This window comes from Pinus tabuliformis, chromosome 3_2, assembly GCF_031772625.1.
Source record: "Pinus tabuliformis cultivar Carrire ecotype Pingquan chromosome 3_2, CPIR1, whole genome shotgun sequence".
Classification (NCBI taxonomy): domain Eukaryota; kingdom Viridiplantae; phylum Streptophyta; class Pinopsida; order Pinales; family Pinaceae; genus Pinus; species Pinus tabuliformis.
This window is the reverse complement of record NC_142302.1, coordinates 821,009,753-821,298,110: the sequence shown is the minus strand read 5'-3', so window position 1 is coordinate 821,298,110 and position 288,358 is coordinate 821,009,753. Positions and strand designations below refer to the sequence as shown.

The window sequence follows — 288,358 nt, the reverse complement described above, 5'->3', positions numbered from 1 at the left end:
CCAAAAGACCCAAGAAGACATGGATTATATGTCTAAAGTTCCATATGCATCAGCAGTTGGAAGCTTAATGTATGCAATGGTTTTCGCAAGGCCTGATATTGCACATGCAGTGGGAGTTGTAAGCAGGTCCATGAACAATCCAGGAAAGGAACATTGGATGGTAGTGAAATGGATTCTAAGATATTTGAAAGGTACAACAAATCAAGCATTATGCTTTGGTGGTTCAAACATTTCTCTACAGGAATATGTTGATGTAGACATGGCAGGTGACAGAGATAATAGGAGGAGCACTACAGGATATGTATTTACTGTAGGTGGAACAGCTGTCTGTTGGGTTTCAAAAATCCAAAGTGTTGTTGCACTTTCAACAACAGAAGCAGAGTATGGTGCTGCTACAGAGGCCAGTAAAGAAGTGATTTGGTTACAAAGGTTTATGGGTGAATTGGGTAAGGAGCATGATATGGGCACATTATACAATGATAGCCAAAGTGTCGTTCATCTTGCAAAGAACTCAGCATTTCATTATAGGACTAAACACATACAGCTCAAGGACCATTTCATACGATCAGTGTTGGAAGATGGAGAGTTGAAGCTGGAAAAGATACACGATAGCCAGAATCCTACAGATATGCTAACAAAAATTGTAACCAAGGAGAAACTGAGAATATGCTCAGTGTCAATTGGTCTTCAAGGATGACGATGAAGATGAGAAACAGCCAGGTCCAAAGAGGAGTCATTGTCCAGCAAATGAAGCAGCAATGGAGTTGCTACAATCATTCTCCAAGTGGGAGATTGTTGGGTGTGGAGCATGATTGTTCAGAGGTCTTTGTTTTAGCCGGATGTATACCCCAGGAACTTTGTACACCTCTCCACGCGGGGGGGTGTGGGAGGGACTCCCCAACCCCCCCCCCCCGGCGGGGGTTCGCGGGGGCCGACCCCCCCGAACTTGGGGGTCCGGGGGCCAGCGGTCCCTCGATGGGGGTTCCCCGGGCAACGCCCTCGCAGCTAAAAACAAATGTAAAATTGCCTTGTAAAAGTATAGTAATTTCTAGTCAATCTGGGCCATTCATTAGGCAGATGATGTGATGGTAAGAATTATGTTTATTTTAGGGTTTTTTGCCCTAGAAGCCAACCCCTCTCTTTGTATTAGGGCATTGTATTTGAGGCTATGTAATAGATGTGTATTCTCCGATCGAGAAGCAAAGAGGTGAGACTGTGAGAGAAAACAAGGATATTACAGTGGATCTTCTGTAGGTTGTGTCTCTTCATTTTGCTGGATAATATAAAGGAAGGACTGGCTGCTCAGTTTGGACGTAGCTCAAACTGGGTGAACCACGTATATCTGTGTCTCTCTTGTTTTATGCATTTTCTATGTTTATATTTCTGCAATATTTTATGTGTTCCATTGCTCCGTAATATATAATTTTCTAACAACTGGTATCAGAGCCGAAGGTCTATTTGGCTGATAAACTTGCAGGAAAGAAGGGTTCCTCGTTCGAGTGGGAGCAATGGCGGAAGATGGTAAGTTTAGGATCGAGAAATTTAATGGCCAAAACTTCTCACTGTGGAAGATGCAGATGGAAGATTATTTGTATCAGAAAGATCTGTACCTACCATTGGGAGGAAAAACAAAGATGCTGAAGGGTCTGACAGATGAAGAATGGAACCTTCTTGATAGAAAGGCACTCGAAACAATACGGTTGTGCCTCGCAGCGTCAGTCGCCTTCAACATTTCGAAGGAAACAATGACAGAGGGTTTGATTAAGGCATTGGAGAAACTATATGAAAAACCCTCGGCCTCAATCAAGGTATTTCTTATCAAACGGTTATTTAATATGAAGATGTTCGAAGGTGGATCTGTTGTAGACCATTTAAATGATTTTAATACTGTTACATGTCAGTTATGTTCTTTAGTGGTAAACTTTACTGATGAAGTTAGAGCTCTATTATTCTTGTGCTCATTTCCAGAAAGTTAGAATGGTTTAGTAAGGGCCATTAGTAACTATGTTTCTAGATCTAGTACTTTAAAGTTTTATGATGTTGTCGGTGCTATCCTTAGCGAGGAAATTCGATGGAAAAGCTCCGGTGAGACATCAGGTAATGCTTTGAGTGCAGAGTCTAGGGGAATAAAAATGGAAAGAGGAAAGAGCTCAGGATATCGCAGTAAATCAAGGAAAGGCATATCCAAGTCCAGATCGGGGATAATGTGCTGGAAATGCAAAAAGAAAGGAAACCTAAAGAAAGACTATAGATCTCGGAAGGGAAAAGAAGGCGACGCACAACAAGATAACAATAATGAAGAAAATGTGATAGGTGTGGTGTTACAAGATGCTTTGATTCTTTCTTTCAAAAATATTACTGATTCCTGGGTGGTAGATTCAGGGGCCTCATTCCATGCCACACCTCATAAGAAATACTTTCATGACTATGTTCAAGGAGATTTTGGGCAAGTCCGTTTGGGTGATGATAAACCTTGTAAAATTTTTGGAATGGGTAAGGTTCTTGTAAAACAGCAGAATGGAAACCAATGGCTACTAAAGGATTTAAGGCATGTTCCAGATCTGAAGAAAAATCTGATTTCAACAGGGCAATTAGGTGGTGAAGTTTGTGTGACAACTTTCACAGATAAAGCTTGGAAGGTCACCAAAGGAGCCCTGGTAATAGCAAAATGCGAAAAGGTTGGTACATTGTAGTAATGCAATGGTATTTCTAACTCTGTTAATGCTTTAACTTCCAAAGGAATAGATGCAACATTATGGCATCATAATCTCGGACACATGAGTGAGAAGGGGATGAAGATTCTTCACTCAAGGAACTTGTTGTTGGGTTTGAAGAATGTTGATTTCAACTTCTGTGAGAATTGCATTTACGGAAAACAGAAGAGAGTCAGATTTCTCAGAGTTGGGAAGGAAAAGGAAGAGCGAAAAATTAGAGCTTGTGCATACAAATGTATGGGGACCTGCTCAGGTATCTTCTCTCGGTGGCTCTCGTTATTATGTTATTTTTATTGATGATGCAACTAGAAAAACTTGGATTTATTGTATTAAGAATAAATCTGATGTATTTGATACTTTCAAGAAATGGAAAGCTTTGGTTGAGATTAAGACAGGAAAGAAATTAAAGTGTCTCAGATCAGACAATGGAGTGAATATTGCAGAAAAGAGTTTGACAGGTAATGTTCAGAGAATGGAATTCACATAGAATAGACAGTTCCAAGAACACCACAAGAAAATGGTGTATCAAAAAGGATGAACAAAACAATCATGGAGAGTGCAAGGTGCACGAGATTGCATGCAAGATTACCTTTACAATTTTGGGCAGATGTTGTAGATACTATTGTTTATCTAATAAATAGAAGGCCTTCAAGTTCCTTGGATGGTGGTGTTCCAGAAGAAGCATGGACAGGTAAAAAGGTAAACTACTCCTTTTTAAAGACTTTTGGTTGTGAGGCCTTTTTCCATATTAATAAAGAAAATAGAACAAAGCTTGAGGCAAAGTCAAAGACATGTACCTTTATTGGATATGGTGTTAATGATTATGGTTATCGCTTATATGATTACGAAAATCACAAAATCATTAGGAGCAAAGATGTAATATTCAATAAAAAGGTCTTATATAAGAATCAGTTGCAGGAAAAGAAATAGGAAAAAGAAAACAAGGAATGCGCAGTTCTTGATGAAATCACTGAAAAAGTAAAGGTGCCTGAAAATAATAATAATCAACAACAACCACAACAGCAATAGACACCCCAAACACCTGAAAGTGGTGTTAAAAAGATCTACTACGATGAGTATACCCCGTGAACAATACTCTCCTTCATTATATTATTTATTATTGACTGATTCTAGTGAACCCGAATGTTATGAAGAAGCAATGCAGGTTGAAAGCAGGAAGAAGTGGGAGGTGGCCATGGAAGAAGAGATGGACTCCTTAATGCATAACCAGACTTGGGACTTAGTCAGGTTGCCTGTAGGAAAAACTAAATTAAAGAATAAATGGGTTTACAGGTTGAAGGAAGAAGATGGAGGAAAACAAAGGTACAAAGCTAGACTTGTGGTTAAGGGGTTTGCACAGAAGAAAGGTATTGATTCTGATGAAATATATTCTCCTATTGTTAAAATGAGTTCAATCAGAACTATTTTAAATCTAGTAGCAGTTGAAGATTTGCATCTTGAGCAGTTAGATGTAAAGACAACCTTTCTCTATGGGGATTTGGAGGAAGATATATATATCCAGCAGCCACAAGGATATGAGGTAAAAGGGAAGGAGAAACTAGTGTGCAGGTTGAAGAAGAGCTTGTATGGCTTAAAATAGGCTCCAAGGCAGTGGTATCAAAAATTTGACAAGTTTATGTCTGAACAAGTTTATACTAGATGTCACTCTGATCATTGTGTTTATCTAAAAAAGCAAAATGATGGCAGCTATATTATATTGTTATTGTATGTAGATGACATGCTTGTTGCAGGGTCTAACATGCAGGAAATAAATGTGCTCAAAAGAAAATTGGCAAATTCATTTGCAATGAAGGATGTGGGAGCTGCAAAACAAATCCTTGGTATGAGAATAACTAGAGACAGGAAAAATCGCAAATTAACATTGTCTCAGAATGAGTACATACAAAAGGTGTTGAAAAGATTTAATATGCACAATGCAAAATCAGTTAGTACAACTTTTGCTAGCCATTTCAAACTTAGTAAGGAAATGTGCCCAAAGACCCAAGAAGACATGGATTATATGTTTAAAGTTCCATATGCATCAGCAGTTGAAAGTTTAATGTATGCAATGGTCTGCACAAGGCCTGATATTGCACATGCAGTGGGAGTTGTAAGCAGGTCCATGAACAATCCAGGAAAGGAACATTGGATGGCAGTGAAATGGATTCTCATATATTTGAAAAGTACCACAAATCAAGCAGTATGCTTTGGTATTTCAAACATTTCTCTACAGGGATATGTTGATGCAGACATGGCAGGTGACAGAGATAATAGGAGGAGCACTACAGGATATGTATTTACTGTAGGTGGAATATCTGTCAGTTGGGTTTCAGAAATCCAAAGTGTTGTTGCACTTTCAACAACAGAAGTAGAGTATGTTGCTACTACAGAGGCCAGTAAAGAAATGATTTGGTTACAAAGGTTTATGGGTGAATTGGGTAAGGAGCATGATATGGGCACATTATACAGTGATAGCCAAAGTGCCATTCATCTTGCAAAGAAATCAACATTTCATTCCAGGACTAAACACATACAGCTCAAGTACCATTTCATACGATCAATGTTGGAAGATGGAAAGTTGAAGTTTGAAAAGATACACACTAGCCAGAATCCTGCAGATATGCTAAAAAAAGTTGTAACCAGGGAGAAACTGAGAATATGCTCAGTTTCAATAGGTCTTCAAGGATGATGATGAAGATGAGAAATAGCCAGGTCCAAAGAGGAGTCATTGTCCAGCAAATGAAGCAGCGATGGAGTTGCTACAATCATTCTCCAAGTGGGAGATTGTTGGGTGTGGAGCATGATTATTTAGATTACTTTGTTTCAGCCGTATGTATACCCCAGGAAGTTTGTACACCCCTCCACGCAGGGGGGGGTGCGGGGGACTTGTCCCCCCCAAAGGGGTTTGCGGGGGCCATTCCCCCCTGGCTGTGGGGTCCGAGGGCCAGTGGTCCCCCGGTGGGGGTTTCGGGGGCAGCGCCCCGAAAGCTAAAAGCAAATGTAAAATTGCCTTGTAAAAGTATAGTAGTGTCTAGTCAATCTAGGCTGTTCATTAGGCAGATGATCTGATGGTGGAACTTATGCTTAGTTTAGGGTTTTTTGCCCTAGAAGGCAACTCCTCTCTTTGTATGAGGGCATTGTATTTGAGGCTGTGTAATAGATGTGTATTCTCCGAGCGAGAAGCAGAAAGGTGAGACTGTGAGAGAAAATAGAGGATATTACAGCGGATCTGTTGTAGGTTGTGTCTCTTCATTTTGTTGGATAATATAAAGGAAGGACTAGCTATTCGGGGTGGACGTAGCCCAAACTCGGTGAACCATGTATATCTGTGTCTCTCTTGTTTTATGCATTTTCTGTGTTTATATTTATGCAATATTTTATGTGTTCCATTGCTCCGTAATATATAATTTTCTAACAACATGTATCAGAGCCAAATGTCTATTTGGCTTATAAACTCGCAGGAAAGAAGGGTTCCTCGTTTGAGTGGGAGCAATGGCGGAAGATGGTAAGTTTAGGATCGAGAAATTTAACGGCCAAAACTTCTCACTGTGGAAGATGCAGATGGAAGATTATCTGTATCAGAAAGATCTGTACCTACCATTGGGTGGAAGAACAAAGATGCCAATGGGTATGATAGATGAAGAATGGAACCTTCTCAATAGAAAGGCACTCGGAACAATACAGTTGTGCCTCGCAACGTCGGTCACCTTCAACATTTCAAAGAAAATAATGACAAAGGGTTTGATTAAGGCATTGGAGAAACTATATGAAAAACCCTCGGCCTCAAACAAGGTATTTCTTATCAAATGGCTATTTAATATGAAGATGTTGGAAGGTGGATCTGTTGCAGACCATTTAACTGATTTTAATACTATTACAAGTCTGTTATGTTCTGTAGGGGTAAACTTTGATGATGAAGTTAGAGCTCTGTTATTCTTGTGCTCATTGCCAGAAAGTTGGAATGGTTTAGTAATGGCCATTAGTAACTCTGTTTCTGGATCTAGTACTTTAAAGTTTGATGATGTTGTTGGTGCTATCTTTAGCAAGGGAATGTGACAGAAAAGATCCGGTGAGACATCGGGTAATGCTTTGAGTGCAGAGTCTAGGGGAAGAAAAATGGAGATAGGATAGAGCTCAGGATATCGCAGTAAATCAAGGAAAGGCATATCCAAGTCCATATCGGGGATAGTGTGCTAGAAATGCGGAAAGAAAGGACACCTAAAGAAAGACTGTAGATCTCAGAAGGGAAAAGAAGGAGATGCACAGCAAGATAACAATCATGAAACAAATGTGACAGGTGACGTGTTACAAGATGCTTTGATTCTTTCTTTCAAAAATATTACTAATTCTTGGGTGGTAGATTGGGGGGCCTCACTCCATGCCACACCTGATAAGAAATACTTTCATAAATATGTTCAAGGAGATTTTGGACAAGTCCATTTGGGCGATGATAAACCCTGTAAAATTTTTGGAATGGGTAAGGTTATTGTAAAACAGCAGAATGGAAACCAATGGCTACTAAAAGAGGTAAGGCATGTTCCAGATCTGAAGAAAAATCTGATTTCAACAGGGTAGTTAGGTGGTGAAGGTTGTATGACAACTTTCACAGATAAAGCTTGGAAGGTCACCAAAGGAGCCCTGGTAATAGCAAAAGGTGAAAAGGTTGGTACATTGTATTTATGCAATGGTATTTCTAACTCCGTTAATTCTTTAACTTCCAAAGGAGCAGATGCAGCATTATGGCATCATAGGCTCGGACACATGAGTGAGAAGAGGATGAGGATTTTTCACTCAATGTACTTGTTGCTGGGTTTGAAGAATGTTGATTTGGACTTCTGTGAGAATTGCATTTATGGAAAATAGAAGAGAGTCAGATTCTCAGAGTTGGGAAGGAAAAGAAGAGCGAAAAATTAGAGCTTGTGCATACAAATGTATGGGGACCTGCTCAAGTATCATCTCTCGGTGGCTCTCGTTATTATGTTACTTTTATTGATGATGCAACTAGAAAAACTTGGATTTATTGTATTAAGAATAAATATGATGTATTTGATACTTCCAAGAAATGGAAAGCTTTGGTTGAGATTGAGACAGGAAAGAAATTAAAGTGTCTCAGATCAGACAATGGTGGTGAATATTGTAGCAAAGAGTTTGATAGGTATAGTTCAGAGCTTGGAATTCGCAGAGAGAAGATAGTTCCAAGAACACCATAAGAAAATGGTGTGTCAGAAAGGATGAACAAAACAATCATGGAGCGTGCAAGGTGCATGAGATTGCATGCAGGATTGCCTTTACAATTTTGGGCAGATGCTGTAGGTACTGTTGTTTATCTAATAAACAGAGGGCCTTCAAGTTCCTTGGATGGTGGTGTTCCAGAAGAAGCATGGACAGGTAAAAAGGTAAACTACTCTTTTCTAAAGCCTTTTGGTTGTGAGGCCTTTGTCCATATTAATAAAGAAAATAGAACAAAGCTTGAGGCAAAGTCAAAGAAATGTACCTTTATTGGATATGGTGTTAATGATTTTGGTTATCGCTTATATGATTACGAAAATCACAAAATCATCAGGAGCAGAGACGTAATATTCAATGAAAAGGTCTTGTATAAGAATCAGTTGCAGGAAAAGAAACAGGAAAAAGAAAACAAAGAATATGCAGTTCTTGATGAAATCACTGAAAAAGTAAAGGTGCCTGAAAATAATAATAATCAACAACCACAACAATAGCAACCACCACAATAGCAACAGGCACCCCAAACACCTGAAAGTGGTGTTAGAAGATCTACCAGGATAAGTATACCCCCTGAACGATACTCTCCTTCATTATATTGTTTATTGTTGACTGATTCTGGTGAACCTGAATGTTATGAAGAAACAATGCAGGTTGAAAGTAGGAAGAAGTGGGAGGTAGCCATGGAAGAAGAGATGGACTCCATAATGCATAACCAGACTTGGGACTTAGTCAGGTTGCCTTCAGGAAAAACTACATTGAAGAATAAATGGGTTTACAGGCTGAAGGAAGAAGATGGAGGAAAACAAAGGTACAAAGCTAGACTTGTGGTGAAGGGGTTTGCACAGAAGAAAGGTATTGATTTTGATGAAATATATTCTCCTGTTGTTAAAATGAGTTCAATCATAACTATTTTAAGTCCAGTAGCATTTGATGATTTGCATCTTGAGCAATTAGATGTAAAGATAGCCTTTCTCCATGCGTATTTGGAGGAAGAGATATATATGCAACAGCCACAAGGATATGAGGTAAAAGGGAAGGAGAAACTTGTGTGTAGGTTGAAGAAGAGCTTGTATGGCTTAAAACAAGCTCCAAGGCAGTGGTATCTAAAATTTGACAAGTTTATGTCTGAACAAGGTTATACTAGATGTCACTCTGATCATTGTGTTTATCTAAAAAAGCAAAATGATGGTAGCTATATTATATTGTTATTGTATGTAGATGACATGCTTGTTGCAGGGTCTAACATGCAAGAAATAAATGTACTCAAAAGAAAATTGGGAAATTCATTTGCAATGAAGGATTTGGGAGCTGCAAAACAAATCCTTGGTATGAGAATAACTAGAGATAGGAAAAATCACAAATTAACATTGTCTTAGAATGAGTACATACAAAAGGTGTTGAAAATATTTAATATGCACGATGCAAAACCAGTTAGTACACCTTTTTCTAGTCGTTTCAAACTTAGTAAGGAAATGTGCCCAAAGACCCAAGAAGACATGGATTATATGTCTAAAGTTCCATATGCATCAGCAGTTGGAAGCTTTATGTATGCAATGGTTTGCACAAGGCCTGATATTGCACATGCAGTGGGAGTTGTAAGCAGGTACATGAACAATCCAGGAAAGGAACATTGGATGGCAATGAAATGGATTCTCAGATATTTGAAAGGTACCACAAATCAAGCATTATGCTTTGGCGGTTCAAACATTTCTCTACAGGGATATGTTGATGCAGACATGGCAGGTGACAGAGATAACAGGAGGAGCACTACAGGATATGTATTTACTGTAGGTGGAACAGCTGTCAATTGAGTTTCAAAAATCAAAAGTGTTGTTGCACTTTCAACAACAGAAGCAGAGTATGTTGCTGCTACAGAGGCCAATAAAGAAATGATTTGGTTACAAAGGTTTATGGGTGAATTGGGTAAGGAGCATGATATGGGCACATTATACAGTGATAGCCAAAGTGCCATTCATCTTGCAAAGAACTCAGCATTTCATTCTAGGACTAAACACATATAGCTCAAGTACCATTTCATATGATCAGTGTTGGAAGATGGAGAGTTGAAGCTAGAAAAGATACACACTAGCCAAAATCCTGCAGATATGCTAACAAAAGGGGTAACCAGGGAGGAACTGAGAATATGCTCAGCTTCAATTGGTCTTCAAGGATGATGATGAAGATGAGAAATAGCCAGGTCCAAAGAGGATTCATTGTCCAGCAAATGAAGCAGCGATGGAGTTGCTACAATCATTCTCCAAGAGGGAGATTGTTGGGGTGTGGAGCATGATTGTTTAGAGGTCTTTGTTTCAGCCGGATGGATACCCCAAGAAATTTGTACACCCCTCCACGCGGTGCGGGGGTGCAGGGGGGACTTGTACCCCCCGCGGGGGTTCGCGGGGGCCGATCCCCCCCGACTGGGGGGTCCAGGGGCTAGCGGTCCCCTGGCAGGGGTTTCGGGGGTAACACCCCCGAAGCTAAAAACATATGTAAAATTGCCTTGTAAAAGTATAGTAATTTCTAGTCAATCTGGGTCGTTCATTAGGCGGATGATCTGACAGTAGAACTTATGTTTAGTTTAGGGTTTTTTTCCCTAGAAGGCAACCCCTCTCTTTGTATGAGGGCATTGTATTTGAGGCTGTGTAATAGATGTGTATTCTCCGAGCAAGAAGCAGAGAGGTGAGACTGTGAGAGAAAACAGAGGATATTATAGTGGATCTGCTGTAGGTTGTGTCTCTTTATTTTCCTATATAATATAAAGGAAGGACTGGCTGTTCGAGGTGGACGTAGCCCAAACTGGGTGAACCACGTATATCTGTGTCTCTCTTGTTTTATGCGTTTTCTGTGTTTATATTTCTGCAATATTTATGTGTTCCATTGCTCCGTAATATATAATTTCCTAACACATTAGAGCCCGAATTGCAAGTTGGGAGAGGGAACTAAACGACAGCATCAAGCACCAAGACATCCCCATGGAGGAGTGGGAAAGCATGGTGCTTGATCCAGGGAATTCTCATGGAAGGCATTCCCTATTCAGGCAAACCATACAGTAGTAGTGGGTAATGAAGAACGCGGTGGCACGGGCCATGACCCTGTATCGAGAGCAAGCGGCGAGTGGCAGAGTAAAGGCACAGGAGAAAAAAAAGGAAAATGACCCAGTCATGGTGGAATTACTCAGGGAGATAGCAATAATTCAAATATAGACCTACAGAAATAACCTGGCCCTGGGAAGAATTGAACAGACTCTAAAAGAGCTGAAGTGGAGCGAGATGCCAAGCTCCAGCCCCAGTAATATCCTCAGATGAGGATTGATGCAGTGGTCTAGTTTGAATTCAATTTATTTTTTTATGAAATGCACTTACTTGGTTAATTTGATTTCTAGAAATAGTAGTATAGACAGTCAAAACAACGATGCTAGATGGATAGCAATAAACCTCTTTAAATTTTGGACAAGGTTTAATGCAGACAGGTGGTTATCTAGTTTCCTTTGGGTAGGTAAGCCACCTAGAGCAAATGGAAGTTAAAGATTTTTAAAAAGTAATATAAATAGAGAAAGTACTGCCAAGTTTACAAACAAACAAACAAAAAAATCATAAATCAAAAAAAAAGAAATAGAATGAAATCCAATGACAAAAAATAAAAAAACCAAATCGGCTATTTTCCAAATTTTAATGAATGTTACTAAATCTTATTAAAATGAAATCGAAAAATAATAAAAGAAAAGAAGAAAGAAATAATCTACGTTAACCCTAGAAAAGTAATAAAACAAGAAAAATAAATCAAAATGAATTTGTTGTTTGCGTATGCAAGTTGAAAGGCAGCATAGAGAGGAGCAGAGACAGTAGCTCAACGAAAGGCAGTGAGGTTCGATTGAGGCCTTGGCAGATTAGGGAGAGGAAGCGGGCCGCAGAAAGGGATAAGGCAGTGGATAGAACACTAGAAATGATGAGCTGCGGGGTTGAAGAGGTTCGATGGCAGAGGTATGAGGATAGGCAACGAGGTCACATGCAGCAGGTAAAATGCGTGGAAGGGTTGTAGCTGGTAGACAATGGTGATGAAGGCTTGATGGACATGGTGGAAAGAGAGCTCGAAGCAAACAGTGAAGAAGGAAGGTCGATGGAGGGTTTAGTTTTTTTTTTGGGGGGGGAGGTTTTGCAAAGAGACAAAATGGATGGGGGAAGCTGGAGGTAGAAGGCAACGGATGGAAAATGAGAAGTGAATGGAAAGGGTGGTAGCAGCAAGGAATACGTGAAGTATGGTAGGAGTGATGGATGTAGATTTGGGTTGAGGGAATGAAGGACGCTGGCAGATTAACGGAAATGAAATAACCAGGGTAAGGTTTCAAAAAAATTAATTTTGAAATTTGCATAGTAAACCCTAAAACCAGGCAGCAAATCAAACTAAAAAAACGATTGCCTAGAACCCCTTTAAAAAATATTTCCAAAAATCTTCATTTAAAACTTTGAATCCACATGCTTTAGATTTAACCCTGAAATCCTCATGAAATTTCTAGATAAAAATTTTAAATTTAAACCCTCGACTGCAAAATGTTTGAATAAAATCCCTTCAAAAAATGATGTTAATGAACCCCAGAGACCCAGATCTTACCCTCCAGGGCCTAGATCTAGACTCTAAACAATTTTTTTTTCAAATCTATAGCTGCGCACAACAATAAAACACCCAAATGATATATACAAAACCCACAAAAAACCAAGTCAAAAAACCAAAAATAATTACAGATCTAGGTACATGAATAGCAGATCTATCAGATCTAGGCAGTGCGAGTCCAACTCTGCTCCCAGATCTGATAATTTGAGGCTCTCAGCAGCCATATCTATCACTTTAGCACATGAAAATTTAAAATTTTAAAGTTTAAAGGAGATGTTGAGCTCAAAACCCTTCATGCATTACCAATAGAAATATCTTATGATAAGCCCGGGATCAAATTAAGCTGGGCTCTTCAGAAAACATGAATCAGGAGTTGGCTAGTCCAACTGAAAACTTCCCCGAATGCCCAATGATCTAAAAATCAAGACTTCCCTGCAAAACTCAATTCAACCATCAACATAGAGCGAGAAAACAATAATAAAATTCAGATAAATAGAGATACCTACTATTATATTCAAAACTTAAATTATCATTCAAACCCCAGCGACTAAGCAAGATACCTATACTCAAATCACTCTTCAGAAAGCTATCATCAATGGCTAAAAAAGAAATCTTTGCATGAAAATGACACATCTTATAGTATTTCCATGAAGAGTAACACCAACAAAAATTAACCCCAAAGTCTTTCTTTATTGCTCATAAAAAAGTTTACACAAGAGCTTTTACTTAGCACACGATCAAAAGATCGGATGAACTGATTGACAAATAACATCCTATTTAAAGATAAATCCTCCAATGGCTAGTTCGAGTGATCCTCGTCAAAGCAATCTCGACTGTTGATGAAGATTAAAATTTATTTTAATCTCATCCGTCGAAATTTTAAATTATTGAGGAAATTCGAATTTTTCAATTAAATGCATTTTAATTAATTCAAAAATTAAAATTTTGAATTAATTTCCTCAAAATTTTGAATTTGACTTAACCCTAGGGATCAAAAGCTTCAAATTTAGCAAAATAATTAATTTACCTTAGTCCTTCGACCTCTTAAAATTTAATTTTCAAGTACCAAAGAATTTTCCTTCGGAAAATTTAAATTTACCTAGGACCTAGAATTAATTAAATTTCTGGCTTAAGATTTTAATTAATTTTGGCTAGAAAAATTTAATTAATTAAACCTATGAGGGGATAAATTATTTTTCCAACCCTCAAGACACTTTACATCATATTTTCACATCTTTTACATCACAAGGGGGAAAACCCATCTGAAAAGGACCCTCATAGACTACCCATTTCTGCGACACAACTATAATCCAGCAGACCAAGCAATTTGTAATAAAATAACCTAACCAAATAGTTATGATTATTCCCAAATCACTTTTACATAGACTCGATCTAGAACACTAGGACTCCCCTAAGTTCCTAGTGACAAAGTCCATTCTGGCGTTGGGGTAAGGCTGAAGGAAATCTCTGCCGACCATCCAAGAATGGATTAGTGAGACAAAAAACCTCCTAGAATGTAGATCATCACCAGAAAAGTAGGTTTAACTAAGCAATTACATACATGACATGGATCTCCTGAGATTATTTACATTATACATATGCAGAATGGGTTTACATCATAATATGATGATCAAGCTAATGATGATAGCTGGATGACACGAACACATCGATCAGGTGTTATCCCTTTTGTGAAAAAATGGGGTGTACTGCTATGGGTCATTGACACGTAGTGGTCAACACAGATAATCAATGAACAACCATTTTGGGATGGAAGGGAGTTGATTCATAGGAAGGGAGAGGGAGTTAGGGATCCACAAAAGAGGGAGGAAGGTCCACATCTCAAGGGGAAGGCACATAATGGTAAGATCAAGAGCCCCAAATGGGAGAGCTCAACCATATCTACAAAAATCAATATCTATATCGTTTTTTTCGATGTTTCTATCATACAAAACTTCTCCCCCATTTTGGGAAAACCTACTAGAAGAGTTTCAGCGTTGTTTTTCATATCAAAACCCATGCTACAAATGCTAGGATAAAGCAGTGCAACCTGCCATCAGCATGGGCAAGCAGTGGAGCAAATAGCATTGGCCCTAAAAATTAGGGTTTTAGCTAACCTTCTTCAAAATTGACTAAAGACAGTTTTCCTTTGGTTTTTCAGGGATTTTTTTGTCTATGTATCATGATGGATATACTTCAAAATTTTCAACATTTTGGCACTTTGGGATATGGAACAAGAAATGAACAAGAGGTGTGACAAAATACTATGTAACAGATGCCCCCTAAAGCATGAAGGCATAACAGGGAGTGATGACTAAGATGATTTACAAGCCAAGGAAAGGACTAGAACAACACCGTCAGGAGACCTGCAAATCAAGCATATGCATATACATATACATATTTGGCATCTTTGATAAACATGCCTAGTGATACATGAATAGGCATATAATGATACATAAATCCACGGTATGGACGAAGCCATCTGAATAGAAGGGATCATGTGTATGGACCCATGATATTTGCGTAGCCATATGAATAAAGAGGATCATATATATGGACCCATGGTATGGTTGCAGCCATCCATATAGATGAAAACATGTGTACAATCTTGAATAACTCATAACTCCATGCAACCTGTATTTTATCAAACAGAATCCAGGGTCTTGCACTCCATCTCGACCCAATCAATGTATGAATTCTAACATGTGAATAGATGTGTCGAAGTCGAACATGATAGAAAACCACCTGATTACCTGTCAACGATGTAAACCATTAATAAGCATGAGAGAAACCACCAATAATGACAATGGCTCTCAAGGTACAATAAACACAATCCATGAATGTGAATAATAAAGTTGAAGTCAAACACTCATGAAATCATCTGATCAGACGTCAATGATGTAAACTTGTCATCTAATGTGAAGAACTTGCCATTGAGGCATGCAAGCTCTAAGGTACTAGAAGGGAGTTTCTAGATCATCTTCCTAGATAATGAGATGAAGTCGAGAAGAAGTCATCCATTGAAGGAGGACCATAACGAATCCCACATCATCGACACAAAACAAAGGATGTGGTAGAGTAGATAAGTGTGATCCATGACTGTGGCAAAAAGTCAGATAATGTATAAGTGGTGAAGAACTATAGATAGTACTTATCTTGAACATATCAGCGACATGACTTTGGAGTTTGGCAGCATTTGACTCTACATAGGATCAGAGGTCTTGATGACAAAGTGGTATAATCATATGAGAGGAAAAATGGATTTCCCAAACCCATGAAGGAAAGTGACTAAGTGAGGATGTTCCAAACCCAACATGAGCAGCATATGAGTGTCATGTTCAAGAGAGACGTGCTACCTTTACAAAATACAAGAGATGATGGATTTCACTTTTTCCTCCACCATTTCTAATGGGTACACCATTATTTTCTATCACAAGCTTGAAGGGGATAACATATTATTTCCATATATGTTCATCCTTTAGATGAATCCATCCTAGTAAGTTTTACGAGCCCTTACGAAGGAGAAACTAGGTCTTGTCATGGTGACAAGTCCTGCATCGTTTAATTTTTTCGAGTCTGACGAAGGGAAAACTCCGCATCCCATTCATGTTTAGATAGTTTTAAAAAGAAACAGAAAAGAAAACTCCAAAGGTCCCTTTTCGTAAATTGTCTCTTGAACCCGAAAAGGTAGAAACCAATATCCAAGAGAACCTATTAGCCATGTTCGACTAAGGTATTCCTTTTTTGTACAATAGTCTATCTCATTCCTGAAAAGGGTTAAACTTATACTGAGTAGACATCATTTCATTTTCTTTAATGAGTTCGAGACGTCAAGTACTCGACAATCTTTTCATTTTTTGAGAGTCACAAAAGAGCTTAAAGATGACTCGAGGGGGTCTCTTTTTCATTTATTTTTTATGAGTCTTAAAAATTGATAAAATAAAAATCGTTGAGTAAGTCAAAATAAATCATTGTCACCAAGTATGCATGACCTATCACTGCACAAGGAAACACATATTACTAATTTCAAGGAAAAATATTAAAAAAAAGAGTGAAATATGCCCTAATTTGGTAAGAAATACTATTGAAAACTTATAAAAAGCCCAAAAAGTAAATCATTTTTACTATTTTGCCAATTTGAAAATCTGAGAGCATTTTACCTAATTTTACCTCGATTTTCACGCAAGGAGTACGATTAATCCTAGACACCATTCGACGAGTCGTTTGTTGCAGGTAAGATCTTTGTCTCTTGCCTTCATTTTGGTTGCTATTTCATGTATTTTTGTCCATAGAGTAGGTTGCTCGAAGGATTTCTAAAATAATTAGGTCGAGGGTGATCAGTGTGGGTTTTACCCATTGGACCCGCGTTGATCACCCTGTGGGAAACTATGCCAGTGCATTTTCAACGCGTGAAAATTCACACACAGTCGCACTAGCGCAGATGTAAAAATTTCTTGGTGAAATCCTCTATGCTTAATGGTTTTTCTTGAATTTTGTCTCCATGGAATTTCATGAAATGTTGTTTTATTTATTTTCCACAAGATAATCATTCCATAATGGTGATTGAATGGAAAGAGAGAGGACACAAAGTTGAAGATCATCAAGCAGCTCAAGATCCAAATTGTATTGATTCCCTACAAGCATGATGGTTGCTCAAGTTCTTTAGGATCCCTGGGATTAGATCCCAGCATGAGTTACTACAACATTTGATTAGCTCATGGGACATGGATCACCAACTATTCATGATTGGAGACCAAGAATTGGAAATAGATATTGCATGCATTTATTTTATTATTGGTTTATCTAGAAAGAGACAATAGATTCAGTTGTTCAATTCTTGCACTCCAGGGGAGAGCACGAATATGTTGATTGTGAGACTTTGTCTAGGCACTCGAAAAACTCAGAGTGGAAAGATAGATATTAAGGCCATCACTAAGCTATTGCTATGAACAATCCTTCATATTATTGCGCGGACAGTTGGGGCCCAGGCATTGCATGAAGCAACAAAATCTCATTTCCAGTACGCAATCGATTGTCTAAGTCCCATGGTCTTCAATTGGTGTGAGGGTTTGTTGGTAAATATGAAGAACCAACTTAGGAAGTGCAAGTCAGGAAGGCTGAAACAATTTTGTTTCATATCCATCTTTGTGACATTCTTTTTGGAATGTGTGCCATTGTTTTGCTATGAGTGGATAGAAGTGGATGCACCAACACCCAGAGATCCACGATTACTTAGATGGAGTGAGTTGAGGCCTCAAAATGGAGGCAAACAGTAAATGTCATTCCCTCTGACATTTTTTAGATGGTTGCGTCAACAACTAATCATGGTTGATAATTGGGCATATGCAGGCATGGATTTCTGAGGAGTTCCGGATCTTCCACTTCCACCAAGTGCATAATGGACTGATGCAGGTAAATTTTATTTTTAAATTTTTTGAAATTTTTTATTTTTTTTGTATGTGTACTAAGATTTAACATACAATCATTTGCAGATGTGGGACCAGAGCAACCTCCATGGGTTTCTCTGATAGCCATACGAATGACACCCAAATTGAGGAGGGAGAAGATTCAATTGTTGAGGTGGAGTGTAACCTAGAATCTTAACAAGGGGAATTCCAAAGTACGCCTCGATAGATGAGGTGCCATTGCAGTACCAGAGACACACTATAGGGGTTTCCACTAGACTCCGTCAGTTGTTTGGCTGAGTTATGAGGGCTATTTTGTGATACCATGAGAAGCATGTGGGCGAATAGTCATCTCCAGTTTAATTTCACCGTGTATATTATGTGATGTTTTATGATTTACATGTTTCATAATTGTCTATCTAACACATAGTTAGACAATGCATCTATTAATGTGTTCATGCATCTCGAAATGTGATGATAAGTAATAATATCAAAGTTTCATTCCAAGAGACGAACTCACAAATAGATTCTCAAAATTTGGGGGTTTCTAACTTAACACTGTCTATTAAGTTGTAGTACAATGAGTTGTAAATCAAGATTCAAAATTAAATCCCTAATGCCAAGAGCAATAGTTTCTGACAAAAGTTTAATGACCACACTATATTTAGCAATGTTATTAGTTGTACGCCCTAAACATATTCCTTGTAAATTCACTAACTCACCATTAGGGGCATATATTTCCCATGCAGCGGAAGACAGATTATGTGTACTGCGACAAGCACCATTAGAAAAATTGACATAACAGTTGGATGACATCTACAAACCAAGTAGAGCACGAGGTAAGCAAAGGAAAACCCATTTGCAAAAGAAAAATAACACACCAAAACCACACTGCACACTAATGTACAAAAGTATTTACACAAAAAATGCGTAAAAATTTTCAAATGGAGCCCATTTGCGGACTCGGGTAATCAATCAACAGAGAGTAAAACTAGAGTTTCACCATTGGCATGACATGTAAGCATCAACTCAGCCAAATAGTGGAATGACACACATAAATGACAATTCCCCCATGCCCCCTGGGTGAGTGAGGGTTACGAGTCATCGAATCAATGCCCCATTGTGATAATGGGCGAATGGTAAAAACTCAGCGATAAAATCCCATGAAAGAAGGCAAGAAAATCTTAATCTCATTGCGAGGAAAAGATACTTCTAGTTGAAAGATTTTGACAATCTTAGGTTGGACTGAAATGTCAATGGGCAAGGTAGTAGTAATGTTCCCCATGTTTCCTTCAGACAAAACTTCATGCACCAAAATAGGCATTTGAAGTGGATGAATTGGTACATGGGAAACAAAGGTTTCTAAACACGGTGAAATCTCTCTAAGACACAGGAGAAACGAGGAACGATGATGGGCATCATTCCAGGGAGTTTCTTTAAGAGACATAACCTCGGTGATACTCTCATCAGTTAGAAATGTCTCGTTCAAGGGATTCGAAGAATCCCAAGAACCAAGCCAAGGGGATTGTGAATACACATCTAGATGCATACTAAGATTAGCATGAATTTTAGAAGTGGCTGCTGCAGCCAAAACAACAACTTTATAGGATTGCTCTACTGGGCTGAGCGGCATGACATTTCCAAAAGAATCAACTTGATCGGCATGGGGAATGATCCAAGGATCGTGTGAAGTGGAGATCATGTTAACGGAAGTGATGTTTGGAGGTGGGAGGGAAAAATTTCCCATAAGAGTAGAGTCTTTAAAAGGAACTGCCCCAAGACTCTCATAAGGGATGTCAGTATTTCCCACATATGGCACATTTCCATTCCAAGAGCTAGAAGAGAAAAAGGCTAACTGATCAATGATGACTATTTTCCCCTCATAAGGAAAACTAAGCACAAAAAGAAATGTATAGACCACACAAAACATAGCATGGGTCCAATGAAGGTTAAAACTAAAGTTGGAATCAACGAATTCTACTTCTAAATTAACATTTTTCCCTTCCAACGTTATGGGCAAGTTTTTGAGAATACAGTATGGACGAGACACTCTACCATCATAGGCTTCTAAGGTGTTAAGAGACTGGTTGAGAGGCCAAGATCCAATAGCTTTCTAGCCTAAGACAGACGTGATGCAGATGGAAGCACCCTCATCAACAACGTCCTATGAATCATCTTCCCTTTGATAATTACTTGGATTAAAAAGGCAAGATGATGTGGAAGCTTTGGAACATGATTTTCTACGTAAAAGGTAGTTAGACTCAAATCCATAGGGTCAATTCCTTCTATAATGGATAGTAATTCTTTCCACTGTGATGGAAAACTCTGGAGAACTTCCAAGGTAGACATCGTTGAATGCACTTGAGCTAAATCTTCGATAATATTATAATGTTTAATAGCTCGTGCATTCAAATTATATGATGATTTTCTAAGGACACCCTTAGGAGCTGGTCAGATAATGGAGTCATTACTAGGTCTCTCAATATGAAGAGGACCAAAATTGGGTGGAGTAGAAGCGGAGGATGTATCAATAACTTCTTTCTCTACAACCTGTTTGGGAGGAGTCAAATACTCTTTTGACCAAGTGGCAATAGAAATAGGTATCGTTCAACTCATATAAACCTGAGAGTCCGAAGATGTAGAATATTGTGGTTTCTCTACCAATTGGGTTTTCTGTGATGGAAAAGGTTCTTTTAATACAGTCGGTGTCCCTTGGGTGCCTTTTAACAAATGACTGACTTCAGCACACTGAGGACAATACTTGGTATAGTGATCTTCATCACAAATCAGGCAAGGATATTTGGTCTTATGTTTAGACGTATCATCAGTAGATGATTTCAAATGATCCTATTTCAGGGTATCAGATTTGGCTTTTCCTTTATCCTTCTTTTTACCTTTTGAGGTTTTGTCTACCACGGTAGATTGAATGGCATTAACCTCAGAGGTTTTACCAGGATTTTGAGAGGGATTCAAAGGAGAATTGGATGTAGTAGTTGAAATGGATTTCTGCTTCGTAGAAGCAGAAGAAGATTTACTAGAAGTTTGATTCACTGACCCATTAACATCGTCGACAGGTGGTGCCTCTAGAGATTTGGAAGATGTCGGATCAGTCGACGGTCTCAGAGCATCAAGTAAGAGATCATAAAACCTACCAAATTGGGAATACACCAAATCTAGATACTAGGCACGGGAAATGGCTTGATCTTCGCTCACACAACCACCCATAGTTGTGTCCTTCGCAATTTTATTAATGAATGATTTGGTAAACCATTAAATTAAAAGTTAATCAGGAATATCAAACTTCATAAGGCAATACCGATGTCTCCATTCATGAATATGATCGGAGATGTCGATAGCATTATTTTGTTTCAAAGATGTCAAGAGATGGGCACCAATTTCATATCAAACTAGTAGTTGGAAGTGATTAAGGAAGGCCATTTCCAAAGTGTTGAAGTCATGGAAGGCACCTTGAGGTAACTCTATGTACCATTCCACGACAACACCCATCAAGGTTCATTGGAAAAGACGTAGATGAATGGAATCATCAACCCAAGAACTGGATGGACACCATAAACGGTAAGTCATAACTTGGATCTGGGGGTCTTCTCTAGACTTTCCTTCAAATTTCGCACTATCGCCAAGAATATTAGTAGGAACCGGAGGCCAATACAGCAAATGGAGTATTCGGTCATTCATGAGCCTTGACACATCCAGTAGTTCCAATGTTGCTAGAAATGGCAATTATGGATTGAAAGGCATGGAGGGCCTTTGATAAGGCCCAGTTTGTGGGTTCCAACCCTGTTGGTATGGGTTATACCCCTAACCTGCTGGATTTTAACCATAAGGAGTTTGATATTGCCCCCACTAAGAGGTATTCTAGCCATACAAGGGTGGATTTTATCCCCATAAAGGTGGGTTTAGACCAAGGTAAGGTTGATACTGACCCGTCATAAGTCGTTCATATCCATAAGGTGGATAAACATCTTGTGAAGAGTATGGAGTATAAGGTTGTTGTTGCAATGGTTTTCCCTAGTGGTAAAATTGCTGACCTAGCTGTTGTAGGGGTTGACATTATTGTTGTAAGGGTTGGCCTTATTAGTACAAGGGTCGGTTTTTCTACTGCAAAGGTTGACAATGTTGATGTAATGGCTATTGATAAGGCCCGTGTTGCACATAAGGTCCTTTTTGTACATAAATTTGTTGTTGTTGGAAATTTCCTTATGGAATTTCTTGGGTTCCATGTTGGTACTGATGGGTCCCATTTTCAAGTTGACAAGATGTCCCAAATGATGGATTTGGACCAGACTACATTTGGGATCCTGTTTGTTGATTAAAAGGTGGAATTTGAGGCTGTTGGTATGGTTGTTGGTAGGGTATTTGGGCCGAAAGAGGATGTTGATATGAGATTTGGCCTAATCCTGATGGAATAGATGATCCACTAGGATAAGGTACACTACCAATAGTTTGACTAACTCCGGTAGCATGAGTTTTCAGATCCACTCACATAAGTTCTACCTAAAATAGGAGGCACATATGGATGAGGTGGCTATTGACCCCCACACGGTGGGATAGTTTGTGGCACATATTTTCCTCTTAATGGAGGGCCTGAGGAACCTATAGGGACATTAACCATCCCAACCATAACTAACGGTTGTACAAGAACTAAAGAAATTGTAGTTTTCATAGGAATTTGAGAGACCATGCTTGAAACAAATGGACCAGAAGTAGGCATAGCACCTGACTACCAAATGGGATTATGATAAAGTGAAGATGCACTTGGATAACCTAAAACTAATTGAGCCGAAGAGGTGTAACCTAGTGGAAACAAAGGTTCACTATTTCTAGGCGGTGCTGGAAGTGGCATACTTCCTAAATACAGAAAGGCTTCAGGTGGAAAAATATATTCAGATTCATTGCCAACACCAGGAGTGTGAGTGGCTGAGAGTTCAAGAGGAGGGTCTCAAGGATAGGTTGGAATCTCACCTTGTGAAGCCATACTAGGTGTAAACAGTTGGCGAGGAGGAATTTGCGATGTACCAGGAGAACGTTTTGAAGGTATGTTGGGGTTATCAAACTAACTATATGGCCATTGAGGAGATATGACCAATGGATCAAAAAGTGGATTCGAAGGGAATAATAAATACCTCTGCAAAACCTTGGGAGTTTCTGGATCATATTCCGAAGATGATGACTCTCGAGGTGGAGGACAAGAAGCAAGGGGTTGAATACTCAGGATAATTCCAAGTTCAAAACCTTGGGCTTCAAGTGACTATGAAATCTCAGGATGGACTCCTTGTGGTGACCCTTCAGTGTCAGATGGTGAAGGGGATATGTAAGGCGAACCTAGTGGTTCAGCCATGATGACCTTCTCTCAAAAACAATAGGAGGTGATTTATTTAAGCTTACAATTAAAATTTACTATTAATCAGGCAATGTGAGGCCAAGGATAACAGCACAAGTAAGTCATGTTATCGTGGGCAGTTAAATGTTAGAACTTAAAAACAAGGAATAAATAAAAAAGGGTGCATTAGGCAAGAGGGTTTACCAAGTATCCATGGACCGCAATATACACTTTAGCTAAAACCAAGGACTTGATGTACGGTGGCCAATCTCCCAGAATGTTGTGTTCAGTGTATCATGTTTACAATGCGGTTGACTCGGTTACCTGTGGCTAAAGGATAGAAACCTAATGGGGCCTCCCAATATATACACGATGGTATAGGGAACAAAAGTCTGTGTTAGCGTTGTCTAATGCATAACCACTTAATGAGAGTGTTCCCATATAATTTCCATACATGGAGTGCATCTGATATACCCAGAAGTACTAGAGAACGATCCTATATACTTTCGTACGTGCAACAGGATTTCACCCCCGGGATACAATGCAGGAAATTAACGACAACTGCTAGGTTTATAGACCAGGAACATGTCTCTAGCCTAGACCTCTAAATGTTTGTGTTAAGTTCCAAATGCTCCTTAGGTTAATTGAGTAAATTTTAATGTTGTTCTTGAATTATGTTTCAATTTTTGGCTCAAACAATGTCACCTGAATCCTAAAATGCAACTATATGAGAAAAGGAAACTTTTCACTTCAATGAAAGATAAACTAACAAGGGAAGATAATTCAATCAATTAATGCATCAAACAAGAGAATGCATCAAAGAACATGCCTCCACTAACTTTTCTTTCCAAATGCAATATGCAAAAGCAAAAAAAATCTTCACTATCTTATATGCAATCTATCAAAAGCAAAATGATGTTTACTTCACTAAGATGCACTTTATATAAATGATGTTCTCTTTGATTTTCAGATGCTCTAATGCAATCAAAGCTTCAATTAAAGCAAAAATGAGATTTTGATTCAAATGCTTCTAATGCAAACAATGCACCAATCAAAGCAACACCAACTCAAATCCAAAAGCACTTAAATGAAAATGTCTTTCACTTTTCTCTTTTGAATGAATAAACAATGCACCCTTTTCATCTTGTAAACTAAAAAATGTAATCTATGTTCGATAAATAACAAAGATGATTTTTCAAGTGCAATATGACCTAATGCAATCGGAAAGAAACTTTGCAACAGACAATCCAAAACTAATGCAAATGACATTTTGAATGATTTTAACAGTTAACTAGATCTAATCAATCATCAAACTACAAAATCATTGACACTGGCAAGTGGAAATTCACATCAAATGACCTAAAAACCATATAATCAATCCAACTTCACTCCAAACACTTGAAATCTCAAGTGGAAAGGAAAGGCTAATCAAATAATATAATCAAACAAAACACTAATAAATCCAATCTCAATGGACAATAAAAAGGGCCTCAGGGGCTAAGACACACTGGATTTTGACAGAGAAACCCTAATTCTCACCAATCTCTGAGATCAACGTGGTTGTAATGGCCAAACTCGTGTTGAACAGGGGTTCAACATGACTATTTTAAAGGAAAGTGCATTGGCAGCACCACTGTTCGAGTCAAAAACGTGCTAGGTGAGGAATAAGGCAAAAAAACAAAAATGATCTCAACAAGCACTCTTGACTCAACACTCTAAGGTAGTAATCATTGACTGTGCAGAGTTATATAGGCTCAAACTAGCTAAGAACTCAATTGTCAGTCAAACTGCTCAAGAGATCAGATCCTAAAGGAGATTGAAGAGGTTATAGCTTCCCCAGTGCAATCGGAATTTTGTTGTGAAGGAAAATCCCCTTTGTGGACATAGGTGATCTCGCTAGCCCAATGAGTGGGTCTAGAAACAAACTTAACAGACTAACATACACTTCCCTAGCTTATGTTTAACAAATGCATAGAGAGAGTGACCTACCTCGCTCTAATGTTAATCGCTCAATCCTTTGGAGATGACTTTGATTCCTTCACTTCCAATCTCACTCCTTACTTATTCTTCAAGTCTCAGTACCTGCAAGAAAGATCAAAGAGAAATACAAGGTACAAGACCATATATGGAATACATCAAACATAAACTACTTAATAGATCAAGGAGTATTAAGCTAAAATCATAAACATTTATACAATTAAGGAAAGTGACGATCAAATGTATATATTAATAAGCTAGAAAGGGAATCATACAACATATGCTTTGATTTTGGAAACCTCCTTTTGGTGGATGTCCAAGTCCAATAAAAGACTCTTCAAACACTCCTTCTCCAAGTTAGAATGGGTAGCATTTGGGCATAATCTCAGTATAGGAATGTCGACAATCAATGACCAACTATTTGGGGAGGGAAGGGAGTTGATTCATAGGAAGGGAGAGGGAGTTAGGGATCCACAAAAGAGGGAGGAAGGTCCACATCTCAAGGGGAAGACCCATAATGATAAGATCAAGAGGTCCAAATTTGAGAGCTCGACAATATCTACAACAACCAATATCCAGCTTGGTGTTCTCTAAGTTTCTAGCATATGATGCTTCTCCCCCATTTTGGGAAAACCTGCTAGAAGAGGTTCAACATGGTTTTTCATATCAAAACCCACATTGGTAGTGCTAGGGTAAAGTAGTGCAACCTGCCATCAGCATGGGCAGGCAGTGAAGAAGAGAACATTGGCCCTAAAAATTAGGGTTTTAGCTAACCTTCTTTAGAATTGACTCAAGGAATTTTTCCTTTGGTGTATCATGATGCATATACTTCACAATTGTCAACATTTTGGCACTTCAGGATATCAAATAGGAAGTGAATAGGAGGTTTGACAAAATACTATGTAACAAATAGATAGATAACCAAGTGTTGATAGTTGTACAAGTCCTTGTGGATTTCACCCTGCTTGTCTCAAGAAGCCAAACATGGTTTCATGCACACACTATCCTATGGGTCCACAAACAAACAAGCAAAGGAAAGAAGCAAGATGAAAGAAAATAAAAGTAAGAAAATAAAAAACAAATGAGAAAGAAAATACTACTTCTACTCCTAAGCTAAGCAGATCATGGGCCAACTTACATGAAGTGATATTTCCAATGCAGCCACCAGTGCATTGGTTGACCCATGTGTTAGAGTCGGTCCTTACAGCCCTTCGTCAGAGATCTTTTCGCTTTTGCATATCATTTTTAGGTGTCTCACTTGTTCCACTTCGTTGCATTCCACTAGGGGCATGCCATTGACTGACGAGGGGGTCTGGTTGTCTTGTGTTCCCTCATGTTTGTCCCTACAGGGTTAGTCAAAATTTTCTCTAAAAGTTGCAAGTACATGGTCATTGCATTCATCATCATACATGATTAGTTTTGCTAAAAAGGGTCTTTAGTCCTAGAGTCTAGGGTTTTGAGTCCCATGCATACATATACTAAAAGCCCGCGGGCCATGAGGTTGGTTTCAAAAGATTTTCACTTAATATGTTTCCTCATAAAGCATTTTAAAACATTTTTAGTCCAAAACTCTGTTTTGGACCTAAAAATTGTTGATGTAAATAATTATATTTCTTTTCTCTCAAAGGTTTTCAGAGCAAGCCTCTGATCTTCTCCAAAGCCAAAATGCCAGATCCCTGCAAAAATCAACAAAAATGATCAGTCCAAACCTCAGAAAAGCAAGAAAAAATCAAAAAGCAGTGTTGTATTAAAAGACCAAAAGTGAAAAGTGCCAAACCTTACAAAGTGGGTTTTTGAAATCAATTTAAATCAAATGAGATATTTTGTTTACTTATAAAAGGGAAAACAAGTCTATTTGTTCACCAACTATCAAAGCAAGAGCGTGTTTAAGTGTTGGAAGGCGAAATACCGTGTTTACAAACCCGTGGACAGTGTTACAGGTGTGCGCTGCGCATAGGAAGTGCGTGCTGCGGGTTGGGCAGTGCGCTGCGCATTGGGCGGTTTGAGCCAGTGCAAAATTACACACACTGTGCATAGGAGCGTGCGCTGCGCACTGGGGTGGCGCGCTACGCGTTGAATCTCAGCCATAGGAAAAACTTGTCTATGCGCCCAGATCGTGTCTAAACGCCTCCAAAGCTGCAAGTAGGTGTTCTATAACTGATTCAATCAATTTGATAGTGTTTATAGTGTGTTTGAAGAGAGGAGGTGATGTGTTGGGTGTAAGAAATCAAATGAAACCCTAAGCCCCTAGCAAAATTTTTTTTAAGGGTATTAAAAGACATATGGGTAAGTGGTGAAGATTTTTCTGCCCTTCCTTGGTGAAACATAGCTCCATGCCCATGTGAAAGCTTTGAGCCAACAACACTTCATACCCTTGTCCATTTGTCAAACTGTCCTTGTGACTGTTTCATGCCCAAATACACCAAAACAGAATGTCCATTATGGCATAAGTCTTATGATGTTTCGGTTGGCTTTTTGAGTATGTATTGAAATTGTAATCTCACCATACCTACAGCATACATATTGCAGACATTGTGTTTTTAAAAGCCATGTCAGACACAGATTCAGAGTATGAGCAGCAGTATGACAGTGATTCTATAGCAGAGGGTAATGTGCCACAAAGGTCTCGCAGAGGTGGCAAAGGTGGTAAGCCTCTCAGGGAAGAGCCTACTTCTTTGGATCAATTACAGGCTTGCCCGCTTGCAATGGATTGTTTTCGTCGTCAGTCATGCTATCGCTATTGTGAGCTAATTTCACAAATTCAGCATCATCGTGAATTAGCTCCTTTGTTCATTCTACATTTACATGATGGCCATGTAAACCTCGCCGGAGTGGATTTTATTTTGTCACCAAAGACTATTGCAGAGGCCACTGAGATACCAAATGTTGGAGAGCAATGGGATAAACGTCAGCAGTTAGAGAAATCTTACTATCAACCATACATCAAACCTGGGTATATGAGGCACTTGAGCAGAGTTTTTCCTTTTCAATACCTGAATGATCAGTTTGCACCTTTGATGAAACTTATCATTCGGTATTTCAGTTGTGAGGGCAGATTCTCCCGTCTTTATGCGTACCATGTCCGTTTGTTGATGCATTTTACAAGGGTACGTATAATGAACATTCCCTACTTCATGTTTCGCAACATAGAGAAGATGGTGCCTCTTGTACAAAGGAAGACCCCAGCACAGCAGCATAACAGTATTTATCATTACGCGTTGATCAAGATTGTAGTGGTTCATCAGTTGGCACAGCAGGGCATCACTTGGGAGGATTTTATTTCTTGTGACCTTTTCACAGTGCCTCAGCCAACTCCAAAGATAGTTCATGATGAGGCAAGGCCTTCACATCAGTTTGACATTCTTGAGACCGAGCATGTCAGCGCTCCAACATGTGTGACATATCAGCGAGGACATAGGGCCTTATTTGTAGCTACACGGTGAGTATTATCTCCACATAGTGTGGAAGGGGTCTCGCCTTCTTCTTCAGTACAGGTACAGGTTCAGGACAGAGGTAAAGAGCCAATTTACGAGGAGGGCCATTCAAGTGGTCATGATATTGATGTTGCATTGGGTGATGTGGATAGGAGCTCTCCTAGCTCGAAACAAAAGGTCGAGATTGATAGATTGAATGAGAAGTTGTTGAAGGCGGAATGTCAAATCAAATACTTGGAGCAACGCAATAAACAGTTGGAGGATGAGCACACACTTATAGAGCTGCAACAAATCCATGAAGACCGAAGGTTGGCCCGTAAAAGACCTAGTGATTTGACACCTGTTGCGCGGCAATTTTGGCTTGAGAAATCCAATCGACATCTGGAGGAGTTGTTGGCGAAGGCCAATAGAGACAAAGACTTGCTTCGTCACATGAAGAATCATTATTGGGCTCGCATGCATGTTTGCAAGGCAAAAATGAAGATTTTGCAAAGGAGGTTGAGCAAAGCACTAAAACGGCGAAAGAGGCTAGATCCACTTCGAGTTTTGGCCGAGGCTTCGCTGGCTGAGCATAATGCATGATGGAGGGTCTTCACTCCGAAATTGAGCGAATTCGGAGAAAATTTTTGTCATTTTGAAATTTTTGGTCCTAAAAACAGTTTTTTCGGCTCAACGCGCAGCGCGCATGCGCGCTCGCTTTTGATTGGGACACTTGCTGGAGAAAAACCTTATATTTTTGGGTTTTTCATGGTGAATTATACATGCTCAGTTATTGCCAAAGCATTTCATCAAGTTTTGGACGGTCAAAAGGCACAAAAACATCATGAAAACCACCTTGTTACCACCTTTTGCCACAGCAGGAAGTACCTCTGGGAGAATGCAGTTTTGAGGAGGAAAATGAGCTCCAAATTGGGAAATTCCACTTGGGTTGGAACGTAGACATCCAGGGCTTTCCAACGAGCTATTGTGAGCTCAATTTGGATGTCGGGAAGTGCCTCAAAATCAGTCTGAAAGGTGCGCTGCGCATAGAGATCAGGGCGCTGCGCATTGAGGTTTTTGGTCCAGTTTTCATCCTCCAGCTCAGGAATTCGGCCATTTTTCACCAGTTTTACTCCTTGATGTGATTTTTGACCCACCATGATGTAAATTGATGTATATAAGGTAACATGGCACCTATCTACCTTCTTCTAGATGATTCATTTACAAATTAGCAAACAATTAATGTAATGAATCAGTTTCCTTCTTTTTAGAGGCAGGTTGTTTTGGTCACCTAGATTCTTGCTCCATGTTTAGAATTTGTTCAAACTGCTCCTAGAAGGAGGAGCTCGACCCCTAGAGGTTAGGGAATGAGGTTAGCTTGATCTATATATGTAAATTTTCATTCAGTAGCACAGGTTGGACTCTTGGGAAGATTTTGGACACTATTGTACATATTTTCATATTTTGGCTAAGGGAAGATCAGAGATTTTGCAGCACCTGTTGGGATCCTTGTGGCTTTGTGTGTTGATGGTATGTTTCTTCTGTAATTGTAAGTTGTTAATGTGTATCATTTTCCTTCTTTCATCTTCTGCAATTGAACAAATGAAGTGTTAAGGTAGAATCCATAGATTGTTATGCTCTGCCTTTAAGTTTGTTTAATTTTCCATGTTTTCGTCAGTTTGAAGAGGATTCATATTCTCTTTTGCCCTCTTTAACTCCTTATCATTCTGATCCATCCATACCACCTTATCAAAGGCATCAAGACTATTGCCTACCTCGCCCCAACTCGATCTCTGCAAAAATCTGACCTCAATCCCCGCACCCAAAATTGGTTTTCCCGTTTCTCCAACAAAAAACCCAAAAATCTAAATCAAACCTTCCTATCTCTTTACTAGCCTAAAATCAGTATTCTTTATCGGTCATCTCAGCCCCTTTGAAAACTTGTTTGCCGAGATAGACCCGGAGAGAGCCCTCTCCTGTCCTCGTAGGGCTAGCTACGAGGCTGAGCGTGGTATGATGTTGCCTTGAGTTTTGCCTTCCTCAGCCTGAGGCAAATTCGAGCACTAACATAGTGGCGACCATACTGGGGAGAAAATTGTTATTGTTTATTGGTTGATGTGTTTATTTCATAAGTCTTAGACGGAGTCTGAAGACATGCCAGGTAGCCTTCGAAACGCTTTTGCTATGCATAAGCGAAAGTAGATAAACGCTGCTTCAGTCGACCTCCGTGAGCTTGTGAATGTAGCACTTCATTTGCAATTTACCCCAGTACACTTATTTGTTCTAGACCTTGGATGATTGAGTCTAGAAGTTGATAGGCTGAAAAATTGTTGTGTCCTTTTGATTGTTCGAAACAATTCCACACTGGCTTCCAGAAGATATACAAGATTAAATCCTGATCCAGATCCACCTCCAGTATATGAGAACCCAAATCTGATTGCGAGAATACACTGACGAGAAAGTTCCATAATCCCTTTGTTTAAGTCTCATTCTTGTCCTGCAATTTTTAAGTATCTTGAAGAACTTGACTTTGACGAGAAATTTGAATTGTCGCTGTTTAAAACTCAATCCGAAAGTGCACTTGATTCTCTCATTCCAAATCCTGACTTTGCTGCAGCTCTTAAAGTTGAAAAACACAATAAATTAATTGAAAATTTTATCTTGAGGCACCTTCAGAGTGACATCCAAGCTGCAAATCTTGTTGATTTCCTAGAAGCTGCATCTGCGAATATTGGATCTGCTGTCACGGCTTCCGCTTCGAAAATTCCTACCGAACCGCCTTTCATTCCCACTATTCCCCTTCAACCCATAATTACTTATTCAGAATCTGCAGCCAATTCCCCTCCTTCATCCCACATCGCTTCTCCTCCGCATACTCCTCATACTTCAGCTACACCCACTCCACCAACAACCCCTAGACCAAATCCGCCTAGAGCAATGGCTGCTCGGTTTGCTCCTCTCGCTCTTCCTCAAGATTTGCATGATATGCCCGCGGATTATCAGAGTAAGATTCCTATATTTGATGGCACTCCTCAAAGTGTTTCCGCTCAGCAGCACATAGACAGAATGGCAGATTTTTGTGATTTACATGAGATTGATGAGGAGGATGTAACTATGCGGTTGTTTGTGCAAACATTCGGAGGAGAGGTAAGAAAATGGTTCAGAGGCTTGACAGCTAGAAGTGTACCTACATTGGCTGAACTTCATAGACAGTTTTTGGATCGTTGGGAAATCAGAAAAGATCCACTTCAGATCAATGCTGAGTATAACAATATCAAGCGCAATCCTGGTGAGTCCGTCCAAGACTATATTATCAGATTTAATACAGTTTATAATGCTATTCCAGATGATTTAAGACCATCTCGAAAATCAGCTCTTCTTAAATTCCCGGATGGTTTTGATCCGGAGATGGCTTATTCATTACCGGACAGAGATCCGCCTACCTTGGAGGATATGCAAAAGATTGCTGTTAGTGGTGAAGCGAATTTGAATGATAAAAGAGCTAGGATGAAAGTTGAAAAGCGAGTGACCATCAAAGAAGAAGCTTCTACATCAGATCAGATACTTCGCAAGGTAGAGAGGATGTTTGAAAAGTTCACTCTTGACAAGACGGAACCGCAGATTCGCAATCCCAATTTTCGTGGTCAGCAGCAGCCACAATTCAAAATTAAGCAGCGTGAACAAAGAACACAAGAGCCGGCAGTTCAGCAGCAGGTAAAGACTCCTCTTCAACAAAATTTTGTTGGTTAAGAATATGATGATGATGGTGATACTGTAGGGGAGGAAAATCATTTCTTTACTCCTGATGATCTGCCTACCTATATTACGGAAGAGGAAGAATTGGTAGAAATCTCCACCACACATAAAGATGAGGATTATATTTTATCAAATGATGCAGCACTTGAAGAAGAATCGGAGGAGTACCAAAGAGGATACCTGAACGCTTTGTCCGCCCAACTGAAGCAATACTCATTAATAAATCGAGATGTGCCCATAAATCCCATTCAGAAGAGGAAAGAGACTTCAACTAAAAATGATTCAGCTGTACCACAGAAGAAAGGAAAAGAGATAATTGATCCCACAGCTAGTAAATCATCATCAGCAGACAAGGGAAATCAGCCACCAAACACAATGAGGGATAAAGCTGAAAAAAGAGAAGTTCCAGTCAAAGAGGTTGAAAAGGTTTCGGCATTTAGTTTGGAGAATGAAATTTCAAAACTCAAAGTATCTATTCCTTTGACTGAAATCATGAAGAACAGCAGCTACCGAGGTCAAGTTTTCAAAATTCTGAATTTTGATCCAATGTTTGACATGATGAATGTTGAGGATGATCAGCTAGAATTGATTTTTAGGCCTGCTTTAGATGGTGAGTCTCCTAAAAGTGATGTTCCTCCCTTTTATATCAATTTGAGGTTGCATGAGTATGTTTTACATAATGCTATGTTTGACTTGGGTGCTTCGCACAATTTGATGCCAAAAGCAATCATGGAAAAGTTGGGATTAGATATTACAAGAAAATACCATGATTTGTATTCATTTGATTCCAGCCGTGTAAAGTGTATCGGATTGATCAAGGACTTGGTGGTAAGCTTAGATCAAATTCCAGCTAAGAATGTCTTGATGGATGTGGTTGTGGCGGACATTCCTCCACGTTTTGGTATGCTGCTTTCAAGATCTTGGGGGGCTAAGTTGAAAGGTACACTACAGTTAGATTTTTCTTATGCCACAATTCCAGTCTTCGGGCATATGAGAAAGATATATCGAGAGCAGAAGATGAAATACATGATAACAAGCAAAGAAAAACCAATCAATCATCCTGTAAATTATGTACATACAGCTTTGGAGTCGTTTGTTTTGTTTGCTGATAGTTTTAATGAGATAGATAGTCAATTAGTTCAGGCAGAAGATATACCAGAGATCACTGAGAATTTTAGAGAAGTTCTGCAGAAAGAAAGAAGTGAAAAGCAAGATATTATGGAGCAAACAGCTGAAGATAATGGGCAGCAAACAGGAAAAACAGAGCTAACACAATTTCAGCACTTGGAGGAGGATGAAGATGGTCTTTGGACCATGGATTTTGATGGCGCCGTAGGTAGTGATGGTGCTCGGATTGGTGTATGGATTCGAAGTCCATTTTCCGCTCAAGATAAGGTTCCAAGAAAGGTGAGAATATGTTCCTACAAACTAGCATTTGACTGTTCTAATAATGAAGCAGAATACGAGGCTCTCATTGTTGGCCTTAAGATTCTTCGAAAGCTGAAAGCAAAAATAATTGCAGTGTATGGTGATTCAAAGTTGGTGATAAAGCAGGTGAAGAGTGAGTTTCAAGCCAAGCATCCTCGCATGAGAGCATATCGAAATGCAGTTTTAGATATTTTGAAACTCTTTTCTGATCATACTTTGACGTGAGTGCCCCGCATACAAAATGGTGTCGCTGATGCACTGGCCAAGGCAGAAAGTAACTTAAAAATTCCAATGAATTCCAACAACAAATTTGAGATTTATGTGAAACACCGCCCCACAGTTTCGGATAATCAGCGATGTTGGCAAGTCTCTCAGGATGATGAAGAGATTAATGATTTTCTGCAGAATAAGGGTAAGTTTAAAGATACCTCCATAGATACAGAACATGATGATGGTAATGTTGATATACAAGTAAATCAAATGGATGTGCTGCAACTTAAAGATAACATTATTCCTAAGGGATTGATTCCTTTGGAGGAGTTGTTTGACCAAGACGATGTGGCCCGCAAACCGACATTGAGACCGACTGAAAAAGGTGTTGAGGAGGTAAACATTGGGACAGCTGAGAATCCCAAGATGGTAAAGCTATCAAAGTCATTATCACCAAAGGTAAAGGAAGAGTATATCAGATTGTTGTCTTCATTTTCTAATGTTTTTGCATGGGATTACTCAGATCTGAAAACATATGACACTAATATCATTCAGCATACTATCCCTATAAAACCAAATCAGAAGCCTTTCCGTCAAAAGTTGAGGAGAATCAATCCTAAGCTGCTGCCATTGATAGAAAAAGAAGTGAACAGGTTGTATAAGTCAGGAATCATTGTGCCTATCAGATTTTCCGATTGGATATCAAATTTAGTACCTGTAAGAAAGAAAACCGGTGAGATCCGTTTATGTATTGACTTCAGAAATTTGAATAAGGTGTCCTTAAAAGACAATTATCCGCTGCCTAAGATGGACCATATATTGCAGCGAGTAGTTGGAGCATCAAGGATGTCGCTACTCGACGGCTATTCCGGATACAATCAGATTTTAGTGCATGAGGATGATCGTGACAAAACTGCGTTCACCACTCCATGGGGAACGTTTCATTATGCAAAGATGCCATTTGGTTTGAAAAATGCAGGTGCCACTTTTCAGCGTGCTATGGACATGGCTTTCGCCAACGAGAAAGATGTATTTTTGGTTGTTTACCTTGATGATTTAACCGTGTTTTCAAATTCTGATGAGGAGCATTTAAATCATTTGAAAATTGTTTTCCAAAAGTGCAGCAAATATGGCATTTCGCTGAATCCAAAAAAGAGCCTTTTCGCCATGGATGAAGGTAAGCTCCTTGGCCACATCATATCTAAAGATGGCATTCGTGTGGACCCTGCATGTGTTGAGGCCATCCAGCAAATTGAACAGCCCCGGAACAAGAAAGAAATACAGTCATTTAATGGCAAACTGAATTTTCTGCGTCGTTTCATTCCAAATCTTGCTGAGCATCTTAGAGAAATCACGAACATGCTGAAAAAGGACAGTCAGTTAAAGTGGACAGAAGAGGCGGTGAAATCATTCAATTTGGTAAAATTAGTTCTTTCTTCAGCCCCTACTTTAATTAGCCCGGATTACACACAGGACTTCATTTTGTTTTCATTTGCTTCTGAGCACACTTTGGCAGCTGTACTAATGCAAAAAAGGGATGGAGTTGAGAAGCCTATTGCCTTTTTCAGTCATATTATAAGGGACGGAGCATTGAAATACAACATCATTGAAAAACAAGCACTTGCGCTTGTAAAGGCCTTGAAGGATTTCCGTGTGTATATATTGCATTCCCACATTATAGCATATGTTCCTAACGCAGCAGTAAAAGATGTTTTGGTACAGGCAGATCCAGAAGGAAGGCGGGGTAAGTGGATTGCTGCGTTGTTAGAGTATGATGTGGAGATTAAACCAACTAAGCTGATCAAAGGTCAAGGACTCGCCAAATTAATGGCTGAAACAAATCTGCATGTGCTAGATATAAATTTGATGGCTGCTATGTCCGATGAAGATGAGGAGAATCCGGCAAATCAGGTATCTGATATCTTTGTTTCTTCTCCTTGGTATGCTGACGTTATATATGTACTTCAGAATTTGTCTTCACCTCCCGGGATGCCTAGAAATAAGAGTAGAACATTGAAGCTGAAAGCTGCCAAATTTTGCATCCTCAATTCTGCATTATATTGGAAGGACCCTGGTGGAATGTTGCTGAATTGTTTGGTAGAGGAGGAAGCCAAACGAGTTGTGGAGGATTTTCATAGAGGTGACTGCGGGGGCCATCTGTTTTGGAAAACCACAGCGAATAAGATTCTAAGAGCAGGTTTTTATTGGCCTTCGTTATTTTCAGATGTGTATAAGGCTATTAAGAATTGTCACGAATGCCAAATTTTTCAGGGGAAGCAGAAACTACAGCCATTGCCTCTCAAACCAATTGAGGTCAGCACACCATTTCAGCAGTGGGGCTTGGATTTCATCGGGGAAATTCATCTGGCATCGTCAGGACAGCATAGATGGATATTGACAGCTACAGACTACTTCACAAAATGGATTGAAGCCATTCCCACCCGGCAGGCCACGGATGCGGTAATTATTTCTTTTCTTGAAAATAATATACTGTCACGTTTTGGGTGTCCTAGTAAGCTAATCACAGATAATGCAGCGACATTCAAGTCAAAGAGAATGGTTGAATTTTGCTATAAGTACAATATCAGCTTGGGGCATTCAACCGCCTACCATCCACAAGGAAATGGGTTGGCGGAATCTTCAAATAAGTCCTTGGTAAATATCATTAAAAAGTTGTTGGAAATCAATAAAAAGAGCTGGCACAAGAAATTAGTGAATGCACTGTGGGCTGATAGGGTAAGTCAGAAAAAGTCTATTGGCATGTCTCCTTTCGAGTTGGTGTACGGGACAGACACGGTTTTTCCTACTTCACTTGCTATTCCGGTAGTCAAATTGCTTCAAGAAGCTGATAGTGAGGAAGATCCCATGCAGCGGCGGATTAATCAGATGATTCATTTACAACAGACACGGGAGGAAGTATTTTAAAATACTTTTAAATTGCAGGAGCGCATAAAGAATATTTATGATAGGAAGGCAAAAATAGATGAGTTTCAGCTGGATGAGGTGGTTTTGAGATGGGATGCCCGGAATGAAGACAAAGGAAAGCACGGAAAATTTGACAATTTATGGAAGGGTCCTTATAAGATTGCAACATATCATGGTCAGAACGCTTTTCTTCTCAAGGAAATGAATGGAGATGATTGTCCTGGAGGGCCGATCAATGGTCGGTTGTTGAAGCGATACCATTTTTGAGTATTTTCTGCTCATTTCATCATCATTATATATACCGTTTTACTTTTGTTCTATTGCATGTGTGTATTGATCTTTCATCTTCAGTCTGGGGCCCGCGGCGAAGGCTATAATTCTGGAGATGAAGGTTATTTGGTTTGAGATTTGTCAAGTCATTTTTATCAGTCCTTTCCGTTTTCAAAATCGAGTCAGTTTAGGTCAGAGTTGTGTTCAGTTTTCAGTCAAATCTGCAGTCAATAAATGTGTCAAAGTTTTGTGTTAAATGTTAAAATAATGACTCCATTGCCCAATGGATGAAAGCACTGGTCTGCTCTCCCAGAGATCTGCCATTCTTGGCGTCTCCAAAGAGCCACCATCCCCATTGGAGCCAATGTTAGAGTCAGTCCTTACAGCCCTCCATCAGAGATCTTTTCGCTTTTGCATATCATTTTTAGGTGCCTCGCTTGTTCCACTTCGTTGCATTCTGCTAGGGGCATGCCATTGACTGACGAGGGGGTCTGGTTGTCTTGTGTTCCCTCATGTTTGTCCCTGCAGGGTTAGTCAAAATTTTCTCTAAAAGTTACAAGTACATGGTCATTGCATTCATCATCATACATGATTAGTTTTGTTAAAAAGGGTCTTTAGTCCTAAAGTCTAGGGTTTTGAGTCCCATGCATACATATACTAAAAGCCCGCAGGCCATGAGGTTGGTTTCAAAAGATTTTCACTTAATATGTTTCCTCATAAAGCATTTTAAAACATTTTTAGTCCAAAACTCTGTTTTGGACCTTAAAATTGTTGATGTAAATAATTATATTTCTTTTCTCTCGAAGGTTTTCAGAGCAAGCCTCTGATCTTCTCCAAATCCAAAATGCCAGATCCCTACAAAAATCAACAAAAATGATCAGTCCAAACCTCAGAAAAGCAAGAAAAAATCAAAAAGCAGTGTTGTATTAAAAGACCAAAAGTGAAAAGTGCCAAACCTTACAAAGTGGGTTTTTGAAATCAATTTAAATCAAATGAGATATTTTGTTTACTTATAAAAGGGAAAACAAGTCTATTTGTTCACCAACTATCAAAGCAAGAGCGTGTTTAAGTGTTGGAAGGTGAAAGACCGTGTTTACAAACCCGTGGACAGTGTTACAGGTGTGCGCTGCGCATAGGAAGTGCGCGTTGCGCGTTGGGCAGTGCGCTGCGCATTGGGCGGTTTGAGCCAGTGCAAAATTACACAGGCGCTGCGCATAGGAGCGTGCACTGCGCACTAGGGTGGCGCGCTGCGCGTTGAATCTCAGCCACAGGAAAAACTTGTCTATGCGCCCAGATCATGTCTAAACGCCTCCAAAGCTGCAAGTAGGTGTTCTATAAATGATTCAATCAATTTGATAGTGTTTATAGTGTGTTTGAAGAGAGGAGGTGACGTGTTGGGTGTAGGAAATCAAATGAAACCCTAAGCCCCTAGCAAATTTTTTTTTAAGGGTATTAAAAGACATATGGGTAAGTGGTGAAGATTTTTTTGCCCTTCCTTGGTGAAACATAGCTCCATGCCCATGTGAAAGCTTTGAGCCAACAACACTTCATACCCTTGTCCATTTGTCAAACTGTCCTTGTGACTGTTTCATGCCCAAATACACCAAAACAGAATGTCCATTATGGCATAAGTCTTATGATGTTTCGGTTGGCTTTTTGAGTATGTATTGAAATTGTAATCTCACCATACCTACAGCATACATATTGCAGACATTGTGTTTTTAAAAGCCATGTCAGACACGGATTCAGAGTATGAGCAGCAGTATGACAGTGATTCTACAGCAGAGGGTAATGTGCCACGAAGGTCTCGCAGAGGTGGCAAAGGTGGTAAGCCTCTCAGGGAAGAGCCTACTTCTTTGGATCAATTGCAGGCTTGCCCGCTTGCAATGGATTGTTTTCGTCGTCGGTCATGCTATCGCTATTGTGAGCTAATTTCACAAATTCAGCATCATCGTGAATTAGCTCGTTTTTTCATTCTACATTTACATGATGGCCATGTAAACCTCGCCGGAGTGGATTTTATTTTGTCACCAGAGACTATTGCAGAGGCCACTGGGATACCAAACGTTGGAGAGCAATGGAATAAACGTCAGCAGTTAGAGAAATCTTACTATCAGCCATACATCAAACCTGGGTATATGAGGCACTTGAGCAGAGTTTTTCCTTTTCAATACCTGAATGATCAGTTTGCACCTTTGATGAAACTTATCATTCGGTATTTCAGTTGTGAGGGCAGATTCTCCCGTCTTTATGCGTACCATGTCCGTTTGTTGATGCATTTTACAAGGGTATGTATAATGAACATTCCATACTTCATGTTTCGCAACATAGAGAAGATGGTGCCTCTTGTACAAAGGAAGACCCCAGCACAGCAGCATAACAGTATTTATCATTACGCGTTGATCAAGATTGTAGTGGTTCATCAGTTGGCACAACAGGGCATCACTTGGGAGGATTTTATTTCTCGTGACCTTTTCACAACGCCTTAGCTAGCTCCAGAGATAGTTCATGATGAGGCAGGGCCTTCACATCAGTTTGACATTCCTGAGATCGAGCATGTCAGCGCTCCAGCATGTGTGACATATCAGCGAGGACACAGGGCCTTATTTGCAGCTACACGGCGAGTATTATCTCCACATAGTGTGGAAGGGGTCTCGCCTTCTTCTTCAGTACAGGTACAGGTTCAGGACAGAGGTAAGGAGCCAATTTACGAGGAGGGCCATTCAGGTGGTCATGATATTGATGTTGCATTGGGTGATGTGGATAGGAGCTCTCCTAGCTCGAAACAAAAGGCCGAGATTGATAGATTGAATGAGAAGTTGCTGAAGGCGGAATGTCAAATCAAATACTTGGAGCAGCGCAATAAACAGTTGGAGGATGAGCACACACTTATAGAGCTGCAACGAATCCGTGAAGACCGAAGGTTGGCCCGTAAAAGACCTGGTGATTTGACACCTATTGCGCGGCAATTTTGGCTTGAGAAAGCCAATCGACATCTGGAGGAGTTTTTGGCGAAGGCCAATAGAGACAAAGACTTGCTTCGTCACATGAAGAATCATTATTGGGCTCACATGCATGTTTGCAAGGCAAAAATGAAGATTTTGCAAAGGAGGTTGAGCAAAGCACTAAAACGGTGAAAGAGGCTAGATCCACTTCGAGTTTTGGCCGAGGCTTTGCTGGCTGAGCATAATGCATGATGGAGGGTCTTCACTCCGAAATTGAGCAAGTTCGGAGAAAATTTTGTCATTTTGAAATTTTTGGTCCTAAAAACAGTTTTTTCGGCTCAACGCGCACCGCGCATGCGCGCTCGCTTTTTATTGGGACACTTGCTGGAGAAAAACCTTATATTTTTGGGTTTTTCATGGTGAATTATACATGTTCAGTTATTGCCGAAGCATTTCATCAAGTTCTGGATGGTCAAAAGGCACAAAAACACCATGAAAACCACCTTGCTGCCACCTTTTGCCACAACAGGAAGTACCTCTGGGAGAATGCAGTTTTGAGGAGGAAAATGAGCTCCAAATTGGGAAATTCGACTTGGGTTGGAAAGTAGACATCCAAGGCTTTCCAATGAGCTATTGTGAGCTCAATTTGGATGCTAGGAAGTGCCTCAAAATCAGTCTGAAAGGTGCATTGTGCATAGAGATCAGGGCGCTGTGCATTGAGGTTTTTGGTCCAGTTTTCATCCTCCAGCTCAGGAATTCGGCCAGTTTTCACCAGTTTTACTCCTTGATGTGATTTTTGACCCACCATGATGTAAATTGATGTATGTAAGGTAACATGGCACCTATCTACCTTCTTCTAGATGATTCATTCACAAATTAGCAAACAATTAATGTAATGAATCAGTTTCCTTCTTTTTAGAGGCAGGTTGTTTTGGTCACCTAGATTCTTGCTCCATGTTTAGAATTTGTTCAAACTGCTCCTAGAAGGAGGAGCTCGACCCCTAGAGGTTAGGGAATGAGGTTAGCTTGATCTATATATGTAAATTTTCATTCAGTAGCACAGGTTGGACTCTTGGGAAGATTTTGGACACTATTGTACATATTTTTCATATTTTGGCTAAGGGAAGATCAGAGATTTTGCAGCACCTGTTGGGATCCTTGTGGCTTTGTGTGTTGATGGTGTGTTTCTTCTGTAATTGTAAGTTGTTAATGTGTATCATTTTCCTTCTTTCATCTTCTGCAATTGAACAAATGAAGTGTTAAGGTAGAATCCATAGATTGTTATGCTCTACCTTTAAGTTTGTTTAATTTTCCATGTTTTTGTCAGTTTGAAGAGGATTCATATTCTATTTTGCCCTCTTCAACTCCTTATCATTCTGATCCGTCCATACCACCTGATCAAAGGCATCAAGACTATTGCCTACCTCGCCCCAACTCGATCTCTGCAAAAATCTGACCTCAATCCCCGCACCCAAAATTGGTTTTCCCATTTCTCCAACAAAAAACCCAAAAATCTAAATCAAACCTTCCTATCTCTTTACTAGCCTAAAATCAGTATTATTTATCCGTAATCTCAGCCCCTTTGAAAACTTGTTTGCCGAGATAGACCCAGAGAGAGCCCTCTCCTATCCTCGTAGGGCTAGCTACGAGGCTGAGCGTGGTATGATGTTGCCTTGAGTTTTGCCTTCCTCAGCCTGAGGCAGATTCGAGCGCTAACACCATGTAGGAAAAAAATTATTGATAAGAAATATATTCAATCATACCAAGAGATAAGAAAGATACAAAATGAATACCAAATCGTTCGAATTTTGAATACATCCACAGAAAAGAAAATGCTAAAAGCACATGGAAGTCACCCTGCAGATGTATCATCGTGCCCTGATACATTATGCATGGAAGACAAGCATGTACACACCTTCGAACATGAAAAATGATCAAACATGAAGAAAGAAGAAAATTTTCGCTTCGCAACAGTGCTTGCTATGTATGACTCCTCAAATGCATGAGCAATGGGATCGTGTGATTCTAGTGGAGGATGCAAAAACTATGGATTGGATTGATCTCCATGTAAACAAGAGAGTGTTGAGGATCCTAGGGAGTTTCAATAGATTTCTGATCAAAAGTGGAACTAACCTCAAGGTTGTGAGAACCTGACCTAACCATCAGCTTGGGCTGAAGTGCCTCAATAGCTTGAGGGGTCTCCACTTCTCCAGAAGATGGATCAGGAAAGACTGGTGGCTTAGAAAGATCAACAACATGTGGATTAGAATCGCGATCAGATGAGTGATTTAAAAGATCACGACAGCCATGATCAAAAAATTCAAGATGAACAACGACATCCTCATGATCTGATGAATCATAAATAGGGGGTAATGAAAAACAAGAATCTTCACCCTCTATGTTTCCAGAAATGAAATATGAGAGCTTGGGCGGATCTTGGAAGAAAGATTTTTCCTCTCTGCAATCGAATGAAATACTGACATTCCACATTTTTTGTGAATGATTAGAAGTGGAAACATTCGGAGATGAGTTTTCACAAGATGGAAAATAAATCAAATAATTTTGGAAGATGTCAGGATAGAGAAGATGAGGTGCGGACGAAAGGAGGCCACCCTTCACCGCATATTCTTGTTCAGCCTCCCACACATACTCATAAAAAATAACAGCACAGATTGGTTGTTCAACACCAACTACATCCAAAACTTGATCCTCATGAACATCACATGTGGAATCTAAAATGGATGAGCACAACAGACCAAAATCTAGAGGATCAAAGGAACCAGTGGACGAAGGTTGAGAAGATGAGACCACGTGACTCCAAATCTACATAAACATCCCGAGTAGGTGGGGTAGGAGCAGATGGTGACAATTCAATAGGTGGATTCACAATTTCTCCCACCTCATCCTGTAGAGATAGATTTGTTTGATGAGAAGGGGATGAAGGATCACTTAGGACAACAACCTCGTCCATCTCAAATGTAGAGGCTCTAACACTAAGGTATGTTGGGAGAGAGTCAAAAGTTTATAACTGATGTCGATTCTCAGAGATGTGAACAAGATATTGAAAACTTCCTTCCAAGAATTTCCACTCAACTTCATCTTCAAGAAATTCAAAACAGTAATGAAGAAAATGATCATAAAATTTCTCAAGTGATTGGTCAGGTGCTTTTCGCAATTTAAAATTTTTTGATGAAGTTCTTTATGGTCATAAAGGACGAAAGCACGATGTAATTCTCTAAGCATGTGATTGAAAGAGTGTATAGAGGTTGCAGGCAATGTGTGACACCATTGCTTGATGCACCCTTCAAATGTGAAAGTGAACAACCCACAGGAAATGTCATTGGATGGGACATCCTGCCTGTCATAGAAGGCCAAAAAGGAAATTGCGTGACCAAACAGGGGTGTTTCATTTTTGTCGTCAAATTTGTATTTTAACAAGTTAGCTATAACATCGACTGACACATCAAAATCAACAACGTGGGAGAAACATGTTGAGGTTGTGATTGAGACACAAGTCATGAATGATGTGCAGAAATTTAAAACAGATTTCAAGGGCTGAATTTGTCATCTGGTGCTCCTTCTAGTGCCAGAAATGTTGACAGTGATGGACCCATCAACGTTAAGGGGATCTCCCTGGTAAGAAGTCTCAACTAGACCTCAAACCGTTTGGAGGAGGAGTCTCAATAGTGGGTGGTAATGTAATGCATTGACCGTGGTAGCACGTAGAGATAAGTATGATAGCTTTGGGTTGAAGCAAGTGTGTGACCTTGTAGTGAGTCAAGTGAGATGAATGGAGGTTCTAACACATGGAGGGGAAAAGGAAATGTGCCCCTAGAAGCTTGTAATAGTACGCATCCTAAAAGAAACACACGAGCAGAATGACATCACAAGATGAAATCTAGAATAGTCCATAAATCGTAATGATGGGTTAATCCAACAACACACATTAAACAAGATTCATACAATTGCATACAAAGTAGTTCATAATAAAATGCATAAGTTAAACAACATACATTGCTAAAGCAACCAGAATAGTCCAACTACAATAACAACATATGCATGAAAGTGTGTTGGCTCTGTTATTATTATTATAAGTGAAAGTTCCATCCATACATACACCATTGATAACCACTAGCCCCAATAGTGGAACATTACAGTCAAGAACACCTACTCCTCCAAGGAATTATACTCGCTTTACATTGTGCAGAAGCCAAGATTCGTCACAATTTCCTAAGCCTAAGCCTAGCCAAAAGATTGGCTCCCAAAAGCCCCATTATAAGAGTTATGTGGTTCTATTTATAACAAAGGGTGGGGTGGCCCTTGACATTCCCCTTTGCGACTCTTTGACTATCCTCATGACTCTTCAACTTCTTTACAAATATTTCATTACATAATATTATGACCTTTAATATTCCACTAATGGCACTTGGAATTTCACTTTCAACACATTTACAAATAATATTACATTTTCCACATGTACCCATGTGAGACAAAATAGGCTAGAGATAGCCTGACAAGACAAAACACTATGACTCCAAAGTTTGGGGAAATACAAACTTGGAAACCTCCAATTGATGCTTCTCAATCACGTACTCATGCCAAGCTTGATACTATGAGATGATGTCCGCAAACTTCTTGATGGTGTCTTTCTGATTGCGGACTCTTTCCTCCATAACATCTGGGTATATGGTCTTGGAACCTGTTTCCAACTTGTCTTGAAGCATGTGGAACATGGTGTTGACCATGATGGTACCACCAATTTACTTATGCATGTTATGTGCGTTGAGCTCCAAGTCATCCCTGGTGGCCGCTCACCTTATCTGCTCCATGTACCAGTTGATCCCTAGTCGGACTTGGTTCTTGTGCTTAGCTTCAATGAGGGAACTGATTGAAGGGATCATGTTCATTCTCACCATGACATCCAAACTCTTGTACAACCATGCATATGAGGCATATATGCTAGTGACAAATGGGGCAAGATATTCATAGTTTTGGATGAACATTCATACCTTTGGTTTCTTCAGCTCTACCTGAGGCTTCATCATCTTTGGAAAGTGTAGTGAAACCCCTTTGTACCGCATTGTCCACTCTTGCACATGGGCGATGGCAACATGTATGTCCCTAAAAGTTTGAAAAAATGTTTTTCTCTGCTGGTGTAAGCCATGCACATGGACAACTACTTTATGCATGGTGATGAATCTATCATAGATCTTCCGCATGGTAGTCTCAAGTGTTGATACTTCATCAAGTATCGCTTTCCTCATTTCTACCATTGCGGAAACTGCATTCTACTCTCTGAGTTTTTCTGCCTCTTGCCTGATCACTAGCAAGTTATTTTCCATTTGTTCATTCTCATCCAACAAGAACTTAACATTAGAGATTATGGCTCTTGCATAGGCCAAGGTGGCATCGACAATGGTAGCTGGATGTTGTCTAACATCTGACACTATCACCCTTTACTTCCTGAATCCAGGTGACACATGATCATCTAGAAAGTGTTTTCTCCATGCCTGTATAATCTTCTTCTGCAACTCATCGAATGAAAGATTGTACACATCCATCATCGTATCACCATCAAGGAGAAAAAAGTCTCCTTGCTTGCTCGAGATTGGTTTTGACACTGGAGGTGGAGGATACTGAGAGGTGACCTCGGGTGCTCTTGGCATGAGGTCGGTGTCTTCATTCTGTGGCTCATCCCCCAACTCCATGTCTGTCACTTCAATCAGTTTCTCAATCTATTGAGCAAGCTCTTGATCCCGCATTTTCTCACCCTCTTCTTCTATTGTCGGTTGTTCCAACTCCTCAACCTATATGGGTGTTGTTTGCTCTGTCATCACTCATTGCCTTTCTTCTTCATCCTATTTTTTCTTCTCTTCCCTTTCACTCCTTCTCAACTCTGGCTCTTCCTTCAACTTCTTCTCCATTTCCTGCAACTTCTATTCTACTTCCTCTAGCCTTTTCTCTTCTTTCTTCCTTTGCCCTGCCCTCTTTATGCATTGCTGCCTCTTTGCCTCCACTGCCAAAGCTTCTTCCCTAGTGATTAGGTCTTCTCTCATCTTGTAGCTTTTCTCAGCCTCTAGGTTCTCAACAATCTTCCTCTTTCCTTTGTCCTATACCAGATTGCTACTTATTCTTGTTGTTGTTGTTGCTAGCTGGAGAGAAGCCTTCATGGATCCATGGATAGTACACCTCCGTACATTAATGGTTCTTTCGAATACCATGGGGATCATATGGATTGAAGTCTTTGGTGCCGAATGCGAACTTCAATATCTCATTAGCTTTGGCATGAACATATTTCAAGCTCTTGATCTTGTACAATCTTATCCACAAAGGAAGGGCAAGCCATGGTGCCTTCTTTCCTATGCAGTCTTGATGATAACTGTATGGAGAAGTGATATGAGGCCTCTTGCATGACCATGTTATCCATGGCATACCTTGGTAGAACACGCGAAGACCTCTCTTCGCCAAACACTCTGATGAAGGTGCCACCGAGTGAGGCATACCAATCTACAATGTTAAGTATCACCTCCATTGCTTCTTGGGACATGCAAGGTGGATCCTACTCAAAGATCAGCTTATACAATAGGATGATGAAATGGTTAGTCAGCCTTGCCATTACCCCTTGGTAGTTGTAGTCGGAAAGCAACTTGCAATAAATATTGACGACAATCTCTTTGGTGTCCATGTCCAGCTCATGCCAGGAAACCGTTGCTAGGCACATATTGCATCCAGCAAGTATGCAAACATATAGAATCTCACTTGCTCATCCTTGGGAAGATTTCAGGCATTGGTCACATGGACTTTCAATTGAAGAGCCAACAAATCCAACCAGTTTAAAGACCTTCCATCATTCACCAACTGGTCCAACACAACCACCCAAACTTCAGGCAAGGTCTTCATCCTCTCTTGACCATATACTCGACATGCAAAGATGATAAAGAACTAGTAATCCTTCGTGAGAGACTTTGTCTTGTCAACATGATTTGATGTCGCTCTAAAATTTGATGGCTCTTTCACCCAATGCTTCACTATATCTCTCGTGTTCACCTAGTTGTGGGTGGCATAGAAAAGTGTGTCCATGTGCCTCGCCCCCTGAGGTAAATGATACCTCTGATGCTAGTTTTCTGCCCTGAAGGTAGCAAGATCTATCCCACTGGCATTTCTCAATGTCATAGTTTCTAGATCTATGTGTGAGAAAATCCAGCTGATAATGTCTGCACATGGGAAGGCGGTGTACCTGCATGCAACCCTTTAGAAGCCTACCTGCTAGATATTGATATAAACTTGTCAGTCCTTTAAATCCTCCTTGAAGTCCTCTACAAAGGTATCCTTAATCTATTTCCATGTTAACTTCATGCCCTTCTCAATGAACAACTCATTTTTTGCATAAATTGGCAAGTTCACTGACACCTTCTCAACTGCTTCGCTAGTACTACTCTTGACAGTTTCCTTTAACGCAACTCTCTTGGAAGCCATGTTAACTTTATATGCTTGAGAGATTCTCAACAACTGTTGTACCTGGAGACAAAGAGGACACTGATGGCACGCAAATATTATATTAAAAACAAAAGCACTTCAAGATGAGATCAAGCGAAAAATTGGGGAACTACTAGGGAGATTGCACAATCTTGGTTCACAAAGGTGACTGACTACCTATTGGAATTGCGCATTGCATAATACCAACATTCAGTGGGGAGGTCTTGGTAACTGAAACTGTGTAATGTGCAATTCAATCTGGGCACATGCGAGGAGAGACTGTGCATTGTGCAGTCTCAATGGCCAAGGCTTAGGGATTGGCTCTTGGAACTGCGTAATTCGTAGTTCAATCTGGGCACAATCCAGGAGAGACTGTGCATTGTGCAGTCTCAGTGGGAAAGGCTTGGGTACTGGCTCCTAGAACTACACAGTGCATAGTTGGAGCCAAGCCTAGGTTTGATTTGTGCATTTCCATAAGCCAAGTCTGAGCCTTGATCTCCATAAATGCATAGTGCATGCCAGGAAAACGAGATCCGAACTAGAGAAGTTCAGATCTACCCAAGAGGAGTCTAAAATCAAACATATTTGAAGGGTAGCGTGATGTTGAGTATAGATCTAAGTGAATGATGATGCATCCAAGTGAAACAAGTGCATGAATCAATCAAACTAAAGAAAAATGAAGCATGTGGAGAGAGTCAACGTAACGATGTCAAACAGTGCAAAAAATAGGTGATGCATGTGACACTTGGGAAAGGCGATGAAAAACTTAAAAAACACTTCTACAATTAAAACAAGTTAAAATGCCAGTGGTCGTTCAACAAAACGAGTGAAATAACACTCTCACAAGCTAAACAAACAAAAGCGACAAAAAAAACAACAAAAGACTAGAAAAGCAAGACTTACCCGGGAAAGCAACGACGATTGCACCGAAGGTTCCTTTATCTCCTCGAGAAGGCCAGATCTCCAAGATTGAATGTGAAAATGAGCTCTAGTTGCACCAATTAAATAGATTTGGCCAATTTAGGGTTTATGAGGTGAAGGCCAAAAATCAAGGAAAAGGCAACACTTGGCGAAAGTTTCCAAAATAACTCAAGTGCATGCTTCAAACTGCTAAAAATAGATCCTTATTCTCTAGGGATTCTTTTTCAGTTTTTTCTTTTTTCTTTTTTGAAGAAAAGTTTCCATGCATTGCCCAGAGAGATTGCATAGTTCTAGGAAGCACTAGGCAACTCAATGGCTTATGCACTTAGTAGCTTTGAGGAAGAAGCTTCTGCGCAATTTCTGGGTTGAGTGGCTCTGAGCTACCTCTCAGGTTCTGCGAAGTTTCCTAATTGAAGGTTGCTTGTCAACTGGATCTACACGTTTTTGGAGATGAAGGCTCGCTATCAGCGTGGACTGCATAATTCCCGAGAGAAAGGCTCACTACCCTCAAGGATTTTGCAGTTCACTAAGGCAAGCCTAGAACTAGGTGAAGACCAAGTCAAGAGATCCGCTTATGGGTTAGCGAGTAAGCCAAGTAAGAAAACACAAGCCATAATGCAAAGGATGAAGCTCAATCAAAGCACAAGTACCTAGGTCAGTGCAAGATAAGTTGTTGTATTTTAGAAGGGAGGCTCCAAAGAAAAGCATAGGAAAAATTTTGGAGGGTGGTTGTAGCTGAGACAACAAAACCCTACCCTAACAAGGCATTTGACAAAATCTTTGAAGGTGGTCAATCTGATGGCACTAGAGGCAATGAAAAGGGACCTTCCAATAGTCCAAAGGCTAGTAATAAGTTCTTTCACCACACATAATAACTAGTTCTTCATCCAACCTCAACTCAGTGTCCATCTCGACTAGAATCCATGCTACCCTCATCTCTAACTCCGCTAGGGACTTGTTGTCAAAGAATAAGAATTTTCCTAGAGAGTTGGCCACACTAATAAAAATATTTGTGGACCATATTTCAAGTAGGAAACCAAGGAGCTTTACCCATAATTATTTGAGTTGTGGTTCTTTGAAGGGTTGAAACCTGGGTGTCATCTCTGTATCCATAGAAAACCTTTCCCAAACACCCAGGGTTTCACAAGAATTACGTTCAGGTCTTCTTCTCTGAGAAAATGGAAGGCCAACTGATCATTCTTGAGGAGACTATTTTTTTGTGAGTACCTTATCAAGGGTTTATAGATCGCTCCAATCCACTTCCGAATAATTTCTTTAGAAAAGGAAATATAGAAAAATTTACCCACAAGAGGATGTTGTGAAAGACTATTGACCCTATCTAGGTTAATATCCACCGCAAGTGTCAAAAATGGTTTATTTGCACCATTTTTAAGGGCTTTTTGTCTTCTCCTTTCTGTGCAGCCTCACCACGATAACTTGGGTTGAGAGAGTTTGGAGCCAAGGATGTTTCAAAAGTCTCCAAAGTAGAGGTCTCCTTCTATCTAGGCCCAAGTCTTGAATCCCCCTTATCAGCAACCATAACTTTTTTAACCCTTTCCTCCTGGACTACAAACTATAAGGTTTTAGATGCCAAATCTCACGGGAAGCGGCAAGACCTTAAGAGAAGAGGAGTTGACTGGAAAAGCGAGACAGTTTCAAGAAAGTCAGTTAACATCAATCACTGTTGCCAATGACAGAATACAAGGAACGAAACTCTAGAGAGGAACAAAAAATCTAGGGGTAGTGGAGGGGGAGTTGTGGGGCAAGCCATCATTCGGTTCACCTCAAACCCCATAATCAAGAGCAACAAGGTTATCTAGCATCTTGGGCAGAGCATAGAAAAGCAAACAAGTTCTGCTTACCTCGAATAGAAAAGATACAAGTCCCCACAACAACGCATAATCTAGACTAGAGAGAAACAAGATACAAAACTCATCAAAAAGGGAAATTGGGCCACAATAAAACAACTACACACTTAAAACTCACCAAAAAAGCACTCCATTGAAAACCACGTCTTAAAATTGTGCCCGAAAAACCCGGAATGCCAACCTCCATCCTCCATGGCTCATACCCCGGGATTAGCGGAATCGCTAAAAACCATACCAAATACTCAAGCAACGTGGGAGTTATTAGTGGTACAAGTATCTCAGCCTACCTTGTGTCCAAACGGAAAGTTAATATTCTTGTAGGCTTGACACCAATAATTAATTTTAACGTTGGATAAATATTTGTAAGGTGTCAATTCAGTGGAGTCAATATCTTTTAAATTTTGCTTTAACCTTCAGTATTCAACCTCTCCCCTAAGCTTTAAGCATAAAACTAAACCGAAACTAGCTGATTTATATTTCATCAATTCCCTATATTAGTTAGCCCTAGGGTTAAATACGAAAGACAACTCTTAAAAAAAAATTTAAAAAATGGAAATAACTTCACATACCCTGCTCGGATTTGACCAGGATAGCTACTCTCCAACTTCAAATCAAGTAGACAAAAAAGGTAGTCTGATATCATCGAAAGTTTCCCTATTGACGGAAATTAAGAGTGGATTTTCTCTATCGACGAATAAGCGCCAGTCCGCGTGCTCGCGACCATGAATCTCGTTTTTGTACCTATGTCGCTTTCGTTCTAGATGGGAAGGAAACTTGCGTAATCAAACGTTTCTCTATTGACCAATACTGACAGTTACTGTGACACTGCCTTTTGTACATGTGTAATGGAGTCCAATTTCAAAAGGGATTTAGATGGGGTAGGAAGCTGCCATATTCAGTCAATCAAAGGTTGCAGACTCCTGCTTGTCCCACACGGCACGGCATACGCATCTCATAAAAGTGAACGTCCTCGCGTACATTTCTCATGTCTCTCATTTCCCCTGTGAGAAATGGCAGCCTCAACGCAGATCATCTTCACTGGGTGTATTGCCATCTTGTGTTGTTCAATTCTCTCAGGCAAGTTAGCATTAACATAACACTTCTCTTTTCTTCTTAATTCCAAGAATTCATATAATCGAATTCTTATTACACATAAATATCGACACGGCTTCTCTATATGGCTTATTATAGTTCAATTCGTTGTGCAGATGCCGGTAAAATAGGAGTCAACTACGGGATGCTCGGAGACAATCTTCCATCTGCAGACCAGGTGGTAACCTTGGTGAAGAAAAACAACATTGGAAAAACTAGGATTTTCCAAGCCAGCCAAGCTGCGCTGAAAGCATTTGAGAATTCTGGGATCGATGTAATCGTGGGAGTCGGTAATGACGAATTGCAGGCCATATCCTCCAGCCAGGAGTCAGCAAACAGTTGGGTTAACGACAACATTGTTCCCTTCTATCCCGCCACCAATATCAAATACATTGCAGTGGGCAACGAGGTTTTGCCTAGCACGCAGTACGCATCGTATCTTGTCCCTGCCATGACCAACATTCTTATTGCCATTCAAAATGTCTCTCTGCAGGATTACATCAAGGTCTCCACGCCCCACAGCTCCAATGTTATAAGTGAAAGCTATCCGCCTTCTATGGGTGCCTTCGGAGACGACCTGAAGGACACCATGAGTTCGATACTCAAATTTCTGTCAGATAACGGGGCTCCCTTCATGGCCAACATCTATCCATACTTCAGCTACATTGGTGACACAAACGGCTTATCTCTGGACTACGTTCTGTTTGAGTCCACGTCTGCGGTGGTGCAAGACGGAGTTCGGAACTACAGCAACTTATTTGATGCCATGGTTGATGCTTTTCTGTCGGCCATGGAAGACTTGGGATATAGCAACGTCTCAATCGTCATTACTGAAACCGGATGGCCTTCTGCTGGCAATGATGTGGCCACAGTTAAGAATGCTCAGGCTTATAACAACAATCTCATCAAACACGTTTTATCGAATGCAGGGACACCCAAGAGGCCCGGAACGAGCGTAGAGACCTATATTTTCGCTATTTTCAACGAGAATCAGAAGACTGGGGATGCGACGGAGCGTCACTTCGGCCTCTTCAACCCCGACGAAACGCCTGCATACCATGTGAACTTTTCTTCATATCAATCGCCTGGACAACCTGTAACGAGTGGATGTGGAACGCCTGCATACACCGTCAACGTCTCTCCATGTCAATCCTCTGTACCATGTTCACCAAGTCAATGTGGACAGGCCCACATAGTTATCAATATAGGCGTTGCGTAACTATTATAAGATTGGAATTTGTGGAAAAATAATTGGTGGTCTTCATTTTTTGTTTTAAAGCCATGGAGAATTAACCACTCAAACATGTGAATGTAACAAATTTCTGCCAAATTCAAAACAAATTAAACAAGAAATAAACCAAAACCAAGTACAATATGGAAGGGCTTCATATTACTTTTTGAAAGTGTGACTGTATGAGCATATTCAAATAAATTAATTAATTAATATTACTTTTATGGTAGATAAGTTTTATTTTATATAAATAATATAAATTAAATAAAGTAAATGGTTTAAATGTGGCTAATTCACATTATGTATAATTATGGTGGCATATTTTTATAAAATAAATAAAATAATACGAGTTGTATTTAGTGTAATTTTTTGGAAGTTTTTTAGTTTTTTATTTAATCAGTTTAATTTTTTTTAAATCTGAATTTATTGAAATCACAGGTTTAACCATACACAAGCTAAGTGTTTTAAGGTTTTTTAGGGTGTTGAATCTATATATAGTTAAAAAAACCAGTGTAAGAAATACAAATCAAGATTTGACTTCAAATTTTTCCATCCGATTCCAGCACCTGACAGTCCAGAAAATAGGCATCTCCAAAGTAATATAGATTTGACTATAAATACATTTTAATTGATATAAATAATATAAATTAAATGGTTTAAATGTTGCTAATTCATATTAGGTACGATTTGATTTTTGTATAACAGTGGAAAAACAAATTGATTTTCCTTCACCATATTTTGATATATATTATACAAACACTGGAAAAAACTAATTTTAATTCTTTGAAAATACGTCTTTTTACTTTTTCCACTCGAAATTAATATCAGATATTTTTTAATAATCGTAAAAGAAAAAAAAAAAAAAAACCAAACCTGTCTTTTTACTTTTTCCATTAGAAATTGGAAATTAATATTTTAATAATTGTAAAAAAAAAAAAATTAAAAACAAAAAAAACCTTCACCTACCCCTACACCTACACCTTCATAAACCCTAATCGCCCTAGAAAATATAACATTGTATAACTCCTATAAGATTTGAGTCATGATTTTGGACGGTCTCCCCTATAAATTCTTAGGAACAAACGTCTTGTATCATCAAAAGTGGAATTAGGGAAAAAGGAAAAACTACCCTAAAAAGACAGCTACATTAAGACATTTTCACTACGATCTAAGAAGAATATGGAACTGTCTGTTGTAGAAGTTTTGAACCACCCACAAGAGTGCAAATTGTTTTGGAAATTCTGAGCACCTCAATTAATATTCGCCCTGTGATGTACGATTTAAAGGTGAAGTCGTTTGCGGATGGAAAGTAACCTACCAAAGACCGCACTAAGGTCAATGGCCGGCAAAAGCGACCAGGCGGTACACGCACTAATTGTCATGGGTTTCGCCGTCGCGAAAACGCAGACTATTGCGCGTTGCTGTGGACCGATTATGAGCGGTTTCGCCTAATTCGGCTTTTTCCTGGTTAAAGTGTGAACCACAGTCATGGCAAGAGCAAATGGAGTTTCCTTTGCATTCATGGCAGTGTTATACATTTGCTCTATGCTGGGTAATAACTGCAACGATAGGCATGTTTTCTTTTCTCCTTTTTTTTAAGAGTTCAACTTTATAACCGTATGTGTGATCCTTGCAGGAACAGAAGGCGCGACATTCGAGATCCAGAACAACTGCCGATTCACGGTTTGGGCAGCCGGTTCACCGGGCGGTGGGAAACGTCTGGACAGAGGACAGTCGTGGACGCTTCCAATACTCACAAAAACAACAAGGGGCAGGTTGTGGGGACGCACTGGGTGTTCCTTCAACAGCAGCGGCCAAGGCAGCTGCAAAACTGGAGACTGCGAGGGCCTACTATACTGTAAAGGGTTTGGGGTCACTCCTGCAACTCTGGTCGAGTATTCTATCGATGAAAAGCACCTTTACGACATCTCTCTCGTCGATGGATTCAATCTGCCGATGTCGATCATACCCTCCAACTATTCGTGCCCAGCAATTAGCTGCAACAGCACAATAAGTCCCATCAGTCCCTCTGAACTGAGGGTTTCCGACAGATGCAATAGCGCCTGCACTAGTTTCAAGACACCACAATATTGTTGCCCTGGGAATCATTCCAACAGTTGCAGTACCAGTCATTATTCGAAGTTTTTCAATGGCCAATGCCCCGGTGGTTACAGCTACGCTAAAAACGACACCGCTAGCACCTTCAGTTGCTCCAGAAGCACTGACTATAAAGTTGTTTTCTGCGCCAATGCCACCTCCTTTCAAGGTCAGTTCTCTGTTCTACTATGTGACAGCTTGAGAATCATAAGAGTGGATTTTGGAGAATCATAGAGTGGATTTTCGATCTTTCTCAACATATTATACATTGTTGCGTTAATTCTTTATTTTATGATTTTTAAATAGATCTCTTTGACCTCCTGAGCGGGTACTGAGGGTTTGGATTTCTGTGTACAAATTGCGTATTTCTCTGTCCGAATGCACATCTGAGTACTCAACCTATTGAATTTAGCATTCATTCATTTTGGTTATGGTTATTTAGGAAAAATGGTAATGAGGGATTTTTTTATATATCTCAATTATATTAGAGATTGAGAAATTATAATTTTAAATGGTTAAATGTGCACAACCCAAAATATTCCATAAGGTAAAATCCATCTCTGTATTTAATAGCGAAATGTTTGCGATTTCTAGAAAACAAAAACAAAATTAGCCTCACCAGATTCCGAGGTCAAAATATTACTCAATTAAACTATCGATATCAGCCTCGGACAACGCTAGGTGAAAAAGGTTAGTATTCTGGAATTTCCTATGTAAATTTCGGTTTATCATATAAGCTTTCGACTGAAATTTCATAAAAGCTTCAAGTTTTATGAGAAGTTTATATAGTTTTTTCTTCCTTTTCTATATTCTATATGCTAGTTAGCTCTGAACCTGCTGCAAAATCTGTTAATGCTGGTTTCCACATATTAGATAAACATTCCCATTTCCCTGTGGTTTTTTTCTTCTTTTCTTCATAATCGGCCACTCATGTATTGGTCTGATTCTTTTGGTTGGTTTTGGGTTTCCATTAACAACCTTAAGAAATATTTTGTTATTACCAAACCATGTTAAGATTGGTCCATGGTGGTGCATTTATGAATTTCCTACATTATTTGCCCGGACGTATCTTCATGAAATCTTTCTTCTGGGCTGCGGTGTTCTCTGGTTTTTCCGGCGTCGGATTTTCGGTTTGAAAATCTTTTCCGGCTTGTAAAATGGCCATGACGTAAATGCCTTGAATATTTTCCCAGACTCTCAATCAATGCGTGCCGCCATCTAAGAGTCTCCTGGTTTTCTGCCTGTCAGCATATGTTCCATTCTTACATCTTTCTGTCAGTATGGGAAGGTTCCAGCGAGTGGGTATCCTTTTTTAAATGGGTCCGTAGGCCGTCATTCTAATTTCTTCCCGATTCCCTGTTTATTCGTACCATAAAGTACTCTCGAACCTCGTCCCTGTATTGACCTTAATCGGACTATATTCTTAACTTTCCACTTTTTATTAAATCTTGGATGTCCTTTGTCCTTTTCCATTCTCCTTGGTTTTACTTTCTTTCTCTCTTAGGGGTCTGTGATGATCTTTTACCATTAATAGCGTCAGATGTTTATATCCCGAGGAAGCTCTTTTATCAGCGGAGAGGATATTTGTCTTATCCGTCCCTTGTCTTCTTTTTCTCTGTCTTGTCGACTTTAGTGTGGTGTCCTCTCCATACATTCTGCTGATATGGAGATCCTCCCTGTCGAATCTGACACGTCTGATTTGGTCAAAGCTGCCATGGAGGCAGAAGCTCTCCACTATGGCACTATCAAAGCATCTAATTGGCAGTCCACGCTGGTGGATCATCTGCTTCCTTCACCTCATAGACAAGATCCTAGGGTAGATGTTCCGTCTGTTTCTCGGCATAAACATAATCAATAGTCGGCCAAGATTATACCCCCCCATCTGCTATTTGCCTGGACGGTGCATTGCTGGCTGACCGCATTGCTAGTTTACAATCTCGGGCCCTGATCGGAAAATGGCACTTCCCTGATATGGAAGATGACCAGATAAGAAAATGGCTTGGATCCAAATGGCGTCCCCTTATTGGATACATCCCTACTATTATCCGCCTGATGAAAGACTGGTACAGTTTTCATTTTTTGAAAGTAAAGGATCTGAACACCATTTGGGCCCTCCCTTGGGTTCACAGGAGAAGTTTTCTTGCCCTCCACAAATGGTATATTGGTTTCGACCCATTGCGGAACACCCCACAAAATAATTTGATATGGGTCAAGCTGCCAGCCCTCCCTATTGAACTTTGGACAAATGAATCACTTTCCTTTATAGGAAATGCTATTGGAAAATTTGTGTATGTTGACCCCAGATGTTTAGGTGCAAAGGACAAGCGGGTGGCCTAGATCCTGATCGAGAAAGAGTATAGAGGAGGTTTCCCTGATCACATTGATCTTGTATGGGGTGAATTATCTACTCGCCAGAGACTTGATTATTGGGGTGTCCCATTCTGGTGCTCCCTCTGTCACAAGACCGGCCACCTTAAAGATCGATGTCCCCGTCATCCGACCGGAAAGATATACAAAAAGGAATATCAGGTGAAACAAAAATCACATGTCATGGATTCGGATTTTTGCAATAAGGAAGGGGAAAGGAAAATCTATAAGGGAACATCTCCAAATGTGGATATCTTTTCCCCGACTCTGTCTCATAGCTTTTCCATTTCACGTGATCTATCTGGGGGGCCTTCCCACCGTCCATTCTATTCTCCTAAACATCATAAAGCTCCCCCATTATCTTTTCTGAGATCTTTATCCATGGAAAATCTGACCCTTGCGGGTGCTTTAGACCTTCCCTCTCATCCCCCCCGCCACCGAACCATCGCTGAGGATTCCCATCATCTCCCCATCGCCGGTTCCACAACCGATTTTTGTCCCTCAACTGAACGCTAACATTACTATCATCCCCTCATCCTCTTCATCTCCTGTTCAAATTGGTCAAGATCCAAGGAATAAACCCCCCTCCTCTTCTAACCAAATGACACCGGCTCGAACCACCTATGTCTCCAAGGGCAAAGCTCCTATGATCTCGGTTACTCCCCCAAACTCTCCTATGCCATCCCCTACTAATTCTATCGGCAGTGACCTTGACATGCTCTTACAAAGAGAATCTCTACACCTTCACCCTCTGACCATTCATAAGCCTAGAAAGTCCATCTCTCCCGTCATTAGCCCAAATTCGGCGAAGAATATCACGGTTCGACGTAAACAAAACAGGGGTAGTAGGCATTTCAGAGGCAGGAGGGGCATATCTAATATTAACTTGCAGGAATCATCCCTTGTTGACATCCCTATTACCAATCTGCCTGAAAGTGGGCCTCTTAGAGCAAGTATGCCCGGGGAGAGTGCCACATGATGAACATCCTCTCTATCAACATTAGGGGTCTTGGGGCGGACCCGAAGTTTCTGGCCCTAAAAGATTTATTTCTTTCTTCCTCTTCTAAGATCATCTTGATTCAAGAAACCATGCATGCGCGACAGGATACCATTGCTTTCTTCAGACGCATGCTCCCGTCTTGGTATATTTCGGCAATAGAGGCATCGGGTCTATCTGGAGGGCTTGCTGTTCTTTGGGATCCGAGATGGATTTCGGCAAGAACCTTTCGATGTCTAGATGGTATTTTGATTCTTGCCAAATTTTGTGGTAGGGCGGCCTCGGTCCATATTCTGAACGTTTATGCGCCCTATAAAGACCGATTTTCATACTGGAATCGTTTCCTTTCTTCCGGGATCATGGAGATAGAATCTCTCCTCATTGCTGGTGATCTTAATTGCACATTGGGCCCGGACGAAGTATGGGGAAAAGGCAGGAAAATAGACCCTGTTGGTGAGAACATCAGGGAGGCTCTTCTACAGTACAACTTTGTTGATATTTGCCCAAATTCTCTATCTCCTACTTGGGACAATGGAAGGTCGGGGGATGCTTATATTGCTAAAAGATTAGATAGATTCATTATTCATGATAAGTTAATGGAGGATCTCGGTCTGCCTATCTCATATACTCTTCCAGTTTTCATTTCTGACCACCGGTCGATCTCCTTGCAATGGATGGATCAACATCTTTGGAAAAATTATCCTTTCAAGTTTAATAGGATATGGCTTGAGGATGAGGACTTCAACAATATTGTCCGGGAAACATGGCAATCTTATGATCCTCGACTTGGGTCTTCCCATACAGAATCCTTGATTGGCAGAATGAATAGGCTGCGGAAGAAGGTAAAAGAGTGGCAGGCTCTTAAAAAATGATCTAATAGGCTAGAACTTCAAGAGATAAAGAAAGAACTTGGAAGCATTGCCAGTAGTATGTCTTCCCATAACTTATCATGGGATATTCGCTCTCGGCTATGGGAGCTAGAAAAAAAGAAACAGAAGTTACTGTCCATTGAAGAAGCGTCATGGAGGCTTAAAAGTCGGGCCACTTGGTTAAAGGAGGGCGACAAGAACATAAAATTCTTCCATCGTTTTGCAAATAAAAGACGAGAAACAAATTCTATATGGCATATCAGAGATGAAGAAGGCCGGATACTACACTCACAAGAGGAGATCTCCAAAGAAGCAGTTAACTTCTTCCAGAAAGCATACAGTCGGGACAGACACATTGAAATAAATGATATTATGTGGGGCATCGAACCTTTCCCATGCATGTTTGATGCTGAAAAAAATGACCGCTTATTTGCTGCTGTTACGGAGGAAGAATTACTGTCTGTTATGAAATCTTTTAAAAAAGATAAATGCCTGGGACCAGATGGATGGTCCATCGACATTTTCATCCATTTCTTTGAGATGATGAAAAATGATATTTTGGGGATGGTTGAGGAGTCCAGAATGGGGGGAAAAATAAGTCATATCATCACCTCCACCTACATTGCCTTGATTCCAAAAAAAAGGATACTCTTACCTTTTCAGATTTCAGACCTATATCCCTATGCAATACTATTTATAAAATCATCTCTAAAATTATTGCAGAAAGGATCCGTGGCACTCTCTCTAATTTTCTTACTAGAGAACAACATGGTTTTTTAAATGGCAGAAACATTTTGGAAGTTGTGGCTATAACACAGGAATGTCTACATTCGATGCACAAAAAAAAAATTGGGGTAGCCATTCTAAAAATTGATCTCAAAAAAGCCTACGATTGCCTTGACTGGGGCTTTCTGTGGTGTCTCCTCATTAAAATTGGGCTAAATGGTCAATGCACAAACTGGATAATGGCTTGCGTGGAGAAGGTTAATTATGCCATTCTCATAAATGGTATTCCTACTACATTTTTCACTGCTGCCAGGGGCCTTCGGCAGGGCTGCTCCCTTTCGCCCCTACTATTTATTCTAGTAATGGACACTCTCAACCTACATATAAAAAGTGTTGTTTCAATGGGTAATTTCCGTCCACTTTCCATAAACAGAGGTAACAACTTCTCACATAACTGTTTTGTGGATGACATATTAGTTTTGCTATGCTCTGTAGACAGTCTTGGCAAATTTTGCATGGAATTTTAAGATCCTTTCATAGGGCAACTAGTTTGTATATCAATGAAGGCAAATCATCTTTTCACTATGGGGAAGTCAATGTGGAAGATATGGAATATATTTCTCAACTATTCAACATCCAAGCAATATCAATTAAAGAGGGAATGAAATATTTGGGCTATCATTTGAAGCCTTCGGGCTATTCCATAACTGACTGGTCTTGGATCCTCAACAGATTTTACAAAAGGATTTCAGGTTGGGAATTCAAATGCCTATCATTGGCTGGTAGGATGATTCTCACACAATCAGTACTTGCACAACTCATTGTCTATTGGGCACACATTTTCTACATTTCATCAAGCATCATTAAGAAATTAAACAGTTTAATGGCAATCTTCATATGGGGGGGCTGTAAAGAAAAGAGAAAATTCTATCTCACTAAACTTACAAATATTACCCTCCCTAAAAAGATGGGGGGTTGGGGCATTATGAACCTTCGCAGTTTTGGATTGGCCCTATTATGTAAATCACTATGGAAAGTGGTACTAGGAGATGGCTTATGGAGCTGTGCTATTAGGATAAAATATCTAGGGAACAGAGATTTCACATATTGGTTCAGGAACAGAACATTGGGACCCGCTCATGGATCGGCTATTTGGAGGAGTTTCCAAAAGATACAATGCTTCTTTTTCAATAATCTGGTCTGGAAATTTCAATCTAGCAACGACATTCTCATAGGCCTGGATTCTATCATGGGTGTAGAGGAAGGTTTCCATATCCCGCAACAACTTATTCTGTTCCTTCAGCAAAAAGGGATATTTTTCTGGGCTCAGGTCATTCAGGAATGGCAGGGTGCAATTCCAAGATGGAAATCTGCTATTGATCTGGGCCTTCGTGATCAAATGGCAGTCCTATGGGATAAGGTAATCTGGAATATGAAGAGTGGTGGGATAATCAGGATAGAGGAAAAAGACAGCATCGCTTGGCGGGGTATGGGAGGCAGGATAAATGTTTTGGTCAAAGATATATATCTCTCCTTAATTGAAGAACACCATGATAATACCGGGAAAATATTTCCAATTGCATTCTGGAAATCTGGATGCCCATTAAAAATAATTCTATTCTCGTGGCTTGTATTCCATAACAAAAACCTCACATGGACCAATCTACAAAAAAGGAATTGGCACGGCCCCGCTATCTGCTCAATCTGTCTATCTGAGACAGAGGACAATATGCATATATTTCTTAACTGCACCCACACACAGGACCTTTGGAAGAAGCTGGCTTCACACTTCGGTTTCATCGACAAATCCCATACATCCATTATGGAAGCTTTTGAATGGTGGGGCTCCCAGAAAGTAATTTGGAGACCTATTCCCCTTATAGTGTGCTGGTTTGTTTGGAAATGGCGGAATAGAGTGATTTTTCAAAACAACAAGGTGGATTTCAAGCTTACATATGATAAGATAATCCCCTATTATCTCTCTATCCTCCCTTATATTCCCCAACCAATGAAACAAAAATCTAATGTGACTGCCCCTTCTTAGTTATTTTATCCGAGGGCTCACTTTGATGGAGCTGCAAAAGACAGTTTGTGTGCATGCGGAATATACATCAACATAGTCAAAGACCAGCACTTTTCAATTTATTGGAATGGTGGCCCAGGGACAAGCAACAAAGCAGAGGCCATGGCATTATATGGTCTCCTTATTTTTTTCTCCTTTTTGAATACTGGCCCAATACAAATCTTCGGCGACTCAAAAATCATCATCGAGCATGTGACTGGAAAACATTCAATAAAAAATGCCAATCTTTCTGGATGGATGCATAGGATATCATCTATTTGGAAGACTTCTCTTTTCTCCATTTCACATGTAAAACGCTCACAGAATATGATTGCTGATGCGCTATCTAAGAGGGGCTTGCAGACTCAATGCGGAAGATGGTATCTGAGCATCACTGTGGGATCTATCACGCATCAAATTCAACCATTCTCCATGCCAGGTATATAGGAATTCTTAACTATCCTGGTATGTATCATGAACCTGTCTTTTAATCATCGTCTTATGCACAGGTATCATGTATTAGTTTTCCTTATCCTCTGTATAAGGGTCTAATCTCTCTATCAGTCAAGTTATTTAGATCTATCAGTAAACGCAGTCATGGTTGACAGATTAACATTTTCTGTATATACATATATGGTACCTTTTTGTAATATGGCTGACAATATTGTCAATATCCCCATTCACCTTTCTGTACATGATGATTATCATAATTATAAAGATATACAGCTTTTTTCTTCTGAAAAAGAATAGATCGTCTTTGCATAGATCCTCTTTATTTACCATTTTGCTTTTAAATAAAATGGCGTTCTTTTTAATAGCAAAAAAAATGTCCCCTTTTTACTATGAATTTGTCCGTCAGGATTTACAATATTATAGTTAAAATAAAATAAAAATAAAAACATAAGGCTTAGTTTAATTGTTTTATGCGTTGGTTTTGTTTTTTAAAGTTTGTATGATATATTTTTTACTAAATGTTTTTTGAAATTTAATTGTTTTATGCGTTGGTTTTGTTTTTTAAAGTTTGTATGATATATTTTTTACTAAGTGTTTTTTAAAATGCGAATCAAATTAACACTTTTTAAAAATTATGGGTACTTGGTTTGTGTGAACGATTCTGATGAATTTTGGCTTTTCAAAATTAATTTATTGAAAATTTGCGAGGGTAGTTTTGAAATGTATAGCCGGTACGGTGCAAATGCTAAAAACCCATCACCAAATTTAGGTCAAAAAAGTCAACATGTAAAACAATTAGATTGCAGTGCCTATCTCTTCTATCATTTGGCTTTTCTTATCATTTGACTTTTATTGAAAATTTGCGAGGGTAGTTTTGAAATGTATAGCCAGTACGGTGCAAATGCTAAAAACCCATCACCAAATTTAGGTCAAAAAAGTCAACATGTAAAACAATTAGATTGCAGTGCCTATCTCTTCTATCATTTGGCTTTTCTTATCATTTGACAGTTTCATAGTGGATTTTACACAAACTCTTGTGAAGAGTTATGGGAATCACAAGTATGAGTGGTGTAAGAATGAACAAGACAAGATGCAATGGTTATATGATTAGAATTTTTTCATCTAAATTATGTAATTTTTCATGACATTGTAATTTTTCATTGTTTAGAATGGTGAAATTTGATTTTTGGTTTTGACTTTTTCATTGTAATTCAAAGATATAATTTATGGGGAGATTGTAAATTTTCTTTATTTAGAATTTATTTTTGAATGAATAAATAAATTTAGCGTTTTTGGAAAATTTTTGGAGATCACAATTCATTCAAATAACTTTATTAAGAAATTTAGAGTTCTCTGTTGTAAAACAATTTTAGTTAAATCATGTTTTTTTGTTATTTAAAATGCATTTTCAACTACATTTATGGATTCAACAGATTGAAAAATCTTTGAGGTACTTGGATTATGAAGGGTTAACAATTTAAACTTGTGATTCCAACAAATTCTTAAATTTTTTTTGGAAACGCTGACCAAAATATATGTTGGAAAATAATTCAAAACATATAACAAAAACTGCCTCCAGTGAAAAAATTGTGAAAATTTCCCTCACACAAGAAAAACAAACTTATTTTCAAAACATAAATGTGCATGTAACTATTAACTATTAGCATTCATGTAAACCACAATTAAATTAACAAAAAAATTCTAACAATTAGTTCATAAATTTAAAATAAGTAGTAGATTTTGATATTATATAGTGTAAGAAAAATTCATAATTTTAATATCATACATTTAGTTTTTATTAATATAATTTAAAAAAATTAATTACTAGAATTCATTTAAACCACAATAACTAATAGAAATGATATCGTTTAGATAATCTTCGGCAAAATCACATAACCAATCTTTTGTCGACGCGTTTCGAACCAACCAGTGTGGTTCATCGTAGAAATGATATCTTTTTCTTTTGAATTAAAAAAAGTTTGTAATTTTAATTTTTAAGGTTATAAGTCAGTTTTATTTAACAATTTGAATTTAAAAATATATTTAAATAAAAAATTATAAATAATTCTATATATTACAATATTATTAACACCGTGTAATAAATCTAAACCTAAAATTTATATATAAAATATGAATTAAATTTTATATCCAAAACATAAATTAATTTTTATATTAAAAATATTTTAAAAACTAAATTGTTTTTACCAATTCCCTCTCATAAATTGACATTATTATGGTCTTAAATTTATTATTATTGTTATAACATAAATGTACTTCATGCGGTTGAAAATTTCAAAAGTTTAAAAAAGAAAGCTTATCTTTTTGAAGAGCATAAAAATGTATATTTATATTTTTAAATAGCAATCAATAGAAACAGTTTCTACTCGAACTTTTCTATTATTTAAAAATTACAAAACTTTTTCTATTATTTAAAATATATATAAAAATATATATAAAGTAAATGGAGATAGATATAAAGTAAATGGAAGGTGATCATTTAATGTAGTATTTAGCAAATTATTAGATTATTTTATTAGTAATTTAGGATTGTTATATATCTATGTTACGTTGGAATTGTTTTTAAGAGTTGGGAAATTTATTTCAATAGTCTTTGTATTTGAGCTTGGGAATGTTTCGGGAGTTTTGAAGACTATTCACAAAACATGAGTCTAAGTTGAAATTTTCATATAAAGAAAGGTCAAAGACATCCCTAACATCGATATTTTTAATTGATAAATTGGAGCAATCTCTTGATGGGTTAAGGAAATGTCTGACACCTCTATGTAAGGGCGATATCTGGGATCTCATGTTGATAAGTATTTCTTTTGTTGTTTATGTGTATATATCCCAGAAGATTGTGTGTGCTTATCGTATGTGGGAGTCAATGATTAAACATTAGAGTTGCTTTACTTTTTCTCTTAAGAATAACTAGAAAAACATATGTAAAACTATTCTTTTATATTTTTAAGCTAGATTGTTTCAAAGACTTGTCACGTGTTATAATGAACTTGACATTTTAATATTTTATATATATAAAGAGGAGATACTGAGAGAGAAAGACACCCAAAGAAGATATTTATATATAAGAGAGATTATATTTATTATTTATATATTTAAATTGATTTTAATATTTAAATATTTTGATCCAATATTAATTTTTATTATTATATAAATTATATAATTAAAAAAAATATTTTTATATTTTTAATATTTTTATTATAAAATATTATGGTGATTAACCGTTTCTTGTACATTTTAAAGAAACTTACCCGTACCCAAATTTCCAATATTCCCACATTCCAAAAACTCATACAACATAAACATAATCATATATATATAATTAAATTATTTTAATTTTTTAAATTTAACCTTGATTCAAATTTCATAGTAAAACTATAATTTTAATAACACTTAAAGGGATTGATAATATATCCTTCTTTACAATCAAGCAGGGCAGCTCAATTTACCATCTCCTTGCTATAAGAATTCAATATTCAAATCCCAGTAAATTAAACCAACAGGAAAAATATCACTTCCAACTTATCGACAAATGTTTCGACATTAGAACTGACCACTGTATTTATTATTAAGTTTTTTGTTTTTAGAGTAAACATCATGCAACGGAAAAGGACCTTACCTTTCCGTGATCTTCACGCAATTAATTTATTATTAAGTTTTTTGTTTTTGTTTTTATGGTAAACGTCATGCATCGGAAAAGGACCTTACCTTTCCGTGATCTTCACGCAATTAATCTATTATTAAGTTAATTTATTATTAAGTTATGTTTCACACGACATTCAGTACCATATATTTGACTTTCCTTTGATGTGATATGTTCATTGCCCTTGACTTGCTTTATGTCAGTTTCAAATACATTTAGTCTACTTTGTATTTCGGCTCCATTCTCCGACTATTTTGATACTGATAAATATGAAGAACTTTGGATAATTGTATTTAGTTTATCTTATATTCGGTTTCATTCTCCGACTGTTTGACATTGATTAACATTAAGAATTTGGTGATATTTGTTATGTTGAACAAATTTGCACTGCAATATTCTAACTAATTTCTTGTTTTTAATGTTATGCGGACCGATTCCGTGATTGGCTGCAATAATGTTTGCCTTTCGGATGGCCATGTTTCCAAGATGGATTATCTTTGGAACTTATTTTGAAATACAGAATTTGACCGTACAGGGTGAACAGTATCTACTGCACCAAAATCCTATTTGGAACTTTGCTTTAACAAATAGAGCAGTTACGTTCCTTCATCTCCAGTTTTTTTTTTCTTCGGGCTTGGACTTACTTGACATAACCTTCGCTTCTGAGACCCCTTTGTTCTAAATAAATCAGAATATTAATTTATCAATAATATCAACTACTTTAGAATTATCATCTACTTTGAACATTCTAAAGTAAAGTAGAATTTTGACTAATATAAAATATAAAAATATTTAGAAGTATTAATTTATTTAATTATAATTTTCATAGATATTATTATTATTATATATATATATATATTTTCATAAAATTATATGTATATATAGTTTGTTAACATTCTCATATTATTTGGGGAATTGAATATTAGTGGGGAGGATTTGACTATTTCTTCCCAACCACTCAGGATAATCCCAATTGACAAAAGAGAGGGTGCAACACTAGGACTTCTTGGAAGGTCACCCATCTAGATTTGACCATGTCCTCCCAATCACAAGGGATAATCCTAATTGACAAAGGGAGAGGGTGCAACACTAGGACTTCTTGGAAGGTCACCCATCTAGATTTGACCATGTCCTCCCAATCACAAGGGATAATCCTAATTGACAAAGGGAGAGGGTGCAACACTAGGACTTCTCATAGGTAACCCATCCATCACACCACTTGAACGAATATGATGAGAATGATTAACATTCAATGAAATAAAAAAAAAAATATTTTATAAGATTTTTGAAAGGTTAAATATTGCTTGAAAAAAAAAAATCTGTTAGAAAAGAGGTGAAAGAAGTATTTCAAAATCACTATAATTTGTTTCATTAAAAGATTTAAGAAATTGATTATATGACAAATATTTTAAAATTGAGATTTAAGTGGGACAATTTAAAAGAAAATGTTTTTCATTTTAACTTTATATATACACATCTCTCTCTCTCTCTCTCTCTCTATATATATATATATATATATATGTCAATATATTTTATTAAGTCAAGGGAAACATTGCCAGGAGCATATCTTCAAAACACCATTGGCCTCACTTTGACGAGATTTGTTGGCCAGATGGTAGTGACAAAAAGACATTGACAATAACAAGAAAAAATTTGAGGACCAAAGACTAGTTGCCCAAAGGGACAAAAACTGCCCAAGAATCAAAAACAACCCACGGTCATCATTAAACATCAATATTACCTGGAGTTGATTCATTGGGGCCATTGCCCCTTGGTTGGTGAAACGCTTCATGAACATGTGCTTTCATATGTGCCATTCTCCCTTCAAAGTTGTCCAACTGCTTCAAGAGTTGCTTCTAACCTTTGTGAAGGGAGACCAACCTATCCATTATATACCACTAATTATGCCGGAGATCATTCATAAAACCAATGATCTCGTTGTAATCGTTGTGATGATCGTGGGCCAACTACTCCAGTGTTGTTATTACCAAGTGAATTTGTGCTTTGAGCAAGTCAAAAGGTAGAGGAAGGTGTACACACCCAGGTGAGATGATGTTTCGTTATTGAATCTCCTCCCCTTCATCCTATTGTTCCACATGGCACACTACCCCCTGGCCATGAGGACTAGCACCTATACGATCTCAACCTCGTTGGTGTTGTATGAGGCCTCGCTGGTAACCTTTCTCTACCCACACCAAGATTCTGAACCAATGTCTCAGCTATCAAGAAAGATGAGTAGACCCCATGCCCATAACACCTCAGTCGTTGGCTCATCCTCGCACCACGTGAATGACAAGCTGTCAATACTTCCACTAGCCCTAAGACATCTACCACTTAATGTCCACAATACAGGAAACCGCCAACGCCTGTTTACGAGACTAGCCCACTAGGAGAACCACCGCCATCCCTCGCACCTACAAGTTCTCCATCCTTACCCAAAACTCCCAACCAATGGGAATAAAATTCCATGCTTCCAGTCCTTCAACCATTTGACCCTCTGGAAACATAAAACCACAACAAAAAGGAGCACAAGTCACACTGGGGTGTTTAGCAACCATATTAGCCACCTTAACTAGAGCCCAGGACATCCCGCACACCACAATTGGCACCGTGTAAAGCAAAATCCAACCTACAATGATAGAGGAGCAACAAATTGATACATATGTCAACAAAAGAGTGGAAGAGTCCTCTCTCAATGTGAAAATCATCCTATTAGTTATATGGTCCAAGGAGTACACTCTTGAGAATTCACCCACAACCACAACCTCCCAGGGCAAACTGGGATTCCAAATGGTTATGCCACAAACCATTGAATTGACCAAATTACAACCATTAAACTTCGAATTCTTACGTTGCAAATTGTCAGAATTATGGACAAGGTATCACTGCACCAAATAGTTGCCATACTCTCCACACTAAAGAAGCTCTGTAGGTGAACCAATTCCCATAACCAAAACTCAAACTTCACAACTCATAATCCACCAAACGATCAAACACCCTACATAATGTCTAGAAGCTTCATCATCTTCATTCTCATTCTCATTCTCACCTTAGCCTCTCTGACACACCTCATTGATCAAATGCCTCCTGAGAGAAGAGTAAATACCTCTCAATTAATCTTCGTTACCTTGTCTAACACTCCATCAAAATATATATATTATTTTAAAAATTCTAAGAATTAAATAAATAAAAAAAATTAGTAATACTATAAATATTTTGAAATGAAAAATTATTTTAATTATGAAAACAATAGGAAAAATCTAAATAAAAAATATTAATCAAAAGTAATTTCTAATTTCAAAATATCTATGATATTATTCATCTTTTTATTTATTTAATTCTTAAAATTATATATAGATATATATTTGTTTATTTATTTATAACATATTAATTTAAAATCAATTATACAAATAATTAAAAAATAATAATTAAATACCCATAAAATTAAAACCCGTGACACCAAGGCAACCATTTCGTTTCACTGCCATATGTGGAATCATGGCAGAAGTATCTCACTACAATGTCATCTGTCTATGGCGAGTATCCCGTGACATCGTTCTACATGTTGCTGGAGTGTGTACAGAAGCATGTAAACGGTCTTCCGGCAAGTCGCATATTATATTCGGTAGAAACTGTTTTCAAATATGTGAACCTGAAATTTATTATTATTTTTAAATATTAAAAGTTTGAATTTTGTTATATTATTGAAAACATTGCGCATAAAAAGTTATTATTAAAAGCTTTCTATCATAAAAATTTTAAAAAATAAATAAAAGCGAAAAGTGATGGAAAAGTGAAACTTTAGAGTGTCCCTTGTACAGCTAACTAATCCCTGAGCTTAAAATCGATTGCTTGAAGGATTCCGCGCGCCGCGATAGAAGTAAACTCATGATGTCCCCGATCTAATAGTGCTTGGATTCTTCGGAACGGTTGTTTCGTCCCTTGTGAGATTTCTAGGTTTTATGTTCAGGGACTGCTTCTGAGTTCACTTCTCGCTACTGTTCCTTCACAAAGGACTGTGATCCACATGATATTATTTCAAAAAGCTCCGGCCTTATCCACGCAAGACATGACCGAAGCTTCTGCAAATAACAATGATCCCGGTGGCTCCATCATTGATCTCTCATATGGTCTCCGTGGTGATGCGTGTTGATTACCAACCATACCGGAAAGAAACTCGGGAATATTTTTTTTTATAGTAATGATTTAATGATTAATCAAGAGTCTAGACATAGACATAATTTATTAATTATAGACAGAGTGAAAACTCTTTGAACAACCTAACCTACTCCTTAAACTTAATCAATACAAATTAAACATATAATTTAGAAATCAAACATACCTATATGTAATTTCAAGGAATCAAACACACCTATATTCCCCTGCCCTGACTGAAACTAGAGGTGTCGATGTGTTGCTGTTTTATGCGCTACTCAAATTATTCAATTTTCACCGATAACCAGTCTTTCTCTCGGGGAATTCTTTACATTTGGTGCATGTGTTTTTTGTTTTATCATAATATAAAATGTATGTGTGTTGATTCTTTTGTTTTCGTTATAATCGCAACATCAAAGAATTTGACTTATAGACGAATTTGACACCGCCACCAGGGAATTTGGAAAAACCGCCCAGATTGCTGCCTTCCGGTAAAACAAGATCGAAAATACTGCCTATATTGTTGGGAAGCGTCGTCGGAACAACTATAATTGTGACGCTGTGCTTGGTGTTCGTTAGACACTGCAAGAGCTTTATTAGAACAGGTCATATATATGATTGCATTATAGTTTCTATGCTGAGTTCCGCTGAGTTTTCTTGTTTTCTATTTTTCTTTTCTTGTAAAACCTGGTCTGATCCAATCGTTATGAAGAAGAAAATTGTTGTTTTGATGCTCTGCGCAGACAAGAATTTAGATGCAAGGGGAAATTTCGGGGAAGTTCTGTTTGAGTACAAGGTTCTCAGAGATTCGACTGGGAACTTTGACAGAAACAACATGCTTGGCAAAGGAGGATTCGGCGAAGTTTATAAGGTATAATATAAGACGTGGTTTTGATGGTTCCGTTCAACTATATGGTCTGTTTACAGATTATTTGTAATGGGTCTGATGAGCAGGGAAGACTTCCGGATGGGAGGGATGTTGCCGTTAAGAAACTTAATGGAAAGCACACTGCTCAAGCTGCTGAGGAATTTCTGACGGAAGTGAAGCTCATCAGCAGCGTCCGTCACCGTAATCTTGTTCGTTTACTCGGATGTTGCAAGAGAGGGCATAAACGCTTGCTGGTTTACGAATTTATGTCAAATAACAGTCTTGACAAACATTTGTTCGGTACGTTGTTCTTACTAATGCGATTGTTTTTCACAATTCATGTTGTTTTTAGAAATCATGTAACTTGTACTGAAGCTTTAGAATACTATTGCTGGAGGTCCGCAGGCGAGATACGAAATCCTTTGAGCTGGGAAAACCGTTTAAACATTATAGTAGGCACAGCTCGAGGCCTTGCATATCTGCACGGGGAATCCAACGTTCGTATTATACACAGAGACATTAAATGTGCAAATATACTACTGGATGACAGACTTCATCCCAAAATTGCGGATTTTGGATTGGCTAGGTTTTTCCCAGAAAGCCAAACACACGTTTCTACTAGAGTCGGAGGAACAATGTAAGTTCAGCAATTTATGTATTATTTGTTTGGGAAGGTCTTCATAGGCTGTTGAATCCAGACATTAACATGTGCCTTTCACGAATTTGGTATAAGTCAGAGGCTACACTGCACCCGAATATGCGGTTCACGGGCAATTAACTGAAAAAGCTGACATTTATAGTTACGGCATCGTGGTTCTTGAGATCGTGAGTGGGAGAAAATGCGTGGACGCAAGACTGGCAGCCCCTCTTCAGCTTCTTCTCGAATGGGTGAGTCTCTGTTTTAAGGAAGATAACTATAGTTTGATAATTATCATCTCGGAACATGTTTTATTTCTCTGGTTGGGAATGAAATATTCAAATGATATAATCACTTCGATCGCCGTCCTTAAGAAATCCATGTTTAGCTTTTTTATAGGATAACTATCTAAAATCCTGTAATTACGTGGCAGAATCCATGATTTGTCGTTAGCATAATGCTGAAATCCATCCTGCGAAGTGTAAACTAAGATCTGGATACTTGTGGTTTTATCATATTGTAAAGCAGAAACGAAAAATGTGAAACGGAACGAGAAAGGGGCTAAGGATATCCACTGTTACAATTGAAGTTTATATATATTAAAAAAGATTTTTTTAATGTAAAAACGGTTATGGAACGATGAGGGCTGATGTTTAAAAACTGTTGTTGTTTTTATTTGGTCAACATATAGTATATCATTTAATACATTAATAATTTTTTAATTAAAGAATCATATCTTTAGTAAAGTTTTATAACTGAATTATAGTGAAAGTTTGCTTTTTTGTTAGTTACCAGTGACATAGTTTTAGATAGTTTGTTTTCCTTGAATAATGGTGATGAGCCACCACTAATTTAAATTATAATGAGTTTTCCCACTATATACAAAAAAAAGAAAAAATTAAAAAAAATGTGATTATTTTGAAATAATTTAATTTAATAATTATTAGATAAATGATAAATTGTAATAAAAAATTTTCTTAATTAATTAAAAAAATTATTAAGTAAATAATAAAATGCAATCAAAATTATTCATAATTAAATTAATTAATTAAAAATCTGTATATAAATAAGTAGCTTATGAAATAGATTCTGGTTTTTCTGGATAGTAATATTGACAAAAACATAATACTAACTTATAGTATTGTAATAAAATCTATAAATTAATTTTTTTATAATAAAATAAAATAAATCACCATAATTAAAAATTTGATCATATATTTTTTTAAATATATATTTCTTTAATTTTTATATTAATTTTTCTTACCTTAATAATAATTTAAAATAAATTTATGATAAAATTAATCTTTATAAATTAAAAAAAAAAAAATGAAGAAATGTATTTTGATCTTCACTGTGATGATTGAAGGTTTATTCTTTTGAAAAAGAAAAATGGTATTTATGACTTTTACTCACCATTTAATTTATATAATTATCTGTAAAATTAATAACCATACAAAAACTGAGTGTTTCAGCGATACAACAACAGCAAAGCAAATTTCGTCATTACCACCATGGCTGTAATTTTGAAAACTATTGCCATGACTCCCGCCAGCATAGTAGCAGACGCCCGATGCCTAATCCATGCCGTAAACATTTCATCAGGGATTCCTAGGGTCCAACGCTTTTGCAGAGGATTACTTGACATGTAGTCGAGCAAAGCAGGGTTTGTGTTCTGTTGTGGTTCTGTTTCAGAATCGGTACAGTACCAGGAGATCAGCTCTTCATGCGCCCCGCAGAAACTAGGAATTCACTACGTTTGATGTTCGAAACTCATGCCACGACTGATTTTTAAAAGAGAGCATATATATCATGCCACGACTGATTTACAAGAGCATATATATATATATATATATATATATATTCTTTTAGATTCCCTCAATATTGGAAAAAATCCATCAACTCCTGGAACTACAACAATAACTATAACTATTGCAAAACGTTGATTAAATATAAATATTTTTTCAATTTCTCATAATATTGCGAAATGTTGATTAAATATAAATATGCTTCCAATCTCTCTCATAAACAGAGAGATACCAGTCTCGAGAAGGTATTCCATTTAAACATGTTTAGAGGTCATTCTCCGTCATGCATCTCTAAGAAGAGTGTAAAAGTCACTCCCTATCTAAGAAAAGAGTAAAAGTCACTCCCTATCATGCCATGAAGCATATCTTCTACAGGTTTACATGGTTGCTATAACGGGATTCTTTAACCATCCATGTATCTTTCATTATTAGTTGCATCTGTCTTTTTGATGTGCTTCATATTCTGAAAATAAGAAAACAAATCAAATGTTCAACTTACAGATTGCCTTGTCGATGGCCTCATCTAAATTTAATGGATCAAGGTACTCGGAAAACCAGAGGAATTAACTGTCAGGAAAATATAGCAGCCATCAATTTCGGTAATCATAGCAATGTGCTATAATTAGAGCTAGCAGAGATGTCTAACATTAGAGCTAGCCTCTCTGTGCGTATATCAAACCCATCTAGATGTGCTTGTAAAAAAGTAACATTCTCTAACATAAAGATAGGCTATTTATGGTATATATCAAAGACTGATAAAAGAAAAGTTGTGAAAATTGTGCTGATTATTTTGATGATAGTGCAGGCTTGGAATCAATTCGAGCAGAATCAAGTTTTGGATATTGTTGATCCATTGTTAGAAGGGCAGTACTCAAGAGAGCAGGCGCTAAGAGTGATTACTATCGCACTTCTATGCACTCAAGGTTCATGGACGCAGCGGCCGGCAATGTCAAAGGTTGTGTTAATGTTAACCGACAATTCAGAGAGTACTGGCCAGCCTACACGACCAGCTTTCATAGATGCCGCTGGAGACAGATCTGCAAATATCACTCCCATACCCGAATCTGCGACCTCAGCTGCTGCTCCAACTCAGGGATCTCATGGATCTATCAGTGTGTCTTTACATCCTCGTTAGCCTAACAGACTGGTGTTTATCATTTTTACAATCCATTTATTTACTGTCTCCGTTGAATCGAACTTTTGACGGAGGCATACCTAAGAGGCCTAAACCGGGATGTTGTAGCTTCAGTTCCCTCTCATTATTACAATACAGTGAATCCTCACAGCATCCAGGGCATCTTTAACCATTTAATTTCGCCTATTTATTCTTGAACTTCATGTAAAATAATATCTGAGATGACTAGTCATATACGTGTGCACATACTTGTTGCGAAGAAATGATGCTCATGGATGCAAACATTGTTTAAGTTTTGTTGTATTTGTTATCTAGTGTATGGATGGTTACTGTGCTGTGAGATATATTGCAGGAAAGGAATGGACATATGTATGGAAATTTTGTTATAATAGTGATGTATTGCTTAGATGCAAACATTGAGATTTTACAAATGTATCTCATGTTAAACTATGATTCAACATATTTGTTGATGGTTTGATTATGATGGATTATATTTTATTATTGTTAAATATGGTTTGGTTTTTATATTTTTATTTACATTATTTTTATTTTATATGACAAATTATTTTAATTACATTTTTTTTCTTTTTTTTTTTTATAAAATATAATGTCTCTACACATTAAAGTTTAACTTGCACAACCATATCTATATATATATATATATATATAGGCATTTATAATGTGGCTCATTGGTGTATGAAATGTAAAAATGATGTCAATTGTGTATATCAACAGCTTTATTGATGTGGTTGCCTAGTTGATGTCTAGAATACATGACACAAATTGGTAGACCGTTAGCATTGATTAAGTATGATTAAAAATTATTGTTAAGCATTCACTATGGTAGATAATGGTTAACCATGGTTTCCAAGGGTTGTTGATGGTTAACCATGGTAGGAGACAGTTGACAAGGTTGATCATCGTTGACCTTCATTGACAATGTTGAGCATCGTTGAGAATGGTTGGCCATGATTAATCAGTGTTGGCCTCAATTGACCATTAATGCAACAACGTATGTAAGTTACATTAATGTTGAGCATTATTACAGTTATGTTTGTCAAGCATGTCTAAGCATGGTTGATATTACATTAGTCTTAATATTACATTATTGTTTACATTGATGTTACATTAATGGTTGAAGAGGGTTGACAAGGCTCACTATGATAACAACGTATTTATGTTACATTTATGAACAAGGTTGACCATGGTTAAACTTTGTGACCATGTTTAACCATAGTTAAGAATGCTTGGTCATGTTTGAACATGGTTGACTATTGTTAAATATGGTTAAATTATGGCTGACCATGAAGATGGTAGTTTGAGAGAGAAGCCCTTGCTAGGAAGTAAGATACTCAATAGGAAGCAACTTAGGTTGCACAAGAAAAAGCTTAAACGTGGTCAAGAAGTAGCCAAGATAGCTCAAGGGCTTTAGCTTAAGAAGAAAGAGGAAGTTAGGATATATATGGAAGAGGAACCAAGAAGAAAATAGGATGAATAAAGGAGAAGATGGGAAAAGGAAGAAAATAATAGAGAAGAAGTTGAAGCTAAGGCTAAAGAGGGGGCTCTCAGATCCCAATAGGAAAAACAAGAGTAAGATACCCAACATTGTACAAACTCAATGGATGTTGAACTAGTTCAACTAGTAGCATCCATAATTAGTGGAGGCCATTTTCTAGAGGTTGAATGTTAGAGAATTCTCTTTAATGTCCTCACTAACAAGCTTGCCGAGGACACCCTCAAGTAACACATTGTATAACCTTATAAGGAGAAAAATCTTCTTAATTTCTTCATGGTCTCATTGAAGATGTACATACCATCTCCTAGTGAACATATGAGTACCATGTCACCATGGAAACGATGTTACCTAGAGCATAATGAATATGATATGATTATATTACCAAATATGGGTAAATTATGTTCATAAAGTCCCGAGGGTCCCAATTCAAGTTCCAATTATCTCGTAATATCTGTCAATTTCACCTTTTAGGAGTTAATTTGTAAATTATATTTCTTGATTACATATTAATAGAATGAGAATATCAAAATTGTAACTACCCTTGAGAAACCAAAAAGTCCCAAGAGGAAGTTATCGATGTAAACTATAAAGGCCTTCAAAATCCTAGTGAAAATGACTCTTGAACTATTAAACACACATGGGCAACAAGAATAATCTGAAAGATAAAACATGAGAATAATTTTTATTAACAAGAGATATACATTTTAGTACATGGTTTGACCGTTGGGTTTCACATCCCAAAGTCTCTTGGACTTCTTTTTGTGTATTCGGCTTCCACACTAACCCATTGAGGATTAGGTGTCCAACATTCCCCCCTTTAATCCGAAGGTTTATGTATGAGTCCAAGAAGAGAGCTGTAATACAAAATGTGCAAAAATGAATGGCAGCACTAGGCTGAATGTGCTCTCTGAAATGTTGGTATAAAGGGTGGTGGTTTAAGGATGACCACCAACACTGGAACGCTTAGTGCAGTTCCTAGAACTCTTCCAAAACTGACAAGAAGCTGAAGTCTTCTATTAGAGGAAGTGCTCCTATTGTTTTGAAGAGGGAAACCTTCAACCATGAAAGGGAGGTCTCACCTCGCATAAAAGGGAGAAATTCAACCTGAAAAGGGAAGTCTCAACCTGTGATGGTTTAAGGATTACCACCAACTATGGAATGCTTAATGCAATTCATGGAACTCTTCCAAAATTGGCGAGAAGATGAAGTCTTCTGCTAGAGGAAGTGTTCTCAATTTTGTTCCTCGAATTCTTCTGAAACTGGCAAGAAGCTGAAGTATTATGCTAGAGGAAGTGATGCTATTGTTTTGAAGAGGGAAACCTTCAACCATGAAAGGGAGGTCTCACCCCGCATAAAAGGAGAACTTCAACCTAAAGAGGGAAGTCTCAACCTGTGATGGTTTAAGGATTACGACCAACTCTGGAATGCTTAATGCAATTCCTGGAACTCTTCCAAAATAGGCGAGAAGATGAAGTCTTCTGCTAGAGGAAGTGTTCTCAAGTTTGTTCCTGGAATTCTTCCAAAACTGGCAAGAAGCTGAAGTATTATGCTAGAGGAAGTGTCCCAGATTACCAACTGAAGGCATGCTCAGGGGCATCTTTGTCTCTGGCTACAACTCTAAAACTGGTGTGGGAGGTTGTGGCTCAGGCTCGCTTGATGTGACTTTGAAGCTTGTAGATGACCATCATTTCCCCCCTGTCAGATACAAGGTGAGATGATGGGGAAAACTCAACTGCAAGACTGTTCAATACTCTGGAACAAGTTCTGACATGTGATTGGAATATCTTCTTGGTTGTTGATGCCCATTGCTAAGAAGCGATCCATCCAAGATGAATCTTTGTTCTTGCAGTACATTTGTTTCTGAAGCATCTGTTTGAAGAATGACTGGTTTTATGACAATGCTTACATGGATGAAGATCAAAACAATGATCTTTCAGATGGCCAACTTGGTCACAGTATTGGCATTTCACAATCTTTTGTTGTTGTGGAAGGGGAGTAGAATCTAGAACAGCTGGATGTGAACTGTCATGAAGGAATCCAACACTTTGAAACTGAATGGACTTTGAGTAGTCTGGAATATGAAAGGACAAGTCCTTCTCATATCCAAGACCAGTTTTGTGCTTGTTGTGGACAAGCTATTCCCAAGGTCTGATGATGGGCTTGGGAAGTGTAGACTGAGTTTCTGCATCTGCATGTACAACTGCTGCTTTATTGGTTACTAAATCTGAACCAACTGTAATATTATTGACTTGCTTATGATGGGTTGCAGTCTCAATGTTTTGAATAGAAACATGTTCAGAATGACTCCTCTGTTTTAATTCTTCTTGTTGTAGCTGAGATTCAAGCTACAAAAAATCAATTTTCTCTTGTGCATTTTGCAGATAGACCTGAATGTCTGTGAGAGAAACTTTTCTGAATTTTAATGTATCTTGAGTAGTAGACAATATGAGAGTTTTGAGGAACTCTAATACTTCATTGATTCTGGCCATTTTTTCTTCAATGTCAAAATTACACCTTAAAAACTGAACACCACTATTACTCAATGCAGAAAAGTAATATCACTCATAGTACACATCAACATCCTTTATAAATGTGCAACAAATGAATCAAGGAATCAATGCACTATAATGAGTTTTAAATACAATGCCACACTAGGGCAGCAACAACTGCAAACTTGCTTGGATCCTTCAAATACTCCTTCACTTTCAAAGCAGAAATGATGGCTATCAAAACTTCAACAACTATAGCACCATGTCATGGACAGGACTTGAATGCTCATATATAAATGCTTTGACTAGGGTACGAACAAATATTCTCTGATCTTGCCACTTTCTTCAAAGAAAACAATCTGCCCTCATATATCACACAAAATTTATGGAGAGCTAAGAGAGCATATGCTAGAATGAAATATATAAAAAAGTTTACACAAAAAAAATCTCATATATATATGCACTGTTTATGATGGCATTAACTCATAGTCCACTTCAACATTTGAGATACTAGATTTGAGTAAGTTACTGGCAGATTTTTTGGCTACCTTTCAACGTATATCAACACTTCAGTATCAGCTAGTGAAAAGAATATACAACCACACAAACAGCCTCTAAATGGCATCCAAACTAAGACAAACTCGTTCTAGTGTGGCAGAAATTGACCCAAAATACCAACAGACCAACCAACAGCAATATATTAGGTAACTCATCCTCTTTCTATTCAATGCAAACTAGTATTTGGTGTAGCACGCAGCGTAGAATGAATCTACAACAATGAAAAAGTATTTAAGAGTGACTTGTCGCCCATTCTTGTAACCTTCAGAACCCATGACTAGGGTAAAAAGGAAAAGGCCTCCATTTCCCGCTACTAATGTGAAGTCGACAGATAGAATCCACCAAATAAGATGCAAAACCCTCCAAAATTGAAAATAAAACAACGCATTCGGAGGAGTTAGACAAGCTCAACCGATGAAATCCTTCAGAAGATAAAATTCACTTAATTCCACAGATATTCCATGAAAACTACACGAATTTCTTCCCATTGAAATCGAAATCCTTCAACGCGCACAAAATTAGAGGAAATTCCAATGCACGGTTAAAGCGGCTTAATTTCGAATGTTGTTTCTGTAAATAAAAAGCAGTTTTTTTTTTTTTTTTTTTTTTCAATCATGCAATATGGAGGAAGCCACTAGATGCATTCATGTTGGTTTTCTGTGTACACAAACCGATGTAAATCTTTGCCCATCAATGGCTGACATTATTATGATGCTTTCAAATCCTTATGGGTCTTTGTCCAATCCCAAAAGGCCACTGCTCTGACCAAGACCTTCCTTTCTTTTCAGATAACAAATAAAGCAAACGTCGCGGTTCAAACTTCAAACTGCAAACCAAGACTCACAAGTCTTTGATTAACTAACTAATTAAAGAAGAGAATGAATTCTTTCTCGGTCAAAAGGCACATAAAGCCGCAAAAATGTTTGGTACATGAATATCCATCGACATTTGCAAACCAGGGCTCAGATGACCACCTACTGCACCACGCTAAAGACTTCTGATAGCCACGAAGGACGTATTTTCGTATATAAGTGACTCCAAATCATCAGTAGCAGCACACACTCACGTTAATTTATGAATACCAGCTAGGCATACTGCACGGCATAACAGGCTGTTTAATGTCCTGAATTCGTCCGGTGTCTCTAGCATTTCAGACTTTAAAATGCTTACTAGGACTCTTCTGCCAGACTCTGCAATTGCCTGAACACAATTTTTTTGTATTAGTAAGGACAGAGCTGTGGAGATTTTTCTGCAGCGTCGAGGAGAGTCCAGCTCTAAAGCAATAAAAGAAAGAAAGAGATAAAAAGAACCCAAGAAACTGCGCTCGAGCGATTCGAACTGGAAATCCCAGAATCCCCCGAATTCCAGCGTGAGATGGAGAGAGTTAGAGTTCAAATGGATATCAAGAATTGTTAAAGGGGATAAAGCCTCAGTTCATGCAACAAATGTTTTAAGGTTTGGCTATATTTTAGTCAACATCAACTTTGGTTCTTGAGGGAGCAGGTTGGAATGCGCAGCCTGGGAGGAGAGTAACGCTTACATATAACCATCGTACATATCAAGAGTGGCTTGTTATCGAATGCACCGAAAATAGGGACAGAGGATATAATTAATGAAATGGCCAGACGAACAGTGGATGTTTCAAAGAAAGAGCGCCGACAATTGTAGAGAATGCCCAAAAATGAGAAAATGCATTTCTGACAGAGCCCAAATTAGTGGAGTGTTAGGTCATGTAGGCAATTAGATAGGATATTGGGGCCTAGTATTTTTGGACCTATTGGAAAATAATACTAAGAATACTGAGAATGCCATTGTAATAATTTAGAGTTGGCACTTATTATGATTTTTCTTCAAACCAACCTAATACAGATTCACTTGTGTATGCACTTTGTGAGATTAATTACTACTAAAAAATTGACTCTTATGTCAACTAGATAGTATTTTCTCAAATTGCCATTATTTCCTTATCATTGACAAATTCAATGAGTACTAATTAGAACAAAAAATGATTATACTTTACTTGCTCTATTTAGCTAGGCATTTAATGACAGAGAATCAACTAATTGTTTCCTTGATTTAGCAGTTGTTATGTTTAAGCACTCATTTTTGTGTGTCCTCATTTTTCTTTCATTATATTGTTAGCTTAAAGTATTTTCAATTTTTGTAACTGGATAGTTGTCAGGTTAATCATATATTTTCAACTATCATTATTACTCATTATCCCATATAACCAACAAATAATCATGTTTTATAGGGAAAAATATGTATGAGTCTCTAATTCCAAATTATATGAGGTCTAATTGGGACCTCATAATGGGGAGAACACCCTGTCATTTTCACTGGATAATTTATCCCTGTTAACAAGAGATTCACATTGCAACTGACATTGATGACTTATGCTTCTAGCCTCACAAATCTCCCTTGTGTTGGTCATTAGTCACAATATGAACCTCCTTGTTGTTTCTTTAGAAAAAAATATTAAAATAAAAGAAGATGAAGGTTCTAACATAGAGGTTAGATTAGAGAGGAAATTGGGAGATCATTAAGACCCATAAAAGGATTCAAGGAAAGAACTTGAGAAAGAGTAGTCGAGTCAAAATGCTCTCAATTATACATTGTAGATGTTGTCCTCTCAAATGATTCCAGGTTAATTTATCATGCTATAGCATCTAAAATGTTTTGTTTGTTTTTTAAGTTTTTGGATGACTAATGTTATGAACAGTTTGAAAATAGGTGCTTAAACCTTAACAGTTGCCAAATAAAATGAAAGGGTTGTTTATTTGTCTAAGATAGTTAATTGATGTTAAATGAGTCAATAACAAAGTCTTAAGGAACACTTACTAAATATTCAGACAGAATATTTAATTGATTGTAAGATGGAAAACAGTTAAACAATGTTTGCCTGGTCAAAAAAATATATTTAATGTAATGCATATGGGTGTGACAATTTATTGATACAACGGAGTTTATAATAATATAAAGTTTTATAAACTAATATCTAATTATTGTTTATAACTTCACAAGGGATTTAAGATGGGTTGATACTCAGTTTGTTCTTACCTAGATTTATGCATAAAGACTTAAATATATGAAGAAAAACATAATGAAATGAACACATAAGAAAAACTTACTAGGAGACAAACAATTTGAGGCAAATTCTGAATCCTTTCATTAATTTGGGGAAAATATCCAGCTCGATTACAATTCTGATTTGAAATCTCATCCAAGGGTTCAACCCTTAATAACTCGAAGGAAGACTTATTTATACAAAATGAAATATATTCTAGAGACATTTGTAGAGTTGAGGCTTCTCTGATCCATAACAAGTTTATGATAGATTTTTCGGCGAAAATCACATGAGAAACCATTTGTCGACGCGTTTCGAACCAACCAGTGTGGTTCATCGTCAGGACAAGTTAACCACACTGGTTGGTTCGAAACGCGTCGACAAATGGTTTCTCATGTGATTTTCGCCGAAAAATCTATCATAAAATTCTAGAGACATTTTTAAACAAAATAAAAAAATAGTACAAAATTATAGGAATTCTAAAATTGCCGAGTGTTTGCACTATCTTTAAGGAATCTGTTTGCGATCTGGTCCCCAAAAAGTGTTGCCTAGTTGTCTGCCAGTTGGTGGTGAAAGTTACTTGATAATTTCACATAGGTGATCCCACCTATCTTCATTTGGTATAGAAAGATTAACCAACTTCCTGTAAACTTCATCAACCTCGGTATACTTTTCAAAAGTAGGCTTATTAACAAAAATATGTTTGATTTCATGCTTAATTATTAAATCAAAATCAAAATCTTCTAATATTTCCTTCCTTGTAAGGTGACCCTTTGTACCTGCAAATCTAGCTTTATCGATTGCAATTGAATAAAGCTTTCGACAATATTCCTCCAAATTGATCAACATGTCATCTCATGCCACTAATACTGGTAGTCCTCTCTCGTTGAGTAAGTTGAACTTGAAATGAAACCTTTGGACAACAGTTTTCAAGGCTTGGCACTTGGTCTCCAACTGAGTCATCAGATTCTTTTTGTACAAAACCTTCTTAGTCTCCAAAATAGTTTTAGTCCTATCCACAATCTGTATCTGCTCCAACTCAGCTCTGGTTTTTAAATTTAGAACTTTAATCATGTATGTTGCTTCACTTGGTATCCTTAAGAGGTTCTCTAACTTCTTCAATAGTTGTCTGGCACTTATCTATCAGCTCTTCCTATTCAAAAATAATCTATATGGAGGGCCAAACTTCAATTATAGCCTGACTGATATCTGCCCAAATACTTTCCTTAGCTTGGGCCAAGGTCTAAGCCATTAATGACTCATTTTCCAACTCTTCTATCCTTCTAGCCAATTTATGGGTCTTTTGCATCTCTTCAACATAAAGAGTGCCATTTTTAATCTTCTGCGTCTCCATATTCTTAAATTTCTTATGAAGCCTTTCATTCCCTTGTCTCTGGTGAGATAGCTCATGTATGACTTTGTTTAAATATCATGTTGTTGATGTAGACTCTACTATTGCTAATGTCGATTCCCCTACTGTCCTTGACATTGTGATAGGTATAATTGTAATTGGAGCTATGGCTAGTTGAGGACATTCCTCCTTTTCTTTAAGAAATTTCTCAATTTTTGCTTCCATTATCTTTATATGTACATTTTTCTCAATGATCAACTTGAGAATTTATCCTTTGTGTTGCTCACTTTATGTTATCTCCTTGGTTTGAGGATCCTTTGTAGAAGGTAGCTTAAGCTGCTTCAATACCTGTTGATCTGGTATTACAAATAAATGATCCTACTTGTGACTTGATTTTGAACTGATATTTTCTCTTCCCTGAAATGAAATGATGTTCATCCATATTAATCACTTGCCTAATATTCCTGAGAGAAAAATCTCATTGGAACATATTTGGGCAATTTGTATGGAGCTATTTCACATCCATACACTCTAATCTCTATATAATTCTTGTAAAGATACTAGTCCCCTATCTTGACTTGGTCACTCAGGTGCAAGATCCTTTTGATTTTTGGACTGATTCTTGGCTCGGTTTGGTTGCTGAGAATTTGTGCAATTGGATGAATAAAATAGTTAATAAACTCTGAAAACTTGAAATCATTTGAGTTCCTCCTGATCAATGAAGTCCATTGTGTGACTGCTTGAATCACTTGCTGATCATCCTACTTGTGTAAAGTTATAGGCAACCTGTCTCCCTGTTGAAAAAGAATCATATGCACTAGCACAAAGGAATATTTAAATACTCCTTTAGTAGTAATTTTCATCAATTATTCATCCATACTTTCAGCAAAAAATTGATTGTAATTATACATGAACTTGTTTTCTTTGGAGAAGATGGATAGATAACCTAAGATAGATTCATCTACCCATTGATCTGTTTGGTAACCTAACAAATAAGAAATTAAGGAAATGATGTGTTTATCTCTCTCACGGAACATGGATGCTGGATATGGTGGGTTCTTTTTAGGAAGTTCAACATATTCTGGAAGGAAGATCTCAAAGGTTTGAGCTCTTTGGGGGAAAGTGAGTTTATGGTATAGATCTATTAAAACAACAGTGGAGAAAAATATAAGGGAATTATTTTCAGGGATAAGAAGCATCTTATTAATAGTTTCAAGGGTGATGGATATCAAAATGTCTCCATTCTGAGCTACCACAGTTCTCTGTAGGGATTGTACTTAGCTTGACACCACATGACTAAGTTAGGAAAATGATGGGTCTGAGGAAACATGTACATGGGAAATAAAGATTCCCATAAGTTGATTTCATCTTCAGAGTCGTGGTAAGTCTTCTTTAACCAATGGTGCAATTCGAACATGTCTAATTCGCACTCTGTGTCTGTAATTTTGAAGAACTGGTTAGCCAAGGGAATGTGATCAAGGTCTAAGGAATAAGAGGCTTTGGGATTGTCCTGTGATGAAGTTTGACTAGCATAGGGATGATGTTTTCTTTTAGGATCCATTATTTGAAAAATTAGGAAAAGGAAATAACAAAAGGTAGGGATGAAAATACCTAACAGAAAAGGTTTCATTATGATGGTAATTTTCAGCGATGTCGTAGAGTGGAAACAAGGAACAGTCAAATTTAGGAAACCAATGAATAAAAGATAAAGCAGGGAAAATCGTGTATCGGGGATGAAGGGATTATTTATAATAGAGAATGGATTATCGTTAAGGGAACATTACTAAACGAGAGGATTTTCATTTGTGGCAAACGGGAGAATATAATAACTAGAAGAAACAGATAGCGGATAATCTGCAATAGATATGGACACGTGGAGTGAAATTGTTAGGGAATGGAAGGCGCGCGAAAAGGAATGACGTTGGAGGGATAACTTATGCGTTGAGTGGTTAAGCAGATTTCAGAGGGGGGGATTAGTGGTAAGTGGTAATGAGCGGGGGGTTGGTTAGTGGTACGTGGTAATGAGCGTGGGGGTGTGAAGTGGCTCGAGCAGTTTCCACTTTGTGAGGGGCTTGCATGAATGAAAATCACTTTTCGGACCCCCCCTTCCATTATCACACAACGGTGGAAAGGGGTGCGAAATGGATTTCCTGCCATTGATCTGGGCGGGGAAGTGGATCACCATCCAAAAGTGCCTGGTACTTAGTGCTTTGTGACAAAGTGGGTTTGTCGTTTTATGACTTTAGCTTATAACATAATAAAGTTTTCAATATGTACAAAAATTAATCACCCTTAAGAGGTAGTTAAGTACTAATCAATCCAACCTTAAACTAATATATCCCTTAGCCAAATTTGGAGAATGTTAGACAAAATTTATTCTATTCTATCCTATCTAATAATGTTATACCAAGATTAAACAAATTGGTGAACTTATTCACTAATATAAAACATAATTTTAAATGATTTGATCATGATTAAATAATATGATTCAAATCAAACAAAATGTTGTGGCATTTAAACAAGTTGTACACAAAACCTTAATTTATTACAACGTAATTCATTTCTTTGAAGTGGCATTTAAACAGACTCACTTATTCAAATTTTGTTTTTCTTTTGATGAGGCTTCATTTCATATTTTTTTTTTTGCTATTTTTTCATTTTCATTTTTTATTCTTTATTTTTTCATACCCTATTTTATAAATAAAAACTAACTTATCAAAGATAAAGGATGTTAGAACATTGCCTCCAACTTGGGACTTCTTCGTCCTGCAGGTTGCAGAGAACTTGTAGATCCATGTGCCTTATCCTCAGGCTAATGGGGTCTCTATTGAAACAAATACACACTGTATGTAAAATAAACTCTTCGGTGATATACAATGATGAATGAATGGTGAAACTCTGAATACTGAATGTAGTGCTTCAAGTATTTTCCATTGACAGGCAATGAGGAATATTGTCCCTCCAAATTCTACTAGATGAAAGTGTTATTACCCTTAACCTTAGTAAAGCTAAAAGGTCTGAATGAGAGGTTATCAAACTTTCCATGTTTTCCTTTGTAACTTTAATCAAAATCTTGTTTGAGGACTTTGTCGGTCTATTTCCCTATGGATAGTATGGAGTAGAATGATGCAACAAGATTTGGTATTTATGACAACATTCAATCATCTTGACACTTTTGATTGTTGTTGCATTGTCTGTCACTATTTTCTGGGGGCATCCAATTCTAGACAATATGTATTCTCCAATAAATTTGATAACTATAGTATTAGTTGCATTTCTGACTAGAATGGCCTCTACCCATTTGGTAAAGTAATATGTGGAAGTCAATATCCATATGTGATCACTACTTGATGGAGGATGAATTTCACCAATGAAATCCATTCCCATTGAAGGAAAGGTGATTGGACTAGTACTGGAACTAATGGAAGTGTTGTTAATCTCTGCTTTCCGGCAAACATCTAACATTGAATACAATTTCTAACCTTACATAATAGGCCAATAAAATCATGCTCTTAAAATCTTGTGTGTTATATCCCTCCAAGCATAGTGCCCTCCACAAATGCCTACATGAAATTGATCAATGATCCTTTCTGTCTCATTTTTTGTTAAGAAAAGTAAAAGGATGTTAAGAGGATCATTCCAATACATATTTGCATTAACAATACAATATTTTATGGCCTTCAACTTCAGTGTTTTACATTGATTCTTTGTGAATTCAGATGGACACTCAAAATCTCTAAGAAAATTCACAATATTAGTGTACCAATTAGATAATAAAAAAATCTCATCAATATGAATCGAATTGATTGGTCTAATGAAGAAGGTTCATGTGGATTCTTCTTAGTTGGGATTTTAGAAGGTTCTTGTGGATTCTCTTGTGTTGGGGTTGCAGAAGGTTTTTGTGGATTCTCTTGTGTTGGGGTTGCAGAAGGTTCTTGTGGATTCTTCTGTGTTGGAGTTACAAAAGGTTCTTGTAGGTTCTTCTAAGTTGGGATTTCAAAAACAAAATTTATTCCCAAGATCTTACAATTTGACTTAGCAAGGAGCTTGGCGAGGCCTTGACCCTTTACCAATTTGGTAGTCTTGATAATGAGATCATACCTAAAATCTTAGTTATCCATCTTCCTCTTCTTCCATCAGTATCAGGCTTAGTTAACACAACTTTAACAACACTATTGGGTACATAGGAAATAATAGAAGAGTGAAGGAGATAGACTCTAAAATCTTTCAAGTCTTGAACTAAAGAATAGGCCTATTTTTCAATATTGTCATATTTTAGCTCAGCATCTCACATGACTTTACTGAAAAAGAAATAGTTTGGTCATATCCATATTTATTCTTTTTCAAAAGAACAACAACTAAGGTAGTTTGAGAGTCAAAAGAAAAGATACTAAATGGTTCACAATAATTTGGGCTGGTTAAAATGGGAGCTTCTGTAATAGCCTTTTTAATTTTATCAAATGCATACCTTGCAGGAATAGTCCATTTAACTTCATGATTATTTCTCAGCATATTAGTGATATCCTTAATTATTTCTGCATAATTAGGAATAAACCTTCTTAAAAAAATATTTTCTCAAGGAAAGCTTGAATTTCCTTCTTATTCCTTGGTAGTGAAAGTTCTTGTATAACTGAAACTATTTTAGGATTAATGACTAATCCTTCCTTATAAAAAATGTGGCCAAGCAATTTTCCTTCCTCGAGTGAAAACAAATGATTTTTGGGATTAAGAGAAATCCCAAACTTTCTACACCTATCAAAAACCTTTCTCAATGCTTTAAATTTTTTTGGTCAGAATTGGAAAAAACAATCAAATCATCAAGATAAATAAAAAAAAATTGTTTTTCTTACCCACAAATGCTAAGTCCATGGCTCGTTGAAAAGTGGCTGCAACATTAGTTAACCCAAAATACATCCAAGCATACATGAATGTACCCCAAGGAGTTATGAATGTTGTCTTTTCTCTATCCTCTAGACTAACCATGATCTAATTATATCCAGAAAAACCATCTAACATAGAAATTCTATTAGCTCCTGAAACTTTCTGAAGTAATTGATCCATCTTGAGTAATAGATAATTATCTTTCAAATATGATTTATTCAAATTCCTAAAATCCACACATATTCTAATTTCACTATTCTTCTTTCTCACTCGAACTAAATTAGCTACCCAATCACAATATATCAATGGAACTATAATTTTAGCATCAAGTATCTTTTTGAGTTATTTTTCAATAACAGGAAGGAGGACAAGATTACTTCTCCTTAATTTTTGCTTAAAAGGTTTAGCCTCTAGTTTTAATGGGATTTTATGTTCAATAAGAGATGTATCATATGTCTTTAGTTCATTAGAAGACCATGAAAAAACATCTTTGTAGGCTTTAACGGGGGCTAAATAATTTCCTTTCGCTTCCATTGACAGGGATGCAAAAATTTTAATATTTCTGGTTCCTTTAGAACTTCCAATATGATAACTTTCAATAATTTCCTCAGGTGAATTTGGTAAAGGATTTTTGGGAACATCATTATGATCAAAGAGCTTCTAAAGAGGGACTAACCCTTTTGGAATAAAATTGTTAGATAATTGAATAATGTTATGATCAACAATTTTTTAGTCAAATTGTGGTGTTTGATTTTCGTTGTAAACTCGATGATTATCATGTTGTTCTTCCTCAACTTGCAGGGTTGAAAACTCATCAATTACTTGCAAAAGGATTTTAACTGCTCGTCATCATCAAATATTTTCTAATGTTCAAGATTTTCAGGAATAGATGATCTATACTTAACTTGAATTTGATATTGGACAAGCATTTGAACAAGAACTTTAAAATAACTAGCAGAAACAACCAAGGAATCTGCATGAATGTTTTGATTTCTAGGAATAGTAGTGATGTTGAATGCTGAAAAGATTTTTTCTATTCATTCCCAAATTTCATTCCTATAATATCCAAGTCTAGGGTTCTTAGTTTGGAAAAGATTCCTTACTTGTTTGACAATAAGTTCTGAATCACTGAATACACTTAGCTTCTACACCTTAAGAATTCTTGCTAATTCCAAACCTAACAAAAAAGCTTCATACTCTGCTACCTTGTTGGTTACATTGAATTCAAGCTTATAGGATTGGGTAATATTTTCTTTGTATGGTTAAATTAATAAAATTCCAGCTCTTACTCCTTCCTTTGAGTAAGAACCATCAAAGTACAATTTCCAAATATCAGTGTTGATGGTTTTAGGCTTGTCAACCCTAGGAGAAGACTCAAATTTGTATGACAAGTTATTTGGATCAAATAGTAGCAGGAACAGATTTTGATCATCCAAAAAATATTCAAGTGTAGAATGTAAAGGAGAAAAGACATGATATCCATGTGCTTTGCTTACAAGGCATGACAAACTGTGGGTGCAAAAGACAACGTGTTGTTGGCATTGTCATAGAGAATATGGTAGTTCTGCTGTTGATAATTGCCTAATACCGACATGTCTGAACTGGGTAACATTGCCAGGCACATAATGCCACCACTAGTATCAGCGTACATGTAGCTTTGTGGTGGCAAATCATAATCGGCTCCCTTGAAGTGGAAAGTTATAGTTGGAAAATTTGAAAGGGAAGAGGCGGCATGAGATTGCTGGCTGTAACAGAGGTCCAATCCGACTCGCGACCCATCGGCTCGTCGGAAAGGAGAATAATGTCTACAAGTTGAAGAAGGATTTGTATGGCCTTAAACAAGCACCAAGAGCGTGGTATGCAAGGATTGATGGATACTTTCAAGAAAATGGCTTCGAGAGAAGTAAGAATGATCCTACCCTTTACTACAAACAAGAAGGTATTGATATTTTAATCATAAATTTGTAAGTTGATGATCTATTGTATATGGTTAGTAGTTCTAAGATGAATGATAAATTCAAAGTTGCTATGATGAATGAATTTGAGATGAAAGATTTAGGCATCATGAAATATTTTCTAGGAATGGAGGTTTATCAAAGTAAGGATGAGATTTTCATTTGTAAGACAAAGTATGCACACGATATGCTAAATAAATATGATATGCTTGATTGTCATCCATCCCCTACTCCAAGTGCTCATGGAGAGGTGTTATGTAGAGATGCTGGTGCTGATTTAATTGATGAAAAAACTTAAAGAAGTATTGTGGGGAGCTTGATATTTCTAACCCACTCAAGGCCTGATATTACATATTCAGTTTCACTTGTTTCAAGATATATGACAAATCCATCTGAAATACATATGAAGGCGGCCAAGAGGATTTTAAGGTATGTGAAAGGCACTCTAAATTTTGGTATTCATTACTACTTTTCTGAAAAGTTCAATCTTGTTGGATTTAGTGATTCAGATTGGGGAGGTAGTCTTGATCGAAATTGTTTCTCTTTTGGTTCTGGTTTGATTACATGGAGCTCAAAAAACCATTGTTGCCCTCTCATCCACAGAAGTGGAGTATGTTGCAGTTACCTCAGGTACACAAGCTCTTTGGCTCAGAAAAATTTTGGAAGAAATTGGAGAAAAACAACTTCAGCCTACAGTGATTTATTGTGATAATGTAAGTGCCATCAAGCTAGCAAAGAATCCAGTTCATCACAACACTACAAAGCATTTTGACTTGAAATATCACTTCATTACAGATTTGGTGCAGAAGAAGGATATTGAATTGAAGCATATAAATACTTAGGATCAACTAGGAGATATCTTCACCAAAGCATTTGCAAAAGATCAGTTCTTAGCACTACGAGATAAGATAGTAAATCCTCATTAATCATTAACGGGGAGTCTTGGGATTAATGCTTAATTAGTTATCTAAATTGCTAGCAGATTTTGTGTTTTCTGCAAAATTAAAGCAGTAGATTGTTAGGGTGGTCACTGCTGGAAAGTGTCACTAGATTTGTTTGAGAGTAGATTTTAATAATATTTTTATTATATAAGAATGAATTTAATAACTGAATTAATATATGAGATTTGGAGCCTTTCTCTCACACAGTAAGTGTGTTTTTAAATTGTTTTATAGGTTTTTTTTTATATATTTTTTCTTCATAGTACTGTTGGATTTTCAATTGGCTTGAAATAATTCATACAAAGCTGCCTATTAACAAGTCATCTAAGGCACATGGGAAGATGTCCTGCCGAAGTGTGGGAAGATATGGATGTGATGTCCAACTAGATAGTGCCACCTACCACCCACGGATCGAAACCGCTAGCAGGACAAACTGTTTGCCCGAGGAGAGTGGCAAGACCTACGCCGGAAAAAGGTGAAAATAGGCCATGAACCAGAGCAGGAGGCCAATTGTGCAGAACGAGATGGGAGGATGGCCAAAAGTGCAGAGAGCTAGCTGCTGCAACAACAACAATAGCATCCAAACAAGTTAACCAGATATTACAGACCCTAAAACCAATTTTTTTGCAAGGTCTAAAGATGAAACAATAACAAGGACTGTGTGTTTTGATGAAAGCGAAAAAGCAAAGAAGCGGACCCGGTCGTTGTACAACGAGGGTTTCTAACCATAAGTTTGATGAGGATTCAGAATCGGAAGGCATATGTCCTTCGCTGAAGGTGGAAATGTATAGTTTAAATACGGAAAAGGATATAGAGAGCAATTACAAAAAGAGAAAAAAGTGACACAACACAGAATGTAAGATGAAAAATAGAAACATGTTAAATAGAACCCGAACAATACTAGAATAGAGACCCGGAAGAGAAATACAGCGTCTAATATGGTGTCAATTGATGACATATCTGGAAATTAATACATTTTCATAGTAATAGGTACATACCTTCTGTTACAGCGCTAATTCAGAGTACAAACTATGGACGTCAATCTTCGCAGAGGACACTGATAACCCCAATGGCAGTTAAATAGGCAGCTCTCTATTACACCTGACAGAGTGGGAACTCAGGTAGCTTGCCCAGGGAACCTCTTCCTTTCAAAAGAAGCACCACACCACCAAGATCGCCCTGCACCCTGGTTCCATGAAAAGCACCCTTCTCCTCATTGGGCATCTAGTCACTTCGGCATTCTTCAATCCAACATGACCTCCGATGGTTCTCTTCAGGATCTCATTTCTTTTTTTTTCTGGAATTTCCTGTAACATTACTAACAGTCGCAGCTTTTCACTGTACTTGTTATCGTAAATTCTTATGAGTTAATAAAATTATTTTTAACATTCTAAAGTAGGTAGCCATTTGTATCATGTTCCTTATAGTCTAGTTGAACAAATATTATAGTCAATGCAGGCCCGTACATATTCTGCATCTGTGTTTATGCAAAGCTACACATTCAGTTATCTGCTAAAATGGAGTTTGAGATTGCTTTTTCATGGAAATAAGGATATTTGTACTATTCTTAATGCTTTTAGACTTTTCATGACTTTTCATCATGAAAATCAAATCCACTGGGTTGGTTTTCTCGCCATATTTTGGCACATAAAAGTATACGAATTAAAATTATGTTGATTATCGATTTTCTGGTGTGGACTAACTGGCCGTTTTTTTAAGTGAAGTGTTCTTTTTTGAAAAGGTTTTTTTATAATTTTGAAAAATTCAGTGAAATCACCGATTTAATGAGTAAATTTTTTATTAAAATGTTTTGTAGGTTTGTCTTTAATGAGCCTGAATCCATATATATATATATATAATAATAATAATAATAAAATTAAATAATATAAATCAAAATTTAACCATAAATTTTCTCACCAGATTCTAACTAAAAATAAATCATAAATTCCAAAAATTCTCATTTAAACATTTCTCCAAAACTTAATGGTATTAAGAAATTATTTTCATGCATGATTACCGTGATTCTTAAATGGGATGGCTTTTAATTGGGAAAATTGCTATAGTTAAATTCAATTATTTCTCTTTCTAGTGAAGTTTTCAACCATTAATAGTTATGCCTCGAGGATGGATATTCTGAATGACTCATTCTTCACTAGTTCAATCAGAGGCATATGTATTCTTAGCTTCTGAATTTCTAATTGAAAACTGAAAGGAGAAGGAGACTTGTCAAGGCCTCTTACCTCATGAGCTGGAGCTTTGAGGATGATGGGATCAACTGCCAGTTGCTTTTGCTTATTAGCTTGTTGTACTGCAGGGACATCAGCTCTTTGAATAGGAGATTCCTTGGTATTATTCATCTTTGACCTTAGGTTGTATCTTTGCTGATCTTCAGTTTGTAGAACAACTTCACCATCCCATTCTTGGTTGATCTGGTCATTGAATAATGACTTTTCATAGGCAGCTGAGGTAAAAAAGGAAGCATTTCCTTTGTCTTCTAGAAAATAGATCTTATCATCTTCTTCAAAGTGCTCTTCTTCCATGAATGCATTTTGAAAAGGGACCTTCACCCTTTGGTCTTCATTGGCATCTTTGCTTCACTGCAAAATCTGCAACTGCTCATTAGTTCTTCTATATGGATTTGGATTTGGATTTCTAGGAGAAAAGGTATTAGGAACTCTTCCTTTCCCAGGGTGCTGCTCAAACTTTAATTTGGAGATTTCAGAGGCTAATGACTCTATCATTTTGGTCATTTTATCTATCTTAGGATCAGAGGATGATGAAGACTCGCCCCTCTGTCTTCTTCTATCAACATTTCCCTTGAGCTTCTCTATAGCCATGATGTTTGATTCCACTTCCAAGGCTACATCTTGCATGTCAGCCAAAGTAGCACATTGCCTCTCCCTCAACAGTAGGCAAAAGTTAGAATCAAAAGCACTGGCATAGGTGAGTTTAGCAGAGGTAGTAGTGGGTTTTACTTCATATGGTATCTTGTTATACATACGGTTAAACCTCTTATTAAAATCAGACAGCAACTCACCATTTTCCCTCTTTAAGTTCCCAAACTCAGTATGGTAGTAGAGGAGATCCTTCTTATCCCCCAATGCTTTAGGAATGCATCATCTAAAGCTTCAATATCTGTTATAGATCTTGGGGTTAGTTCTATGAACCATTTTCTAGCCTCTCCATCTAGGCTTTGGACAAAGACTCTCATCCACACATCATCTTCACTAATGTCCAAATTATCAACATAGCTATAGAATGACTCAAGATGTTCTTCAGCAGTAACACCTTCAGTCCCAGTGAACTTAGGCCTATATTTCTGATATTCTCCAGTAGGCATGGCATTCAAAGGAGTGGGTAGTATTAGAGGTCCATACCTAGCAGCTATGATTCTTTCCATTTTGGTAGGTGCTTGTGGACCTGCCATAGCTGTGGTGGCTAAAAGAGTACTGGCAGTCTGAATGATAGAGGGTTGAGGAGTGACTGATAAGACTAAAGGAGTATGATGGATAGGAGGTGAGGTTTCCTTTGGGCTTACAACAAAAGGAAAACCTAAATAATAAGGAGCTTTATGAATCTCTGAGAGTTTTTCTTCACTGCTAGTATTAGATGCTATACTCTCAACATGTATTTGTTCTATTACAGGCCTTTCTTGAAGAGATATAGGAGATTGTTTAGGTTTACCTAAACCTGATGCTCCTTTCTGCAATACCTTTCTCTCTTTGATGATTTTTTTAGGGTCAGGTATTGGGTCAGCTTGTAGCTTCTGAGGATTTCTCTGAGTATGCCTCACAAACTGAGCCAGAACTATGAAGTGCAGTGGCCAAGAGGTTCGGCTACCAGTAGAGTCGCCAGATACATGATTACAACCAAAAAAGTGCCTAGACTTTGTCTATCATCAAAGCTAGACCTATGTCATTTCCCAGGGAAGCTGAGCTTCAGTTTCCTCCCCCGGAAACGGTGCCAATTATGTTATCACTCTAGGAAACTCTCCTAGGTTGCAGCTCGGAGATGCCTGGTAACATATAATCTTCAATATTGTTCTCAGAACTATTGGAATGGATGATGGTTTGGATTAAGTCAGATAATCATTTCAACTCTATTCTCACTCAAGACACGCATGAACACCCTCAACAATACAAGGCTTTAGACCACTAATGCTCAATAGTTTATAGATTCAATGGATAGATGGAGAATACTGACTGTATTAGCAGATTGCATACATAAACACATATGAATGGCTAGCTACAGGAAGAAAATGAGACTTGCAAATTTAATTTATCAATGTAGAGATAAGATGACAGTTATCTAGCATTAGACACAGCAGAAAACATGAATAACCTATTCAAGTGCAAGCATAGAACAGCAGAGAAAATAGACATTGGATATATAATAGCAAAAGAAGATTTTATTGCTAGAATGAAGATGAGAATCTTGAAGGAACAAAGGAGGAACAATATCCAGAAGTTGAACCCTTGTTACATCTAGTTTTCAACCTTTTATAGGCCTTTTACAATGCTCCTAAGCCCTCAAAGGCTCATAGTCTTAATCTGTCTGATCTGTCTTGTTAATTGATTGATTCCCTCAATAAGCAAGCATGGCTAGGAGGTTTTCCCTTTCTGGCAGAGGAATAACCACCTTCAGGTAATTTGATGCGTTGTCTGGGAGCTCTCTCGTGCCATAGATGCCCCATGATGTTTGTTTTTATGAGCTGTGTTGTGGCCTTTGATATTTCTATTTGTTTTGGACACCTGTATGTGTTGTGTTGCATTGTGATGCTCCTCGGCCTCTTTGTCGGTTTGGGGATGTGTTGGGCGTGCTGTGTTGTATTGTGCCATTTCAAATATTAGCAATGCATGTTTTCTGTAAATACAGAACAACGTTGCCACACTGTTTCTGTTTTAAACAGAAAACACAGGAATATTGAGAAATTCCACCCCTCTGTGTCCTTTTCGGACTTCAAAGTCCTAAAAAATGGGATATATATCTATCAGGTCTGCCTTTGGAGTGATATCACATCTCCACCATTGATCTGGGAGTTCTAGATGCAACGGTGGTGATCCATTTCGTGCACCTCTTTTGTACTGAAGTTAACCGCCTGATGAGGGTGGTTTTCTCTCTCCTCGTCCTGGACACGTGGTGGCCGCTATATGGCATCGAGTGGAGCTTGGCCTAAACCACTTATCGCCTTTGGCTCTCCCAAGATCCTGTTAGTTTTGTCATTTTCCCTTTATATTGGAAATATGTCGAAACATTGGAAATTATGAAGAAACAGCCTTGGCGGACCTGAAGTATTTCTGTATTTCATTCCCGAACCCTTTCGGGTCCGAGCCTCATCACATCAATGCTGCCCAAGGCTCCCTTTGTATTTCATTATAATATGAAAAACATTGAAAATGCATTAAAATTGGCCTTCTTTCAGATCTCAAATTTTATATATTTCACTTCCTGGACCCTTTCAGGTCTAGGACTCATCGCTATTAGTGCTGCCCTGTGTTCCTTTGTATTTCGTTATATAACGATAATACACAAAATTGCATTGAAACTGGCCCAGCTACGGACCTGAAATATTATCAAATGTCGCATATATAACCGTCGGGTCCGGTTATCACATCGCACATATACCTGTGCATAGGCCCCGCCCCTCGGTGTTGTTATGCTGCGATATAGCAATGCGATTTGATCGCAATCGCTCATCACTCATGCCCAGGACCTTTTCTTAAATTTTCGATACCTTTTCCAATGCAACCCGCCGATCCAATCATCAAAGATCATTGATCAGCAGTGTCTTGCACCCATCCTTAAGTCATCCTCTCTGCAGCGCCGATTGTGATTAGCCACTTAGATCTGGGTCGTTGATCGGCCAGATCTAACAACTGTTGTTCTTTCCATGATTTAAGCCTACGATTTTGGTTTTTCATGGCTTTCAAGCATTTTTTTGCCTCCCGATAGTGTATTTTCACCCTTCCAAGGGCTCTCCTCTTGCGCTGATTTTGAGCAAAGGTTGAAGACTTCAAGAGAATTTTTGGATCCATGGGCATGATTTTAAGCAAATTTGGAGACTTTAAGAGCATATATGGATCCAATTTTGGGCCTTTTTCCAGTGAGGCTAACAAGCAGCATTTGGGCATAATCTCGGTATAGTAATGTTGACAATCAATGACCAACCATTTGGGGAAGGAAGGGAGTTGATTCATAAGAAGGGAGGGGGAGTTAGGGATCCACAAAAGAGGGAGGAAGGTCCACATCTCAAGGAGAAGTCCCATAATGATAAGATCAAGAGCTCCAAATTGGAGAGCTCGACAATATCTACAACAACTGATATCCAGCTCAGTGTTCTCGAAGTTTCTACCATATGATGCTTCTCCCCCATTTTGGGAAAACTTGCTACAAGAGGTTCAACATGGTTTTTCATATCAAAACCCACATTGGAAACGCTAGGGTAAAGTAGTGCAACTTGCCATCAGCACGGGTAGGCAGTGAAGAAAAGAGCATTGGCCCTAAAAATTAGGGTTTTATCTAACCTTCTTCAAAATTGACTCAAGGAATTTTTCCTTTGGTTTTTCAGGGTTTTTTTGTCTGTGTATCATGATGCATATACTTCACAGTTGTCAACATTTTGGTACTTTGGGATATGGAATAGGAAGTGAACAGGAGGTTTGACAAAATACTGTGCAACAAATAGATAGATAACCAAGTGCTAATAGTTGTACAAGTCCTCTTGGATTTCACCCTGCTTGTCTCAAGAAGCCAAACATGGTTTCATGCAGACACTATCCTACAGTTCCACAAACAAACAAGCAAAGGAAAGAAGAAAGATGAAAGCAAAACAAAGTAAGAAAATAAAAAACAAATAAGAAAGAAAACACTACTCCTACTCCTAAGCTAAGTAAAGCATGGGGCAACTTACATGAAGTGATATTTCCAATGCAGCCACCAGTGCATTGGTTGACCCATGTAGGCAAAAACATTATTGATAAGAAATATATTCAATCATACCAAGTAATAAGAAATATAAAACAATGCAAACCAAATCGTTTGAATTTTGAATACATCCACAGAAAAGAAAATACTAAAAGCACATGAAGGCACCCTGCAGATGTAGCATCGTGCCTTATGACATTGTGCATGGAAGACAAGCATGTACACACCTTCGAACATGAAAAACAAGCAAACATAAAGAAATAATAAAATTTTTGCTTCGCAACAGTGCTTGCTATGTATGACTCCTCAAATGCATGGGCAATGGGATCGTGTGATTCTAGTGGAGGATGCAAAAACTGTGGATTGGATTAATCTTCAATGTGAACAAGAGAGTGATGAGGATCCCGGGGAGTTTCAATAGATTTATAATCAAAAGTGGAACTAACCTCATGGTTGCGAGAACCTGACATGACCATCAGCTTGGGCTGAAGTGCCTCAATAGCTTGATGGGTTTCCACTTCTCCATAAGATGGATCATGAAAGACTGGTGGCTTAGAAATATCAACAACATGTGGATTAGAATCGTGATTGGATGGGTGATCGAAAAGATCACGACAGCCATGATCAAAAAATTTGAGATGAACAACGACATCCTCATGATCTAATGAATCATAAAGAGGGGGTAATGAAAAACAAGAATCTTCACCCTCTATGTTTCCAGAAATGAAATATGAAAGATTGGGCAGATCTAGGAAGAAAGATTTTTCCTCTTCGCAATCGAATGAAATACTGACATTCCACATTTTCTGTGAATGATTGGAAGTGGAAACGTTTGGAGATGAGTTTTCACAAGATGGAATAGAAATCAAAGAATTGTGGAAGATGTTAGGATAAATCAAATGAGGTGCGGACGAAAGGAGACCACCCTTCACCGCAGATTCTTGTTCAGGCTCCCACACATACTCATAAAAAATAATAGCACAAGTTGGTTGTTCAACACCAACTCCATCCAAAACTTTATCCTCACAAACATTAGATGTGGAATCTAAAATGGATGAGCACAACACACAAAAATCTAGAGGATCAAAGGAATGAGTGGACAAAGGCTGAGAAGATGAGACCACATGACTCCAAATCTGCACAGACATCCCGAGTAGGTGGGGTAGGAGGAGATGGTGGCAATTCAACAGGTGGATTCACAACTTCTCCCACCTCATCTGGTAGATCTAGAGTTGTTTGATGAGAAGGGGACGAATGCTCACTTAGGACAGCAACCTCGTCCATCTTAAATGTAGAGGCTCTAACACTGAGGTATGTTTGGAGGGAGTCAGAAGTTTATAACTTGTGCCAATTCTTAGAGATGTGAACAAGATATTGAAAACTTCCTTCCAAGAATTTCCAGTCAAATTCATCTTGAATAAATTCAAAACAATAATGAATAAAATGATCATAAAAGTTCTCAAGTGATTGGTTAGGTTCTTTTCGTAATTTATACTTTTTTGATGATGTTCTTTACAGTCATAAAGGATGAAAGCACAGTGTAATTCTCTGAGCATGTGATTGAAAGAGTGTATAGAGGTTGCGGGCAATGTGTGACACCATTGCTTGACACACCCTTCGAATGTGAAAATGAACAACCCACAAGAAATGTCGTTGGAGGGGACATCTTGCCTGTCATAGAAGCCCAAAAAGGAAATTGCATGACTAAACAAGGGTGTTTTGTTTTCGCCATTGAATTTGTATTTTGACAATTCAGCTATAACAGCGACCGACACATCAAAATCAACAATGTGAGAGAAACATGTTAAGGTTGTGATTGAAACATAAGTCATGAATGATGTCCAGAAATTCAAAACAGATTTCAAGGGCTGAGCTTGACATCTAGCGCTCTTTCCAGTGCCAGAAATGTTGATAGTGTTGGACCCGCCAACATTCAGGGGATCTCCCCGGTAAGAATTCCCAACTAGACCTCAGACCGTTTGGAGTAGGAGTCTCAGTAATGGGTGGTAATGTAATGCATTGACCGCGATAGCTTGCAGACATAAGTATGATAGCTTTGGGTTGAAGCAAGTGTGTGACCTTGCAATGAGTCAAGTGAGATGAATGGAGGTTCTATCACATGGAGGGGAAAAGTAAATGTGCCCCTAGAAGCCTATAATAGTACGCATCCTAAAAGAAACACACAAATGGAATGACATCACAAGATGAAATGTAGAATAGTCCACAAATCTAAGTGACAGGTTAATCCAACAACACACATTAAACAAGATTCATACAATTGCATACAAAGTAGTTCATAATAAAATGTGTAAGTTAAACAACATACATTGCTAAAGCAACCATAATAGTCCAACTACAATAACAACATATGCATGAAAGTGTGTTGGCTCTGTTATTATTATTATAAGTAAAAGTTCCATCCATACATACACCATTGACAACCACTAGCCCCAATAGTGGAACGTTATAGTCAAGAACACTTGCTCCTCCAAGGAAGTATACTCACTTTACACTGTGCAGAAGCCAATTTTCATCACAATTTCCTAAGCCTAAGCCTAGCCAAAAGCTTGGCTCCCAAAAGCCTCGTTATAAGAGTTATATGGTTCTATTTATAACAAAGGGTGGGGTGACCCTAGACATTCCCCTTTGCGACTCTTTGATTATCATCATGACTCTTCAACTTCTTTACAAATATTTCATTACATAATATTATGACCTTTCATATTCCACTAATGACACTTGGAATTTCAGTTTCAACACATTTACAAATAATATTACATTTTCCACATGTACCCATGTGAGACAAAATAGGCTAGAGATAGCCTGACAAGACAAAACACTATGACTCCGAAGTTTGGAGAAATACAAACTCAAAAACATCCACTTGAAGCTTCTCAATCATGTACTCATGCCAAGCTTGATACTGTGAGATGATGTCCACAAACTTCTTGATGGTGTCCGCAAACTTCTTGATGGTGTCCTTCTGATTGCGGACTCTTGCCTCCATAACATCTGGGTATATGGTCTTGGAACCTGTTTCCAACTTGTCTTGAAGCATGTGCAACATGGTGTTGACCATGATGGGACCACCAATGTACTTATGCATGTTATGTGCGTTGAGCTCCAAGTCATCCCTAGTGGCAGCTCGCCTTATCTGCTCCATGTACATATCGATCCCTAATCGGACTTGGTTCTTATGATTAGCTTCAGTGAGGGAACTGATTGAAGGGATTCTGTTCATTCTCACCATGACATCCAAACTCTTGTACAACCATCCATATGAGGCTTATATGCTAGTGACAAATGGAGCGAGATATTCATAGTTCTGGATCAACATCCGAACCTTTGGTGTCTCCAGCTCTACCTGAGGCTTCATCATCTTTGGAAAGTGGAGCGAAACCCCTTTGTACCTCATTGTTGCACTAAAAATTGTCACCATGACATTCTGCAATCTGTGTGAGTCTATCACCACTCATACTTCCCTCCTTTGCAAGTCTTAAACCTCAGTTCTTCATATCAAGCCATGAAAATAAGAGAAAGTCATCAAAAGTCTGTAAAACTCTAGTTCCGCACTTTCTCTTAGCATTACTTGCGGTCCTGCACATAATGGTCATGTCCCCTGTGCACCTAACCGCTATGTCTCTGTGTAAAGGGTGTGGACCCCTGTAAAAGTCAAAAAGGCACAAGTACATTCTTAAAAACTCACTTTGAGTCATTTCTCGAAGCTTCTAGAGGGAATCTTGAGGTGGCAAGTTCGTTCCTTTGAGGTGCATGCATCCCATACCTCAAAGAGCTAACCCCTTGATGTGAGGAGCTTATCCCTTTGAAGGAGGACTCTATCCCTTCATTGGTGGACCTGTAACTTCCTTCCTCTGCACTATAAAATGAGGCATTGGGCTGGTTACTTGGGAGTTTGAAAGCTGAATATTTTTGAGGTGAAATGCTGTTGGAATTTGGTCTTTGTCGGGTCCCTATAATACTAGTGATTACCCCATTACTATTATAGTTATACCCCTTATTTATATTTTTGTGCCCCTATTACCCCCATATTGTTATTTCTGTGCCCCATAGAATCCCTCTATTGTTATTTTTGTGGCTTTATATTATTATTGTTAGGTCGGCTGGATTATATTGTGACTCCTTAGACTCCTATATATAGAAAGGAGGTTTTGTCATTTGAATCATCAAAGAATTGTTCATTTATGTAATGTAAAGGAGGTTGCCCCCTCGAAGAGGCTGAATTCTAAGGCGTTGATCTATCTTTCTATCTTTTCTTGAGCTGGTTTCATAACATTTGGTATCAGAGCTTTGGATTCTAGGGTTTCGCTGCTCCAAACAGGTCATCGTGGAATTTTCGCTATAACATTTTTTCTGTGACGTTTCAGAAGTTGCAAAAAAAACCCATTTGAGAAGAAATCGCGCTGAACCTTGGGTCCGAATTTCAGAGCTTTTTGCGTGATATTTTTGGAGATATGATCTGAGGAAGTTGGTCTTTTTGCAGACTCCTGAATTACATTCAAAACAGGTGACCTGGGGAAAATCGTCATAACTTTCTCTCTGGGAATCAGATTGAAATTTCGTAAGAAGGTACAGAAAGAGGACGGACTGTAGTTTCTTGTGTATCTTTTTCAGAACTAAATATTGAAAATTGTACACGTGGCACTTCATACAAGTTTGCTCTACTGAAAGTCTATAATCAGGTCATCTTGGGAGATTGTGCATAACTCTTTCTTGGAGAATCCAATTTGGATCAGACTTGTGGCATTGGAAAGAGGACACAGAGAGCTACTACAGTCACAAATTCAGAACTAGATGATTGGAAAGTACAGAGATACATCAGAGGCAATATCGAGCTCCTACAAAGTGAAAAAAGGTGTGTAGATTTTTTTAAATTTTTGCTTAAGCTTGGTTTGAAAATTTATTTTGAAGGAATTCAAAGGGCATAGTAAAGCATTATTATCGGTAACTGATGCCCCGAGGAAAGAAAATGCAAACACCTAGTAAGGAACCTGAAAGCTCTAGCATGACTCATGAAGAAGAGGAAGAAATGCTACATGATATATCAAAATTACAAGAACAAGTGCAACAAATGTCACGCTCACAAAAGTTAACAGATGCTAAGATAAATGGCGTGGAAGCTAAGATAAATGGCGTGGAAGCTAATATGAATGGCATGGAAGCTAAGATGGACAATTTGAAGATAGATTTGAACACAAATTTGAAGACAGGCATGGCAGATTTGACAAATTTTCTACAAGAAATACTTACTAATGGTGAAAAGGTAGTAAAGGAAACTCATGATGAGAACAAAAGAAATGTTAATCATGATTCCATAGATGCTAATGTTGGATCGAAGAATCACCATATTCCAAAAATCGATATGAGGAAGTTTGATGGCAAGGATCCCGCCACATGGATATTACAGATGGAGCAATTCTTCGATCTCAATAATGTGCAAAACACACAAAAGGTACGTATGGCAACTGTATATTTGGAACCAAATCAGTTTGTATGGTATCAATGGCTTTGTTCTCGTAAACAATTTATCACTTGGGCAATTTTTACGGAAGAATTGATAGCACATTATGAGGATACAAAAAGCAACACTTTTTTTAGCCAATTGATAAGTCTCAAACAAAAGGGTTCAATAATGGAGCACATTGAGGAGTTCCAAAAATTGAACATAAGGGTAAAAGATATTCCAGAGGAGCATAGGATTGATGTGTTCATAGGGTCTTTAAAGGATAATATCCAACATGATGTTCGCCTTTGGGAACCTGATTCATTAGAGAAGGCATTCAGGTTAGCAAGAAAAATGGAAAGCAAAATTATGGCAACTAGGAAGCATACCACTCACAACTATAAAGACGGAAGTGTTGTTGCCCCTAGTCTTCCACAACCTACAAGGTTGACACCACAACAATTGGAAGAAAAAAGAGCAAAAGGGCTTTGTTACAATTGTGATAGCAAATACACAAAAGGTCATAAGTGTGCTGAGAAGAAATTATTCTACATAGATTGTGAAGAGGAAGAAGAAAAGGAGCAAGAAAGGTCAAAAGAAGAGGATATATTCCAGGAACAAAGCCTAGATGAAGAACAAATAAATCCGACCATATCTTGTAATGCATTGGCGGGAATTACCACTCCTCAAACCATCAAGATAGAAGGACAAATCAAGAAGAAAAAGGTAATAGTGTTGATTGATTCAGGAAGCACCCACAATTTTATTCATTGTAGGGTAGCAAAAGAATTGAATTGCTTCCTATATCCAGCACCAGAGTGTCAAGTGATGATTGCAAATGGAGGAACAATAAATTGCTCTGGAAAGTGCCATAATATCAAGCTATCCATGGGAGAATATGTATTGACTAGCCCAATGCTTTCCATTCCAATGGGAGGTGCTGATGTTGTACTAGGAGTCCAATGGCTACAATCCTTGGGTACAATAGCTTTTAATTTTCAAGAACTTTTCATCAAATTTTCTACGGAAGGAAAGGAAGTTGAATTAAGGGGTATTGCAGGGAAACCAGGAAAGATAATCAGCTCTAATGGCATGACAAAGCTTCTAAAAAAGGAGCAAAGAGGTGTAATTGCACAATTATGTTCGCTAGATGTTTCCACATTGGAATCATCTATTTCTCCAGATCTCCAAAAAGTCCTGGACAATCATTCCAAGGTATTTGAGACTCCCAAAGGTCTCCCACCTATGCGTGATCATGATCATGCTATTCATCTGATTCCAGGAAGTGTTCCTCCAAACATCAGGCCGTACAGATATCCCTATGTCCAAAAAAGTGAAATTGAACGTATGGTTGCAGAAATGCTAGAGGCTGGTATAATTCAACCGAGTCAAAGTTCTTTCTCAGCTCCAGTAGTATTGGTGCACAAGAAGGATGGATCATGGCGCATGTGTCCGGATTATAGGGAGCTCAACAAGCTCACTATTAAAGATAAGTTCCCCATTCCTGTCATTGATGAATTACTGGATGAATTGCATGGATCAATTTACTTCACCAAGTTGGATCTTCGTTCGGGATATCATCAAATCAGAATGAAGATTGAAGACATTCCGAAAACGGCATTTAGAACTCATGAGGGTCATTATGAATTTTTGGTCATGCCTTTTGGCCTTACCAATGCACCTTCAACATTTCAAGGTTTGATGAATTCAATTTTCAAACCATTCCTTAGAAAATTTGTGTTAGTATTTTTTGATGATATACTAATCTACAGCAAGTCTTGGAAGGATCATGTTGAACATGTTGACAGGGTGCTACAACTATTGGAGGAGAAACAATTATATGCAAAAAGATCCAAATGTTTCTTTGGAGTCCAGGAGGTGGAATATTTGGGTCATATTGTATCTCATGAAGGAGTTAAGGTAGACCCTAGCAAAATTAAAGCCATTAAGGAATGGAAAATCCCCACATCCATAAAGCATCTGCGAGGATTTCTTGGGTTGACAGGGTATTATCGCAAGTTTGTTAAGAATTATGGGAGAATAGCAGCACCTCTAACAACATTATTGAAGAAAGATTCATTTTCATGGACTCCGGAAGCAACAAAGGCCTTTGAACATCTTAAAGAGGCAATGTGCCAAGCACCGGTCTTAGCTACACCGGACTTCACAAAAACCTTTATTGTGGAATGTGATGCTTCAGGAAATGGAATTGGTGTTGTTCTAATGCAAGATGAAAGACCCATTGCTTTTGAAAGTCGTCCAATCAAGGGAAAGTTTTTAAGCAAAGCTATTTATGAGAAGGAAATGTTGGCAATACTCCATGCACTTAAGAAATGGCGACCCTACCTAATGGGAAGACACTTCAAGGTAAAAACGGATCATGATAGCCTTAAATACTTTTTAGAACAAAGATTATCCTCTGAAGAGCAACAAAAGTGGGTCACAAAGATGTTGGGTTATGACTTTGAAATCATCTACAAAAAAGGGAAGCAAAATGTGGTGGCAGATGCACTCTCAAGAAAGGATGAGGATGTGGAAGCATTGTTGTGTGCCATTTCTATTATCCAACCAGATTGGATAAACGAAGCAAGGGAGGAATGGAAGAATGACGAAGAAGTGTGGGCACTTATTCGAAAGCTACAACAAGATTCCAGTACTTCTGATACATTTAGCTGGCAAAATGATTCGTTATGGTACAAAGATCGCTTATACCTCTGTAAGAATTCCCAGCTAAAACAAAAGATTCTTATGGAATTGCACACTTCTCCCTTAGGAGGGCACTCAGGATTTTTAAAAACTTACCACAGGGTTAAGAAGGAATTTTTTTGGGATGGCCTTAAATCAGATATTCAAAAGTTTGTGGCGGAATGTTTGGTTTGCCAACAAAATAAAGTTGAAACAATTAAGACACCGGGTCTATTACAACCTTTATCCATTCCAAGCCAACGTTGGGAGGAGGTTTCAATGGATTTTATCACAGGTTTACCCAAGTCTGAGGGAAAGAGTGTCATCATGGTGGTAGTTGACAGACTTACCAAGTATGCACACTTTTGTGCATTATCACATCCATTTAAAGCCAGTACAGTTTCTACTGCATTTATGGAAACAGTTCAAAAGCTACATGGAAACCCAAAGATTATTGTAAGTGACAGAGATCCCATTTTCACTGGAAATTTTTGGACAGAATTATTTTCTTGTCTTGGTACTCAGTTAGCTCATAGCTCATCTTATCATCCTCAATCTGATGGGCAAACTGAGATAGTAAACAAATGTTTGGATATCTTCATTGCTTTGTATCTGATAAACAGACACAATGGGTCAAATGGTTGCCTCTGGCTGAATGGTGGTATAACACTTCCTTCCATACAGCAACAAAAATGACCCCATTTATGGCACTTTATGGGTATCAACCACCATCCATCACATCATATTTAAGAGAAAATTCTAAGGTTCAGGCAGTGGAACATCACATCGAACATCAACAACAAGTCCTCCAACTCTTAAAGGATAACCTCGTGTTGGCACAAAATAGAATGAAACAACAGGCAGATCAACATCGCAGTGAAAGAAGTTTTGATGTAGGTGATTGGGTATTCCTACGGCTACAACCATATAAGCAAATGTCCCTAAAGCAAGCTAAGAAGGATAATAAATTATCACCAAAGTATTATGGTCCGTACAAGGTGTTGCAAAAGATTGGTACTATGGCATACAAATTGGAGCTTCCTGCAGCTTCTCGATTGCACCCAGTTTTCCATGTTTCATGTTTAAAGAAGGTTATAGGCGACAAGCTCCCAATTCAAACAATATTGCCAGAACTTGACGAGGAAGGAAAAATTATATTGGAACCAGAAGCAGTCACAGAAACAAGAACTCGACAGCTACGAAATCGATCAATTTCAGAGTATCTTATCAAGTGGAAGAACTTATCCGCTGAAGATTCCACATGGGAGGATGAGAATTTTATGCAGAAGTATCCAGAACTACTCAAGCGTTGAGGACAACACTTTTTTGAAGGAGGGGCATGTTGGGTCCCTATAATACTAGTGATTACCCCATTACTATTGTAGTTATACCCCTTATTTATATTGTTGTGCCCCTATTATCCCCATATTGTTATTTCTGTGCCCCATAGAATCCCTCTATTGTTATTTTTGTGGCTTTATATTATTATTGTTAGGTCGGCTGGATTATATTGTGACTCCTTAGACTCCTATATATAGAAAGGAGGTTTTTTCATTTGAATCATCAAAGAATTGTTCATTTATGTAATGTAAAGGAGGTTTCCCCCTCGAAGAGGCTGAATTCTAAGGCGTTGATCTATCTTTTCTATCTTTTCTTGAGCTGGTTTCATAACAGTCTTCCTAATTGAGCTTGAGAGGAGAGATTACATACCTTTTGATTTCATTGGGAAGAGTGTGAGGCTTTTCAAAGTAGAGGAGATTCCTATTTGGACCCTGGGAAGAGCTTGTACAACATCAAGGCACCAAAAGTTGTAAATTTTCTTCTATTTCAAGATTAATACAATCAAGTTTATTTTTCTCAATAAGCTTTGTTTTATGGTTTATTTTATGAACTCCTTGAACATCATAATGAACACGATTTGTTATATTAGCTATGCAAGTGTTATTTGATGTGTGCTTGTTTGTGTTTGCAGATTCTCAAAAGGAAACTCTCTTGGACGGTCGAAGCGTGGCTTCCACAAACTAGCGTTGGACTTAAGGTAGGGTCTAAAACACCTCTTAGTTTTTATTGTGAATCGCAATATGTTTAGAGAAAAGTAAATTTTCTTGTTCTGCTTGTTGCTAGATATATTTAAATACTAGGGAGCTCGGCCTTGTCCGCAAGGGTGATTTATCCAGCCAATAAATTGGCGACTCCACTGGGGATCTGAATTTGGTTTTTGGTTGTCCTTTTCTTTGACTTGAGAAACTTGTCCTTGTTTCTGGTTTTTTGCTTGATGTGTGTGGGATTGGGTAGTTTTTAGGATCTGGAATGTTTTTGTTTTTTCCAAAATTTTGAAAGAGGACCGCACATTCTGTTTAAGTTACAGTGCGGACATCCCCGCACTGTTACTTTAGTGCACAGAGCGGTACCACATCTGGTTATACTGGACGCCTGCGGACCCTGTCAAACTTTTTGAAAAACTCAAAATGTTTTTTCCTAGTTAAGTTTAGGTTTTGTTTACGCTTTTTAGCCTCTGCCCAGATCTGCATGTGTCCTGTTAAAAATCTCTTATAAGTAAATTCCATTGGTATTTTTGTTTTAGGTGATTTTCTAGAAGTTTTGCCTGCCTGGATTGGTCTTCACCTGGTCTTTGTAGTGATTCAGAGATTAGAAGCCTGAAACCTTAGATTACCCTAGTTTTTTGTGTCTTCTTGATGAATCTGACTGGTTTGTGAGATCTGCCCTTGGTGAGAAATAGATTTCATTTTCTCTTTGCAAATCTTTGAAAGAACTTGATCATAAGTTTTGAAATTCATTTTTATAAAAGAAAACACAGTTGGATGTTTTTTGATTGATTCATTATTCTGAATGAATTAATCCTTAGTTTGCTGAATAGCTAAGTAAAACGTCCTCAAAAAGATTTGAAGCTTTTATTTCCATTAGGTTTTTAGAAATTTTTAGATCTCAAGCTTAGTTTTTTCATAGTTTTGAGTGTTTTCTAGAAATTTTAGAATCTCTTTTGGAAAGAATTTGTTTTTTGTAGTTTTTGAGTGTTAAAAAACAAAAAGGGATTTATTTTTCATGAGCATAATTAGTAGTCCCGTTTTGAGTTTATTGAAAAAGACAAAAAAGATTTTCTTTTCATTTCTATGTTGAAGGAAAGATTTGTTTTTCAAAGCATTGCATTCTCAACTCTTTCTTTTAGCTAGGAATTCATTGAAGGAAAAAGGATTGTTTATCATCTTAGGTGCATTTTTAGTGTTTTTGGAGTCGAGTCTTCACACCACAAAGTTTCATCTCCGTACCTATTGTCTTAAGAAATAACCCATAAAAATAAAGCTTAACTAAAATTAATCTAGCAATCTTTTTATTTCTAGGGCTCTTATCACCAATATAGCTTAGGCTAGTATCTTGGAGTAGGGAGTAATTAACTCTCCAAGACAGTTAAAACAAACAAGTAGCTATATCTTGCGGTATGAAATAAATCTAATTGTAATTGATATAATCTGGGAAGCTCCTCTTAAAGGAGTCAATCACGAGATCATGTCCGAACCTTTGAGGCAATCAAGTCTGTCTCATTGGGAAAGATAGAGGATTTGCGCGTATTAAAAACGGTAAACCTTGGATTAACCATTGTCGAGGAGCCTGGGGTCACTTGTCGGTAAACCTTGGATTGATCATGTCAAGGAGCCTTCAAGGGGATTGAGCTTTGTTACTCTGCCCTTGCGCGTAGATCGGATCGTAGACTGTTCCCCCAATTGTATTTGTTACTGTTGGTAGCCATAGTGACCATAATCTTAAGATTCTTTCCTAAGGTGACGGTGAAGGACGGGTCTCACTATACCTGGAGCAGACGTCGACTAGACTCACTTGGAATTTCTGGGGGGTTCTCTTCACTCGAGACAGTTTTGTGAAGAAACTTGTGCTAGTCTATTTCATTAAGCAAGTTGTCGAGGTAACTGTTCCAATCGCCCTTTTGTATTGAATTTTGCGACATTGGATTTCATCACCAACTAGTGTTTTCAGTACGAAAAGTTACTTTTTGTGTGTGGTTTGAACTCCTAGATTTTTTAGGCGTGTGATCAATTGTTTGGTTCTTTAGAGACTTTAGGTGGTTTTATTGAGATTTTCTTTGTTAGCGTGTGAAGTAATTAAATATTTAATCGTGGCTGAATTACTGAGACAATCCCGTAGACTTCGAGGGCAACCTCCCGAATATACACCAAGTCAGCTTGAAGGGCTATGAGCTCTTGTTTCACCTAGTGACAGTAGAGTTGGGTCACCGAAAGCTAGAGAGTCAGCTTTAATTATTCATCCTGATTATCAAATTCAATCGGCGGAGTATATTTCTGAACCAATTTCACTTTCTGAAGTTACTGGTAGTATTTCTCATACTAGTGAATTTGTTGATGAACCTGAAATTTCTGAGCCTGAAACTGAACCTCCTCCTACTCCATCTTCAGGATTTGCTTCTCCAACTTCTAGTGGTCCTAGTTCACCCAGGGTAGGAAATATCATTACCCAAAATCTTCCTTCTGGACTCATTTCTATTGAAGAACTTGTTAGTTCGGGCAAAGATATAACTCTCCTTGAAAATCGACCAACTTTAGAACTTAGGGAGCGTGAATCAATTTTCTACAGTCCTGTTAGAGGTAACGCTTGGTACATCTCATTAACCAACTTTTTAGAAAATCCAGGTCTTAGTTTTTCACCACCTTGAATTCCTTTCCATCCTATGCCCAGAGGTTACTATCCTCCTTTGAATATGTTGAGACAATCATCTACATCTATGTTTTCCCAATCACTGAAAACATTTTTATATGGCGGTCCTTCTGTTCCTTCTGGGTATCAGTCTCTCACTGGTACTTTTTCAGGAGCATCTCCTCAACCAATTGAACATGGAATATCATCTGGTAATAATGGAACTCCATCGTTGAGCATAGAACAAATTCTTATGATGTCTGGTACTACTCCAAATCCGCAACCTCAAGGTAGTCAGTTACCGCCTGGGGGGCAACCTCAAGGATAGTACATACCTTCGGGACAGTACATTCCTCAAGGTCAACCCTAGACTCAGTACATACCCCAAGGTCAACCCTAGTATCAATATATACCTCAAGGTCAAGCCCAGTTTTAGTACGTGCCTCAAGGTTATCAACCTCAAGGTCAGTACCCATCTCAAGGTTTCCAACCGCCTTCTGGTCAACCATTTGTACAAGGAACTGGAAATGTACCTTTCAATTATCAGCCCTACGCTCAACCTGGTTATGGTCCTCAATATGCTCAACCTGTTATGGGTCCATACCCCGGAATGAACATGGTGTGCGATCCATCTCAAACTCAACAGAATTTTCAATCTAATGAGCAGTTGTCATCTAAACATGGATAACCTTTGGTTTTTGGTTCAACCCAACAACCTGTCCAGTCTAGGGTAGTTCAACAGTCTAGGCCTAGTGCGCCTCGTACTCCACCTCAAACTTCTGCTACAACTACTACATCTTCTGTTCAATCTACCACACCTACTTCTAGAGTATCGGCAGCTCCGGTTTCTACTGTTCTTGTATCAACTCCTCAAGCCTCTTTACCACAGTCAGGACCCACAGTCCAGACTTCGGTTCAGATGCCTGTAGGGCAAGCTAGTCCAAGTACGGTTGTCACAAGTCAACCTCAATTTACTTATCAACCCTACCAGGGACAGTACCAATTCGGTCCTGCTGTGCAAAACCCAGTTTATCAGTATCAACTATACCCTGGGTATACTTATCAACAACCTCAACAACCCCAGTTTGGTTCGGTTAATCCTGGTTTCCCAGGAGGATATAATATTCCAAATGCAAATCCAATTCTGGGTTATCCTAGATATCCTCCTCCTGGGCTGGTCTTCTAACCCAATGTTTTCGTGACCCTAACCTTCAGTTACCATTTATAGCAACTTTGGGTTTACCTGACTTGACGCGCCTTACGAATGATCCAATTAATTATCTTCTGTTTTGGCCGCCAATGCCGAATAAGTTGCCTAGTGATATCCCAAAGTTTGAGGGTAAGTCAGGAGAGGATCCATCAAATCATGTGATGACTTATCACCTCTGGTGTGCATCGAATTCCATTATAGATGATTCAATTCGCTTACGTCTTTTTCAACACACTCTGATTGGTCTTGCTGCCAAATGGTACATTGAGTTACCACGAGGCTCTTTTTATAATTTTATTTAGTTCGCTACTTATTTCTTGACTCATTTTCAGTTGCCTGTCAGATACAACAATGGCATGGAATTATTAACTTCATTGAAATAGTCAACGTCCACGTATATTTCAGATCATATTCATGAATGAAGACATCGATGGCGTTTAGTGAAAGTATTTATTCTAGATCAAATTTTAGCATAATGGTTTGTTAAATCATTATTACCTAAAATCACTGAGGATGTAGCTAAGGTATGAGTTGTTACTGAAGAGAAAGTAATTGCTCAAGCTCGGTACCTTGACCTTGTTTATACGTAGTCGAGTACTTTACATGAAAAAATCCCCAACCTTTCGAAAAACAATCAAATAACTGCAGCTCCTTCAGGGTCTCATGCCGTTGATGGTATGATTGGTTAAGTTAATACCAAAAGCAAGAAGAAATCTTCAAAGAATTCTTCTCCTATTATAACTTTGCCAGATTCCTCGACAGGAGACTCTTCCGCTGAAATTCCTGCCGATATCCATGTCGTAGAATCATCTACAGCCAAATCAAAATTCGACGGTAAAAAGAAAGGGAAGAAGAAAAATAAACAAAACTGAAAAGAGAAATCCGATAAAACTGAATCTACTGACGAGAAACGTAAACCTCTCTATCCTTGTCTCATTTGTGATGAGGAGAATTTTACAAGAGACTGCCCACATCGAGCTAAGGTTTCGAAAATTGTCAAAGGTTCTCAAATCCCTGCTGTCTTGAAGGATCCTTTTCCTAGCCAAGATAGTAAAATGATCGGTTCTTCCTCAAATGTGTCAGAAGAACCCATAATGATGATGTCTCATGTTAGGATTGCGACGCGATCGCAAGATTACGGTAGTAAAAATCCTGTTGGTGGTAAAGAAGAAGAATTTTCTAATTCAAACCCATCAACTTCAACTCCTTCTGGTTCTGATCTGCTACAGATCGAGAAACCTAATCCTGACTTAGTAATCAAACCGCCTGCTTTCAATCCACATGCGAGAGCTACTCAGAACTATAACATTGTTGAAGACTTAGCTATTTCCCCTTCAGCAATGTCAGCTTTGGAGGTGCTGCAATCATGCCCAGCATAGTGTAAATTACTATTGTCAACAAGAGGAGCTATTGATATTCAGGATTCAAATCTGATAATCTTCGATTTAGAGAATATTACACCTCGCCTACCTCATCAAATGGCTTTCCAGATTCCAGTGTTAGTCAAAAACAGGCCTTGCTTTTGGACTGTAATTGATGAGGGAGCTTCTACATGTATTATGTCGATCTAATGTTGAAGATCGCTTGGTTCTCCAACTCTCAATCAATCCCCGACGATTCTAAAGGCTTTTGATGGCCGAGGGTTTCATCCTTATGGCATTTTACAGGATTTCCCTATAGGGGTTGAAGGCAAAACTGTAAATCTAGATGTGGAAGTGGTTGATGCCCCTCTAGATTACAACCTTCTCTTGGGTCGTAGTTGGTCTTATGCTATGACTGTTGTTATTTCATCAGTCTTTCGACTTATCAAGTTTCCTCATAATGGAAAGATTGTTACCATAGACCAGCTAACTATTTTTCGTCCGACCCATCCTCTTCTGAAAGTATTCAACATGTCAGTAAAACAACTATCCCATACAAGGATGTTGGGGTAGGTTTGGTTAAAGATTTTGGTTTACTATGAACTTTTTCCTTTCCTCCTACTAACGTATTGCCTTCTACTACAACCATTCATATGCTTTCATCGAGCACTATTGCTTTTGATGATCCTTGGATCGTACCTTCCGAGTCTGAGGTGGATTCATTCGGTGACGTGATGCCTTTGAGTCCCTTTGAAATTGCATACCAGGCCGTACAGTCATTTTCCGACTCTTGTTCAACCGAACTTGATCCAATGAATGTGATCCATGGAGAATCACTTTCAATATCAACCTCAGCTTCAACAACATTCTCTGAGCCTGTTTATACTGATGAACAAATTTGTGAACTTTTGTCTGTTGATGAATTACCATGGGAAGATCTTCATCATCGATCTTCGTTCTTACCTGAGCTTGATCATTTTGAAAATGATTTTTCATCTATTTTTACCACTGATTATGTCAAAGAACCCTAGAATCCATTGCAACATCCTGATTCTGAATTAAATTTGGGAAACATCTCCCGAACGGTTCCTATTGACATTTCAGTTCAACCTGGAATTATTGAAAACATTCATATAGGTGCTTCTTGTACGGACGATGAACTCCAAACATATAAAGCCCTATTTCAAGAATTCTGAGATGTGTTTTCCTAGTCATATGAAGAAATTCCAGGAATTGATCCATCAATTGTTGTTCATGAAATTAAAACTTACCTAGATGCTAAACACGTCTGGCAACGTTTGCGTCAGATACACCCACGAAAAGCTGCTGCTATTAAAGCTGAAGTTGAGAAATTACTTCGTGTAGGTTTCATTTATTCAATTCCCTTAACGGATTGGGTATCGAATATTGTTCCTGTTACCAAAAAGCAAGGAACGATAAGAATATATATCGATTATAGGGATATTAATCGCGCTTGTCCTAAAGACAATTATCCAACCCCCTATATCGATCAAATTATTGATGATTTTGCCGGCAGTGAAATTTTTTCCTTTATGGATGGTTTTTCCGGTTACAATCAAATCAACATTCTCCCTGCTGATCAACCAAAAACGGCTTTCATTTGTCCATGGGGTATGTTTTCTTATTGCAAATTACCTTTTGGATTGAAGAATGTCGGAGCAACTTTTCAAAGGGCCATGTCTTACGCATTTCATGACATCAAGCACATTGTGCAGCCTTATCTCGATGATTTACCTGCCCATTCATTACGTAGAGCCGATCATCTCAGTCATTTACGAGCAATATTTATGAGATGTAGGCATTATCGAATTAGGCTGAATCCACACAAATGTTTTTTCTGTATAGAAACGGGTCGTTTACTGGGATTTGTTGTTTCGAAAACTGGCATTCGTGTCGATCCCTCGAAGGTTGAAGCTATTGTCAAATTGCCTCCTCCTTCGACTCTTCGCCAACTCCAAAGTTTACAAGGGAAAGCAAACTTTTTACGTTGTTTCATTCCTAACTACGCCGAGATAACGAAAGGTTTTACCAGATTGTTGAAACAGAATACTCCATTCTTTTGGGATGAGGTAGCTGACAAATCTTTTGATGCACTTAAACACATGTTAACCCATGCACCATTATTGCATCCTCCTAACTACAACCAGGAGTACTTTTTGTACCTCACCGCTTCTCATTCCACCATTAGAATGGTTTTATTTCAGGAAGATGAATTCGGCAGTGAACATGTGATTTACTATCTTAGTCGAACTCTAAATCTGACTGAGCTTAAATATTTGCATGTGGAGAAATTGGCCTTAGCAGCTGTTCAAGTTGTCCAACGTTTTCATCACTACATCTTATTACGCAAAACTACAGTAATTTCTGACTGTAACCCTATGATCTATATTTTGACCAAACAATTGCTAGGGGGCAAGTATTCCAAATGAATGGTTATCCTATAGGAATTTGACTTGGAATTTGAAAAATCCAAGGAAAAGAAATCTTTGGTTTTTGCGGAACTGATGTGTGATTTCCCGCATACTAATACTGAAGCTGTGGCAAAATAACCCATTGCGGATGAATCCTTGTTTCTTATCACTACTCTTGATCCATGGTATGGAGATATAATTGTTTATCTCCAAACCCAATCTTTTCGGTCTGAAATCTCATGATCTTAGCGAAAGAAAATACGTTTCCAATCCCAACAATACAATATTATTGGAGATACACTCTATCGTCGCGGGGCGGATTCGGTTTTCCGACGTTGTCTAACTCATGAATGACTGTCACTCTGGAGCATGTGGCGGTCATATGTCTGGGTATGCCACAACACAGAAGATATTGCGCGCTGGTTATTTCTGGCCATCCTTATTTAAATATTGTATCTATGTAGTCCTGAAATGCCACAATTTTCAAATTTTTTATCGTAAGATGCGTGCTCCACCTGCTCCTCTCCACCCTATAATTGTTGTCGGTCCTTTTGCAAAGTGGGCTATCAACTTTATTACATGTAACCCTCACTCGGACGAGGGGCATGCGTATATCATCCTTGTGGTAGATTATTTTACTAAGTGGGTCGAGGCGATGCCTACATTTCTGGCAGACGGTAAAACTACTGCAATTTTCATTTTCAATCATATAATTGCTAGATTTGGTGTTCCTCAAGCGATTATTACTGATCATGGGCATCATTTTCTAAACATCATGATGACTGAACTGACATATCAACTTGGCCTGCGTCACCATAGTTCTACTCCATATTACCCGCAGGCTAATGGTCTGGTTGAAGCTATCAACAAAGTTCTAGTCACTATGATCCGTCAAATCATTGGTATTCATAGGTCGAATTGGCATAACATGTTATTTTGAGTGCTTTGGGCATATCGAACCTCAGTAAAAACATCAACTAGTTTCACTCCTTTTCAACTGGTTTACGGTTTGGAAGCAGTGTTACCCATTGAATGCGAAATTCCGTCATTGCAGATAGCCATAGAATTACTCCCAGCCACTTCTGAAGAGGAGAAATGTCTGTTGTACTTAGCTCAACTAGATGATAATCGACGTGATGCTGCATTAGCAATCAAAACTCATGCCAAACGAATAAAAGCTCAATACGATCAAAATGTTACACCTCGTACTTTTTCGGAAGGAGATCTAGTCTTACTATACGATCAAGCAAACGATAAGCTAGGAACTGGAAAATTTGTACCTATGTGGCATGGTCCTTATATTGTTAAGCGAAAGCTGGCAAAAGGGGCCTATGATTGGAAGATTTTGACGGTGTCTCTTTAGGTAAACCCAGAAATGGGCTTTTATCTGAAGAGATATTATGCGTAAATTTTGGTGTGGAGATTTTCATTAGATTAATTTTCTTTCTAGCTGGTGTGTTTTAGATTAGAAAAGTGTGCCTAGTTTAGAGAGTGTTTTTGTCATTATTCCTGCTTATCTTGGTTTTACTCTTGATATTGCAGATGTCGATGTCTTCTCAAACATATATTGGTTTTGCTGATGGTGCTTGTCGTAGTACACGGAACATTTCTTCCGCAGCTTGGGTTATCTATTCACCCTCTGACGAGTTAGTATCTATGCATGGGGTAAGCCTCGGTCAAAAAACGAATAACATTTCAGAGTATAGTGTAGTGGTTGAGTTATTATCTGAATCCATCTCATTTGGGATTCGGAGTTTGATTGTTAGGTTAGATTCTGAACTCGTTGTATTACAGCTTAACAGGGTTTATGCCATTAGAAATCCAGTGTTATTAAGATTATTCATGAGAGTTCGTCTCTTGGAATGTGAATTTGATTACATTGAATATCAATATATTCCAAGATACTTAAATACATTAGCAGATGCAGTTGCTTCTCGAATGTTAAGTAGACATTTGCAATAAATCAAGATAAATTTAAAAACATTCCATAACCTGTTGCACAAGATAGCCAATAATAGTGATATATCATAGCATAAGAGTGTGTCAAATATACATCGTCTTCGATCATAGGTTGAAAAACACCTTATGATCAGCAAAAATGATAGTACAAAAAGCAAAATGTCGTATGAGTCTACAAAGGCGATCATCCTATCACTGATGATGATCACGATAAGAAACCACTGCTCGGGCCACCCTACAAAGGAACCTCCTAAAAGGTCCTACGACCCCAATCACGTAACGTTGTAGCCTAAGTGGAATATCATCTATGCTAGTCTCTGGAATGTCTGCTATCAAACGCTCTAGATGATTCTCCAATTCAACCAGGGTCTCTGCTAATTGGTCCTGTGGGGCCGGTACTGCTACAGCTGGGTGTCTCCTCTCATAGGGTTGGAGAATGGCTAGTCGTCGTGGACCCACATCTGCATTTAAAACTTTTTACTATCAGTTTTGGACGATTTAAAATATAAAATAAAAGAATATAGTTTAAAACTTACAAAGTGTTGAAAATGATTTTACCTGAATCATCCCATTGCTCTCTTGGTGGAAGAGCCATGTCTGGATCACCACGATAATCCATCCCAGCATATGAAAAATCCTGAATCACAAAAAGTTGGTTTCCCAACCAACAAAAATACTCAAGTGGAAATCAGACAGCCTCTGTACCCTCCTCAGGGTGACGGGCCATAACTGGAACCCAACGCATAATCCTAGGCTCTCGAGGAAGTCCAGCCTCAACGGAAAGCTGCTGTGGGACCAACATAGGGACCCTCTCTAAGACAAAGCTCACGACTAAGAAACCATATCCAAAGTTTTTTAGTTCTTCATTCTTTGCTCTAGTCAGTTGGCATTTTACATTGGCCAACACAGCCGCGCACCAGTTGAAGATGGTGCCTCGATAACAGTCTACTGCCATTCGCATCTGGGATCCGGTAGCTACATGCAACGTTGTGCTCTCACATAGTCTGGTGACAGTAAATGCAATCACTTTAAGTTCAAGATGGGAGATAGTTTTAATATCTATCCTTTTGTCCGATGTTTGTTTATTACAAAACTCTAGGCGGAGACTAGCGATAGACTAGCCACCTGGCCTAGTCCCGAATAGAGATAATCGTTCACCTCTCTTGGGCAAACCAGTCAAGAAGTATATGTCCTCTGGCTCGATTTCAAGCCGGTGGCCACTAATAATGAAACACCGATCCTGTATGTTCCACCTGTCTACCAGCCATTGTAGAAAGTCTACCTGAGCCCTCATGCCGGGTATGGCCCAGAATTTAAATAGTCTACATGTTTTTAATGGCTGTAATGAAGGCGGATAATTTATTGCAGCTAGATCCACATCTTCATGCTCCCGTTCCTACCAGATGATCATTTTGTTTATCCTACATTGCAAAAACGACGGATTAAAACATTTTGGTTCAAGAATTTTTGGTCAAAAATGGAAAAAATGGAAGTTTTAAAACCTAGTTCGCGAGGTCTGCACCTGCTAGTTAGGGACAGTGCGTAGATCCACACTTTTCCTTAGCGTCAGGTGTGGAACTCTGACTTTTTCCTTTGTAGGAAAGATTTGGGGTCCGTAGGTTCTGCATGTTGTGCCTATGGACCCCCGCGAGCAGTTTTGTAAACAAAATTTTCCTCAAAAAATCAAATTTGAAGCCCTAAAACAAAATTCAAACGGTTGAAATGCAAGATAAGGATGATGTGGATTACCTGGAAGTGACAGTCTTTGATTCCAACGGTCGGATTTTCCGCAATCTTCAGAGGAAGTTTCATACCCAAAAGCTCTTTTCTCTCACACTTGTTAATAGTTTACATCATTGACTGGTAATCAAGTGGTTTCTACCATGTTCGACTTCAACACATTCATTCGCATGGATAGAATCGTACTAGTTCAGGAAGCAGAAATCAAGACCCTGGATCTAGTTTCCACCATCCAGGTTGCGAGGAATCTTGTTATTCATTATATAGTGGACTATTCATAAACAGAAGCCTGCGCCCATAGTGTGTCTACATATGTCTATACTTGTGATGTATTACAAAATCATTCATGTATCAAAGCAATTTAGTTAGTTTTCTAGTTAGTTTTGATCTGAGTATGGGAATGCCTACCTCAGCGATGATATGTTCACATATATATATTTTGCATTGAATGTTTTTACAGGTTCCGACTGGGGTATCCACAGGATGATCCTTGAAATGATAAAGTACTTCACTCTTCTTAGATGACAAATACTATCCTCATCTATTACAGACTTCGCACTTTAGGGGGCAATCTGTTGCACTAAAAATTGTCACCATGACATTCTGCAATATGTGTGAGTCTATCACCACTCATAATTCCCTCCTTTGCAAGTCTTAAACCTCAGTTCTTCATATCAAGCCTTGAAAATAAGAGAAAGTCCTTAAAATTCTGTAAAACTCTGGTGTCGCACTTTCTCTTAGCATTACCTGCGGTCCCGCACCTAATGGTCATGTCCCTTGCGCACCTGACCACTCTGTCTCTGTGTAAAGGGTGTGGACCCCTGTAAAAGTCAAAAAGGTGCAAGTACATTCTTAAAAATGCACTTTGAGTCATTTTTCGAAGCTTCTAGAGTGAATCTTCAGGTGGCAAGTTCCTTCCTTTGAGGTGCATGCATCCCATACCTCAAAGAGCTAACCCCTTGATGTGAGGAGCTTATCCCTTTGAAGGAGGACTCTATCTCTTCAGTGGTGGACCTGTAACTTCCTTCCTCTGCACTATAAAATGAGGCATTGGGCTGGTTACTTGGGAGGTTGAAAGCTGAATATTTTTGAGGTGAAATGTTGTTGGAATTTAGTCTTCCTAATTGAGCTTGAGAGGAGAGATTACATACCTTTTGATTTCATTGGGAAGAGTGTGAGGCTTGTCAAAGTAGAGGAGATTCCTGTTTGGACCCTGGGAAGAGCTTGTACAACATCAAGGCACCAAAGGTTGTAAAGTTTCTTCTATTTCAAGATTAATACAATCAAGTTTATTTTTCTCAATAAGCTGTGTTTTATGGTTTATTTTATGAACTCCTTGATCATCATAATGAACATGATTTGTTATATTAGCTATGCAAGTGTTATTTGATGTGTTCTTGTTTGTGTTTGTAGATTCTCAAAGGGAAACTCTCTTGGACGGTCGAAGCGTGGCTGCCAAAAACTAGTGTTGGACTTAAGGTAGGGTATAAAACACTTCTTAGTTTTTATTGTGAATCGCAATATGTTTAGAGAAAAGTAAATTTTCTTGTTCTGCTTGTTGCTAGATATCTTTAGATACTAGGGAGATCAGCCTTGTCTGCAAGGACGATCTATCCGACCAACACACATTGTCCACTATTGCACATGGGCGATGGCAGCATGTATGTCCCTAAGAGTTTGAAAAAACATTTTTCTCTGCTGTTGTAAGCCATGGACATGGACAACTTCTTTATGCATGGTGAAGAATATATCATAGAGCTTCCACATGGTAGTCTCAATTGTTGATACTTCATCAAGTATCGCTTTCCTCATTTATACCATTGCGGAAAGTTCATTCTACTCTGAGTTTTTCTACCTCTTGCCTGACCATCAGCAAGTTCTTTTCCATTTTTTCATTCTCGGCCAACAGGAACTTAACATTAGAGATTATGGCTCCTTCATAGGCCAAGGTGGCATTGGCAATGGTAGTTGTATATTGTCTGACATCTGACACTATCACCCTTTACTTCCTGAATCCAGGTGATATGTGATTATCCAAAAAGTGTTTTCTCCTTGCCTGTATAATCTTCTTCTGTAACTTATCGAAAGAAAGATTGTACACATCCATCATTGTATCATCATCAAGGATAACAAAGTCTCATTGCTTGCTCAAGATTGGTTTTGACACTAGAGGTGGAGGATACTAAGAGGTGACCTCAAGTGCTCTTGGCATGAGGGCGATGTCTTCATTCTATGGCTCATCCCCCAACTCCATGTCTGTCACTTCAATCAGTTTCTCAATCTATTGAGCAAGCTCTTGATCCTGCATTTTCTCACCCTCTTCTTTTGTTGTTGGTTGTTCCGCTGTAAAAGCTTCTTCCTTGGTGATTAGGTCTTCTCTCATCTTGTAGCCTTTCTCGGCCTCTGGATTCTCGACAATATTCCTCTTTCCTTTGTCTTGTACCAGATTTCTACTTATTCTTGTTGTTGTTGTTGCTGGCTGCAAATCAACCTTCCAAGCTATGGCTATATTTATGGGCTCATGGAGCTTGGAGTTATTGTAACAATATCTCCAAGAATCCTCCTTGTGCCAGTGGAATGTTTCGTGGATCCATGGATAATACATCTTCATATAGTGGTTCTTGTGAATACCATAGGGATCATATGGATTGAAGTCTTTGGTGTCGAACGCGAACTTCAATATCTCCTTAGCTTTGGCATGAACATCTTTCAATCTCTTGATCTCATACAATCTTATCCGCAAAGGAAGGGCAGGCCATGGTGCCTTCTTTTTCCTATGCAGTCTTGATGATAACCGCATGGAGAAGTGATACAAGGCCTCTTGCATGACCATGTTATCCATGGCATGCCTTGGTAGAACATGCGAAGACTTCTCTTCGCCAAACACTCTGATGAAGGTGCCACTGAGTGAGGCATACCAATCTACAATGTTAAGTATCACCTCCAATACTTCATACCAATCTACAATGTTAAGTATCACCTCCAATACTTCTTGGGACATGCAAGGTGGATCCTACTCCAAGATCAGCTTATACAATAGGATGATGAAATGGTTAGTCAGCCTTGCCATTACCCCTCATTAGCTGCAGTCGGAAAGCAACTTGCAATAAATATTGACAATGGTCTCTTTGGTGTCCATGTCCAGCTCATGCCAGGAAACTGTTGCTAGGCACATATTGCATCCAGCAAGTATGCAGACATGTAAAATCTCGCTTTCTCATCCTTCGGAAGATTCCAGGAATTGATCGCAGGGACTTTCAATTGAAGAGCCAACAAATCCGACCAATTTAATGACCTTCCATCATTCACTAACTGCTCCAACACAACCACCCAACCTTCAGGCAAGGTCTTCGTCCTCTCTTGACCATATACTCGACATGCAAAGATGATCAAGAACTAGTAATCCTTCCTAAGAGACTTTGTCTTGTAAACATGATTTGATGTCACTCTAAAATTTGATGGCTCTTTCACCCAACGCTTGACTATATCTCTCATGTTTACCTGGTTGTGGGTGGCATAGAAAAGTGTGTCCATGTGCCTCGCCCCTTGAGGTAAATGATACATTTGATGATAGTTTTCCAACCTAAAGGTAGCAAGATCTATCCCACTAGCACTTCTCAATGTCATAGTTTCTAGATCTGTGTGTGAGACAATCCAACTGATAATGTTTGCAGATGGGAAGGTGGGGTACCTACATGCAACCCTTTAGAAGCCTGACCGCTAGATATTGATATAAACTTGTCAATCCTCTAAATCCTCCTTGAAGTCCTCTACAAAGGTATCTTTAATCTGTTGCCATGTCAACTTCATGCCCTTCTCAATGAACAACTCAAATTTTCCATAAATTGGCAAGTTAACTGACACCTTCTCAACTGCTTCCCTAGTACACACGGGCCTCACTCAATGAACCTCTAACATATCACATGCATTCGTGGCATATTAAACAGTACCCTTAATTTCACTACATATTGGAAAATACCTCTAAAAATAACATTATTTAACCCCCTATCAATATGAACCCAATACACCTTCCCAATTTGAAAAACCCCTACTTTCACTAGATATTGTAGGTATCCTTTTTTTCATTATTATTTTTTATACCCCTTATATTTTTCATTAACATTGAGCTCCATTTTTTATACCTTACAATATAAAAACCCTTTCCCCCCTATATATCTCCCAATATATTATGTCATTTTTTCCTCAATATATATCCCCCAATATGAATGCATTTGCCATGGTATTGCTCCCCCAGTGAAGCCCCCATGCCTTAGTACTACTCTCAACAGTTTCCTTTAACGAAAATCTCTTGGAAGCCATGTTAACTGTATATGCTCGAGAGATTCTCAACAACTGTTGTACCTGGAGACAAAGAGGACACTGATGGTGCACAACTATTAGCTTAAAAACAAAAGAACTTCAAGATGAGATCAAGCGAAAATTTGGGCAACTATTGGGGGGATTGTGCAATCTTGGTTCACATAGGTGACTGACTACCTATTGGAATTACGCATTGCATAATACCAGCATTCGGTGGGGAGGTATTGGTAACTGGAACTGCGCAATGTGCAATTCAATCTGGGCACATGCCAGCAGAGACTGCGCGTTGTGTAGTCTTAATGACCAAGGCTTAGGGACCACCTCTTGGAACTGCGCAATGCGTAGTTCAATCTAGGCACAGGCCAGGAGAGACTGCGCATTGTGCAGTCTTAGTGGCAAAGGCTTGGGTGCTGGCTACTGGAATTGTGCAGTGCATAATTGAAGCTAGGCCTAGGTTTCATTTGTGCATTTCCATATGCCAAGTCCGGGCCTTGATCTCCAAAAATGTGTAGTGCATGCTGGGAAAAGGAGATCCGAACCAGAGAAGTTCAGATCTTCCCAAGAGGAGTCTGAAATCAAACATATTTGAAGGGTAGCGTGATGTTGAGTGTAGATCTAAGTGAATGATGATGCATCCAAGTGAAACAAGTGCACGAATCAATCAAACTAAAGAAAAATGAAGCATGTGGAGAGAGTTGTCATAACAACGACCAAAAGTGCAAAAAATGGGTGATGTATGCGACACTTGGGAAAGGCGATGAAAAACTTAAAACAACACTTCTACAAGCTAAAACAAGTTAAAATGCCAACAATCGTTCAATAAAACGAGTGAAACAACACTCTCACAAGCTAGACAAACAAAAGCGACAAAAAAAACAACAAAAGACTAGAAAAGCAAGACTTACCCGGGAAAGAAACGACGATTGCACCGAAGGTTCCTTTATCTCCTCAGGAAGGCCAGAGCTCCAAGATTGAATGTGAAAATGAGCTCATGCTACACCAATTAAATATATTTGGCCAATTTAGGGTTTATGAGGTGAAGGCCAAAAATCAAGGAAAAGGCGACACTTGGTGGAAGTTTACAAAATAACTTAAGTGCATGCTTCAGACTACTAAAAATAGATCCCTATTTTCTAGGGATTCTTTTTCACTTTTTTCTTTTTTCTTTTTCAGGAAAATTTGCCATGCATTGCCCAGAGAGATTGCATAGTTCTAGGAAGCACTGGGCAACTCACTGGCTTATGCACTTAGTAGCTCTGAGGAAGAAGCTTCTGTGCAATTTCTGGGTTGAGTGGCTTTGAGTTGCCTCTTAGGTTCTGCAAAGTTTCCTAGTTGAAGGCTTCTTGTAAACTGGCTCTACTCATTTTTGGAGCTGAAAGCTCACTGTCAGCGTGGACTATGTAATTACCGAGAGAAAGGCTCACTACCCTTAAGGATTTTGCAGTTCACTAAGGCAAGCCTGGAATCGGGTGAGAAGACCAAATCAAGAGATCAACTTGTGGGTTAGCGAGTAAGCCAAGTAAGAAAACACAAGCCATAATGCAAAGGATGAAGCTCAATCAAAGCACAAGTAGCTGGGTCAGTGCAAGATGAGCTGTTGTAGTTTAGAAGGGAGGCTCCAAAGCAAATCATAGGAAAATTTTTGGAGGGTGGTTGTAGCTGATACAACAAAACCCTACCCTAACAAGGCATTTGACAATCTCTTTGAAGGTGGTCAATCTGATGGCACTGGAGGCAATAAAAGGGACAATCCAATAGTCCAAAGGCTAGTAATAAGTTCTTTCACCACACATAATAACCACTTCTTCATCCAACCTCAACCCAATGTCCATCTCGACTAGAATCCATGCGACCCTCATATCTAACACCACTAGGGACTTGTTGTCAAAGAATACAAATTTTCCTAGAGAGTTGACCACACTAATAAAAATATTCATGGACCATATTTCAAGCAAGAAACCATGGAGCTTTACCCATAATTATTTGAGTTGTGGTTTTCATTTGAAGGGTTGAAACCTAGGTGTCATCTCTGTATCCATAGAAAACCTTTGCCAAACACCCAGGGTTTCACAAGAATTACATTTAGGTCTTCTTCTCTAAGAAAATGGAAGGCCAACCGATCATTTATGAGGAGACAAATTTTTTGTGAGTACCTTATCAAGGGTTTACAGGCCGATTCAATCCACTTCCAAATTCTTTCTTTAGAAAAGGAAATATAGAAAAATTTACCCACAAGAGGATGTTGTGAAAGTTATTGACCTTATCGAGGTTAAAATCCACCCCAAGTGTCAAATTGGTTTATTTGCACTAGCTTTGAGGGCTTTTCTTCTTCTCCTTTCTGTGCAACCTCACCACGATAACTTTGGTTAACACAATTTGGAGCCAAGGATGTCTCAAAAGTCTCTAAAGTAGAGGTCTCCTTCTATGTAGGCCCAAGTCTTGAATCCCCCTTATCAGTAGCCATAACTTTTTTAACCCTGTCCTCCTAGACTATAAACTATAAGGTGTCAGACACCAAATCCCACAGGAAGCAGCAAGCCCTGAAGAGAAGAGGAGTTGATTGGAAAAGTGAGACAGTTTCAAGAAGGTCGGTCAGTGTCAATGACTGTCGCCAATGGTAGAATGCAAGGAACGAAACTCGAGAGAGGAGCGGAAAATATGGGGGCAGCGGAAGGGGGGTTGTGGGGCGGGGCATCATTCTGCTCACCTCAAACCCCATAATTAAGAGCGACAGGATTATCTGACATCTTGGGCAGAGCATAGAGAAACGAACAAGACCTACTTACCTCCAGTGGAAAGCATGCAAGCCTCCACAAAATTTTGTGGAGAGCAACACATAATCTAAACTAGAGAAAAACAAGATACAAAACTCATAAAAAAGGGAAATTGAGTCACAATAAAACAGCTACAGACTTAAAACTCACCAAAAAAAAGCACTCCATTGAAAACCACACCTTAAAATTGTGCTTAAAAAACCTTGAATGCCAACCTCATCCTCTATGGCTCATACCCCGAGATTAGCGGAATCGCTGAAAACCCCCCGTCATTACCAATACTCAAGTATTGTGAGAGTTCTCAGTGGTACAAGTGTCTCAGCCTACCTTGTGTCCAAACACAAAGTGAATATTCTTGTAGGCTTGAGACCAATAATTAATTTTAATGTTGGATAAAATATTTGTAAGGTGTCAATTTAGTGGAGTCAACATCTTTTAAATTTTGTTTTAACCTTAAGTATTCAACTTCTCCCCTAAGCTTTAAGCATAAAACTAAACCGAAACTAGCTGATTTACATTTCATCAATTTCCTATATTCGTCCGTTCATGGTTGCTCAACGTTAGCCTTAGGGCTAAATACGAAAGACAACTCTTAAAAAAATAAAAATAAAAATAAAATGGAAATAACTTCACACACCCTGCTCGGATTTGACCAGGATAGCTACTCTCCAACTTCAAATCAAGTGGACAAAAAAGGTACTCTGATATCATCGAAAGTTTCCCTATGGACGGAAATTAAGAGTGGATTTTCTCTGTCGACGAATAAGCGCGAGTCCGCCTGCTCGAGACCATGAATCTCATTTTTGTGGATATGTCGCTTTCGTTCTAGATGGGAAGGAAACTTCCCTAATCAACGTTTCTCTATTGACCAAAACTGACAGTTACTGTGACACTGCCTTTTGTAGGCGATTCCTATTTCCACCACAGTTTTTTAATTAATGCCCCCTGACATGTGGGGGCGATAGGGAAATATAACGCTCGCTGTTTTTTTTTCTCCTCCAGTCATGACGGGGCGCGTTATATTTCCCTATCGCCCCGCATGTCAAGGGGCATTAATTAAAAAACTGTGGTAGAAATAGGAATCGCCCCTTTTGTACATGTGTAATGGAGTCCAATTTGAGAAGGGATTTAGATGGGGTAGGAAGCTGCCATATTCAATCAATCAAAGGTTGCAGACTCCTGCTTGCCCCACACGGCACGGCATACGCATCTCATAAAGTGAACGTCCTCGCGTACATTTCTCATGTCTCTCATTTCCCCTCTGAGAAATGGCAGCCTCAACGCAGATCATCTTCACTGGGTGTATTGCCATCTTGTGTTGTTCAATTCTCTCAGGCAAGTTGGCATTAACATAACACTTATCTTTTCTTCTTAATTCCAAGAATTCATATAATCGAATTGTTATTACACATAAATATCGACACGGTTTCTCTATATAGCTTATTATAGTTCAATTCGTTTTGCAGATGCTGGTAAAATAGGAGTCAACTACGGCATGCTCGGAGACAATCTGCCAACTGCAGACCAGGTGGTAACCTTGGTGAAGAATAACAACATTGGAAAAACTAGGATTTTACGAGCCAGCAAAGATGTGCTGAAAGCTTTTGAGAATTCTGGGATCGATGTAATCGTGGGAATCGGTAATGACAAATTGCAGGCGATATCCTCCAGCCAGGATTTAGCAAACAGTTGGGTTAACGACAACATTATTCCCTTCTATCCCGCCACCAATATCACATACATTGCAGTGGGCAACGAGGTTTTGCCTAGCACGCAGTACGCATCGTATCTTGTCCCTGCCATGACCAACACTCTTATTGCCATTCAAAATGTCGCTCTGCAGGATTACATCAAGGTCTCCACGCCCCACAGCTTGAATGTTATAAGCAACAGCTTTCCGCCTTCTGTGGGTGCCTTCGGAGACGACCTGAAGGACACCATGAGTTCGATACTCAAATTTCTGTCAGATAACGAGGCTCCCTTCATGGCCAACATCTATCCATACTTCAGCTACATTGCTGACACAAACGACTCTTCTCTGGACTACGGTCTCTTTGAGTCCACGTCTGCGGTGGTGCAAGACGGAGTTCGGAACTACAGCAACTTATTTGATGCCATGGTTGATACTTTTCTGTCGGCCATCGAAGCCATGGGATATAGCAACGTCCCAATCGTCATTACTGAAACCGGATGGCCTTCTGCTGGCAATGATGTGGCCACAGTTAAGAATGCTCAGGCTTATAACAACAATCTCATCAAACACGTTTTATCGAATGCAGGGACACCCAAGAGGCCCGGAACGAGCGTAGAGACATATATTTTCGCTATTTTCAACGAGAATCAGAGGATTGGGGATGAGACGGAGCGTCACTTCGGCCTCTTTAACCCCGACGAAACGCCTGCATACCATGTGGACTTTTCTTCATATCAATCGCCTGGACAACCTGTAACGAGTGGATGTGGAACGCCTGCATACACCGTCAACGTATCTCCATGTCAATCCTCTGTACCATGTTCACCAAGTCAATGTGGACAGGCCCACATAGTTATCAATATAGGAGTTGTGTGAGATTGGAATTTGTGAAATTTTTTTTGGTGGTCTTCATTTTTTGTTTTAAAGCCATGCAGAATTAACCACTCAAACATGTGAATGTAACAAATTTCTGCCAAATTCAAAACAAATTAAACAAGAAATAAACCAAAACCAAGTACAATATGGAAGGGTTCAGGTTACTTTTAGAAAGTGTGACTGTATTAGCATATTCATATAAAATAAATAAATTAATATTACTTTTATGGTAGATAAGTTTTATTTGATATAAATAACATAAATTAAATAAAGTAAATGGTTTAATGTGGCTAATTCACATTATGTATAATTATAGTAGCATATTTTTATAAAATAAATAAAATAATACGAGTTGTATTTAGTGTTATTTTTTGGAATTTATTTATTTATTTTTATTTTTTTTCTTTTCAGTTTATTTTTTTTAAAATCTGAATTTATTGAAAGCACAGGTCTGATGGCTAAACCATGCACAATCGAAGTGTTTTAGGGTTCTTTAGGGTGTTGAATCTATATATAGTTAAAAAAACCAGTGTAAATAACACAAATCAAGATTTGACTTCAAATTTTTCCACCAGATTCTAGCACAGGACAGTCAAGAAAATAAATAACTCCAAAGTAATATAGGTTTGACTATAAATACATTTTAATTCATATAAATAATATAAATTAAATGGTTTAAATGTTGCTAATTCATATTAGATACAATTTGATTTTTTTTATAACAGCGGAAAAACAAATTGATTTTCTTTCACGATATTTTAATATATATATTATAATTTTATTTTAATTTATTATAATGATTATTAATTATAAATAAATAGACAACTCCAAAGTAATATAGGTTCGACTATAAATACATTTTAATTGATATAAATAATATAAATTAAATAGTTTAAATGTTGCTAATTCATATTAGGTACAATTTGATTTTTTATAACAGTGGAAAAACAAATTGATTTTCTTTCACGATATTTTGATATATATATTATAATTTATTTAATTTATTATAATGATTATGAATTATAAATAAAATTAGTGTAAGCAAAAAATATATTTATTTAAAAATATATGTGATAATAAAAATAATAAGTAATAGTAGTCAATAAATTAATAATTAAATTAAAAAGTAAGAAGGACATAATTATCTTAGAGATAAATCTAAATCCTCTATCCTAACTGTACTAGAAATATTTAGCAGAAGTTAATTCCTTGTCATCAATATAATAATTTGAACTAGAAATATTTAGCAGAAGTTAAATCCTTGTCATCAATATAATAATTTGAACTGAAAACAATATAATAATTTGAACTGAAAACAATTTCGGAAGAAATCACATTGGTAAATTTAGGCCCAGGCATTTCGAACCAAGGAGTGTGGCTCATCAGCAAGACAAAATATCCCTATGCCCAAAAGAGTGAAATTGAATGTATGGTTGCAAAAATGTTAGAGGATTGTATAATTCAACCTCGTCAAATTTCTTTCTCTACTCCATAATATTGGTGCACAATAAGGACAGATCATGGCGTATGTGTTCAGATTATAGGAAGCTCAAAAATATCACTATTAAAGATAAATTTCCCATTCCCATCATTGATGAATTGTTGGATGAATTACATGGAGAAATTTACTTCACCAAGATATATCTTCATTCAAGATATCATCAAATTAGAATGAAGACTAAAGACATTCTGACAAAAAAAAAACAGAACTCATGAGGGTCATTATGAATTTTTGGTCATGCATTTTTTACTTACTAATGAACCTTCGACATTTCAAGGTTTGATGAATTCCATTTTCAAAGCCTTCTTTAGAAAATTTGTGTTAGTATTTTTTGATGATATATTAATGGAAAACAAGTCTTGGAAGGATCATGTTCGACATGTTGATAGGGTGCTCAAACTATTGGAGGAAAAGTAATTATATGCAAAAAAAAACTCCAAATGGTTCTTTGGAGTGCATGAGGTGGAATATTTGGGTCATATTATATCTCATCAGGGTGTTAAGGTTAACATGGTATTATTGCAAGTTTGTTAAAAATTATGGGAGAATAGTAGCATCTTTAACTACATCAATGAAGAAAGATGCAATTTATTGGAATCCATAAGCAACTAAGGCATTTGAACATCTTAAAGAGGCAATGTGTCAAGCATTAGTCTTAGCTACTAACTTCACAAAAACCTTTATTGTGGAATCTGATGTCTCAGGAAATGGAATTGGTGTTGTTTTAATGTAAGAAGGAAGACCCATTCTTTTGAAAGTCATCCAATCAAAGGAAAGTATTTACAAAAACCTATTTATGAGAAGGCAATGTTGGCAATACTACATGCACTAAAGTAATGGAGACCTTATCTCATGTGAAGACACTTGAAGGTAAAAATAGATCATGATAGTCTTAAATACTTTTTGGAACAAATATTATCCTCAGAAGAGCAGAAAAAATGGGCCACAAAGATGTTTGGTTATGACTTTGAAATCATCTACAAAAAAGGGAAGAAAAATGTTGTTGCAGGTGCACTCTCAAGAAAGGATGAGGATTTGGAAGCATTGTTTGTGCCATTTCTATTATCCAACCTGATTGGATAATCAAAGCAAGGGATGAATGGAATAATGACGAAGAGTGTGGACACTCATTCAAAAGTTACAATAAGATCCCAGTACATCTGATACATTTGGCTAGAAAAACGATTCATTATGGCATCTCTTATATCTTTGTAAGAATTCCTAACTCAAGCAAAATATTCTTTTGGAATTGCACACCTCCCCCTTAAGAGGGCACTCAGGATTTTTAAAAACTTACCACATGGTCAAGAAGGATTTTTTTTGGGATGGACTTAAATTTGATATTCAGAAGTTTGTGGTAGAATGTTTGGTTTTCCAACAAAATAAAGTTGAGACAATTAAGACCCTGGGTCTGCTACAACCTTTTGTCATTTCAAGTCAGCGTTGGGAGGAGGTGTCAATGGATTTTATCACAAGTTTACCGAAGTATGAAGGAAAGAGTGCCATCATGGTGGTAATTGATAGACTTACCAAGTATGCACATTTTTGTGCATTATGTCATCCTTTTAAAGCTAATATAGTTTCTACTGCATTTATAAAAGAAATTCAAAAGCTACATAGAAACCCAAAGATTGTTGTAAGTGATAGATACTCATTTTCACTAGAAATTTTTGCATGAAATTATTTTCTTGTCGTAGTACTCAATTAGCTCATAACTCATCTTATCATCCTCAATCTAATTGGAAAAATGAGATAGTGAACAAATGTTTGAAAGGATATCTTCAGTGCTTTGAATCTTATAAACAAACACAATGGGTCAAGTGGTTACCTATAGTTGAATGGTGGTATAAAACATCCTTCCATATTGCAACAAAAATGACCCCATTTATGGAACTTTATGGATATCATCCACCATTCATCACATCATCTTTAAGATAAAATTCTAAGGTACAAATAGTGGAAGACCACATCGAGCATCAACAACAAGTTCTCCAACTCTTAAATGATAACCTCACTTTGGCACATAATCGAATGAAACAATAGGCATATCAACATCGCAGTGAAATAAGTTTTGATGTAGGTGACTAGGTATTTTTACAGCTACAACCATACAAACAAATGTCCCTTAAAAAAGCTAAGAAGAATAATATATTATCACCCAAGTATTATGGTCCTTACAACATGTTACAAAAGATTAGTACAATGGCATACAAATTAGAGTTGCCTGCAGCTTCCTGAGTACACCAAGTTTTCCATGTTTCATGCTTAAAGAAGGTTATTGGTGACAAGTTCTCAGTTCAAACAGTGTTGCTAGAACTTGAAGAAGAAAAAAAAATCATATTTGAGCTTGAAGAAGTCATAGAAACAAGAACCCAACAACTACGAAATTGATTAATTCCAGAGTATATCTTTAAGTGGAAGAACTTACCCATTGAAGACTCCAATGGGAGGATGAGAATTTTATAAAGAAGCATCCGAAACTACTCAAGCATTGAAGACAACAGTATTTTGGAGGAGAAGGGCATGTTAGGTCCCTATAATACCAATGTATTCCCCTTGTTGTTATTGTTAGTGTAACCCCTATTGTTATTGTTGTGCCCATGTATCCCCAATGTTGTTATTGTTATGCCCCATAGAAGTCCACCATTGTTATTGTTGTGCTCTTATATTATTATTTTTATGTAGGGTTTGATTATATTGTGACCCCTTAGACTCTTATATATACTAAGGAGGTCTTGTCATTTGTATCATCCAAAAATTGTTCATTTATGTAATATAAAGGAGGTTTCCCCTTCGAAGAGGAAATTTTTTAAGTTGATGATCTATCTTTTCTTCTGTTCTTTGAGCTGGTTGCATAACATTCTTTTTAAAGCATTTGCCACACAACTAACCTTCTTGACTTGTTAAGTCAACAAAACTACAGTGATCTTGAAATGCTTCTCCCCCTTCTTTTTTTATCATAGAAGTAAAATATTAAAGAGTCTCAGTTATAAAATCTATTGGTCTTAATGGACTTTAACCATCATCGTCATCATCATCAATTTAGTTAATTTTATTATTATTTTTTACTATTATTTTATTTTATCTTGGCAATATGAGATATATCATGAGGTAAGTGTTTGCCTACTCACATTTACCAATCATTTAACTGATATGATTGCCCTAGTTTATGAGTCAATGATATATATATATCTATATATAACAAGATTCTTAACCATACAGATTTACTATCACTTTATCACAGCAATCCTTAACATGTAAATAAACTTAATGACAATATCATGGGTCAATAGTATGACTTATCCATACCACATGTTCATATATATATATATATATATATATAATTTAATTTAATTTTATAACTATTGTTTTGGTTAAACTAAAAAGCTAAAAAAACATAATTATCTTTAAAATAAATTTAAGTCTTTTTGTTTCTAACTATAGCTAAAAATATTTTTAGGAATCTACGATCTATCATTTTCTCTAAAAAATAACTCACAACCACTAAAATTTGAACCTTGAATCTCTTAATTTCTATAAACTTATGTTACTTTAATAATCCACTAAAACATCCTAAAATCTAATTAAATTAAAATTTTAAAAATTCAATAAAATATAATTAAAAAATTAGCATTTTATTAAATTTATAATCCATGTGCATGCATCGAATATGGCGTACCAAATGAATTATCATATTTTACATTATGACAGTATGTTGATCTTTGTAAGGCATGCTGAGGGGGGAGTAGTATGTATCCATGAATAAGAAAATAGGCAAGATTGTGGTTTGATTTTCAAAATTTTAATAGGCCTAACCTACAAATTGTGGCCTCAAGGATAATAACGAAGTTCAGATTAAAAGTAGGTCTGTACGAGTATAGTGATGTGCGGTTTGATGGTAGATCCATTTGGGAGAAGCCCAAGAGACCGAAGTTCAAATCTCATGGAGTACTGTGACCTGCTGTGGTAGTAGCTAAAGGAGTAGATTCCCCTTTCTCATGAGTTTTGTTCTTGCTAAAATCATAGGATCTTAGTATATCCGACTCTTGCTAAAATCATAGGATCTTAGTATATCCGACTTGCAGGTAGTTGGATGTACTCCTGATGTTATAGAGGCAGCTACGAGGATTGATCCTGGGTCTCCCATAGATCAGAACGTTCTTGCTAAAATCATAGGATCTTAGTATATCCGACTCTTGCTAAAATCATAGGATCTTAGTATATCCGACTTGCAGGTAGTTGGATATACTTCTGGTGTTATAGAGGTAGCTACAAGGATTGATCCTAGGTCTCCCATAGATTAGAACTGGCAGTTACGGATTCACCATGTGTTAAAAAAAAAAAAGCCTGTACAAAGCTATCGTATTAAAAAATAAAAACAAATGCTAATTTTATCACATATTAAAAGAAATTTCAACTTACGAAAATATTTTGAATGGAAGAAAATCCTTTTTAGATAAGAAAACTTTGGGATATATCGATAAGGAGAAAGAGAGTCAGCATTTGTTTAATTGACATGCTGACTTAATTATTTGTTAATTATTGATTCGAGGAAATGTCATTTTCGTTAAAAGGTTTTAATATATAAAAAGTACTAGAATGAATATAAATGTTTTTTAATTATTCATATTTTTTTAATTTTTTAATTATTTATATTTTTTAAAATGTTGTAATCAAATAGTGATAGAGAAATGGATTTTTATCCGTAAATAAGAAATTTCATACCTCAATTTAATATATAATATTAAATTTAAATTATTATTTATTATTATGAGAAAGCAACACAGAAATAAAATAAACAAAATTTTTGACTATATAATATAATATATCTTAAATTTAAATTATTATTTATTATTATCAAAAAACAACACAAAGAAACAAAATAAACAAATTTTTGACAATGTAATATAAGTTTGGTTTATGTTATTTTATTTTGAAATTGTGTTTTACTACACTGAATTGTAGGAAACCTGACTTATATGGATCCTACTAAAAACTCGAACAAGACATCACCTCAAAGGGGACACAACCAACTAGCAAAACCACCAAAAATACAAGTCTAAGTTCTCTAATGACACTCATACATAGCTTTTGAAACACAAGAAACCCTCATGATTGTCTCTAGCCAGATATTTAGATACAATTGTAGAATCTATTGCAAAGGACAAAATCTTCTTAACTATTGTTTTTGGTTATAGGACTACACTGATTAAATATTATAGAATTGGTTTGAATAAATAACAAGTTATAGACATAAAAATCACTAAGAAACAACTATTGACATTATTTATTGACCCACATACCTAATTACAACCATTAATGAAAATAAATGCATCTTTATAAATCAGTGCACCTTCCATCCATTTCTAAACCATTGGATGGATAGGTGGTTTATGGTATTTGATAGAACTCCATCTAATAATAAGGTGGCACCTTATTGTTTCCTTAGGAAATTATGGGAAAACTTCATTTTAGGTCTCCATGTCAACTACTTTGACATTGGATAATTCTAAGGGTTGAGTTAGGGGTATGAACAAGAAAGAGAGAATGCTAGGTATGACCCAACAATAGGTCTTCATCCTTCTAAAAAAGGGCCTAACCCCCTACCTATAATCCTTTGTTAAGTAAGAGTGTCTGCTAGAAATAGATAGATATAGCCACTCTAAGTTGAATCCTCGTGCAACATGGAAATTTTATAGTATTATCCCCAAAGGAGTGAGATGAAGATGATGTCGAGGGATGGGTTGATCCTTTAGCCATTCCAACCAGCCACCTTGGTTGCATCTATAAACCATTCACCAATCCCCCTTATTGATCCAAATTGGATCATTATATTATTTTTCATCTATCTCAATGCTTTAAAGTGGAAAAATTAGAGGAACGAGCTTACAAGGTCATTTTTACTAAAGGGCCTTGGTGTGGAGAATTGGTTTCTAACACCTTATGAAGGAATTTTGAGGCTTTAAATAACTTTTTTGGGGGTCCATAAAATCTCACATATGTTGGACCCCTTAATGTTATTATACACTTAGAGAAATTTCCAATAATGCAAGAATCATGTCAAACAAAGTTTGTATAAAAAATTTATGTCTCTCGCATGTTGACCTATCACGTTGACCACCATGATATGAGTGGATGCAAAAATATCCCCCATTACTCAAGTATATGGGGCTAGCCATATGTGGAATTTGCACAAGACTCTAGAAGGTTAAAACTTGTAACTCTATTTGAGGGAGTGAAATCTCACCCCTAGTGAGCTATCAAAGTATGTTATATATTGAGCCATTGAGAGGAGTAGGGTCCATTCTATGTTATTGTATTTTGTTCCATATGTTTGCAGAGAAAAAATGAGTGGGAATATAGAGAGAGAAAAATGGGATTAAGTTTCTTTGACAACCAAATAGGCCACAACATTTAGGTAACTCCATAGCGAGTACCTTGCTCTTCGTACTTGTGCAATTCCCATACTAGAGAAAAGAAAGCATAAAATTCACACCTTTTAGTTGATTTTTATCTTATAATGGTTACCTAATGAAACTCCTTTTGTCTACTATTGTAACATCCTTTATTTTTGATAAACTAGTTTTTATTTATAAAAGAGGGTATGAAAAATAAAGAATAAAAAATGAAAATGAAAAAATAGAAAAAAAAGAAAGAGAGATGAAATGAAACCCCATCAAAAGAAAATCAAAATTTGAATAAGTGAGCCTGTTTAAATGCCACTTCAAAGAAATAAATTGCATTGCAATAAATTAAGGTTTTGTGTGCATTGATCCAGATTTAAATAGGAACGCAAAAATTTACAGATATAACCATACATATAGAGATGCAGTAGAAATAATACTTCATTTCATTAATGGAGAATACTGAAATATGCTTACACACAGAAATGGAAAGAAACTAGCTAGGGCGATGGTAGCTTATCTCTGAGAAGAGATGTGATGGCTACAAGCCTCTGAACTATGTTATAATGAGGATCGAAGGACTATTTATTGTTGAGAAACAAGGCAAAACCCTAAACATACAAAAAACTAACCCTAGAAGATGAAACGCCAAACTGTGGGCCCCATTTGGGTAAATTGGTACATCAACTTTCTGGGGTTGTAACTTTGGCATATGATCTCCGTTTGACGTGTGCAATATCTCATTAGAAAGATCTATCTGAGAAATACAACTTTGGGAAGAGAAACATTGGTCCATGTGTTATGCTCCTATATCAATAGGTATCATATTTCATGATTGACATTGATGAGCCCTGCAATATGTTCATACCTTTTCTGGTTGCAAAGGTTTTCCATATTGTAAAAGAATAAAAAAAATTCTAAAAATGTAAAAAGGGTATGCCCTAAAAGAAAAATCAAAGGGTTAAAAGAATACAATGGTCAGACAAAAAATGAAAGAAATGAACCCCAAACAAAGAAAGACCAGGAAAGTGTGCAAATCCAAAAAGCCACTACTTTTTCATTTTATGTAAATAAAACATTATGTGCAGCTTGTTGAACTTTATGCCACAATTGATGAATCGCCAAACAGCTTAATCCTGGCTAGTTCATGTTTGAATTTCCTATTTTAGAGATAGAGAATAAAATCTGACCAAACTGTTTAAAATTGGCAGATATGTAGATAGGTAGAGAAGCAAAGGAGCTCAACTGTTTAATCTGAGCCCTTGGAAGAAATAAGTGCAGATTTAGATAGGCTTACAATGTAAAGAAAAGAAAAGTTGAAAAGGGTTTGCTAGTCTAAATGCAACCATAGAAAAAGAAGAAAAAATTTTAGGCAAAGTAAGCTGGGTAGGTAGACTGGTGTTGCAGAAGCATACGTGTGATTGATTTTGTCTCTCAAGATGTTCATCTTACTGTTATCACAAGTACCATGGCAGATATTTGGATGCAGATCAAGCGAGGCATGACTAACTCCCCTTCTTATTTTCCCTAATCATTTACTAAATTCCCCCAGAGATATTAGGATCTGCTTAAATATCCTCTAAACCACTCATCTCATTTCATAAGCATTGCCTAAAGTAAAACCCTGTTTTTACTTAGGAGAATTCACCTTATTTCTTCTATAAACCCTTGTTTTTCCCTTTTTGCCTAAGTTTTGTAACATTATAACTTAGCGCTTTTCTATTCTTTGAAACCATATTAACGATTAACTTTATTATATTAAATCCCATGTAAATTTAACCCTTTCCCGTACTATATTTATATTGTAAAAACCCCCAAATAATACATATTCCCTGCCCCAGTTAATATATAACCATAAACGCTTTTTGGGAATTTACAAGGTTAATTGAAACTTGTTAAATAACCCTTTCCACCGCGCAAAGCCTCGGGATTAATTAACATTTGGTTAATTAATAACCTAACTTAAATCAACCCCGACGACCAATAAAAATCACCCCGAAACCATTATAAAAACACTATTTAAATGCATCCCCCGCGCGTTAAACTCCCCGCCTTGTTCATAAAGCGCCAGCCGTCTGATCAGCCGCTCTACATCCAACGGCGGAGATCCATTTCGCTAGCCCTCCATCTGCCTAACGTTAAGCCGCGGGGAAATGGTGGTATTGCGCCCGTACCAGATCCACGTGTTGACTGCCCGGCGTGTTCGCTGCCCCTCCGCCCGAAACCGCCTAAGCCCATAAGCAGTGCGGGGTAAACCATTTACCACCCTCTGCTAAACGACAAGATGTCCCATCACTCTGACATCATCCGCCCAATAAATGCCAAAAAAGCCCCGCCAAACCAAATTTCGTTAAATTGACGAGAAAATGTCATTTTCACCCTTATTCCCTGCAGACTGTGCTCCATGCAAAATACGTCCAGTCCACCACCCAGCCAAGAAATTCCAGCGTCGCGCTCTGAAGTTCGTTGTTCAACCTGCGAATTACACAGTTTGCCTCTTAAATACAGGTATTTACCCAATTCACTTCACAAACCTGTAATTTCAGTTTTTCCACTGAGAATTTTACCTCAAAGAGCCGAATTCAAGTTAAAATCATTCCAAAGCTACCATAAGAAGACCCCCAAACCTGCTGTTTAGTTCATTGTTTCCACAGAAGCCCGAATTCCAGGTTGAATACACAAGAACCAAACATGGAAGCCCCCATAGCCCTGAATGTCGCGCCCATGAACGCACCTCATAAAGACTTAAATTATCTACCCTTGGCCGATAGAGATTTCCAAATAAAAGACTTATCTGGTGACAGGAATCATCTTCAGACCTTTTGCCAAATTAGGGATAGTTATCTAAGCAACTCTGATATTTTTGGACTGTGGGAATCAAACCTTCCCATGTACTTCCTTCCCTCAGTCCATGTTTTCCCAGACATCATTCACCAATGCTGTGCCAACTATGACCCTATCCATAGAGAAGTTATGTCTCCTTCCCAAACTGTCCTTTTTTCCATAACTGCTGAATCCATCAATGAGATGATACATTTCCATTCCACTGAGCCCCTTTCTCGTCTTTCCATGGGATTTTTACTTGAACAAGCATCTCAATTACCCAAATCAGAGATAACCTGCATTGCTCAGATGTTCATGATACCAATGCACCAACCTAAAGGTCCTCCTCCTTATCTGCAAGCATTTTTCACTGAAACTGGTAGACTTATTGTTGACATGATATCCTTGATCTTGGGATTTAGGTCCAGTGAATATGTGGATGATATCACCTTGGTTCTATTATCAATCTTTACTCCAGGACAGCCCCCTACTGTCAAATATGACCATGTCACATTTATTACCAACAAAATCTATGATCAATTTATAAATTTGGATAGAGAAGGAGTCTTCAAATACACATCTTTTATATACCATCTGTTGTTATATTATCAGCCAGACAGCTTTCCATTTCCCATCAGGAAATTAGACTCAAAAGGAAATTGAAGGTCTGTGATCTTTTGGAGCTCAGTCTTCCATAATACCTGTGAATCCCCTTATACCTATAGTGAATTCATTGACTTATTTATACACCCAGCCTCCACTCTGTTGATAGGAGCTCCTCCTCCTAGGATCACTAGTGACATGAAGAAGATTTTGCAGCTTTCTAAACAGTACATAATAGGTGACTAGTAGCTGTACCAGAATCACATAGAAATCAGAATGTATGGATGTGAACTTTGCCCTTTCAAGTTGCCTAGATATGTGCCCATGAGGTTATTTGCATTAGAATATTTCAGGTAGATCATCAATGCAGACTTAACCCACTTTTGTAATGCAAAGAAAAAGGCTCAGCTGAGAATCAAAAACCAGTTAGGCCCTTATGTCATCAATTCTAGGGATGCATGGAAAGATGTTGAGAAGATATTAGAAGAACACCTTAGATTGAAGAAGAGTTTTCGGTGGGTGCCATATGACCCATATAGTTTCATAAGTGACAGAAGGGTAAGAAACAGGCTGTCAGTTTATATACATCATAAGATCCCAGAAATTGAACAGTTTGCAAATCAGGATGAATGGGTAGAAGGGACTTTAATAGAAGAAGTTAGTGAGCAAGAAAAGATGGAAAATGCCATGAAAGATCTTGAAAAAACCCTTGACCTAGACTCTTTTGGACAGGTATCTTTCAAGCTACCTCAACAATCAGGAGTTGGTACATCCTCTACTGGAACTTCTCAGCAACCTGTACAGGAAACCAGTACACCAGTTACAGGAACTTCAAAGGGAAAAGAAGTGGCAAACACAGAGCAGTCTGCAATGACAAATCAACAAGAACAAATTCCTCTAGCCCAAACTAAAGCAGCAGGAATTCCAGCATTGCAAACTCCTCTAAATGAGGAAAGAAATAGGAAGAGAGATAGACAAGCCACTCCCCCCACAGGTGGACCTACAGAAAAACCAAGTGCAAAGAGGCAAAGATTGAATCCTCCATCAGAAGATGAAATTATTGAAGAAACCACAGACGACCAGAGGACAGAAAGGGTAGTCAACCAGTAGACTTCCCCAGTGGTAGAAACATCAACTCACTCACATAGGCAGGAGCTAGAAAAACAACACAGTGTTGAAGTATCATCTACCAGACCACAAAGCAAACAGGCCTCTGACATTAAATGGACTTTCATAGAAATTAAGGCTAAAAATGATCCTGTGAGGATTCAAATGTACAATCAATATTTGAAGATGGCCCCCTCAAACCAGCAAAGATTAATGTCTGCCTATGACATTAAAGAAGGCAAAATGTTAATGAGTTATTTTAAGCCAAAGGTACAGCAACCCCAGTTGGCAACAGATTACATCAGAACAAACTTGGAGGTCCTAGCCAAAGACATTCATCCAATGGACCAAATTGAACTTCACAAGCAGACTGGAGAAATGGTTTATTCTACACTGGCTGACAAAGCAATGTTGGCCCACCAGTTGCAAAACTCCTTGGACAATACAGCAACTCAACTACATTTGGAAAAAGCCTCTTCTCTGGCCAAGGATAACAGAATCAAATCATTGGAAGAGATCATTATGGAACTAGGACATGACCCCAAAGATGCTAAAGGCATAAAGGCACTAATCAAGAAGAAAGAAGAGGACATTGCTGCCCTGAGGAAACAGCTGAAGCTACCTCCTTCAAGGCACCCTTAGACTACAGAAATTATAGAGCAGAAATTAGAGGAAGACATGATGGACCTGCTCATGAAACTCAATGAAAGATTAACTGATACAGAGCAGGCACTAGAAAAAGCACTAAAAGAGAAGTAGGGAGAGTCGACCTCCCAGCCACCTGAGGTGATCCCTATAGTCACAACTGCAGTCCCCTCAACAATTGGATCAGCATTGGCCCCAAATGTCCCAGCAGTCACAACAGAGGTAATCACAGGTACATCATCAGCAGGAGCAACACCAGGCAACAGTACTAATATGAGCACAGAAGAATTGATAAAGGCCATGGAAGAACTAAAGCTACAAGTGTCAGAGTTGAAACTGGTAAAAGACCAATTGGCTAAGGCAGAGAGAAATTATGATATTTCCAAAATCAATGTTGTGGAAAAAACCAAGGAGATTAAAGCCTTAGAAAGTAAAGTCAAAACATTAGAACAGGAGCTCACCTTTGATAAGCCCTTAGCAGAGATCAGAAAAATCCTTTGGGAAAATATCACCCAGTCTATAAATGAAATATGGCCATCTATCCAAGTGATCTATGAGCAGATCGGCTTAATAAACATAGCCCATGAGGTAATTCAGCAGACAAGAGTACAGTTGGGCAAAATGCCAGAGGAAGCTAATCGGCTTATACATTTTTTGAACACCCACAATGCAGAACAGCTGGAGCAACTTGGCATTCCAGACAGGACAGACACCATTCTAGAAATCAAAAGGGTTCTAACCAAGAGAACTTTAATGCAGAACTTAGAGAGAAGGTGCCAAGATATGCAAGTAGAAGTTAATGCCTTTATGGAGAAGTTCACAGTTTTGCTGAGTAAAGGGCTACCAAGCCCTTTGGTCATCAATGATAAGTTAATGAAACACATTGATTATGTTGATAAATTAAATAAGTATGTTAGCAATCAAGCTAGCACATCATCAAGTGCATCAGGAGTGAAAGCCCTTCCATCTGGCCGAGTTCTCTATGACAACTTAGAGAATTTATTCTACATCGAGCACGAGGTGAAGCATCTATTCGCCATTCAACCTAATTTCTTCAGATATATAGAGACTGATGAAACTCTCAGAAAACTTCAGAGGCATAAATTGCCAGAGCAGAAATGGTGGCAAGATATGTTAGAAATTTTGTAATTTTCTCTTGGGTAAAACGTAGATTTCAGGCTATTTTTTCCATAATAAGATAAACAGAGACAAATGAGGGTCAAGTGGGTCGAAGAGTATCTGATCAGGTTCAAAGAATGTCTGACAAAGATGGAGCAGCCAGCACAGAGTATCAGTGGAAGACAGCTGTAAACCGACTCGCAGAACCTACCTCTAGCACATCCGACAAAGATGAAGTAGCCAGCACAGCAACAGTTTATCTTTTCCCTGTTTTTGAGACTGTTTGTCTCTATCTTTTGTAAAAAATGGATTAGTCATCACTAGATATTATTTCCATCAGATATTTTGTATAAATACCCCCCCAAACGAAGTACTTGGGGTTGGTGGGCATTCCTAGATTTTGCTGTAATATTGAGTTTTTTGGAATAGAGAGCTGTTGGAATCAACTGTTGTCAGGCTTACATGATGAGGAATTGATGTAGAAGACTTGTCACAGAATTCTTGAATCAAACTCCGGATCAATAAGTCCCCTATATCTCATGTTTTACAGTTTTCTTGTTGCTATATCATCTGTGTTTCATAATCTGAATGGTAAAGAAAAGGATTAATTCAGAATTTGCTTAAACTGCACTCTGTTTTCAGTCTTTATTATTCTCTGTGTTTTCTTCAGAATTTGTATAACAGTGAATTCTTAATTGCTCCTATTTCTTGATTCTCACATATTGACTATTTGCTAAGGAATTCTTAACTGCTCCTTAACAATAATCATCCATTTTCCCTCTTTCAATATGTTGAAGGATTCTTAACTGCCCTTCACCCATTTGAGTCCATTCCATCTGATTTCAGCCTTAATTTGTTCCATGTTTGACTACCTTGCTCTGTGATGTCATCCTCTATTAAGAAACCAAATCCAAAAAGCCATCCTTCTTTGACTCCATCATGCCCAATGGACTAAACTATTCAATTTGCCTCACTGTTCTATTGAATCTCACCATCCAAACCCAAAACAAAACCCTTGAACTTCATAACTAGCCTAACACATTTCAGAAAAAGGCTAAATCATAAAGAGAGAGCCCTCTCTAGATGCAGATTGGCTAGAATCTGTATCTAAAAGATTGGTCTGTGGTTACCTCGGCCGTATTCCCTTTCTTACAACTTTTGGGAACAACCTGAGTGATAACATATTGGCGACTCCACTGGGGACCTGAATAATTTGTTTGTTACTGCTATCTACTTTACTGAAGTTAGCCAGGTAGCCTTTGAAATGCTTTTTCTTTGCAATGGCAGAAGTAAATGAATGCTACTTCAGTTCATCTCTGGTCTAGCTTATAGATTGGACAGTTGGTTTCAAATACTTGATCAGTTCCTCTCTTATAAGTCTTTAAGAAAATTCACAATTCCCATATCCAAAGTCTCTTAAAGAAACTGTTAAAGTTGTAGGGTCAAACCCATTTACAGAAAAACCAATAATACACCTAGAAGCCTGGCTTCAGAAAGGATTCGTTACACTAGATCAAATCCTGACCCAAACCCACCACCTGTGTTTGAAAATCCTAACCTGATTCCTAGGATTTTTAGAAGACAAGAGAGCCAAGAAAATTTTACTATTTCTCGGCCTCTATTCAGATCAAAATCCTGTCCTATGAGGTGGGTCCACCGTGAGGATGAACCTTTTGCTAGCTATTTTGAAAGCTCTTCATTTGTGACCTTCTCGGAATCTGGGTTAACCCACACAGTTCAAGATCCAATATTCATTGAAAATTTGCAGCTTGAAGTTGTTACCTCACATCTTGATAGATATCTGCAGAACTCCATCCCATCTGAGCTTACCTCTGAAAAAGTACCAAATTTTTTTGTGATTACTACCGCTTCTCCAAGTTCACCATCAACACCTCACACCTCCCAACCTCAAGCTACCCCTTCCACTCCTCCATCTACGATCCATATTCCCATTGTTGTCCCTACTGCACCAGTTGTCACATATATTCCTGCTACCATGGCAAACAGGTATGCTCCTCTGAACTTACCTGCCAATCTAGGGGCTATGCCCCAAGACTATCAAAGTAAAATCACTCCTTTTGATGGCACAGGCACATACACAGCTCAACAGCATACTAAAAAAATGACAGATTACTTTGAAATATATGAAGTTGATGTTGATGATGTTAGAATGAAAGTATTTGTTCAAAGTTTGACCGGAGATGTTAGAACATGGTTTAGAGCCCTCCCTGCAAACAGTATAAATGACCCACAAGCTCTTTATCAGACCTTCTTGAACAGATGGGAAAAGAAGAAAGATCCTCTCCACATTTTATCAGAATATGAAGGCTTAAAGAGAGGTACCCAAGAAACTGTCCAAGATTACTGTACTAGATTCAATAATGTCTACAATGCTATTCCTCAAAATCTCAGACCTCCTCTAGATTTGGCCTTGATCAAATTCCCTGATGCATTCGATTCTGATATGGCATACCAACTTAGGGAAAGAGCTCCTCGAGACTTAGAAGAGATGCAGAGTATAGCTGTCAGCGTTGAGGCCAACCTGATTTCTAAACGAGCTCGAGCCAGAGCTAAAAGGAGGACACCTTTCAAAGAAGAACCTTCTGCCTTTGAATAGAAATTAGACGCTATTATTAAAGGAATGGATAGACTTGGTGATAGAGTAGAAACAATTGAGAGGAAATCCCCTTGGGATGGTCAACCGAGCAATACTAGGAGAAATCCAAATTTCAGGAAAAACCAAAACCCTAATACTAGAAAGACTGGGCCTGACCAAAACATTAGGCCCCCATTCTAGGAAAATTATGCTGAAGCCTCAACTTCTGATGAACCAACAGAAGACACTCAAATTAACTTAATGGGCCTCAATAATGAACAACAAGTTTTCTTGACCCAAGAGGACCAAGAAGCTCACACTCTTAAACAATTCCAAACTCAACCAGGTGAATCATTTGATTTTAGGGAGGGATATGATGCAGCGATTTATGAAGTCCACAAGCAATACAATTTGAGGAGAAGAAGAATAGATGTCCCTAAGGCCAATAAACAAAGATATACCAAGCAACCTAACAGAGCTAAGATCTATAACCCCCCTGTACAAGCCCTTCTTAGAACAGGTCCTAACCCAAATAATCCAATAGTTGAAGATGTATCTGACAATCAATGACTTAACAGAAAACCTTCCACTTCCATTCCGCCGAAAGGAAATGTGGAAGAACCTCCAGAGATTGACTTGGAAGCAACTTCAGCCCATAACACCACTCCTGAAAAAGAGAAAAACACTGAAAATACAGCAGAAAAAGAGAATCTCACTGTCTGAAATACAAAAACTCAAACTAAAAGACCTTTCAATCTTGAGACTAAAATAGGCAAATTAAAGATAGCCATTCCATTGTCAGAATTGGCTAAACATGATGTCTACAGAGGTCAAATTAGCAGATCACTCCAAATTTCGGTGAACAAAGATTCAGTAAATGTCTTTGATGACCAGCCTGAATTAATTTTTGGCCCTAAGGTAAATGGAAAATCAGTAGATGGAGGGGTCCCTCCTTTCTATGTAAGTCTGAACATACATGATAAAATACTTCATAATGCCATGTTTGATTCTGGTGCTTCTCATAACTTAATGTCTAAATCTGTAATGGAGAAGTTGGACCTAGATATTACCAGGCCATACAAAGACTTATTCTCTTTTGATTCAAGCCAGGTCAGATGTCTAGGATTGATCAAAGATTTATGTGTATCATTAGTTCAATACCCCGCCAAGACCATTTTAATGGAAATAGTGGTAGTTGATACTCCACCAAAATATGGCATGTTGTTGTCTCGATCTTGGGGTGCAAAGCTCCAAAGATCTTTACAGTCGGACATGTCCTATGCTACTATTTCAGTATTTGGTCAACCAAAGAAATTGTACCGAGAAACTTTAATGAAATATGTGGTAAGTAGTCAGGAGAAACCCCAGAATTTTCCCATCTACTCCATGCACTCTGACATGGACTCCTTCATTCTCTACAATGCTGAAATTGATCCTCCAACTGATGTCAAGGTTTTAGCACTTGAACAAGAAGAAATTATAAATGAAAAGTCTAGTGTTCAAATTCAAGAAATTTCTAAGAACAATGATATATCAAACACTCGAGAGAAACTAGATGAAACTAAAGAAACATATCTTCCTATCAAGTAGATTACTGAAACTCCTGATACCAATTATGAACACGAAATTCTTTGGTACTTAGAATTTGATGGTTTAGTTAATAAATTAGGGGCAGAAGCAGGGATTTGGGTACACAATCTAGAAAATGATCATACTGAAGGGCATGCTTATAGATTAAACTTTAGATGCACCAACAATATGGCTAAATATGAAGCCCTGTTGCTAGGACTTAAGTTGATCAAAAGTTTAGGGGCAATCAGGGTATCAATTTTGGGAGACTCTGATTTAATCATTCAACAGATAAAAGGAAACTTCCTCACGGATGATCCCAGATTAAGATCTTATAGAGGAACAGCGATTGAGATCCTAAATACATTTCTGGAAACGCAGCGTGCCAAAATTCCAAGAAAGCATAATTTGCATGCTCATAGCTTGGAAACATTTGCCAGCACTTGTAAATTACCATTTGAACCCAATCATCAATTTACAGCTGAGATTAGACATAGGCCAGCCATACCTGACAATGTAAAGAACTGGCAAGTGTTTGACAATGATATTCAGATTAACAATTTCTTGACCCTTGAAAAAGAGTTTTCTAGCACTAATATAGACACAGACACTGTTAGTGAGGTTAATCAAATAGATAAAATTGAAACAGACATTTCAGCAAAAAGTGCAACTGAAATGCTTCACACAAAAAAATTTACCAATAAAAAATTGCAAGATCTTAAAGAAGTAGACATCGATGAGATTATCGGAGGAGAATCTGAAGTTATTAATTTAAAAGACAATTATTTGCCCAAAGGATTAACTCCTTTGGAAGATTTCTTTGATTTTAATGATATCCCAAAGAAACCCAAAATGCAGCCTCCTAAAGTAGACATTGAGGACTGTAACATAGGAACGGAAGAAAATCCGAAAATGATAAAATTATCCAAAACTTTGCCCCCTGATCAAAAACTTAAATATGTTGAACTGATCAAAGAATTCCAGGATGTTTTTGCCTGGAGCTATGAAGATCTGAAATCTTATGACACCTCTGTAATTCAACATACAATACCCCTCAAGGAAAATCAAAAACCATTCAAGCAAAAGCTCAAAAGAATTAACCCTGTACTACTCCCCTTAATTGAAAAAGAAATCAAACGAATGTATGAAGCAGGGATAATTGCTCCTATCAGGTTTTCAGAGTGGGTGTCTAATTTAGTACCCACTAGGAAGAAAACAGGAGAAATCAGATTGTGTGTCGATTTAAGGAATGTAAATAAGGTTTCTTTGAAAGACCACTACCCGTTACCTAAGATGGACCACATTTTACAAAGGGTAGTAGGTGCCTCTAGGATTTCACTTTTGGATGGGTTCTCAGGCTTTAACCAGATTCTAGTCCATCCTGATGACCAGGAAAAGACTGCTTTTACAACACCATGGGGAACTTTCAAATATGTTAAAATGCCATTTGGACTTAAGAATGCAGGGGCAACCTTCCAACGAGAAATGGACATAGCTTTTGCAAAAGAAATTCATGATTTTCTGGTCATATATCTAGATGATCTTACTGTGTTTTCTAAATCAGATCAGCAACATTTAGATCATTTGAGACAAGTGTTTTTAAAATGCAGAAAGTATGGTATTTCATTAAATCCTAAGAAGTCATTGTTTGGTCTAGAGGAAGGAAAACTGTTAGGCCATATAATCTCCAAAGATGGCATCAGAATTGATCCTGATAGAATAGAAGCCATTCTACAAATACCCCACCCCAGAAATATCAAAGAACTTCAAGCTTTCCTAGGGAAGATTAACTTTTTAAGAAGATTCATATCTAATTTGGCTGAATTAATTAGATTGCTGAACAAAATGTTGAAAAAATATTCAAAGGTTAAATGGACATTAGAAGCTAAACAAGAATTTGAAGAAATTAAAATGGCTTTGACCAGAACACCAGTCCTTACAAGTCCAAAGTTTGATAGATACTTCATAATATTTTCATTTCAATCAGAACACACTATTGCTGCTGTTTTACTACAAAAAGATGATCAAGGATGTGAAAAACCCATAGCCTTTTTTAGTAAAGCACTTAGAGATGCACCGCTAAAATACCCAATCATGGAAAAACAGGCTTTTGCACTTGTGAAAGCTATTAAAGACTTCAGAGTCTACATATTGTACTCCCATGTAATAGCTTATGTACCAAGTGTTGTTGTCAAAGACATCCTCACTCAGGAGGGAATTGAAGGCAAACGAGGCAAATGGATAGCTAATATATTGGAGTATGATATTGAAATAAAACCTACAAAGCTTATAAAAGGACAGGGATTGGCTAAACTCATGACTGAAACAAACTTTCAAGCCCTGGATATCAATGAGCTGGATAACAAACAAGAGATGGCAACTCCACAAATCAGCCAGGCCTTCTTAGAATCACCTTGGTATGCTGATATAACTCATGTATTATTAAACCTGCAGGCTCCTCCAGGGTTATCCAGAACAAAGAAAAGGTTTTTAAAAATGAAAGCTTCAAAATTTTGTATTTTAGATAATGCTCTTTTTTGGAAAAATCATGAAGGTATTCTATTGAACTGTTTAATAAAAGATGAAGCTGACAAAATTCTCACAGAATTTCATGCAGGGGACTGTGGTGGACATCTTTACTGGAAATCAACTGCAGACAAAATCCTAAGGGCTGGATTTTATTGGCCCACCTTGTTCGCCGATGTAAAGAAATTTGTCACCGCTTGCCATAAATGTCAAATTTTTGAAGGCAAGAGGAAACTTTTACCTCTACCCCTTAGACCAATTTCCACTGAAAAGCCCTTCCAGCAATGGGGTTTGGACTTCATTGGGGAAATCCATCCTCCCTCTTCTGGCCAACATAAATGGATCCTCACTGCCACAGATTATTTCACCAAATGGATAGAAGCCATTCCTTCTAGACAAGCCAATGATACAGTGATTATAGAATTCTTAGAAACCAACATACTGTCTCGATTTGGTTGTCCTGAAAAGATCATAACTGACAATGTTTCCACTTTCAAATCCAAGAAAATGATAAGTTTCTGTAAAAATTACCACATCACCTTAGGCCATTCCATAGCCTATTACCCTCAAGGTAATAGTCTAGCTGAGTCCTCCAATAAAAGCCTAATTAATATTATTAAGAAAGTGTTGGAAGAGAACAAGAAAAACTAGCACAAGAAACTTACCAATGCACTATGGGTAGAGAGATTAACTACCAAAAGATCCATTGGGACTAGTCCTTATGAACTAGTCTACAGCATGGAGGTTGTATTTCCTTCATCGTTAGGGGTGCCTATAATGAAATTACTGCAAGAAGCTCAGGGGGAGCCCAATGACATTCAAAGAAGAATAAATCAGACCATCCATTTGCAGCAGACCAGAGAAGAGGTATACCAAAGATCCCAAGTGGTACAAGAAAAACTCAAGAAAATATTTGATAAGAGGACCAAGGCAGAAGATTTTTACCTAGGGGACAAAGTTTTAAAATGGGATTCCAGGAGAGAAGACAAAGGAAAACATGGGAAGTTTGACTTCCTATGGAAGGGACCTTTTATTATCTAGGCCTCACAGGGGAACAATACTTACTTTTTGAAGAACCTGGATGGTTCAGAAACAGAAGAAGGGCCAGTTAATGGTCGGATGCTGAAACACTACTTTGATCCAACCTCTTGATGAAGGTGAAGCCCGAAGAGAAGGCCCTGAGCCTCATAAGTGTAACTGTCATATATAAAATAAAGCAACCAGCAGAAGGAGATTTCAGAGCACAGTCAAAGTTATGGAGAAGGCCATCTGACCTGCTGTTCTTGACTTTCCACCAGGGAAAGCCATCCCCAAGTGGAGCCACTGTTATGCTCCTATATCAATAGGTATCATATTTCATGATTGACATTGATGAGCTCTGTAATATGTTCATACCTTTTCTGGTTGCAAAGGTTTTCCATATTGTAAAAGAATCAAAAAATTTGAAAAAATGTAAAGAGGGTATGCCCTAAAAGAAAAATCAAAGGGTAAAAAGAATAAAATGGTCAAAAGAAAAATGAAAGAAATGAACCCCAAACAAAGAAAGACCAGGAAAGTGTGCAAATCCAAAAAGCCACTACTTTTTCATTTTCTGTAAATAAAACATTGTGTGCAGCTTGTTGAACTTTATGCCACAATTGATGAATGGCCAAACAGCTTAATCTTGGCTAGTTCATGTTTGAATTTCCCGTTTTAGAGATAGAGAATAAAATCTGACCAAACTGTTTAAAATTGGCAGATATGTAGATAGGTAGAGAAGCAAAGGAGCTCAACTGTTTAATCTGAGCCCTTGGAAGAAATAAATGCAGATTTAGATAGGCTTATAATGTAAAGAAAAGAAAAGTTGAAAATGGTTTGCTAGTCTAAATGCAACCATAGAAAAAGAAGAAAAAAATGTTAGGCAAAGTAAGCTAGGTAGGTAGACTGGTGTTGCAGAAGCATAAGTGTGATTGATTTTGTCTCTCAAGATATTCATCTTACTGTTATCACAAGTACCATGGCAGATGTTTGGATGCAGATCAAGCGAGGCATGACTAACTCCCCTTCTTCTTTTCCCTAATCATTTACTAAATTCCCTCAGAGATATTAGGATCTGCTTAAATATCCTCTAAACCACTCATCTCATTTCATAAGCATTGCCTAAAATAAAACCCCGTTTTTACTTAGGAGAATTCACCTTATTTCTTCTATAAAGCCCTGTTTTTCCCTTTTTGCCTAAGTTTTGTAACATTATAACTTAGCGCTTTTCTATTCTTCGAAACCATATTAACGATTAACTTTATTATATTAAATCCCATGTAAATTTAACCCTTTCTCGTACTATATTTATATTGTAAAAACCCCCAAATAATACATATTCCCCGCCCCAGTTAATATATAACCATAAACGCTTTTTGGGAATTTACAAGGTTAATTGAAACTTGTTAAATAACCCTTTCCACCGCGCAAAGCCTCGGGATTAATTAACATTTGGTTAATTAATAACCTAACTTAAATCAACCCCGATGACCAATAAAAATCACCCTGAAACCATTATAAAAACATTGTTTAAATGCATCCCCCGCGCGTTAAACTCCCTGCCTTGTTCATAAAGTGCCAGTCGTCTGATCAGCCGCTCTACATCCAATGGCGGAGATCCATTTCGCTAGCCCTCCATCTACCTAACGTTAAGCCACAGGGAAATGGTGGTATTGCGCCCGTACCGGATCCACGTGTCGACCGCCCGACATGTTCACTGCCCCTCCGCCCGAAACCGCCTAAGCCCATAAGCGGTGCAGGGTAAACCATTTACCACCCTCCACTAAACGACAAGATGTCCCATCGCTCTGACGTCATCTGCCCAATAAATGCCAAAAAAGCCCTACCAAACCAAATTTCGTTAAATTGACGAGAAAATGTCATTTTCACCCTTATTCCCTGCAGACTGTGCTCCATGCAAAATATGTCCAGTCCACCACCCGGCCAAGAAATTCCAGCGTCGCGCTTTGAAGTTCGTCGTTCAACCTGCGAATTACATGGTTTGCCTCTTAAATACAAGTATTTACCCAATTCACTTCGCAAACCTGTAATTTCAGTTTTTCCACTGAGAATTTTACCTCAAAGAGTCGAATTCAAGTTAAAATCATTCTGAAGCTACCATAAGAAGACCCCCAAACCTGCTATTTAGTTCATTGTTTCCACAGAAGCCCGAATTCCAGGTTGAATACATAAGAACCAAACATGGAAGCCCCCATAGCCCTGAATGTCACGCCCATGAACACACCTCATAAAGACTTAAATTATCTACCCTTGGCCGACAGAGATTTCCAAATAAAAGACTTATCTGGTGATAGGAATCATCTTCAGACCTTTTGCCAAATTAGAGATAGTTATCTAAGCAACTCTGATATTTTTGGACTGTGGGAATCAAACCTTCCCATGTACTTCCTTCCCTTAGTCCATGTTTTCCTAGACATCATTCACCAATGCTGTGCCAACTATGACCCTATCCATAGAGCAGTTATGTCTCCTTCCCAAACTGTCATTTTTTCCATAACTGCTGAATCCATCAATGAGATGATACATTTCCATTCCACTGAGCCCCTTGCTCATCTTTCCATGGGATTTTTACTTGAACAAGCATCTCAATTACCCAAATCAGAGATAACCCACATTGCTCAGATGTTCATGATACCAATGCACCAACCTAAAGGTCCTCCTCCTTATCTGCAAGCCTTTTTCACTGAAACTGGTAGACTTATTGTTGACATGATATCCTTGATCTTGGGATTTAGGTCCAGTGAATATGTGGATGATATCACCCTGGTTCTATTATCAATCTTTACTCCAGGACAGCCCCCTGTTGTCAAGTATGACTATGCCACTTTTATTGCCAACAAAATCTATGATCAATTTATAAATTTGGATACTGAAGGAGTCTACAAATACACATTTTTTATATACCATCTGTTGTTATATTATCAGCCAGACAGCTTTCCATTTCCCATAAGGAAATTAGACTCAAAAGGAAATCGGAGGTCTGTGATCTTTTGAAGCTTAGTCTTCCATAATACCTGTGAATCCCCTTAACCTATAGTGAATTCATTGACTTATTTATACACCCAGCCTCCACTATGTTGATAGGAGCTCCTCCTCCTAGGATAATTGGTGACATGAAGAAGATTTTGCAGCTTTCTAAATAGTATAGAATAGGTGACTGGTACCTGTACCAGAATCACACAGAAATCAGAATGTATGGATGTGAACTTTGCCCTTTCAAGTTGCCTAGATATGTGCCCATGAGGTTATTTGCATTAGAATATTTTAGGCAGATCATTAATGCAGACTTAACCCACTTTTGTAATGCAAAGAAAAAGGCTCAGCTGAGAATCAAAAACCAGTTAGGCCCTTATGTCATCAATTCTAGGGATGCATGGAAAGATGCTGAGAAGATATTAGAAGAACACCTTAGATTGAAGAAGAGTTTTCGGTGGGTGCCATATGACCCATATAGTTTCATAAGTGACAGAAGGGTAAGAAACAGGCTGTCAGTTTATATACATCATAAGATCCTAGAAATTGAATAGTTTGCAAATCAGGATGAATGGGTAGAAGGGACTTTAATAGAAGAAGTTAGTGAGCAAGAAAAGATGGAAAATGCCATGAAAGATCTTGAAAAAACCCTTGACCTGGACTCTTTTGGACAGGTATCTTTCAAGCTGCCTCAACAATCAGGAGTTGGTACATCCTCTGCTGGAACTTCTTAGTAGCCTGTACAGGAAACCAGTACACCAGTTACAGAAACTTCAAAGGGCAAAGAAGTGGCAAACACAGAGAAGTCTCCAATGACAGATCAACAAGAACAAATTCCTCCAGCCCAAACTAAAGCAGGAGGAATTCCAGCATTGCAAACTCCTCTAAATGAGGAAAGAAACAGGAAGAGAGACAGACAAGCCACTCCCCCCACAGGTGGACCTGCAGAACAACCAGGTGCAAAGAGGAAAAGATTGAATCCTCCATCAGAAGATGAAATTATTGAAGAAACCACAGACGGCCAGAGGACAGAAAGGGTAGTCAGCCAGCAGACTTCCCCAGTGGTAGAAACATCAACTCACTCACATAGGCAGGAGCTAGAAAAACAACACAGTGTTGAAGTATCATCTACCAGGCCACAAAGCAAATAGGCCTCTGACATTAAACGAACTTTCATAGAAATTAAGGCTAAAAATGATCCTGTGAGGATTCAAATGTACAATCAATATTTGAAGATGGCCCCCTCAAACCAGCAAAGATTAATGTCTGCCTATGACATTAAAGAAGGAAAAATGTTAATGAGTTATTTTAAGCCAAAGGTACAGCAACCCCAGTCGGTAGCAGATTACATCAGAACAAACTTGGAGGTCCTAGCCAAAGACATTCATCCAATGGACCAAATTGAACTTCACAAGCAAACTGGAGAAATGGTTTATTCTACACTGGTTGACAAAGCAATGTTGGCCCACCAGTTGCAAAACTCCCTGGACAATACAGTAGCTCAACTACATTTGGAAAAAGCCTCTTCTCTGGCCAAGGATAATAGAATCAAATCATTGGAAGAGATCATTATGGAACTAGGACATGACCCCAAAGATGCTAAAGGCATAAAGGCACTAATCAAGAAGAAAGAAGAGGACATTGCTGCCCTGAGGAAATAGTTGAAGCTACCTCCTTCAAGGCACCCTCAGACTACAGAAATTATAGAGCAGAAATCAGAGGAAGACATGATGGACCTGCTCATGAAACTCAATGAAAGATTAACTGATACAGAGCAGGCACTGGAAAAAGAACTAAAAGAGAAGTAGAGAGAGTCGACCTCCCAGCCACCTGAGGTGATCCCTATAGTCACAACTACAGTCCCCTCAACAGTTGGATCAGCATTGGCCCCAAATGTCCCAGTAGTCACAATAGAGGTAATCACAAGTACATCATCAGCAGGAGCAGCACCAGCCAGTAGTACTAATATAAGCACAAAATAATTGATAAAGGCCATGGAAAAACTGAAGCTACAAGTGTCAGAGTTGAAACTGGTAAAAGACCAATTGGCTAAGGCAAAGAGAAATTATGATATTTCCAAAATCAATGTTGTGGAAAAAACCAAGAAGATTAAAGCCTTAGAAAGTAAAGTCAAAACATTAGAATAGGAGCTCACCTTTGATAAGCCCTTAGTAGAGATTAGAAAAATCCTTTGGGCAAATATCACCCAGTCTATAAATGAAATATGGCCATCTATCCAAGTGATCTATGAGCAGATCGGCTTAATAAACATAGCCCATGAGGTAATTCAACAGACAAGAGTACAGTTGGGCAAAATGCCAGAGGAAGCTAATCGGCTTATACATTTTTTGAACACCCACAATGCAGAATAGCTGGAGCAACTTGGCATTCTAGACAAGACAGACACCATTCTGGAAATCAAAAGGGTTCTAACCAAGAGAACTTTAATGCAAAACTTAGAGAGAAGGTGCCAAGATATGCAAGTAGAAGTTAATGCCTTTATGGAGAAGTTCACAGTTTTGCTGAGTAAAGGGCTACCAAGCCCTTTGGTCATCAATGATAAGTTAATGAAACACATTGATTATGTTGATAAATTAAATAAGTATGTTAGCAATCAAGCTAGCGCATCATCAAGTGCATCGGGAGTGAAAGCCCTTCCATCTGGCTGAGTTCTCTATGACAACTTAGAGAATTTATTCTACATCAAGCACGAGGTGAAGCATCTATTTTCCATTCAGCCTAATTTCTTCAAATATACAAAGACTGATGAAACTCTCAAAAAACTTCAGAGGCATAAATTGCTAGAGCAGAAATGGTGGCAAGATATGTTAGAAATTTTGTAAATTTCTCTTGGGTAAAACGTAGATTTCGGGCTATTTTTCCATGATAAGATAAACAGAGATAAATGAGGGTCAAGCGGGTTGAAGTGTATCTGATCAGGGTCAAAGAATGTCCAACAAAGATGGAGTAGCCAGCACAGAGTATCAGTGGAAGACAGTTGTAAACTGACTCGCAGAACCTACCTCCAGCACATCCGACAAAGATGAAGCAGCCAGCACAACAACAGTTTATCTTTTCCCTATTTTCAAGACTGTTTGTCTCTATCTTTTGTAAAAAAGGGATTAGTCATCACTAGATATTATTTCCATCAGATATTTTGTAAGATATTTTGTATAAATACCCCCCCAAACGAAGTACTTGGGGTTGGTGGGCATTCCTAGATTTTGTTGTAATATTGAGTTTTTTTGGAATAAAAAGCTGTTGGAATCAACTATTGTCGGGCCTACTGGATGAGGAATTGATGCAGAAGACTTGTCACAGAATTCTTGAATCAAACTCCGAATCAATAAGTCCCCTATATCTCATGTTTTACAGTTTTCTTGTTTGCTATATCATCTGTGTTTCATAATCTGAATGGTAAAGAAAAGGATTAATTCAAAATTTGCTTAAACTGCACTCTGTTTTCAGTCTTTATTATTCTCTGTGTTTTCTTCAGAATTTGTATAACAATGAATTCTTAATTGCTCCTATTTCCTGATTCTCACATATTGACTATTTGCTAAGGAATTCTTAACTACTCCTTAACAGTAATCATCCATTTTCCCTCTTTCAATATGTTGAAGGATTCTTAACTGCCCTTCACCCATTTGAGTCCATTCCATCTGATTTCAGCCTTAATTTGTTCCATGTTTGACTACCTTGCTCTGTGATGTCATCCTCTATTAAGAAACCAAATCTAGAAAGCCATCCTTCTTTGACTCCATCATGCCCAATGGACTGAACTATTCAGTTTGCCTCACTGTTCTATTGAATCTCACCATCCAAACCCAAAACAAAACCCTTGAACTTCATAACTAGCCTAACACATTTCAAAAAAAAGCTAAATCATAAAGAGAGAGCCCTCTCTAGACGCAGATTGGCTAGAATCTGTATCTAAAAGATTGGTCTGTGGTTACCTTAGTCGTATTCCCTTTCTTACAACTTTTGGGAACAACCTGAATGATGACACCATGGAACCATGTTGCTCCTAGATTTCCCAAAAAACATCATTTAGGGCCTCAAAACGGCTCTGGAAGTTCAAGACCCGAAAAACTGCTAAAAATAGTAAATTGTGCTACAAATAAGGAAACTGAAAAAACTGAAAGAGACAATTGTCGGGGTCCATGTGGGTTAGGTGGGTGGCCACCAACATCCACATGGATCATTCCTCCCCCTTGAGGAAGTAATGGTCCCCATTACGTTGAGTTCCTCCATGAGATGAGGAAACTTCTACTGAACTTGGTCTCTGGTGAGCCACTTGCCCTGGTGAAGGAGTTGGTATACTTTGACAACTCGATACAGTTGAATATTCTACTGGCGAGTGTGCTTGATCTGTGTGTCCATGATCCGATCAATTACAGCTTGTTTCGTGCAATCTGGATTTGGCCTAGTGGGTGTGAGATGTTCTACAATGTCGGATGTGTCTAGTAATGGTGGAAAGTATGGCCGAAGGTGGTCCACATTGAACACTGTGTGCAGGCCAAGGAATGGGGGAATGTGAAGCTCAAATGCATTGCCTCCCACAACCCTAGTAATGGTGTAAGGACCATATAGAAGTGGCCTGCGTTTCCTATGGGCTCCGGTAAGGCGTTCCTTTTATAAATACAACCAGACTTTGTTTCCCACCTGAAACTTGTGTGCCACCCAATGTTGATCATGTCGCTGCTTGTACTTGGAATTTGATTTATCCAAAATGTCGTGGACCTGCTGGCAAGTATGTTGGATGTGCTCAATGAAGTTGTTTGCCTTATCTGTTTCAGACTGGACATGAGTCAAATTTGCATGAGTAGCTGCAAATGGCATGGCCACATCAATGGGACATAGTGGCTGGAATCCAAAATCCACCTGAAAAGGGTTGTGGCCAGTCAAGCTGTGGAGAGCCTGGTTGTAGCTATGTTGAACATAGGGGAGGCTCTCATCCCATGTGCATGGATGCTTTGAGTTGTACATGTGCAGAATGTGTACGATCATCCTGTTGACAACCTCTATCTAGCCATCAGTTTGAGGATGGAAGACCATGGACTTAGTGCGCTTGGTGTCCAACATCGACCAGAGACTGGACTAAAATGTACTCAGGAACCTGTTTTCCTGATCTGAGATGATAGACTTTGGACTCGAAAGTGTACCAACACTCGTTCAAAGAAGAGTTTAGCAGTGGCTTCTGCTGTGATATTTTTCTTGTAGGCTGCCATAATGTCCATCTTCGAGAACCTGTCGATGACCATAAAAACACAGTCATTTCCATGTTTAGTAGAAGGAAGGCCCAACATGTAATCCATGGAGATGGATTCCCAAGGTCGACTAGGGGTAGGCAGTGGGGTATACAGACCTTGCTTCTTGATGGTTGGTTTGGCAATGGCACAGGCAGTGCATGATCTGATGTACTTCCTCACATCCTGTCAAAGATTCAGCCAATAGAAATACTTATGCAGTACTGCCACCGTTTTCTCGACCCTGAAATGCCCAACAAACTGACTGTAGTATGCTTCGTAAATCATCTTGGTACGCTTGCTTGAAGGAACACAAAGGTGACCTAGGTGGCATAACAGGGCATCCTTGAGGTGAAAATATGGAACATGTTGACCCTCCAAGAGTGTCTGGTATGTGTGGTCAAATTCTGGGTCACTTTTGTAGAGAAGTGGCCAATCATAAGTCTCGTGCCGACAAGAGTTGAGCACGATGGTTAACGCCATGATCAGTGGTCGACTGAGGCAATCTGCAACATTATTGGTGCTTCCCTTCTTATACTTGATATTCAAATGGAACTATTGCAGGTATGTGGACCACTTTTGATGGCAATAATTTTGCAATTTCCCTTGGGTCTGTATGAACTACAGTGGTTGGTGGTCTGTGTGGATGACCATTTCCTTCCCCAAAATGTAATGCTTCCATTGTCGGCAGGCCTGCATAATGGAACACATCTCTTTGTCATAAGTGGGGTACTTCCGGACTGTGTCTAAAAGTGTCTCACTATGATATGCCATTGGATGTCCATGTTGAGTAAGGACTACCCCAATAGCATAGTTAGAGGCATTTGTCTTGACCTCAAATGGTTGTTGTAAGTCTAGTAATGCGAGCACTTATGCCAAGCAGAGGAGATCTTTCAACTATATGAATGTCTTCTGTTGAGATTCAGACCAAAAGAGTTTTGATTTCACTCCTCCCTTGGTTACTTGACTCAAGGGCCGAGTAATATGAGAAATCCCAACACAAACCTGTGGTAGAAGTTGGCAAGACCTAGAAAGTTGCGGATCTCTATCAGAGTGGTTGGAGATGGCCAATCCCGAATGACTTGGATCTTGGCTGGATCCACATGCACCCTCCATTCATCAATAATGTATCCCAAATACTGAGCCTGGGTCATGTCAAAAGTGCATTTCTCCAAATTAGCACATAACTTGTGTTGCTGCACTGTTTGGAGAACCTGTTGGATGTGGTGGAGGTGCTCTTCCCAACTCTGACTAAAGATCAGGATGTCATCCAAGTATAACACTAAAAATGAGTTGGTGAATGGGCACAAGATGTCATCCATTAGCCTCATGAAGGTTGTAGGAGCATTCGTCAATCCGAAAGGCATAACCAACCATTCGAAAAGGCCCTCATTGGCTTTGAAGGTAGTCTTCCACACATCAAAGGGTTTGATTGGTACTTGGTGATATCCTGACTTCAAATCAATCTTGCTGAAATATTTTCCCCCTTTTAGATGGTCCAGGAGGTCATCAATTAGTGGGATCAGGTACCTATTATGGACAGAGATCTTTTTCAGCACCTGATAGTCAATACAGAGTCTCCAAGTCCCATCCTTCTTTTGTACCAAGATGATCGGGCTCCCACAGGGTGATGAACTCGGATGGATGTGACATTTCTGCAGCAGCTCCTGAATCTGCCTCTTGATTTCATCATTCTCCAGAACGAAGCATCGATAGATTGGTCCATTGGACAGTGGTGCATCTGGGGTCAGCTCAATGGAGTGCTTGACCTGACAGTGCAGAGGAACCCCTGCGGGGGAGGTGAAGATGTCCTCGTACTCCTCCACGACCTTGTCCATCTATAGTTTTCGTGCGGAGGGGCCCTGTCTGGAGGTCGTGGCCACCGTCTTCGTCTTTCCTTGAGGGTGTATCACCAGGAAAAAAAATTTCTCAGTTTTGGAAATGAGCTTACTACATTGTTTTGCAGTAACTAAAGATATGGCAGTAGGCGGTGCTACCTCCGATATCCTGTACAACTTATTTCCCAAATTAACAATAACAGCACAGGACCTTGATTCATACATAGCATGTCACTTTCACAAGTATGGTTGTCCTAATAATACATCACAAACATCAAGGGGAGCAACGTCACACAATACCTCGTTCGTGGAGGGCTTGATGTTGTATGGAAGGAAACACTTCTGGCTCACGCGAAGATCCTGTCCTTGGTGAAGCCACTCGATGGTGTACGGTTGCAGATGTGTTGTGGTCGGTAAGCCCTACCACTTCACGACCTCTATCGAAAAGAGGTTCTTTTAGCTCCTGCTATCGATAATGAACTGTAGCGGGGAATCCTTTACCCACATCTAGGAATGGAAGAGAAGCTCCTCCTCCTCTGGATCTTCAGGTTCCTCCTTTTGTATCTTCATGGTGGCAATGGTGGCGTTGGGCTCCGCATAGATAATCTGCTTCCCTTTGCCATTCCCCTTGTTTGGTTTTGACTCAGAGTGGGAACATGCATCTAATTCTAAAACCTTTAGTTTGGCCACCAATGACTACTTGGCCGACACTCACTTGTGTTGTGAGTGGAGCTCTTATGGAACTCACACCACTTTCCTGTGTCCTTTTTCGGCTTCGTAGCGATATTCTTTGCTTACAGCTGTGGTAGGTTGTCTTGGGCTGCCCTGCCTTGGCTTTGTCCTTTATTCTACGGTTTGTCGGCACCTTTCCCTTGCTTCAGATTCGCAGATCCAAAGTCTCGCTTCTTCTGTTTAAACTTTTGCTCGATCTTGATGGCATATCAATATGTCGTGCCAAGCGAGGAGATGTTCAAGAATTCTATTTCTTCTTGGATGTACCTGTGCAGGTAGATGTGGTATTTAAGTACCAAATGCTGCTCTGAATCCTTGATACCCAACTTTGTACGAACGGTATAGAAAATATTGGTAAACTCTGGCACGTCTTGGTCCATTCCCTGCCACCACGCGGTCCACTTTATGTATTGATCCTCATAGCTTCCGATAGGGTAGTACTGCTCCTTAATGGCAGTCCAAAATGAATTCCAAGTGTGTGTGGCTGAAAACAATGAGGTCATGCTTTCATCCTTCTGCTCGCAGTAGGTTTCCCACCAGTCATTGACGTGGGGGCTAGCTTTGAGAAGAGCGAAAGTAATCCTTTCCCAACAGGAAAAATCATGAACAGAAAAATACCCTTCTAGCAGATTTAACCATTTATCTATGGCGTCTGCAACTATCTGACCCTCAAATATGGGAATGTCAAAGTTAACTTGTACCTTAAAGGGTGTGGCGCTTCCAGAGTAGCTGCTGGAAGTAGATGTGTTTCCCCTGGGTAGCCGCTGAAGGATTTGGGCAAAGTTGTCCATCATCATGTTCCTTTGTCGCATAAGGGCCTCTTTGAGTAAGATTTTGATAGGATCTCTTGCCCCCTCATCTTTCTTTTCATCCGCCATGGGAGGTCGTCAGGATTTGCGAGGCTGGTCTTGCAAAATTTCAACCAATTCAAGCCCTAACTCCTTATATCCTGACCTCGTTGGGGACGTGCAAAGAAAGACAGAGAAAGAGCGGACCGCTCTGATACCAATGATCCAGATTTAAATAGGAACGCAACAAATTATAGATATAACCATACATATAGAGATGCAGCAGAAATAATAGTTCATTTCATTAATGGAGAATACTGAAATATGCTTACACACAGAAATGGAAAGAAACTAGCTAGGGTGATGGTAGCTTATCTCTGAGAAGAGATGTGGCGGCTACATGCCTCTGAACTGTGTTACAATGAGGCTCGAAGGCCTATTTATTGTTGAGAAACAATGGAAAACCATAAACATACAAAAACCTAACCCTAGAAGATGAAATGCCAAACTGTGGGCCCCTTTTGGGTAAATTGGTACATCAACTTCCAGGGGTTGTAACTTTGGCATATGATCTCCATTTGACACACGCAATATATCGTTAGAAATATCTATCCAAGAACTACAACTTTGGGAAGAGAAACATCGGTCCATGGACCCATGTTGCTCCTAGATTTCCCAAAAAACGTTGTTTAGGGCCTCAAAACGGTTCCGGAAGTTAAAGACCCAAAAAAATGCTAAAAATAGTAAATTGTGCTACAAATAAGGAAACCGAAAAAACTGAAAGAGATAGCTATCAGGGTCCAAGTGGGATAGGTGCATGGCCACCAACATCCACCTAGATCATGCATCTTGTTTAAATGCCACAACCTTTTGTTTGATTTGAATCATATTGTTTAATCATGATCAAATCATTTAAATTTATGTTTTAGATTAGTGAATAAGTTCACTGAATTGTTTAATCTTGGTAGAACATTATTAGATAGGATATAATAGAATAAATTTGATCTAACATTCTCAAAATTTTGCCAAGAGATATATTATTTTAAGGTTGGATTGATTAGTACTTAATTACCTCTTAAGGGTGATTAATTTTTGTAATTATTGAGTTTTTTTTTTATGTTATAAGCTAAATTCATAAAACGACAAACCCACTTTGTCACGAAGCGGTAAGTACCAGGCACTTTTGGACAATGATCCACTTCCCCGCCCAAATCAACGGTGGGGAATCCATTTGACACCCCCTTCCACAGTTGCGCGATAACAACAAGGGGGTCCGAAAAGCGGTTTTTATTCACGTGGGACCCTCGCAACGTGGCAGCTCCTCCTCACTTCGCACCCCTGCACCCCCCCGCTTATTACCACTTACCACTACCCAGCCCGCTCCAAAATCTTCTTATCCACTCCGCGCATACAGTATCTTGCCAACATCATGCCCTTTCCCACGCCTTCCATTCCCCAACCATTTCATTCCACATGTCCATATCCATTGCAAACTATCCGCCTATCCGTTTCTTCCAACCGTTATATTCTCCTATTGGACATAAATGAAAATCCTCATGTTTATTAATGGTTTCCCTTAACGGTAATCCATTCTCTATTATAAATAAGCCCTTCATCTCCGATACATGATTTTCCCTCTTTATCTTTTATTCACTGGTTTCCTAAATTTCACTGTTCCTTGTTTCCGCTCTGCAACATAGCTGAAAATTACCATCAAAACAAAACCTTTTCTATTAGGTATTTTCATCCCTACCTTCTGTTATTTCCTCCTCCTGATTTTGCAAATAATGGCTCCTAAAAGAAAATATCAGCCCTCTACTAGTCAAACTTCATCACAAGAAAATCCCAAAGCCTCTTATGCCCTAGACCTTGATCACATTCCCTTGGCTGACCAATTTTTCAAAATTACAAACACAGAGTGTGAATTCGACATGTTCGAATTACACCATTGGTTAAATAAGACTTACCACGACACTGAAGATGAAATCTACTTATGGGAATATTTATTTCCCATGTACATGTTTCCTCAGAACCACCCTTTTTCTGACTTAGTCATGTGGTGTCAAGATAAGTAAAATCCCCTACAGAGAACTGTGGGAGCTCAGAATGGAGACTTTCTGATATCCATCACCCCTGAAACTATCAATAAGATGATCCTTATCCCTGAATATAATTCCCTGAGCTTTTCCTCCACTGCTATTTTAATGGAACTATAACATAAGCTCACTTTCCCCCAAAGAGCTCAAATCTTTGAGATATTACTTCCAGAAGATGTTGAACTTACTAAAAAGAACCCACCATATCCAACATACATGTTCCCTGAGAGAGCCAAACACATCATTTCCTTAATTTCTTGTTTGTTAGATTACCAATAGATCAATGGGTATATGAATTTATCCTAGGTTATCTATCCATCTATTCCAAATAAAACAAACCCGCTTTCATTTATAATTACAGTCAATTTTTGGTTGAAAGTTTGCATGAACAATTGATGAAAATTAATTCTGAAGGAGTATTTAAATATTCCTCTATGCTAGTGCATATGATTATTTTTCAATAGGGAGATAGGTTTCCTATAACTTTACACAAGCAAGATGATCAACAAGTGGTTCAAGCAGTCACATAGTGGACTTCATTGATTAGGAGGAACTCAACTGAGTTCAAGTTTTCAGATTTCATTGATTGTTTTACTCATCCATTTGCACAGATTCTCAGCATCCAAACTGAGCCGAGAATCTGTCAAAAAATCAAAAGCATCCTGCACCTGAGTGACCAAGTCAAGATAGGAGACTAGTATCTTTACCAAAATTATATGGAGATTAGAGTGTATGGATTTGAACTAGCTTTATACAAATTTCCCAAATATGTTCCAATGAGAATTTTCTCTCTGGAATATATTAGGAAAATGATTAATATGGATGAACTTTATTTCATTTAAGGGAAGCAAAAATCTTAGTTCTAAATCAAGGCATAAGTAGGATCATTTATTTGTAATACCATATCAGCAAGTATTGAAGCAGCTTAAGCTACCTTCTATAGAGGATCCTCAAACCAAGGAGATAGTAGAAAGTGAGTAGCACAAAGAAGAAATTATTAAGCTGGTCATGTACAGATAAAGACAATGGAAGAGAAAAATGAGAAATTGCTTAAAGAAGAAGAGGAATCTTCTCAACTAGCCATAGCTCCAATTACACCTATACCTATTACAATGTCAAGGATAGCGGGGAATCAACATCAGCAACAACAGAGTCTACATCAAGAGCATGAGATTTAAACAAAGTCATACAAGAGCTCTCTCACCAAAGACAAGAGAATGAAAGGCTTTTGTTGTACCGGCTACAGGCACCCTCCAAAAGTTTCCCTTAGCTTCATTTTGGAGCCTCCCTACCAACCATCCTCAGCAACATGTCTTACATCGTCAAGCACATAGGCTTCAGTTGTTTCATAGAGTCTTGTTAGCCTATGCATGCAAGTTTGTTCCACCTCCTTCATAGGCTGCTTTCCAGACTTAGTGTGAATCCCTGGTTGAGTAGCTCCCTCTGGGAATTACACAATTCTTTAGGGGAACCAACCTTCCCTCGAGAAATTGCGTAAACATAGTTGGACACCCAGCTAGGCTCCATAATTGTGCAATTCTTCCTGATAGTCTTCCTCTCAAAAATTGCACAATTCATCCCAAGGCAACTGCTCAACCCAAAAATACTGCAATTCTGGGCAGCTCTCACCTGCTACTCCGAGAAATTATGCAATCCCTTTGGGAAAACCAACCCAATAGCTAGCAGAAATTGTGGAAATCTGTCAGGCAGCCTGCTGGGCTTAGAAATTGTGCAATCCAATCACACAAACTTCCTTGAGAAAATTGTGCAATCTAACCCAGGACAGTTACTCAGCCCAGAAATTGCTCAATCCTGGGAGACAGTCACTTGTTCCTCCTAGAAATTGTGTAATCCCTCTAGGAAAACCATCTCTTCTCAGCCTAGAAGCTATACAAATCCCTCTCCCAGGCTCGTAAACCAATGCATGTGCCTTCAGGTTGACTAATTCCCTCTGGGACCGAGAAAAAATGATTTGCATGCATGGACTACTTTTCCCAAGGAAACATGCAAAGGCATCCCTAGATTTAGGGATCTATTTTTAGCAGCTACTTTTAGCAGTTAGAGGTTACATGCAAGGATCATTTCATAAACCTCCCGCACAGTGTCGCTTTTCCTAGATTTGTGGCATGCGCATCATAACCTTGATTTTATCAAAACTTATGAACCGGATGCTATCGGGCTCATTCCTCACATCGACATTATAGCTCTAACATCCCACATCGCATCTAGGATTCATCGACACATTCAGCTCAACTATTTCAGGGTAAGCCCGCTTTGCATGTCTTGTGTTGTGTTTCTATCGCTTTTTGTGTTTCGGCTTGTGTGAGTGTTTTCTTCTTGATTTTAATGAGCGCTTGCTATCGTTTCAATGTATGTTAGCTTGTAGAAGCATCATTTCAGTTTTCGTTTACATCTCACTGCTGTCACATGCATGACACTATTTTGCACCGACGTTTTTTGTTGCGACAACTCGCTTCACACACATGCATGTTTTCCCATTTTTTGAATCCTGCACATACTCTTGCATGCATTATCATTCACTCTTGTTTACACTTAGTATCACCATGCATTCAGACTTCTCATGTTTTCAGTCGCCTATCGGCGGGTCCGGGCTGCCTTCGCCCGGACCTTGTCCTGCCTGGCTTGCACTGTGCATATCTGAAAGCAAAGATTATGCCTTCCCTCCAGAAATTTCACAATTCTGGCCCAACACTAACCTCTAGGCTTGCATTGTGAAATTCTTGGAGGTAGTGTCGTGCTGGCCCCAGAAACTACGCAAAGCAGTTTTCTGGTTGCATGTCACTACTATCTAAAATTGCACATTGCGCAGTTTCAGTCCTCAGCAGGCTAGGTTGGACTCTGCATTGGGTAGTTCCAACAATCATTTAGCCTCCTAATAGCCTGAATTGTGCCTTGTGCAGTTTTGGCAGTCAGTCTCCCGACCTCTCGGCAGAAATTGCAGAAGCTTCACTGACAGTCACACAAGTATGTTGCATGTCAATCCTCCAGTTTGTTTTGGTTTTCATTTGACAAATTTCTTGCCATGGGTGTTTCTATTTCTCTAGGGATCACAGGAGTCATCTGCCTCCCATCAACATAGGTACAATGGCTTCCAGGAGAGCAGACTTAAAGACACCGTTGAGAACAGAACGGGGGTTGCAGCCAAGCAAGTGTCTATGAGCTTTCCTACCTATGAAGACATCAATTTCTTCATAGACAAGGACATCAAGATGATATGGAAGCAACATCACAATGAGCAGCACCATCCACAACACACCCACATGCGACGAATGCAAGAGGAAGGTGGTTGACAACACAGAGGCGGAGCAAAGTTGTGAGTTCAAAGTAGATCCACTCGTGACGAAAGAAACTTTGGTGATTGAAGATATGAGGTGACAGTGTGAAAAGAAGATGGCACGAAGGTAGAGACAGAAACAGAGAAGGAGTTGCATGTGTTGAAGTGGCAAGTCAAGGAAGAACAGGAGTTGCACAGATGAGAGAATGAGTTGCAGCAAGAACAGGTACAACAGAGGGTGCAACATGCACAGACAAATGAAACTGCGCCCATACAAGTGATAGATCCATCCCAACAGCTGGCACGGAGCAAACAAGGTGAGAAGTGTTGTTGATTGCATGCAAGGGAATTCAGCCACATGAATTTCATTGTGTGCATGCATGCGATCCCACCCATTTGGAACACTCACTGAGGAGAAGATAAGAAGTAAGTCTGACTAGAGCTTAACATGTACTTCGACAAGTTGATGTGCATGGTCACGAACACACACTTGGAGATTAGCACAAACATTATGCATCAGTATGTTACTAGTCCAGGCACACTCAAGACAATGATGTGCATGCTCTCAAACGAGTTGGAAAAAGGGGCCATATCAGTGTACCCAGATTCAATGGAGGCAAGTGTTCGCTTTCAGGAGGATGTCACCATTTAGCGCACGAACACCATCATGGACAACCAAGCTTGGCATCAGTTTGCCATGGTCAACCACCATGAGGATGTCAAAGAGTTGGTCGTCCCACCTATGTCTAAGTATTAGTGATGTCTTACATGGCTTGCTCAAGCCTATGTCATCCCACATGGGTACATGTGCATTGTAATGTAACATAATGTAAAGTGAAAGTCCAAGTGTCAATAGTTGGACATAACAGTCATGTAGTAGGTGAAGAGTCATGAGGGTAGGAAAAGAGTCACAAAGGGGAATGTCAAGGGGCACCCTACCCTTTGCTATAAATAGAACCTCATAACTCATTGTAGAGGCTTTTGGTCAGCCAAGCTTCTGATAGGAGTATCTTAGAGAAAGCTTGGATAGTATTGTAACGGGCCTTGGCCTCTCGACAGTGTAGAGCTAGTACATCTTTTTGGAGGAGCAGACGGCAGTGACTGTAACGTTCTGCTATTGGGACTAGTGGTTGGTCATGGTTGTATTGTATGACTGGAGCTTTCACTTCTTAATATAACAGATCCAACACGTTTCATGCATATGTCGTATTGTATTTAAGCTATCTTGTTTACTCTAAATGATATATGTATCTATTTTCTTACGCATGCATGTATGGCTACTTTCTGTATATGTATGTGTGAATCTTACTGAAATGTTTTTCTGGTTTAACCATCAGTTTGGATTGCTAGCTTACTTGCCCTCCAGTTTGTGATGCATATTTGCTCGTGTGTTCCCTTCTTAATTCCGTGCTTTCACAAGTTTCCAAGGGGCACACTCACACCACCCTCCATGTGTTAGAACCGTTCATGCACCTTCCTTGACTTGCTGCATGTGTCACACCCTTGCTACCAACAAGGAAATCTTACCTGCTTTCGCGCACAACCGCGGTCAAGGCGATACTGCATGACCCACTCCTGGGACTCCTAGACCAAACGGTCTGAGGTCTGGTTGGGACTTCTTACTGGGGATATCCCTTGACATGTTGGTGGGTCTAGCACTGTCAACAACTTCATAAGAAATTTAAGAATCTGGAGACGTAGAAGATTAAAATGACACTCTTTATGTTTAATAGATGCAAAAGACCCATAGATTGACCAAAAGGATAGAAGAGTTGGAAAATGAGTCATTAATGGCTCAGACCTTGGACCAAACCAAGGAAAGTATTTGGGTAGATATCAGTCAGGCTATAATTGAAGTTTGGCCCTCCATACAAATTATTTTTAAACATGAAGAGCTGATAGATAGGTGCCAGACAACTATTTAAGAAGTTAGAGAACTTATTAAGGATAAACCAAGTGAAGCCACAAACATGATTAAAGTTCTAAATTCAAAAACCAGAGCCGAGTTGGAGCAGATACAGATTGTGGACAAGACTGAAACTATTTTGGAGATTAAGAAGGTTTTGTAGAAAAAAGAATCTCATGACTCAGTTGGAGACCAAGTGCCAAGCCTTGAAAATTGTTGTCTAAAGGTTTCATTTCAAGTTCAACTTACTCAACCAGAGAGGACTACCAGGATTAGTGGCACCAAATGACAAGTTGATCAGTTTGGAGGAATATTGTCAAAAGCTTTATTCAATTGCAACTGATAAAGCTAGATTTGCAGGTACAAAGGGTCACCTTACAAGGAAGGAAATATTAGAAGCTTTGGATTTTGATTTAATAATTAAGCATGAAATCAAACATATTTTTGTTAATAAGTATACTTTTGAAAATTACACCGAGGTTGATGAAGTTTACAGGAAGTTGGTTAATATTTATATACCAAGTGAAGATAGGTGGGATCACCTATGTGAAATTATCGAGTAACTTTCATCACCAACTGATAGACAACTAGGCAACACTTTTTGGGGACCAGATCACCAAAATATTCCTTAAAGATAGTGCCAGCACTCAACAATTTTAGAATTCCTATAATTTTGTACTATTTTTGTATTTTGTTTAAAAATGTCTCTAGAAGATCTTTCATTTTGTATAAATAACTCTTCCTTCGAGTTATTAAGGGTTGAACCCTTGGATGAGCTTTCAAAGAAGAATTGTAATCGAGATGGAGATTTGCCCCAAATTAATGAAATGATTTTGAGTTTTTCTTAAATAGTTTGTCTCATAGTAAGTTTTTCTTATGTGTTCATTTCATTGGGTTTTTCATCATATATTTAAGTATTTTTGCAGAAATCTGGGTAAGATCAAACTGAGTATCAACCCATCTTAAATCCCCTGTGAAGTTATAAAAAATAATTAGAGATTAGTTTATAAAACTGTATGTTATTATAAACTCCTCTATATCAATAAATTGTCACACCCATCTGCATTAGATTAAATATATTTTGTTGATCAAGAAAACATTGTTTCCATACTTTCCATCTTAAAATCAATTAAATATTCCGTTTGAATATTTAATAAGTTGTAATTCCTTAAGACTTTGTTATTCACTCATTTAAAATCAATTAACTATCTTATACAAATAGACAACCCTTTCATTTTATTTGGCAACTGTTAAGGTTTAAGAACCTATTTTCAAACTATTCATAACATTGGTCATTCATAAGCTTAAAAAATAAACAAAACATTTTAGATGCTCTGGCATGATTAATTAACCTAGAATCATCTCAGAGGACAACATCAGACTGGTGCCATTGCCAGGGAGAGAAAATTGAAGTATTTTCCCTGGGACAATGATTAAGACTTTTCCTTTAAGGTGAATAAAGGAATTGTAGGTTAAAATATTTCACTTGGTGACTCCACAAGACCAAGTTGGCTCCTTCAAAACATACCAGATCTCATTCTGATTCTCAAATTATTTCTCCTTTATCTGATCTAGAGAGACTGGTAAGAGAAGCCTCTTTTAGAAGGAGACTTGAAGCTTCTGCTTCTTCTTCTGTACCACTACAACCTGAAGATATTTCAACTTCTGATCCCTTTAGGTTTATTCCATCCCAATTAGACTTGGATGATCTAACACCTAGGGTTTTAGAACTATTATCTAAAGGAGTTGATCTGCAGTCAACTCTCTTAGTCCAATCCTTGGAATCATATAAAATCCCTTAGATATTTTCAGATTCACCTAGGTCAGAAGAAGAATTAGATGTACATTTACTGCAGCTAAAACTTACTGATTTTATCTCCCCCACTCATTATACATTTCCATCTACTTATGCTCAACCCGAGGAAACTTTTTCTGTATATTCAACCCTTTGTTTGAAAATAAAGAAGAAGTTGAAGCAGAGGTTCAGAAGCTAGTTATTAAAACACCTTTAAAAGCTTTTACAAATCCTCCACTTTCCCCTCCTCCTCCTCCTACCATTACAACTCCATCTTCACCTACAGCTTCACCATCTTCCTCCTCATCCTCTACTACATCATCTCCCACTTCTTCTATTGATTCATCTTCATCTTCAAATATGGTTGCCTTTCAACGTATTATTCAAGCTAGTTATGTTGCCTTACATCTTCCTAACTGGCTCAATAATGTACTGATTGGTATTTAAAACACCTACCAAGGTTTAATGGAGAAGTTGGTTTGTCTGCTAAAGATCATTTAGCTGCTTTTTTGGATTTTGCTGATAATATGAACATGGAACATGAAGATGTATTTATGAGATTATTTGTTCAATCTCTAGAGGAAAACGTTAGGATTTGGTTTAGGCAACTGAGATCCGATTCAATTCATTCTTGCAATGAAATAAATACTATATTTAAGAATCAATGGGGTGTTAAGAGGGATCCAGTTTACTATCTTACAGAATTTGAAGAACTGAAAAGGAACCATGGTGAACCAGTGGCAGATTTCATAAAAAGATTCAATAAACTTTATCATAAGATGCCACCTGACTGTAAACCACCAGTTGCAACAACAAAAGTTCGATTTTCTAAAGCATTTGATGATGAATGTGAAGTCATTATTAGGGAAAGGACATCCCATACTATATAATACATGAAAACAAATGCTATAAAAGTTGAGGCTAATAGGTCAACATCAACTAAACTTAAAGCTAAGTTTGAAAAAGATGAAAAGAAAATGAAGATTAAGGAAGAAGGTTCTTCCTCAAAAACTAAAAATGATGATCAAAAGATAGATGAGATCACATCATTACTTAGAAACCTTTCAAATGGAATCTCAAAAATAGAAATGCAACCTAGAACAATAAAACAAACTGTTGCTAGACCTCAAACTCAATTTAGAAGGGCCCCCCAAACTCAAATTTCGCAAAGACCAAATATTGATCAAGAGATCCAACCCCCATTGATGATTGATGACAGGAAACCTGAAGACATTGGCCCTTTGATTTCTGAAGATAAATAATTTGGATCATTCATCTTTACAAAATGCTATTGTTTCTCACCCTTTAAATCAGTTTTCTCAAGATCAAGAAGACTCTCAAATTTCAAAATATCAGGCCTTTTCTGAGTTTTTAATTGCAGAATTGAATAGGAAATATGATCTAAGACCTAGGTCAGGGCTTGGTAGAACTCCAAAAAACCCATTGTAAATGAACCTCAAATAAAATCTACTAAAACCCAAACAACAACCATTCAAACATTGAATCAAACAGCTGAAACAACTCTAATTGAAAAAATTGTTTTAACCACATTCAATGTTGAAAGGGAACTGGAAAGAGTTAAATACCCATTCCTTTATCTAAACTTTCAAAGAATTTTGGGGTAAAAACCAAGTTTCTAAATGGATCCAGTCATCCAGCATTGATGCTGAAGGGGGTGTAATAAGCCTACAAGATGAAAAACCTTCAATAGTCTTTAGTCTTAGCTCAAACATGATTGATGAAAATGTACCACCTTTTTATGTGACTCTAAAAATTTGTGATTTCTTATTATATGACTACATGTTAGATTCCGGAGCTTCCCATAATATGATTACAAAGGTAATCATGGACCAATTGCAATTAGAGGTCACTAGAACTTATCATGATCTTTACACTTTTGACTCCAAGAAATTACCTTGTCTTGGACTTATAAAAGATCTGGTGGTTACTTTAGCTCAGATCCATGTTAAGAGTGTGGTTTTGGACATTGTAGTCACTCATATCCCTCCCAAATTTGGCATGTTGTTATCAAGATCTTGTTGTGCCAAATTAGGAGGAAGCCTTGAAATGGACACGTCTTATGCTACCATTCCTGTATATGGGGGTGAGCATCTTAGATTATACAGAGAAGAAAGATTCATGAATACTGTTTGTAAATTTGATCAAGCTAGAAATCATCTAATTCATGCAGTAGATCAAGACTTTGGATGTTTTGAATTTTCATCAAATAATTCAGAAAATACTCAGCATACTATTGAAAACATTGTTCACAAGCCTAAAACCATCAACGCTAATATTTGGAAATTTTACTTTGATGGTTCTTACTCAAAGGAAGGAGCAGGAACTGGAATTTTATTAATTTCACCATACAAAGAAAATATTACCCAATCCTATAAGCTTGAATTCGATGTAACTAATAATGTAGCAGAGCATGAAGCTTTTTTTGTTAGGTTTGGAATTAGGAAGAAGTCTTAAGGTGCAGAAGCTAAGTGTATTCAGTGATTCAGAACTTATTGTCAAACAAGTAAGGAATCTTTTCCAAACTAAGGACCCTAGACTTAGATATTATAGGCATGAAATTTGGGATTCAATAGAAATATTCTTTTCAGCATTCAACATCACTACTATTCCTAGAAATCAAAACATTCATGCAAATTCCTTGGTTGTTTCTACTAGTTCTTTTAAAGTTCTTGATCAAATGCTTGTCCAATATCAAATTCAAGTTAAGTATAGACCATATATATCTTAAACATTGGAAAATATTTGATGATGACGAGTAGTTAAAATCATTTTGGCAAGTAATTGATGAGTTTTCAACCTTGCAAGTTGAGGAAGAACAACATGATAATCACTGAGTTTACAAAGAAAATCAAACACCACAATTTGACTAAAAAATTGTTGATCATAACATTATTCAATTATCTAACAATTTTATTCCAAAAGGGTTAGTCCCTCTTGAGAAGCTCTTTGATCATAATGATGTTCCCAAAAATCCATTATCAAATTCACCTGAGGAAAATATTGAAATTTGTAACATTGGAAGTTCTGAAGGAACCAGAAATGTTAAAATTTTTGCATCCCTGTCAATGGAAGCGAAAGGAAAGTATTTATCCCCCCTTAAAGCCTACAAAGATGTTTATTCTTGGTCTTCTAATGAACTAAAGACATATGATACATCTCTCATTGAACATAAAATCCCATTAAAACTAGAGGCTAAACCTTTTAAGCAAAAATTAAGGAGAATTAATCTTGTCCTCCTTCTTGTTATTGAAAAAGAACTCAAAAAGATACTTGATGCTAAAATTATAGTTCCATTGATATATTGTGATTGGGTAGCTAATATAGTTCCAATGAGAAAGAAGAATAGTGAAATTAGAATATGTGTGGATTTTAGGAATTTGAATAAATCATATTTGAAAGATAATTATCCATTACTCAAGATGGATCAATTACTTCAGAAAGTTTCAGGAGCTAATAGAATTTCTATGTTAGATGGTTTTTCTGGATATAATCAGATCATGGTTAGTCTAGAGGATAGAGAAAAGACAACATTCATAACTCCTTGGGGTACATTCATGTATGCCTGGATGTCTTTTGGGTTAACTAACGTTGCAGCCACTTTTCAAAGAGCCATGGACTTAGCATTTATGGGTAAGAAAAACATTTTTTTTTTTTTTTTTCTTTTTTTTTAATCTTGATGATTTGACTGTTTTTTCCAATTCTGACCAAAAACATTTAAAGCATTTGAGAAAGGTTTTTGACAGGTGGAGAAAGTTTGGGATTTCTCTTAATCCCAAAATTTATTTGTTTTCACTCGAGGAAGGAAAATTGCTTGGCCACATTGTTTATAAGAGTAGTCATTAATCCTAAAATAGTTTCAGTTATACAAGAACTTTCACTACCAAGGAATAAGAAGGAAATTCAAGCTTTCCTTGAGAAAATATTTTTTTTAAGAAGGTTTATTCCTAATTATTCATAAATAATTAAGGATATCACTGATATGCTGAGAAATAATCATGAAGTTAAATGGACTATTCCTGCAAGGTATGCATTTGATAAAATTAAAAAGGCTATTGCAAAAGCTCCCATTTTAGCCAGCCCAAATTGTTGTGAACCATTTAGTATCTTTTCTTTTTCCTCCCAAACTACCTTAGTTGTTGTTCTTTTGCAAAATAATAAATATGGATATGACCAAACTATTGCCTTTTTCAGTAAAGTCATGCGAGATGCTGAGCTGAAATATGACAATATTGAAAAATAGGCCTATTCTTTAGTTCAAAAATTGAAAGCTTTTAGAGTCTATCTCCTTCACTCTTCTATTATTTCCTATGTACCCAATAGTGTTGTTAAAGCTGTATTAACTTAGCCTGATACTGATGGAAGAAGAGGAAGATGGATAACTAAGATTTTCGGTATGATCTCATTATCAAGACTACCAAATTGGTAAAGGGTCAAGGCCTCGCCAAGCTCCTTGTTGAGTCAAATTGTAAGATCTTGGGAATAAATTTTGTTTTTGAAATCCCAACTTTGAAGAACCCACAAGAACCTTTTGCAACCCCAACACAGAAGAATCCACAAGAACCTTCTGCAACCCCAATGCAAGAGAATCCACAAAAACCTTCTGCAACCCCAACACAAGAGAATCCACAAGAACCTTTTAAAATCCCAACTGAGAAGAATCCACAGGAACCTTCTTCATTAGACCAATCAATTTGATTCATATTGATGAGAATTTTTTATTATCTGATTGGTAGACTGATATTGTGAATTTTCTTAGAGATTTTGAGTGTCCATCTGAATTCACAAAGAATCAATGTAAAACACCGAAGTTGAAGGCCATAAAATATTGTATTGTTAATGAAAATCTGCATTGGAAGGATCCTCTTAACATCCTTTTACTTTGCTTAACAAAAAATGAGACAAAAGGGATCATTGGTCAATTTCATGTAGGCATTTGTGGAGGGTACTATGCTTGGAGGGATATAACACACAAGATTTTAAGAGCATGATTTTATTGGCCTATTATGTAAGGTTAGAAGTTGTATTCAATGTCATATGTTTGCCGGAAAGCAAAGATTAACAACACTTCCATTAGTTCCAGTACTAGTCCAATCACCTTTCCTTCAATGGGAATGGATTTCACTGGTGAAATTCATACTCCATCAAGTAGTGATCACATATGGATATTGACTACCACATATTACTTTACCAAATGGGTAGAGGCCATTCCAGTCAGAAATGCAACTGATATTGTAGTTATCAAATTTATTGGAGAATACATATTGTCTAGAATTGGATGCCCCCAAAAAATAGTGACAGACAATGCAACAACATTCAAAAGTGTCAAGATGATTGAATTCTGTCATAAATACCAAATCTTGTTGCATCATTCTACTCCATACTATCCACAGGGAAATAGACTAACAAAGTCCTCAAACAAGATTTTGGTTAAAGTTACAAAGGAAAACATGAAAAGTTTGATAACCTCTGGTTCAGACCTTTTAGCATTGCTGAGGTTAAGGGTAATAACACTTTCATCCAGTAGAATTTGGAGGGACAATATTCCTCATTGCCTGTCAATGGAAAATACTTGAAGCACTACATTTAATATTGAGAAGTTCACCATTCATTCATCATTGTATATCACTGGAGAGTTTATTTTACATGCAGTGTGTATTTGTTTCAATAGAGACCCCATTAGCCTGAGGAGAAGGCACATGGATCTACAAGTTCTCTGCAACCTACAGGAGGAAGAAGTCCCAAGTTGGAGGCAATGTTCTAACATCCTTTATCTTTGATAAGTTAGTTTTAATCTATAAAATAGGGTATGAAAAAATAGCAAAAAAAAAAAAAGATGAAATGAAGCCCCATCAAAAGAAAATCAAAATTTGAATAAGTGAGTCTGTTTAAATGCCACTTCAAAGAAATAAATTACATTGTAATAAATTAAGGTTTTGTGTGCAACTTGTTTAAATGCCACAACATTTTGTTTGATTTGAATCATATTATTTAATCATGATCAAATCATTTAAATTTATGTTTTAGATTAGTGAATAAGTTCACCAAATTGTTTAATCTTGGTAGAACATTATTAGATAGGATAGAATAGAATAAATTTGGTCTAACATTCTCAAAATTTGGCCAAGAGATATATTAGTTTAAGGTTGGATTGATTAGTACTTAATTACCTCTTAAGGGTGATTAATTTTTGTACATATTAAAAACTTTATTATGTTATAAGCTAAAGTCATAACAACAAACCCACTTTGTCACGAAGCACTAAGTACCAGCCTCTTTTGGATGGTGATCCACTTCCCCACCCAGATCAATGGCAGGAAAGCCATTTCGCACCCCCTTCCACTGTTGTGTGATAACGGAAGGGGGGGGGGGGGGTCTGAAAAGCGATTTTCATTCACGCGGGCCCCTTACAAAGTGGAAACTCCTCGAGTCACTTCGCACCCCCACCCTCATTACCACGTACCACTAACCACCCCCCCCCCCGCTCATTACCACTTACCACTAATCCCCTCCTCCGAAATCCGCTTATCCACTCCGTGCATACGTCATCCCGCCAATGTCATTCCCTTTCCCACGCCTTCCATTCCCCAACCATTTCACTCCACGTGTCCATATCTATTACAGATTTTCCACTATATGTTTCTTCCAGTTGTTATATTCTCCCGTTTGCCACAAATGAAAATCCTCTCGTTTAGTAATGGTTTCCCTTAACAATAATCCATTCTCTATTATAAATAATCCCTTCATCCCTGATACACGATTTTTCCCGCTTTATCTTTTATTCATTGGTTTCCTAAATTTCACTATTCCTTGTTTCCACTCTGCAACATCGCTGAAAATTACCATCATAATGAAACCTTTTCTGTTAGGTATTTTCATCCCTACCTTCTGTTATTTCCTTTTCCTAATTTTGCAAATAATGGATCCTAAAAGAAAATATCAGCCCTCTGCTAGTCAAACTTCATCACAGGAAAATCCCAAAGCCTCTGATGCCCTAGACCTTGATCACATTCCCTTGGCTAACCAGTTCTTCAAAATTACAGACACAGAGTGCGAATTCGACATGTTCGAATTGCACCATTGGTTAAAGAAGACTTACCAGGACTCTGAAGATGAAATCAACTTATGGGAATCTTTATTTCCCATGTACATGTTTCCTCAGACCCATCCTTTTCCTGACTTAGTCATGTGGTGTCAAGCTAAGTACAATCCCCTACAGAGAACTGTGGTAGCTCAGAATGGAGACATTTTGATATCCATCACCCCTGAAACTATCAATAAGATGCTTCTTATCCCTGAAAATAATTCCCTGATATTTTTCTCCACTGCTGTTTTAATGGATCTATACCATAAGCTCACTTTCCCCCAAAGAGCTCAAATCTTTGAGATCTTCCTTCTAGAAGATGTTGAACTTCCTAAAAAGAACCCACCATATCCAACATCCATGTTCCCTGAGAGAGATAAACACATCATTTCCTTAATTTCTTACTTGTTAGGTTACCAAACAGATCAATGGGTAGATGAATCTATCATAGGTTATCTATCCATCTTCTCCAAAGAAAACAAACCTGCTTTCATGTATAATTACAGTCAATTTTTTGCTAAAAGTATGCATGAACAATTGATGAAAATTACTACTGAAGGAGTATTTAAATATTCCTCTGTGCTAGTGCATATGATTCTTTTTCAACGAGGAGACAGGTTGCCTATAAATTTACACAAGTAGGATGATCAGCAAGTGATTCAAGCAGTCACACAGTGGACTTCATTGATCAAGAGGAACTCAACTGAGTTCATGTTTTCAGAGTTTATTAACTATTTTATTCATCCAATTGCACAAATTCTCAACAACCAGACCGAGCCGAGATTCAGTCCAGAAATCAAAAGGATCTTGCACCTGAGTGACCAAGTCAAGATAGGGGACTAGTATCTTTACAAGAATTATATAGAGATTAGAGTGTATGGATGTGAAATAGCTCCATACAAATTGCCCAAATATGTTCCAATGAGATTTTTCTCTCTGGAATATTAGGCAAGTGATTAATATGGATGAACTTCATTTCATTTCAGGGAAGAGCAAATCTCAATTCAAAATCAAGTCACAAGTAGGATCATTTATTTGTAATACCAGATCAACATGTATTGAAGCAGCTTAAGCTACCTTCTACAGAGGATCCCCAAACCAAGGAGATAAGAGAAAGTGAGAAACACAAAGGATAAATGCTCAAGTTGATCATTGAGAAAAATGTACATATAAAGACAATGGAAGCGAAAATTGAGAAATTTCTTAAAGAAAAAGAGGAATCTCCTCAACTAGCCATAGCTCCAATTACAACTATACCTATCACAGTGTCAAGGACAATAGGGGAATCGAAATCAACAATAGTAGAGTCTACATCAACAACATGATATTTAAAGAAAGTCATACAGAAGCTATCTCATTATAGACAAGGGAATGAAATGCTTCATAAGAAATTTAAGAATCTGGAGATGCAGAAGATTAAAAATGACACTCTTTATGTTGAAGAGATGCAAAAGACCCATTAATTGGCTAGAAGGATAGAAGAGTTGGAAAATGAGTCATTAATGGCTCAGACCTTGGCCCAAGCCAAGGAAAGTATTTGGGTAGATATCAATCACGCTATAATTGAAGTTTGGCCCTCCATATAGATTATTTTTTAACAGGAAGAGCTGATAGATAAGTGCCAGACAACTATTGAAGAAGTTAGAGAACTTATTAAGGATAAACCAAGTGAAGAAACATACATGGTTAAAGTTCTAAATTTAAAAACCAGAGCTGAGTTGGAGTAGATACAGATTGTGGATAGGACTAAAACTATTTTGGAGACTAAGAAGGTTTTGTACAAAAAGAATCTGATGACTCAGTTGGAGACCAAGTGCCAAGCCTTGAAAACTATTGTCCAAAGGTTTCATTTCAAGTTCAACTTACTCAATGAGAGAGGACTACCAATATTAGTGGCACAAGATGACAGGTTGATCAGTTTGGAGGAATATTGTCGAAAGCTTTATTCAATTGCAACCGATAAAGGTAGATTTGCAAGTACAAAGGGTCACCTTACAAGGAAGGAAATATTAGAAGATTTTGATTTTGGTTTAATAATTAAGCATGAAATCAAACATATTTTTGTTAATAAGCCTACTTTTGAAAAGTATACCGAGGTTGATGAAGTTTACAGGAAGTTGGTTAATCTTTCTATACCAAGTGAAGATAGGTGGGATCACCTATGTGAAATTATCGAGTAACTTTCATCACCAATTGATAGACAACTAGGAAACACTTTTTGGGGACCAGATCGCCAACAGATTCCTTAAAGATAGTGCCAACACTCAACAGTTTTAGAATTCCTATAATTTTGTACTATTTTTGTATTTTTTTTAAAAATGTCTCTAGAAGATATTTCATTTTGTATAAATAACTCTTCCTTCGAGTTATTAAGGGTTGAACCCTTGGATGACATTTCAAAGCAGAATTGTAATTGAGCTGGATATTTTCCCCAAATTAATGAAAGGATTCAGTATTTGCCTCAAATTGTTTGTCTCCTAGTAAGTTTTTCTTATGTGTTCATTTCATTATGTTTTTCTTCATATATTTAAGTCTTTATGCATAAATCTAGGTAAGATCAAACTGAGTATCAACCCATCTTAAATCCCCTATGAAGTTATAAACAATAATTAGAGATTAGTTTATAAAGCTTTATATTATTATAAACTCCATTGTATTAATAAATTGTCACACCCATATGCATTATATTAAATATATTTTTTTGACCAGGCAAACATTGTTTAATTGTTTTCCATCTTACAATCAATTAAATATTATGTTTGAATATTTAGTAAGTTGTATTTCCTTAAGACTCTGTTATTGACTCATTTAAAATCAATTAACTATCTTAGACAAATAAACAACCCTTTCATTTTATTTGACAACTGTTAAGGTTTAAGCACCTGTTTTCATACTGTTCATAACATTAGTCATCAAAAAACTTAAAAAACAAACAAAACATTTTAGATGCTCTAGCATGAGAAATTAACCTAGAATCATTTGAGAGGACAACATCTACAATGTATAATTGAGAGCATTTGGACTCGAGTACTCTTTCTCAAGTCCTTTCCTTGAGTCCTTTTATGGGTCTTAATGATCTCCCAATTTCCTCTCTAATCTAACGTATATGTTAGAACCTTCATCTTCTTTTATTCTAATATTTTTTTCTAAATAAACAACAAGGAGGTCCATATTGTGACTAATGACCAACACAAGGGAGATTTGTGAGGCTAGAAGCATAAGTCATCAATGTCAGTTGCAATGTGAATCTCCTGTTAATAGGGATAAATTATCCAATGAAAATGACAGGGTGTTCTCCCCACTATGAGGTCCCAATTAGACCTCATATAATTTGGAATTAGAGACCCATACATATTTTGCCCTGTAAAACATGATTATTTGTTGGTTTTATGGGATAATGAGTAAAATGATAGTTGAAAATATATGATTAACCTGACAACTATCTAGTTACAAAAATTGAAAATACTTTAAGCTAACAATATAATGAAAGGAAAATGAGGACACACAAAAATGAGTGCTTAAACATAACAACTGCTAAATCAAGGAAACAATTAGTTGATTCTCTGTCATTAAATGCCTAGCTAAATAGAGCAAGTAAAGTATAATCATTTTTTGTTCTAATTAATACTCATTGAATTTGGTAATGACAAGGAAATAATGGCAATTTGAGAAAATACTATCTAGTTGACATAAGAGTCAATTTTCTAGTAGTAATTAATCTCACAAAGTGCATACATAAGTGAATCTATATTAGATTGGTTTGAAAAAAATCATAATAGGTGCCAACTCTAAATTATTACAATGGCATTCTCAGTATTCTCAATATTATTTTCCAATAGGTCCAAAAATACTAGGCTCCAATATCCTATCTTTTAAAATTTGTAATATTTTTGAAAAGTTCAAAAGTCCTTTTCAGCAGGATTTTGAAGGCCTTATAAGTTACATCGATAATTTCCTCTTGGGACTTTTTGGTTTCTCAAGGGTAGTTACAATTTTGATATTCTCATTCTACTAATATGTAATCAATAAATATAATTTACAAATTAACTCCTAAAAGGTGAAATTGACAGATATTACGAGATAATTGGAACTTGAATTGGGACCCTCGGGACTTTATGAACATAATTTACCCATATTTGGTAATATAATCATATCATATTCATTATGCTCTAGGTAACATCATTTCCATGGTGACATGGTACTCATATGTTCACCAGGAGATGGTATGTACATCTTCAATGAGACCATGAAGAAATTAAGAAGATTTTTGTCCTTATAAAGTTATACAATGTGTTACTTGAGGGTGTCCTCGGCAAGCTTGTTACTGAAGACATTAAAGATAATTCTCTAACATTCAACCTCTCGTATAATTCTTTATCAACTTCTTCATCTCCTCTTGCTTCTTCCTAGGTTCCAATAGATAGAAACCTTTTTATCATGCTTAATATTTTAGTTAAGTAGTAGTTTTGTCGATAATAAGGTATCAACCTCGATATTTTCTTCAATATTTAAGACCCTATTAATTAAAATTTTGTCATAAATCAATTCTTATTTATTGATTCTAAGAACTTCTTGTGGGGCCCCGAGGCGGTCTTCGGGTCATTGCTTTAGTTGATTGACCACATTCAATACCCTTTTGAGTTGGATAAGTCTTTCTTTGGCTAATTCCCTAAGCACCAATAGCTTAGTGGATATTTTTCAACTTTCTCTTACCACGATAAAATTATTTAAACATTTATTTATAGGACTCATGCACTTCAGTAGTGCATGTTCGATAAACCTCCATCTTAGTACCCTATTGTTTAAAGGTTTTGCTTTTAGTTCTTAGTAACCTTAAAGATTGTTCGAATTCTATTACGCATTCATCCTTTAGCATTAATTGTTCAAGGAAATATTTCAAGTTCCTTTCGTGGCATGAGAGAAGGTTGTGCCTACTAAAGACATGTTAATGGATCTTTCTAGGTGTCTAGTACAATGTACCTTTGAATGGTGACTAACACCAGAGGAAAATGAGGAGGTGAGAATGTCTTTTCCATGTGCTACTATCATGTTCATAGTAGTATCATACTTGAATTTTCCCAGGTTAATCACCTTTCTTTTCCTTGTTTGCGTGATGTCCATCACTTTACTAGAAAATGGCCTCCACTAATTATCGATGCTACTAGTTGAACTAGTTCAACATCCATTGAGTTTGTACAATGTTAGGTATCTTACTCTTGCTTTTCCTATTGGGATCTGAGAGCCCCCTCTTTAGCCTTAGCTTCAACTTCTTCTCTATTATTTTCTTCCTTTTCCCATCTTCTCCTTTATTCATCCTATTTTCTTCTTGGTTCCTCTTCCATCTATATCCTAACTTCCTCTTTCTTCTTAAGCTAAAGCCCTTGAGCTATCTTGGCTACTTCTTGACCACGTTTAATCTTTTTCTTGTGCAACCTAAGTCGCTTCCTATTGAGTATCTTACTTCCTAGAAAGGGCTTCTCTCTCAAACTACCATCTTCATGGTCAACCATAATTTAACCATATTTAACAGTAGTCAACCATGTTCAAACATGGCCAAGCATGCTTAACTATGGTCAAACATGGTCACAAAGTTTAACCATGGTCAACCTTGTTCAGAAATGTAACATAAATACGTTGTTATCATAGTCAGCCTTGTCAACCCTCTTCAACCATTAATGTAACATAAATGTAAACAATAATGTAATATTAAGACTAATGTAATATCAACCATGCTTAGACATGCTTGACAAACATTACTGTAATAATGCTCAACATTAATGTAGCTTACATACGTTTTTGCATTAATGGTCAATTGAGGCCAACATTGATTAAGCATGGCCAACCATCCTCAATGATGCTCAACATTGTCAATGAAGGTCAACCATGATCAACCTTGTCAACTGTCTCCTACCATGGTTAATCATCAACAACCCTTGGAAACCATGGTTAACCATTATCTGCCATAGTGAATGCTTGACAATAATTTTTAATCATACTTAAACAATGCTAACCATAGTCAAGCATGGTCTACCAATTTGTGTCATGTATTCTTGACATCAACTAGGCAACCACATCAATAAAGTGGTTGATATACACAATCGACATCATTTTTACATTTCATACACCAATGAGCCACATTATAAATGCCTATCAATATATATCAACCGCTTTATTCATATGATTGTGCAAGTTAAACTTTAATGTGTAGAGACATTATATTTTATAAAAAAAATGAAAAAAAAATGTGATTAAAATAATTTGTCATATAAAATAAAAATAATGTAAATAAAATATAAAAACCAAACCATATTTAACAATAATGATATATAATCCATCATAATCAAACCATTTACAAATCTGTTGAATCATAGTTTAACATGAGCTACATTTGTATAAACTCAATGTTTGCATCTAAGCAATACATCACTATTATAACAAAATTTCCATACATATGTCCATTCCTTTCCTGCAATATATCTCATAGCACAGTAACCATCCATACACTAGATAACAAATACGACAAAACTTAAACAAGGTTTGCATCCATGAGCATCATTTCTTCGCAACAAGTATGTGCACACGTATATGACTGGTCATCTCAGATATTATTTCACATGAAGTTCAAGAATAAATAGGCGAAATTAAATGGTTAAAGATGCCCTGGATGCTATGAGGATTCACTGAATTGTAATAATGAGAGGGAACTGAAGCTCGAACATCTCGGTTTAGGCCTCTTAGGTATGCCTCCGTTAAAATTTCGATTCAACGGAGACAGTAAGTAAATGGATTGTAAAAATGATAAACACCAGTTGTTAGCTCCATTAATTTTGTGCAAATTGTTGCCTACAATTATGGAGTTGCAGTCTTTCCTTAACTTATGGAAACCAACTGCAGTAGTTTCCTTAAGTTAAGGAAAGAAACTGCAATTACTAAATTCATTATTAGGAGCTTCTATAGTGGTCCATCACTTTGATTCAAGTTCTCTGCCTTGATTTGTGGACATCTAACACATAGCTATTAGAAGCTTGATGGAAGCTTAGCTATATGTTCATATGTTTGGTCCCCAAGCTCCTATCTCAACCCCCTTCAGTTTTACACCATCTAGCTGAGATAGCAGAGCTTGGAAGTGCCTTCAAAATTCTTCTGTCCTTTTCTTTTTGCTTGGATTGAAGCTGGAGTGCTGAAGAAGAAGCTTGTGGATTGTGGTCTCCATCAAAACATCACCAATGGCTGGAGGTAACTCATATCCCTGGGCATTAAGATAAAATAATTCTTTGAGTTTATTCCGCATGAAGAATCGTTGATATGAAATTTGTAGAATTCTAACATATGGTATCAGAGCCGTGTTTTACCTCTGCCTTGGTGTGCTCTCGCTGCCCTTTGTCTTTCTGTGCATCTGAACGTCCCTCAACCAATGGCGACCCTGCATTACAAGAAAACAAACATACGTTTAATTATAACATATGCTCTCGTTATATTAGAAGTGTTCTCTAGATTTTTCATGTGATTAATTTGCAAGGATTGACGTCAGCCCAACCACGCTGCTGATAGTCAGGTACTTTACTTTTCAAACTAATATTAATCCTGCTGTGAAATGCACGTTTGATTATATTTTAGTTATTATGTTGGACCCACTGTTGCAAAAGGGCAGCCATGGAAAATCGTGGGCGTTGGATAAGGGTTTCTGAATTCGAGGATTTTACTGTTTTAGCTTTAACGTATTCTGAATTCAAGCCCTTTATTGCTTACTAAATCCAAGCATCTTATGCTTTTAGCTATGATATATTCTGATTCAAGTTTTTGACGGTTTTCTAAATTAAATCCTTTTTTTTTGGTTTAGATATAAAATGTACTGAAGTCAAACATTTTACAGTTTTAGTTCTTATGCTAGCCGATTTCAAATTAAGAAACTATTGATTCACTGTGTAAAATATAGATATAGCTACTCAGTTTCCTACTTCAACGTCAAAATTTCGAAAAGTATTGATGGAAAAGTATTACTGCTTAAGCGAATGTTTTAGAAGCGTGTGGGAAAAATGAAAGTGTTTGTCATTTGAAACGGTAGGATGTTGTAACAAAAACTGTATATATGAAATTGACGTTTATGGGAGCACCGAATAAACCCACTTAGATCGTACTCAAGGACAGAAAATAAAAAGTACGAATTCTTGTTTCTAATTTTAAAGAGGATGGACGTATATCCTAAGTATTATTAAAAAATAAAAAAATATATATATATATATATATATATATATATATATACATTATCTATTAATGTGTAAGATGTTCGGTAGTAAGGGAATACAGATCTCTTTGCTTATTTTACATTGTAGATGTTGGGTTGTAAGGGAATACAGATCCCTTTTCTTATTTTACATTGCAATTCAATTCTTTTTATGTAAATATGGGATTGTAGATTCTGAAAGATTTTTAAAATATGATAGAATTACAAAGATCACAAAATTTGAATGTAGTTCTATGCTAGCCGATTTGAAATTACTTTTTCCATCCCTTTGAGAAGCTCGGAGGGTTAGTAACGGTCTGAGTAGGCTATATGCCTCAAAATTTGATCATCATTCTCGAGACAACCTGGCAATTATGACATTCAGTAATTTAATATGTTGATCACCTCTTAGACTTTTAAGCGGAGGAAAATTTTAGTGGCCGGGTTATGGACATAATACTTTAGTACTGAGTAGACCGAATCTCAGTGGTTAGAAATGGTGGTTAGCGAATTTCAGTGTATTGCAGTGTCAGCAACCCTGCGATTCAGTTTCTGTGAACCGCAGGAATGTGAATTATCGATAGTTTGTTGGCCTTAAATGAATCTGCCCCACAACTGTGTTAACCTACCTCTTCTCCACATTCTTCGTAATGGTGGAAAATTATGTTTCACCCATGGCGTCTGACCCTAAATGCTTCATAATGGTCGAAAACGCTTTATACAGTTTTATGCTTATTATCCAATAATGGCGGAGCTGAATATTAATCCGCCATAGTATAGTATTGATATAAGATTATTTTGTTTGTGACATTATTATTGTTTAATTTTAAAATTATGGGCCAGTCAAATACTATAGTTTATGCATTCTTAAATATTTCAATATTTCAATATTTGAAATGGTTTAGTCTTTTGTTTTGAATATTTCAAATTTGCAGTTTTGTTTGCAAATTGTTTAGAGCCCATTTTGTAATTAATTTAAGAATTAGTCTTAAATAAATTATGGGACAGTTAGACTAAGGAATGTAAATTTGTTTTTAATTTTATCTTGTGACCAAAATAGCTTGTTTGCTGGTCAATTTTTGTTGTTTTATAAGCTTAAGGACGGAGCCTGAAGTCAAGCCAGCTAGCCTTCGAACTGCATTTGCTATGCAAGTGCAAAGTAGATCAACGCTGCTTCAGTCAATCTCCGGGTTAAGTTTATAAATTGAACAATCAATTTGTAGTCATTTTCGGTAATGCTGACTGCTTTAACCTTAATTTTGATTTTGCTGGAAAATTATTACAATTATATGGAGTTTATTAAAATGTCATTTTGACTTACTCCTTTCAGTAAACATTATTTTTCTCTCTGGTTAAGTTTTGTTTATGCAGCAAAATAATGTCTAGTGATCCATATAATTTTAATTAATTAGAGAATAGCCACAACATCTTTAATTAAATAAAATTATATATTTTGATAAGATCACATAAAGATTATTTAGAAATTAAATTGTAATTAATTACACTGAATATAATGAATTTTATCCCACGGGAATCCTTATTATATTTATGTAATTAATTAGGATAAAATTTCATAACCTACCCACAGGAGTTATGAATTAATAAGTTTTATCATAAAGTTTTATTGAATCTATTTGAATTAAAAATTTAGCCCACAGGCAATTTTTAGGTCATTTGATTCAATTCCTTTTTAGCATGATTTACATTGAATATAATGAATTTTATCCCACAGGAATCTTTATTATATTTATGTAATTAATTAGGATAAAATTTCATAACCTACCCACAGGAGTTATGAATTAATAAGTTTTATCATAAAGTTTTATTGAATCTGTTTGAATTAAAAATTTATCCCACAAACAATTTTTATGTCATTTGATTCAATTCTTTTTAGCATGATTTACATTGGTAAAACATGAAAGTTTATTAAGCCTCAATTTTAACATAAGCATGTGATTCTTTATTTTGATGCAGTAGTACAACTTGCAAATTTCTCTGAAATTCGTTGTGACATTCCCGAACTTAAGGGAGATAACTACAAGATTTGGAAGGAGAGGATTCTCCTTCATCTAGGGTGGATGGACATAGATTATGCTATCAGGAAAGATGAACCATCTGCACTCACTAATACCAGCACTGCAACGGACATCACGCTTTATGAACGATGGGAGCGATCCAATCGGCTGAGCATGATGTTCATTAAGACCAAAATTTCAGCTGGTATTCGAGGTTCTGTTGATCAGCATGATAAGGTCCGAGACTTGTTGAAGGCCATTGATGAACAAGTCGTCTCTTCAGACAAGGCACTAGAAAGCACCCTAATCATGAAGTTCTCATCCCTAAGGCTCACCAGTGTGAAAGGTGTGCGCGAGCACATCATGCAGATGAGGGACACTGTGGCTCAATTGAAGAAACTCGAGGTTGAAATATCGGAGTCTTTCCTAGTGCACTACATCCTGAACACCCTTCCGCACCAATATGGACCTTTCAAAATCTCATACAACACACATAAGGATAAATGGTCAATTAATGAACTCATGACCATGTGTGTTCAAGAGGAAGAAAGACTGGTGATGGAACTGGGAGAGAGTGCAATGCTGGCAATGCATGGAAAGGGCAAATCTCAAGCCAATCGGAAAGGGAAAGGTAAAGTACCTCCCCAAGCCGATATCAAGAAGGTTTCCAAGTGTTTTTTCTGTAAGAAGAAGGGACACATGAAGAAGGAATGCGCCAAATTTCAGAAATGGTTTGCAGACAAAGGGTTTGCAGAACCTAAGGAAGCCAATGGGAAGTGAGCAAAGCATCTTATCAGGAAACAAGATGGGCTCGCATGTGGAAGCTATAGGAACATGTTGTTTAACTTTAAGTAGTGGCTTTGTTTTGGAGTTAGAAAAGACCTTTATGTTTCAAGTTTTTCTAGAGACTTGATCTCAGTTTCAAGGCTTGTACCTTTTGGATATTCCTTAAACTTTTTAGAAAAATCTTTCAGTCTATTCTATAAATCTGATTATGTTTGGAATGGTATTTTGTCTAATGGTCTTTACTGCATTAATTTACAAAACAATGTCACATATGATTCAATGCATGTTCACACTGGCACTAAAAGATGATGGTTATTAACACTTCTTCATTAATGATTGATAACACTTCTTCATTAATAACACATCTTCATTGATTCCCCTCTAGTGATGGTGAGCAATTGGTTTTCAAGCTCAAGAAGTCATTATATGGTTTAAAACAAGCATCCCGCCAATGGTATTTGAAATTCCATAATGTAATTTCTTCTTTTGGTTTTGTAGAAAACATTATGGATCAATGTATATACCTGAAGGTTAGTGGGAGTAAAATTTGTTTTCTTGTTTTATATGTGGATAACCTTTTACTAGCAACCAATGATAAGGGTTTTGCTACATGAGGTGAAACAATTCCTCTCTAAAAATTTTGATATGAAGGATATGGGTGAGGCATCTTATGTCATTGGCATTAAGATCCATAGAGACAGATTTCGAGGCATCTTGGGTCTGTCCCAGGAAACCTATATTAATAAAATTTTAGAGAGATTTCGGATGAAGGATTGTTCACCAAGTGTAGCTCCCATTGTGAAGGGTGATAGGTTCAATTTGAACCAATGCCCGAAGAACGACTTTGAAAGGGAACAAATGAAGAACATTCCATATGCTTCTGCTGTCGGAAGCCTAATGTATGCTCAAGTCTGCACAAGACCTGACATTGCATTTGTTGTGGGAATGTTGGGACGATATCAGAGTGATCCAGGTTTAGACCACTGGAGAGCTGCAAAGAAAGTTATGAGGTACCTTCAAGGAACCAAAGACTACATGCTTATGTATAGACGGATGGACAACTTGGAAAGTAATTGGCTACTCAGATTCTGACTTTGCTGGATGTGTTGATTCATGTAAATCAACATCAGGTTACATTTTTATGATGGCCGGTGGAGCTGTATCATTTCCACTTCCACTATGGAAGCCGAGTTCATCTCCTGTTTTGAGGCTACTTTACATGGTGTATGGCTTAGGAATTTCATTTTTGGGCTTAGAATTATGGATTCTATCTCTAAGCCATTGAGAATATATTGTGATAATTCAACTGCTGTTTTTATGGCTAAAAAAGTGGGAGTCGAAATAAACACATCGACATTAAGTATTTAGCTATAAGGGAACGTGCTAAAGAAAAGAAAGTGGTCATTGAGCACGTCAGCACTGAGTTAATGATCGCTGATCCTTTGACTAAGGGCATGCCACCGTTTAAATTCAAGGATCATGTATTGAATATGGGACTTGGTTCCATTATGAAGTTTTCATTGTATGGACAATGTTATTTTGATGAAATTCTTAATTATTGTGATGTTTTTTCTCATATTTATGTGCACCTTAAGTTGATTTGAGAAAATTCATTTAAGAAGGACCAAGAATAAACATAAGGTTTATTCATTAAGAAATTGTTGCCACATAAATTATAATAAGGATAAATGCATAGTAATACATGGAAGATAATACTCGTCATTAGAGGACTTATCGCCATGATTCATGTATCTATTACTTAATACAGATTATCAATGGTTTTTAAGTTGAGACATTAAGTTTGGAAGTATGGACCAAGTGGGAGAATGTTAGCTCCATTAATTTTGTGCAAATTGCTGCCTACAATTATGGAGTTGCAGTCTTTCCTTAACTAATGGAAACCAACTGCAGTAGTTTCCTTAAGTTAAGAAAAGAAACTGCAATTACTAAATTCATTATTAGGAGCTTCTATAGTGGTCCATCACTTTGATTCAAGTTCTCTGCCTTGATTTGTGGACATCTAACACATAGCTATTAGAAGCTTGATGGAAGCTTAGCTATATGTTCATCTGTTTGGTCCCCAAGCTCCTATCTCAACCCCCTTCAGTTTTACACCATCTAGCTGAGATAGCAGAGCTTGGAAGTGCCTTCAGAATTCTTGTGTCCTTTTCTTTTTGCTTGGATTGAAGCTGGAGTGCTGAAGAAGAAGCTTGTGGACTGTGGCCTCCATCAAAACATCACCAATGGCTGGAGGTAACTCGTATCCCTGGGCATTAAGATAAAATGATTCTTTGAGTTTATTCCGCATGAAGAATCGTTGATATGAAATTTGTAGAATTCTAACACCAGTCTGTTAGGCTAACGAGGATGTAAAGACACACTGATAGATCCATGAGATCCCTGAGTTGGAGCAGCAGCTGAGGTTGCAGATTCGGGTATGGGAGTGATATTTGTAGATCTGTCTGCAGCGGCATCTATGAAAGCTGGTCGTGTAGGCTGGCAGGTACTCTCTAAATTGTCGGTTAACATTAACACAACCTTTGACATTGCCAGCCGCTGCGTCCACGAACCTTGAGTGCATAGAAGTGCGATAGTAATCACTCTTAGCGCCTGCTCTCTTGAGTACTGCCCTTCTAACAATGGATCAACAATATCCAAAACATGATTCTGCTGAAATTGATTCCAAGCCTGCACTATCATCAAAATAATCAGCACAATTTTCACAACTTTTCTTTTATCAGTCTTTGATATATACCATAAATAGCCTATCTTTATATTAGAGAATTTTAATTTTTTACAAGCACATCTAGATGGGTTTGATATACGCACAGAGAGGCTAGCTCTAATGTTAGACATCTCTGCTAGCTCTAATTATAGCACATTGCTATGATTACCGAAATTGATGGCTGCTATATTTTTCTGACAGTTAATTCCTCTGGTTTTTCGAGTACCTTGATCCATTAAATTTAGATGGGGCCATCGACAAGGCAATCTGTAAGTTGAACATTTGATTTGTTTTCTTATTTTCAGAATATGAAGCACATCAAAAAGACAGATGCAACTAATAACGAAAGATACATGGATGGTTAAAGAATCCCGTTATAGCAACCATGTAAACCTGTAGAAGATATGCTTCATGGCATGATATGGAGTGACTTTTACACTCTTGTTAGAGATGCATGACAGAGAATGACCTCTAAACATGTTTAAATGGAATAACCTCTCGAGACTGGTATCTCTCTGTTTATGAGAGAGATTGGAAGCATATCTATATTTACGCGACATTTCGCAATATTATGAGAAATTGAAAGCATATTTATATTTAATCAACGTTTTGCAATAGTTATAGTTATTGTTCTAGTTCGGAGTTGATGGATTTTTTCCAATATTGATGGAATCTAAAAGAATATATATATATATATATATACACACTTGTAAATCAGTCATGGCATGATATGTATGCTCTCTTTTAAAAATCAGTTGTGGCATGAGTTTTGAACATCAAACGCGCATAGGTAGTGAATTCCTAGTTTCTGGGGGGCGCATGAAGAGCTGATCTCCTGATACTGTATGTTAGATCAGAGCATATATAACACACAACGGATTTATACTCAGAGACTTAGACGACAATAGCAGAGAATAATTCACATAGACAGACAAATGGAGAAATAACATGATTACTCAATCAGAAATAGCAGAATAGATAAAACAATCATTGGAGAACAGAAATCACTTTGCATTACATAACAGGCTTGGGCCTTGGCTTACTTGCTTTCCTTGGCCAGAGAAATTACAAATTTATAGAGGCAGAAGAAGGATCTAGAATCATGTATGTGATTAAGATGGAGATCTGGAATGATCTAGAAACTAATGGCAGTATAGAAATATCTAGAATCTTGCATGTGATTCTAGAAACTACTAGCGGTGTAGAAGGATCTAGAATCCTGCATGAATTTGGCTTCACACTTAACATTCTTCCACTTGAAGCCAAATAAGAGTCATCAAGTCACACCGAGTCCTACCATGCCTCTACATAATTCATGTTTATTTCGTGGTAGAATCTTAGTGAGCATATCAACAGGGTTCTTATCTGTATGGATCTTTTCCAAGGATAATTGTTCTTCCTCCAACACATGCTGGATCCAATGGTACCTTAAGTCAATGTGCTTGGTTTTTGAATGAAATGCTGGGTTTTTTTCCAAGTGAATGGCATTCTGACTATCACAATATAACACATACTTGTCCTGCTTTATTCCTATCTCTCCTAGGAATCACTGCATCCACAACATCTCTTTACAAGCTTCTGTTGTAGAGAGGGCTACTATTCTTTGTAGCCTTGACAACCAAGATACTGTTGCACCTGCAAATGTATATAAATAACCTGTAGTGGACTTTATGGTATCCATATCTCCAGCCATATCCGCATCTATAAATCCTTCAAGCACAGTCTCATCATAACCAAAACATAAACAATAATGACTAGTACCCTTGAGATACCTCAAAATCCATTTTACTGCTTGCCAATGTTGTTTTCCTGGATTGGTAAGGAACCTACTCACTACTCCCACTGAATATGCAATGTCTGGTCGTGTGCATACCATGGCATACATCAAACTGCCAACTGCTGAAGCATAAGGAATCTTGCTCATCTCTTCTTTCTCCTTGTCATCACTAGGACATAATTTAGTACTTAGCTTGAAGTAGGCTGCAAGGGGTGTACCAACTAGCTTGGCATCTTTCATATTAAACCTGTCAAACACCTTCTTGATATATTTTTCTTGTGACAGCCACAACCTTTTGTTTTTCCTGCCACGCATAATCCGCATGCCCAATATCTATTGTGCTGGTCCCAAATCCTTCATTGCAAATTTGCTACCCAAATCCTTCTTCATCCTATTGATCTTATTCTTATCATGCCCAACAATCAACATGTCATCCACATATAACAATAATATGATATACTTTCCTTGATCATACCTCTTGATATAGACACAATGGTCAGCTTCCAACCTCTAAAAACCATGTTCCAACATGAATGAATCAAATTTCTTGTACCATTATCGAGATGCCTGTTTCAACCCATAAAGACTCTTCTTCAACCTACAAACAAGGCCTTTTTTGCCTTTTTCTATGAAGCCTTCTGGTTGCTCCATATAAATTTCTTCCTCCAATTCACCGTGAAGGAATGCAGTTTTTACATCTAACTGTTCATATTCTAGGTCTAAAGCAGCAACTAGACCAAGAATGACTCTAATGGATGACATTATAACAACAGGTGAGAAAATTTCAGTGAAGTCAATACCTTCTTTTTGGGCAAAACCTTTCACCACCAGCCTTGCTTTATAACTCTCCTTCTTTTTGTCACCTTCATGCTTAATTCTGTAAACCCATTTGTTTTGTAGAGCCTTTCTACCTTTTGGGAGGTTTACCATCTCCCATGTTTTATTTTCCTGCAAAGAGTTCATTTCTTCTTCCATTGCATTCTTCCATTCTTTACTGTGCTCGACTTTACAAGCTTCTTGAAAACAATTAGGTTCACCTTCATTAGTCAACAAAATATAGTTTGAAGGAGGATACCTTTGTGAAGGCTTATGAGGCCTAGAAGATCTGCGAACCAACTATGGTGGTGCATTATCAGGTTGAATCTCCTGTAAAGGTTCCTGCAAGATTCCTTCTTCTTGTTGTTCATCATTTTCCACTTGTTGTTCTTCATGCTCCTGAATTTGTTGTTCATTTTCTTGCATTGGTGGTATGTTTTCCTGCTACTCTTCAAACCTGTCAATAACCTTCTTGACCTCCAACTCACCTACAATCCTCTTGAACATTTCTGACTCATTAAATATAACATCCCTGCTTCTAATAATTTTATGTTTGACTAGATCCCATAGACGATAACCAAAATCTTCATCCGCATATCCCAAAAAAATGCATTTCACAGATTTATCATCTAGGTTAGTTCTATTTTTTTTGGGAATATGTACGAATGCTTCACATCCAAAGATTTTCAAGTGAGAATAATTCAAATTCTTACCAGTCCAAACTTCTTTAGGGATACTACCATCCAAGGCTGTAGTTGGAGATCTATTTATGAGGTAGCAAGCGGTCCTGACTGCTTCAGCCCAAAAATTCTTCTCCAAACCAGAATTGGACAACATACTTCGTACCTTTTCCATAATGGTGTGATTCATCCTTTTTGCGACACCATTCTGTTGAGGAGTACTAGGCACAATCTTCTCATGCTTTATGCCAAACCTGTTACAATATTCCTTAAATGCATTTGAGCAATATTCTCCACCATTATCTGTTCTTAAACACTTCAGCAATTTGTTAGTCTCTCTTTCAACAACAACATGGAATTTTTGAAATATTCCAAACACTTCACTTTTTTTTTCATAGGCTATGCCCAAATCTTTGTGGATGCATCATCTATAAATGTTACAAAATATGATGCTCCTCTTAATGATTTGATGTTAACAGGCCCAAACGAATCTAAGTATACCAATTCTAACACATTTTTCTTTCTGTCATGGCCACCTCTAAGGAATGAAACCCTTCTTTGTCTACCATATATACAATGCTCATAAAGATCAAGATTGTAGGATTTCAAACCTGGCAATAAATTTTTACCAACAAGGATTTTTAAGCCCTTCTCGCTCATGTGACCCAAACGCTTATGCCACAGATCTGTTGAATTTCCTTCTTTTGTGACAACAACCAAATCTGATTTTCCTATCAGTGTCTTCAATGTGTATAACATTCCTGTCTTGGGTCCTTTGGCCACGATCAATGCACCTTTGCTAATTTTCTAGCCTCCTTTTCTAAAGCTTGTTGAATAGCCTTCGTCATCTAGTCGTCCCATAGAGATTAAACTCATACGCATTTTTGGTACATGCCTCACTTGTTTCAACAATATATCTTGTCCATCTTTCATCTTGATCTAGATATCTCTCACTCCAACAATACTGCAAAAATGATTATTGCCCAAATGCACTCTACCATAATCACCAAGATTATATGAAACAAAACTATCTTTGCATGGGGTTACATGGTGAGATGCCCCAGAATCAAGGATCCAATCAAAGCTACTGCTAGATATATAGACACATGCATCCTCTACTGAAACAGTAAGAAACACATCACCATCTGTGGCTACAGCAGTAGTCTCACCTTCATTTGTGCTGGATGACTTGTGATTTGTACTAGACGGTCTCTGATCCTTTTGTCTTTTCTTCCAAAATCGACATTCTTTCTTCATGTGCCCGGGTTTGCCACAATGAAAGCAGATGATTCTGCCTCTCCTTGATTTTGATCGGCCTCTCGATCTTGATCACCCTTGCCGGCCTCGATCCATTCTCCTACCACGATCAGCTAGAGCTAGAGCCTCTCCTCCCTGGTTTTCCGCAATTGACTTGCATCACAGCTCCTCATTCATTAAACTATTGCTAACATCATCAAACTTCAGGGTCCCTGTGGTTGCTGAAGTTCTCATAGCTACAATTAAATTTTCCCAACTGTTTGGCATAGAACACATCAGCAATATGGCTCCTATTTCATCATCTAAAATGATTTTAACAGAGGCAAGTTGATTAGTAAGAATATTAAATGAATTCAAGTGCTCAGCAACTGAAGCACCCTCCTTCATTTTGAGATTATAAAGCTTCTTCATCAAGAACACTTTGTTTGATGCCGTGTTCTTCTCATATAGATCATGGAGCTTCTTCCATAATCCTTCTGTCGTCTTTTCTCCAGACACATTGAAATAAACATCCTTTGCTAAATATTGGCGGATTGTTGCAATCGTCTTTCTATCTAGCTTATTCCACTCTTCATTTGTCATCAATGAGGGTTTCTTTGTTGTGCCCTCAATCAGCAAATATTGATCCTTTAAAATTAGCATATCCTCCATCTGTGATTTCCATAGGGCTAAATTATCCCCGCTCAACTTCTCCATATCTGTAACTGTTGTCTCCATTTTCAATCAAATTCACGCCCTAAAACACAAAAACTCCACTTAGAAATAAAACTTTAATTATTGTTTTTTAAAATTTAGTAATAATGACCTTCCTCCTTTTAAAATACCCTTCTCAAAATTCCTACTCCTTTTAAAATATGCTTTTCAAAATTCCAACATATAATTATATATGTTTTATAATAAGTATAAAAAACATATATAATGTTTTAACCTTTTCACATTTCACACATACATATGTTGGTTTGAGGAAAAAATTGACGTATACGCGCAAGCTTGACGTTAAAAAAACTTACAAACACCACATTTCAACTCCAAACTCCACGGATCTCCACGTTTCAAACTCCAACAACACGTTTCAACATAGATCCACGACCTTGTTTTTCTTGCAGCAACTGTCTTTTAGTTCCAGCGTTCCTCAACGATTTCCTGGACAGATCCCTTTCCTGGACTCTCTTCTTTGCAGGGATTTCCGATTTTCTGGACAGATCCTTCAACAGCTCCAGAGGTAACAGCCAGCGTTTTAACGAACGCTGCCAAAGCAAGGCGATGGCACTAAGTGGCTTGCACAGTGGATATTCGACCCTAGCTCCGATACCAGTTGTTAGATCAAAGCATACATAACACACAACGGAATTATACTCAGAGACTTAGATGGCAATAGCAGAGAATAATTCAAAGAGATGGACAAATGGGGAAATAACATGATTACTCAATCAGAAACAACGGAATAGATAAAACAATCACTGGAGAACAGAAATCACTTTGCATTACATAACAAGCTTGGACCTTGGCTTACTTGCTTTCCTTGGCCAGAGAAATTACAAATTTATAGAGGCAGAAGAAGGATCTAGAATCCTGTATGTGATTCAGATGGAGATCTGGAATGGTCTAGAAACTAATGGTGGTGTAGAAATATCTAGAATCCTGCATGTGATTCTAGAAACTACTGGCAGTGTAGAAGGATTTAGAATCCTACATGAATTTGGCTTCACACTTAACACTGTATCGATTCTGAAACAGAACCACAACAGAACAAAAACCCTGCCTTGCTCGACTACATGTCAAGTAATCCTCTACAAAAGCGTTCGACCCTAGGAATCCCTGATAAAATGTTTACGGCATGGATTAGGCATCGGGCGTTTGCTATTATGCTAGCAGGAGTCATGGCAATAGTTTGAAAATTACATCCATGGTGGTAATGATGAAATTTGCTTTACTGTTGTTGTATCGCTGAAACACTCATTTTTTGTATGGTTATTATTTTTACAGATAATTATATAAATTAAATGATGAGTAAAAGTCATAAATACTATTTTTCTTTTTCAAAAGAATAAACCTTCAATCATCACAGTGAAGATAAAAAAACATTTCTTTTTTTTTTTTTTCCTTTTTTTTTAATTTATAAAGATTAATTTTATCATAAATTTATTTTAAATTATTATTATGGTAACAAAAATTAATATAAAAATTAAAAAAGTGTATATTTAAAAAATATATATGATGAAATTTTTAATTATGGTGATTTATTTTACTTTATTATAAAAAAATTAATTTATAGACTTTATTACAATTCTATAAGTTAGTATTATGTTTTTGTCAATATCACTATCCAGAAGAAAAACCAGAGTCTATTTCATAAGCTACTTGTTCATATACAAATTTTTAATTAATTAGTTTAATTATGAATAATTTTGATTGCATTCTACTATCCACTTAATAATCTTTTTAATTAATTAAGAATAATTTTGATTACAATTTATCATTTATCTAATAATTATTAATAATTAAATTATTTCAAAATAATCACATTTCTTTTTTAATTTTTTCTTTTTTATATATAGTGAGAAAACCCATTATAATTTAATAGTGGTTTATCACCATTATTCCAAAAAAACCAAACTATCTAGAATTACCTCACTCGTGATGAACAAAAAAAGCAAGTTTTCACTATAGTTCTTAGATGGTTAACCTATTTCTTTAGTTCTTGGATGGTTAACCTATTTCTTTCTGACAAGCTCCTAACCAAATGAAAACAAAAACAGTTTTTAAACATTAGCCCTAATTGTTCCATAACCGTTTTTACATTAAAAAAATATTTTTTAATATATATAAACCTCAATTGTAACAGTGGATATCCTTAGCTCCTTTCTCGTTCAGTTTCACCTTTTTCGTTTCTGATTTATGTTGGAAGTACTACACACCTACATGCGGACACTTAGTTAGAGCATGGGACTACATGATTTACTCCCTGATTTGCTCCTTCTTTAACTCCGCAACTGGTTAGTTCTTCTGCATGATTTACTCCCTCATTTGCTCCTCCTTTCATTCCACAAGTGGCTAGTTCTCTCCCGCTAAGTTACCAAGTTCGGCCGTATCGGCCCAAAAAATTCGGAAATTCGTCAGTACGATTCGGTTCGCGTTTTAATACGGTAAATTTAATACGGTACGGAGTTTTTAGTTTATGGATTCAATTTATGTTAACAATGCCCAAAGTTTGCGAGTTCTTATTATCTTCCAACCGGTCGTCGTTGCCGTTATTAGCAAAGACGCCGAGAAGAGGGCACGGCCCTTCGGAATAGCGTTTGAATCTCCTTTCATCAATTAGCAAGCATGCAATGTAAAATAGATCTAAGCTGAAAAATAATAATTTTTATATTCAATAATGTGATAGAAATTTTAGTATTAAAAAGTTCAAAGAGAAGGGTAAGTTATATATTAAAAAAATTGTAAAAATTTTAAAATAGTTTTTCTCATTCTTATTTAGATGATAGTTATTAGTAAATTGGATAATAGTGGTTCATTGCAATTGTTGATATGGACTCGAATTTAATTTAAAGGTTCAGAAATTAATTTATACATATTTATCATTGAATAAATTTGAATTTGAAGAAGAAAGAGATTGAGATATAAGTTTTTTGATCTGTGTTGATTACTTGAAACTTAATTTTAATATTCAATATCTAATTTTTCTATAAATATCAGATTTGAATATTTGTTATTTATATTATTATATTTGACTTACACGCTTTTTAAATTTGCAATACTAATAAATTTTGTTTGATGCATTTTTCTTTCATTATTAGGTAATTTTAAATAGACATAAAAGATTAATATTGGAAATAAGTACCACATTATTCAAAGTATCAAGTGACGAAAGATTCATTTCATTTATTTATTTATTTATTTTTTTTTTTTTAAATAGAAAATTGTTAGTCTTTATAAGATGTATATTGTCGAATTTTTCTCCTATTGAATTTTACATTGTCAAATTTTTTCCGTATCGAATCGAATTCGAATCCATATTCGAATTCGAATTTGGTAACTATGCTCTCCAAAACTACTTGTAGGTGTTGAGTCTTCTCATTGATCACCACTATGGTGCATTACCTTGAGATCTTCACCCAGTAATGCTATATCATGAGCATTGTAACCTATTTTCTAATGAATCATTCTTTTGTTTTTTCGATTTTCTTTTAGTGTTTTTGCTCTGCAAAGCTGTGTGTTCAACCTTTACTAGCTAGATTCATCTGTGAAGGTTTTCTAACACATTTACATGGTATCAGAGCTTGGACCCAGGTTCGATTCCCCCAAGTTGGGTTTGAGGGGAGGTGTTGGAAGAATCCCCTGAGTTGCTTTTGAGGGGAGATGTTGGAAGAATCACCACAGCTCTATGGAATTCGTAATTTCCACCCTGAGAATCCTAGTTACTAGTTTGAAATGTTTACCAACATTCCAACAATTTACAATGTGATGAACCCACAAGTATCCAGATCTTATTTTACGCTTCGCAGGATGGATTTCAGCATTATGCTAACGACAAATCATGGATTCTGCCACGTAATTACAGGATTTTAGATAGTTATCATATAAAAAAGCAAATCATGGATTTCTTAAGGACGCCGATCGAAGTGATTATATCATTTGAATATTTCATTCCCAACCAGAGAAATAAAACATGTTCCGAGATGATAATTATCAAACTATAGTTATCTTCCTTAAAACAGAGACTCACCCATTCGAGAAGAAGCTGAAGAGGGGCTGGCAGTCTTGTGTCCACGCATTTTCTCCCACTCACGATCTCAAGAACCACGATGCCGTAACTATAAATGTCAGCTTTTTCAGTTAATTGCCCGTGAACGGCATATTCGGGTGCAGTGTAGCCTCTGCCTTATACCAAATTCGTGAAAGGCACAAGTTAATGTCTGGATTCAACAGCCTATGAAGACCTTCCGAAACAGATAATACATAAATGGCTGAACTTACATTGTTCCTCGGACTCTAGTAGAAACGTGCGTTTGGCTTTCTGGGAAAAACCTAGCCAATCCAAAATCCGCAATTTTGGGATGAAGTCTGTCATCCAGTAGTATATTTGCACATTTAATGTCTCTGTGTATAATACGAACGTTGGATTCCCCGTGCAGATATGCAAGGCCTCGAGCTGTGCCTACTATAATGTTTAAACGGTTTTCCCAGCTCAAAGGATTTTGTATCTCGCCTGCGGACCTCCAGCAATAGTATTCTAAAGCTTCAGTGCAAGTTACATGATTTCTAAAAACAACATGAATTGTGAAAAACAATCGCATTAGTAAGAACAACGTACCGAACAAATGTTTGTCAAGACTGTTATTTGACATATATTCGTAAACCAGCAAGCGTTTATGCCCTCTCTTGCAACATCCGAGTAAACGAACAAGATTACGGTGACGGACGCTGCTGATGAGCTTCACTTCCGTCAGAAATTCCTCAGCAGCTTGAGCAGTGTGCTTTCCATTAAGTTTCTTTACGGCAACATCCCTCCCATCCGGAAGTCTTCCCTGCTCATCGGACCCATTACAAATAATCTGTAAACAGACCATATAGTTGAACAGAACCATCAAAACCACGTCTTATATTATACCTTATAAACTTCGCCGAATCCTCCTTTGCCAAGCATGTTGTTTCTGTCAAAGTTCCCAGTCGAATCTCTGAGAACCTTGTACTCAAACAGAACTTCCCCGAAATTTCCCCTTGCATCTAAATTCTTGTCTGCGCAGAGCATCAAAACAACAATTTTCTTCTTCATAACGATTGGATCAGACCAGGTTTTACAAGAAAAGAGAAATAGAAAACAAGAAAACTCAGCGGAACTCAGCATGGAAACTATAATGCAATCATATATATGACCTGTTCTAATAAAGCTCTTGCAGTGTCTAACAAACACCAAGCACAGCGTCACAATTATAGTTGTTCCGACGACGCTTCCCAACAATATAGGCAGTATTTTCGATCTTGTTTTACCGGAAGGCAGCAATCTGGGCGGTTTTTCCAAATTCCCTGGTGGCGGTGTCAAATTCGTCTATAAGTCAAATTCTTTGATGTTGCGATTATAACGAAAACAAAAGAATCAACACACATACATTTTATATTATGATAAAACAAAAAACACATGCACCAAATGTAAAGAATTCCCCGAGAGAAAGACTGGTTATCGGTGAAAATTGAATAATTTGAGTAGCGCATAAAACAGCAACTCATCGACACCTCTAGTTTCAGTGAGGGCAGGGGAATAGAGGTGTACTTGATTCCCTGAAATTACATATAGGTATGTTTGATTTCGAAATTATGTTTAATTTGTATTGATTAAGTTTAAGAAGTAGGTTAGGTTGTTCAAAGAGTTTTCACAGTCTATAATTAATAAATTATGTGTATGTCCTAGACTCTTGATTAATCATTAAATCATAACTATAAAAAAATATATATATTCCCGAGTTTCTTTCCGGTATGGTTGGTAATCAATACGCATCACCACGGAGACCATATAAGAGACCATTGATGGAGCCAACGGGATCATTGTTATTTGCAGAAGCTTCGGTCATGTCTCGCGTGGATAAGGCCGGAGCTTTTTGAAATAATATCATGTGGACCACTGTCCTTTGTGAAGGAACAGTATCGAGAAGAAAACTCAGAAGCAGCCCCTGAACATAAAACCTAGAAATCTTGTGGTTGTGGGCGAATTCTTAGGAGTGTACTGCTTGGACCATATCACTAATAGGATGATTTTCTTGTTGAAATATGTTTCAGTTCGTTGCTTCTCTCTCATTGTAGGCTGGATTTTGCTTTACACTGTCCTAATTGTGGTGTGTGGGATGTCCTAGGGTCTAGTTAAGGTGGCCAGTGTGGTTGCTAAACACCCCAGTGTGACTTGTGCTCCTTTTTGTTGTGGTTTTATGTTTCCGAAGGGTCAAATGGTTGAAGGACTAAAAGTATGTGGAATTTTATTCCCATTGGTTGGGAGTTTTGGCAGGGATGGAGAGCTTGTAGGTGCGAGGGATGGCGGTGGTTCTCCTAGTGGGCTAGTCTCGTAAACAGGGGTTGGCGGTTTCCTGCATTGTGGACATCAAGTGGTAGATGTCCTAGGGCTAGTGGAAGTATTGAAAGCTCCTCATTCACATGGTGTGAGGATGAGCCAACGACTGAGGTGTTTTGGGCATGGGGTCTACTCATCTTTCCTGATAGCCGAGACATTGGTTGAGAATCTTGGTGTGGGTAGAGAAAGGTTACCAGCGAGGCCTCATACAACACCAATGAGGTTGAGATCGTATAGGTGCTAGTCCTCATGGCCAGGGGGTAGTGTGCCATGTGGAACAATAAGATGAAGGGGAGGAGATTCAATAACGAAACATCATCTCACCTGGGTGTGTACACCTTCCTCTACTTTTTGACTTGCTCAAAGCACAAATTCACTTGGTAATAACAACACTGGAGCAGTTGGCCCATGATCATCACAATGATTACAACGAGATCATTGGTTTTATGAATGATCTCCGACATAATTAGTGGTATATAATGGATAGGTTGGTTTCCCTTCGCAAAGATCAGAAGCACCTCTTGGAGCGGTTGGACAACTTTGAAGGGAGAATGGCACATATGAAAGCACATGTTCATGAAGCATTTCACCAACCAAGGGGCAATGGCCCCAATGAATCAACTCCAAGTAATATTGATGTTTAATGATGACCGTGGGTTGATTTTGATTCTTGGCAGTTTTTGTCCCTTTGGGCAACTAGTCTTTGGTCCTCAAGTTTTTTCTTGTTATTGCCAATGTCTTTTTGTCACTACCATCTGGCCAACAAATCTCGTCGAAGTGAGGCCAATGGTGTTTTGAAGATATGCTCCTCGCAATGTTTCCCTTGACTTAATAGAATATAATAACTTATATACATATATATATATATAGATATATATATAGATATAGATATATATATATATATATAAAGTTAAAATGAAAAACATTTTCTTTTGAATTGTCCCACTTAAATCTAAATTTTAAAATATTTGTCATATAATCAACTTCTTAAATCTTCTAATGCAACAAAATTATAGTGATTTTGAAATACTTCTTTAACCACTTTTCTAACATAGATTTTTTTTTTTTTTCCAAGTAATATTTAACCTTTTAAAAATCTATAAAATACTTTTTTTTTTTTTTTTTTTTTTTATTTCATTGAATGTTAATCATTATCATCATATTCTTTCAAGTGGTGTGTGATGGATGGGTTACCTATGGGAAGTCCTAGTGTTGCACCCTCTCCCTTTGTCAATTAGGATTATCCCTTGTGATTGGGAGGACAAGGTCAAATCTGGATGGGTGACCTTCCAAGAAGTCCTAGTGTTGCACCCTCCCTTTTGTCAATTAGGATTATCCCTTGTGATTGGGAGGACAAGGTCAAATCTGGATGGGTGACCTTCCAAGAAGTCCTAGTGTTGCACCCTCCCTTTTGTCAATTAGGATTATCCTCAGTGGTTGGGAAGAAATAGTCAAATCCTCCCCACTAATGTTCAATTCCCCAAATAATATGAGAATGTTAAAAAACTATATATACATATAGTTTTATGAAAAATATATATAATAATAATAATATTTATGAAAATTGTAATTAAATAAATTAATACTTTTAAATATTTTGAAATTTTTATATTTTATATTAGTCAAAAGTCTACTTTACTTTAGAATGTAGATGATACATTCTAAAGTAGTTGATATTATTGATAAATTAATATTCTGATTTATTTAGAACAAAGGGGTCTCACAAGTGAAGGTTATGTCAGGTAAGTCCAAGCCCGAAGAGAAAAAAACCTGGAGATTTAGGAACGTAACTGCTCGATTTGTTAAAGCAAAGTTCCAAATAGGATTTTCGTGCAGTAGATACTGTTCACCCTGTACGATCACAAACTAAGTTCCAAGATAATCCATCTAGGAAACAAGGCCATCCAAAAGGCAAACATTATCGCAGCCGATCACGGAATCGGTCACTTCTTGTCCGCATAACATTAAAAACAAGAAATTAGTTCGGACACCGTTTTATGTAGAATATTCAACATAACAAATGTCACAAAGTTCTTAATGTTAATCAATATCAAATAGTCGGAGAATGAAACCGAATATAAGATAAACTAAATACAAATATCACAAAGTTCTTAATATTTATCAGTATCAAAATAGGCGGAGAATGGAGCCGAAATACAAAGTAGACTAAATGTATTTGAAACTGGCCTAAAGTAAGTCAAGGGCAATGAACATATCACATCAAAGGAAAGCAAAATATATGGTAGTGAATGTCGTGTGAAACACGGCTCTCGAAAAAGGTAAACTTAATTGCGTGAAGATCACGGAAAGGTACGGTCCTTTTCCGTTGCATGACGTTTAAAAAAAAAAAAAACAAACACAATGATAAACTAAATACAAATATCACAAAGTTCTTAATATTTATCAGTATCAAAATAGTCGGAGAATGGAGCCGAAATACAAAGTAGACTAAACAAATCACATCAAAGGAAAGCAAAATATATGGTAGTGAATGTCGTGTGAAATACGGCTCTCAAGAAAGGCAAACTTAATTGCGTGAAGATCACGGAAAGGTAAGGTCCTTTTCCGTTGCATGACGTTTACCATAAAAACAAAAAAAAAAACTTAATAATAAAGTAATTGTGTGAAGATCACGGAAAGGTAAGGTCCTTTTCCGTTGCATGACGTTTACCATAAACACAAAAAACCAAAAAACTTAATAATAAATACAGTGGTCAGTTCTAATGTCGAAACATTTGTCGATAAGTTGGAAGTGATGTTTTTTTTTTGTTGGTTTAATTAACCAGGATTTGAATATTGAATTCTTATAACAAGGAGATGGTAAATTGAGCTGCCCTGCTTGATTGTAAAGAAGGATATATTATTAACCCCTTCCAGTATTATTAAAATTACTTTTTTACTATGAAATTTGAATGAAGGTTAAATTTAAAAAATTAAAATAATTTAATTATATATAGATGATTATGTTGTATGTGTTTTTGGAATGTGGGAATATTGGGAACTTGGGTATGAGTAAGTTTCTCCAAAATGTACAAGAAACAGTGAATCACGGTAATATTATATAATAAAAATATCAGAAATATAAAAATAAAAAATATTTTTTTTAATTATATAATTTATATAATAATAAAAATTAATATTGGATCAAAATATTAATATTAAAATCAGTTTAAATATGTAAATAATAAATATAATCTCTCTTATATATAAATATATTCTTTGGGTGTCTTTCTCTCTCAGTGTCTCCTTTATATATATATATATATAAAATATTAAAATGTCAAGTTCATTATAACACATGACAAGTCTTTGAAACAATCTAGCTTAAAAATATATAAGAATAGTTTTACATACGTTTTTCTAGTTATTCTTAAGAGAAAAGTTAAAGCAACTCTAATGTTTAAGCATTGACTCCCACATACAATATGCACACACAATCTTCTAGGATATATACACATAAACAACAAAAGAAATACTTATCAGCATGAGATCCCAGATATCGCCCTTACATCGAGGTGTCAGACATTTCCTTAACCCATCAAAAGATTGCTCCAATTTGTCAATTAAGGATATCAGTGTTAAGGATGTCTTTGGCCTTTCTTCCTATAAAGATTTCAACTTAGGCTCATGTTTTGTGAATAGTCTTCAAAATTCCTAAAACATTCCCAAACTCAAGCGCAAGGACTATTGGAATGAGTTTCCCAACTCTTAAAAACAATTCCTACGTCACATAGATATATGACAATCCTAAATTACTAATAAAATAATCTAATAATTTGCAAAATACTACATTAAATGATCATCTTCTACTTTATATATTTTTTAAATAATAGAAAAGTTGTAATTTTTAAATAATAGAAAAGTTCGAGTAGAAACCGTTGCTATTGATTGCTATTTAAAAATATAAATATACATTTTTATGCTCTTCAAAAAGATAAGCTTTCTGTTTTAAACTTTTGAAATTTTCAACCACAAGAAGTACATTTATGTTATATGAATAATAATAAATTTAAGACAATAATAATGTCAATTTATGAGAGGGAATTGGTAAAAACAATTTAGTTTTTAAAATATTTTTAATATAAAAATTAATTTATGTTTTGAATATAAAATTTAATTAATATTTTATATATAAATTTTAGGTATAAATTTATTACATGGTGTTAATAATATTGTAATATATAAAATTATTTATAATTTTTTTTATTTAAATATATTTTTAAATTTTAAATTGTTAAATAAAACTGAATTATAATATTAAAAATTAAAATTACAAACTTTTTCTTAATTCAAAAGAGAAAGATAATCATTTCTATTAGTTAAGTGTGGCTTAAATGAATTCTAGTAATTAATTTTTTAAAATTATATTAATAAAAGCTAAACCTATGATATTAAAAATTATGAATTTTTCTTACACTATATAATATCAAAATCTACTTCTTACTTTAATTTTATGAACAAGTTGTTAGAATTTTTTTGTAATTTAATTGTGGTTTAAATGAATGCTAATAGCTAATAGTTACATGCACATTTATGTTTTGAAAATACGTTTGTTTTTTTGTTTGTTTGTTTATTTTTATTTTTTTTCGAGGGAAATTTTCACTACTTTTTTTCTGGAGGCAGTTTTTGTTATATGTTTTGAATTATTTTCCAACATATATTTTGGTCAAATTTTCCAATTTTTTTTTAAGAATTTGTTGGAATCACAAGTTTGAATTGTTAACTCAGTACCTCAAAGATTTTTCAATTTGTTGAATCCATAAATGTAGTTGAAAATGCATTTTAAATAACAAAAAAACATGAATTAACTAAAATTGTTTTACAACAGAGAACTCTAAATTTCTTAATAAAATTATTTGAATGATAAAAATGAATTGTGATCTCCAAAGGTTTTCCAAAAACACTAGATTTATTTATTCATTCAAAAATAAATTCTAAATAAAGAAAATTTACAATCTCCCCATAAATTATATCTTTGAATTGCAATGCAAAAGTCAAAACCAAAAATCAAATTTCGCCATTCTAAACAATGAAAAATTACAATGTCATAAAAAATTACATAATTTAGATGAAAAAATCTAAGCATATAACAATTGCATCTTGTCTTGTTCATTCTTACACAACTCATACTTGTGATTCCCATAACTCTTCACAAGAGTTTGTGTCTTGTTCATTCTTACACAACTCATACTTGTGATTCCCATAACTCTTCACAAGAGTTTGTGTAAAATCCTCTATGAAAAAGTCAAATGATAGGAAAAGCCAAATGATAGAAGAGATAGGCACTGCAATCTAATTGTTTTAGATGTTGACTTTTTGACCTAAATTTGGTGATGAGTTTTTAGCATTTGCACCGTACTGACTATACATTTCAAAACTACCCTCGCAAATTTTCAATAAATTAATTTTGAAAAGCCAAAATTGATCAGAATCGTTCACACAAACCAAGTACCCATAATTTAAAAAAAATGTTAATTTGATTCACATTTTAAAAAACATTTAGTAAAAAATATATCATGCAAACTTTAAAAAACAAAACCAACGCATAAAACAATTAAACTAAGACTTATATTTTTATTTTTATTTTATTTTAACTATAATATTGTAAAGAAGAGATAGGCACTGCAATCTAATTGTTTTAGATGTTGACTTTTTGACCTAAATTTGGTGATGAGTTTTTAGCATTTGCACCGTACTGACTATACATTTCAAAACTACCCTCGCAAATTTTCAATAAATTAATTTTGAAAAGCCAAAATTGATCAGAATCGTTCACACAAACCAAGTACCCATAATTTTAAAAAAATGTTAATTTGATTCACATTTTAAAAAACATTTAGTAAAAAATATATCTTGCAAACTTTAAAAAACAAAACCAACGCATAAAACAATTAAACTAAGACTTATATTTTTATTTTAATTTTATTTTAACTATAATATTGTAAATCCTGACGGACAAATTTATAGTAAAAAGGGGATATTTTTTTGCTATTGAAAAGAACGCCATTTTATTTAAAAGCAAAACGGTAAATAAAGAGGATCTACAGAAAGAAGATCTATACTGTATACGATAATGCTAAGTAACCTGAACGCTGATATCGGTAGTTTAATTGGGTAACATTTTGACCTCGGAATCTGGTGACGCTAATTTTGTTTTTGTTTTCTAGAAATCGCAAACATTTCGCTATTAAATACAGAGATGGATTTTACGTTATGGAATATTTTGGATTGTGCACATTTAACCATTTAGAATTATAATTTCTCATTCTCTAATATAATTGAGATATATAAAAAAATCTCTCATTACCATTTTTCCTAAATAACCATAACCAAAATGAATGAATACTAAATTCAATAGGTTGAGTACTCAGATCATAGATGTGCATTCGGACAGAGAAATACGCAATTTGTACACAGAAATCCAAACCCTCAGTACCCGCTCAGGAGGTCAAAGAGATCTATTTAAAAATCATAAAATAAAGAATTATCGCAACAATGTATAATATGTTGAGAAAGATCGAAAATCCACTCTATGATTCTCCAAAATCCACTCGTATGATTCTTAAGCTGTCACATAGTAGAACAGAGAACTGACCTTGAAAGGAGGTGGCATTGGCGCAGAAAACAACTTTATAGTCAGTGCTTCTGGAGCAACTGAAGGTGCTAGCGGTGTCGTTTTTAGCGTAGCTGTAACCACCGGGGCATTGGCCATTGAAAAACTTCGAATAATGACTGGTACTGCAACTGTTGGAATGATTCCCAGGGCAACAATATTGTGGTGTCTTGAAACTAGTGCAGGCGCTATTGCATCTGTCGGAAACCCTCAGTTCAGAGGGACTGACGGGACTTATTGTGCTGTTGCAGCTAATTGCTGGGCACGAATAGTTGGAGGGTATGATCGACATTGGCAGATTGAATCCATCGACGAGAGAGATGTCGTAAAGGTGCTTTTCATCGATAGAATACTCGACCAGAGTTGCAGGAGTGGCCCCAAACCCTTTACAGTATAGTAGGCCCTCGCAGTCTCCAGTTTTGCAGCTGCCTTGGCCGCTGCTGTTGAAGGAACACCCAGTGCGTCCCCACAACCTGCCCCTTGTTGTTTTCGTGAGTATTGGAAGCGTCCACGACTGCCCTCTGTCCAGACGTTTCCCACCGCCCGGTGAACCGGCTGCCCAAACCGTGAATCGGCAGTTGTTCTGGATCTCGAATGTCGCACCTTCTGTTCCTGCAAGGATCACACATACGATTATAAAGTTGAAGTCTTAAAAAAAATAGGAGAAAAGAAAGCATGTCTATCGTTGCAGTTATTACCCAGCATAGGGCAAATGTATAACACTGGCATGAATGCAAAGGAAACTCCCTTTGCTCTTGCCATGACTGTGGTTCGCACTTTAACCAGGAAAAAGCCGAATTAGGAGAAACCGCTCATAATCCGTCCACAGCAACGCGCAATAGTCTGCGTTCTCGCGAAACCCATGACAATTAGCGCGTGTACCGCCTGGTCACTTTTGCCGGCCATTGACCATTGTAGTGCGGTCTTCGGTAGATTTACTTTCCATCCGCAAACGAATTGACCTTTAAATCGTACATCAATGGGCGAATATTAATTGAGGTGCTCAGACTTTCCAAAACAATTTGCTTTTTGTTTTTCTTTAATCATACAGTGAATCGGTAACGTTCAGCCCTAATCTATGGGAGACTCACGATCAAACGCATAGCTGCCACTATAACACCAACAGCATAACCAACCACCTACAAGTCTGGTATATTGAGTTCCTATGATTTTAGGAAGAGCAGACTCACGGGAAAGGGGAATCCAGTTCCTATAATTTTAGGAAGAGCAGACTCAGGGGAAAGGGGAATCCGCCCTTCTAACCGCCACCACAGCAAGTCATTGTACTCAATGAGATTTGAACTTCGGTCTCCCGGGGCTTCGGCCATGTGACTTGCGGTCAAACCACACATCACTGTACAAAACAATTTGCACTCTTGTGAGTGATTCAAAACTTCTACGAGGGACAATTCCATCTTCTTCTTAGATCGTAGTGAAATTGTCTTAATGTAACTGTTTTTTTAGGGTAGTTTTTCCTTTTTCCCTAATTCCACTTTAGATGATACAAGACGTTTGTTCCTAAGAATTTATAGGGGAGACCGTCCAAAATCATGACTCAAATCTTATAGGAGTTATACAAAGTTATATTTTCTAGGGCGATTAGGGTTTATGAAGGATTAGGTGTAGGTGTAGGTGTAGGTGTAGGTTTTGGTTTTTGTTTTTTGTTTTTTTTTTTTTTTACAATTTTTAAAAATATTTGATATTAATTTTTAATTTTTAGTGGAAAAAGTAAAAAGAGTAAAAAGACAGGTTTTTTTTTTTTTTTTTTTTTTTAATTATTAAAAAATATCTGATATTAATTTTGAGTGGAAAAAGTAAAAAGACGTGTTTTCAAAGAGTTAAAATTAGTTTTTTCCAGTGTTTATATTATTAACTACATTTTATTGAAAAAAAATAATGTTTATATTAAATTAGTATAGATTTATCTTAACCATAGGTTTAGTAAATTTTGAGAAATCAATTTTTTTTATATGCATCTCTTTTAGAATGTAAAATTTAAGAAAAAAAACTTGGACTTAAGTGGACTTGTTAGATACCTGGTATATATATATTTCATCTTTTAATGTATAAATGGATTCAACACCTTTAAAATTTGTTTAAGTACTTAAACTTGCAAATCCAACAAATATTTGTCAAATTTGAGACAAATTTGATTGAAGAAAAAGTTAAGATGTAGGATTGTGAGAATACCTAAAACATTTTAACCATGCAAATGTATTTTTTTGAAATTTTTGATATAATATATATCTATTTTTCTAAACCATAGATAATATATACATAATTGACATTGAAATATTTTATTTAACATGGTCATTAAAATATTTTATTTATGAATCATATTGTTCACATTGAAATGTTCTTTTTGTTATTAATATAGTTTAAGATATACAAAAGTATTACTTGAGATTATATTGAAACATTTTATTTTTTACCTACATATATATATTCATTTTCTTTATTATTATAGGAAATATTACTTTTTTCATAATATTTTATTTTTATTTTAAGAGATACATATTTCAAATCCACATTGAATAAAAACAAAATCACACATAACTCTCATTATAAATGGTAAAATACATTTCTCATTCTAAAAATCACATTCAAATCTTTAAAACCATTAAAATTTGAAACATACATTAAATTTAATTATATTTTATTTACAATATTAAAAAAAAGCAACCAAAAAAAATTATAATACAATTTAACTATAAATTTCTAAAGCCAATAATCACAAATCAACTTTTCTAATATATGCTAGGTTGCTGAATTTAAATAGTTACTGCTAAAATTTTTATTATCATCTTCATATAAACAACATAGTAACATAAGATGTTCATCTCTAATATACATTCTAATTACATAACAATACATATGTAGAAATGGTGAACATGGTGTCCTCAAGATATTTATGGAGGAGGTGACAATTAAATTACAACATCACCCATAGCCTCTCCCACGGCATTGTTAAAAGCATTTAATAGAAGTTGTGTTTTTTTTTAACAACTAAAACTACTAATACCATGCGATGATTTCATGTCCAAGTTTTGTTGGTTGTTGTTTAATTTACAAATTTATCAAGTTCTTTTAGACATTTAAATATGGCAACTAAAACTACTAATACCATGCGATGATTTCATGTCAAGTTTGGTTGGTTGTGGTTTAATTTACAAATTTATCAAGTTCTTTTATACATTTAAATATGGCATGTTTTTTTTCATGGGCATAAAGATAATAATAAGTAATATTTACTAAAAATGAAATTTTGGAGGCTAATATTAGCCGGTAGCAAAAAAAACTATAGATTTGTGAATTTTTATTTTTTAAATGATCTGCCTAAATTTTATAGCATAAAATTTTTTTATCTTAAAAATTGCAAATTTTTTATAGAAACTATAAAATCATTAGAAATTTGAATATTTTTACAAATATCGCCAAAAATATTATAGTTTGCATATTATGTACTAATAATATTCACCAAAGTTTCTAAAATTTAAGATAATTTGCCATGTTTAAAAAAAAAAGATTTGTGAATTTTCATTTTTTAAAATGATTTGCCCAAATTTTATAGCATAAAAATATTTTACTTTAAAAGTTGGCAAAATTTTATAGAGACTATAAAATCATTAGAAATTTCAATATTTTTACAAATATCGCCAAGAATATTATAGTTTGCACATTAGGGACTAATAATATTCACCAAATTTTCTAAAATTTAAGATAAATTTATATCCTTAAATTTTTTCTAGATTCTCTAGCATCCATCGACAACTACAAACTTGCATATTAGGGACTAATAATATTCACCAAATTTTTTAAAATTTAAGATAAATTTCTATGCTTAAATTTTTTCTAGATTATCTAACATCCATCGACAACTACAAACTTATACATACAGACTATAGTTGGTTGTGAAGGTTTTCTTGTTGTTTTCCTCTTTCTTAATCCTTACTCAATGGTATCCATACCTTAGATCTATTTGAGAGAAGACTTTCGCACCTCTTAGTTGATCATACAAGTCATTTATCCTTGGTAAGGGATACTTGTTTTTCATGATCACCTTGTTATATTACCTAAAATCTATATACAACCTTAGTGTACCATATTTGTGTCCTTTTAAGAAAGATCCCGAAGGCACCCTAAGGTGACATACTTCAACATATGTACCCATTCTTCAAAGGATCTTCTAGGTGTAGTTGTAATTCCTTCAACTATGGTGTGCTCATCCTATATGGTGTTTTAGATATTAGGGTAGCCCCAAGTGCAAAATATATGGAAAAGTCAATACCCCTTTTTAGTGGTAAACCTGAGATTTCAACAAATACATCTTTGAATTCTTTTAGCACTTAACAATCTTTTATGCTTGGTACCTTTTTATTGGTTGCCTCTTACACATGACCTACATATACGACACCCCTTCATAAAACTCTTCTTCAATTACATGGCAGAAATATCCTTGATAGAAATTGGTCTTGGAATTCTATGGACTTGTCTTCTTTTCCCTTCTTCATGAGGGAATTTGAATGCCTTAGGTAGTTTAGAACAATATGGTGCTTGTCCAACTAATATGTACCAATTAGATAGTCATATGTGTTAGTGATTGATCTAATGGTTTATGTCATTATTGAGGCATAAATTCCATCTCTCTGAATATAGAAATGGAAAAAAACCATTATAATTGTCGAAAGTAATATGCTTCCTAAAGTCATGAAGATCCTATGTTAGAATTATCATGGAAGAAATACCTTACTTCAGAAATTAAATGTTCTATTTTAATGGTTTTTTTCAATATATTATATGATTCTTGAATGGAAAAAAATATGCTTTCTTAGTCCAAATGTATTATATTCAAATATTTCTTTGTACTCAAGCAATTCATATCTAGTTGAGATTCTTTCACTAATTCATTTATTGTCCTCTTAGTATGTATACTAGCTAGACCAACCAAGTCCCACCATGCTTACTTCTCTTGAAATGGAATCCTTCAAGAAGTTTAAGATCACTATAACTATATTAGCTCCACAATTAGTTAAAATTATGGGATGGTTATTTATTTTATCTTCAACTTCAAGCATGTGAGCCTCATGATCAATCTTCATGTTCTTTGTGTAAATTACCAATTAAAAAAATTGATAATGATAAGTTCTCAAATTTTAAATTTTTTTTTTTGACCATGAGTGGTCAAAACCTAGAGCCCAAATATGATCAATGATAAATTGACTATTTTACCTCAATTTAATTTTAATTTTAATTTTAATAATCTAATTTTATCTTCATTTTTACTTTTATGTAATTTGGATAAATTTAAATGTTTAGATAACATAACATAAAAATAACATAACATGATATTACAACATCTCTTCCATATTGGGTTGGAGAGCACCTCTTTGTGGAATTATAAAAGGAATTACTATATGGTCAAAGGATCTTAGCTTGAATGGTTTGGTGAGAAATTTGTTTCCCCAAGTGCATGGGTTCAAGTCTTTAGAGAGATGTTGGAATAGTTGTACCTAGTATAATAGTGGTAGAAGATCTTTAGAAAACATGCCTATAAGCCTAATTACTTCAAATGGACATAAACATATTTTATTTATTGTTGAGAGCAAGAAATAAATATTCTTACCACATCTTTCTCATACTCTAGGTTGTAATATCAACATTGGTTTGCAATATCAACAATGAATCAAGCAACCACAATGAGAGTAGCATTATTGATTTCTTATAATGATTTTAAATAAAATACTCAAGCATGTCTCTTCATTTTTTTATTATTATAGCCAACGTTGTTTATTTATCTAAGAAATATTTTATTTTTATTTTAAGATTCACACGTATTAACACAAATTTATAGTACAAAAGGAATTATACGTCTCTCTCTTACTAGACTGTAGAATACATCTCTTAGCACAATGACATTCTGCTAATATTGACAAGTAATTAGAAATGTTAGGATCATGACACACTGAGACAAGTGGTGGTGTCTAAGGATATCGTTGCTTGGGATCCTAATGGACATGAGGGAAAAATAACATGGAGTTTTCTCGCATTTAGATAAGCTACATTAAAGATTAATACAATGGGAAAAACCATGGGTTCTCATAAACTTGGAGCTTGAAAACCTGTAGTAGCTTAACCAAGTCAAGTTTACCTGAAGCTCGAAAACCTCTAGTAACTTGGCTGAGTCAAGTTAACCTGAACCACCCTAATAAGAAAAATATGTTTCTCAATGATTCTTTGCAATTTTCCCTGAATCCTAGACAAAAGCTAGTTTTTGTTTACATTGAAAATTTTCTCACCCACTTCCTCGTGAAATTATGTGGATTGCGAATTCCGAGAATATCCTAGAATTTGACAGTCAAAAGAAAGATCGAACAATTAACTACTATTCTAACCTTTAGGTTCAAAAATATTCATAGAATCAACAATTAAAATAAGAATACCCAATATTTCAAATAATTAATCATCATGATGAACTTGTTGTTAAAAAAAATTATAAAACACCTATAATATGTAGTGTTGTTTCTTAGTACCTGCCTCTTAAGAAAAAAGTAAATGACAATAGAAAATATTGATGGAATATATATATATATATATATATATATATATATATATATATATATATATATATATATATATATATCTTAAAACACTTTTTAAAAATTGTATTAAGTCCACATCAATAGAGAAATGAATGGATATTATTTTTAATTATAGAAAAAAAGAAAGTTTATAGTTATTAACATTTTTTTTGCAAATATTGGGATTTCTATTCATCTTTAAAAACAAAATTACATTCTATGTCAGTTGGTCTACCTGATTGGAAACTAGACTAGCTACAATAAAGCCATGTTTTCATCAAACTCTTGGTTATTATATTGTTAATGTTCTTATGATTTGACCAACATTTACAAAATTTACAAAAAGGCATATGAAGCCAATCATCCTTATAACTTCTACCATCCCTCCTATGCTGACAAGTAGGCTCGACCCTAACAATAACTAATCTACTAACAATATTGAACATGAAAAAAGGAACACAAAAGCAGCCGAGAAGCAACCAATAGTATCATATCAACATCATTAAAAATCCATATTAATGTTCAAGGATTCCAGTGGCTCCTGGTCATTATACTAGCGTGAAGCCTCTCCTTTTGTGTTGTTAACATAGACTCATCTCACTTTAGCCATTTTATATTCACCATTGCCTAGAGTTCTGTCCAAATGGTGGACATAATACATAAAAATACTCAATTTTTTTTTTTGTTTATTTGTTTGTTTGTTTGTTTGTTTTGTTTTTTTCGTAGTGTGAATGCAGTCCTTTTGGCAACGCTCAATATCCACTAACATTTGCAAATTGGTTCCAACCACTCCATCCACTTTTGGAGAACGCCGAGCTGCTTCAATTGGGATCCCTAATGGCCTGTCTTCACAATGAATTTTTGCATGAGCATCTTCATGTGCCACGCTATGTCCACGGTCTTATGGCAGAGGGTTTTACCGGTCCTGGTGACCACCATATCAATTAAACAATCCACCTCTTTTATAACACGACCCTCTAACTTGTTAGATCTCCGTTCCTTGACGTCCTACTCCATTGCTTCCATAATTGTGTTTCCTTCCTAAAGGACTGACCTCACATAAGATTGTGCAGCTTCCCAGCCCATGGTGTCCATCCTTATTCATTTACTGAGGGTGGCCTTTTGCAACCCTCCTCACGGCCTTCCCTTATGATAAACCTGCATGTTGTGATCCATATTTTTGTAAACAACAAGCATACACAACAACAAACAAATTATTCGGACTTTGAGGAACCACTTTTCGCATTGAAAAAGTGATAAGCAATATGGGTAATAAATAGTTGATGTTTTCCAGATCCTGACGCTTCCACCACTCTACAACTTTCCTCTTTCAGCCACTATTGGCTGATCAGCAGGTGATAATCACCATAAACTAATCTGTGTGCACTGCCCATTTACCCGACTAATTTTCATTTGGTATATTTTTATCATTTCCATATTTGACATAGCCATTAATTACATCTGCTGACGATTCAAGTAATATGCTATATTGCTTCTGGCCCAGCTCATGGGGGAAGGAAGAATCATACCAAGGTTTGTAACTCCCTCTGTCACCACCTTTCCTGCTATGGTCATCCATGTACCTTGCATCTGGATAACTTTGATGCCACCTTGTTGTAACGACCTTCTCGCATATTGATTTCATGTCGGTTGTGGTTTTCAATTTCCGATGATCATTTATCACTTCTTGGGTTTTGGCCCTCTCTAGGGATTGTCACCTTTTCCCTATTCCCAGTTTGATGTTGATTGCTCTCATGGATGTCTAGCTAAGCTAGGAAAACATTATCATATTTTAACTATCCTTCTTGGACTTCATCCTCTCCATATTCGCTCATCTCAAACACCTCTCCTGCACCCTCATTTTCCAACCCATCGACCACCTTGTTGGTCAGCCTACGAACTAGATTAAACTCAGTGGTTTGCATGACTTCCAAGAGCCCCTGAATTTTTTGAATGATCTAGCCTAAGAATTAGTGCTTCATAACCTCTTATATGTTGGTGCCATGTTGAAGACGTTTTGTTGCTCCAATTACCAAAGATGAGTCTCATTCAATGGTGTAGTGGTGAGTGTTGGTCTGGACTAGAATTTCTAACCTTTGTTCCATAGCATGGAACTCTCTAGCATTGTTGGTAGAAACACCGAGGTCAGTTAAATAGAGGCTAAGGATCCTACCAACACTGTTAGGAATTACCCCACCTGCTCCAGCTCAACCTGGGTTGACATTGAGGCCCCATCAAAATTTACCTTCAGAAACCCAAGGGTTGGAGGTGACCATGTTGGTGCAACTCCATGAGTTCAAGGTTCCATCTTTCTATGGTGATAAGCTTGTATGCCTTTTAATCCGATTGGATCCAAAATTCTATTCTCTTGGTCTATAGGATTTTTTTCTCTAGTTTGTATCAAGTCGCTAAGGATTGTTTCTTGTAATTGTTGCAAGATTTGGGCTATCAGGGTCAAGGCCTGGAAGGATTTGTCCTGAAATATATGATGGTTGCATTCCTTCGAGACTACCTAAATCACAAAGACTGGGATTAAACACTAGGCAAGGTTAACTATATTGTTTTTCAAGATTTATCCTCTCCATTTGCTTAATGTTTCTTGAATACTATCCCACTGCCTATCAGTCTGGTGAAATACCTGAGAAACCCTGTCCCATAATGTAGCCATGTAATCACATCTATTCAGGAGGTGGTTTATAGATTCTTCCTATTTTCACAGAGGCTGCAATGTGAAGGACCAAAAAATCCTTTGTGACATAGGTTTTCCCAAGTTAGAATTTTTTTGCATGACCAACCATATGAAAAGTTTTAATCTTTTTCCATTGAGGGGTTGACCAAATCTTGTTCCACAATGGTTTTGCTATATTTTTATGGTCCTCTGTAGATATAGATGGGCCTCCTTTAGGGTAAATTATTTTCTTTCCTGGCTTCCCCACCTTAGTTGGTCATTGTCATCTGACTAAAGAATCTTTCTTCTTTGGAGTTCTTCATCCAGGCCTTGGGAAATCTAGGCCAGTAGATGCTTCTCATTGTGGTTAAGAGTGGATTAATTTCTTTTTATTTTTTATTTATGAGTGTCACCTGGGTCCCAATACTGGTGTACCTCCCATTTACCTTCTCATTGCAGTTCCTTTTGGAGAGTTATTCTTGTTGGAAAATCTAGTTTAGGTTCTTATTGTCACACGCTCTCCTAAACTAAAGTTGTTTTTCAATTTCTTATCTCCCAAAAAATATGGTCCTATGTGCATCCTCGGTTTCGCAAAGCCAGATTCCAAGAAGTTGATTCTGTCATCTTGTCATTAAATCTCATTAGGGACTTGGGGTTCCATTGTGGAGCATATTTTGATTTCCAAAATGCAACCCAGGGAAGTTAATTTCCTCGATCCATCTCATCTCCACAACAATTTTACTCCATAAACCGCATTTGTTTTTTCAGGATCTTGGAGTCCTAATGCTCCTTTTGATTTTAGTTTGCATATGTTGTCCCAACACACTAGATCTCATTTCGTTCTCTCCTCTATACCCTGACATGGGAAATTCCACTTGATTTCTCTAATTTTGTTAATAATCCCTTTGGGGGTTGGTAACATGGATAACAAATCCATAGGGATAACCTATAGGATTTATTTGGTCAAAATTAGCCTCTCTACTATATTTAGGGCTTGGTAAGTTGACCTGTTGATCCTGTGTTGTAATTTGGATATTAGGGTTTCCCAAGTTGACTTTTCTTGCTTTATATGTTAAGGGTACTCCCAAATACTTTGATGGCAAGGTTTTCCTTTGGAAACCTAGAATGAGAGTAAGGTTTCTCTACACAACAATGTGAGTATTGAAAAAGAAAATCATTGGTTCAAACTGATTAACCTCCATAGTTCTAGCTACAGCGAAGTCATCTAGGATTTTCTTGTAAAATATTTCCTCCTTGACAGTAGGTATGCCATGAAGCATTGTATCATCCAAAAATTGTTGGTGGGTGGTCGGTTTACATTATGAATAAATTTGTAATCCTTTTATCTCCCTTATGACTACATCTGCTTGGATGGTTCTATTGAGACCCTCCATTACTAGAACAAATAGAAATGGGGGTAACAGATCACCCTACCTCAGGCCCCTTGATGGAGAGAAGGGTTGCGTTGGAGGCCCATTGACCATGATTGAGAAGTTGGTAGAGGTGACTAGTGACATTACCCATTGAATCCAATGTTGCCAAAAACCTAAAGCTTGCAATAGGTTCTCCAAATATTCCCAGCTTAGCTTATCATACACTTTAGCGATATCCAACTACATTATCATTCCAATATTTTTTTTGACTTTGAGGGAATGAATGATTTCATGGGCCTAGATTATATTGTCTAGGATCTACCTCCCTTCCACAAAACCTACCTTTTCTTTCGAGACGAGAATTTGTAGCAGAGGTTTTAACCTATTGATAATAACCTTTGAGATAATTGTATAGATTACATTACATAGAGCGATAGGATGAAATGTATCAAGAGTGCTAGCTTCTTTTTCTTATGGGATCAATACTATGAAGTTGGAATTCAAAGATTTTAGGATAGTTGTTGATGTCCAAGAGTCTTCTACAACTTCAGCAATATCTTGGCCCATAGCCTGCCAACATGAGTTGAAAAAATCTACTGTAATGGCATCAGGGACAGGTGCGTTGCCATTGGGCATGTCTCGCAACACTTGTTCCACTTCCTCTATCAACATTGGCCTAATAAGGTTATCATTCTTCTCATTTGTAATTATCCTTGGGACATTCTTTAGGATTTTTCTAATGGCCTCTGATCTATCTCCTAGGGCTGTGTTATTATGTCATGGAGGTGCTTGACCAAAGTCTGATCTATCTTTTGATGGATGTGGAGCATGTTCCCACGTTTTTCCTTCAGTTTCAAAATTATATTATGATTTCGATGGGAGATCATGGTTTGGTGAAATAATTTAGTATTCTTCTCTCCATCCTAAAGCCACCGCACCCTCAATTTTTGTTTCCATAATTTCTCCTCTTGTCTACATCTTTCTTCCCATTCCTGATGCAGAGAATGGTCTTGATTTTTCTTCTCCTATGTGAATCCTTCCCGAGTTGCAGATGTTTGGATTGCTTCCATTTTTGCCTCAATTTTTTTTTTTGGCCTAGAAGATGTTGCCAAACTCAGGTTTGTTCCATAGTTTGATCTTCCCTTTAACTTGTTTCAGTTTCTGTTGTAACCTAAACATCTTGGAGCCCCTCATTACCCCACCCTCCTTCCACCATTACTTCACTTTTTCTACAAAATTGGGGTGGTCCAACCAGAAACCCTCAAACCTAAAGGGCCTATTTTTTGGAGTACTTGTAATCTAGGAAACATGAGTTACTAGCCAATGATTTGAGCCACTACTATAAAGGATGTTATTTTATCCAGCCTTGATGTGACCATGTATTTTCCCCCTCTTTTGTTTGTCCAGATATACATACCATTTATTGTTTCTAATTCCACCAGCTTTATCTTGTCAATCATATTCTGGAATCTTTTAGAGTCTCGTTCAAATTTCCTAGTTCCTCCCTTATTTTCTTTTAGAGAGAGAATCATATTAAAATTTCCATCCAAGATCCATTTCAAGAGTGGATACCTATTACGGAGGGCTTCTAAGGATTGGATGAAGTTAGGCTTATCATCTTTTGATTGAGGTCCATACACATTGGTACAAACGATTGGATCGGTACAAAGGATTGTAAACCAAAGACAAGGCGTATTTGGTGGCTTGAGAGGAAACTAAATAGACCTTTTGAGGGTTCCATAAGGTTAGGATTCCCCTTGTCACAATTGTAGATTTTATATCTACAAAGTCAAACTAATTCCAAAATTTCCCAATTCTTACTTTCATATGATCTTATGAGCATTTAGTCTCTTCAATAAAGATAATGTAAGGATGTTCTTTTTTTATCTTTTATTTTATGATTCATTGCTTTCTGGGTCTATTCAAGCCTCTTATATTCCATGCTAATACATTCATTGGAATAGGGGGGTGGAGTTAGGGTTCCATGATTTTGTCTTATTTAAGTTTATCAGAAGCGATCCCAAATCCTGGAGGGAAACATCATTAAATTTACTTCCTCTTTTCCACTGGATTTGTGGAGGGGTCTAGCTACCTCGGGCCTTTAATTTGACTCCCAAGATTTTCACTTCTCCATGTGCTTGTTTGGTACTCCTTAGTTGAGTGCCTTCTGTAGTAAGAACCAACTATTGAACCCGATAAATTTGGTCTTTGGGAATCACATCCATCCGTTTTTATTTCAATTGTTCTAATAGTTGGGGTAGATCTAGTCCTTTGTGCTCCACTATTTCATTCAGACCTGAGTCTTTAGTCCCTACTTCAGTTGGTGTCATGTCCAGATTTTCATCCTTATGCTGAGATGGGATTAGATCTCCTTCCTTTACAAGGGGTTGAGTGGGGACCTTCTATCATTCTTCATTTGTGGGGAGATCGCTCCTTACTGGTTCTTTTTCCCAAACCTCTTAATCTAGATGAAACTTTGTTTCCTTCTTAGGTGATTCCTCAGCCAAAAAATCACAATGATTATTAGATTGCTTATTTCCTCCTAAAGTTATTTGCTATTGTTTCTTCCCTATTTTCCCTAGGTACCGACTTTTGTGAATCCTTCTGATTCTCTTTCTAGACAACCTTTTGTTTTCTTTGTCTTGACATTGAGAGGGTATTCTCTAAAAAGGTTCCCATGTTCATGGCAATGCTGACATCTAAAAAAGATATGATCATAGTCAATATTTTGAGTCCATATCTCATCCTAAAATTCAAGCATGACTACTTCTAGGAGGGATCTTGAAATATTCATTTCCACATGAATCATGGCATACATTGTGTACTTTCCCTATTGGGTTACCTCTGAGATCTTAATAGAATACCCCAGTGAGTTACCTATGGATTCAAGGGTTTTCAGAAGTCAATAATCTATGGGTAGTGAATATAGCCTTATCCACATTGGAGAAAAGGTAAAGGTCTCTTGTTCTAGGGTAAAATTCTCCTTCCAGTGTCACATATATAGCCTTGTCGAAGACAAAAAATAGGGTCCTCCCTCAAATATCATATCCCTGTCTTATAGGTTAGCAAATGAAATTGTGAAGAAGCCTTTGGACCCTAAGTGAAGATCAACCTCCCCTTTGGGCTTCCAGATGTAATTAATCTAGGTTTGCAAAAATTTCTCATTTGGCCAGATCCTTATAAACTTGCATATTAATGCATACGTCTTCATGTGGTCCCTATGAGCTTGGGTTTGTGGATATGTTAGTACCACCTTTGGAGTCTTCTTTGACTTGGGTCTACATCCCCTATTTTGGCCTAATTGAGCAAGCCTCGGGTCTTCCTCCGTGGATCCTTATTTTATTGCATTAGAATTTGTGCTATTTGACTCCATATATTTTGTTGTTTCCTCATTGGTACCTTGACCAATCACTCTTGCCTTGTTAGATTATTTTCCAGTCTCCCCTTGGAAACCTTTCCCTTGTAAATCAGGACATTATGGTAGGAGGGGGTAGAGCTCCCCCCTCCATATGTTTCCATGCAACTTTAGATCCTTATAGTCATTGGTTTTCCTGTAGTTCGCCTACCTTCGCAGTTTCTCCTTATAGTTATTAACATTTTACTATGTGAGAGTTTTAATATATTTTGAAATTTCCTTGCAACTATTAGACATATGGTGAAGATAAATACAATTAGGAATTCATTTATAGCTTCTTGAAAGCAATGGTGAGAATAACTACAATTATTATAATATGGTATAAGAATAACACAAATCATTGCAATTATTATAACATGTTATAGGAAACAAATGAAGAGAATGCAAAAGTTTTTTTAAGTAAATAAGTAATGTGACAATCATTTTTATTCAAAAATTTGACTAGGTGAAAGAGTCAAGATTATTAGGTTAATAGTGGTGGTTTGGAGTATCTACTATTGATGGTCCATGGTATTACATAATAAATATATTTTTAACTTGGGATTGTGCATTGTGTGCTACAAGAAATAATGTTGGTTGTGATGAAGCAACATGATGAGAGCACATAGTGTGAGTAGGTGTGAGGAATGATGTGACAATAATAACCAAACAAAATCACTTTGGAAATGGAAATTTGTGAAGTATATGTAAATGGACACTCATGTGAAAAGTGGTTAGTACCTGTAAAGCCTTGACATAGACCTAGTTGATAAGGAGAGGAACATGTGGGTTTTCAATAATCAATTTTAAAAAAGAGATTATTAAATAGAGTTGACTTTGTAAAAGAATCAATGTTGTTAGCTCATAAAGCTTCCTATAAACTTAAAAATGAAAAAAATCTTCTTAATGCTGGCTAAAGTTAAAAATGCAAATTACACTTACTTGTGATTTTGAAACACACCCTCCTCTAAAATTTAAAAAATCATAAAATATTTTTAACCTTGTGTAAAGGAAAAAATGACAAGTTTAAGATTTTATTTACATATTTTAAAAGTTGTTAAAGGTTAAAATTCCATGTAGTTAGAAAAAATGCTAATTACTTTCACATTTCTTATTTTAATATTTTTATTAATAGGAAAAGGCATTATGGTAGCAAATACTTAAAAAAAAACTACTACTTGCATTCACATTTTTTATTTTAATATTTTTATTAACGAGAAAAAGCATTATGGTAGCCAATAATAACAAGAGCCATGTGGCGGCATGCCACTGCTTATTCATGTGTGCATATAGTTTTTAGTTTATTGAGTTAAAATGAAATGTATGAAGATGAAATCATTAGAATATAAGTCTTTAACACATCAGATATAGCTCAAGCTCATATGCACAAGCTACACAACTTTGTTTCACCTATTGCTTTGATGCCAAATTGAGAACATAGATTGAAAAAGCATTAATCCCATACAGAAAAACATATAACTAAATTTAACAAGAAACCAATTACAATATATGGAAAATTTAGGCCTAACCAATTCCTAAAAATGAAAATACAATAAACCAAAGTATTTTGAATATAATTACAAAATACTCAATTTTAATTTCTAATTTCAAAATATTCAAATTTAATTTCTATGTGTAATTTGACAGATTATTCTTAATTCAAGTAAAACATGAGCTTTCAATAATACTATAATTTTTTTCCCAGCTAAACCTATTTTTGTTGGTATTTATTTTCATGGGATGGAAAATCAATTTTTTGTTGTTGCAAAAATGACTTTTACCTAGCCTTTTCCAAAATGACATTTCTCTCTTTGTTTTTTTATTTAAACAAGCAAAAACATTGCACTATTTTCCTTGTTTGTTTATAGATATCTCCAATTATTATTTTAATAGAAATTTTATTTCTTATAACAAATAAAAGTATAGGTGGAGCACTTTGACATTTGCTCCACTTTACACCAGATCAGGGAGCACAAATAAACAAAAAAAAGGGGGTCATGGAGATTGCTAGTTCTCATAATTTGAATAAAATTTTACTATCTATGCGATAGTCCCACCCAAGGTTCTCATATGAGCTACATTGTAAAAAGGATGTAAATATGTTGCAATATTTGAAATAACAAAAAAAGTGGATTGAGCCTTGGGACATGGATTCAAGAGTAATGGATGGAGAATTGTTGCTAGGGATGATACAATTTATTGTGAAAAGAAGAAACCTAAACTTGAGGACAAACATTAAAGGTTGGTTGGTGCATGAAGTAAAGAGACTGGGTCCTGAAATTAAATGGGTCGAGGAAAGTACTTAGGCCCATGCTTGCTTGAGATAATACAAGAAATAAAAGAGAACACAATTTATGCATGGATTGCAAGAGAAAGGATGTAGTAGTAATGGAGAGGCAGGAAGCTTGCCCCAAAAGAAAGGGAGGCATTCATAAAAGAGGATGTGGATAGAGGGTCAGACTCAGTTTCATTACAAATGAAAACATAAATATTGTATGATTACTCTTTTCAATTAATGGGTTATGTTGCATTGCCATTGTAAAAGATATGGATAAACGGGGACTGGAAAATGTGCTGCTGTGTATATATATGTGATGCAACTGTGAAGGGATATTTCCTTGATTTGTATATTGATTGTGGCTATCATTATGGATGGGTACATGTGTTATATGCTTACATGAAAAAGTAAATAAGTTAATATCCTAAACAATAGTAATCATAGAGTGTCTCAAGTTCAAAGTGGAGAAGAGTCCCATAATAGTGTTGCCTAAATGCTTAATGGTATCATAAATAATTCAATAATTGAAGTTAAGGAGCTCAATGATCTATTGTAGTTGCAAACCATGATCAGTTAGAAGAAGTGGGTTCTCAGACCCTTTGTATTAATGTACAAATTTATAAGAGAGACCCTCGGTTGACTAGTGCGGGCAAATGTTTACATCAGGATATCTATTTATAAAGTGTTATGCTAACAAGTGAACAATATGTGAAAGATCAAGGGAGTGTCCAAGGGCTAATCAAGACTAGTTGTCATACTTACATAGGTTTTATCCTTGCTTGTGCACAAGCTCCATTCCCACCATGGGGAATTTGCCAATGAGGGCCACAAGCCCCTGACAATAGCCAAATGCTCTGGCTACCCATGAGTAGTCTCAAGAAGTTGCTTAGAGAGTTTGTGAGGATTATGGAATAGTTGGCATGTGGCAAGTGAGGTGGAAGCCTATGCTAAGGTGGTGCCATGTTTCTTATAGATAATATATGTATGGGTGCCTATGCTGCCATGTGAGGAATTCCCTACCCAAAGACTGGGAAGGCCCCTCCTCAATGTATCTATCACCCAATCTCAAAAGGGGTAACACTGTGGAGTATCTTAGTATGACTTAGACGAAGTGGCGAGGTCTCAATGAAGATCTAGAAGATGAATGGATCCTTGAGAGCATGCTGCAATCGAGAGGATTAACTCAAGCTAGTTCATGTAGTAGTAGACCCAGTCTTTGGGGATAACAAAAAAATCTCCAGTGAAGGATTTTCCTAGTGCAAAGACAAAGACCCATGACCTAGCCATTCTTGAATAACAAGGAAGGGTGTTTATTGTGGAGCAAAGGGGTGAAACCTTGAACTTAAAGAAAGTATTGGATAAGGCTTATCCTATTGCAATCAAGACCGCAGGTGGGAAAGCTTCCAATGGAGTAGTGGGATTCTCCTCTTGTGCGATTAGACATCAAATACAGATTATCTATGGGGACCATGCAGCTAGGTAGATAACCCATAAATCAGAGGATGAAGTAATACTTGGATAATAGAATAAGAAAAGTGGTGCCAACCGTGACTTAATCGGAGGTTAGGAGGTCAAGTCGTATGTGCAGTGGAAGGCTGTGTGTGTGATATGCTGAACTGACTCGGTTAAAGGTCGGGGGTCAGGTGGTTGGAGGGAGCCCAAGTTACAAGCTTCATAATGAATTGGTCGGGACTAGTTCGGGAAGTCGGGAGTCAAGAGAAAGATGAGGCCATGAGGTAAGAAGCGCATATTCCTTGACTATTTGCCCATTCATTGAATTGTCGGGCCAATGGTGAACTGTTGCGTGGCAGCATGCAATCGGTGATTTCCATCCTTTGTGAGCGAGAAAGGTAAGGACCGAAATGCACGATAGCGGATGGAAAATATTATTGTTACATATTTAAGTTATTTGAAACCAATATATGTGTAGTTTAAGATCAGAATCGAATGATATCTTATTAAACAAGTTGTTACATAAATATATGTTGACAAGTCTCTTTTAGATGATAATTTGCAGGCAATGCATATGAGTTTGATTATTTTATTTGTGTTTCCTATGCATGCAGATTAACAAGAGTTTTGACACAAGTAATGAGAACATTAAAAAACTTTATCCCGAATAGATTGAAAATAAAGAATACTAGATTTGGCCCTATCCAAGAGGCTATCAAAATATGATACTGTGTGCACAGTGGCAATTATTTTCTTGAGTCTCAGGTCAATTATTGATATCATGAGTGTATATGTTATCTGACACTATAAAGTCTTTCTAGAATTTCAGTAACTAATTCTTAAATCCCACATTTCCTGTCTATTTGTTTCTATACTGATATCTAGCAATACATTTCTACATTTTTTTCCTTTGGTATCAATGTAGCTAAATTAGAAGATTTCTCTAGTTGCAACTGTATTCACAGCTAAATACTTGACACAGATGAATACAAGAACATAGTGAATGACAAGGAAGTTTTTGACGAAATGTGAAAATATTTCCCCAACTCCTTATGCTAGTTTTGTGTATAAGAACTCTTTTCCTGGAACTTTGGGAACACCCAGTGTCGAACCCAAGTTGAACATGAAATCAGGTGTCACATTCTGCTTCATCTGATAGGCATAACTGTTTTCATGGACATAATGACACACATACATTACAAGTAACAATGTTGCAACAAAAACTAATGGAATGTACCTTCTTGGGGAAACTTGTAGAACATTGTTGAAAATAATAGTAACTTCATTGGGCCATATACAATGACAAGCATTATAACAAGAAATATATGAGTCTGTTATATTATAAGCATTATCAATGTCAACAAGGATCAAGTGACAATTATGACTCCAAGAACCACTATGCTTGCATCCAATTTACAAAAGGAATTATTGACAAGTGGGAAAAAAATCCTCCTATAACAAGTGAGTATTTGGCCAATCAAAGTTACATTTAGAGTTTTTTTTGTTTGATATGGTCATATAACGCCTCTAACAAAAGCCCAATTGCCTATCTAAAACTAAAGTTAAACTAAGAAAAACTATGTAATATATTCTAATAATTCACATAATATGGACACTGTATGCTACAATGATTTAACCAATCTAAAGAACAACAATTAAACAATTTAAATGAGCATAATACCATGCAAAATATCATGAGATTTAAAATCCTAATTGCAATTGAATTCAAAAAACCAAACAGATAAGTTTTGGCTGAACATCTAAATAGAAACTTCGAAAATATTTTCAGGTTTTGATTATATTCAAACATATTTTTTGGTATTTTGTGAAATATGTATGCATGCACAATCTAAAGTAAACAAATAAAAATTTGTATCTCATAGACGAGAGAAAATATGCCTATATTTGAGTACTAGATTGCAATGATCAACCAGTAATAACTAAATTAACAATTTTCTAATTCCTGATGATAAAAGGATGTAAATTGCAACATTGTCATAAGGAATCTTAAACACAATTATCAAATATTCATTCAGAATCAAATAGCATAAGTCATAGAGAAATATTAGAGGCATTTATTAAGTGATTAAAATGATGTACTGACATAAATCTTATAGCTCATCACACATTAACATTGAAAATGGTTTTAAAAAAAGCTGGTAATTCAAAATTGATTAAAAACATTCAAGTTTGTAGTCTTCATTGATTCTCGACCCTTTGCACCAACACATAAGGGTCTATAAATACTAAAAAATAATAAAATAAGTCTTGAAACAAGAAAATCAATAGATTTTCTAAAAGTAAATACTCAATTCTAAAAATAAAAATTCTATGTTTGTTCAATTGATATCTGGCAGAGAAGCAGAGATCTTTTTCTCATCTTCAGAATCTTCATAATTGAGACTAAGTAGCAGGTGAGGTGCATGTACTTGGATATAAGTTTCCCATTGTGAATATATCTAGTGCAGCGCAGAGAAATAAATGGAAGGAAACTGATTGATGTTGAGCTGACAACTAGTAATCAATCCTTTGACCCTTTTTTCTTCTTCTTCTGATATTTGATCTCAAACTTGGCAATAAGATTGATTTGTTCAAAAGGAAGTTGCAATTTTTTTTGGAAATTTTCTTGTTTCCAAACTTTAATGGTTTTTATTTCTACCTCCTCCTTGGCAACAAGATCTTCGTAGACAATTTTAATTTTCCCAGAACTGCTTCGTTTAATGACTTGGCACCTGACATGTCAAATTCTTCTATAAAGTCTATTTCTTTTTCCAAAATTGTTAAACATTGATCATATGTTGCTTGTATGCATGTTCTAATTTATTTTTTCTCTTTCTCCCAGCGACTTAAGGATGCAAGCATCAATTTTTATTTGTCTTAGAAAATTTTGGAATTTCATTAGATTGAAATTCCTTTTCCTAGTGAAGAATAGGCGATTTTTTTTTATAATTGATTTGTATTCTTCTACCAATGAATCAATTCTTTCATATAGATAAATAATTTCTTGATAAAATCTTGAGGTTTCATCCATCTTTTTATAAAAGTTTGATTGATTCTTCCTTGAAATTAGACAAAATTTTAAAACTTGTCCCTTAAAAAATTGCAAACTTGTGTTGCTTGTTGATTCAGATTCAGTTGAATCTTAAGAAATTAAATTTTCTCTTTCAAGGTTGTGACCATAATCTTAGAATCATTTTCTGCTTCTTGCTTCTAGATGTGGGTTTGATCTTCATGTAATTTTCTCAATTCCAGAATTCCATGTTCATCTCTACCAATTTTATTCATTGCACAATTCATTTTTCTTCAGTTTTTCCCCCAAAATTTTAATTTTCTCTATAGTGTTATCATATGAAGATGCAATCTCATTCAAATGATATTGATTGTAATTAATAGAAGCTACTAAAGCTTGAGAGGATTCTTGATATTTTTCTTTTACATATCCCTGAGCCCGGTAGCTAAATTGAGATACGGTCTCCAGAGTATCATGTTTCCTTTTCTTTATTCCTTTGACAACTGATTTTGTTTTAGTATTAAAATAATAATCTGTCAAAGAAGGGATTGTATTTGCAACTGGCTCTAACTCAGAAACCAGTTTAAACAAAAATGATTCCCAAGGAATCATAGTCGAAATGGATGTTACTAATTCTTGAGGAGATGTGGTATATATAGTCTCCATCTTGTTATATGATTCCATTTTTCCCTCATTTTCCTTGGTGGTGGTTTCAACAGATGGTTGTTTCTCTTTCTTCTTATTTACTTCCAATTCTTTATCTTTTTTATTTTCCATTTTATTTTACTCTATTTACTCAGGAGACTTAATCACAATAATCGCTTGTTCAAATATTTTTTATTTTTCTAGAGCCTTTGTTGTTACTGTACTCTCATGCTTCTCTTTCAAATCTTTTGTTGTTGTGACTTCAGTTTCTTTACCCGTGACAACCAAATCTTCTATTTTTTCAATTTCTACCCCTTGTTCCTTTCGACAAACAACAGAATGATATGAACTGGGTTGGTTGAAATTAAAATGGAAAAATTTAGTAGACTTTAACTGTGCGAATGAGATGTTGAGATGGAGATCCTTTTCCTTTTGGAAATTTTTAAATAGATTTTCCATAAACTCTTGTCATTATTGTCTTGTTTCACTATCTAAGAGTTTGTCCCTTTCAATAGCTTACTGAAAATCATCAATGTTTATAAAAATCTCATCGAAAGGGGGTTTCTAATGGATAATATTTTTTATATAGTTGATTGTTATATAATTAATGCTAATGATTCCACTAGGATCATATTCATATTAAGGAAAGGAAACAACCAAACCTCCTGAAGCTCTTTGGCTTCTTTGAATCCATTCCCTTTGTCTTGGATATTGATGTCACCAAACTTGATTGGAAAAATATGCCAAATTTTCTTTTGCAGCATACTCAACTTCTTGGCTTGCCCATATAAAACAACTTGATTAGTCACTTCTCTCAAAGCAAGTCTTTCCGGGATATATCGGGGCAGAAGGTGGGGACCAACTTCACTTCCAGAAACTCTGACGTAGGAAAATAATTCCTTAACAAACCATTGACCTATTGATTCTAGGCCTTGTTTCAAACATTGAGTTATTCTGGGAGGTATTATTCCAAATAAGATTTAATGGAAAGGAATCAAAAGATAATGGAAAATATCATAAAAATGGTATTTAAAATTAGATTCCCATAGAACAAGAGCATAATTTTGAATGGGCAAATACTGGTAAGAGGGGTAATTCCATTTCATGAGTGGGAATGGAACTGAGGCAATAAAAACATTTTTGATGTAGGAAGGCATACAAAAAATATGTTTCAACCCGAGAGGAGATGATAATGACAATTTTAATGAATTTGTGATATTCTGCGACAAAATTTTAGCCCAGTTTAGGTGTCTCCCCTAATTCAAAATGCTATGGGTTATTGGGATCCATTTATTTCTTCAATGCTCAGGATCTTATTCCCCATATAATATGGTCAACATTTTAATAAGAAATCTAACAGAATTCTTAAAAATAGCTATCAGATATTCCTTTCTTTCTTTGAGCTTGAAACCATGCTCTTATTCTCTCAACCAGTCTTCAATTACTATATCATAATTCTCTTGACATTTCTTCAAAATAGTACTTCAAAACATGTTAAGGAAGTCAACATTAAGGTGGATTTCTAGGGGACTGAGCTTGTATATGGCCAACAAGCCTTTAGCTTTCCAGGAGGCTATGATAATTTCTTGATGGTATGATATTGTTCAGATTTTAATATCAGCACAAGAGAAAATCCATGAAATAATGTCATAATAGGGAAAAATTTTGGCTCTAGTTTCTACTTTATGTAACTCTATTTCTCTGATTGCTTCAATCCGACCGTTGTTTGTTTTACTAGTTATTGGGTTTTCTAAGCATTCTCTTTGCTCAAAGAATTCAAATATCTCCTCCCAGGTCATCATACCTTCTTTTTGTGTTTTGTAAGTTGAATATGAGATGAGGAATAAGTTGAAGTTAACTTTCTCTGGTAATGGATCATCCATCTCCTTAATCTTTTCCTTAATTTTCTCAATGTGTTGCTTTGTTGTTGGATATTTTCCTTTTTTCCCCATTTTATGACATGTAAACAGTAACAAAGCATATATAAGTTTTCCTTATTTAAAATTTGAAATTGAATTCAGGAATTTCTAAAATAACATTATGCTTACACAATTTTTTTTGAAACTAGTACTGTGTTTTCTTAATTCAATTCTTCTTTGAACAAGACCTAAGAGAAGAGCATGCAGAAAAAAAAATTGTAAAAGATTAAAATTTTATTCATTTCCTTGAATGTGTTCATTAATTTCCTTGTAAACATGGCAACTATTTTTCTTTTCGTGAATTGAGAAAGCATTAGAAAATTTATTTTTTATTTAACAAATAATCAATTGAACGTGAAATGGAAAAATTTGAAAATCTTTATAAAAAAGAGGATTGCATGCAAATCAAGAAAAATAGTATCTTATTCGGGTGATCATACAGTTGGGGGGTCAGGCGGTTGGGTAGTCAGGCCCTTTTTATTTCACTATTGATTTGTTGTATCTCGACTACGACTATACCATAGTGCAACCTTGTCTTTAGGTCAGACAATGGGGCAGTTTAGATGTCGGAAGGTTGCATGGACTATTTATAAAATATTTGGTAGTAAGTTGTACTTGCTAGTCGGATGGTTGAAATGTCAGGTAACTAGGAGATTATAATTTTATTTACAAAATCTTTATAAATCTGATCTCCAAGTTAGGCATTCAAAGAAAAAGAAATTTTTTTAAGGCCTTTCATTTTTATTTATTTTCTTATTTACCAGACAAAAGAGCTTTTTTGAAAATCTCAAAACAAATGGTGACACACTCAAATAAGAAGTTATGTCTGTCAAGTTTAAATTAATAATTTAAGATTAAATGAAGTTTTTAGAAATTTCTTCTAAATTATGATCTATCACCAAGATACTTGATAAAGTGCCAATGGTACCAACAATTAGACTAGAAGTACTAATGAAGAGAATGAAACTTGTATGCAATAAGAGTCAAATAATGAATTTATTTGTATTTCTTAGAATCTTCTAATTCAATCATCATATGAAATTATAAACACTAAGTTTAGCATTTTAATATTGGTCAAAGTTTTATGTACTTTGCATTATAATCATCTCTCTCTAAAATTTTAAATTGCATCACTTTTGGTGAATGTAAATATCCATTTTAGTTGGATTAGAAACATCGACCCACTACTAGCAAGCATTCATAGTTCTGATGGGTTTGTTCATTTTTCTTTAAGGTAAAACTTTATGTTCTCACTTTTTAGCTTATAATTGATTTTGACATTTATCATATATAGCAGAGTCATAGTAGAAGTGTTTTTTAAGACACTTGATTTGATATCAAATATTTTGATTGATTAAAATAAACTAAAATTATGTATCATATTATTCATATTTTTTGAGACAATTTGGCTTATTTCTTCAAATAATTTGAAGATGATGGAACTTTTATAACATAAAATAGCTAATCTATCATTTTCCATACTATTGGAAATTTAAGCAAGAGTTAAAATAACATTAAGTATTTTTGGAATTATGATATTTTAAGAATCCTTTGTCCTTTAAGTTCAACTTATTTTATAATATAAGATAATATATGGTAAAAATGTTCTTCTTCAAGTATGTAACTATAGTTGTAATTATACAACTAAACAAATAAATTTAAAGAAATAATATGTATAAAAATTTGAAAACAAAGATAAAAATAAAAATAATAAAAAAATGATTTTTAAAAGATACTAACATAATTTGTTCCATTTGTTGGCTTGTTGTTGGATATATTTTTTTGGCATTTAATGGTCTGTGAACAGTAACAAAGTATATATGTACTTTCCTTATTTAAAATTTGAAATTGAATTCAGTAATTTATAAAATGATATTATTGTTATACAGAGTGTTTTGAAACTGGTACTATATTTCCTTAACTTAAGAAAACAACATGCAGGAAGAGCACTCTAAAATCTTAAAATTTTGTTTAAAAATACGAGAAAATCACAACTAAACGTGTTGATTTCTTGTAAGCAGGCCAACTATTTTTCTCTTCGTGCAAGAAATCATGACTAAATACATTATTGATTTAACAAAGAATAAATTGAATGTGAAACAAGAAAATTTGAAAATCTATATAAAAAATTGCACTACATGGAAATCAAGAAAATAATATTTTATTGGGATGATCGTACAATCGGAGGTTGGGAAATTAGAATTTTTTTTATTTTATGATTGACTTATTCTATCCTAACCAAAAATTAGAATTTTTTTATTTTATGATTGAGTTATTCTATCCTGACCCCAAATATACCATAGTAAGGTGTTGTCATTAGGTTGGGTAGTTGGACAATTGGGCAATCATGCAGTTGGGCAGTTAGGCAGATTATTTATAAATAAAAAAAATTCGTACTCGGTTAAACTTGCTAGTTGGGTGCTCAAAAGTTCGGGTAGTCGGGAGGTTATAATTTTATTTACAAAATATTTATAGATATGACCTTTGACTTATGTTTTTACGAGCAAAGAATTTATTTAGGGTCTTTTGCTTTTATTGACTTTGTGATGCACAAAAGGAAAAAGGGTTCTTGTAAACATGACAACATGAATACAAATTATTTCATGAATTTTTAAATTAAATGTTTCATATCAAAAATACCACAACATGGGTCATGGAATGAATGAGCATTGGATTTTGATTTTGAAGCAGAAACAATACTAGCAGTAACATAGATTCATTCTATCCCTGTTGGGCTCAATGAATTTATGCTAATGTCTCAAGTAAATATGAGAATGAAAAATGGCTCAGATATGCAATCATAGCTTCATTTCTTGGGTGCTACCTACTTAACATTAACAATAAAGACTGAATTTGTTAATGTCTAAATAAATTTTTGCATTCTAGTTACTTGAAGCTAGAAATGAAGACTAGGTTTGGTAATTTCTAAATAATTGTTTGCATGTAACATAGTTAACGTTACCAATGAAGAATGATTTTAATAATATTTAAAAAAATCTTCTAGAAACATACTAAATACCTACTATGCATAAAACTATTCCTCTAAGTAAAATCCAATGTTGTTTTGATTTTCTTCTGAATTAATCAAAGATATTTTTTTGGATAGAAAGCTTTGAAGACACTTGTATCATGCCTAGCAATATTCTAGATTCCAATGAAGGAAATAAACAAGAACCATATCAAAATAGTAGGGGAAAATGAGTAACCAACTTTTTGGATTTGAATCTTTGAACAGGGAATAATATAACTAAGATTTCCATAGATATCATAGTTATCACATTTTCCATTGTTTTTCTCTTCGATGGCAGAGATTTGAGGGTATCCTGCACAATGCATAATTGCAAAGTCAACAAGAGGAAATTTATGAACATTGACTAGGTACATGAAAGGAATTAGCACCGCTAACACTTGCCTCTTTCTCAATCAAAATTGTGGAAAATGAGTAGGAAAATGGAATGTTGCCTAATGATTGGAAGATATACCCTGTGTTTTTTGTTAACAAAAATTTAGCAATAAGTACTCCGATTAGGGTTGCATAAAAATTCTTTCTATCTGTAGGGATCCTTAGATTAAGTTTATATAAGTTAATGTACTTCTCATTCATAGCTGAAGAAGAAAATACCATGTCTATAGTTGTAGTTAAAATGGATGAAAAAACACAAAGAGAGATATGGAAAAGAATGAAAACCTACAATTTTTGTTATGCTAAGAGTGAACCCAGTAGAAGAGTATGCAAAAGACATGGTGGCTAAAATGGTTGAAAGGCATGAAATTTCCTCCAAGCTTGCTATCTGAGACAATATAAGCTTTAACACACCAAACATAACCATGTATAGATTGATTGATATATGACAATGAGCATTTTTCCCTTGTTCATGAAAGCATGTTGTCTTTTTTATTGCTCTATTACAAGAAAAATAGTTAGACTTCACTACATATCAAAATAATCTCCATCCTAACCAAAACATACCCTAAAACTATTCGAGCACATGCAGGGTATTTCTAGGTTACAATTAATGCTTACATCATGTTGATCACTCCTATAATTGTGTAAGCAATTAAACAATCATAAAGATTTGAATATTGAGCCCAAGCAAATAGGGAGATTTTGTATCCACCTAGTGCAAAAAACAATATATCATAATTTATCTTGTGATAAAAATACCTTAGTATGACTATAAACAAAAAAAGTTTAAAAAGGATGAGAGTAAAGCAATTTATTAATGACTTGTTGGTTTACCTAGAAATCACGTTCACATCATTTATGTTTTTGTAGTTTCTAGATTCAGTGATCGGGTGTGATAGCTTGTAACATTTTGTAAGTAGAAATATAATATAATATGCAATATATGAGAAAGCCAAGAAAATGGGTTATTTGCAAAAGAACATGATAAAATAAATACTTACAATAAAAATCACAAAATTATAGGAAAAATAACCTATGACCAAATTAATTGTCATATTGATATTGAAATATTAAAATCTGCATTGCATGAACACTAGTCTCAACTTGAACAATGACTGCATTACTAACTACGTCATGATTGTCTAGGTGCATAATACTAGCATACTGAACACATCAAATGTCATATCAATGAACTTGTTATGTTCCTATACCAATAGGTGTCATCTATCATGATTGACTGGTTGTAGCTCTGTAATATGTACATACCTTTGCTTGCTGCAAATGTTTTCCATATTTGTAAAAAATTTAAAAAAATTAAAAAATGTAAAGAGGGTATGTCCTAGAAAAAGAATAAAAGGACAAAAAGAATGAAAAGGTCAGAAAAAATGAAAGAAAATGAGCTCCATGAAAAATAGACCATGAAAGTGTGCAAGTCCAAATGCCACTACTATTTACTTTTCTGCATAATAAAGATTGTGTGCAATTTGTTACTTAGGCCACAATCCATGGTAACCAAATATTTTAATCTTGGTTATTCCATGTTTTCAATTTTATGTTTATAGAGATAGAGAATAAAAATCTGACCAAACTGTTTAATCTTGGCAGATAAGTAGATAGGTAGAGTGAATAAAAGGAGCTCAATAGTTTAATCTGAGCCCTTGGATGTAATAAAATTAGATTTAGATAGATATCACTATGTAAAAGAAAAGAAAGTTTGATAAGGGTTTGCCAGTTTAAGTGTACCCTAATAAAGAAGTAAAAATGCTAGGCTAAGTAGGTAGGGTAAGTAGATGATGCTTGTAGAATAAATGTGTGGTGAATGGTTAAGATTAATGCTTAGATCTTTTTCTTTCATCACTTGGACAAAGCATGATTCACATTGAAGACAGCACATCAAGGAACCAAAGTCAAATTAATTAACCTCCTCACTCACTTTCCCATAAGTTTCACTAATTTCCCCCAAGTACTAAAGGTATCTATAAAAAGTTAGAGGGGCTCAGAGCATTTCTATGACTTCTGGAGGGACCAGACCCTCGGCCCAATAGTTTGAAATATCTAAAGTACTTAAATCCCCCCTCATCAACATTTACTCCTCCATAAAATCATTCATTCCCTTAATAAATCTTCCCTAAAGTAAAATCATATTTTACTTAGGGAAATTAAAACATTCTCCATATAAACCCTCATATTCACTTAGCCTAAGTCTTAAATGTGTATGATGAAAATCTTTTAGAAACATTTTAACTTAGCGCGCATTCATATTTTACAAAGTCATATTAACTTTTAACTTGTATTATTATGTAAATCCTGAAATAGAATTACCCTTTCCCCGTATTATTATTAAATATCCCAATAAATATATATCCCACCCCGCGGTTGTGAAATAACCTTAATAACATTTGATAAATGGGATTAATTAGTCATCCTATGACTAATTAGGAACCCTGACCACCGCCATGCTAAATAAGGGATTAATTAATCATTCAGATTAATTAATAACTTATTGTCCAATCACATCACCCCCAATATGATTATGTCATTTAAATTATGGTCGAGCCCCTCCATTTAACTCCTTGCCACTTTCCATCGCCAACTACCCTCCAATCAGATCTCCCAGATCCGACGACCATCACTCATATCGCATGGGCCTTTTGGTCGGACGTTATACATGTGATATGAGCGATTTTCCCAAAAGCATTGATGCTACATGTCAAGTGACTAGTGGAATTGCGTGGCCCTCCATCAATACCACCTCCCTACCATAAGCGGTGTGATGAAACCCGCTTACCGCCTCCCATAAATGACAAAAAAGGTCACATCATATAGTGGACGCCACCTGTCCTTGTAAGCTAAACCCGCCAAAAATTGACTTTGCATAAAAAACAAATGTAATCCATTTTTTGTCCTTTATCCTGAAAAACTCCATGCATGCGTAAAGCACGTCCAGAAATGACCAACTTGTCCCCCAGCTGTCAACTGTCTCGAAAGCTGCCATTTCAACGCCGCTCCAGTCTACAGTGTGCATCCTATGAACGTGACCACCATATCCATTTCCCCAATAATAGGTATTTACCAATTTTTCTCTCAGAAACCCTGTTAAATGCTGTAATTCCCCTGAAATTGCTTTAAAGGATAAATTTTTCAGTATAATTGAGTTGCTAAACTTCCCAGGTACCTCTGTTTTAGACAATTTCATTGAAAACCCCAGTTTCGACCCTGAAAACATAAGAACCAGGGATGAAAACCCCCGTGGCCCTCAATGTAGCTCCAGTCTCTGACCCTCATAGGGATTTGGACCACCTTCCCTTAGCCGATAGAGATTTCCAAATAAAAGACCTTGTATTTGATGACTCCCCCCTAAGACTATACTGCAAATACTGGGACCTTTACCTCAATAATGCTGATAATATTGGACTATAGGAATCAAATCTCCCAAAGTACCAATTCCCTTCTGTGCATATTTTCTGAGACATTGTCCACCAGTGCCACGCAAATTACAACCCCGATCTCAGAGTTGTAATGTCCCCCGACCGCCAAATCCTTTTTACCATTACAGTAGAATCCATCAATGAAATAGTATAGTTGCAACCTGGTCAGGACCTTACCCCATTGTCTATTGGCGATTTACTTGACAAATCTTCAAAACTATCCAGCTCAGAGATCACCAAAGTTTGCCAAACTTTCATGTTAGAGGAATACATTTCAAATAAACCTCCACCTTACATGACAGGTGCTTTTGCAGTCCTGGGGAGGGATATTATTACCATGATTGCCTGTATTCTTGGTTTCACAACCAATGAATATGTAGATGAAATGACCATTGCTTACATGACTATCTTCACCCCTAGCCAGCCTCCTGCTACCAAGTATGACTATGCTGCATTCATAGCTGAGAAAATCCATGATCAATTTATGAGATTAGAGAATGAGAGAGTGTTCAAGTATTCCATAGTCTTGTATCACCTCTTCCTGTATTACCAAACTGACAAATTCCCATTCTTTGTGCATAAGCTTGATACTAAAGGTAATCCTAGGTCAGTTATTTTCTGGACTTCTATCTTTCACTACTCATCGTCTTCTCCCTATTCATACATTGAATTCATTGATCAATTTGTCTACCCTGTAACCACCATGCTGATAGGACATTCTCCCCCTAGAATCAGTGATGACATTAAGAGAATCCTTCAGTTGTCAAAACAGTATAAGATAGGTGACTGGTACTTGTACCAGAAACACACTGAGATCAGGATCTATGGATGTGAGTTACCTCCATTTAAATTGCCTAAGTATGTCCCCATGAGATTATTTTCCCTGGAGTACTATAGGAAAATAATCAACTCTGACCAAATCCATTTCATGAAGGAAAAGAAGAAAGCCCAGCTGAAGATCAAAGACCACTTAGGCCCATTTGTATGCAATAACATAAAAGTAGGGAAAGAAGCAGAAGAAATCATAGAGACAACAATGAAACTAAAGAAAATATTTGTTTGGGCTTATGACCCTCATGGTTTCATTTTTGATAGGAGGATAAAACATAAGCTGTCACCTTACATCCATTACAGAATTCCAAATATAGAACAATATGCCAACTTGGATGAATGGAGGAAGGGACTTTGATAGAACAGGATAGTGATCAGGTTGAGGTTGATAATGTGATGAAAGATTTGGAGAAGAGACTTGACCTGGACTCTTTTGTACAAGTGCCAGCTGAAACTTCTCAAAAGAAAATATCAGAAACTAGTGCTCCCACAGCAGAGCCATCATAGGGACAAACACAAGAAATTGGTGCCCCTACATTAGAATAACCACAAGCATCAGAACAGCTAGAGGTATCAGAGTAGCTTGAAATCTCTATTGAATTAGCTTCACCACAACCACTACTAGCTCAAACATACATGGATAATCCTCCAGTGCTAGAGACTCCTTTGAATGAGGAAAAGAATTTGAAAAGAGATAGGGAAGTAGCAACCTGTTCAAGTAGATCCATAGATCAAACCTTTCCTAAGAGGAAAAGGTTGAATCCTTATTTAGAGGAGGAATATATTGAAGAAACTATATAGAGCATGAGGAAGGAGGGAACAGACAGCCTACAAACATTCCCAACAGGTGGGACACCTTCAAGTTCACAGAGGAAAGAACTAGAAAGACAACCCATCACGGAGGTTTCATCCTTAAGGTCTTCTTCTAAAAAGATTATAGAGATTAAGGGGAAGTCTAAGGAAATGAAGACAAAGAATGAGCATTTAAAGATGGCCCCTACAAACCAACCAGATTGATGTTAGCCTTTGACATCAAAGAAGGCAAAATGCAGATGAGTTTCTTGAAACCCATAATGCAGCAACCAAAATCCTTGGCAGATTACCTCAAAACTGATTTTGAGGATTTGGCTAAAGACATCCACCCTATAGACCTGATTGAACTACATAAACAAATGGGTGAGATGGTGTACTCAACTCTGACCAGCAAAGCAATGATGGCACATAGATTACAAAATTCATTGAGCAATACTACAGCTCAATTGCAACTGGATAAAGCCTCCTCAAAGGCAAAGGATAACAGAATAAAATCATTGGAGGCACTGGTAATTGAGTTGGGTCATGACCCAAAGGATGTGAAGGCAGCAGAAAGTTTGATCAAGAAATAGAATGAAGACATAGTTGCACTTAGAAGACATTTAAAGCTTCCACCACTCATTCACCCTCAGACTGCTGAGGTAATAGAAAAGAAAAATGAAGAAGAGCTTATGGACTTGGTCCTTAAGCTAAATGAGCAATTAAAGGAAACTGAACTTGAATTGGAGAAAGCATTGCAATCAGGGCAGAGTGAGTCGACCACACAGCCTCAAACTGTAGTGCCAATAGTTTCCACTGCAGTCCCTTCCACTTTGGCCATTGCTTTAGCACCAAATATTCCTTTGTCTATAGCCACACTAGTGGAAGCAATAGGTACATCACAGGTAGGAACATCAACATAGACAGCAGAGGACTTGGTTAAGTCCATGGAGGAGATGAAGCTCCAGGTCACAGAGCTGCAGAAGGTAAAAGAAAAATTCACTGCCTTGGAGCAGAAATATGATTTATCAAAGATAAATTATGCAGAGGAAAGAAGGAAAAATAAGAGCATGACAGAGCAAATAAAAGCATTGGAGAAGGACCTGACATTTGACAGGCCTTTAGAAGAGATCAGGAAAATATTGTGGACAAATATCATTAATTCCATCAATGATATTTGGTCATCCATTCAAATTATTTTTAAACAAATTGATTTGGTTAAGCTTGCTCTTGAGGCAATTCAGAAGACTAGAGAAGAACTGGGTAGAAAGCCTGAAGAGGCAGTCCAGTTAATAAATTTTTTAAACAGTAAAAACAGGCAATAGTTAGAGAAACTAGACATTCAGGATAGGACTGCTACTATCCTCAAACTAAAGAAAATTATGACAAAAAGGAACCTAATGCAAGGCCTGGAGCGAAGGTGTCAAAGTATGTAGGAGGATGTAGGTGAATTTATGAGAAAGTTTGACATCTTAATGAGTAAGGGACTCCCAAGCCTTTTAGTCATCAATGATAGGCTAATGGCTCAAATAGATTACATCGACAGACTACACCAGCAAGCTGAAAGTCAAGCTAGTTCATCTTCAACAAAAGCATTACCCACTAGAAAAGTGCTTTACGATGGTTTAGAGAACCTCTTCTTCATTGAACATGAAGTAAAGAACCTATTCACAGTGCAACCTAATTTTGTAAAATATACTGAGGCTGACGAAATCTATAGGAAATTGATAAGGATGACTATACCAAATAAAAAATGGTGGACCAATTTGACCGACATCCTTTAAAATTACTATGGTAACAACAAGATAAATGAAAAATTACCATAGTAAAATTTGGTAAAAAGGATGAGTGATGGAGAACAGGTAAAGATTATCAGATACATGTGAAAGGGTATCAGTTGAAAGATCAAATCATATGTCCAGCACATAATTACTAGCACGACAACAAGATGCACATTCATAGGACCTGCCTCCAGCTCCTTCAATAAAAATAGGGACAATGATCATCATTTCACTTTCTGTTTCTATATTCGAGACCATCTGTCTCTATAATGATGTAAAAAGATATTTAGTTTTCCTTGAATAAATCTCATTTAGTTACGAGATATTTTGATGTAAATTATATATAAATACTTCTTTATTCGAAGTATTGAGTGTGGATTCTACAACATTTCTGTAACTCTATGCTATGAAGTTAAGGAATCTTTTGTACTCAAGTTTGGATGTTTGCTGGAAAAGGAATAAAAGCTGAGGACATTTCTTCAGATTCTCGTGCAGTGTGATTACAAATAAGTATTATGTCCTTGTGAATTTATGTGTTTTCTACATGTTTCAATGTTTCATGTATCTTAAATCTAAATGGTAAAATATTCAAAGTGTATCAGAATTAGCTTTATTGCTCTCTGCTATCAACAATTTGCCATTTATATGTTTTCTTCTAGGCTATTTCGGTAAATGAATTCTTAATTACTCCTCTATCCCCGTAGTTTATCTAATAGGTCCATGCTATAGGATTCTTAATTGCCCTCTGCTAGTTGACCTATCTTGCCTACCTCTTTCTAATCCTGACTTGAGGATTCTTAATTTCCCTCTTGTTTTGAAAGGAACCATCATCCCATTCAGACCCCAAAGTTTGTTTTTACTCTGCTATCCTACCTGTTGAACTCTTACCTCAACAATTTGACCGATTCCAGTGAAATATCCTGGTTTGACTCCATAGCCCAATGGCCTGAAGCCTAGTATGCCCATTTGTTTCAGAATTCCACCACTCTCAAACAAAACAACCTTGCACATTAATAACTAGCCTAATATCCCATCAAACATAGCTAAATCATAAAGAGAGAGCCCTCTCTGAGTACAGATTGGCTAGATTCTATACTTAAAAGATTGGTTTGTGGTTACCTCAGACCCCTTTCCTTCTTCCAATAACTTCTAAGGAAAATATGAGAGATAACAAAACTCAAAGTGCATTAATAAAACTTCCCAATAATATTAAATAATAGATAAGAGGTGCCTAAAAAATGCATACCTCTTTATTCATAAATTTATGCTTTTCTATTTGCTTAGTCACTCCATCGTTTGAAGTGTGGTCCATGTGTTTTGCATCATCATTGAGCTCAATTCATTGATTAATTGATAATATTGGAGTAGGAAGAACATGTGGCTGAAGAGAAATTCTTGGCACATTCTCTATTACACTTCATAACTCTGTTTTGAAATGCTCATTTGACATACGTTTGTTTATTCTTGCATTCATAGAAATAACAGTTTCTCCCTCAAATTTAGGGCTAAATGAAACTGAATTAACATTGGACATAGTTCTACTATGCTTAATAGATGAAGGGATAAAAGCACTTGGCTCAACGATTCAAGAGGTTTGCAATATTTCTGAAGTAGGTGAGTCCAAAGATAGAAGTTTACTGATATTTGTATCAATGATACTCATTGGATATTGTTACAACTAAAGCATAGAGCCTAAAGTGACATGTGATATAAAAAATAAGCATTCATGTCACCAATGATTTAGAGATTATTTTACAAATTTCTGAATGTCTTTTTTACAATATATCTAGAGTATTAAATTTCATATGTTAAATAATAAATACACAAAATACCTAAGATAATATTGTTACGAAAAATGCTATCATAGTGAAAGAGTAAAATCTATCATAATGTCCAAGTAAAAGTGATTATATAGGTCTATGAAAAATTTATCATACAGTTCAAAGTTCAAAATAACTAATATATTTATTATTCATAGCAATGACATTGTGCTATAAAAAATGGATGATTGACTGCAAATAGTACATATATCCTTCACCATTCACTAAAGATTCATTATCACAGGCCAAAGATTCAAAACTATTAACATATGCTATGATTAATAAGAATCGAAATAGCTTGCAAAGAAAAAATGAATGGCTATAGAAACCACGCAAACTCGTTACCATTCATGGCTGGGGAAAAAGAGCCAAGAAATTATTCAGTACCATAGTTATAGCACTTAAAATTATAATAACCACGCTCTCCTTAGATTATAGTTAGATTTGTAATTTTTTGCAAGTTGATATGCATTATAAGAGGAAACAAAAAAATAGAAAACATAAATGAGATGCACCTTTTGTTAACTCATCAGATCATAAATTTGCAATTATATATAACTGCAATCAAACTCTATATAGCTTAGAAAAGGAAAAGCTATGTACAAGAAAGCCAAACAACAAAAGTATACAACATGAAAAAAAATTGTGTAAATAAAAAAATAAATTTCTGGAAGATTTTGATATATGCGAACAAAAAAAGAGAACATAGATGTCTCATCGCTCCTATAGAGAATTGTTTTGACACAAGACATTTCATTGAACATATACAAAAATTAAGCAATTGAGACACTTGTAACCCTTTTTTACTTTATTTTTTTCTTTTGTTCTTTAAGAAACACAACTTCAGAAATTACAGAAAATGAGAATTCAAGTTAATGTTGCAAAAGTGTAAAGAAAAACATGAGCATATATATAATATGGCATAATAAATTCTTTGGAATTACACTATGTTGTTGTACAACTGAGATATTATGGTCTTATTAACAAAATGATGCACTGGCTTGGAATTTTTTTGGAAAAAACAAGTGGCCGCAGAGACTACAAGCATTCGTAAACATTTATGCCTTGACAAAAACAAGCAAAAAATTATTGAGCACCATAGTCAAAGCATCTAGCATCAATAAAACCACAATCTCCTTATATTATAGTTAAATTTGCATTTTTTTTACTAAGTTGAAATTCATTTAAAGAGGATAAAAGGAAACTATAAAACATAAATCAGATACAAACTTTCTTAAGTCATTGGGCAATAAATTTTCAATTATATATAACTACAATGCAACACTACATAGCTCAGAAAAGGAAAACAAGAAAGTTAATCGTCAAATGAACACAACATGAAAAGTAGTTATACAAATAGGAAAATAAGGAGAATTTGATATATGGTAAAATAAGAGAACACAAATATGTAAATTATCATGTAGTGGCTTATTTTAATATAAAGCATTTCATTGAGCATTTATATAAATCAAGACATTGATACACATGCAACTCTTTTCTTCCTTTTTTTTTTGTTAACACAACACAGTTCCAAAATTCACAATAAATGAGAACCCAAGTTAATATTCCAATAGTGGAGAGAAAAAGATGGGTATATATATAATATGGTATAATAATTATTTTGAAGCTACATTATGTCACTATGGAATTGAGATATTATGTTCTTATTAACAAGTTGATGCCATAGCCTAGCTTTTTGATGTAACTGAATTATTATACTGCGTAAAGTGAATCTAAGTCCTTGCTTTCATTTCCAATAGGGAAATATGTTTGATTCAAAAGTTATAGAAAAAAGAGAACAAGAATTAGCTACCAGAAGAAAAAAAAGTTCTTGATTCAATTATTCTAGCAAATATCAACAAGGCTGTGAACATGATGACTTTTTTATTTTGCAATTATGGAACTTGCAATAAAAGAAAAACTATACATTAGTGTTCATGCAAGGATTTGTGAATTATGAGTTGGTGAAATGTAGGAAGTAAAAATGGTGAGAGGAAGAATATCATAACTGTCAAAATGTATAAACTTGATGCACATAGAAAGCATTTTTTTTGTTGGTCACAACTCTTTTATTTCAACAATAATGTTGTTAACTATTAAAGTGAAAAGACCTCGAATACAAAGTTTTCTTAGATTGAAAATTGTAGATGATATGATTTGCATGTATTGCTTGAAGCTTGTCTCAACAATAACTACACAATGCTCTTTTAGTTGCAGCATTTGCAACATACAATCAATTTTGTAGCCATCTGTTTCCAGTGTGCATTCAATATTGTGCTCAAAATTAAATGTTGTGTCATCTTTACAAACTGTCCACTTAGCTATGTTTTGATGAACAAGTTGTTTGAATTAACTAAAAATTCACTAAAAAGGAAGAGAGAATTTTTTTTTGGCTTCAACACTTCTACCATATGCTTCTTTTTGTTGTTTGTTTGTTTATTTGTTTTTTTTTTTGTTTTTTAGAAAATTAAATTGTTAGGTTCAAATATGTTTTACCAAAACACAAAAAATTGTACATCAAAATAAAACTATTGCTACTTGAAAAGATAAGTTATTAGGAAAGATACATGTGTTCTTGACCTGACAAAGGTAATAGTTGCATTCTTGCAAATTCATCATTCAATGTATCAACAAAAATTGTTGAGCTAGAGTGTAACTGTTGAATACCTTTCACATCATTTCTAACAAAGTTTTTGAATAAATAGAACAGAGTCATCTTTGATGGCAATTCATGCTATATTTTGAAAAATTGGTCTCTATGACTGTCATTCAATAGCAGCTGCAGTGAATCGGATAACATATTTTTTGTTAAGAAATTGGCACAAGAAATGATGATATAATTACTAGCTTGATAAAAGTGGAACACAAAGATACAAGAATGCAACTACAAAGAAACTATTAACTTTTGATGAAAATGCAAGTATGGTTATTATAGCAACCAACTTACAATTGCATTGTCATCTACAACTTCACCATATTTTATATTGAGTTCAAGTTTCTTGTTATTTTGCTGACAACCTATCACTATTGCTCCTATTGAACCAAATTCATATGTATCCCTTGAAACAAGAAGACTGTGTATTGTTGTATCTATATCTAGTCTACGGTTTTTTCAAACTTGTGCGATTGATTCAACTGTGGTTTTTTCATGTAACACTATACAAAATTTTGCATCTCCTTGTTCATAAATTCCCTTTTTTCTTATCATAAAATCTATAATTCAAACATTATTTCCAATCGTAAACATGTTTTGGAAACGATCTATAGAATTGTTGTTCATGTTCACTGTGATAGTCAGTTGATCGTGGCTATCAACCAAATCAACATGGAGCAACTACCCCTTTCAATGTGAATTAGGGCTTCTAGTTTGTGTTAGCCCATAAATAACGTTACTTTATCTCCCTTTCCTAGTTTTCTTAGCATCTTTAGTAGGCTTCTTACCTTGACCCATAGGCCCCTTAGAACTTGCATGCTTTTCTCTGTTTATTATTAAATCTTTTTGAGTTGTATCATCTACCTCAATAACCTAGTATGCCAGCTTAGGGTCTTTTTTAAGCTTAAATTTTGGCCTTAGTTTGTTCTAAAGTATAGTATGTGGTCTTCTTCCTCCATAAATCTCAGCTAAAATAGTCTCCCTATCAATTTTTTCTTTCTCTATTTGAGGTTCAATAGATTCAACCTTTGTTTTCATTGTTGTTTTAGTGGCTTGAGTCTCTGAAGGAGAAGGCATAAGAGGAGGGGAAAACTTATTCTTCTCTTTAATTCTCTCATCACTACAAGAAAAAGGGTCAATGGTGAGGGTCATGCCTATAACAGACCTTTAAGGTCCATCACCAATGTCACATATGATGACGGTCTTTAAAAAAGCATTGTTGTAAGTGTATGTAGTGATGGTCCTTAAAGGTTTCTCACTAAAGCCATTTTCAATGACACTTTTGGTGAGGTTCCTTAAAGGCCTGTCACTAATTATCTCTTTGGTGACACTTTTGGTGAGTTTCTTTAACGGCCCATCACTAATTCTCTCTTTGGTGACACTTCTAATGACGATCTTTTATTGACCGTCACTAATGATATTTTCGGTTACTTTTGGTGACAGTCAATAAATATTTGTCATCATTGATCATTCCAATGATTTTTTGATGATGCTTCATGCCTGTGACGAACCTGTAATGTTCGTCATCAATGTCGCATAAGGTGATGGTCTTTAAAAAATCGTTGTTGTAAGTGTATATAGTGATGGTCCTTTAAGGTTTGTCACCAAAACCATTTTCATTGACACTTTTGGTGAGGGTCGTTAAAGGCCCATCACTAATTCTCTCTTTGGTGACACTTTTGGTGAGGGTCGTTAAAGGCCCATCACTAATTATCTCTTTTGTGACACTTCTAGTGACAATCTTTTATTGACCCTCATCAATTCTCTTTTTGGTTACTTTTGGTTATAGTTAAAAAATGTTCGTCGTCATTGATCATTCCAATGAGTTTCTGATGACACTATGTACCTGTTACTATATTTTTTGTTAAAATATAACGATTTAAGACCATTGTTGTGGATTATTTTTCATTATGTGTCCAAGGTCATAGTGGTTAAAATAGTCAGTCAATTCGTTAAGAATAAATTCGTGTGTATCATTTCCCTCAAGTCATAAGAATATAGTTTTCCTATGAGTCAACACATGATTCATCTTTATTAGGTTTATTATTAAGCAAATTTCCTTTAAATAAATTTCCACTAGTGTGTGTAGGAACTATATTATTTACTGCATAATCAATCTCTGTCAATTCTATCAATGAGATAGACTTAGCACTCCTCAACACTCACGGCACACCTTAACATGCTTTGGAACAATACACTAACATTCCTTGGCACCTCACATGTCTTGGAACATCTTTGTACCTAGAACATCTTTGTACCTAGAACATATTTGTACCTAGAACATCTTGCCATGAGTAGGACACCCAAGCACATGTTGGCATGCCCTAGCATAGCATAACACTCCCATATCATGTGTTGGCATGCCCTGTAGTCCCTAGCATTCCCTGGAACACCTTGGCATAATATTGCATTGACAAACATTAGCACTTGGCACACATTGACACTTGGCATGTATTGGAACATATTATTAGTGTGCCTAGCATGCCCCTTTTGAAAAAGATAAAGTCCCAACTTATTAACCCTCTTTTGTGTTCATTTCCTTGAATTTTAGCTTAGTTAGTACTTTTGTTGCCTTGAAACTCCTTGACGCATATTTTCATACTCTAGCACCATGCACATCCTAGCATGTCTTAGCACCTAGCATGCCTTGGCACTATTTGGCACATGTTAGCACAACCCGGAAATACCTAGCACACTATAGCAATTCTTGACATTCCATGATATTCCCTGGCATGCCTTACCTGTGCTTAGCATACCTTGTCACTCCCTCCTTGGCATGACAACTAACACTCATTGACACTCCCTTACACACCCTCATATTCATTCACTTCCATGCATTTTGACCTAATGCTCCCTTGTGTTTTCCTAGTACTCCCTAACACTCCTCATCATGCATTGACACTCTCTAGCATGCCTTAGCACTCTTCAATATGCTCTACCACTTCATAGCATGCATCACACTCCCTAATGCACATTGGCACTTGGCAAGTCTTATAAGCATGTTTGGCATGTGTTGAGATGAATTGGTATGTTTTAGCATGGTTTAATATTAAAGTTATTTGAGATCAATTATTGGAAACTATATGAGAAGAAACGGAGGAAGATTTGGCACTTAGAATGCATTGACACTTGGAAATTAGCACCTATTGGCACCTAGTGTTGGTGTGCCTAGCATGCCCCTCATGGAAAAGGTAAATTGATGACTTATTAAACCTATTATATGCTCATTTCCTTGTAGTTTAACTTGTTCCTCCCTTCTGTTGCCTTGACAGCCCCTGGCATGCACTGTCACACCCTTGTACATCTTTGCATGCCTTAGCACTTGGCATGCCTTAGCTTGTTTGACATGTCTTCGTACTATCTGGCACTTGTTAGCATGCCCTAGCATTTCCTAACACACCTTGGCAGTCATGACCTCACAACGAGCATTACATTTTTCCATGACTTGGGAACCTTACATTTGCTAGAACACCTCGTCACTCCCTAATTGTCATGCCCTCTGTTATCCTCCACAATGTCCCAAGCTGATGAGGAGATTGATGGAGGTAACCACAAACCAAGCTTTTAGTTTTCTGGGTAGCCCTACCAAACTAGAGAGGGATCTCTCTATGAAATCATAGCTAAGAAGTGACTGGAATGTGAAGGATTTAGGCTAGATAGATAGGCTCAGGCGGGTTTTGGGAAATTTAGGCTCATCATGTTTGTTTGATGATCCCACCTCCATGGGTTTTACTGCCATGGTTTGGTGCTGGCTTGGTGAAGTGGTTATATGCATTTTCAACGTTGCCTCAATGAAGGTATCCCATGTCATGTTCTTCTCTTTCAATTGATGGAGTACTATAACCTTTATCAGGATATGGTGAAAGAGGCTGGGATAATGCACTTTTCCTTTCAATTGCACACTTTCATACATTTTGGTTAGGCTTGTATGCAAGTAGCTGGATGAATTTAGAGACTTGGGAGTTGTAAAGTGCATCATGTTGGTTCCATTTATAGGTGCATGTTGCTTTTAGTTGTGGGTAGAGCTTGACACAATCATTTTGGTTAGATTTTGAGAACTTGCTATTTAAAGTAGTTCTCCTATTTTATAGGAGATAAATTTTCAGGGCTTGCATGTCAAACATAGCTACATGGTATTGGTCCATGCATGTAACTTCTGTGCACTTTGAGAATGTGGTACTTTAGTTTACCACCCAAATTCACACAAAAACTAAACCCAAACTCACAAAAATTTACGAAGTAATTGAACTAAATAATTCACACAAAAACTGAACCCAAATTCACAGAAATTTACAAAGTAACTAAAGTGAATTGTTTCTATTATTAACTATTTACTATTGAACTAAATAATTCACACAAAAACTGAACCCAAATTCACACAAATTTACGAAGTAACTGAACTGAATTGTTTATGTTATTAACTATTTACTATTGAACTAAATAATTCACACAAAAAGTGAACCCAAATTCACACAAATTTATGAAGTAATTGAACTGAATTGTTTCTATTATTAACTATTTACTATTGAACTGAATAATTCACACAAAAAGTGAACCCAAATTCACACAAATTTATGAAGTAACTGAACTGAATTGTTTCTATTATTAACTATTTACTATTGAATTGTTTCTGTTATTAACTATTTACTATTTTCAGGCATGAAACTATAGATTTATGCAACCTAAATGCACACAACCATTCCATTATTCATGAATCCATAAATCACAGTTAGAGAGGAAACCTAAAAATTAATTCAGCCATGAAATAAACAATAAAAATTAGTAATAATTCAATACAATTCATATATACATTTAGGAATACTTATTTGTCTGGAATTGTTCAACAATTAGTTGCAGAAGAGGGAAGTAAGATCACAACCATATAATCGAAGATCAATCACAGTTCATATTTTACTCGATCACTCGCTTCATCATTGACATTATCACTATTTCACTTGATCACATGATCCATTGTTAGTAAGATCTCTATATAAACCACACATAAGGGTATGTAGGCGTATTGTCTTATTGTCCATAAGCATCCCTGAAATATAATCTCTTCATGAGTATAATTGATGGCCTTTACTATATTGGAGCTAAGTAGTTGCTAAATTGAAGATTAATTTTTGCAAAGGATAGTGAGTAATTTCACTACCTTTTTTTTTATAAGTCTTCCTCCTAGACTTGTAGTTATTCCTCGATGATAGGTACAGACAAGAAAACATTATGCACTTCTTGTCTTCACATTATTGTTTTTCAAGTCTATGCTTCGAACAAGACATAATAGCTTTTTTGAAGATACAAAAAAAGCACTTAATACTTGGTGAATAATCTAAAGAAGTGCCCTGGTGTTGTTGTGCAAAAACTTATGGATAAGAACAATAAAGTGAAAGAGAGCTGTAAAATTGGTTATAACATATATTTGCTACTGATCACTAGATCCATAACTAATGATACCACAATGTTAGTAGATAATCGTTCCTTCAAATAATGATTCGTGTTGCTGTTCACACACTTATGGATAAGGACAAGAAAGTGAAAGAGAGCTGTAAAATTGGTTAGAACATAGATTTGCTACTGATCACTAGATCCATAACTAATGATCCCACAGTGTTAGTAGATAATCATTCCTTCAAATAATGATCCTCATATGTCTCGGGTTATTTTTTTTTTATTCCACCTTCCATGGCGTTGATCTATTATGTGGAAGAAATTTTCTGATGAAGGCTGCTAAATTAACCCACCAACTTCATAGGGCTCCAATTGACGTTCTTATGTCCAACTTCTAATTTCTAGTCTTTAAGCTCTCTCACAATGGTATATATATATATATATATATATATATATATATATTGATGGGCCTTTATAGACTATCTATATAAACAACTGATCTTTCACTAGATAGACAATGGAGTTAGCAACCTGAAGTTTTCTATCACATTTTTATTTTAAAAGAGAGTCCTCTAGTTCTTCTCTCAGGCTTCCTTGTTTCCCTTCATGTTCACTTCCATCATTTACTTTGGCTATAATTTTTCTCATCTAGGTTGTTTCTATGGTTTTAGTGTTGTAGTAATTGTTCTCAACATCTCCATAATGTTTTGATTTCTTCGATATATGCTTCTCCAATTCATGTCCACTCCTCCACATACCATGTTTTTTCTCTTTTCGCAACAGGCTTCTAGACATCATATTGCTAGTTCTCATCCTAGAGCTACTTCTCTCCCCTGAATCTCCTTTGTTGGATTTGCAACAAAGGAGGGAGAAAAAAACCTTCTTTGTTGGATTTTCCTCACTACAGGTTCTTCCTGCTTTAATACCAATTGATGGGTGCTAGAAAACGCAAAACCTATAGATAAGAAATAAAATTTACTACCCATCTCAGTGGATGGTGTCAATCACAATCAATGTATTTCGCTAAACAGAGGCCAAACAATTCCACCTGATGATTTTATCATTAAACTTGTATTATAACATTCAAGTAAATTAGTGAAATGATAGTGATGCTACTCAATTACATTCACTTTGCAGTAGAAATTGATCCTCATGCACGGGATTAAGAAAGGATAAATAAAAAGAAATACTCTGTTTCTCATAGAACAATGGGTTGCACAGTTTCTTGTTTAGGCAGAGATTCCATGCTAGTTCTCTTTCCAGGAGTTTACCCTTCTTGCTACTCGGTGTTTATTCCTTAACAATCTCCTTCATTATCAGTGGAGTGATCTTCCTCAATTGCCTAGTGATATGCCTCAACTGATCCAAGGATCTTCTTGCTCAATGATCGTGCTCAATTGCAGTTGTGGACAATACATAATCCCTCTATAATAACATCATCAAACGTGAGTAAAATATACACGACATTGTCATTCTCCAGTGGAGCTTTCGAAGCAATTTCCCCTTGCACCAGAGCTATAATTTGGCTTCGCTTCAGAGATATGTTGAGGGAATAACCAACATCCAACTTTTTCTTTCCTAGCCTTGTATTTTACATGGCGATGGCCTTGTTGGACTGACCATGGTATCTCTGAGTGGTTTTACACTAGATGTACAAAGAGGGCTCTAGGGTCTTGCTAGCTTCCAAGGACTAAATAAAATCTACCACAATGGAATGCTGAGCAGGGCTGAATCTGCCATACCAAATCATATGAACATCCATAATAAGACTACTGGTGAGCAGGGGACCATTGTGATAAGTTAAAATAAGGGGTATCTATTCATCCAATACGGAGGAACATAGACCAATCAGAAGAAGCAGACATACAATAAACTTAAACCCTCCCATTCCCGAAATCAGAGAAACCCTACAAACCCTAGTGCTATTGGGTTTTTCTTGACAGATAAGAAATGCCTAATTTTTTTCTCCCTCCTTTGTTAGATTTGCCTCACTACAGGTTATTCCTGCTTTAATACTAATCGATGGGTGTTGGAAAATGCAAAACCTGCACAAATGCATACTAATATGTTGTAGGTAGATAAGAAATAAAATTTACTACCCATCTCAGTGGATGGTGTCAATCACAATCAATGTACATCACTAAACAGAAGCCAAACAATTCCACATGAGGATTTTATCATTGAACTTGTATTATAACATTCAAGTAAATCGGTGAAATAATAGTGATGCTACTCAATTACATTCACTCTGTAGCATAAATTAATCCTCATGCACATGATTAAGAGAAGATGAATAAAAAGAAATACTCTATCTTACACAACAATGGGTTGCACGGTTTCTTTTCTAGGCACAGATTCCATGCTAGTTTTCTTTCCGGGAATTTACCCTTCTTGCTGCTCAATGACTATTCCTTAACAATCTCCTTCAATTTCAGTGGAGTGATCTTTCTCAATTTCCTAGTGATATGCCTCAACTGCTCCAAGGATATTATTTCCCAATTATTGTGCTGAATTTCATTTGTGGAAGTAAATGCCTTCTTCTCGAGAGAGTTTGTTTCTTCTCTTAATTTGCTTTCCTCAATGAATTCTTCCACTTTAGAACAGTGATTTCTGGTCTATGTTAAAATTTCTTTCTCAATGATCTCCTCCATTGCAATGGATGTATTAATTATTGCTGGAGTTGATTTATGTTTCATCATTCAGCAAGATGTTTCTGGAAACAGCAAGATCTATGATTCCATGCCATCGCACCCTACTATATTTTTGTTAAATTGATATCTCTTTGTTTTCGTCTTATTTCTCTAGTAGCAGCAATCTGTCATCTCATCTCCTCTTGTTTTTATTGTGGTTCTAGTGTAATGGGTGAATAAGCCAAGTACACTGTATCTTGCCTTTCCTTCTAGCTATTTTTAGAAACGGCATGTTTAAAGTGGGAGTCGGTGAAAGTAAGAGTGATCTCCCGTGGGCTCATGTAAGTCTCACAAGCAGAAATTGATGATTAAACATTAACGAGATACTGGAATTTAAACACGTTTTTAGTGATTCAAGAACACTAATGGACTGGGGATGCTCCTGCATCACTCATTCTAATGTCCAGTAGATAGCCTTTGTTTGAAAATATATTTTGAAGTTACAATTTATTTATCATGTGGCACCATTTGGTGCAGTTATAACAGATTGAGTAGAAAAGTAGGTGAATAGATTCAATAGAGAAGTCGATCCAAGCTTGAGATTCCAATGGTAGTTTTCTTGATTTCAATGATAGGAATTGGATTTGAAACATGCCCCTGATGTTTTTAACTGCTTTCAACTTTTCTATTTGACAACATGTTTATGCCCTTGTTTGAATGCTAGAATTTAATTATTTTCCCAATAACTATTTGGAGTAGTTTATGTTCTATTTGCAACAGTAATCTTTATTTATTAGGGTTCTTTGAATTTATAGGTTCATGTTTAACAACATATACATTTGAGTTCCCCTGGGTCTAGTTCATTTTATTTCATCCTTTTATTCTATCAATCCTTGTGTTTGTTGGTGATTTACAATTTTTTGATATCAGTTTCTGGCTGCAACACCTTGTTGGATTTCTTAAAGATATTTCATTGCCTTTATCTTACTATCTTTCCTACGAAGCATGATTATTTATTTGCATACATAGGGTTGAAGTTTAAGCAATTGGTTATACATTTGAAGGACAATTTTCTTATATGATTTGGTTTTGTTTGGCATGTATATCAACCTTCAGAAGAAGAAGTGATGGGATTTCTTGATCCCTATGTAAATATAGTTTTCTTAGATTGTAATGAGGCTGGTGATGGTGATATTTTATTATTGTGTGATCGCTATGATTCAACATATCATACATATTGTGTTGGCCTTGGAAGGGCTATCCCTGAAGGAGATTGGTATTGTCAAGGCTATCAAACATCTATGCCTAGACAATCTAGTACACATGATGAAGATGTTGAGGATTTTGTGCTTGATTTTGACAATGGGGATGAAGCTTAGGAATCAAAGGATTTGTGGAAGATGATCTAGTTGGGATGGTTGTATAAAGAATATACTTAGAGCTCAATTTATCACCACCTTCTTCTTCTTCTTCTTCTGATCCTCTCGTAGAGACAAGGCCAACTCATGTAAGAACAATTCACAGAAGGATTTTGCGATGAAGCACTCCAAATCCATCTCCTAGATTGCTAGATGTAGCAAGGGCTTCACTTAGGCAAATTGAAGTATCTGGGTCTACATCCCAAGTATCCATTGTACGGACAAAAACTCTCTCAGGTCATCACATACTTCAAGAGCGTGTACAGGCTTTACATGACAATTGGTCTGCACCAGGAAGAGGCTTTTAGCAATTTTCACCTAGCTCTTCCCTTGATAGATTTGGGGCCAGAGATGGGATTGATGCAATTTTACAACCCACACCCAATAGCAGGTCACTTCTCTTTCGTGAATCAGATCGGAGAAGTAATTTAGCCCCTGTTTTAGAGATGGAAAATTAAACAGTTAATTCTAATGTTGATCAGGCGTGGGAATGATGGGACATACTCTAGCATCAAGAGAAGATAATATAGGTCTGGCTAATTCTCCTAAAGATGGAAGACATTGGCAGGGATCATCTTTTGGTGATAAAAAATGATTTATAAGAATTGATGGGCAATGCAAGGGAAATTTTTGTGAGCAGAAGCATCTTAACTGCTCATGTATGATCAAGAACTAGATATAGTCAAGATAGACACATTCCTGCAGCTACTAACTATTTGGAAAATCCAGAAAGGATAAAAAAAGGAGATCTCATGCAGGGATGTTGGAAATAATAGGTTGCAATCACCTAGTGTTTATAATGAGATATTGGGTATAATATTATCTAAAAGAAGTAACAATTTACATCATCAACTAAACAATGACAGATCATTTAGTAAAGCTCATGAAAATGGAGTTCGTAAATTTGAAGGTACAAAGGATAAGGTGATCTCCATGGTAAAATCTCACATGAAGCACACACTCACAAGGGAACATAGGTAAAAGCATTTGTATTTTTCCTCTTTTATGGTTTGTCTCTATAGAGTTGATTTGACTGGATGTACATTATATGGATCTCAAAATTTCTCTTTAGGAAATCCTATTTTTATTCTTTCCAAGAAAAACTCTCTGGGGAATCCAATGGATGTTTCCCCACATTCATGGATGGCATCCATGGTAAACCCATTGGAATTGACTAGTGCACCTCACCCGATGGATTTCAAACAGGGCACCTGCCAGCATAGAACTAGCCAAATACCTAGTAACATTAATGACATTCGGTTGGGCTAACCCCTTGGGCTCAATAAATCATAATCAACTACACTATTTTCCATATTAACATATTGATCCTGTTTAGAATTTTGCTAGAGTAACCATAACAATCCAAGCTTGTTCCTATTTTTATTTTGGTTTTTAATTCCTTTTTGGCGTGGTGACAACTTTATATAACCGTACAAATGTTTATTTTTTTCAGATTGTATATTGAAAAGTAGACGCTCTCTTACATTCCACCTTGTCTGTTATGTATTGATGGAGTTCAGTTTCATTACTTGTGACCAAAGAACTGTGTCAGACATATATATAAGGATTCTTGTATCACTATTTATAAAACGAACATTGTCCTTAAACAGGCAAAGTTGATCAATGCTACATGTTTGCATCTTAGGGAACTTCCAATCCTAATAAATGAGGTGAAATTTACGTGTTTCTAGAATCCGAATATCAAGTTTTGTGAATTCTCTCATATATGGTCCTTGAAAAGCAAAGTGAAATTTAACTATTTCCAAATCTTAAGTTCTATGAATTCATTCATATTTGGTGCTGGAATCTTTTGAGAAAACAGGAAGAATTTCTTTTAGTTGCATTCAAATTTTCCAAAAATATTACTAAATTTCTCCTTGACTAAAATTCTCCCTGAAATGGCTTCGAGATTGAAAATTTTGTAAATATTTCTAGGGAAAAAACCCAAAATACTTTTTCTAGGTTAGAGTTTTATAACACTAGGTACTAAAACAATCTTCTATTTTCTGCTGCAAATTTTTGATAGAGTCTGCCTAGAAACTAATCAGAAAATTAGGTAGATGTGCTGGACGAACTAAATAATTTTGAATGAATAATCACTTAACATAAATGATATATTAGGTTGCATAAATATATAACTTAGAAGAATGAACTGAAGAAGAAATCTCAACGAGATTGATATATTCTTAATTGAGTTGAATGAGGCCAGGAATAGCTTTGACTAGAGGGTGTTGAAAATGACATAATTTTTTTCTAGTTGGATAGATTTAGAACTAAAAATCAATAGTTTTCTTGCTTGCATAACTTGGGAAGATTTTTGTATCTCAAGTCTCAACCTTATTGAATAGTATGATTTATGCCTTGCAATATTGATATATGTTGTGAAACCACTTGCTAGTAACCTAAAAACTTTGGATGAAAATATAGATTAATTGTCCCTTCTATAGAATTTCCTTGAAATTTTGTTACTGCTTGAATGAATAAATATGAAACTAATTTTTGCACCAAGACAAAAAATATCTCCACCAATTTGCAGTGGAATAGAACAGAAATAAAAGACATTCACACTATAGCAAAAAAAAAAAATTCTAGGGAACCCAACTGGGAAAACCCTCTACTAGCTATAGAAATTTAAAATACTATCCATATTAGAGTTTGAGACACCTTCTTCAAGACCACGTTCATTGATGCTTATTGCTTTCCATATTCATTTTCATAAGCATTAGGTTTTTTGTTCGTAAAATCAGAGTAGCTAGAAAGTGTCTCTTTGATTTCAGAAAGTAGACCAGGATCAACTTCATCCAAGAATCCCCTAGAAGGCTCATCAGTAGCAAGAAGAAAGGTTTTTTTTATTTTATTTTATTTCATCACATGCGTCCATCATAATCACTGATTTTTCTTCATTTATTTCACAGGGATTTTCAATGTTAGATGCAAAACGTAATTTAGTAGGATATAATCCATAGGTAACAAACCTCAGACATATTGTTGATTAATTTATGTTGTTTGAAGTTTATTGAGTTTGAGTTTTATTAATTTATGTTGTTCTTGAGTCTTTGGAGGTGGTTAGCTTTTCAAAGCACACAAGTACAAGAAGAAGAGAAATAATATGTCTACCAATTTGAAGTTATCTCCCTGTGAATAGGGTGTTCCCATTGATAAACTTGACAACTCTCTCTACTTCTTTCTAGTGAACAACTTTGGGACTTGCCATGAATCATGAGACAATTCCAACCTCATAACTATAAATTTCTTATTTAAATCTAAACCCACTATGTTAGAATATGCGCTAGGAGAACTCCATTCTTGTTTTGAAATAACCTGCAATCAACTTGTACTGTGCTATTTAATCTTTTCTGTATTTATTTGCATCCTTGGTCTGTGACATAAATATGAAACAATCTACCTTGCATTTTCTATACTAACACTCCTAAAAAATAATAAAGTATGCCCAAATCTATCACTTCAAATGATTTATGTAGCTCACCTTTTGGTTTTTCAATTATTGAAGTTGTTACCTATATTGATGAGATCTTCTACAACTGGTACCATAGGGAAAATATATGTTATACTTTTAACTGTGTTGCTCTGAAGGTGTTTCTCCTTCAGTAGAGAAACAACACACTACAATTTCCATTTGGGGGGAAGTTTACCCAATAGCGACCTTGGCCTGTGTGCAAATGGGTTGAATTCAACAATACTTCATCTATCTGTTGTTTGAAGGTGTTTCTCCTTCAACAATACTTCATCTCAGTATATCATTTCGGTCTGCACCTTCAGTAGATGCATGCAGCCTTGGGATACATGTTGTAGATTATAGTTTTCCTATTATGATGTAGCAGCGATGAAAGAAGTGGATCAATTTTAGGCATCTTGTGGTTGTTGTTTGCAAGCATGCTTCTTTAGTGTTTTAGAAACATAGATAGAGCCATATTTAGTATGCTTTTATAGTTTGGCTTAGATACTCACTTTTCTTAATTTAGGTGTTTTTCTTCGTTTTGTTTTATACACAGATTTATCTTTAAGAAAAGTGCACAGTAGAGAAGGGTTCTATATTTTGAGCAGGGGACACACTTCTAGGTAGGAGGTACTCTATTCTAGGAAGCTTTTTCCATGCAGGTTAGGTGCTTTATCCGAGAATCCCAAGAGTGGCGCTATTGTAGCAATAAGAAATTCGTTTATTTTGAGTTCTTCATTAGTGCATTGATAGTATATTGTTTATTCCATGCAATACCTCAATAGTGTATGATCAAATTACAGTTAATATTGTCATAATATTTTGACTTACACTCTTTTAGAGGGAAACCAGAGCGTGTGTCAAGCTTGCATGTCACAATTGTATCATGCAGAGTTTACTTGGAATGAGTTTTGTGGATCTAAGTAGCCAGATACCTTTTGGAATTCAAGAGGCAAAAATACTACAAAGTGGGAAAGAGGTTTCACAGTTAACTTGCCTTTCACATTATGGTTGGAGTCGATTTGTTGGCAAGATGCTAGATACCCCAAATTCCTTTTTATGGTTGAGTGCAAGATTGAATCCTTCGACATATTCCTCGCTTAATTGTCATTAAGCAATGGGTTTTCTTAGAAGTGCTTCACATATATAAACTTTACCAGAGTTGTTATTGAGTCTTTGGATGTGGTTATATTTTCAAATCACACATGTAGAAGAAGACGAGAAATAATATACCCGAATAATTTGAGGTTATCTTCCTGTGAATAGGTTTTTCCCTTCCATAAACCTGATGAATCACTTTGCGTCTTTCTAGTGAACAAATTTGGGACTTTTCATGAATTGTGAGACAATTCCAACCCCACAACTATCAATTCCTTACTTAAAGTTATACACACTAGACTAGAACCCGCACAAGGAGAATTCCATTCCCATTTCAAAAGAACATGCAATCGACTTATACAATGCCATTTAATATTTTATGTATTTCTTCTCATCCTTGGATTGTGACATAAAGACGCAACAGGCTACCTTGCATTTTCTATACTAACACTCCTAATCAATAATAAAGTATGCCCAAATCTGTAATTTCAAATGATCTATGCATCTCACCTTTTGGTTTTTCAATTACCGAATTCATTACCTATTATGATGAGATCGTCTACAACCAAGGCCACAATGACAATATCTGTTAGAGTTTTATCTATGTTGCACTAAAGGTGTTTTTTCTTCAGTAGCACTACAATACATTGCAGTTTCGATTCAACGGAGAAGTGTACCCAGTAGCAGCCTTGGTCTGTGTGCAAATGGGTTGAATTCAAAATAGACTTTATCTACTGTTTTGAAGGTGTTTCTCCTTCAATAGTACTTCATCTCAGCAGATCCTTTCAATCTACACCTTCAAAAAATGCATACAGCATTGGGGTACATGCTATAGATTTCAGTTTTGTTGTGAGGGTATAGCAACGATGAAAGAATCGAATCGATTTCAGCCATCTTATTGTTGTTGTATGCTAGCATGCTTGTCTAGTGTTTCCCAAACTTATATAGACCCATATTTAGTATACTTTTATAGGTTGACATAGATGCTCACTTTTCTTAATTTAGGTGTTTTTCTTAGTTCTAATTTATGCACAGATTTATCTTGAAGAAAAGTGCATAGTAGAGAAGGGTCCTATATTTTGAGTAGGGGACACTCTTCTAGGTAGGAGGTACTCTATTTTAGGTAGCTTCTGTCATGCATGTTAGGTGCTTTATCCTAGAAAGAGTTCCAAGTCCTTGCCTCCTTGAAAATGGCCCTACCAGACAAGAGTCTGATAGACAGAGTTCCAAGTCCCTAAATTTTCCAAAAACCCACCTGAGCCTAGTTATCTAGCCTAAAATCCTTTACATTCTAGTCATCTCTTGGTTGTGGTTTCATAGAGAAAGCCCTCTCTGATTTGGTAGGTCTAGCTACCAAACTAAAAGCTTGGTCTGTGGTTACCTCCATCGATCTCCTCATCAGCCTAGGACATTATGGAGGATAACAGAGGGAATGACAACTAAGGAGTGCCAAGGTGTTCTAGTGAATGTAAGGTTCCCAAGTCATGCAAAAATGTAATGCTAGTTGTGAGGTCATGAATGTGAAGGTGTGTTAGGGAATTCTAGGGCATGCTAACGTGTGCCAGATAATACAGAGACATGTCAAACAAGCTAAGATGTGCCAAGTGCTAAGGAATGTCAAGATGTATAAGGGTTCCAAGTCCCTGCCTCCTCTTTTTCCATATGTTATCCACTTATGACATTTCATTTGCAATATTTCGTGCATTTTCTAGTTATAGGTCATTTATAGGTTATAAATGTCTTCAAAGTTTCACTTCTAATTGAGTATTCAACTGAACATATAGATTCTCTTATACAAAACTATTTTTCCCTCCACTCACATTTCATAACTTTAATAACCATTAGGTAGGGACCTGTAGCTTCGATGTTGCTTTGCTTGTTTAGTAAAATATTGCTAAGACTTTAATTTATTGAAAGTTGTAGAATTTACAATTTATGAAGTTTCAAGGTCTAATTTTTAAAAGTATAATTCCTTAAAGGGTGCTAGCTTAATGGAAGAGCACCCGCTTGAATTATACCAGCCTCTAGCATTTCTGCAACCATGCGTTCAATTTCACTCTCTTGGGCATAGGGATATCTATACGACCTCATGTTTGGAGGAACACTTCCTGGAATCAGATGAATAACATGATCATGATCATGAATAGGTGGGAGACCTTTGGGAGTCTCAAATACCTTGGAATGATTGTCCAAGACTTTTTGGATATCTAGAGAAATAGATGATTTTGATGTGGAAACATCTAGCAAACATAATTTTAGGCCCCTATACTACTAGTGTAACCCCTTATTGTTATTAGTGCAACCCCCTTATTATATTGATGTACCCTTGTAGTGCCCATATTGTTACTATTGTGCACCATAGAAGCCCACTATTGTTATTATTGTTCCCTTACATTATTATTGTTATGTCGGCTCTGATTATATTATGACCCATTAGACTCCTATATATAGAAAGGAGGTCTTTTCATTTGTATCATCCAAGAATTATTCATTTCTGTAATGTAAAGGAGGTTGCCCCCTCAAAGAGGCTGAATTCTAAGGCGTTCAACTATCTTTTCTATCTTTTTGTGATTTGGTTTCATAACATTTGGTATCAGAGCTTTGGATTCTAGGGTTTCACTGCTCCAAATAGGTCATCGTGGAATTTTCGCTATAACTTTTTTTCTGCGATGTTTCAAAAGTGAAAAAAAAACCCATTTGAGAAGAAATCGCACTAAACCTTGTGTCCAAATTTCAGAGCTTTTCACGCTATATTTATGGAGATATGATCTGAGGAAATTGGTCTTTTTGCAGACTCCTGAATTACATTCCAAATAGGTGACCTGGGGAAAATCGTCATAACTTTCTCTCTGAGCATCGGATTGAAATTTTGTAAGAAGGTACCGAAAGAGAACATACTATAGTTTCTTGTATATATTTTTCAGAGCCAAAGGTCGACGCAGTGACATGTGGCACGTCGTACAAGTTCGCTCTACTGAACTAGTCTATAATCAGGTGACTGTGGGAGATTTGTTATAACTCTTCCTTGGAGAATCAAATTTGGATCAGACTAGTGGCATTGGAAAGAGAACGCAAAGGGCTATTGCAGATCACAATTTCAGAACTTAAGGATCCGAAAGTACAGAGTTACAGTCATTTCAAGATCGAGCTCCTAAAATCAAGAAAAAACAAGATGAGGAAGTTTGATGGCAAGGATCTGGTAAATTGGATACTTCAGATGGAGCAAAATTTTGATCTACATGGTGTACCACTGTTACAAAAGGTATGTATTGCATCTTCATATTTAGAATTTGATCAATTTTTATCGTATAAAGGGCTTTGTTCTCGTAAACAACTTGTTACGTGGTCAATTTTCAAGGAGGAAATGATAGCACATTATGAGGATACAAAGAGCAACACCTTCTTTAGAGCAACACCACAACAATTGGAAAGAGTAAAAGGGCTTTGTTACATAGTAGAAAGTAAAATTATGGCAACAAGGAAGTCTACCCCTCACAACTATAAAGATGGAAGTGTTGTTTCTCCTAGCCTTCCACAACCTACAAGGGTTACACCACAACAATTGGAAGAAAAAAGAGAAAAAGGGCTTTGTTACAATTGTGATAGCAAATGCACTAAAGGTCATAAGTGTGTTCAGAAGAAATTATTTTACATAGAGTGTGAAGAGGAGGAAGAAAAGGATCAAGAAACATCAAAAGAAGAGGATATATGCCAGGACCCAACCCCAGAGAAGGAAGAAATGAATCAGACCATATCTTGTAAAGCATTGGCAAGAATTACCACTCCTCAAACTTTGAAGATAGAAAGACATACCAAAAAGAAAAAGGTATAAGAAGTGAATGATCACATCAAGAAAGAAGAAATGAATCCAACCATATCTTGTAATTCGTTGGTCGGAATTAAAACTCCTCAAACTATCAAGATAGAAGGGCATATCGGAAGACAAATGTTCAAGAAGTCAAAGATCACATCGAGCATCAAGAAATGAATCTGGCCATATCTTGTAAAGGATTGGAATAAATTATGGCTCTTCAAACTCTAAATATAGAAGGACATATCAAGAAGAAAAAGGTTCAAGTAGTGAAAGATCACATCGAGCATCAACAACAAGTTCTCCAACTTTTACAGGATAACACCACTTTGGTGCAAAATCGAATGAAACAACAGGTAGATCAACATCATAGTGAAAAATGTTTTGATGTAGGTGATTGGGTATTTTTACTGCTACATCTCAAGGAAGCTATTTATGATAAGGAAATGTTTGCAATACTATATGCACTTAAGAAATGGTGACCTTACCGAATGGGAAGACACTTCAAGGTAAAAATGGATCATGATAGTCTTGAATACTTTTTAGAACAACTATTATCTTTAGAAGAACAAAAAAGATGGGTCACAAATATGTTGGGTTATGACTTTGACATCATCTATAGAAAAGGGAAGCAAAATTTTGTTGCAAATGCACTCTCCAGAAAGGATGAGGATGTGGAAGCATTGTTTTGTGCTATTTCTATTATCCAACCAGATTGGATAAACGAAGCATGGGATGAATGGAAGAAGTATGAAGAAGTATGGCCACTTATTCAAAAGTTGCAAAATATCGCAATTCAAACAATATTGCCAGAAATTGAAGAGGAAGGAAAAATCATATTGGAACTTGGAGCAATCACAGAAACAAGAACCTGACAGCTACGAAATCGATCAATTTCAGAGTATCTCATCAAGTGGAAGAACTTACTCGCTGAAGATTCCACATGGGAGGACAAGAATTTTATATAGAAGCATCAAGAACTACTCAAGCATTGAGGACAAGACTTTTTTAAGGAGAGGGGCATGTTAGGCCCCTATACTACTAGTGTAACCCCTTATTGTTATCAGTACAACACCCTTATTATATTGATGTACCCATGTAGTGCCCATATTGTTACTATTGTGCACCATAGAAGCCCACTATTGTTATTATTGTGCCCTTACATTATTATTGTTATGTCGGCTCTGATTATATTATGACCCCTTAGACTCCTATATATAGAAAGGAGGTCTTTTCATTTATATCGTCCAAGAATTATTCATTTGTGTAATGTCAAGGAGGTTGCCCCCTCGAAGAGGCTGAATTCTAAGGCGTTCAACTATCTTTTCTATCTTTTTGAGAGCTGGTTTCATAACATGTGCCAAGTGCTAAGGCATGTCAAGATGTACAAGGGTTCCAAGTCCCTGCCTCCTCTTTTTCCATATGTTATCCACTTATGACATTTCATTTGCAATATTTCGTGCATTTTCTAGTTATAGGTCATTTATAGGTTATAAATGTCTTCAGAGTTTCACTTCTAATTGAGTATTTAACTGAACATATTGATTCTCTTATACAAAACTATTTTTCCCTCCACTCACTTTTCATAACTTTAATAACCATTAGAGGTTGGTGGTTCGATTCCATTGTGCCCTGACATCCATATGGAATGGCGACAATCAATTTTTTGTGGTAGAGGCTCTTTTGACGATCACTAATGAGCTTTGGTGACATTTTTTGACCCTCACCAAAAATATGAAATGGTGACAGTCAATGAACGCCATCATATATACGCATCAATAATGACGACCCTTAAAGGTCCATAACCATAAATCGTTGTTGTTGATATGAAATCGTGACGGTCATTATCTGTAATTATAGTCATTGTTCCTGATGGAACTTGAATGTCACCACAATGCCTATACTTCTAGTAATGCAACTTTTGGTGACGGTTAATGAACATCACAATATATATGCACCAATATTGACAGACATTAAAGATCCATAACAATAAATCATTGTTGTTCATATGAAATGGTGACGGTCACTATCTGTCATTATAATCAATATTCGTGATGGACCTTGAATGTCACCATAACGCCTATACTTTTGGCAATGACATCTTTGCTGACATCCAGTTTTTGGTGACCGAGGCTATGGTTTGTCACGATTGCTCATATGCAATGGTTATGGTCACTATCTATCATTATAAATCATTATCAGTGACGAACTTTGAATGTCACTACAACACCTATACTTTTGGCGACGCCACCTTCTGGTGATGTTCAGATTTTAGTGATGGAAGCTATGGTCCATCAGCATTGCTCATATGAAATGGAGGTGGTCATTATCTATCATTATAAATCATTATTGGTGACGAACTTTATATGTCACTACAACACCTATATTTTTGGTGACGCCACCTTTGGTGACGTTCAATTTTTGGTGACGAATGCTCTTTTGACTGTCACCAATGAGCTTATGGTGACATTTTTCGCCCCTCACCAATGTCCTTTTTTCCTGTAGTGCACTTTTTCTTGTATAAACCCTTTCCAATTTAGGAACTAGAGGAGGGGGAGGTTAAATCATCATATTTCTCTTTTGGATTTTGTTTTGGGCAAATTAAGTCCCTTTCTCTAGGGTTTGGGGCCTTTCAACAATTTTCTTGTGCCTTTTCTTTGTGTTAGTAGCTTTAGGTTTTGGTACAATAGGCTCTACAAACCCCACCCCAAAAGAGACAGCACTCCCATGTTTTGTTGATTTTCAATTAACAATTTAATCAAGCCTTTTTATAAATAAAATGGGATGAAACATGTGGTTTTTCCCTAACCCTTATAGACATCTCATTAAGACTCATCAACAAACTGAAAGGGGCATTTATCCTGACCTGACCTGCCATGTGAGCAAGGAAGCATAAATGATACAAATTGAATTCGTTGAAGAATCCTTCACAAGTTAAATACAACTGCGTATTCCTCAGGAAAAAGTTTCATTCATCCTTCTACCAAGCTCTCTGTATCTCTAAATGTCATGGCCTATCCTTATTTTCATCCTTTAGTAAAAAAGGAACATCAATTTTAGGAAGAATGTGGATTTTAAACCACCATTATCCATCCATAGGAAGGGATGTATCCTCGTCAACCACCTCCTATGTGAGAGGGAAATAAAAACCTCCAACAGTAACCCCCTGGCCATCAAATCCTTTAGTGAAATCCCTAGCAATCCCATCATGATAACATGTACACCAAAAGAAAAATTCATCCCAAGCATCCAACCTCCAGAAAACACTCTCGAACCTCTGGATATGCCTCGAGAAGGTCAGGTCCATTGGGTTCCCTTATGTGCAACTTTTCACTCTTACCCATAACTTCCATCATCCAGGACACATGCAACGGAGATGGGAGTGGGATTTGATCACAAATTGTGGGATAATAAATGATTTAATTTGGCGAATAAAATAATGTAATGGGTTTCCCATACAAAATAAAATTACTTCCACCATTTAGAACACATGAGATTAATGGTTAAAATCAATAAATCACACAATAAAATGATTATATATATCACTTGTTTACCATGAGGATTACCCTCCGGCGGTGGAAAAATTACATGTGAAATCATCAAACGACATGTCATTATTTTCTTAGTTAACACTCGCTTGATCAAGTACCCATTCATTAATTGATATGTAGATTGTCAATGCTTAGATTTTTACATATAAAATTTAAATTTTACATTTGGTGTTGATATTCGAGCTGTCAGGATTTTATTTTACAGTTTTAAAAAAATGGCACCGATACTCCAATTGTTAGCACTTTTATTAAATAAATTTACAATAGGGGCTAATAATCAATCTGTCAGTGCCTTTATTCAAAATTTTAAGATTGGCGCTGAAAATCCGTCATGAAACCAGCTCAAGAAAGGATAGAAAAGATAAATCCACGCCTTAGAATTCAGCCTCTTCGAGGGGGAAATCTCCTTTACATTACATAAATGAACAATTCTTCAATGATTCAAATGACAAAACCTCCTTTCTATATATAGGAGTCTAAGGAGTCACAATATAATCCAGCTGACCTAACAATAATAATATGAAGCCACAAAAATAACAATAGAGGGATTCTATGGGGCACAGAAATAACAACATAGGGGTAATAGGGGCACAACAATATAAATAAGGGGTATAAATACAATAGTAATGGGGTAATCACTAGTATTATAGGGACCCAACATGCCCCTCTCCTTCAAAAAAAGTGTTGTCCTCAACGCTTGAGTAGTTCTGGATACTTCTGCATAAAATTCTCATCCTCTCATGTGGAATCTTCAGCGGATAAGTTCTTCCACTTGATAAGATACTCTGAAATTGATCGATTTCGTAGTTGTCGAGTTCTTGTTTCTGTGACTGCTTCCGGTTCCAATATAATTTTTCCTTCCTCGTCAAGTTCTGGAAATATTGTTTGAACTGGGAGCTTGTCGCCTATAACCTTCTTTAAACATGAAACATGGAAACTGGGTGCAATCGAGAAGCTGCAGGAAGCTCCAATTTGTATGCCATAGTACCAATCTTTTGCAACACCTTGTACGGACCATAATACTTTGGTGATAATTTATTATCCTTCTTAGCTTGCTTTAGGGACATTTGCTTATATGGTTGTAGCCGTAGGAATACCCAATCACCTACATCAAAACTTCTTTCACTGTGATGTTGATTTGCCTGTTGTTTCATTCTATTTTGTGCCAACACGAGGTTATCCTTTAAGAGTTGGAGGACTTGTTGTTGATGTTCCACTGCCTGAACCTTAGAATTTTCTCTTAAATATGATGTGATGGATGGTGGTTGATACCCATAAAGTGCCATAAATGGGGTCATTTTTGTTGCTGTATGGAAGGAAGTGTTATACCACCATTCAGCCAGAGGCAACCATTTGACCCATTGTGTATGTTTATCAGATACAAAGCAACGAAGATATCCTTCCAAACATTTGTTTACTATCTCAGTTTGCCCATCAGATTGAGGATGATAAGATGAGCTATGAGCTAACTGAGTACCAAGACAAGAAAATAATTCTGTCCAAAAATTTCCAGTGAAAATGGGATCTCTGTCACTTACAATAATCTTTGGGTTTCCATGTATCTTTTGAATTGTTTCCATAAATGTAGTAGAAACTGTACTGGCTTTAAATGGATGTGATAATGCACAAAAGTGTGCATACTTGGTAAGTCTGTCAACTACCACCATGATTACACTCTTTCCCTCAGACTTGGGTAAACCTGTGATAAAATCCATTGAAACCTCCTCCCAACGTTGGCTTGGAATGGATAAAGGTTGTAATAGACCCGGTGTCTTAATTGTTTCAACTTTATTTTGTTGGAAAACCAAGCATTCCGCCACAAACTTTTGAATATTTGATTTAAGGCCATCCCAAAAAAAATCCTTCTTAACCCTGTGGTAAGTTTTTAAAAATCCTGAGTGCCCTCCTAAGCGAGAAGTGTGCAATTCCATAAGAATCTTTTGTTTTAGCCGGGAATTCTTACAGAGGTATAAGCGATATTTGTACCATAACGAATCATTTTTCTAGCTAAATGTATCAGACGTACTGGAATCTGGTTGTAGCTTTCGAATAAGTGCCCACACTTCTTCATCGTTCTTCCATTCCTCCCTTGCTTCATTTATCCAATCTGGTTGGATAATAGAAATGGCGCACAACAATGCTTCCACATCCCCATCCTTTCTTGAGAGTGCATCTGCCACCACATTTTGCTTCCCTTTTTTGTAGATGATTTCAAAGTCATAACCTAACATCTTTGTGACCCACTTTTGTTGCTCTTCAGAGGATAATCTTTGTTCTAAAAAGTATTTAAGGCTATCATGATCTGTTTTTACCTTGAAGTGTCTTCCCATTAGGTAGGGTCGCCATTTCTTAAGTGCATGGAGTATTGCCAACATTTCCTTCTCATAAATAGCTTTGCTTAAAAACTTTCCCTTGATTGGACGAATTTCAAAAGCAATAGGTCTTTCATCTTGCATTAGAACAGCACCGATTCCATTTCCTGAAGCATCACATTCCACAATAAAGGTTTTTGTGAAGTTCGGTGTAGCTAAGACCGGTGCTTGGCACATTGCCTCTTTAAGATGTTCAAAGGCCTTTGTTGCTTCCAGAGTCTATGAAAATGCATCTTTCTTCAATAATGTTGTTAGAGGTGCTGCTATTCTCCCATAATTCTTAACAAATTTGCAATAATACCCTGTCAACCCAAGAAATCCTCGCAGATGCTTTATGGATGTGGGGATTTTCCATTCCTTAATGGCTTTAATTTTGCTAGGGTCTGCCTTAACTCATTCATGAGATAAAATATGACCCAAATATTCCACCTCCTGGACTCCAAAGAAACATTTGGATCTTTTTGCATATAATTGTTTCTCCTCCAATAGTTGTAGCACCTTGTCAACATGTTCAACATGATCCTTCCAAGACTTGCTGTAGATTAGTATATCATCAAAAAATACGAACACAAATTTTCTAAGGAATGGTTTGAAAATTGAATTCATCAAACCTTGAAATGTTGAAGGTGCATTGGTAAGGCCAAAAGGCATGATCAAAAATTCATAATGACCCTCATGAGTTCTAAATTCCGTTTTCGGAATGTCTTCAATCTTCATTCTGATTTGATGATATCCCGAACGAAGATCCAACTTGGTGAAGTAAATTGATCCATGCAATTCATCTAGTAATTCATCAATGACAGGTGATGAGCCCCAAATTTGGTAACATTTTGGGCTCATTTGGCCTACTTACCCTTGCTCAACCCTTCATTTTTCATCACTTATGCATCATTTTTTAGTATATTCATGTTATTTGTAGGAAGGAGGGCAGTCACTATTCCTAGGTGGCTAATACATGTTTATTTCAGGTTTTTTGACATTAAATGGAGCAAAACCATGCAGATGAAGGCAAGGAGACAGCCAAGGTGGCATTGAGCTTTTGTAGGAAGGTTGTCCACAGCCTTGAATGGCCTTCCTCGTGATCTCCACACACAACTCCAAGCTCCAACAGCTATTACCACCGAGCTAGAAGGTAGCCAACGGATTCTAAGGGAACAACAGTTTACTTTTAGTTGGTTAGCCAAGCCCCACTAATTTAGGAGGCCAACTTGGCCCTCATAATGTATAAATATTGAGGCTGTAGCCTTCGATGGGAACTTTTGAAACTTTGTTGTTTATTCTAGACTACGAGCTGATAGCTCTGTTTTGCTCTTTGTAAGCCATTTTTGGCATGTTATCAGACTTTTGACTATTATCTTTTAATGAATAAGCAGGCAGATTTGAGGCAGCTCTGAGTTCTTAAAGGAGCTTAAGCTCTCAGGGTTGGGCCCAACTTGAGAGCCTAAGGCTTCCTTCCTTTGTATTGTTACTTGTCTTTCTTTCAGCATTATATTTCTTTTCCTTTACATGCACTTGGAAACACAGTTTGCTGAGTTGACTGTTTTGGTGTAATTACGTAAGTTAGTTTTATGAACACAATTGATTCAGTAGTTTAGATTAGAGTAAGAGGATTGGAGTTAATTAGAGTTCCAAAAAAGGTTGAATGCACACTCACTTTCACCTCTGTTTGGGGACCGGAAGTGCAGACCGTGCCAACTACCAAAAACACTGTTTTACATATTCTTGAGGTAATGTTTTCGGTTGTAGAAGTGTCCATGCATTTATATCTCGTGGAATAACTCTTTGTTTCAGCACCATGCACGATTTCCCTTTAAACTACATTGCTGTTCTTTGGTTTCTAATAAAACAGTTAGAGTAGGTTGATGACATTTCGGTTATACGCAAGACAGGGGTGATTTGTTTCATTTACACTGCGCAACACCACTCTATCATTTCCTTATCCTTCTAAGCCGTGCCTAGGCCATCTACTTATCTCCCAGTTAGATCATTTGCCTCCCAACTCTTCTATCATCCACGTTGTTTTATCTTTTCGGCCTTCCATTGCCTCTACCCTCCTCTAGACCAACCAGCTTTACACACCCCCTCTCCATCTCATCTCTCTGTCCATAAGCCATCACAAGCTCCCCTCCTACCTCCCTGTCCATCCACATAGCCTCTTCCACTCATCCATCACCCAAAAATCCTATTGCAGAACATCCTGTAGAAGTTAGCAGACTTCCTGTAGAAATCCTGAACTTCCTGTAGAATCCCCTGCAGACATCCTGTAGAAGCTTGCAAGCACGGTTGCCAGGCATCTGAACTTTTTGAACTTCTGTGGAATGATGTTAGGGATCCCTTAGACCCTCTCAGAGTCCTCCTGACCTTTTCCAAGCCTTCCTCCCCTTGATCTACCCCTGCACAGTCAAGACCCAGTAAGAAGCACAGTCATAATAACTCCAACAACTTGAGCAAAAATACAAAAACATGTTCTCTTCAGATGAAAGTAGTTTAGACACATGCATCTCATCTCAATAGAAGTAATGGCATCACTTTTAGAAGTTGCATTCCCACCATTGCATCATAAGGATTAAGCTGGTAGAATTAGGGTTTACTAGGGTTTCCATGTTTTTTTGGCTTTCAGTTCATTCTTGCAAAGTAGGTTGATTCCCTTTGAGATAGCTTTCCTTCATCACTTAAAAAGATTCTTCTGAGAACATATAGAAGTTGGCTTGAGCCCTAGCGGACTTGTGCCAGCTAACCAAGTGACAGCTGCGACAAGAGCTAGTACTTGTGCATACATCATCGTCGCTTCCAAGTTTGTTATGAACTACCGGGTTGATAAAATTAGAGAAGGAAGCTCCAGGAGTTGTAGCATTATTGCTACAATACTGGAGCCCACCATCTTTTTGGCACCGTTTCCGGGGAAGCGTCAGAGTATTAGTAATTGTTGTTTTTCTTCTATTTTCCTACTCTCACCTTCTGCCAAGTAGTTTATTTCATTTCCATTCTACAAAAGTAGCATAGACATTTCCTGCTTTCATAGATTAACATTTCAATTCTGCAATTTCATTTTTGCAAGCATAGATTAGCATTTCAATTTTGCAAGCGTAGACTAGCATTTCCATTCCTGCAATTTCATTTGAGCAAAGTAGATTAGTTCTTTCCTGCTTTCATTTCAATTCTGCATTTTCATTTCAGCAAGATAGTTAGTTGTAGATCAATCTGTTTCAGTTTTTGCAGGTACCAGAAAAAACAAAAGCAATCAAAAGTCTTTCCATTTCATGCCTCGTAGGAATCGAGATAAAATAGGCAAATTCTTACCCAACACCCCCACTACATCACTGAGTCACCCTTCTCTCTTCTTCGGTGACAGTGATCTAGAAGAACCTATAGGTGAACCTCCTGAGATATACGAAGATCCTATAGCAGAAGAAGAATTAGAGACCATTCCATCTGAAGCTATGGCTGACAATAGAGGAGAAGATGAGAGAATAGAAGGTGCCTTCCGCATCCGAGAGACCAATGGAGACATGAAAATGAAGAACATTAGCCCCTCCGCTTTACCTCACTTCTATGGACTGACTACTGAAGATCTTGATACCTTCCTGTTTGAGTTTTCTGTCCTTTGTCGAACCTATGACTATACTGAAGATGAGCAAAAGCTGAAACTCTTCCCCTCAACTCTTAAGGATGCAGCATTACGCTGGTTCATGGGCTTACCTGGGAACAGTGTCACCACTTGGGCTCAGATGCAGCAAGCTTTCAACACTAAATACCGGGACTACTGTAGGTCCAAGGAAACCAAGGGAGAAATCTTTCGGATGACCATGTGAAATGATGAGTCCTTAGAGGATTATGAGGAAAGGTTCCAACTTAGCTATAAACGGGCTAGGTGCACACTTGACCCTGAATCCCTCAAGTTGGTCCTGCTCCGAGGAGTCCCTGAAGACCTCTTAGATACCCTTCACATGTTGGCTGGAGGAGATATTTACCAACTGCCTTATGAGGACATAAAGACTGTGTTTAGAAACCACTCTAGGGCAGCCCGGAAACGAGGTAGAGGAAACCTCCTCTCAGCTGGTATTCCTTTCTCCAAACATGAGTTTGCAAATCAATTAGAGGATCTCAAAAGTGAGGTGAGATAGACCATTGCCATGCAACTTGATACATTCAGGATCCAGCAGAAGAAGGAAGAAGCTGAGAGGGCCTTGGCTATCTTCTGCCCTAGGTGTACAAGGAGACACCCTAAGAACGAATGCCCATTACATTCGGTTGAAGTATGTTTCGTTTGTGAGGAGGACCATCCCACAAATCAATGTCCAACCTTACCTAGGCTTAAAGCCATGTATCAAGGGACAGAAGCCCCCACCGAACCTCTCTATTTCCTCAACCAAAGGAGGCCACAAGGACCTAGACCTTACCAGCAGGGGATGCAAGGGGCACCCCAAGCTTATTACAGCCCCAACCAATCTACTCCTATGCCTTCCTGGGGTCCCCCTGCTCATCCTTCCTGGTCTGTGCCTCCTCCATGGTCTTACCCACCTCAGTATCATACTCAACCCACTACTCATTCGCATCACTCACATGCCCAGCCACAACCTCAGTGGAATGCACCTCAGTCGGGGTGGAGGCCCCAGTACAACACTCCTCCCGCCATTTTGCCTCCACCACCAGTTCAACCTCAACCATTACCTCTTGATCCTCCAAGACAACCTCAAATGCCTGCTCAACCGAACCCGAACCCCAACAACAGACAGGCCCAGCAGGTATACACTGGGGAAACATCATGCCCTACCTATGCTGTGGAGATCCAGGAGATCAATCTGCAATCTGGAAAGACTCTTCCGGATCGCCAACCTCCTCCCCCAGAGGACGAGGAAGACAAATAGGAAAGTGAACCAAAGGCTAGTCCACCCTTTCCTGAGAGACTAACAACCACCACACAACCCAACCCAGAGGAGGATGAGCTTCTGGGAGAGCTCAAGCAGTTGTGTGTGAAAATACCACTTCTCCAAGCCATCAAGGATGTGCCAATATATAACAAACTGGTTAAGGAAAAGTGTTTCAAACACCCAGGCAGGCGAAAGAGGGATGCTTCCACCATCAATGTCATAGGACAACTGTCTGACCTTATGTTGGGACAAGTCATCTGCCCAAAGTACCTAGATCCTGGGAGTCCTGTAGTAGATGTCCACATCAATGGCACCATCATACCTCACACCTTGATTGATATGGGGGCTGCCATTAATGTAATGACCAGGGATACCATGCTCAAACTCAACCTTCAGGGTTCCTTGAGGAAGACCTCGACAGTCCTACAACTAGCAGATCGCTCCACCGTGACTCCCGAAGGGATTGTGGAGGATGTCTTCGTCTCTGTTGACTCTTGGGAATATCCTGCAGATTTCTTGGTGCTGCAACCAAAGGCAAAGCTCACTGGATATCCTCTTATTTTGGGAAGGCCTTGGTTAGCCACTGCAGATGCTTACATAAGTTGCCGTGCAGGAAACATGACCATAAAAAATGGTCCTATGTCCAAGCAGCTAGTCCTATACCCTCCTGCCCAACCCTCATTAGAGCATGACTTACCACTTTGGTTGGAGGAAGGAGAAGAGGATGAGGTGTACTCAGCACCTTTGTGCACCCTAGACACCACTAGGGGAGACCCCCCAACCGAGGATGATTTGATTGAGACCTTGATCCAGAATCCACCTCCCAGTGCACTGACCTTAGAGGAATTGGTGGAGGATGCCCAAGCCAGCACCTTAGTGGACCTTTGTGCAACCAACCCTATCACTCCCAGAGTCAAGAATGTGGAGTTCGGCCTTGAAAGGACGTTAAAGATCAGCTCCTCCCTATCTCCTTCGTAGGAAAAGGAGCTGTGTAGTCTGTTGGCCAGTCATCTAGATGCTTTTGCTTGGAGCTATAAGGAGATGAAAGGAGTCCATCCTTCGGTCTGTACCCATCACATTTACATCAAGGAGGATTGTAAACCAGTTAGGCAACCCTAGAGGAGGATGAATCCAACCCTTAAGGACATTGTCAAGGAAGAATTGCAAAAACTGTTGGATGCCGGATTCATTTACCCCATCTCAGATAGCGAATGGGTGTCCCCTCTGGTGTTGGTTCCCAAGAAAAATGGGAAGTGGAGAATCTGTGTGGACTACCGAGAACTGAACAAAGCTACCAAGAAAGACCATTTCCCTCTACCTTTCATAGATCAAGTGTTGGATGGACTGGCAGGAAAGAAGTTTTTCTCTTTCCTAGATGGGTTTAGCGGGTACAACCAAATCCAAATCAGCCAGGAAGATCAAGATAAGACCACTTTCACTTGTCCTTGGGGTACCTTTGCCTACCGAGTTCTTCCCTTTGGTCTGTGTAATGCTCCTGCTACCTTCCAGAGAGCCGTCTTGAGCATCTTTTCTGAACTGGTCCATGATGCGGTGGAAATCTATATGGATGACTTCACTCCTTATGGGTCCAACTTCAAGGAAGCATTGTCCAATCTGGGAAAAGTCCTAACCAAATGCATTGAGATGAACCTGTCCCTTAGTCCTGAAAAATGTGAATTCTTGATGACTGAAGGGACCGTGCTAGGCCATACCATTTCTTGCCAAGGGTTACAAGTGGATCCTAACAAAATTACTCTCATCAAGAAGGTTCCACCTCCCCAAAAGGTAAGGGATGTTCGGAGTTTCTTAGGATTAGCAGGGTATTATAGAAGATTCATTAAAGACTTCAGCAAGCTAGCCTCACCATTGTTTGTCTTGTTGGCTAAAGATGTGGAGTTTAAATGGAATGACGATTGTCAGAGGGCTCTAAATGAATTAAAGGACAAGTTGGTGTCTGCCCCAATCTTGAGAGGTCCAAATTGGGCCCTACCTTTCCACATCCACACTGATGCCTCGAACAAAGCCATAGGGGCAGCCTTAGGACAAGTTGAACAAAAACTTCCGTATGCCATTTACTTTGTCAGCAAAAACTTGTCCAAAGTAGAACTGAATTACACTGTAACCGAGAAAGAATTGTTGGCTGTGGTCCATGCACTGAACAAGTTCCGACATTATATCACTGGCTATCAAACATTTGTACATACGGATCATGCTACAATTAGATATTTAATGAATAAACCAGATGTGAATGCTCGTATTATTAGATGGTTACTTTTGTTGCAGCAATTTGATTTAACTATCGTTGACAAACTAGGTAATGAAAATGTTGTTGCTGACTTTTTATCTAGATTGGATCTATCTGCAGATGAGGATGGAACAGTGGATGACCAGATGCCCGATGAACATCTGTTTGCTATCTCAGTACTCTCTCCATGGTTTGCTTATATAGAAAACTACCTTGTTTCAGCACAGTTCCCTCCGCACCTATCCTCAAGAGAGAAGAGCAGAATCATTAGAAAAAGTGCCTCATTCACTTGGATCGGGGGCAACCTGTTCAAGCTTGGCCCTGATCAGATCTTAAGGCGTTGTGTAAGGGAGGAGGAAGTCTTTGATATCCTCCTCACCTATCATGATGGGCCTTGTGGAGGACATTTTGCAGCAGAGAGGACTGCCTTCAAAATCCTGCAGGCAGGCTACTATTGGCCCACACTTCATCAAGATGTCAAAAGGTATATCAGCCAATGTGACCGATGCCAAAGAATGGGGAAACCGACTCAAAGGGATGAGATGCCTCTCCAACCTCAAGTGACTCTTGAGCCATTTGAGAAGTGGGGTATGGACTTTGTGGGTCCAATCAACCCTCCTTCGAGGCAAAGGTCTTACATCATTGTGTGCACTGACTACCTGACAAAGTGGGCAGAAACTAAGGCAATCAAAGCCGCAACAGAAGAAAAGGTGGCTGAGTTCTTAAGAGAAAACATCTTTTACAAGTTTGGCTACCCAAGAGAGCTAGTCACCGATCAAGGAAGCCAGTTCACATCCAACTTAATTGAAGACCTACTGGCTCATCACAAAATCAAGCATAGGACTTCCACCCCCTATCATCCACAGGCAAATGGGCAAGTGGAAGTCACCAACAGAGCATTGGAAGGGATTCTGACCAAGGTAGTGAGCAGCAGTAGGAAAGATTGCGCAGATCGCCTGGTTGAGGCCACATGGGCTTACAACACCACCTGGAAGACCACAACCGGCTTCACACCTTATGAGCTGGTCTATGGGAAGAAAGCTTTGCTGTCCATTGAATTTGAATACAACACTTTGAGGATGGCAGCTCAGCTGGACCTAGATCTCAGCCATGCACAACAAGAAAGGTTATTGCAGCCGAATGGACTGGACGAGCACCGAATGCAAGCCCTCCTTCACTCAGAAGTGGTTCAACTTCAGATAAAGGTGTGGCATGACCAACACCTCAATGATAAGCAATTCCAGCCAGGAGATTGGGCACTGTTGTATGACTCCAGGCACAAAGATTTCAAGGGGAAGCTGAGAGCTAGATGGCTGGGACCATATGTAGTGGAAAAATGTCATGACAATGGATCTGTTCTCATTCGGACCATTGATGAGGAGGCCATCCCCCTGCTTGTCAATGGGCATCGACTGAAGATCTACAGGAAACCTCTCTCAAGACAAGAGTTCATCAAAACTGTGGAGAAATCAGTTTTGGTCATAGAGAAGGGTTCTGCCTCTGCTTTGGGCATACCCTGAAAGATCTAAAAAAAAAAAAGAAAAAAAAGAAAAAAAAGAAAAAATAAAGATCCTTGGGTGAAAACCTTTATGAGGCTCCCAAGGCAGGTGGTAGGGGTGAAAACCTCATTGAGGCGCCCCTATTGTCTTTCAAAAAAAGAAAAAAAAAATGATTTGAAAAGATCCTTGAGTGAAAACCTCTCTGAGGCGCTTAAGGCAGATGGTAAGGGTGAAAACCTCATTGAGGCGCCCCTGCTATCTTTCAAAAAAAAAGAGAAAAGAAAGAAAAAAGAAAAAAAAACAATAAGCAAAAAAGACAGGGACAGCAAGTTTATAATGTGGCAATGCATGCAGGTTGTAGGTATTCTATGAAGGAGAGGAGGTCTCTCCACTCAAAGCCAAGGATCCTTATCATGCTGCCAGGAGACCTCACCAGCACCTCCTCCAAGAATACTCATCTTCTCCAAGGTATGGGCACGATTTCATCACAGCTTAGTCTTCTACAGGAAGTTACAGAATTTCTACAGGAAGTTACAGACTTTCTACAGGAAGCTCTGTATTTCTACAGGAAACTTCCTGTAGAAGTTTTGGACGGCCTAGAACTAATTGTATGAGGAGATCTAACGACCAAGGTCTGGTATGGACGCATGCAAGCTACCATTTTCTCCCTCACACACTGCTGTCACCTCCTTCTACCACCCCTGTCGACATGCAATGAAGATACCTGCACAATCAAAGCAGATCAGTGAATTATTGAGAGGAAGCAATTCTGAAATGAAAGAAGACGCTGAGATGCCATGCAATACTCAACCCAGCTATCCAAAGGCCCTGTGAGCATGATCGTGATGCCGCTGTCTTCATCATTCAGCATGCACCCGAGGAGGAAAAACTGCTACAGGACATCCTGCAGGAGTCCCGTAGCAGTTAAGCCAACTAGAGTGTAAACCATTCAAGCGCCTGCAACATGCAATGATAACGCGGGCACATGCAGTCGAATCATAAGCTTCATTGTCAGCGGCCTATGAAGAGGAACCTCCGGGCTTGTGCAATCAAGCAGCAGTAAACAAATCTACTCATCATCGTCCAAAAGCCCGAAGAATCATGTCACGGCCGCACAGGTAAGTGCCTCGCCCTTTCTTCCGTCGAATTGCATGAATTTTACTTTGAAATGTTTGCAAGTGTGAAGTGAATGGGTTGAGCGGTCGTATGGCCATTCGACTGGCCACGTCGACCAGTCAGATGGTCTAGTCAGATGTGTGAAGGGTGGTCGTGGCAAAAGGAACGGGCAGTGCACACGTGAGAGCCATCCAGTCGGGGAGAAGCGTGTTTTAACAGAAATGACGGCGACGGATCTGCGGGGAATGATGCGGCAGTAAGGGAACTTGCAGAAGGATGATTGAGTGACGTCGTCCAACGGTCCGGCAGGGACAGCTCACCCCTGCGCCATGGATTCCGCCGGATTCAAATCTAATCGGCTAGATTGCCACCCCACGCATTTATCGTTCGTCGTTTGAAAGTCGAGTGAGCATCCGGATTCCTCTGAAGCTCGACACTCCAAGTCTTCGGCCGTTCGAACGCCTGTTAAGCAGCACAGAGAGCACAGACCCACTGCAGTATCCTCCAGAATTCGTGCGCTGCTTCTACAGGAAATTGGGTTCCTCACGTCAAAAGGTGGCGGATTAAAAAGGTAAGCCTGAACCTTCCATGCAATTGGTTTCGAGGGTGGAAGAGTCGACGTTCTACCATCTGGTCATAAAAGAAATTGCAAGTATTGTCTGTCGTTTGCATGAATTGTCATCCTACAGGATGTGAGTTATAATTAAGTCATGTTAAGGCTCATCGGGAGATAAGTTTTCATGAATTGTATGCATGGCAGAGGCGTAATTCTACGCTCTGTCCCAGTAGGCCAATTTTCTTCCGCACTCGCCACCTCCAGCTAACGCAGCAATTTTTCACCATGCCGGGTGGGTTCATCAGAAGGGAACCAACCGACTCAACAAAGCTAAGAGAGAATCCTGAGGTGGTGGAGCTGTTCACGCAAGCGCAATGGATGTCGTTCTGCGACAAATTGCAGGGCTATGACGATGAGGTGGCAGAGGAGTTCTTGCAAGCTCTGAAGCCGAAATCCAAAACATTGGCCACCGTCAACTTCAGGGGTTTGAGTCTCAGACTCACCCCACAATTCATCAGCCGAGTTACTGAGCTCCCAATGGGATTACCATGGGATAAAGAAGAGAGGAAATTGGGCCAGAAGGCTAAGAAGGAATTCTTCCCCCAGAGGAGGAATTCTCAGAAGATAAAAACGGGGTTCGTAGAACCAGCTTACTGCCCCTTTGGAGTGAAGTTAGCCTCCAGATTATGAAGTACATCACCTGCGAAGGTCGGTTTAGCATTGTATATGGGTACCATTTTCGGTTACTCATGGAATTAAGGCATCAGATGGACCTACCTGTAGAAAACAAACTAAGTATCCCCTACTTTCTACTACAGTCTATGATTGAATGTGCCACCAAGTTGAAAGAAGGCACACCAGACCAGGTAGCCCACCATGGACTCATTAAACTCCTCGTGGAGGATGCGCTCCACACATACAAGGTTCCTCTCTCATGGGAAGCCTTCAGAAATTTGACCAAAGATGGTGATATAAAGATGTTGACCGAAGAGCTCGGTTCATCTAGCAGTGAGGAGAAGGAGTCAGTGCCCGCAGGGAAGAAAGAAAAAGGCCAGAAGACCACGACCACGGAGCAGAAGAAAGAGAAAAAGAAGAAACAAGAGAAAAAGGGTGCCAAGGAGAAAGAGGAAGCACCCATGTTAACACCCCGAGAGAAGAGATTACAAAGCAGGGTGGACAAGACTGAGCAGGTCCACATCAGCAAAGGCACCTCGACAGCAGCCTCGACCAAGTCAAAAAGTAAAACACCCTCAGCAAAGCAAACTAAAGTGGTGCCCCCTGTTCCTACAGGAAAACCGAAACCGGCTTCTACAGGAAGCCCGAAATCAGCTGGAAAAGGGTCTTCTACAGGAAGCCCTGAGAAAGCGAAACCCAAGGAGAAGAAAGCTGACATTCTTGCAAGGGAGGCAACAGCCGTGCTGGCCGCCCTCAGTACACCTCCTAAGCCAAAGGAGAAGAGAAAGAGGGAGACCCCTCTATATTTTAAAGCTCGAAGAAGTGTGAGAATAAAGACGGGCAAGCCACAGCCTCCATCCAGCAGCCCAATCACTATAGAGGATGCCCCTACTTCGCCCAAGGAGAGGTCCCCCTCAAAGATATCAGTCACCTATGAGAGGGGGAGCCCAAAGAAAACTACTTGGAAGGAGAGGTTGGACCAGTTGGCCTCAAAAGCCCGGCTACAGGATGCTGAGGATGCTCTACAGGAAACCTTAGCCCGACTTAAGGAGACCGAGAGGATGGAAGGAGAAGCACCCTCATCACCACCGAGGGAGGGCGAAGTAGAGCCACCAAAAGAAGTAGAGAAAGAGCATATTCCAGAGCCTAGCCCTCAGCCAAGTCTGAGTTCATATTACAACTTCTTAAAGGCTGGCAAAATTATACCTCAGAAATTCACTGTGCCACTGTTCTTTGCATTGGAGGAAGAGAGAGTACGTACACACACGTGGATGAAAATAGCCAAGTAAAAGGGTGTGGCGGACATAGGTCCCTTGGAGGAGCAACTCAAGGAAGCCAGAAGTGAATTAGCCATGGCTAAACACGTGGAAAATTGCCAACGAGTGTTCCTACAGGAAGAAAATGAAAAGCTTAGATTGCAGCTACAGGAGCTGAGGACAGGAACAAGTACATCCTCCGGGGACACCACAACAGAACAGCAAGGAAAAAAGGAACTGCACACCGGTCTTGGGGAGCCAACCTTACATCTACAGGAAGCAGAAGAGCAAGCACAAATTGAGGTGCAAGCTCTCAGACAACAGCTGCAGCAGAAAGAGGCACAATTGGCCTGCATGGCCAGTTGGGCCATGGATGCTATACAATGCAGACAGCCGGCCAAATCCTATGGCCTGTACCTAAAAGACCAATGGCTGCAATTTCAAATCAATACCTTCAGGGGTATCTCTCAGCTCCAAGACTCGCAACAATTCACTGAATTATGCAGTACCAGCTCATCAGAGGATAAGGCCAAATTAGCGGAATTCTACCTCCATAATTTGGCCCTGCCTAATGTAATTTCATGGGATCCCAATACGGCCTTAGGAGATATGCAATTAATGGCATTTGCCTCATGGTTGAACCATGAGGACAAAAGAGCAGCAGAAGCCAAAGCGGTCATGAACCGAGAGCTGAATGAGCCATTGCTAATTAGAGCAGAACCAGGGGATCCAGTTGCACTAATCTCGGCACACCAACACTTGTCCACTGACCCTCAAGCTTCATTGAGATATATGGATCAGCAGGCCCAGGCCATAGCGCATTTTGAGGACATGGAGAGACTGTTAGAAGACAACTCTATCCAAGCTTGCACCCGCAGATGGAATACATTGGCCCACAGTCTGAAAATCAGAGAGTATCATACCCCAACTCGGATGAGGTAAGCTCTAGTACGGGTGGCCCTCTATAAGAAATCCATGCAAAACCTCCAGGCCAACTGGATTGGCCTCAAGCTAAGCCCACCACTGCTGCTAGGATTGATGGAAGGCAGCACAGAGAAATATGATAATGAACAGTGGGAAGAGGTGAACAGAAAGGCTGGGTTCCATATCAGCAAGGAGGACACTACTACAGAGGCTTGGGATGTAAGGGTGGCAGTAAAGGCAATGAAGGATGAGGAGCTAGACTAGTTGCTCAAGGATGAGCAAATATTTTAGCTGGGGGGTGATGATGAGCCCCAAATTTGGTAACATTTTGGGCTCATTTGGCCTACTTACCCTTGCTCAACCCTTCATTTTTCATCACTTATGCATCATTTTTTAGTATATTCATGTTATTTGTAGGAAGGAGGGCAATCACTATTCCTAGGTGGCTAATACATGTTTATTTCAGGTTTTTTGACATTAAATGGAGCAAAACCACGCAGATGAAGGCAAGGAGACAGCCAAGGTGGCATTGAGCTTTTGTAGGAAGGTTGTCCACAGCCTTGAATGGCCTTCCTCGTGATCTCCACCCACAACTCCGAGCTCCAACAGCTATCACCACCGAGCTAGAAGGCAGCCAACGGATTCTAAGGGAACAACAGTTTACTTTTAGTTTGTCAGCCAAGCCCCACTAATTTAGGAGGCCAGCTTGGCCCTCATAATGTATAAATATTGAGGCTGTAGCCTTCGATGGGAATTTTTGAAACTTTGTTGTTTATTCTAGACTACGAGCTGATAGCTCTGTTTTGCTCTTTGTAAGCCATTTTTGGCATGTTATCAGACTTTTAACTATTATCTTTTAATGAATAAGCAGGTAGATTTGAGGCAGCTCTGAGTTCTTAAAGGAGCTTAAGCTCTCAGGGTTGGGCCCAACCTGAGAGCCTAAGGCTTCCTTCCTTTGTATTGTTACTTGTCTTTCTTTCAGCATTATATTTCTTTTCCTTTACATGCACTTGGAAACACAGTTTGCTGAGTTGACTGTTTTGGTGTGATTACGTAAGTTAGTTTTATGAACACAATTGCTTCAGTAGTTTAGATTAGAGTAAGAGGATTGGAGTTAATCAGAGTTCCAAAAAAGGTTGAATGCACACTCACTTTCACCTCTGTTTGGGGACCGGAAGTGCAGACCGTGCCAACTACCAAAAACACTGTTTTACATATTCTTGAGGTAATGTTTTCGGTTGTAGAAGTGTCCATGCATTTAGATCTTGTGGAATAACTCTTTGTTTCAGCACCATGCACGATTTCCCTTTAAACTACATTGTTGTTCTTTGGTTTCTAATAAAACAGTTAGAGTAGGTTGATGACATTTCGGTTATACGCAAGACAGGGGTGATTTGTTTCATTTACACTGCGCAGCACCACTCTATCATTTCCTTATCCTTCTAAGCCATGCCTAGGCCATCTACTTATCTCCCAGTTAGATCATTTGCCTCCCAACTCTTCTATCATCCACGTTGTTTTATCTTTTCGGCCTTCCATTGCCTCTACCCTCCTCTAGACCAACCAGCTTTACACACCCCCTCTCCATCTCATCTCTCTGTCCATAAGCCATCACAAGCTCCCCTCCTACCTCCCTGTCCATCCACATAGCCTCTTCCACTCATCCATCACCCAAAAATCCTATTGCAGAACATCCTGTAGAAGTTAGCAGACTTCCTGTAGAAATCCTGAACTTCCTGTAGAATCCCCTGCAGACATCCTGTAGAAGCTTGCAAGCACGGTTGCCAGGCATCTGAACTTTGTGAACTTCTGTGGAATGATGTTAGGGATCCCTTAGACCCTCTCAGAGTCCTCCTGACCTTTTCCAAGCCTTCCTCCCCTTGATCTACCCCTGCACAGTCAAGACCCAGTAAGAAGCACAGTCATAATAACTCCAACAACTTGAGCAAAAATACAAAAACATGTTCTCTTCAGATGAAATTAGTTTAGACACATGCATCTCATCTCAATAGAAGTAATTGCATCACTTTTAGAAGTTGCATTCCCACCATTGCATCATAAGGATTAAGCTGGTAGAATTAGGGTTTACTAGGTTTTCATGTTTTGTTGGCTTTCAGTTCATTCTTGCAAAGTAGGTTGATTCCCTTTGAGATAGCTTTCGTTCATCACTTAAAAAGCTTCTTCTGAGAACATATAGAAGTTGGCTTGAGCCCTAGCAGACTTGTGCCAGCTGACCAGGTGACAGCTGCGACAAGAGCTAGTACTTGTGCATACAGCACCGTCGCTTC

At 37.1% G+C, this 288,358-nt stretch overlaps 4 protein-coding genes across 8 annotated transcripts; 3 read left to right on the top strand and 1 right to left on the bottom strand.

Moving 5' to 3' along the window:
- The first annotated feature begins 51,397 nt into the window (after positions 1–51,397).
- LOC149183194 (glucan endo-1,3-beta-glucosidase-like) lies at positions 51,398–52,823 on the top strand. Its single transcript, XM_089418685.1, has 2 exons — positions 51,398–51,557; positions 51,689–52,823. The coding sequence occupies exons 1-2, from the start codon at positions 51,491–51,493 to the stop codon at positions 52,789–52,791; spliced, it is 1,170 nt and encodes a 389-aa protein (XP_089274811.1). The 5' UTR covers positions 51,398–51,490; the 3' UTR covers positions 52,792–52,823.
- A 1,071-nt stretch (positions 52,824–53,894) lies between these two features.
- Positions 53,895–75,093, top strand: LOC149183193 (PR5-like receptor kinase). The gene is made up of 8 exons (XM_089417082.1): positions 53,895–54,355; positions 54,440–55,069; positions 70,646–70,795; positions 70,934–71,061; positions 71,145–71,358; positions 71,464–71,695; positions 71,796–71,946; positions 74,306–75,093. Exons 1-8 carry the CDS (start codon positions 54,292–54,294, stop codon positions 74,633–74,635), a joined length of 1,899 nt encoding a protein of 632 aa, XP_089273208.1. The 5' UTR covers positions 53,895–54,291; the 3' UTR covers positions 74,636–75,093.
- LOC149183191 (PR5-like receptor kinase) lies at positions 73,567–212,180 on the bottom strand. Of its 5 annotated transcripts, XM_089417085.1 has the most exons (9): positions 211,871–212,178; positions 211,155–211,784; positions 203,377–203,526; positions 203,111–203,238; positions 202,814–203,027; positions 202,477–202,708; positions 202,226–202,376; positions 186,569–186,639; positions 185,777–186,465 (listed from the first exon to the last, which is right to left on the bottom strand). In XM_089417085.1, the coding sequence occupies exons 1-9, from the start codon at positions 211,932–211,934 to the stop codon at positions 186,429–186,431; spliced, it is 1,677 nt and encodes a 558-aa protein (XP_089273211.1). In that variant the 5' UTR covers positions 211,935–212,178; the 3' UTR covers positions 185,777–186,428. The 5 variants fall into 5 exon arrangements, 3 of the variants coding, with proteins under 3 accessions (XP_089273212.1, XP_089273211.1, XP_089273210.1); XR_016257174.1 differs by lacking the exons at positions 185,777–186,465; positions 186,569–186,639 and adding an exon at positions 73,567–74,067 and having other exon boundaries at positions 202,226–202,380; positions 211,871–212,177; XM_089417086.1 differs by lacking the exons at positions 185,777–186,465; positions 186,569–186,639 and adding an exon at positions 73,571–74,067.
- LOC149183192 (glucan endo-1,3-beta-glucosidase-like) lies at positions 128,100–129,584 on the top strand. The gene is made up of 2 exons (XM_089418684.1): positions 128,100–128,277; positions 128,409–129,584. Exons 1-2 carry the CDS (start codon positions 128,211–128,213, stop codon positions 129,509–129,511), a joined length of 1,170 nt encoding a protein of 389 aa, XP_089274810.1. The 5' UTR covers positions 128,100–128,210; the 3' UTR covers positions 129,512–129,584.
- Positions 212,181–288,358: the final 76,178 nt, after the last annotated feature.

Excerpts from the sequence above, each read along its gene's own strand:
- LOC149183193 (XM_089417082.1), top strand. The coding sequence starts at position 54,292 with ATGGCAAGAGCAAATGGAGTTTCCTTTGCATTCATGGCAGTGTTATAC. Across the intron at positions 54,356-54,439 it reads ATACATTTGCTCTATGCTGG|GAACAGAAGGCGCGACATTC; the intron begins GTAATAACTGCA and ends TGATCCTTGCAG. Across the intron at positions 55,070-70,645 it reads CAATGCCACCTCCTTTCAAG|GGAATTTGGAAAAACCGCCC; the intron begins GTCAGTTCTCTG and ends CACCGCCACCAG.
- LOC149183192 (XM_089418684.1), top strand. The coding sequence starts at position 128,211 with ATGGCAGCCTCAACGCAGATCATCTTCACTGGGTGTATTGCCATCTTG. Across the intron at positions 128,278-128,408 it reads GTGTTGTTCAATTCTCTCAG|ATGCTGGTAAAATAGGAGTC; the intron begins GCAAGTTGGCAT and ends TTCGTTTTGCAG.
- LOC149183194 (XM_089418685.1), top strand. The coding sequence starts at position 51,491 with ATGGCAGCCTCAACGCAGATCATCTTCACTGGGTGTATTGCCATCTTG. Across the intron at positions 51,558-51,688 it reads GTGTTGTTCAATTCTCTCAG|ATGCCGGTAAAATAGGAGTC; the intron begins GCAAGTTAGCAT and ends TTCGTTGTGCAG.
- LOC149183191 (XM_089417084.1), bottom strand. The coding sequence starts at position 211,934 with ATGGCAAGAGCAAAGGGAGTTTCCTTTGCATTCATGCCAGTGTTATAC. Across the intron at positions 203,527-211,154 it reads CAATGCCACCTCCTTTCAAG|GGAATTTGGAAAAACCGCCC; the intron begins GTCAGTTCTCTG and ends CACCGCCACCAG. Across the intron at positions 192,930-202,225 it reads TTCAGCTTCTTCTCGAATGG|GCTTGGAATCAATTTCAGCA; the intron begins GTGAGTCTCTGT and ends ATGATAGTGCAG.